We start from the raw sequence: 288,358 nt of genomic DNA on the forward strand, positions 1-288,358 counted from the left end.
ATGAGAACAGTCCTTTCTATTGTTGGGAGTGAGCGAGAAAAACACAAAATGCACATGGAAGGTATCTGAATTTTGCGAATCCGTTGTTTGGAGACCGAAATACAGACATGGCTGTGGGCATGAAGCTTATTTTTTTTTTTAAAGGGAACGGTGTCTGAGCATGTTATAAAGCAGGAGGAGTTCAGCAGAAGCAGATTGATATACAGTTGCAAGAAAAAGTATGTGAACCCTTTGGAATGATATGTATTTCTGCACAAATTGGTCATAAAATGTAATCTGATCTTCATCTAAGTCACAACAATAGACAATCACAGTCTGCTTAAACTAATAACACACAAATAATTAAATGTTACCATGTTTTTATTGAACACACCATGTAAACATTCACAGTGCAGGTGGAAAAAGTATGTGAACCCTTGGATTTAATAAGTGGTTGAACCTTCTTTGTCAGCAATAACTTCAACCAAATGTTTCCTGAAGCTCAACATCTTCTGTTGAGCTTCAGCTGGTGGACAGATGGCCTTAAGTTCTCCTGCAAAATGTCTTGATAAACTTGGGAATTCATTTTTCCTTCGATGATAGCAATCCGTTCAGGCCCTGACGCAGAAAAGCAGCCCCAAACCATGATGCCCCCACCACCATACTTCACAGTTGGGATGAGGTTTTGATGTTGGTGTGCTGTGCCTCTTTTTCTCCACACATAGTGTTGTGTGTTTCTTCCAAACAACTCAACTTTGGTTTCATCTGTCCACAGAATATTTTGACAGTACTGCTGTGGAACATCCAGGTGCTCTTGTGCAAACTGTAAACGTGCAGCAATGTTTTTTTGGACAGCAGTGGCTTCCTCTGTGGTATTCTCCCATGAAATCCATTCTTGTTTAGTGTTTTATATATCGTAGATTCGCTAACAGGAATGTTAGCATATGCCCGAGACTTTTGTAAGTCTTTAGTTGACACTCTAGGATTCTTCTTCACCTCATTGAGCAGTCTGCACTGTGTTCTTGCAGTCATCTTTACAGGACGGCCACTCCTAGGGAGAGTAGTAGCAGTGCTGAACTTTCTCCATTTATAGACAATTTGTCTTACCGTGGACTGATGAACAGCAAGGCTTTTGGAGATACTTTTATAACCCTTTCCAGCTTTATGCAAGTCAACAATTCTTAATCGTAGGTCTTCTGAGAGCTCTTTTGTGCAAGGCATCATTCACATCAGGCAATGCTTCTTGTGAAAAGCAAACCCAGAACTGGTGTGTGTTTTTTATAGGGCAGGGCAGCTGTAGCCAACACCTCCAATCTCATCTCATTGATTGGACTCCAGTTGACTGATACCTCACTCCAATTAGCTCTTGGAGATGTCATTAGTCTAGGGGTTCACATACTTTTTCCACCTGCACTGTGAATGTTTACATGGTGTGTTCAATAAAAACATGGTAACATTTAATTATTTGTGTGTTGTTAGTTTAAGCAGACTGTGATTGTCTATTGTTGTGACTTAGATGAAGATCAGATCACATTTTATGACCAATTTGTGCAGAAATCCATATCATTCCAAAGGGTTCACATACTTTTTCTTGCAACTGTATAGTTTTATGGGCTAAGATTCAGTAAAACTTGTAATTTATACATATAAATTCCTACTCATTCTGGGCTCTGAAGTCGAGGAGACGGTCCTATCAGTGACTGACAGCTATCTCTGTATACATAGTCATAGGGGGAAGGCTGTCATCACTGAGAGGGACCGTCTCCTGGACTTCAGAGCCAAGAATAAGCGGGTATATAAATGTATAAATTAGATGTTTTACTGAATCATTTTCCATAAAACTATATATCAGTCTGCTCAGCTCCTCCTGCTCTAACCTGCTGCCTGTAGCTTACATTGCATTTTCGTGACAGGTTCCCTTTAAGATAGAATTCCTATTTTACAATACTGGCAACACTAGAAGTTGTTACATGGGGTGATCAAAGTTCTAAGATCCATACTTTATATACAAATGCTCCAGACTTTTTTGTCTGACAGCACTGTTTTTCATCTTCTCTTTCACAGGCCTATTGTCACGGCGCAGTCACACGGTTGCCGTGCATGCTGTGTTGTTGCAGCATGTAGGTGACTCCTCCTTTCCCTTGGGTCCTTCCCTGTCTGGTGCCGGAGGGGTAATTATCTGGCTGGTGTAGATTTAGGTGTGTCTTGGGTGTGGCCTCTTGGCTCTTTATATGTTGTGTTGTGAGCATGAGGTCAGTGGCATTCTGCCTTTGTGTGAGCTGGAGTGGTGCTCCTAACCTGGATATAGCACCTGTCCAGTAGGAGGGCCTCCTAGCTAGACATCAATGTCACCATGATGTCTCCCCTATGTTCCTTATGTCTTTTCCTTCCCTTGTATCTATGTTTGGTGTGGGTTATGTGCGGGGTCTATTGTATGTCTAGTTGTCGTTACATGTGGTGTCTGTCTTCCAGCATGTTTGCCATGGCATCACAAATTGGTTCTGCAGTAGCCTCAGCAATGACCTACCGGACCAAAAGAAACAGTCTTCTTGAAACAGGACTGCATTTACACAATCCACTAGCTTGTTTGCCACTGACCTCTCTCTCATATTTGCCATGAGCACCTGCACCTGTGCCATGAGAGCCCATGAATGTCATGTGATAGTGTAATGAAGCCAGGTTTTGCCTTGTTACTAACGATTGCTGTATCAGAATTGGCAAGAGGGCTGGTGATGTGGTGTTTTAACAAGATAACACCCACCAACACACTACACGTGTTTCCCAGGCCAACTTGATCACCAGATCTCTCCCCCATTAAGAATGTCTGGGGCTGGATGGGGCGACGGATCTCCCATGCACAGAAGCCAACAACTAGTTTGGCTGAACTACTGGTCCAAGTTGAAATAACTTAGAATGACCACAGGAGGCTATCCAGCATCTGTATGACTGGTACCATGTCAATGGCAGACTGTAATGGAGCAAGGGGAGTTGCCACCCCGTATTAATGTGACACAGCCTCCGCATATACCCGAAACTCAAAAATAAAGAGTGCACCACCAATTTATATTTTGTCAATCTCAGCTCAATCACATTGTTTTTCAGTTTTTGTTTTTTTTTTCATTTTCGGCTAGTGTATTTTCCCTTTAACACACTGCTAACCTGTGGCTAGTACAGACAGGGTTTTATATATATTATTTTTTTTTAACGCATAAAAGAAAAAACTGTAGTTTGCAGAATTTTAATTTGGAGAGGCCCATGAAGAAAAACAGCCAAAAAAAGCACATAACTTTAGCATCCTGCATGGACTCTCAGCAAAGATAGGGCCATGAAGCTCTAGCCTTAAAATAATAATGAAAAAACAACGCATCAAACAAATGGCACTAAATGCTGTGTGTGAATCTGGCTAGAACACAAAGCAAACACAGCAAAAAGACAAAAAGATTCAGTGGAAAAACAAATTTAACAAATTTAGCAAATTTAACCAGTTTTCCCCCCTTCATGATCAGACACAATTTTATATATATATATATATATATATATATATATATATACAGTTTATTTTATTGTTTTTAACTGGGAAAACATAAGCAACAGGTGAAAATAGCAATTTTTATATTTTTTAGATTCTTCTTTTTTAATAAAAGTTCAACTAAAATGCTTTTCTTAAATTCTGTCTTCTTTGTGTTTTGATGTAGGAGATATCTACCTTACGGTGGCTGGTGGCAGGGCTAGAAGCTGCTGTGTGGGCTAGTTGTGGTATTCTTTCTTTTTTATTTATTTATTTTGTTTTGCATTTATTAATTTATTTTATTTAACAAATTGTGTAAGATTTCTGTTGTAACTTGGCCTGAAATAAGCCCCCGTTACAGGAGGAATCCAGCCTCCAGAGCCTCACTCTAGAGCTGATCTGGGTCTGATTAGACCGTGTGGTTGCCAGATACATACTGATCATAGGATAATATGGACTGGAGGCGAGACCATAATCTGTATCCATCATCTGTATACACAGTGTTTTGTATACACACTACTCATTGAGTGCTGTGCATACCCGATAGGGAAGGCTGGGACCCTGAAAAACCATCTCTGCCTTCTCTATGCGAATCCAAGCAGTCATTGATAATAAGATCCCCATTCCTACAGATGCATGAACTTTGTGCAGCTGCAAACTCTGCAAGGATGTTCAGGGGTTCTCTAGGTGCTTATGATCTATGGGCGGTCTTCAAAGTCTTAACCCCTTGCTGACACGCACTGTACAAGTAGTGAGACCCCGACACATGCCATACAGGATCTGTGCTTGCCCAATCAGTAGCAGGGGCCTGGCTGATGCTGACAGTCAGGCCCTTGCTGTATCTGCTGGCATCAGTGAAAGCTTCAATGCCGGTAGATCAACTCCTTAGATGCCACTGTAAATGCTGATTGCTGCATCTACGGGGTTTGCAGAAGGGGGAGGACTCAAGGACTCATTCTCTCATCCATCGGCTCCCTACAATGCGATCATGGGATACTGATGGCGGCTAAGGCAGCCTGAGGCATTACAAAGGACTACCGGCTATAAAGGCCTATGAGGCTTAGCCCCCAAGCTGGGTCTCATATGCAACTGTCAGTGTAACACTGACAGTAACAATGCTTTGCAATAACCTATGTATTATAATGCATTGTAGAGGGGATCAGACCCCCAAAATAGTCCCCTCGTGGGGCAAAATTAAAAAGTAAAAAAAAAAGGGTTAATAAAACAAAAAAAATTCAATTTAAAAAAGCACTCATTTCTCCTCATCAACCCATTTACAATTTTTAAACAAATTTATTAAAATTAAAAATAGACATATTTAGGTATAGCTGCATCCATAACAATCGGCTCGATAAAAATCAAGTATATCACATGATCTACCCAAGTGCACACCATAAAAAAAGTGGTGCCAGAACACCTCGCCTCACAAAAAAAAAAACTAATATCAAGCAATCACAAAATTCTATTTGTCCCAAAATTGTGCCAATGAAAATGTTAAATCATCCTTTTTTCAAAAATACTTTTTTGTGTAAAACTGAAAAAAAGTAGACATGTTAGGTATTGCTGCAACCCTAATGACCTGCTGTATAAAATATCACATGTTCTATCCTGTCACTTGAACGCCGTAAAAATAAATAAATGAAAACTTTGGATGTTTTGCAGCCTGCAAAAATGTGGAGCTTAAGCAACATTTTATTAGAAGTAATGAAACTTATCAGCCAAGTTTTTATAAATTCTAATAAACTCCTATGGGGTCAAAGCTCTCAGTACACTCCTTGATAAATTCCTTGAGTTTCCAAAATGGGATTTCCAATGAAGGGATACCTCAGAGTCTCTTCATATGTGATATGGCACCCAAAAACCATTCCAGCAAAATTTGCCCTCTGGTATGGCCAAACAGCAGTTTATGACCACATATGGGGTGTTTCTGTAAATTTCAGAATCAGGGTAATAAATGTTGAGTTTTTTTTTTTTTTTTTTTTTTTAATTATCTTTATTGCAGTCAGGAAACATGACAAGGTATTTGTTCATCATATCAACATAATAAAATTGTCAAAAGTAATAATGTGTATTACAGATACATCCTGACCCTTTTATCCATTTTTAACATTCCCCCCCATTCCTTTTCCAACCATCCCCCCCCCCCCATCCTTTGAACTCCACCCAACTCAAACTTATCCCCTACGTTCCATGTTGAAGGGTCTTTTATTTTTTTTCCCCAGTGCCTTATCTTATCAGAAGAGTTCCTGTCCTCTTAAGCTGCCAGTTTTCCTAGTTTTCCTCCAATTTGGTCTTCTAGATACCATCTGGTTTGTTTAAAGGGAGACATTAATTGTCGAATCTCTACTTCTGACAATGTTGATTCAATAAAGTTTCTAAATTTTTTCATAAACTTGCCTATTGTCCTTTCTTTGTTCCTTTCCATCTTCAGTCTTTCCATATACAGCACTTGTTTCATGGTCCCCAAAACTTCCTCCCATGTAGGAATCTCACTCTTTAACCATTGTCTTAAAAAAGATTTCTTGATGGACATAAGCAGCATATGCACTCCTCCCTCAGACACCCCTATTCCCGTTTCCTCCACTTGGTCTCTCGGTATAAATTGAAAGATGCATTGTTGTGGATTGAGTGCCACTTTCACCTCCATACTGACTTAATATATTCTGTGGCTTGTGTCTATAATGGCGGTAAGTTTGGACAGTCCCACAGACTTGTAAAAGTCCCGCCTTCGGCAGTGTACATTTGGGGCATTGTCTCAAATAGTGAGCTGGGGCGTCTTTATACGAGAGGTCAACAGCAAAAGTTGCTTTGTGCATTATCCACAGTTGAGTTTCCCTCCATTGTTCGTTATGTATTGTTCTTCTTACAAACTCCAAACCCTCCCTCATTTTTTTTGGTCAGGTCTCTATCATTAAGTTCTCTTTCCCAGTTGGTAAAGACTCCTTTAACAAGACCTATTGTCTGAATACTATGAATTCTATGGTTTATATCTGATATAGAGATCACGGATTTACCTGTGCCCAATATTGCTTCGAACCATGTCAGCCTGTCTGTCTCACCCAACTTTTCAGACTATCATCTACAGTAAGATCTTATTTGTTGGAAAGGAACATAATGAGATCATGTTGTCAATTGATATTTGGCTCAGAAGTCGTCCCAGGAAATCAGATTCTGTCCTGTGATATCCAAAATATCTTGCAATTTGTTTATGCCCTTCCTTTTCCATTCTGTGTACATTTTATTATCTCTTCCCTGGGGAAAGGATGGTAATGACCATAATGGCATCTTTGGCGATAGGTAAATTGGAAGCCTATAGATCTTCGTTATAGATGTCCAGGCCATAATAGTGTCTCTCAGGAGTATAGATTGTGTAATCTGAGTTGGAATGTCTCTGAGTCTCGTGTGTAATAACTCCGACAGATTCCCAAGGATTTGCTGGTTCCTGTTCTAACTGGCCAGCTGAATAATAAAAGGTTTCCCATATCCAATCTTTAGCATGTCTAAACAAAGCTGTCAAGTTATAATGTCTTACATTTGGTAATTGAAGACCCCCTTCCCATTTCAACATAATTTTTTTTTATACACTATACAAGGTATTTTCTACTTCCACAGAAAATAAGTAAACACTGATTGTATTTTCCTGATATTCCTATGCTTTAGTAATAATGGAATCGTTTGCAAGGGGTATAGTAACCTCGAGAAATGTATCATTTTTATACCGTAAGTTGTACTCTCCCACTTAGAGATAAAGGCAAATCTTTCCACCTTTCCAAGTCTTTCCCAGTCCTCTGGATTAATGGACGGGTAGTTGAGTGAATAGAGTAAGGCCGAGGACCACCCTATCGTAATCCCTAAATAGGTAATATAGTCTTGCCTTACTTCCAGTTCATACTGTTGTCTAATCCCCTTCTTCTCGGGGTGTAAAAATTAAATCGGACTTTTTCACACATTTATCTTGTATCCTGTTACCGAGCCATAGTAGAGAAGAGTGTCTAAGATCATCTTTAAATGCTCATCTAGGGATTTCATATAGATCAAAAGATCATCAGCTAAACAGGTCAACTTAATTTCCTTCCTCCCTACCTTAATTCCGTCATATATGTCAGTTCGTATTAATAGTTGGGCTAGGGGTTCCAGAGCCATATTGAACAGTAGAGGGGACAGTGGGCAACCTTGCCTAGTTCCCTTTTTGAGTTCTATTACACTGGACAAAAAACCTGGTATGTATACTCATGCTTGGGGATCTTCATATAGAGCCTTCAAGTAATTACGAAAGTCACCCGTAAGGCCCATTTTATCTAATACTTCTTCGAGCCAAATCCAACTAACATTATCAAACGCATTTTCCACGTCTATAGCTAAAAGTGCCGGGTTGTCTTTTTGGCTACTCCCTCTCTGTCCATCCTGTGCTGCTAAAACCCTTCTAATATTCGTGACCGCTGATCGGCCTTTCATAAAGCCTACCTAATGAGCCCCAATCAGGTCTAGCAGAAATGTAGCAAGCCTGTTACCCAGTATTTTTGATAGTATTTTTATATCTTGATTTATAAGTGCTATTGACCTGAATGACCCTGGTTGAGTCAATTCTCTTCCTTGCTTTGGGAGTATTTTAATAAAGGCCATCTTTCCCGGAGACTGGCAACCCCTTACCCTTCAAGATAGAGATAAATAACAATGTAAGTGTTGGCGTAACTTGCAAAGAAAAAAAGGGGGTCAGTCAGCACATCCCAATGCGCAGGTGCACGTTGCTATGGCTGAAAACACAACATAGAATAGAACAAAACATATAATGCAACAGCTCTCTGCAAACCAAATAAAGTACAAAAATGAATTATATTGCTTATGCTATGCCTATAAATTAGAGATGCTTGGCAAATCATTTTGTACAAAATTATTTGAGCCCGTCTGACGCAAGTCAAGGCGATCTCTGTAAGATGGGAACCTAACTACTAAATTCTACCTGTTATGTGCCATGAAGACTACCATACACATGCATGCTGGGCCCACTTTAATTTTTATCATCTTTGGTGCCAAAATGGCCTCCATTATATCCAGAGAAAGCAGGTACCAACATGGGTACGGCATGCAATAGAGTATAGCGACTCTGTTGACAATCTAGGCAGACAGATTTTTTCCAAAAGTTCTTTGGCCCTCTCTTTATCATAAGGGTGTACAACTCCTGACCTGTCTTTCAGAGGGTGGAAGTGGACTGGTTTAGTGAATGGTCTCGACAGATTCGACAGTAGCTTACCTGCTTTGTTACCATGTCGAAACAATTCTTCCTTTTTGCGGTTATCATACCACTTAGCCCTGCTTTCCATATGGCAATCAAAGCTATGTTTTGCTGTTACCCAAAGCACTTTGTGTGATTCTGTCAGATCCTGTAGGAAAATGGTGTATGCCTCCCTCAATTTTTTTGTGGCTTCTTCATATTTCTTAATTAAATCTCCCCACCCCCCATAGTATGGGCTATAATACGTCCTCTCAATACAGCCTTTGCTGTGTCCCAAAATAATTCAGGATTTTGTTTGTGTCTATCATTATCCTGAGAAAACTCCCACCACCACCCCCTTAACTTATCTATAAAATCTTCATCTACTGTTAAATGGTATGGTAGTCTCCAAATTTTATCTGTTCCTTTCGGAATATCCGCAATCACCCCCATTACCCTCGGGGCGTGATCTGAAATGACCAGGTCAGATATCTGTACTTTGAACCTTCAGTAGAAAGTCAGGGGATTGTAGAAAATAGTCCAACGTCGACCAGGATACTTGAACATGTGAAAAGTGCGTATACTCTCTCTCATCTATCAGATCTGCAGACTGTAATAACGGAGATAGAGTATGGGCACCTATAGGATTATGCTGTAGTCTGGGGACCTGTTGATGTCTATCTTCTCGTTCATCATGAATTCTATTAAAGTCTCCTGCTACTAAAACTTGGCCTTTCCCCTCTTGAAGGATAGCTGTCTCTATTTTGCGATAAAATCCCTGTTGGGATGAATTAGGTGAGTAAATGTTGTAAATGGTTACCCCACCGGTGATTCCAGTACTATTTTTATCTTCCTTCCCAATCCATTGACTTAATACCATATTGTAATCGCTTGTGCAGAAGAATGATAACTCCTGCCTTCCTCCCCAATGAGGAAGAGCCTAACACCTGACCCACCCATAACTTACGGAGTCTCCAGAAATCCTGCTCTTCTAGGTGTGTCTCCTGCAGAAGGGCCATATCTATCTTGAGTTTTTTCAAATGTCTCAATATGGTCATACCCTTGAATTGGGATTGTAAGCCCTTTACATTCCAAGTGGCAATTCTAATGTTATCCCTCTTGTGATGATCTCTGCCGGAGACACCCCCCGACGAGAAAGGCCTGGTCCCCCAAATCTCCCCTGTCCTTTTACCTCTTCAACCTGGAACGTACCTCCCCCTTAACCCAAAACCCCAACTGTTTAAATACAATGTCTCCCACTCTTTGGACCTCCCCTTTTTCACACATTTTTGAGCATAGTCTGGCCACTAGCCATCTTGCACTCTCTTGGTATACATCCTATTGCTCCATCACCCCCCCCCCCCCCAGCCCTTTAGACATACATATCTATGTATCATCCCATAAGTTATTTCTCTCCTTACTTATACCTTATTTCTACATGTTATAGCACCTTTCCTCCCTTGTTTCAACATTTCACATATGTAACTAGACATTGTCTATAACTCTCACGTGTCCCGTCAAAAACAAAAACAAAGTCCTCCATCATTCTCACACCGATCTTTGGTTCTAAGATTGCGAGTCTTCTGGCCTGTCCATGCTGTTTGACCCTGGGGATCCGCGTCTCGCCGACACCATCTCCCGTCTTCCTCTTCCTGGAAACGTGCCCCTCTGTGATGGACTTGCATGAGAAGTAGAAAAACCATTATCCACCTCCAACGCTTCTATTGCTTCTTTCGGAGAAAGAAAAGTCTCTGTGCAGCCATCCGGGCGAAGTACTCTTAGCGTTGAAGGGTAAAGTAGCGCGAACTTGGTCTTTTTCTTGACTAGAGTGGAGCAGATATACTAGAAAGCCCTCCTGTGCCTTGCAACCTCTGCTCAATAATTATGGTCACGCCCTGACATCGGTTGTAGGCTGCGTCTGTACTTGTTTAAGATAGCTTCTTTTGCTGCATAGTTTAAATACTGCACAATGGTGGGTCTTGGTCTAGAATTTACCAGATCTTGACCTGGATTTTTTGGAGGCCCAGCCTGTGTGCTCTTTTCACTGTGAATGAGCCTTGCAGTCCTAGGGCTTGTGGTATCTCTACAGCGCATATTTGTGATAATTGATTTGGCGACACTGACTCCGGTTAGCCCACAATTCTTAAATTGCTCCGTCTGGAGCAGTTTTCCTGATCTTCTACCTTGTCTTTTAGGACTTGATTATTCTAAAGTGCCTCTCGGGTCTGTGTTTGGGCATTCTCTAATTCCTCCTCCACCAAGTTCACTCTCTGTTCCAGCTCAGCAATCTGTGTGGTATGTTGCATCACTTCTCTCTGGAGATGCTGTAGTGCTGTGGAGACTGTTGCTTCAAGTGTGGCTTTTATATCTGGTGCCACTAGTTTAGCAACCTCTATCACCATTGTTTTGCAGGAGGTTGGTAAATCCTGGTCAGAGGTCAGCTGAAACTTGTCTTCCTCCACATCGGTGGGGACTGCCTCCGTTTGGTGCTGGGGAGGTTGAGAGGTTGATCTTGTAAGCCTGTATGATCTTTTAGCTGCTGCCGCCATCTTGCCCCGCTGCCGCCTTTCTTCTCGTTATGAGAGTGATGGATGTGAGATTTGGGAGCCACACCTCAGCAAGAATTTTTCCGTAGAGTACCCCGTAAACAATTGGGGCAGTTTGGGATGGGGTAATCAGCTGTTATATGTATTGGCTCCCTGGATTTCAGGCCGTGGGTCCCGGAGCGTCTCTCTCTCCCGCCCTCACATGTGCACGCCGAAACCGGAAGTCCCGTTGAGGTTTGTTTTGCTGTTAACCATTGCTGTGTTACAGGAAAAGTTTATTTAAATGGAAAATCTGCAAAGCAAAAGTGAAATTTCACCTCCATTTTCTTTCAAAGGGTTGATAAAGTTTGAAAAATCCGTTTTGAATAATTTGAGTGGTGCAGTTTTTAAAATTGGGTCATTTATAAGTGATTTTGATTATACAAGCCACTGAAAGTGACTTCATAACTCAATTGATCCTTAAAAAAGAGCTGCAGTACCCCAGTACGGCCACTACATCGTATACAGAGCTCTCTGCTTCCAGTTCCATACACTGTGTAGCCACCAATGCCGCTGCAGCCTCAAATAGCTGATTAGCAGGGGTGCCGGGTGTTGGACCCCCACCGATCTGATGTTAATGACCAATCTGGAGGATTGGTCATCAGTGCCTATAGCCCGAGTACCCTGTTCAGGAAATTTAGAAAAAAGTTAAGTAAAAAAATGAAATGATTAATATATAGAATGCAAAAAGCCAGGGTGTCATGTGTTCTAAAGTGGACCATGTTAAAATGTGACATCATTGAGCTGTCTGTCCACAAATGAGTCTTGACTCTTGCATTTCCAGGGAGCAAGGCTGATAGATGATTGATGGCAGCCTGCTCACCGCAGTGTCATGTTCCTGAATAACCCTGTGACATTGTTTAGGCAAATACTAGTACTTTGCATTGATTTCCAAGCAGTGAGTCAACCACTGTTAAGAACATGGTATTCATATCTGGCATCAGCATATATCCCTTTACATGCAAACAGGCATTCTGAAGAGTGATCCCTCAATGCAAAGGGCCAACCATAGAAACACACCTAATTGGGACAGTCTTATATGACACACTTTTATCTGCTTTACTGTTCTGCACTTTTCTGTTTGCTGGTTATATATATTTTTTTTTATTTACTTTATTTGTTTTTATTGTTACATCATCAGTGTGTTTTTTCTCTTCTTTGACCTCCAAGTCTTCAGATGGCTTGACTCACTGTCTTATATAAACCATTAAATACCCATGTATCTTCCAGTGTCTTAGGTTTTGTCTGAGCAATACACCCTGTCTTTAAGCCACAAAGATAAATCATATGATCCGCAGAACATGTGCTAACACTTTGCTGAGGGAAACATGCATGCTTAGCGTGAGCATTATGCATACCGCAGGATATCATTGAGAATACTGAGGCCTGTATTAAACAAGAGTCATTCTACTCAGAGGATGGAGAAAATGGCATATTCTCGATAAAAGATGAAAGAATTAATAAGATCCTAGGCAAAATATTTTATGGTGTATTTAAATGTTATGGTGCTTGCCTGTGTGTTTTTTTAGAAAGAAAGTAAAAGAGTATCCCAGATAAATTCAAAGTAAAACTGCCGGGCAGAATCAATGCTAATAATTACCTACTAAGGGCCCATTCACACAACTGTATTTTCTGTCCGCATCCGTTCTGCATTTTATGCGGATTGGATGTGGACACATTCATTTCAATAGGGCTTCAAAAGGTGCAGACAGTACAACGTGTTCTGTCCAGATCCATATGTCCTTTCTGCCACCCCACAAAACAAAACAGGACATGTCCTATTCTTATTCGCTTTGCAGACAAGGATTAGCATTTATAACATAGGACAGGACGCGCTGATCCGCAAAATGTGCAACGTACATGGCCGGACTGCAAAACGCATATGGTTGTGTGAATGTCCCCTTAAACGGCAAAAAAGTACCAACATACAATGCTCAAAGCCAAACAGTGCTTTAAAAAATAATGGAGCTTAAAGAGGACCTATCATCCCCCCTGACATGTCTTTTTTAGTAGCTACTTGCACTCCCCATGTAATAACAATTCTGGGACACCTATTCTTATGACTTTATGTGGTGCCATTCTTCTCTTTTATGGATAAAGGTACAGATGGGTGTTACCAGCTGGGGGGGTGTCCCTGCACAGTCAGACACTATCTATTCAGTGCTGCAGGGACACCCCCCCAGCTGGTAGCTTCCTTTATCCATAAAATTCTAGCAGGAATAAGAGAAGAATGGCACCACATAAAGTCATAAGAATAGGTGTCCCAGAATTGTTATTACAATATGGGGAGTGCAAGTAGCTACTAAAACAGACATGTCAGGTCACCATTAAATGCGGAGCGATCAGCAGGCAGCACGTTATAGAGCAGGAGGAGCTGAGCACTTTGATATTTATTTTTGTGGTGAAAAAATTCTGTAAAACTTGTAATACATTTCTATATCTTCTGCTTCTGCCGTTTTCTGCCTTTTTCTTACTGGTGATCTATCCTCTGGATAGGTCATTAGCATCTGATCGGCAGGGTCCGACACCTGAGACCCCCACCAATCAGCTGGCTGAGAAGGCTGAGGGTCTCGCGGTGGCAGAGCAGCCTTCTTGCTGCACCCTGCAGGCCAGTGACGTCAGGGCTGCGTCATGTGGCTAGGCGCAGCTCAGCCCCATTTAGGGCCGCGATAGATGCGGACAGCACACCGCGTGCTGTCTGCATCCGTATATCTGTTCCACGGCGCAACTAATGTCCTATTCTTGTCCGTTTTGCAGACAAGAATAGACATTTCTAACAGAGGGCAGGAAGATTAGCGGACTGCAAAAACGGATACGGTCGTGTGCAGGAGGCCTTTTAGAAACCATGCCTCAGGTTCTCTAATCTTGTGATGTTGACAAGGTGATGGAGATGATGAGGCCTAGAGTGTATTTGGCTCCTTGGAACTTCATGTCACCTGTCATTATATAAATCTCCAACATTACAACCATAGGTAAATACTTAGTCCTGTATAACTGCACAGAATTTTACTAAACATACAAGGATGTATCCAACCTAATACGTGGCGTTAGAAGGTGATAGCAAATACGAAAAAGAGATTCTGGTAACAAACTAGCAGCAGTAGGAATGGAACAACATAAGGGGTCATTTCTCAAACAGGTATAAAGTAGAACTGGCCTAGTTGCCCATAGCAACCAATCAGATTCCACATTTCATTTTCCAAGGGAGCTGTCAAAAATGAAAGGTGGAATCTGATTGGTTGCTGTGGGCAACTAGGCCAGTTCTACTTTATACCAGTTTGATAGATGACTCCCATAGAGGTATAAAAGCTGAAGATGCTCCCGAATTATTATTGCATGGGGCAGTTCCTAAAACAGAATGTCAGGAGAGGTGTCAAGTCCTCAAAAAAATATGTATTATATTTTCCATTTTTCTTGTAAATTCTTTGATTTTTGAAACATGTTTATAACAAAAGAATACATATATGAAGCACCACTGATGAAGCAGCGGAATAAATTTCCCAATCATAATATTTTCCATTTTTCCTAACTTGTGACCAGCTATAATCTTGGACATCGCTGCTTGTCGTGAGATTGGCTAATGTCAGAGGTTTCTCTTCACCACGGCATGGTACGGAGCTACTTAAAGGCCTCATAGCAGAGGAAGAAATATTGAAATTGCAGTGGCAGTGGCATGACTTGGAGCCGTGCAAACCCCTCCCCCAACTATGATGTCATTTATTACCCTAAACTTCAAGACCTGGATGTGACCGTGACAACTCCCCCCCGTCTATATATACACCCCTGAGTATACTTCTGTATAGTTTCTTTTCTCAGAAACAATCTGCTGACAATCTTTGGACTACACAAGATAATTCATCTCCTTTAACCCTTAAAGGGGTCCTCTCATGAACAATATTCTACAGTTTTCAAACCAGAACCTGGATCTGAATACTTTTTTTTGTAATTGCATGTAATTCAAAATAGCTAATGAGTTGTTAATTGAAATCTATCTGTATAGCGCCTCCTGCTGTTTGCTCTTTTTATAATTTCTCTGTCCTGCTCACTGAGAAGGAAGCATATGCTCAGTTCCATCCTTCCACTGTCACCTGCTGTAGCAGAAAGGACATGTCCCCTGAGAAAGTGCATGCCCCATGTGGTTCCAGAGATCTGGTTCTAGAAAGAGGCTGTCAAGTACTAGATTATTTATGATTTTCATTTTTTTACATTATTCATGGGACGATCCCTTTAATGACTAGTTTAGTTTTCATTTGTTTTTGTTTTTTGTTGTTGTTAGTCAAGTGCTTAGAGTTGTTGTTTTGTTTTTTCAGCTTGATCCTTTATTATTTTCAGCACAATTTTATTTTTTTCCTTTTGAAGGCCCTTCCACATAAATTATGGTAATGTTTACATATATTTTATAAACTCTAAAAAGAGCTGGTATGTTTATTGTACAGGCAGTTATGGTTATAAGATACCAAATATATGTAAGTTACCATAGTACTTTAAAAACATCATCCTATGGGTGCCTGATCATGTAGGAAAACATCATCCTCAGGGTGCCTGATCATGTAGGGAAACATCACTAGTGTTTTCTGAGTCTTATGAGCCAATACCTGACGGGGCCTTTGGACAGGAGTATCGCTGTTTCTAGAGGAAAGTATAAATCCAAGTAGGCATTCACCCCCTTTAGCTTCCCAACAAAGATTTCAGTTTTATTTTTCAGGAAACGTGAACATTTTTCATAGAATTCTCTAAACCATGTCTTTTTATTTCTGCTACCTTTTTGAAGCCTAATTATTGTTATAAATGCGCCAAATGTTCTGACACCATATTCTGCTGGACGCGTGCTTCACACTGTTGTACTAACCCCTTGAAAGTCCTCATTTGTCGTTGCGGGATCCGAAATCCGCGTACAGTGACATCTGGATTCTGGAATAATGACCACAAACTAAAAAACCAAATCATATCATTGTGAAATCTCTTCCAGATGTTAGATCCCAGGACTTTTGTCAAATGTAAGTCTTTAGTAGCCTATTAGCTATAATTTGCATCCTTGGATGCCCTGAAAGGTATAAGATTTTATGTAATGCAGTCATATATGACCATTCAGTTTTACATTTTAGATAGAACTCAAGTTGTGTTTATTGTACTTTTTGGAGGTATGATTAGAAATAGGTTTGAACCCAACAGGGGCACCACCTGCAGACAGAGTTGGCATGTTCTTCTAGTTTTCATGTGTGATTCCCCTTGGTACTCTGGTTTCCATCCACACTTCCAAAATACCTATAGTTTAATTGTTATGGCGACCTTTTAAATCAGGCCTTGTCTGGGGTATGGATATTACATTATGAGCACTGTACATGTATATATGTTCTGTACACCTCTAGGAAATAATGCATTTCATTGCACAAAGTTCAAGCCCTGAACTGTGACCTTTGGGCAGAACTGATAAATAACCATACTATGGTCTATGGCAGGCATGGCCAACCTGAGGCTCTCCAGCTGTTGCAAAACTACAACTCCCAGCATGCTTAAACTGCCTACAGCTATCAGCCTGCAGCAGGGCATGGTGGGAGTTGTAGTTTTACAACAGCTGGAGAGCCGCAGGTTAGCCATGCCTGGTCTATGGTCATACTAAATTACATTGTTTATGTCTTGGTTTTCCTTGGGGAGAGACCCAAAACTGGCCTAGGGAGTCTTATGGTCCATGCATTGCTCCCTGAGAAAAAGGATATGCAGATTAGTTGTCTTTCAAGCGAAAAACTGCTTTCTCTGTAGTGCCACCTTATGGCTGTTACAAGGAGAGAGCTGCAGCAGAAAGGACATGCCCCCTGACCTGCCAGGCTAAAGATAATCTATCAATGCAATTGGAGCAGTAAATGTGGAGATCTCTGGACCCATGGGAGATACAGGGCTGGTCTCAGCTTTGTTAGGGCTCATGCCCACAAACGTATTGATTTTTTAATCCCATTATCATATATAAGGTTTTTTTTGCGGCCTGTATGCGGATCCATTCAATTCAAAAACTAAATATATGCTACGCGAGCACTCCGTTCCCGTTTATCCGCATGGCGGTTCTGCAAAAAAATAGAACATGTCCTATTATTGTCCATATTACGGACAAGGATAGGACAGTTCTGTTATGGGCCGGACATTCTGTTCCACAAAATGCGGAATGCACACAGCTGGTATCCGTGTTTTGCGGATCCGTAATTTGCGAACTGCAAAACAGGCAATGGTCGTGTCCATGAACCCTAGAAAAAGATTGTCATGTTCTATCTATGTGATGTCTGATTTTCATTTTTTACATCATGGCATAACTCCTTTAAATGAACTTCCTGTTCTGCACCAATCTCTGTAAGGTTCTGTTCACACCAGTCAGTATTTCCGTATGTTACCGTAGACCTCATATGACCAAAAGACATTAGGAAAATGTTGCACTAGATCTCATCAGTATACGTTTGATTTTGTTCTCTATAACATTCATGGTAAGCAACATTTTGCTGCTTCTCACTTTATTTTATTACAGTCAATGGATGAAAATGAATTTGATGGGTTACAATTTGGCTGAAACATGCAGTTTCTGTGCCGTTTTTTTAAGCCAAACATTACAGTGGATTCAAAAGAAAGAGAAAGTGTAAAGGAAAGGCCTGCCCATGCCATCATCCCAAGGTGTAGTACCCTGCTGACTAATCCTGTCTAATATTTCTTCTAAAAGCCCCTTTACGCTGCTCAACTGAACAGACGATCGTTGGGAACTAACAATCACGGATGGTAATCACTGACCGAAACACTGACGTGTGAATGAGGCATAAGATTTCCATCCAAGCAATCATCTACTCATCAGTGAAGGAGACCGTTGCACTTTCATGCAGTGATCTCCTCCACAGTATGGGGAGGAGTGATCACTAAAGCCATTGTTCGCCTCCATACATAATCATGGTTTGCCGGGAGCAGAGGCTGTTTAGACACCATGATCTGCTGTCATCAAACGATGATACAAGTGACCCCCCCCCCCCAACGACCATAGTACCCGTAAATAAGACTCTCGCTTTACACTGGCAGATATTTGCTAACAAGCGTTTCTACAAACTCTTGTTAGCGATGATCTGCCCAATGTTCGGCCTGGATATCCACTAGATTTATCATAGGGGCTGATGCTGTAGGATGGTGCACCTTTAGCGTGTGGCCCAATGGTGCAACTTATCATATGTAGCACACACCCACCTGTGGCAACCAATGGATGCATGAATTTACCCCAAGATCATGTGGCCATTGGTTGCTGTGGGTGGACGTGGTTAAGCCACATACATCCAAACCCACCCTCGGGCCATCTCGTTAGACTGTCTAGTCTAATATTATACTAACTATTGGCTGGCTTCCTTTGCAACAGAATTCGTAGCCCGAATTTCGGCACAAAATGTCGCATCTTAAAGGGGTTGTCCAGGTTTTTTCTATTGATGACCTATCCTCAGTATAGGTCATCAATATCAGATTGGCGGGAGTGCCCCCCTGGACCCCCTGCTGATCTGATATTAATGACCTATGATCAGCTGTATGAAGAGACGGCGCGCGCAGTGCATGCGTGCTGTCTATCTTCTCTCTTCCTGTCCGCTGCTGCTGTTCCATAGACATATAGCAATGAACAGCAAGAGAGACGAGAGGGAGACAACATGTGCGCCGTCTCCTCATACAGCTTATCGGCGGGGGTGCTGGGTGTCGAACCCCCGCCAATCTGATATTTATGACCTAACCTGGGGATAGGTCATCAATAGGAAAAGCCTGGACAACCCCATTTAAGCCAGACCGTTCCCTGTGGAGCCACACCCCTTTTGCAGACAAGGCGCAGTAGATAATTTTTTTCACTTGCTTCATAAACTTATATAAAATAAGGTGTGCTAATTGTGCCAATAATATCAGAAATTTTGGTTCAATTTTCAACAGAAGTCAGGTGCAGCAACAATAGTACATGTGGGAAGCGGTATCGCAGACTGTAGCAGTAGCCGTGGCTTCCAGTGCAGGGTCATTACTTTCGGTGTATTTGCCGGTGACCTACACCTTTAAAATCAGGCTAGCTTAACTCTCTTTGTCCTAACGCTACGCGTTTTAATCACCCCCATCAATACTGACAGTAGTGAGCATGAATCATTAATATTGCTTTCACATGAAAAAATTCAGGATGGAAATCTGTACACAGATGTGCTCAAGTAATAGGGGCCCCCGGCCATTTATTGACATATCTACCAGGCAATAAGTCACCATTCTCTGCTTAACTGTGTAAGTGCTGGCGTTATGACGGCATGAAAAGCTAGTTGTTTAAAGCACAGTGTCACTATTAGGTTGGTGTCACACGTAGGGGGGGGGGGGTTTAGCACTTTTTAGGAGTTTTGTATTTTTTCGTGCTTTTTCAATGTTTTTTTTTACAGCATTTTCACTTCAATGCTCTAGAGTCTAGATGTTACATGGAAGTCTATGGGAATGATGTTTTGTGACATTTGCGGTGCAATTTTTGGCATTTTTTAATTTTTATTCTGGCAGAGATAGTCATTGGCTGGACGAGCTAAAACGACCGGCGTGCCGATCACATACGTGACGCAAAGGGAGGGAAAAGGAAGGCCCTGTCCAAGGGATAGGGAAAGATGGTGACCCCTAACTCACCTAGAGGCTGACACCTGACTGCCCTGACATCCCTAGACGGGTTTATCACCCGTACGCCGATCACGTTCCTAAAACCCTGGCTTTCCCTAAAATGAGCCCTACGTAGTCAATAGGGCGGTGGGAACACTAGTCCGCACCACTAACACTAAAGGGAAACACTAGGGAGAAGACAGACAATACTGACAAAACAAATAGTCCCAGGTGGGCGACAGCCAACAGGAATCCGGAGGGTAATGCTCTGGTACGACAACCAGGGATAACAGCAACTCTGCTCCAGTGGGTCAGTATAGAAGTCCAGGCAGGAAGCTCTATATCTGGCAACCAGAGAAGTGGGAGAGGGAAATATAAAGAGGTTGGGAGTGACAGACAAGAAACAGCTGAGGAGAAGAAGCTACGGATCCCTGAGTGAGACAAAAAGGATTACAAGGCAAACCCAGAAAGCTACCATTAAGAAACAGCACTATCTTTAGACATAGAGAGCGCAGCCACCCGCTGTGACTTCCTAACCCCGGATATAACAGAGTCAGACGTGGCTCTTGACACCCTCGTGACAGTACCCACCTTTCCACGAGGGGCCTCTGGACACTCAGGACTAGGTCTCTCAGGATAAGAGGCATGAAAAGCCCGAACTAACCTGTTGGCGTTTACCTCAGACACTGGAACCCACATTCTTTCCTCGGGACTGTAACCCCTCCAATGCACCAGATATTGAAGAGAGCGGCGGAACCGACGCGAATCAACAATTTTGGATATTTAAAACTCTAGATTACCATCCACAACAACAGGAGGGGGTGGCAGCGATGACGGTTCTAGAGGTGGAACATACTTTTTGAGTAACGACTTATGGAAGACGTTATGGATTTTAAAAGTTTGAGGTAGCTCCAGGCGAAAAGCCACTGGGTTAATGATGGCTACTATTTTGTAAGGACCAATGAACCTAGGACCCAGTTTCCAAGAGGGAACCTTTAACTTAATATTCCTAGTAGATAACCACACATAGTCATTCACTCCTAGGTCCGGACCTGGCGACCGTTTCTTATCAGACATGCATTTATATTTACCTCCCATATTTTTCAAGTTAGCTTGCATTTTCTGCCATACAGATGAAAGAGATGACAAAAACCGTTCCTCTTCGGGAACCCCAGAAGACCCCCCCTCTTTGAAAGTACAGAATTGGGGATGAAAACCATATGCACCAAGAAATGGTGACTTGCCAGTGGATTCCTGACGGCGATTATTTATAGCAAACTCGGCTAACGGTAAATATGATGACCACACCTCTTGGTTTTCAGACACAAAACACCTTAGATATGTCTCAAGGTTTTGGTTGGTATGCTCAGTCTGTCCATTCGACTGAGGATGGAAAGCTGAGGAAAAGGACAAGTGTACCCCCAAACGGGAACAAAAAGCTTTCCAAAACTTAGAAATAAACTGGGTTCCCTGATCCGAAACAACATCGGAAGGGACCCCGTGAAGCTTCATGATTTCACTGATGAATACCTGAGCAAGAGTCTTCGCATTAGGTAGTGCAGGTAACGCAATGAAGTGTACCATTTTGCTAAACCTGTCTACTACAACCAAGATAACTGTTTTACCCGCAGGCAAAGGTAAGTCATTGATGAAATCCATTGACAGATGTGTCCATGGCCTATTGGGAATGAGAAGTGGCAATAAAGACCCTGCAGGACGTGTATGAGAGACTTTAGCGCATGCACAAGTAGAACAAGTAGACACAAAATTAATTACATCCTGACGCAACCTTGGCCACCAAAAATGCCGAATTATGATGTTCCTTTAATAATTTGAGATGCAGGTTTAACGGTACAAACAATTTCTCTGTGGGACAAGAGACCGGGGCGTCTCCCTGGGCCTCTAACACCTTCCCCTCCAGGACAGAGTGTACAGCGGAGACAACCACTCCTCTTTGTAGAATGGGTACCGGATCACCCACATTACCCCCTCCAGGGAAACTACGAGATAATGCGTCTGCCTTGGTATTTTTTACCCCAGGACGATAGGTGATGAAAAAGTTAAACCTGGTTAAAAATAGAGACCACCTAGCTTGTGTAGGAATGAGAGGCTTAGCTGATTCGAGGTACAGAAGGTTTTTGTGGTCCGTAATCACAGTGACGGGGTGGATTGCTCCCTCTAAAAAGTGACGCCATTCTTCAAATGCTAGTTTAATAGCTAATAGTTCCCTATTGCCAATATCATAGTTCTTCACCGCTACAGATAGTTTTTTAGAAAAGAAAGCACAAGGATGCCATTTGCCAGGAGACGGACCCTGAGACAGTACAGCCCCCACTCCCACCTCTGACGCATCGACTTCAACAATAAAAGGCTGGGAGACATCAGGTTGGACTAGTACTACAGGTGCCGAGGTAAACCTCTCTTTTAGAGAGGAAAATGCCATTTTGGCGGCGTCAGACCATATAGAAAAATCAGTCTTCTATAGAAATTTGCGAAACCCAAAAACCGTTGCAGTGCTTTAAGGTTCTCAGGAAGATCCCAATCTAAAATTGCCTGGACTTTCCTAGGATCCATACGGAAACCTGAAGCAGATAATAGATATCCCAGGAACTGTATCTCCTGAACGGCAAAAACACACTTCTCAATTTTAGCATATAATTTATTCGTCCGTAGGACCTGCAGTACTTGTGACATGTACCTCATGTGTTTTCAGATCAGACAAATAAATTAAGATATCATCTAGGTATATCACCACAAACCTGCCGATAAGATGACTAAAAATGTCATTAACGAAATGTTGGAAGACAGCAGGAGCATTGGTCAGACCGAAAGGCATGACTAGATTTTCATAATGCCCCTCAGGGGTGTTAAAAGCTGTCTTCCACTCATCCCCTTCCTTGATACGAATCAGATTGTAGGCCCCCCTAAGATCAAGTTTGGAGAACCACTTAGCACCCACAATCTGATTAAACTAGTCAGGAATGAGAGGAAGAGGGTATGGGTCTCGGACGGTTATCCGGTTTAGCTCACGGAAATCTAGGCAAGGACGCAGGCCCCCCATCTTTCTTTTTAACAAAGAAAAACCCTGCAGCCACGGGTGAAGAAGAGGGTCTGATGTGTCCCTTAGCCAAGCTCTCGGAGATATAATCTTTCATGGCTTGTCTCTCGGGACCCGAAAGATTATATAACCTGATCTTGGGTAATTTTGCACCGGGAATCAGGTTAACCGAGCAATCATAAGGACGGTGAGGTGGTAACTCCTGACACCCCTTTTCAGAGAACACGTCCTCAAAGTCTGAAACAAAAGTAGGTAGAGTAGCTATAGAGGCGACTAAGCAATTTAAGCAATTTTCTCTGCACTGCTCACTCCACTCCAATATCTCCCTGGCCTGCCAATCCACCACCGGATTGTGCGCTACCAACCAGGGAAGACCCAATACCACAGGAGAAGAAGCTACGGATCCCTGAGTGAGACAAAAAGGATTGCAAGGCAAACCCAGAAAGCTACCATTAAGAAACAGCACTATCTTTAGACATAGAGCACGCAGCCACCGGCTGCGACTTCCTGACCCCAGGTATAACAGAGTCAGATGTGGCTCTTGACACCCTCATGACACGAGCATTCAGATAACAGCTATTGAAGGTGTGTGGGCCCCTAAATCTGCTCTGCTCCTTGTGCTCTGTAACATGCTGCCTGTAGATAGTACTGCGTTTCCTGGCGACGCGTCCTCTATATGTCATGTTCCTCTTCTGGTTGTGTTTGTTCTCTTGTGCAGAGTTCTGTGATTAACTAGTGGTTTCTGACTTTCTGACTACAAAGTCGCCTCTGTAGTCAGGGGCAGTGATGGTCAGTTCGCAGTGTTCACCAGCGAACACATGCAGGCTGCAAACTATAGTAAGGTAGACTCACCCGTACGGCGATGCACAGGTAAGCCCTTACCTGTGCCGGTGGCCGGTCTGAAATAAAATGCAGTCACCGGGAGCAGGCAGTTCCGAGAACAGCTGCTCCCGGTGACTGCATTTGATTTCAGACCAGCTCCCGACACAGGCACAGGTAAACACTGGTGAACACTGCGAACTGACCATCACTGGTCGGGTGCAGTAGAAGCTGCCCCTAGATTCCCAGCACACGGACTGTTCTCCATAGTGATTAATACTGCAGCTGCATTGTTCTCAGATGTTACACAACAGAGTTTAAAGAATCATCTGACCAATGACAGAAGAAAAGGAGGATTTCTGAGACATCATAGCCTACACCGGTGAGAGGGTAAGGAAGAAGTGGCTGCAGTTGGTCTCATACAAAAGGTGGATGTGGAAAGTGTGTAATATTGTATTTGCCATAATGCAATTACTTGTGATGAGAACTGTGATCACAATGGAAGGAGGAGAGAGTTTATGGGCATGTATTAGGCCTCATGCACACAGCTTATTGCTTGTGCAGTCCGCAAACCGCGGATTCATAAAACGCACTTTCTTGTTCTGCATGTCTGATACTATTGTAAAAATGCCTATTCTTGTCCTCAAAATGGACAAGAATAGGACACATTCTATCTTTTTTGCAGGACGGCAGATAGACATATGGATGGATGTGGACAGCATATGGTGTGCTTTTTTGCAGCCCCATTAAAAGGAATGGCTCCACACAGGAGCGTAGTGAGGGAGAGCAGATGGGAGGCTGGAGGGGGGCGCACCCGCTAAGGAGTTCTTTTCACTGCCGGGCAGTTTGTTTCCATAGTAAAGCAGGGAGCCGTCTGTTCTGCTGAGCTCCGGAGCTCCCCCCTCAGGCCGCACATCACGCTGCTGGCTGTGGGAGGAGCACTGAAAGCCCAGGAATCAGCCTCCTGCACAGCCAGCAGTGCCATGTGTGTGGGAGCGCGTCGTCAGGGAAGCAGCTAAGTATTGTTTTTTTTTCCTTTTATGTAGCTGGAGAGGGCACTGGGGGCCACAAGGAGGACATAACTCTGTGATGGGGCACAAAAGTTGTCATAACTACAGTAGGAGCCCGTGGACGGTCAGTGATGAGATTATATACACAGCTCAGCAGGCTGTATCACACAGGATAGGATTAGATTAGGGTTGCCACCCATACGGGAATGACCCGGACAGTCCGGGTTTGTAATCCTGTGCCCGGGTACAAGCCTTTCTCAGACCCGGGCACAGCGATCAACTGTGAGTGATGCGATGCTAGCCCAGGGCGGCGCTGATTTCAGACACGCCCACCCTCTCTCCCTCCTGTTTGGGTTTGGCTTGAAGAAAAGGTGGCAACCCTAGATTAGATACAGATGTGTTTGGATATGATGTGTTTATTACACTCTGGAGACGGTGAGGGAAGATCCTGTGGACGGTCAGTAATGGGATTTTGACATTGAGTGAGAAGTAGATTCATGTCTGGGTGTAGTAACATGAGTTGTAGTGGGTGTGGCTGCTGCAGGCAGAGCAGTGTGGGGGGCGTGGCCAGCCTGTGACTCATCTCTGTGCAGTGCAGCCAGGATTGTGTATCAATAAAGTTATGTATCAACAAAACAAGAAGGGGAGAAAGTAAAGAGATCTGCCAGGATTATGTGATGTCTTCCAGGGAGGAAGGAAAGCTCAAGCATGAAAAACAGGTATTGGGGGCATATGTATCAATAGTGAGGGGTGTTAGGAGCACATAAAAAGAATTTGCAGAACCTCTTTAAAATAATATTAAAACTAGACACTAAGATTAATAGGTAGTATGATTGGCAAATCATGTGTTATATTAATCAACTTTGAACGATGCAATCCCTTCTTTTGTTAGCTTGGTGACGACTTTTCTGTGATGCTCGACTACCCTCAACAAGAATTGTTTTTGTTGTTCGTCCCTGACCGATTCGTTAAACCTTTTTATCAGAGCAATTCCTCTTTCTGCTGTATCATTGACCACCTTAAGAGCGTTCACAGTAACATCCACAGGCCCCCATAACAGTGACATACATAGCGTCCCTATAACTGTTACCTCCACAGTGCACCCAAAACAGTGACATCCACAGTGCCCCATTAACGTAATATCCACAGTGCCACCATAACAGTGACATCCACAATGCCCTATAACAGTGACATCCACAGTGCCCCCATAAAAGTGACATCCATAGCGTCCCTATAACAGTTACCTCCACAGTGTACCCAAAACAGTGACATCCACAGTGCCCCATTAACGTAATATCCACAGTGCCTCCATAACAGTGACATCCACAGTGCCCCATAACAGTGACATCCACAGTGCCCCATAACAGTGACATCCACAGTGCCCCATAACAGTGACATCCACAGTGCCCCATAACAGTGACATCCACAGTGCCCCATAAAAGTGACATCCATAGCGTCCCTATAACAGTTACCTCCACAGTGTACCCAAAACAGTGACATCCACAGTGCCCCATTAACGTAATATCCACAGTGCCTCCATAACAGTGACATCCACAGTGCCCCATAACAGTGACATCCACAGTGCCCCATTAACGTAATATCCACAGTGCCTCCATAACAGTGACATCCACAGTGCCCCATAAAAGTGACATACATAGCATCCCTATAACAGTTACCTCCACAGTGCACCCAAAACAGTGACATCCACAGGCCCCCATAAAAGTGACATACATAGCGTCCCTATAACAGTTACCTCCACAGTGCACCCAAAACAGTGACATCCACAGTGCCCCATTAACGTAATATCCACAGTGCCTCCATAACAGTGACATCCACAGTGCCCCATAACAGTGACATCCACAGTGCCCCCATAACAGAGACATCCAGAGTGCCCCCATAACAGAGACATCCACAGTCCTTCCATAACAGTAATATCCATAGTGACCCATAAAAGTAATATCCACAGTGCCCCATAATAGTGACATCTAGAGCACCCCCATAACAGTGACATCCACAGTGCCCCATAACACTCTCACTGTTATGGGACCACTGTGGATATCACTGTTATTGGGTCACTCTAGATGTTATATACAGTGCCCTCATGTGCTATCCACAGTGCCAGCCACAGTCCCCCATGTGCCAGCTACAGTGCCCCCATGTGCCAGCCACAGTGACCACAAGGGCACCCATGTGCCAGCCACAGTGCCCACAAATGCACCCATGTGCCATCCACAGTGCCCACAAATGCACCCATGTTTTATCCAAAGTGTCCCCCATGTGCCATGCACAGCTCCCCCAATGACCTCCACAGCATAGCGATCAGCCTCTGCTGTACACTCAGAAGACGGACGGTGGTACCAACGCATGCGCAGTAGTGTGCCAACAATGGGACCGAAGAAGGCTGGCAGGAGACGGTGACGTCAGTCACGCTTCAAGAGCGGTCATGTGACCGTTAAGAGTATCATAGGAAGGGCTGCGCTGTGGAGGGTAAGTATTGGTGTAATAACCTTCCCTCCACAGGTTATGAAGATGGACAATTTTGAAGTAGAGGCCGGAGAACCCCTTCAAGTTTGTGATTTGTAGTTTTCCCAATAAAAGTATTTAACATTGAAAAATCGTATTTTTTGCCTACTTTTACAAAAGTGTGCAACCTCTAAATATTATCCAATCTTCTTGAAATTTGGTATATATATCTTTTACATCACTGGGACTCGGGGGCACATATCTAGGCATAACTACAGTGAGGGGCACAAAAGTGGGCATAACCACAAACTGGGCATACCTACTGTGACAGGCATAAAGGTGGGCAAAAACTACAGTGAGGGGCCACAAGGAGGACATAACTATTGTGAAGGGGCCACATTGAGGGCATAACTACTGTGAGTGAGGGGGGCACATTGTGGGCACTAGTACTGTGTGGTAGCACTAAGGGGAAATGCTCTAGATTACCCTGTTATACATTGGGATGGCTCGGTCTTACAGGGCCAGCAAAGCGCCCCCTTGTAGGTATTTACCAGGTACAGTCACCATTCCTTCCTTATATGATTATTCTTTCTTCTCCATCACCACCGCGACTTTGTTCCGGATCCAGCGGACATCACGCCGACAGCAGCAACACCCTGAATGAGATAGGACCAGTTGGTTCTTTAATTTATTGCAAGGAGTATTTGCACCGTCATGTACCCTATGACAGATTTTATTAGGAGTGACTGGGTAAGTATAGTCATGCATTGGGCGGAGTTAGAAGAGTGGCTTAGTTTTTTTAAAAATTTGCCACCTTTAACTACCACCTCTTTATGTAAATTCAACTCTCGGGCGGGGGGTTTGTTGAGGGTCACAAATCTGAATCCTTGCCCCAGGTGCAGGAAAGCCTAGCTACACCTCTGGGTCCACCTCTGATCCAAAAACAATGTGAATTGGATGCAGACCAAAAATATGGTTGTATGCATGAGACCTCAGTGAAAGGAGTCAACCACTATGCTCTGAAGTTTGCTAAAGAAGTATGCTGATCAGAATGAAGTCAGAGTAACAACAAAAAATCTCATACGTTTTTCTGCCTGGCACTGTGAGATTTCCGGCATAAGAACTGATGTACCAAATGCCAGAATAGATCCCATAGAAAACTATGGGATCAATTCAGACATCGGTTTCCCTCCATCCTGGAAGGAAACGAATACCGGACATCGTGTATTTGTGAATGCACCCTAAAAGCTCCAGATGCTCTATAGGCTTTCCAGTAGTGACATTTTAAGTGTAATACTGAACTTTCACTTTAAGTCTAAATTACTATCTATGAAGTAGATTCAAGATCTGAATGTAGATGAAAGCATTGATTTAAGGTCATTTGAACATAGGGGATGACAGTAGAATGTGATAGGATCGCTAAATATTGTCAGGAGGATATTTAAAGGATTTTTTTAGAGTACGTTTGGATTTGTGAGCCACTGCTGGTGACACGTAAAGGACTGGTAATACCCCCAATAAAACTGATGAAATTATTGTCAGACTGCAGTAACTGAAGTAGAGAAATATTACTAGGCATAGCGTGACCTGACAATTGTCCTAGATAATACTGTGGTAGAGCACAACATTAGTATGAAATAGAGGTTCTTCTATTGTCCTAGGTCCATTGTTTTCTTCGCAGGCTCCAGTATTGAATTATGTGGGTGTGATAAAAACATTTGTAAGCATTTTTCTGAACCAGAGACATTTTTCTCCAGCATTGATGTCAAAGCACGCTGGTCAGAAGAGAATAAGGAAAAAGGAAGTAATGGGCATATTCAAAATATCCTTCTATGGTTTTGCCAATTAGGCACCAGAGATGGAAGCACTACCATTCAGGGCTGTACATCGGTGTGGTACAGCCCTGTGTGTCAGTCACTCTCCAATCACTGAGGGTAGCCTTTTTGTAGATAAATTGGGCAATCTGAATATTTTTAATTTTAGAAAACATTGCATTAAGGATGCCCAACTGTAGTGTGCATGCAGCCCGAACCTCTCCATAAACAAGCATACATTTTTATTTCCATGAGAAAACAAGCCTGTGCCGGACACTTCTAACAGTGACTTGCCCTGATTGGCTCGGAGCCTGAAAGACAGCCTCATCCGCCAATCGGGGAAGGGGGGGGGCAGAAGGCAGGGAGATCCCTATGCTGAACCGGAATCGTCATACTGTGTTCAGCTTCTGACTTGGAAAGTCAGGCAGGGTCTGATAGAAAGCATTTACAGACACAAACCAGTGGCGTAGCGTGGGGGGGGGGGGCGGCGTTGCCCCGGGCGCCAAATTGCAGGTGGCGTCAGGCAGAGGGAGTTTCAATGACGGCCACGGGAGCCTATGGCTCACTGTGACCTCCTGCGTCGGATCTTGCGAGATGACGCGGCACGGGAAGGCACAGTGAAGCTTCGTGACCGCCTGCGCCGGGATGCCATAAGCCGTGATGGAGAGAGGTAAGTATTAATTATTATTTTTTTATGTGCCCTACCCTAATTGCAGAGGCACTGGGGGCACTATGGGGGTGGGGGAGGAGCAGAAAGAGGAGGAACGAGAACATAATACTAATAAGAGTGGAGAGGCGGCCATGACATTAATAACAAAGAGGGGGACATTACATTAATAACAAAGAGGGGGCCAATATATTAATAATAAAGAGGGGCCAATATATTAATAATAAAGAGGGGCCATTATATTAATAATAAAGAGGGGTCAATATATTAATAATACAGAGGGACCAATATATTAATAACAATACTAATACAGAGGGGGCAATTATATTAATAATAAAGAGGGGCCATTACATTAAAAATAAAGAGGGGGCCATTATAACATACAGGGGGAATAATATTATGGGGAATGGAGGACTATCTGTATGGCTCTAGCACAGTATTGGGGGGCAGCAGGATGAGTTGTTGAGACACCAGGAAGGAGAGGATGATAGTAAAGTGAGGAACCAAAATATTTTTCTGTGAAACTCTGCAGAGACAAGAAGCAGCTGAAAGGAGGTGTCATGGTGGCCTTATCTCTGAATGAAGACGCTGAGAAAAGAGTCTACATTCCAGGAGACGTCACTGGATGTAACAGGTGTGGTGCGGCATTCTACTGTAATAATAAAGTCCATGTACATATCTGTTTCACGGTAGGGTTGGGGGAGGAGATTGAGAATTTGGCCCACCCTGCCGCATCCTCGCCCCAGACTTCAGGTCACACTGGGCGTGTTCTGTATTCTGGGGGCTCACACCCATCTACTACATTATCTGTACTCAGAGAGTTATCACTGTGTTATCTGTGGTGTTACATAGGACTGCAGCTGGCATCTACATTATCTGTACTCAGAGAGTTATCACTCTGTTATCTGTGGTGTTACATAGGACTGTAGGTGACAGCTACTACATTATCTGTACACGAAGAGTTATCACTTTGTTATCTGAGGTGTTACATAGGACTGCAGGGAACATCTATTACATTACCTGTACTCAGAGAGTTATTACTGTTATCTGAGGTGTTACATAGGACTGCAGGTGAATCTACTACATTATCTGTACACGGAGAGTTATCACTTTGTTATCTGAGGTGTTACATAGGACTGCAGGGAACATCTATTACATTACCTGTACTCAGAGAGTTATTGCTGTTATCTGAGGTGTTACATAGGACTGCAGATGAATCTACTACATTATCTGTACACAGAGTTATCATTGTTATCTGTGGTGTTACATAGGACTGCTAGTGATCTACTACATTATCTGTTAAAAGGGGCATGCCTGGGGTGGGGACGCAATTTTTGGCTTGCCCCGGGTGCTGACAACCCACGCTATGCCACTGACACAAACTACAGTGTGATAGGGACACAAATAGTATTCTTCTACAAACACTGCAATTACATTTTTTTTTTCTTCTAAAAACGTTTCAGTGCATTCTGTGTTAATAAACATGTTACACATTATAGCAAAAGCATTTTATGGCAATAACAACATTTTTATGACCGTGTTATTGAATGTGTAGTTCAAAGACAGTTTACCACAAACATTGAAATGTTATATACATTTTAGCGGAGGCATTACTGCTTTAGACCATGTAGTTCAACTGCATTTTACTACAAAAACTCCATTGTTATACCTGTGATATTAAATGCATAGTTCAAACACATTTTACCACAAACATTAAATTGTTATATCCTGCTGTTATATCCTGCTAGTGAATGTATGACTGCATCAGACAGTGTAGTTCAAAGACATTTCACTGCAAACATTACATTGTCATACCCATGTTATAGAACTCATAGTTCAAAGACATTTTACCACAAACATTGCATTGTTATATCTGTGTTAGCGGAGGCATTCCTGCATTAGAACATGTGATTTAAAGATATTACGCTACAAAAATTGCTGTCACACCTGTGATATTAAATGCATAGTTCAAAGACATTTTACCGTAAATTTTGCATTGTGATATCAGTATTGGCGGACACATTAGTCCATCAGGCCATGTACTGTAGTTCAAAGACATATTACTACAAAAATTCCATTGTTATACCTGTGATTTTGAACGCATAGTTTAATTATATTTTACAATAAAAAATTGCATTATTACCAAGGAAGATTGTCAATAACAGTGTGCAGTGTTTAATTGTGCCTGTGTAACTTATAGAACACACTTGCAGTTTTGCTAGTACCGTTTAATAATCTGTGTACCAAACCTGTGTCTTTTATTCATAGGAAATCATGACTTCATTCATGGGCCTCAAAATAAAATGTCTGGAAAACAAAACAGTGCAAAATAAAACACCCAGACATGATCCCACAGTCAGAATGTAGGTATTAGGAGCAGTAGCTGCACCAGCCACAGTGGTGGTGGTAGGGATAGTGGTAGTGACAGTGGCACTCAGGCCAAATACAGAGTAGGGAATTGGGAAGAGAGCCAAGTAGCCAACAATGATGATGATAATAATAATAATAATAATAATAATAATAATAATAAATAGATATAAAAAAAAAAGTCCTAGGGACCTCAAACTGTCATATACCAATTTTAAGGCCAATTGGAACAACTGTATATCTGTAGAATCAATTTGAAGACTAATGAATTTTATTTATTTTTTATGTGACTAATCAAACATGAAACGAATTTCAAGAAGCCCGCTCATCACTAGCTTTAATACCAAGATCAAATAAAAAGTAGTCATCAATAAGCAATTGACTACTACATGGGTAAAAGATGCTCAATGAAAGCCAACTACCACCCTATAGCCATTACAGTGATCACCCAGATCTACAGAGATCCTAAATAAAATGTAAATGTTATGCTTATTTGCATTCCTTATCTCCTCTCCTACTGCTTTTTGGTATGCTTTCATCAGGATGATCAGCAGGCATGATGCTACAAGTTAACTCTTGTACATGGAAATGTAGGAGAACACAAAAAAGGAGGAATTAAATCAAATGTTAGTAATTTGTAAGTTAAGAGATGGGGCCCCTGTTCAGGATCTTTATCCATCAGCTAGAGTAGGAGTGACTACAAAGAACATTTCTCATTGCCTAAATATATATGGATAGATGGGTGGCTAAATAGATAGATATTTGATAGGCAGTCAAGCAATAGATAGAGCTAGGCAGTCTTATCTGTGATGTTCAGTCTTTATATTTTTATGCAGACCTGTGTTTAAAATACATGTAATTGTCAGAATGATTCTAGCATTAATGTGTCATGCAGCTGCTTTCACTGATGTGACCTGGATCCCCTATTAAATGGATTTTTGTATAGAATAGGATCTTGAGCCCATTACCCTGCGCTGTCAGGGTCCTAGTGTGGGTGTAATGATAAGGCTGGGCCATCTGATTGCAGTGGAGTCCCAGCCACATGGAGACAGATTTCTGCCCTTCTGTTCCTCCCAGTAAAATTGAGTTAGCTAGCAGCTACAATTCCATCCAAGCTATGAAGCATTAATTTCCTATTAGCTGAAACGGAAGCCTAAATTACAGCCAGTTGGACATTTTTCAGCAAAATCAGACATTGTTTTCTTTATTTCTCAGACCAAACCTAATAAACGGGTAAACTGCACCCATTTATCTCTTTCCATATTTCCAAATGGAGCAAGCACACAATACCTGAGACAGGGCATACTCACAAGAGGAAACACTCTAGTACTGGATACGGAAAAATCATGTAAATATACTTATTGAATGCTTTATAATCTAAGAACGTGTACTGATATAATGACCTCCTCAACTAAGAGCTTGGGTTCAAATACGCAATATTTTATTTAATTATAAGAAATCTATATTATATCTAATGTAAAATATATAAACACATTTTAATTAATATGATATAGATAGATAGATAGATAGATAGATGTAAAAATTTAATATAATAGATATATATATATATATAGATATAGATATAGATATAGATATAGATATAGATATGAGATAGATAGATAGATAGATAGATAGATAGATAGATAACATAGATGATGAATACATACAAAGATAAATAGATACAGTTAATGTATGTGTATATATTTAGATATAGCAATAGACATATATACACCACATCCAAGGTGCACTATATAAAGATAGATCGTTAGATTCACCCACATATATTTAGATATTACAGGCATCTAGCTTTTCTTCTGTACATGTTGCATTGACCATAATAGTTGTTTCTTTTGTCCCTCTTGCAGCCATGGGGGTAGATTATTAAGGTTATTCACGGATATAAACTATTATTTACTAACTGAAATGTATGAACAAAATGTAGCAAAAAAGTATCTCGTTTGCAAACCTGCAAATGTTCACATCAAACCCATTTTACTACATGACGTGCTAATGTATGTAAAGATATACAGTAATATAAATATTTACCATTTACTATGGAAACGCTGCCTGCCCTGTACTGTTCTACTGCTCTGTTTACAAAACAAAATGTCACAAACAGGAACGGATTTCCCATCTGTAACCAGAGTCTACGGAACCAGACAGAACCCAAACTTGAGATCCGGAAAAATGCTAAAGTTTTGCAGAAAAAACTGCAAAAAACGATCAAGCAAGATTGTACCAGGGCTGAATACTAACTTAACATGAAAAGGCTTTAGGGGGCCATGTGAACTGTCCCTGTCCAGATGATTAATGGGGGTGAATTAGGGGTGAAATCCAACCCCTAGCAAAGAAAAAACACACACAGGCAAACTGATTTCAGCAACTTCCAAATTCTCTTTGTCTTTTTACCTTAGTATTACGAATAGAGACAATAATGCATATTTTATTCATTTTGTATTTATTTTATCAAATTGGTTAATTCAAACTCTACTAAAATACAGATAAACTCAGAGAAATCGATTCCAGATCCATTTTTAAAGGAAAAGAAGATCAAATTCGATTTTATAATTTCTAATAATAAATTAAAAAAGAAACAAATATAAAACAAACAAACCAACAAAAATAGAAGCAAAATATTTAAATGATTTAACGCATTATAAATATACTATTATTTTTTTTTTCTTTATTGTTTTTTTCTACTAAAAAAGATTTAGAGAAATTACAAAAACCTGGAAGTCGATCTTACATAAATACAGTTTTTTTTTTAAAATAGAACTACTTTTTACAGGACCTCCAAGAACTACTACAGTCTGTCCATAAGGAGGGACATTCCAGCGTGTACAGGCTGTGACCTTCCATTCCCAGTGTTTCTGTCCAGGCATACGAGTTTACACTACAGAGAGGGCAAGGGAGTCTTGTCTAATTGGTTGCTTATGTGGCATTACTCTTCATGCATAGTCCTTGTGGTGTGCATAGTTTAATAAATACATAGGAGAAGGGGGGGGGGGGGGGTTGAGGCATACTGTCGGTGGTGGGTTTACATGTTTTTAATGACATAATGGGCCAGGGAAAATTGCCTTTATGTTTCAAAGGGTACACAATTCTACAGATGTGTCAGCACTGGAGGCTCCTGGGAACATCCCTGAGGCACAGGATGTATGTTTAAGTCTGTGTAGGTGGGATGTGGGTCACAGGGCCCAAGATGGTGCTTGCTTGGTGTCTGTGCAGCACAGCTGTAGTCAATGCTATCTGAAGAAGGATGGGGCATGTTGAACAGAGAGCAGCTTCCAGACCCATTTTCCAGGTAGTTCCCTCCAATGTAACCCTGGCTACCCTGCAATCCAGAGTTGTCATAGACTCCTTCTCCATGCATTGAGGGGTGGTCGTACTCAGAGGTCAGGGGCTGGTTATATCGTTTTTGAGCTGGTGGGTTGTCATACAGAGGGGCAGAATAAGCAGTCAATCCATACATATTGCCAGGACTCTTGCTGAACTCGTTTACCATAGGCACTTCATAGCCACTCTCATCATCCAGGTTGAGGGGGTTAGAGTAAGGTATCAGTGAGGGACTTCTGCTGGGAGATTGTCCTCCAGGAGAGACGCCCCCACTCTTCCCCTTGTGGTCCTTTTTGTACTTCATCCTCCTGTTCTGGAACCAGATCTTGATTTGTCTCTCCGATAAATTAAGCAGTTTGGCCATTTCCAGCCTCCTTGGGCGACAAAGATAACGATTGAAATGGAATTCCTTCTCCAGCTCCACCAGCTGAGAGTTGGTATAAGCAGTCCTGGCCCTTTTGGAGGCAGAACTCATAAAGCTGTTGTCCAGTGAGCTGTCATCTTCTGGAGAAATAAGAAAAGAAAAGTGAATATTGTGTCACAAATTTCATTATGTAAACTTGAAAATATAAATTCAATGTAGAACAATAAATCCTGCAGCTCAATACACGTTTTTTATATAGTGTGTGGTATTGTAATCTGTTATCAGCCAGCTCCATACTAAACTGCACTGCAGACTGTCTCCACATGTTCACCTCTTATCCCCAGTGCATATCCAGTAAGCTAGAGACCAATCTAAAGGGGATAGAAAGAAAGATAGATAGATAGATAGATAGATAGAAGACAGATACATTGATAGATATGATATAGATAGGTAGATAGATATTGTAGATAGATAGATAGATAGATAGATAGATAGATAGAGTGAAATAAATAGATAGACACAGATAGATGTGAAATAGATAAAGTATAGAAAGAGAGAGAAGATAGATAAATAGATAGATAGATAGATAGAGTGAAATAAATAGACAGATAGATGTGAAATAGATAAAGTATAGAAAGAGAGAAGACAGACAGATAGATAGATAGATAGATAGATAGATAGATAGATAGATATTATATAGATAGGTAGATAGATACTGTAGATAGGTGGGTAGATAGATAGATAGATAGATAGATAGATAGATAGATAGATAGATAGATGGGAGACAGATAAATTGATAGATATGATATAGATAGGTAGATAGATATTGCAGATAGGTGGATAAATAGATAGAGTGAAATAGATAAAGGATAGATAGATAGATAGATAGATAGATAGATAGATAGATAGATAGATAATAGATAGATAGATAGATAGATTTACAGATGTTAGGAGTTGTGCCCATTTTTGAAGAGTTCCCCTTCATGCATTTCAGTACCGGGGCTGTGAGGGTGGGGGTGCCCCCTTGTGTTACCTGTTGGGGGAGGGGTGGGCTTCTTCTGTTTGGAGTTCTGACGTGTGTCTTTCATCCAGGGGAAGATCTGTTTGGGTAGGTTGTTGTTGTTCTTGCTGCTCTTCTTGGTGCCGGTGACTTCAGCAGTCTCTGTCCCAGCACTGGACTGGGAGGGGCAGCTCTGGGTGGCAGTTGATTTGGGGCTGGGGGACGCTGCAGCTGAGTTGGGGGACTTCGGCTGCTGGGCTTGTTCTGAGACATCAGACAGATGGAAGTTAATGCCCTTCATGGAGTGCTCGTTCTTATTGCTAGTGGGGCTAGAGTTGGTTCCTGGCTGTAAGCAGTAGGAAGATTCATAGTCATTTTCAGTGGGGTAAGCCTGGTGCCCAAGGAAGTTTATGGCACTAGTGTCTTGGAAGCCACAGCCTGCGAAAGACCCTGAGTTGTCGTAGTAAAGTGATTTTTGCATCTTCTCAGCTCTGTTCAGTCTTTGTAACGCAAATGTGACCAGGTTACCAGAGATCACACTCAAGTGACCCTTCCAGACAGTCCTGAGTCTACAGATAAAGCTCCAGCATCCTAGAAAAACACCAAACCAGGGCTTCCTCCAGTCCAAATATTCTGTAAAGGGCCTCAGACCTGCTGACACACAGAAAGCAAATAAAAGCATTTTTAGACTTCCAAAAGAATGTCAAGAACCACCTTCTGACGTCACTGCACCTACAAGGAAAGTTTCCTACTTTAAATAAATGTGCTGTGTTTTCCCCCCAAGTGATTCTTGTAGCAAAAGAGCCTTGGATAGGAAGAGAGCAGTAAGTGTTTCTATGTGGTAGGTCCTACATATCTTTCTGCTTCCACTGTCTGAAAACTGCACCTTTCCAAGGGTGGGAGAGACAGGAGCAAGGGGGGATGGGGGGATATTTCACTTCCCAAAATGTAGGCTTTTTTTTATTATTATTGACTTCTAAATATGTTAGAGACAACGTTATTTATGTCTGGTCATTAATAGTGGATGGGAGATAAACCAAATATTTAGAAATTACTATATGGTGATATATCTATCTATCATCTATCTAGTATCTATCTATCCATCTATCTATTATCTATTCATGTATCTATTATCTATCTATCTATCTATCTATCTATCTATCTATCTTTCCATCTATCCATCTGTCTATTATCTTTTATCTATCTATCTCTGTACATTTTGTCCTTGATTTTTCACTTTTTTGAAGATTTATGTAATCTGAGTCACAAATACAAGTAGCAAATTAAAAACTCAATGAATGAACCACTAATTAATACATTTATATAACATTGTTTTCTTGTTGCACATCTGGGAAAAATAATAGACATTCTATAAAATAGCAGCCTTTAATTATTTGTGCAAAATAATAAAATAGGATAATAAAGTTTATGCCAAAAAGTATTTACACTTTACAAACTTTGCTGAAAACTTTGGGTATCTTTAGCTAAGAGGATAAATAGAGGGATAGATAAAAGATAGAGATAAGTATATATATATATATATTAATATATATATATATATATATATATATATGTGTGTGTGTGTGTGTGTGTGTGTGTGTGTGTTGTGTGTTTGTATAGAATATGTGACCAGCAGCTAAACCCAGGATTGTTGTTTAAACTGTAAGATGACAGATGAAATCCAGGACAGCAGGATTTATGTAGTGGAAGTGCCGTAGGAAGTTATAAAAATGATTAACAGTAATGAGATGACTGCTTATATCTGGGAGACTATAGCTTAAGTTGAATGCTGCTTGTTTCCATGTGACTGCCTCTTACCTCCTGCTTGTGGTATGAACACTTCAGGTTCTACCTGGCATGATGGATGGATTTAGGAAAGGTGAACAATGGTTATTATCATCTGATCTACCTCTGCTCCACCACAATCCAGACTTCTCCAGCTCTCCTCACCACAGATCAAAATGACCAACAGCACAATCTAGTTAGCAATACAGGAAAAGATAGGAGAGATAGGGAGCAGGAAAAACAGGAACCCAGGGCTGGTGTTTCTAGTTATGTCTATTATCTATCAATCTATCGTTTATCTGTCTATCTATCATTTATCTATCTATCTATCATTTATTTATCTATCTCTATCTGCCTATTATCTATCTATCTATCTATCTATCTATCTATCTATCTATCTATCTATCTATCTCTATCTGCCTATTATCTATCTATCTATCTATCTATCTATCTTGCTATCCCTATCTGCCTATTATCTATCTATCTATCTATCTATCTATCTTGCTATCCCTATCTGCCTATTATCTATCTATCTATGTATTCACCCACATTATCTATCGCTATCTGCCTATTATCTATCTATCTATCATCTATCTATCATCTATCTGCCTATCATCTATCTATCTATCTATCTATCTATCTAATATTATCTAGTTTCCTCTTTATATTTTTCTTTCTTTCTTTTTATTTATTTATTTCTATGTCTGTTTTTCTAGCTATTATTCATAAACCGTGTATCTATTGATCTATCTATCTATCTATTATTATTATTATTATCTATTTTTATCTATATATTTCTTTCTTTCTTTCTATCTGTCTATCTTTCTTTCTTTGTCTATCTATCTATCTATCTATCTATCTATCTATCTATCTATCGATCTATAATTTTTTTTTTAGCTATCTGTCATCTCTCCTTTATTATTTATGTGTATTCATTGACATCTTTTGCGTATTTGCTTGACCTCCACACAAACCTCTAATAACTTTTTCACTTTTGGCCCCTAGAAAAGTTTGTTCACTTGTCCTATGAACGATCCTGAACCATTGTATTGCCATTCATCTACCATTATTACATTGGAAATCCTCCTGGAGCCTCCTGCCTACAGTTCTGGAGTCTTGCTGCCTCCATTTCCCACCTGGCTTTCTATATTGCTCTGTCCATGGGATGTCCCTATATCTCAGGCCCTGTCCCAATCTGTCCTAGACTTGACTTGTGGATAATAATCTTGCCCCTCAGAGCCCAGGTCTCCTAGGTCTCAGCTGCCTGCACATTCCCCCCATATTCACCGTCCAGACTCTCTCTCTGCCATTCCCCACTGTTTACAGAGGGCTCAGGAATTTGACTCACATGGAGCCAAAAACAACCATAACACAAAGTGTTCTTCTACTTGGCAGAGTTCCTCCAGCTGGATCCTCAGTGACTAGCCTGGCTGATTGTGTCAATATGGCGGACACCCCATTGCACCCCCAGCCCCATTGGTGTATGGGCCATGATTAGGCCCCAGCAGAGTCCTTTGTTCTGACACAGAATCCCCCTCTATCCCATCAGCACTATTCACCACCCCATTCCCATCCAATCTGCAGCCTTATGTAATATTATAGGAACTTGCCATCTAATATATTAATATTACTGTTTATTTAATAGCCACAGCACCCTGCCCCTCCATAAATATGATTTGTATTTGCCGCCTCCTCCCTTCCTTCCTGATTTATATCAGCCCCGCTACAAAATGTGTGCAAAGCATTTATCAAAAACGAATTATCATTGTAGCTCCAGCGCCCACCAAACGTCTCCAAGAGGAGGCAGTAAATAAAGTCCTGTGTGCTGGAGTTTAATTTAACTCGCAGATTTAAAAAAATAAAAAATAATAAAATAAAACAAACAAATCCTATCTTATGCAGTTTATGCAGACTATCCTGGCGATATATCTGCAGGGCAGAATGGCACCATTACAACAATAATTACAACGAATACAGACCCCCAGATACATTACACCCCTTCCAATTCTATTTCCACTGCACATTCACATTTCCGTCAAACGATCTTTCGTTCCTCTTTCAACCGATCTATATTTTAAAAGATGTGATACCTATAGATATATACAATGACCCCCTCCAGCCCGACAGATCTCACGGCAGTGCCCATTGATCATCTAGATACGGAGTCCTGGTGGAGTCATTACCGAATTAACCCTTTGGATCTCGCCTTGTAAAAAAGATATTGCACAGATTTTTTTTTTCCATCTCCGCAATTATCGTTTTACATTTTCAGCCTCTACAAGTTTCGCAAAAAGAAAAAAAGAAAAACATTTAAAAAAAATTGCTGGAAGTCTAAAGGCAAAAGGATTTTTGTTAATGGCAGCCTCAGTAGTGTGAAGTCAGCCCCATCTCCTAGCCTTCAGCAGTAGCAAATTCATGTGAACTCTGTTTGAACCAAGAATCAGACGATAAATCATGTATACAAAAGCCTGCTGTTTGCTTGGAGTGAAAATATCTTACCTTTAACACTTTCCTAGGCGAAGAGGGTGCAGCAGAGCAGGCTGCAGTGTATATTCAGGCACACAACAAGAGGGCTGAGCAGGGATGTTGGGGAGGCGTTTGTTATCTGGAGGGCCCTTTTTGGGGAGGGTGGGGGTGGTGGAAGAAGAGAGAAGTGCTCTTGTGGGGGTATTGCCAATGCAGATTATGATTGTTTAGTGGTCTTTAAACTCAGACACTGAACCTAGCCCTCCCTCACTGCACAATCAGAGCAGTGGCTCAAATTTGCATTGATTACTGTAAAGAAATGGGAGTCATAATGGAGGCTGAAACACAAGGCAAGGTTCCTGAACACACACACAATATGTATACATATATATATATATATATATATATATATATATATATACTATTCTGATTAGCATCTATTACATTGTTTATTGTTTACGTCCCTTTGTCATAATATTTATTGTAGGTGACACATTGTAATTGGTTTTGCTCTTTTATATGTATGCCCCCCCCCCCCCCCCCCTCCCACACACACACACTATAACACCCCTCCCAGGTCTTATCAGACTCAACACATCCTTACATTAAAAAACAAAACTTCCCATGTCCCCTGATTTATGACTTTTAAAGATGACCACAATAAGTGCATTTTAAAGGAGGCTGCTCATCCCCCTCAGCTAATTTTATATGACAAAAATGAAATGATGAATTTGGTTTATGTTAATTGACACAGTGCCTTTTTTTTTTTTTTTTACCTCTTTCAGAATTTAACTGTAGGTTAATGTACCCCAACAACTTGAGTCCTACCCAGGCTTGTTAATGGGTTTAGATATTAGCGGCTCCTAGCCATGCATACACAATTTCCTCTTGTCTCTCTGGGCTTTCTGAAAAAGATTTATGGGCTTTTTTGGCTTGTGTAGCTATAAACAAGGAGGGAAGGGGAACCCAATACCGCGATACTCTGTGAAGCCACACAAAGCTGGAAGGAGTAGGAAGAAGATTTAGAGAATTTAGCTAACTTAGCAACTTTGTGTCTGCAGTGCTGAGGCCCATGCTTCATGGCAGAGCTCACCCCATCAAGCCTGAGAGATCTGCAGGAAAACCAGGATTCCCCATGTAGAATATGGACTCAGAAGGCACCATCGTGTAGAGGAGATGGCATCCTCCTCACCAATATCCACTCACCCAGAAGGAACAATGAGACATGCTCTACAAGGTGACGGGCTTAACTTTCATTTATTTATTTATTTTTAAAATCATTTATTTAGTTCTTTTATTAAACGGATAATGTCATGTATATATAAAGTAGTCATTTATTTAACGGGCTTTCTACGGTAGTATTCATTGTGGTGGTCTTGATTGGGGGTTGCACAATGGATTACAAAGAATACATTCGCAGTTGCTGGTTTTATTTATTATAATTGACTATTTCTAATCACCTCTCCAATATGAAATGCCGCAAATTATTATATTTGACTTATGTTTGATTTACACTGTAGTTACTGTCGCAATAAATAGCTTCTTCTAATTTACTACTATTATAATCAATATTAATATATTATTTATTGTTTATATATTTATTTATTAATTTGTATATATATATATATATATATATATATACATATATATATATACATATGTGTTTCTGTTTTAAATCATTTCGAATTCATAAAAAAAATATAGTTTATCATTTTATTGATGGACTACTAGATACATATTCCTAGTGAAAAACAATAGCAGTAGCTATAACAATCACATTATGAATACCGGGTGTATATGCTCCCATTTTAGGTCAGGTTATAAATCACATTGTCCATAGAGATGCGACCACTGCACTAAAATCACACAAGCAAACCCCTCTGCTTTATCTTCTTGCCACCTTCAGTGGTTTGTTAAAACTTTTGTAATAGAAAATTAATTATTGTGGGGGAAAAAAATAAAATTATATATATATATATATATATATATATATATGTATATATATATATATATATATATATATATATATATATATATATTCTGAGTATTTACATAATCTAAATTTAGTGCAGCCTGACCTATATAATGCTTTATTATATGAAGAGAGCAGAGATGGAGCAGCTAGAGTCTGGTTGAATGGGATGGGGGGGGGGGGGTCTTATTTTTATACTGCCTGAGTTTGAGTCAAGATCCCTATTTATTACTGAGGTATAATTCAAGATGGTCGAGTATTAATAACCCAATAATGATAATCTTTATAGGGAAAGAGTACTAGATCTCATAGTTTTATTGCCCTACTTATCCTTTGTAATGACCCTTGGCTCAGCAAAGCCATAATTCAACACAAAGGAATCAGCACACTCGGCCTCATCTATTGCTTTATCTTAACTAGTGAGCTGCCAGCTAGAGGCAAGCAAGGAGAGTTGTAGAAAGTCCATTGCATTATTTTATGTCATTTTAAATTATCTTGGGGTTACTATTTGGAAAAATAAATAATCGCAGTACAAAAATAAATAAATAAAAAAGACAAGAATTAGCATTTGCATACATAATAATAAAAATAAGCGTCTAGTAATGATTCTCCTTCAAACTTTGTTTCCTCTTTTTAGGTATGTTTTCTCCATGCATCTCTGAAGATTCAGCAATTACATAAAAAAAATTAAAAAAAAATCCTTATAAACTTCTTTCTCAATGAGCAGAAGGAAGACAGGTAATAGTATTTAACGTTTTCTGGTTGTTTTCTGATTTCTTCCCCTCTTCTTTCTCCATGTGATGCCTTTTTATGTTTTTGCATCTTGTTTGCAGCCTGTGCCTGCTTCTTCTCTCTACTGCTCCTCAGCATTTGTTTAGGTAATGACTTGTAATTGCACATGGCTACAGATCTGTCATGCCACAGGGAACCATCGTAATAAAACTAAAAATGGTAATAAAATATTTGGTGTTTGTCTGTTTTTTCTGTCTCCTCCCCTTTATGCAAGTTATGTGAGTGGAGTAAGTAAATGGTCTAAAGGCAGCATGAGAAGGCAAATACAAAACCAGGAAAAACCTGCCACAGGGAAAGAGACCATCGAACCATCCCATTAAAAATCCACCCTGGGGTGTGTAGATTTACTGCCATTGGGGGACATCCAAGGTTTACAACTAGCATGCTGGAACTTGTTGTCCTTCCTGGGCTAGAGATCCTCAGGTTGCTTTATGATATGCACTGGTTGCTGTTACTGAGAGGGTCTGGAGTAAGTTCTACTCAAACCAAGATCAGTAATATTTTAAAAGAGGTTTAAAGGAGGAATTTCTCACTGGTTGTAATTGTAACTAATGGGAATTTACTTTTACTGTGAAGTTGGTAAGTATATATTAGTAATTCTGGATTACTAGTCTTCTATAGACAATCTGGTTATGGTCATAGTATTGATTACAATGCCAGAATGCAGATAGATCTGCCAATAGGGGAAATAAGTACATTTTGAGAAGGTGACATATAACAGTGACATATACCTATTGGTCTGGAGATCTTTGGGTCCTTATGAGCTCCTTCACATGCTTGTATCCAATACCAATTGTTTTCCATCTTTACCAACATTTTTAAGGGTGTTTAACAAAACCTGTCTATTTGTGCAGTTTTCATTTCCTAATAAGTAGCCTATGGGATAAACACCATAAGGCTATGTCTACACGACGACATTTGTCACGCAACATTTTGTTGCACTAATGTCGCGCGACAATTTTTATAATGGCAGTCTATGGTGTCGCACTGCAACCTGCAACATGCTGCGACTGCGACGCAACAGTCGCAGAAAATCCATTCGAGAAAGGATTTGCACAGAAATCCACTGCACAGAAACCCATTCACCATAGACTGCCATTATAAAAATTGTCGCGCAATATTAGTGCAACAAAATGTTGCGCTACAAATGTTGCAGTGTAGTTGTGCCCTATCTGCCGCGCGACAAATGTCGCCGTGTAGACGTAGCCTAAACAACACCATACCTTGCTGCATTTTGAAATAAAGTCAGGACAATAACAGGAACCATAGCACTTTGTATGTAGTGCATTTTATATTCCACTGTAGACAACCACAGACCTCCCAAGTGTCCCTAATTTGGAACCAAGTCTCTCTGTCCCTCTTTTCTCCTTAAATGTCCCTCTTTTTGAGGTATACATTTGCATTATTACATTTACAATATTGATTCAGAAAGTGTTTGTCTGGTTCCTCTCTGTATATTAGACCCCACCCTGTACATTATTTTATTCAATTTGGATTTTTAGAAAATTCTATATTCAGGTAATTTTTGCACTATTGTGTGCTAAGAAAACTATTAAACTGTATAAATGGCAGGGAAATGGACTTTCACACAATGAACCACTTTGACTGTCCCAGAAGTTGGGAGGTATGCAATCAGGTAACATTTGGCAGTAAAAAATGCCACAAAAATGCTCCAAAACAGTGCATGAAACCGGCCTATGGCCACTCTGACACTTGCGTCTCCTTTGGTCGGCATTTTGCATCAGAATTTGGAAGTCAAAATTAGGAGTCGGTCCAAAACATGTAAGACATTACAATCTTTTTCTCTCTCTGTAGACTCCATCCCTGGCTTTGATTTACAAATCCAGATGCAAATTACTGACCAAAATACTGCAGTGTGAAAATCGCCTTCTGGTGGATTTCTAAGAGCATGTGCACATGGTGGACGTACACGATGGAAAAATGTATGATTTTCCTATTGACCCTCGAACTTCTGGCACAGTTTGCATTGCTGCAGTTCACGGGTCAGCCCCATTAAATGAGGCTAAGGTCTCATGCACACGACCGTTGTGTGCATCCGTGGCCGTTTTCAGTTTTTTTTCCGCGGACCCATTGACTTTCAATGGGTCCATGGAAAAATTGGAAAATGCTCTGTTTGGCATCCACGTCCGTGATCTGTGTTTCCAGTCCATGAAAAAAATAGGACCTGTCCTATTTTTTTCACGACAACGGTTCATGGACCCATTCAAGTCAATGGGTCCGTGAAAAATCACTGGCTGCACACAAGATTGTCATCCGCGTCCGTGATCCGTGTCCGTGATCCGCATCCGTTTTTTCCTATCATTTCAAAGGCAAACTTGACTGAGAAATTTTTTTTTTTCATTTTTCATGTCCGTGAATCCTCCAAAAATTAAGGAAGACCCACGGAAGAAAAAACGGACACTGATCACGGAACAACGGAAACTGTTTTTGCGGACCGCAAAAAAAAACGTCCGTGTGCATGAGGCCACTAGTGGAAACATTTTGTAATATGAACTATATTTATAAAGAGTCCAATTAAGTAATTAAGCACAAACATTAAGCATTTTTTCATGCAGATTTTGGTACCAACCTGCTGTATGAAAATGCCCTAATGGGCAGGGACACACATAGGGGGTTGACTCGTGGTGGACATGGTTTTTAAATTGATAGCTAATGGCCACACAACATTGTTTGAAGGAAGGGAACGGCCACGTAGTGTGGCCGTGCTGTGGTTAGGATGTGGCTGTCTTATGGCTGAGTACCTTGAAGCCATATGAGCCTCAACAGCTTCATATTAACTAATTTGAACTGCATTACAATTTTAGTTTTCATTGTTAACGGCCGCACGGTTTTGTGGGTTACCACGCAGCCGTAAACAACGAAGACTGGATAAACATGGCGATTCTAATTAGTTAATATGATGCTCCTTTGACTCGTATGGCTGCAGGGTACAGGGCCCAATCCAAACTGCAGCAGAGCTGCTCCCATATGCTTAAAGGGAACCTGTCACCAAAACGCAGTGCAATCTGCAGGCCGCATATTAGAGAGCAGGAGGAGCTGAGCAGATTGATATATAGTTTTGTGCGTAAAGATTCAGTAAAACATGTGGGCGATGCCAGTGTGACTGCTAGCTCTGCATGACTAAGTACAAGGAAGGCTGTCAATCACTGAGTAGGTACTACTAATGACCCGGACAGCCCCGGTTTGTAATCCTGTGCCCGGGTACAAGCCTTTCTCAGACCCGGGCACAGGATTCATTTCAGACTGTAGTGCAGACTGTCTGACTTGCTCGCTCACGGTCCTGACAGCTGGCGGTGAGTGAGCGGCAGCAAGCTGTGAGCGGCCGGCACTCCGGGACCGGCTCGAACCTGAAGAGGACGAGGCCGCCGGTCAGGATGAATTGGAAGCCGGAGAGCTGGGGGCTGTGGATGGTCAGGAGCACGAAGACGCTGCTGAAGGAGAGCAGCAAACCCTCGCCCCACAGCATGGCGGCCGCGCCGGGGCTGAGCTGCTCTCACTCCCAGATCAGGCCGGATAACAATGAGATGAGCCGCGGGCCTGCGCTCCTCCCGTCCCCGAATCTTCTGCTGCGCTCCTTTCCTATCACCTCCCTCCGTTACCGGGCCCAGGAAAGCTGCCGGGCTCTCACACAACACTCTACAGTCAGTGTGCTGGCCCCGAGTGACGGTTCCTGGGGGATGAGGGCCACATTACTCTAACTGGGGGTCACTATTCTTAATGGGTGGCACTAATGGGGGCATTACTCTTACTGGGGGCATTATTCTTACTGGGGGCACTAATAGAGGGCATTATTCATTCTGGTATAAGAAATGGAAGTGGGGCACACTCTTTAACTATAGGGATCTTTATTGAAACATACTAGTTTAAATGACCACAGTAAGTGAAACAGTAACAATATAAAAACACAGTAGCAATATAAAAACACAGTAGCAGTATAATATCCACTAGTGAGACAATCGCAATATAATATCAGCAATAAAAGAGTAGATGGATTATTTGGGCGGTATGAGTGGTAACAATAATATTTAAAATGACATATAGTGAAATAATACAATAAATAGAATAAAATATAAATAAAATGTATTAAATTCAATGATATCAATATAAGTAAGATCCCAATAAAGTATGGATTTCCTTAAACCAGGTTGGTAATAAATGTTAGTCTTCCATACGTTAATGCTCACTTCGGTACCAGTCCTTATAGTAAATATTTGAGAGGGTTAGAGATCCAGGCGTATACAGCAGTACAAGTTTGTATAAACAATAAGTCAGCTGTTTATACGCACAGCGGCGTCCCGCTGTATTGGTAGGAGGCGATCGCTTTCAGTGGGCTATGCAAGCTCTTACCCGAGGATCCTTGCTGCTGGATGATAACCCCTCGACTCGGCGTATTTTTTATGCCTTCAGTCTCAAGGGGTGATGTTCAGATTTGAATTTGGCGCCGGTAGAGTTGTTTGCTCCACGTGGTTAGGTTCGTCTCACGTGTAGTAGCGTTTGTAGATGCCGGCAATACTGATACTTCGATAATCTCCAGACTTCCTCGGACTTACAGACCCTCTCCTTTTGATAAGGGGGATACCAGACGCGTTTCGGGGATTTGCGGAAAAAGACCCCTTCTTCAGTCTTAACTTGCCCGGTATTTTTTGTTGGGAAAGGTGGCAACCCTAAGTACCGCCCACATTACTGAATCATTTCCCACAGACCTATACATGAGCTGTGGGGTTCCGTTCCGTGCTAACATTCCGCATGTCCGGATTTAAGTGAATGAGTCCACATCCATGATGCGGAATGCACATGGCTGGTGACCCGTGTATTGCGGAACCGCCGTATGCGGTCCGCAGCACGGAGCCCTTAACGTTTGTGGGCAAGAGGCCTTACACCGATTACCCGATGAACCAGGAAACGCTCATTCATTGGGTAATTGGAATCTTTTAACAGGTTTAAAAATCATGTTTTGCCGTTTGCCGGCGGCAGATCGTGCTGTGTAATCGCAGTCAGTATGGGGATGAGCGATGGCATTAGCGATCACTGCTCCTCATACTGTAGAGGAGATTGCTGCATGTAATAGCTGTGGTCTCCTCCACTAACGAGCAGGCGATTGCCAGGAAGCAACGCCTCCCTCCTGACAAATGCCGGCAACATCTGCAGGTGTAATATAATCTTAACCTGCTGCCAGGAAGAACAGAGGAGAAGGCATGTCCAGTGCTTACTTGCCGTCAGGGGAGTATGAGCTGATCTTTACTTAAGTATTTATGTCTGTAAGGGCTCATGCACACGGCCGTTCTGTGCATTGGGGACTGCCATTTGCGGCCCCCAATTCACAGACAACATCCGTGCGGATTCCGCAGACGGATCCAGACCCATTCAGCTGGATACGCTACTTTTTTGTGGTGCGAAGGCACGGACAGAAAACCCACTGAAGCACTCCGTAGTGCTTCCGTGAGGTTCCGTGCCTCTGTTCCGCGCTGGACTTTCCGGATTGCGAACCCTTTCAAGTGAACGGGTCCGCACCCTTGATACGGGGTGCACGCGGCCAGTGCACATACATTCCTAGGGGTGCCTCCACACGCTGCAGATTTTTTAGCAGATTTTTCTATGACTGAAGTTCCGTTCATTTGAATAGGACGCAGGCACATAGATGTCTGATCGCTCCAATAAGGTGACTGGAACTGATTTTCAGTTGCAGAATATACCGCAACAAATTCCGCAGCATGTGCAGCCACCCTTAGGCCTCTTTTACAGGCCGTTTTTTGCGTTCCGTATACGGTCCGTATACGGAACCATTCATTTCAATGGTTCCGAAAAAAATTTGAATGTACTCCGTATGCATTCCGTTTACGTATTTCCGTTTTTTCCGTTCCGTTGACAGATAGAACATGTCCTATTATTGCCCGCAAATCACGTTCCGTGGCTCCATTCAAGTCAATGGGTCCGCAAAAAAAAAAACGGAACACATACAGAAATGCATCCATAGGTCTTCCGTATCCGTTCCGTTTTTGCGGAAAATGTTATGCCCAGCCTAATGTTTTCTATGTAATTACTGTAAACTGTATATGCCATACGGAAAAACGGAACGGAAAAAAAGGGAACAGAAACGAAAACACAACGGAAACCAAAACGGAACAACGGATCCGTGAAAAACAGACTGCAAAACACTAAAAAAAGCCATACGGTCGTGTGAAAGAGGCCTTGTAGATTTATATGATGCCGGGAGTTCGGGCCAGTAAATCCTGAGGTTGGGCTGTGACACACTTCCAGAACATGTGTAAATCTGGCGCAATATTCCTGCTATTATTTACTGTATAGGGCAGCTGTCTCAGAACAGCAAGGCAAGGTGACCTGGGTATGATAAGTCACAATGTCGAATGCCCTAAATATTAACCTGGTGCAGGACAGTCCATAAATGAGTTTCTATATTAACTGGGCAGAAACCTCTGCAACTGGTCTAGCCTGTTGTACGTGTGTCCTTATTGTGGCTAAACATCCCCTGTACCGGATATACTACATGTCTTCACAATCCATTAAAGAGGACACGTCACCTCTCCTCTCATGTAACTACTTGCATTCCCCCTGTTTTTTTCCTCAGTTATTTGTACTAGAAGTGTATTCATGAATCTGCGACTGTTTCTTCCTAGTCTGGGGGTGTTTCCTGCACGGTCTGACACTACCCAGTGCTGCCAGTGTCAGACTGTGCAGGGACATCCCCCCCAATGGTTAATCCCCAATTTCAGATGAATTAGTACGCTTCTAGTGGCAATAACTGAGGACCGGCTCAACATATAGATATAAGAATAAATGCTCCAGAATACTTATTGAATGGGGAATGCAAGTAGCTACTAGAACAGACATGTCAGGAGAGGGGACGGCGCCTCTTTAACTGTTTCAGAACCATAGACCGAACGGTGTGCCAGTGCAGTGTGGGTGACATTTATTAACCCCTTCCTGACAGCCCCACGTAAACTTACTTGGGCGGTCAGGCATTTAACGGATTGGGCGCCATAGCCGAGGGGAGCCTGCTGTTTATAGCCAGGGTATATATCATGCCCAGCACTTTACAATTCTGGCTTCAAAAAGTGGCAAAGTAGGGTTTTTGTGACTTTTTAGGGTTTAGACTTTTTTTTTATACCACTCACTCCAGTTTTGAAAAGTAGGTGGGCAAGTGGGCACCTACCTGGGTGGGGTAGTGGGCATGGTTAGCTATGCGCCACTCTAACAGTACAACCTACGTGGTTAGCTATGTTTACGGGTTTCGCTGCAGATTTTATCAGAGAAGTTTTATAAAGTCTCATAAAAAGTCACTCCGGCAGGGGTGGTGCCGAAAAACTGGAGTAGTATTTCTTGACAAAGGTTTAGGTTTAAAGATAATTAAATAAATTATTCGAACTACATGCAATATTTCATTAGTTTGAAGCAAAGTATTTCTAACCCAGAATCAAGGAAAACTGACTTCAAATATCACCCTCATGATCATTTTCCACCTATGTATGAAATCCGCCTGGTAAGTAACATCCGAATGTGTCAAAACAGTGGAGCATGAGCCTCATTAATATGGAGTTTGTCCCAAATTCCATATTTGTAATAAATGTATAAATACTTTGATGTATCTGCTCTGTAGTCACATATGACTGCTTGTATGTCTGTAACTGGTTGTGACAATGACAAGCAATGAAATATATAAAATCTAGAAGAGACTCTAGAACAGATAATACCCTATGGTTGATTGCACAACTACAATTAACAATCAAACGAACAATTAACAATACAAATTTCAAAACAAAGAAATAAATGTAAAGCATTTTAATGTTTGGATCCAATCATTTGGTACCATAGATGTAGTGAGTGCCATTTTTGGTCATATTGTGATTTCTTTTACTATTTTAAAGAGGCTGTCTATGGCTCAGTATGGGTCATCAATACCAGATTGCTAGAGATCTAATTCCAGACACCCCACATCAGCTGTGTTAAGGGCTGCAGCCTCTTTATAGTATATCAAGCACAGCGCCATCCGCTGTATCGTGGCTGTGCTTGGTATTGCAGCTCAATCCCAGTCACTTGAATGTGGCTGAGTTTCAGCAAGCCCATGTGACTGATGGACATGACATCACAGGCTGATCGGCAGGGGTGCTGGGAGTCAGACCCCCACCGGACAGATATCCTGAGGATAGGAAAAACACGGGTGGACAGCACTCCTAAGTAAAAATACTGCGGGTGCTCGTCTCCAAGGAAGGTGGTAAAAGGCCCGCCAATATTAACAACTTGTAGATGTCCAAAAAATAAAAAAATGGAGACAGCACGTCCAAAAAGGTGAGTTTTTATTCCAGATGCATCTGGAATTAAAACTCACCTTTTTGGACGTGCTGTCTCCATTTTTTTATTTTTTGGACATCTACATCCTGAGGATAGGTCATCAATATTTAAGTCCCAGAAAAAACATTTAAAGGGCATTGCTCGGCAAGATCAATCCTATTAAACTAGATATAATGCCTGGTAAAGCTGACCCTGCTGATTTCATACCTTTCTCTCCCCAATCCATTATTGCATTTAGGGATCCCCACGGGTGCCGGATCGGCTAGTGATGGCCTATCCTGAGGATAGACCATCACTTAAGAAAGGTTGGACCACCCATTAAAGTGCACTGAGGGCGGGACCTAGTCACTCATTGCACTTTAGCTGCTCTAATTACGGACTGGAACCACGGATCACGAAAAACGGCGCAACGGACACGGAATAAAACAACAGTCATGTGCATGAGGCCTTACACTGACCCTTCCACATAGATGCCTGGCCCTGTCAGTCAAGTGGAATGGGTGTCCAGAGGAGCAGAGCTGAGCAGCTAAAGTGCAACGAGTGGTTAAGGTCAACCCTCAGAACGCAAAATCGGAATGAGAGAGGAAAGGTATGTTATTAATCACAAGGGTCAGCCCTACCAGATGTTATGGCTAGTTTAATAGGGTTGACCCTGCTGACAAATGTTCAACTCACATTCTTATGCCTCAATCAGACTAAGATATTTTGGTCAAAACCAGGCATGGGAGCTACAGAGAATAAACATAAAATGTAAAGATTCACACCTGTTCCATGTTCTGGACTCGGTTCTGGTTTTGGTTTAGGCTAGGTTTACATCACCATTATAATTTCTGTTATTCTGTTCAAGCCGAGGAACAGAATAGTGGCATTGCCGGATCAGACATATGACGGACCCCACCGGCGCCCAACGGATCCTATTCACTATAATGGGGTCTGCTGGGTTTCTGACATAAGTACAAGCATTCTACCAGACAAAATACCAGTACCCATGCCAGAAACCCAGCAGACCCCATTATACTGAATGGGATCCGTCGTGCACCAGCGATGTCCAACTAATAAGGCTGGATCCGGCAATTCTGGTATTCTGTTCCTATGCTGGAACTGAATGATGGAATTTAGATTTAGATGGAGATGTGAACCTGGCAAAAAATGGACCAAAATATGCAAGTGTGAAAGTGGCCTTGCAATTTTTAGAAACATGAAAAATGTTCATACTATGTCATGTTTAATTTATAAACATCATCAATACCGGATGTAATTAACAGCAGTGAATATAATCTCCTGGAAGTCTGTGATGACATTATTATGACTTGTGTCAACACTTGTATTATCAGGAGATAAAGCTCCTTGTGTTACCTACATCTTTATTACTTGTGTCAACAGTGCACTTCACAGCCTTCTAGCAATGCCTGCCCTTATCACAGGCGAATGGCCGACGTGTAACTAGGTGGACAGTGTACAGATGGCTGTGAAACACTACAGCATGTGTAGTAGTCCTCACTCAGTTGCATGAAATACTCATGTAAGGCTACATGCACACGACCGTATGTGTTTTGCGGTCCGCAAATTGCCGATCCGCAAAAAAAAATAATGGATGGCATCCGTATGCCATACGCTTTTTTTGGCGGATCCATTGTAACAATGCCTAAAACGGACAAGAATAGGACATGTTCTATTTTCTTTTTTTGCGGGGCTACGTTACGGACATACTGATGCGGATAGCACACGGTGTGCTGTCCATATTTTTTGCTGACCCATTGAAATGAATGGGTCCGCATCCTATCCGCAAAACAAAACCGGAACGGACACGGAAACAATATACGTTCATGTGCATGTAGCCTAATACAGGTTTTATACAACTATGACTATGTTCTCTTTTTACCTCTATGTTTTATTAGTTTTTTTTTTTGCCACGTAAATTTTCACTCATTTTGCAGACATCGGAATCAAATGGAGAATATGAAAAGGTTATATATTTTATGTATTGAAAATGATAGAACATGCTGCAGATTTAAAGTTTTTGAAGTTATACAGTGATTAAGACGGGGCTGCGGGGTGATGTTGGCCGTCACATCCATCACAAGACCAACGTGTAGCAGAGCAGTCATTGAACTGGCATGAATCGCAAGTTGCTGCAATTGTAACTACAGAATCACCAAAAAATCCATATTTTTTTTTGTATTTTTTTCAATTCTGGGAATGTGGTTGCAGCAACTTGAGAGTCATGCTGCCTCTGCATTCATTTTAATGGCTGCACTGCCATACAATGATCGCTGGACACGCGATGCATGTTGCAGCCAAGATCACAGTGTAGCCAGAGCCCAAATACATTGAGTTGAATTCTATCTTTCCTTCCCAACCTGCTCTCTGTCCTTACCTTCCTCCTATCCTATCTGTCCCTCCCTATCTCTTTCCCTTCCTCCTTACCTTACTTCTACCCTATCTCATCCCCTCCCGATCCAATCATTTCTTCCTTCCTCCCTCAGCCATCACCTCATTCCCATTAGATAACTGGCATCAAAAGTTCACTGGTAGCCGCCTATCAAACGTCCTAAGCTCACCTCACCATCTTCCAGGTCTATTTTTTTTCCCTTCCCCGGCAACTGGGGACATGATTTGCGGACTTGGGGGCATGGCTTGGTGGGCTCAAGGCGTGGCTACGGTGTCCAGCTCTTGAGGGCGAAGCAAATGGCCACCCTAGTTGTGGCACTGATAGAAGTGGTGGTGGTTCATGGTGGCTGTCCTCACAGTGAATGGAGGGAGAACCCTTTCTTCCCTCTTGGGACATCCTGGACCTTTTGGGGCTCCTACCTGGCTTTAGGTGGGTGCCCTTGATGTTAGGTAGATGGATGCAAGGCAGGAGGGCAGGTGTAGGGAACAGCAGATGAATGGTGGAGTCAATGATCAGGCCTGTTTGATTACAATGAACATAGTCTTTCTTCACTGAATAGATGATGGGTGTAGTATTTTACAAATAGATGTGTACAGGCAGCATCAATTATGGTAGTAATCCTCCCTGAGTCTTACTCTAAGTTCACTTTGCCATCTTCCCAAATAACCACAGGTGTGCATTTCCATTCTAATTATTTCTGCAATTCCCAGGCTGAGGGGTGCAGATCTTAGGGCAAGATGCCCAGTCCATCTCTAAGTGTGGTGGGCGCAGAAGCAGAATTCCCTTTCCAGTAAAGTTCTTAGTGCCATAAAAGTGTGATACCTTATTGTCTGAATCTAGTAGGGCTTTGAAGTATTTTGTGTTGATCTCTGGAAGATTTCAGCCTCAGGGATGAAGATCCCCTGGACAAGGCTTCTCTCTAGGCCTATATCTCAGGAGCTTACACATGCAACTGTTGCCTCCAGCTCTGATGAATAAACACTCACTAACCAGGGGGCAATACCAGCCCATCACCCTGGAAATTGGGCTAATACTGGCAGTGTTAACCAACTGTTCCAACTCATCCATATTCATTTGAGATATACATAGTGCACAAGTACTTCAACCGAGTCACAACATCTAATTCTGTAGCGTTAAATTAACCCTTGCAGTGATCCACTGGGTCACTGCAGATCCTAGACACATCACTCAAATGCTGGGGGGGGGGGGGGGTTAGTGCAGAGAGCACAGGACACATAACAGTAAGGCCTCTTTCACACTACTGTATGGCTATTTCAGTGTTTTGCGGTACGTTTTTCACGGATCCGTTGTTCTGTTTTTTTGTTTTCCGTTGTGTTTCCGTTTCCATTCTATTTTTCCATATGGCATATACAGTATACAGTAATTACATAGAAAAAATTGGGCTGGGCATAACATTTTCAATAGATGGTTCCGCAAAAATGGAACGGATACGGAAGGCATACGGATGCATTTCTGTATGTGTTCCATTTTTTTTGTGGACCCATTGACTTGAATCGAGCCACGGAATGTGATTTGATTTCCGGACCATATACGGAACGCAAAAAACGGCCCGCAAAATGGAAATAAAAAACGGTACTGTGAAAGAGGCCTAAGGGAAATGCCCAGAGGATGTCTAGGATTGACGTGCGAAGTGAATTAAAACGTCTTTTTCTCCTTCATACATCTAGTATAACCGCCCATAAAGGTAAGTTTTAACCACTTTACACCTCACCTATTTAGCACTGTCAGCAGTTTTGCAGATCCAAAACTGCTGACAGACTCCTTCTCAGTGGGTTGTTATGTATGGACACACCGGGCTTACAAGTTTAGGTCTGTTTTTTTCATCCTCTCTCCCCTCTTTCTGATAGATGAGGGTCCGCAGTGGGGGCTTCCCTATGTTATCTCAAAAATTCCTAAAATTTTATTAGAAAATTGGTTTTCTAAACCAGACGATCCACAATGTAATTAAAACACTCGTATTTCTTATCATAGTGCAACTCCATGTATCTTAAAGCTTCTAGTTAGACTTCTCGCCTTTGCTCTGGTTACAAAATTAGATGCAAAGTATAATTATTTGCTATTTATGCATCCTATTTGGACATTTAATATTACTTTGCTAGGAAATAAGCCTCATGCTATGATGGAGAATCATTTACTTCTGCTGTCCTCTTCCAGGGAACAGGAAATAACATTGTATGGCTACCGAGAGACTCGACAAGAAGACATTCCCAGCAGATATCTCAACAGTACAAATTGCATGTGCCCTGCCACTTAAGTATCTACAGACTGCTCATACTCTGCAGACAAATGCATTACATTCTTTCAGGGTGTGGGAACATTTACCCTTATTTTTCTATACTGTCATGACATGTTCATTTGTGTTTATATTATGTCTATATGTTAAAGGGATGGCTGCTGAACATTGGGTTGAAGCTGTAGCAAAGCACTTTCAGAATGTACACGAGCACAGATATAGACAAGGGTCTAGACGCTGGTTTGTATTCTTTTCAAAGGTCCTTCTACTTCAGAGGATGATTGTGAGGTCATCAGGATAAAGAATCTGGATGTGTCAAATCCCAGTCATTTCACTGACATCTGTCAAAAAGAGAGACAAAGTCATCGTTAGTCATATGTAACATATCCTGGAATGATCTCTGACAATGCTGTAACGTGTTTTAGAAAGAAAGTCAGAAGAATGATGTTGCCTGGCCAAAGCACCCATGTCTCACCTTCGCAACCAATTAAAAACATCTGACCATTTGGTGTCTTCAGCTCCAATGTTGAATTATGTGTCTCCATGACTACAGACAACAAATAAAGCTTAGGTGTAGTCAGGGATACACTAGAGGTGAGGCAGAGCTAATAGTAATACCTGGGCTCTAGTAACAGAGGGGGGCCCTCTGTCACATAAGAAGACACATGATGGCACATGGGATGTGTATGACGGCTGTACTGTAACATTAACGGTCTGTGCACCTGTGTGTCTATTACAAGACTAGGCAGAAAATCCTCCTGATGTACACTGAAAATGTAGCAAGAATGCAGTGACCCAAACACTGAAGGTTTCTATTAAATGTCAGCAACTAATTGATGCAGAATTGATAGAGAAGGCATATTAGAAAATTGCTAAATACATTATATAAAGAATAATGTCCATTTGCTCAGACTGGAGTACACCTTTAGGTAATATTACCTGTTTTATTTTTTCCTGGCATTAAAGCCACAAGTTCGTGAAAAATGTAAGGGCATACACGTTGGCTATAATGAAAGCATTATTACATGCAATAGTCTCTTATGATTGAAGCTCTTTCAGGTATGTTCCTCAGTGTTACCCAAAACAGTGGCTTGCCAGCTTAAGCTCAACGAGGCCCCAGTCCCATTAGATACCAATGACTAGTGATGCCCATGGATGCCACTATTCATTTATACAAGAATCTCATCAGGTCTAAAACTAGTCCAGATTCAAGAACTAGAATAGTGATAATTTTCTCCCTCTTTCAGTCTCCCTAATTTCTTATCTGATCCTTAGGGAGTAGGGAAGGAGGAGCATGGCACAATATAATTCCCAACTGCCTAGTGGATACATTGAATTTACTATCAATAAGCATAGCAGATTGTTGACTGACACTAGCATCACTGGAGGCTGGCTCCAGCACCACAATTCAGGAGGACCTGGCACCAGAGATGTCATACTATATCTGACATTTGCATCACTGGAGGCTGGCTCCAGGACCACAATTCAGGAGGACCTGGCACCAGGGATGTCATACTATATCTGACATTTGCATCACTGGAGGCTGGCTCCAGGACCACAATTCAGGAGGACCTGGCACCAGGGATGTCATACTATATCTGGCATTTGCATCACTGGAGGCTGGCTTCAGCACCACAATTCAGGATGTCACACACACAGGGGGGTGGGGTAGTGACCACTGAACTACACCCTCACCCCTGTCCCTGCCTACTTGCCTCGCAAGTCCTAGTGACAAGGGACAACTGGTCGACAAACCCTTAGCTAGGATAGTGCAGGGAAGACAAACAACACATAAACAGAAAGGTCAAACAAGCCGCGACAAAACCAAGAGAGCAGAAAAGGTACCGGAGGAGCAAGCAGAGAATCGTCAGGACAAGCAGAAGTCAAACCAGGAGAGCACGCCAAGACCAGAGGATGAGACGGACGGGAAATCGGAAGTCAACCAGGAACTAACAAACCACGTGAGTATCATGCAGGAAGGACCTCAATAACAGGAAATCTGTGGCCAGCAGATTGCCTGTTTAAATAGAGCGCTGGTAGAGTCATGTGATGTGGCCAGCGTCACATGACTCCTGAGTTGTGATGCAGCCGAGCGCTGAGTGATCAGCTGGGCGCTCAGCCCTACTGCGGTTGTCATGGGAACGCGCGACGCTGGGCGCGCTGATGATGCGAGTGCGCCCCGGCCGTCCCCGCCTCCCAGAACACTGCATCGTGTCACAGGAAGACCTGGCACCAGAGATGTCTAACATTTGGCATCACAGTCTGAAACGTATTTCAAGACCCACAGGTGTTTAGAGCTTCATGAGAGACTTTGGGTACTGCAAACAGCACTAGACTGTTCCTGTAATAATTAAGATGACCCAATAGCACCCAATAGAGGTCCTATGAAGTGTATGTATGAGACTGATGTGAGCAATTGCAACCTACTGTATGTTCATCAGTACATAAGTACGATCAGCTTCAAGTGTCTGCAGCTCTTAAGGCTTAGTTCACATGAGCGATGTTTCCGTCCGGACACTATCTGTCCATTCAGGAAAAAAGCAGCATGTTCTATCTTCATCCATTTTTCATTCAGGACTGGTCCATTCAAGTCAAGGGATCGTTAAAACAACTGACAGCACATGGATGGCATCCAGTTTTCACTGAGGCTTACTAGGAGGTGCTGTATGTAATTCTTCAGTTTTCTGATGTTAAACGGGTGCAATCCTGAGGGAAAAAATACTGGAACACTGAATGCAATCACAGAAAAAACAGATTGAGCTTGCATGCAAAACCATTAGATTTTCACCCTGGAACACACCCTGACCCTTTCGGGATCACCCATGTGAAATTAGTCTAAGAATTTAATGTGGTCAAAGTACCTTTCTGATTTTAGATAATGGACTAACACAAAAAGCTTGATGCATATAGAAAAAATAAGCCTTTTCTGTCCATGATTTAGAACAGTGGTGGCCTCAAATCCATCCCATGGCTTCATGTAGCATGATTCAACAAGGGCTGAGGTCAAGACATAGACTTAGCCATATATGTCTATATTTCTGACCACCCTGGTTTTATGACCTAAAAACAGGCACAACAGGGCCCACATAACAGAAAAGAAGACAGTGCAGCTCTTCTGTTCTTTACGGATGGGTTGAACGGTGTATAGAGGTGCTCATGTCCGATTATTATCCTTGGAAGGCAGCTGTGCCATATGGATTTGCCTTCTCCTAGGGCCTGGGGGCCACACATCAGGCATCTCGGAGTGTCCAGTTGGGCATCACTAGTTTAGAGCAGAGAATCGACCATAATTTACAAAACAAATCATCTAAACCTCTCATTGCTGTGCAAAGTGCTCACATGTTGCAGATATAGAGAGGCAATGGTATTAGCTGTCATTAGTCCCATTCCACCTCATTGTCTCTATGCAGTCCTATGACCGGGTGGGGTAATGTAATGTAACATGACATTAGTGTTTTTAATAAATAAAACATTGCATTCTTATAAAAAAAATGTGGAAAAAACAAACAAACACGTCCTAAAATTAACACCGGCAACAAATGAAGATAGAATACTAGAATCTAGCCATGACGTAAAATGGTCATGTTCACAGAATCGTACAAGGGAATCAACTGCGTTCTAGAAAAGATAAATGAAACATTTCCTGCTTTATTTAATTTAGCTTTGTAATGTATCCATCACATGCATTTAGAATTACTTACCGGATTGAATACCATAGCCTAGCATATCTGTGCTAAATACTAAACTTTACCATAGATGTATTCAAACTGAACATCACATAAGGCAAAAAGCGAGTGGTAAAGCTTTCCCATAGTGAAAAATAAAAACTTCACTGTGCTCTTCGATCCTCATGTTCGGTACTCGTGTGGAGCTTTTGTCTTCATAGCTCAGCCATTTCTGCTGCAGACCTCTCTGTTCTCCCTATTCACAAACTAGGGGTCATTTATCAAGCTGAAATACGCCTAAATTGTGGTGCAATGGTTAATTGCGCCGCAATCTGAGACTTTTTCCACGCTCATGCCAGGTCTAAAAAAGTAGGCATGGCGTGGGCGGGTAAGGGGACGGGCCAGCAGGCCCATCTCATTTACCAATTTCAACACCTGTTTCAGGCGTAGAAAATGGTCTAAATGCAAGACAGCAAAGAAGCTGTCTTATATTTAGAAGAGACGTTGGATGCGCCAAAAATGTTTAGAGGCCAGCGCCTCTTCATAACTTTGACGATCCACCACCAGTGATGGGGCTTTATTAAGATCGGCGTCTAAAATGCCAGTCTTAATAAATGTGCCCCTAGGTTCCTATATTTGTCTGCCATGCTGCATCACCGATCACTCTGTCTATAAGCCTAAGAACCCTCTCATGCTACACATACAAAGTACAGAAACAGAATCCATCCACATCATCTCTCACAGCAGGGAGGAAGTAAAGGGCTACAGTAATGTAAGTGTCATCCTACTCTGCCCCATATGGAATGGATAAGGGGCAGACTCGGAACTTGAAGTGGCCCTGAAAAAAAAAACAACTAAAAGTGGCCCTAAGTTGAAAGCAAGTCCAAATTAACAGAAGGTTGGGCAACACAAGTAGGCAGGGACAACAGAAGTAGGTGGGGCCAGCAATATCGTAGTGCAGCATAGAATACCGCCATAGCAAAACCAAATACTACACTGAGGATGGTGATACAGTTGAATTCAGGAGGGCTCCTGCTTTGGCCAGATCATAAGTATCTGATGCTCCTAGCCTTGATTAATGTTGAAAGAACGTTATGTACACGGTCAGCAGCCATAAGGTGGGATCCGGTGGCCCCTTGGGTATTGGCCCAACATGAAATTTCCCTATAGGGTCTTTGGTCAGTCCGTCCCTGGAATGGATTGAGCTCACAGGTGAATAAAGCAATTTAACAGCATAGGGCTCTAATTTTATTTGTAATTCTATATTAAAAATGTACACAACGAAATGCACATCCTACAATGCAGTACAATGGACTGAATGATCTTTCTGTGTCACATTCATCCCCCCGTCCTCCATGCTGCCCTGTGACAAGCTGTAAAACAACTGGCTAGAGCAGAAGACTCTCCCCTTAGCTAGGTCTTACCTCCTCAGTTGGCCACCAGCCAAAGAATGGAATTGATCAGCAGATTCAGGCCTGTGTTGTCTTCAGGATTTCTGCAAGACTGTCTGTGTAAGGATCACGTAGAAATGCTGTAGACTGACAAAAAGTGAGGGCAAGTCTATTTCTTGCTAACTTTTATGATTCATTGTTAATTTTAACCACCTCCGGGCCGCCTAACGCAGTTGTGCGGTCCGGAGGTGGCAGCTCTGCGCAGAGTCACGCATATATGCGTCATCTCGCAAGAGCCGGGATTTCCTGTGAACGCGCGCACACAGGCGCGCGCGCTCACAGGAACGGAAGGTAAGCGAGTGGATCTCCAGCCTGCCAGCGGCGATCGCTCGCTGGCAGGCTGGAGATGTGATTTTTTTAACCCCTAACAGGTATATTAGACGCTGTTTTGATAACAGCGTCTAATATACCTGCTACCTGGTCCTCTGGTGGTCCCTTTTGCTTGGATCGACCACCAGAGGACACAGGTAGCTGTGTAAAGTACCACAAAACACTACACTACACTACACCCCCCCCCCCGTCACTTATTAACCCCTTATGAACCACTGATCACCCCATATAGACTCCCTGATCACCCCCCTGTCATTGATCACCCCCCTGTAAGGCTCCATTCAGAGGTCCGTATGATTTTTACGGATCCACTGATACATGGATCGGATCCGCAAAACACATGCGGACGTCTGAATGGAGCCTTACAGGGGGGTGATCAATGACAGAGGGGTGATCACCCATATAGACTCCCTGATCACCTCCGTCATTGATCACCCCCCTGTAAGGCTCCATTCAGACGTCCGTATGATTTTTACGGATCCACTGATACATGGATCGGATCCGCAAAACACATGCGGATGTCTGAATGGAGCCTTACAGGGGGGGTGATCAATGACAAGGGGGTGATCACGCATATAGACTTCCTGATCACTTCCCTGTCATTGATCACCACCCTGTCATTGATCACCCCCCTGTAAGGCTCCATTCAGACGTCCGTATGATTTTTATGGATCCACTGATACATGGATCGGATCCGCAAAACACATGCGGATGTCTGAATGGAGCCTTACAGGGGGGTGATCAATGACAAGGGGGTGATCACGCATATAGACTTCCTGATCACTTACCTGTCATTGATCACCTCCGTCATTGATCACCCCTCTGTAAGGCTCCATTCAGACGTCCGTATGATTTTTACGGATCCACTGATACATGGATCGGATCCGCAAAACACATGCGGACGTCTGAATGGAGCCTTACAGGGGGGTGATCAATGACAGAGTGGTGATCACCAATATAGACTCCCTGATCACCTCCGTCATTGATCACCCCCCTGTAAGGCTCCATTCAGACGTCCGTATGATTTTTACGGATCCACTGATACATGGATCGGATCCGCAAAACACATGCGGATGTCTGAATGGAGCCTTACAGGGGGGGTGATCAATGACAAGGGGGTGATCACGCATATAGACTTCCTGATCACTTCCCTGTCATTGATCACCACCCTGTCATTGATCACCCCCCTGTAAGGCTCCATTCAGACGTCCGTATGATTTTTATGGATCCACTGATACATGGATCGGATCCGCAAAACACATGCGGATGTCTGAATGGAGCCTTACAGGGGGGTGATCAATGACAAGGGGGTGATCACGCATATAGACTTCCTGATCACTTACCTGTCATTGATCACCTCCGTCATTGATCACCCCTCTGTAAGGCTCCATTCAGACGTCCGTATGATTTTTACGGATCCACTGATACATGGATCGGATCCGCAAAACACATGCGGACGTCTGAATGGAGCCTTACAGGGGGGTGATCAATGACAGAGGGGTGATCACCCATATAGTGTCCCTGATCACCTCCGTCATTGATCACCCCCCTGTAAGGCTCCATTCAGACGTCCGCATGTGTTTTGCGGATCCGATCCATGTATCCGTGGATCCGTAAAAATCATACGGACGTCTGAATGGAGCCTTACAGGGGGGTGATCAATGACAGAGGTGATCACTCCCTGATCACCTCCGTCATTGATCACCCCCCTGTAAGGCTCCATTCAGACGTCCGCATGTTTTTTGCGGATCCGATCCATGTATCCGTGGATCCGTAAAAAATCATACGGACGTCTGAATGGAGCCTTAAAGGGGGGTGATCAATGACAGGGGGTTGATCAATGACAGGGGGGTGATCACCCCATATAGACTCCCTGATCACCCCCCTGTCATTGATCACCCCCCTGTAAGGCTCCATTCAGACGTCCGTATGCGTTTTGCGGATCCGATCCATGTATCCGTGGATCCGTAAAAAATCATACGGACGTCTGAATGGAGCCTTACAGGGAGGTGATCAATGACAGGGGGGTGATCACCCCATATAGACTCCCTGATCACCCCCCTGTTATTGATCACCCCCCTGTAATGCTCCATTCAGACATCTTTTTGGGCACAAGTTAGCGGAAATTTTTTGTTTGTTTTTGTTTTTTCTTACTAAGTCTCATATTCCACTAACTTGTGTCAAAAAATAAAATCTCACATGAACTCACCATACCCCTCACGGAATCCAAATGCGTAAAATTTTTTAGACATTTATATTCCAGACTTCTTCTCACGCTTTAGGGCCCCTAAAATGCCAGGGCAGTATAAATACCCCACATGTGACCCCATTTCGGAAAGAAGACACCCCAAGGTATTCCGTGAGGGGCATGGCGAGTTCCTAGAATTTTTTATTTTTTGTCGCAAGTTAGTGGAATATGAGACTTTGTAAGGAAAATAAATAAAATAAAAAAAATCATCAATTTCCGCTAACTTGTGCCAAAAAAAAAAAAATTCAAGGAACTCGCCATGCCCCTCACGGAATACCTTGGGGTGTCTTCTTTCCAAAATGGGGTCACATGTGGGGTATTTATACTGCCCTGGCATGTTAGGGGCCCGAAAGCGTGAGAAGAAGTCTGGGATCCAAATGTCTAAAAATGCCCTCCTAAAAGGAATTTGGGCCGCTTTGCGCATCTAGGCTGCAAAAAAGTGTCACACATGTGGTATCGCCGTACTCGGGAGAAGTTGGGGAATGTGTTTTGGGGTGTCATTTTACATATACCCATGCTGGGTGAGATAAATATCTTGGTCAAATGCCAACTTTGTATAAAAAAATTGGAAAAGTTGTCTTTTGCCAAGATATTTCTCTCACCCAGCATGGGTATATGTAAAAAGACACCCCTAAACACATTCCCCAACTTCTCCTGAGTACGGCGATACCAGATGTGTGACACTTTTTTGCAGCCTAGGTGGGCAAAGGGGCACATATTCCAAAGTGCACCTTTCGGATTTCGCAGGCCATTTTTTACACATTTTGATTGCAAAGTACTTCTCACACATATGGGCCCCTAAATTGCCAGGGCAGTATAACTACGCCACAAGTGACCCCATTTTGGAAAGAAGACACCCCAAGGTATTCCGTGAGGGGCACGGCGAGTTCCTAGAATTTTTTATTTTTTGTCGCAAGTTAGTGGAATATGAGACTTTGTAAGGAAAAAAAATAAAATAAAAAAAATCATCATTTTCCGCTAACTTGTGACAAAAAATAAAAAATTCTAGGAACTCGCCATGCCCCTCACGGAATACCTTGGGGTGTCTTCTTTCCAAAATGGGGTCACTTGTGGCGTAGTTATACTGCCCTGGTAATTTAGGGGCCCAAATGTGTGAGAAGTACTTTGCAATCAAAATGTGCAAAAAATGGCCTGCGAAATCCGAAAGGTGCACTTTGGAATATGTGCCCCTTTGCCCACCTAGGCTGCAAAAAAGTGTCACACATCTGGTATCGCCGTACTCAGGAGAAGTTGGAGAATGTGTTTTGGGGTGTCATTTTACATATACCCATGCTGGGTGAGATAAATATCTTGGTCAAATGCCAACTTTGTATAAAAAAATTGGAAAAGTTGTCTTTTGCCAAGATATTTCTCTCACCCAGCATGGGTATATGTAAAAAGACACCCCTAAACACATTCCCCAACTTCTCCTGAGTACGGCGATACCAGATGTGTGACACTTTTTTGCAGCCTAGGTGGGCAAAGGGGCACATATTCCAAAGTGCACCTTTCGGATTTCGCAGGCCATTTTTTGCACATTTTGATTGCAAAGTACTTCTCACACATTTGGGCCCCTAAATTACCAGGGCAGTATAACTACGCCACAAGTGACCCCATTTTGGAAAGAAGACACCCCAAGGTATTCCGTGAGGGGTATGGCGAGTTCCTAGAATTTTTTATTTTTTGTCGCAAGTTAGTGGAATATGAGACTTTGTAAGAAAAAAAAAAATAATAATAATAATTTTCCGCTAACTTGTGACAAAAAATAAAAAGTTCTATGAACTCACTATGCCCATCAGCGAATACCTTAGGGTGTCTACTTTCCGAAATGGGGTCATTTGTGGGGTGTTTGTACTGTCTGGGCATTGTAGAACCTCAGGAATCATGACAGGTGCTCAGAAAGTCAGAGCTGCTTCAAAAAGCGGAAATTCACATTTTTGTACCTTAGTTTGTAAACGCTATAACTTTTAGCCAAACCATTTATTTTTTGCCCAAACATTTTTTTTTTTATCAAAGACATGTAGAACAATAAATTTAGTGAAAAATGTATATATGGATGTCGTTTCTTTTGCAAAATTTTACAGCTGAAAGTGAAAAATGTCATTTTTTTGCAAAAAAATAGTTACATTTCGATTAATAACAAAAAATGTCTGCAGCAAAAAAATACCACCAAATGAAAGCTCTATTAGTGAGAAGAAAAGGAGGTAAAATTAATTTGGGTGGTAAGTTGCATGACCGAGCAATAAACGGTGAAAGTAGTGTAGTGCAGAAGTGTAAAAAGTGGCCTGGTCATTAAGGGGGTTTTAGCTAGCGGGGTTAAAGTGGTTAATGTACTTTTAAAGTTGTCCGACAAAAAATATTCAGCAGTTTTCAAATCAGCACCTGGATCTGAATACATTTGTAATTGCATTTAATTAAAAATTTTGTGTAGCCACTGAGTTATTTAATAAAATATATCTATATAGCGCCACCTGCTGTTAGCTTTTTTTCCAATTTTTCTGTCCATCTCACTGAGGTGGTCGCATATGCTCAACTGCCTCTTGAGCTGTGACAGGGACACGCCTCCTGAGCTGCAGCTAAGAGGACATGCCCCCGAGCAGCCAGGTTAATATAAATTTAGCACAGATTTTAGGTATTTTGCATTCTTTGATACATCAGTAATTGCGGTAATCCTAGCTTCTGTTATTGGGTTATAAGTGCTGTCTCAATGTCTCAATTTTGGGGTGCATTTATTTTAAATATATAAAAGTGCTTCCATTCGTCCTTGCTTTTGGGGTGAATTTGCAGTCTGATACAAGCAGTTTTGGGTTGTGTTAATTTTAATTTTATAAAAGTACGTCTGAGTTCACACTTAAGTTATTTGGTCAGTTTTGGCCCCGTGACTGCCCTAATAAGTGAAGTGTGCAGTGATTCTAAGAGCGATGCTCATCTCTAGTCGTAACAAGTCAGAACACCAGTTCTAATTCACCAATATTTTGTATGATCAGTTTCATGAAGAAGAAGCAAGATGTCCGTTATTGCTGCCGTTTGTACCTTACCAATGATCACTAATTGTAAAATGTTCTTAAAGTCTACATTATATTTTGTCTACTTATAAAGGCTTACAAAACGATCCCATCATCAATCTGCTACCCATATGGGCACCGGTGCACAAAGGCTGTCCTGTATTGTGTGATCATGGAGGAGGGTGGGCAGTGGGTGGTGGGGAGATGCACACTCAGCACTCAGCCCATTTCACAGGCAGAAGAGGACAGGTCTGTGTCAGCTCTTTAAATGTTCCTCTCTTCCCACTCACACCCACTCTGAAATAAAACTGGTGACTCAAACATTTACAAACAATTCTCGGCTGCAAGAAATAGCAAATACCCTGTTTAATGTGTAACTTATGAAGATGTTCAGCACAAAGAAGGCAGCGACTGCGCTGCAGCACCTGCTGGACTAGGCGAAGGACTAGAATCACAAGTTAGAAACGCTGTAGATGAAGTGACAGATGAATGTTCTTCAATAGACAGATATCAGATAGGTATGTAATGTCACATTCTGTAAACTTTGGTCTTATCTGTGCACATCATTAGACACTGTATATAGATGATAGTTAAAGGCAGATCAATACATGTATGGCTTAGGCTGATAGATTCTGTAAAATTTGGTGCACATCAATACTTAGACAGATAGATAGATAGATAGATAGATAGATAGATAGATAGATAGATAGATAGATAGACAGATAGATACTATAGATAGATAGATAGATAGATAGATAGATAGATAGATGAATAAATAGATAGATGGACTGACAGAGATAGATAGATTATTATTATTATTATTATTATTATTATTATTATTAAAGCACCATACATTCCATAGCGCTGTACATATGATGAGGGGTGCGCATACATAATACACATAATTGCACCAAGCATGAAAAATATGAGTTACAAACAGGTACAGGAGGAGAGAGGGCCCTGCCTGTGAGGGCTTACAAACTACGAAATAGATAGATATATAGATACAGAGAGATAGATAATAGATAAAGACAGAGAGATAGATAGATAGATAGATAGATAGATAGATACAGACAGATAGATAGATAGATAGATAGATAGATAGGAGTATAGGTAGATAGATAATAGATAGATAGATAATAGATAGATAGATAATAGATAGGTAATAGATAGATAATAGATAGATAGATAGATAGATAATAGATAGACAGATAGATAGATAGATAGATAGATAATAGATAATAGATAGACAGATAGATAGATAATAGATAGACAGATAGATAGATAGATAGATAGATAATAGATAGACAGATAGATAGATAATAGATAGATAATAGATAGACAGATAGATAGATAGATAGATAATAGATAGATAATAGATAGATAGATAATAGATAGATAGATAGATACAGACGTGGACAAAATTGTTGGTACCCTTTGGTCAATGAAAGAAAAAGTCACAATGGTCACAGAAATAACTTTAATCTGACAAAAGTAATAATAAATTAAAATTCTATAAATGTTAACCAATGAAAGTCAGACATTGTTTTTCAACCATGCTTCAACAGAATTATGTAAAAAAATAAACTCATGAAACAGGCATGGACAAAAATGATGGTACCCCTAGAAAACACAGAACATAATGTGACCAAAGGGACATGTTAATTCAAGGTGTGTCCACTAATTAGCATCACAGGTGTCTACAACCTTGTAATCAGCCATTGGGCCTATATATATGGCTCCAGGAAATCACTGTGTTGTTTGGTGATATGGTGTGTACCACACTCGACATGGACCAGAGGAAGCAAAGGAAAGAGCTGTCTCAAGAGATCAGAAAGAAAATTATAGACAAGCATGTTAAAGGTAAAGGCTATAAGACCATCTCCAAGCAACTAGATGTTCCTGTGAGTACAGTTGCACATATTATTCATAAGTTTAAGATCCATGGGACTGTAGCCAACCTCCCTGGACGTGGCCGCAGGAGGAAAATTGATGACAAATCTAAGAGACGGATAATCCGAATGGTAACAAAAGAGCCTAGAAAGACTTCTAAAGAGATTCAAGGTGAACTTCATGCTCAAGGAACATCAGTGTCAGATCGCACCATCCGTCGTTGTTTGAGCCAAAGTGGACTACATGGGAGACGACCAAGGAGGACACCATTGTTGAAAACGAATCATAAAAAAGCAAGACTGGAATATGCCAAACTACATGTTGACAAGCCACAAAGCTTCTGGGAGAATGTCCTGTGGACAGATGAGACAAAAATCGAAGTTTTTGCCAAGGCACATCAGCTGTATGTTCACAGACGAAAAAATGAAGCATATCAAGAAAAGAACACTGTCCCTACTGTGAAACATGGAGGAGGCTCTGTTATGTTCTGGGGCTGCTTTGCTGCGTCTGGCACAGGGTGTCTTGAATCTGTGCAGGGTACAATGAAATCTCAAGACTATCAAGGAATTCTAGAGAGAAATGTACTAGCCAGTGTCAGAAAGCTTGGTCTCAGTCGCAGGTCATGGGTCTTGCAACAGGACAATGACCCAAAACACACCGCTAAAAACACCCAAGAATGGCTAAGAGGAAAAAATTGGACTATTCTAAAGTGGCCTTCTATGAGCCCTGACCTCAATCCTATTGAGCATCTTTGGAAGGAGCTGAAACATGCAGTCTGGAAAAGGCACCCTTCAAACCGGACACAACTGGAGCAGTTTGCTCATGAGGAGTGGGCCAAAATACCTGCTGAGAGGTGCAGATGTCTCATTGACAGTTACAGGAAGCGTTTGATTGCAGTGATTGCCTCAAAAGGTTGCGCAACAAAATATTAAGTTAGGGGTACCATCATTTTTGTCCATGCCTGTTTCATGAGTTTATTTTTTTACATAATTCTGTTGAAGCATGGTTGAAAAACAATGTCTGACTTTCATTGGTTAACATTTATAGAATTTTAATTTATTATTACTTTTGTCAGATTAAAGTTATTTCTGTGACCATTGTGACTTTTTCTTTCATTGACCAAAGGGTACCAACAATTTTGTCCACGTCTGTAGATAGATAGATAGATAGATAGATAATAGATAGACAGATAGATAGATAGATAGATAGATAGATAGACAGATAGATACTATAGATAGATAGATAGATAGATAGATGAATAAATAGATAGATGGACTGACAGAGATAGATAGATTATTATTATTATTATTATTATTAAAGCACCATACATTCCATAGCGCTGTACATATGATGAGGGGTGCGCATACATAATACACATAATTGCACCAAGCATGAAAAATATGAGTTACAAACAGGTACAGGAGGAGAGAGGGCCCTGCCTGTGAGGGCTTACAAACTACGAAATAGATAGATATATAGATACAGAGAGATAGATAATAGATAAAGACAGAGAGATAGATAGATAGATAGATAGATACAGACAGACAGATAGATAGATAGATAGATAGATAGATAGGAGTATAGGTAGATAGATAATAGATAGATAATAGATAGATAGATAATAGATAGGTAATAGATAGATAGATAGATAGATAGATAGATAGATAATAGATAGACAGATAGATAGATAGATAGATAGATAATAGATAGATAATAGATAGATAATAGATAGACAGATAGATAGATAGATAGATAGATAGATAGATAGATAGATAATAGATAGACAGATAGATAGGTAGATAGATAATAGATAGATAATAGATAGACAGATAGATAATAGATAGACAGATAGATAATAGATAGATAGACAGATAGATAGATAGATAGATAGATAGATAGATAATAGATAGATAGGTAGATAGATAATAGATAGATAGATAGATAGATAATAGATAGATAATAGATAGATAGATAATAGATAGATAGATAGATAATAGATAGATAGATAATAGATAGACAGATAGATAGATAGATAGATAATAGATAGATGATAGATAGATATATAATAGATAGATATATAATAGATAGACAGATAGATAGGTAGATAGATAATAGATAGATAGATAATAGATAGATAATAGATAGATAGATAGATAGATAGATAGATAATAGATAATAGATAGATAATAGATAGACAGATAGATAGATAATAGATAGACAGATAGATAGATAATAGATAGACAGATAGATAGATAGATAGATAATAGATAGATAATAGATAGACAGATAGATAGATAGATAATAGATAGATAATAGATAGATAGATAATAGATAGATAGATAGATAGATAATAGATAGATAGACAGATAGATAGATAATAGATAGATAGGTAGATAGATAGATAGATAGATAATAGATAGATAGATAATAGATAGACAGATAGATAGGTAGATAGATAATAGATAGATAGATAATAGATAGACAGATAGATAGATAGATAATAGATAGATGATAGATAGATAGATAATAGATAGATAGATAATAGATAGACAGATAGATAGGTAGATAGATAATAGATAGATAATAGATAGACAGATAGATAGGTAGATAGATAGATAATAGATAGACAGATAGATAGGTAGATAGATAGATAGATAATAGATAGATAATAGATAGATAGATAATAGATAGATAGATAGATAGATATAGATAGACAGATAGATAGGTAGATAGATAGATAGATAATAGATAGATAATAGATAGATAGATAGATAATAGATAGACAGATAGATAGATAGGTAGATAGATAATAGATAGATAATAGATAGATAGATAAAATATAGATAGATAGATAGATAGATAATAGATAGATAGATAGACAGATACTGTAGATAGATTATAGATAGATAGATAATAGATAGACAGATAGATAATAGATAGATAGATAGATAGATAGATAGATATAGGTGCACATTAGTCTGATAACTGAATGCACTGCTCTTTCTCATAGGGTAAAGACGTATCTTAGAAACATGGTGAAGAGTGTTTCATTGGATTCATCGTAATGTTTAAAAGTTCAAAGTTCTGCTGTTAAAATCATTTTTCGAACTGAAAATTCTATGCTGATGTCAATGGAGAATCGCTATAAACTCTTTTTAATAGACATAAGTAACATCATCCAAAAGCTGCTCTTGAAAAATAATCATGAAGAGCAAGTGTTAGAGAATTGGTTGCAGTCCTAGAAAGCCTGTGCTGCAGCTCTGAGACGTCGGGGCCGTTATCCAAATGTAACTTCTAAGAACTGGAAACAGAAACACCATGGGGGAGAGTTATCAGGACTGGTGCAAAGGAAAACCGGCTTATCACCCACAGCAACCAATCAGATTCCACCTTTAGTTTTCCAAACGAGCTCTGAAAAACGAAAGGTGGAATCTGATTGGTTGCTATGTTTTGTGAACACAGATTTTATTGTTTTTGGGGTGGTTTCACAAATAGATTTTTTTCTTCAAACAAATGGAAAATATTTGTTCCTTTTTCAGCTTGTTTTTTTCTTACTAAACGCTCTGTGGTCCAAATTTTCCAATAGTGCCACTTAAAATCTGCTGCAAACAATGAGGGAATTTATCATAAACAATGCATCAGTTTTCTGATACATATTCAGCATTTTGCACAAAAATTAGTGATTTTTTTTTCCTGCCACTGTTGTAACTTTTTTTTAAAAGTAGCTGGAACTTAGTGGTAGGGCATGGACATGACACAACAGATTTGCATTTATTTATTCCAGAAACTAAATTGGGAATTGTAACTCAAATCTATGCCAGTGTATAGCTGCCATATATTTAATTTTCTGCCGCACGGACTGCCAGAAGGAAGGACAATTTTATTAAACAGTTTATTAACTATTAATAATTTGGGACATCACATTCCAGCACACCTTTTTTTATTATGACTGATATATGAAACACTAGCACCTATGGGGTTTCTTTTAAAACCAAGCATTGTCCTAAGTACTGCGTTTTTCAGGTGTTTCCTCATATGAGGAAACGCTACATTAAAAAATTCTCTAAATCAAAAAAGTCACCTAAAAATACTTGAAAAAAAAAAACACATAAAACTTATTTAAAAAAAAAACAAGGCTACTTGAACTATATGTGTGAAGGAAGCCTATGGTGAAGCAGAGAGCCGTCCACTCCTATCCTCACCATTCGGCTAGACTCCGGCACTCCCCAGCAGCCGCACATCACGCTGCTGGCTGTATGGTGAGTGGTGAAAGCTGGGAACAGCCAGCAGCGCGATGTGTGTGTGTGAGCGCGCCGTGCTGCTGCTGAGGAATGCAGGATGTGCCAATCATCTGAAAAACAGGTAAGTATTTGTGTTTTTTTTATGGAGCTGGAGTGGGCACTAGGGGCCAAAGGAGGGGGGGGGGGAAGCACAAGGAGGACATAACTACTGTGAGAGGACACAAGGAGAACATAACTACTGTGAAAGGGCACAAGGAGGACATAACTACTGTGAAGGTGCACAAAGGTGGGCATAACTACTGTGAAGGGGCACAAAGGTGGGCATAACTACTGTGAAGGGGCACAAAGATTGGCATAACTACTGTGAAAGGACACAAGAAGGACATAACTACTGTGAAATGGCACAAGGAGAACATAACTACTGTGAAAGGGCACAAGGAGGACATAACTACTGTGAAAGGGCACAAGGAGAACATAACTACTGTGAAAGGGCACAAGGAGGACATAACTACTGTGAAAGGGCACAAGGAGGACATAACTACTGTAAAAGGGCACAAGGAGGACATAACTACTGTAAAGGTGCACAAAGGTGGGCATAAGTACTGTGAAGGGGCACAAAGGTGGGCATAACTACTGTGAAGGGGCGCAAAGGTGGGCATAACTACTGTGAAGGGGCCACAAGTTGGGTACAACTACTGTGAAGGGGCTACAAGGAGGACATAATTACTGTTAGGGGGCACAATGTGGACATTCCTGCTGTAAAGGAGGCACAATGTGGGCATTATTACTGTGAGGGGACACATTGTGGGCCTAACTAATTTGAAGGAGGCGCAATGTGGGCATTAATACTGTGTGGTAGCACTAAGGGCCCTAGATTACTCTGTTATACATTGGGATTGCTCGGTCTTCCAGGGCAGCACAGCGCCCCCTGATGGGGATTTACCAGGCACAGTTATCATCCCTTCTTTTTGCTCTATTACCGCCTTGTTCTGGTTACAGTGGAGATCACGCCAACATACCAGCGACACCCTGGATGAGGTAGGACCAGTTGGTTCTTTGATTTATCGCAAGGAGTATTGGTACTGCTGTGTACCCTATAATAGATTTTATGAGGTAAGTGGGACTGAGTGAGTATAGTTATGCAATGGGTGAAGTTAGAGGAGTGCGTGCCGCAGAACTCTTCATTCATTCATGTAAATTTAAGTGTCAACACAATGCTGAACCCTTACTCCGGGTGCTGGAAAGCCTAGCTTCACCTCTGCCTATGGTATGTTCACACAAAGCAGCTACTGCACATTAGTCTGCAGCATTTATTATGTAGAGAAGGTTAATACAAACCACTTACTAATGTATTATTATCATCCATATTGCTTCCTTTGCTGACTGGGTTTATTTTTCCATCACATTATACACTGTTTGTGTCCATGGTTACGACCACCATGCAATCCATCAGTGGCGGTCGTGCTTGCACACTGTAGCAATAAGAACTAATTGTAAGTTCCCAGTAAATGCTGCTACTGTATCCATACTAGTAGCTGAACTTTAAAAATAGTATCTATAATGTCAATGATATTTTGGGGTTTCCAGTTTAAAGGGAACCTTTCACCGGGATTTTGTGCATAGAGCTGAGGACATGGGTTGCTAGATGGCCTCTAGCACATCCGCAATACCCAGTCCCCATAGCTCTGTGTGCTTTTATTGTGTAAAGAAACCGATTTGATACATATGCAAATTAACCTGAGATGAGTCCTGTTCCTGACTCCTCTAACGTACAGGACTCATCTCAGGGACAGGACTCATCTCAGGTTAATTTGCATATGTATCAATCGTTTTTTTACACAATAAAAGCACACAGAGCTATGGGGACTGGGTATTGCGGATGTGCCAGCGACCATCTAGCAACCAATGTCCTCAGCTCTATACACAAAATCCCGGTGACAGGTTCCCTTTAAGGCTACTTTCACACTAGCGTTTTTCTTTTCCGGCATAGAGTTCCGTTGTCGGGGCTCTATACCGGAAAAGGACTGATCAGGCATATCCCCATGCATTCTGAATGGAGAGTAATCCGTTCAGGAAGCATCAGGATGTCTTCAGTTCAGTCGTTTTGACTGATCAGGCAAAAGAGAAAACTGTAGCATGCTACGCTTTTATCTCAGGTGAAAAAAAACTGAAGACTTGCCTGATCTGGCATTTTTCCCCATAGGAATGTATTAGTGCATTCAAAATACCGGAATGCCGTATCCATCCTTCCAGTCTGCGCATGCGCAGACCGGTAAGAATGTGAAAGATGATACAAGACGGATCCGTCTGTCCGCATGACAAGCGGAAAGACGGATCCGTTCTTGCAATGCATTCACACAGATGCGTCTCACAAATGCTTTCAGTCACATCTAGATCGGCGGATCTGGCGGGCAGTTCCGACGACAGAACTGCTTGCCGGATCACACTGCCGCAAGTGTGAAAGTAGATTACCAATGAGTTCCGATGTCAAAATGTTGAAATATACAAATATTATTCAGGTTGTATAACCATTTTGAATCTATTTAACCCTATTAAAAGGAGGTTTTCTCGTTTTAATTAACCACTTCACATCCGGGCCATTTGCCCCCTTTCTGACCAGGCCTAATTTTGCAAATCCGACATGTGTCACTTTATGTGGTAATAACTTTAGAACGCTTTTACTTATCCAAGCCATTCTGAGATTGTTTTCTCGTGACACATTGTACTTCATGACAGTCATAAATTTGAGTCGATATATTATTTCACCTTTATTTATAAAATAATCCAAAATTTACCAAAAATTTAGAAAAATTTGCAATTTTCAGCATTTCTATTTATCTGCTTTTAAAACAGAAAGTAATACCTCATAAAAGATGTATTACTTAACATTCCCCATATGTAGACTTTATGTTGGCATCATTTCGTAAATGTCATTTTATTTTTTTAGGATGTTACAAGGCTTAGAATTTTAGAAGCAATTCTTAATATTTTTAAGAAAATTACCAAAACCCACTTTAAGGACCAGTTCAGGTCTAAAGTCACTTTGTGGCGCTTACATAGTGGAAACCCCCCATAAATTACCCCATTGTAAAAACTACACTCTACCCTCAAGTTACAAGAAAAATGATTTTACAAACTTTGTTAACCCTTTAGGTGTTCCACAAGAATTAAAGGAAAATGGAAATGACAGTTCTAAATTTCATTTTTTGGGCAGATTTTCAATTTTAATCCATTTTTTTCTTTAACACATCAAGGGTTAACAGTCAAACAAAACTCAATATTTATTACCCTGATTCTGCAGTTTACAGAAACACCCCACATGTGGTCGTTAACTGATGTAACGGCACACGGCAGGGCGCAGAAGAAAAGAGCGCCGTATGGTTTTTGGAAAGCAGATTTTGCTGAACTGGTTTTTAGACACCATGTCCCATTTTAGGCCCCTGATGCACTCTTACAGTAGAAACTCCCAAAAAGTGACCCCATTTTGGAAACTAAGGGATAAGGTGCCAGTTTTATTGATACTATTTGGGGGGTACATATGATCTTTAATTGCTCTATATTAAGTTTTTTGTGAGGCAAGGTAACAAAAAAATGGCTGTTTTGGCACAGTATTTTTTTGTTTACAACATTCATCCGACAGGGTAGATCATGTGCTATTTTTATAGAGCAGGTTGTTACGGACGCAATTATATCAAATATGTCTACTTTCTTTGTTGGTTTGTTTCAGTTTTACATAATAAAGCATTTTTGTGTCTCCATTTTCTGAATGCCATATTTTTTTGCCGAACGTCTTGTGCAGGGGATCGTTTTTTGAAGGAGGAGTCGACATTTTTATTGGTACCATTTTGGGTACATATGATTTTTTGATCATTCATTATTACCCTTTATGGGGCAAGGTGACCAAAAAATTGGTTGTTTTAGCACAGTTTTTATTTATTTATTTTTACAGCGTTCACCTGAGGGGTTAGGTCATGTGACATTTTTATAAAGCAGGTCATTACGTACATGGCAATACCTAATATGTATACTTTTTCTTATTTATTTAAGTTTTACACAATAAAAGCATTTTTGAAACTAAAAAAAAATGATGTTATAGTGTCTCCATAGTCTGAGAGTTATACCTTTTTTCTTTTTTGACCAATTGTCTTAGGAAGGGTCTCATTTTTTGCAGGATGAGGTGACGGCTTTGTTGGTACTATTTTGGGGGGCATACACCTTTTTGATCGCTTGGTATTGCACTTTATGTGATGTTAGGTGGCAAAAAATGGCTTTTTTGGCACTGTTTTTATTTTTACTTTTTTACGGTGTTCACCTGAGGGGTTAGAAGGAGAGAAAGGCGCTCATAGGGTGAGTACGTCAATTACCAATGCCCTCACTAAGGGGAGATAGTTTGCTCACCTATTTATGTTGCACCAGATTGGGCGCAATCACAATGAAGGCCAAATGAAGGAAGTTACTGGTTGGTTGTCATGGAACCATGAACCAGACGTACAACAAGGGATAAGTGGAAAATAAGAAGGTTTTATTGAAGAGCAAGCCGTAAGCAAAGTCCGAACGGATGGCTAAACCGAAGCAGGGTCTTGCGGAGACAGAGGTCAGGAACCAGAAGGGTAGTCAGACGAAGCCAGGAACAGGAACCAACGGGGTAGTCAGACGAAGCCGGAATCAGGAACCAACGGGGTAGTCAGACGAAGCCGGAATCAGGAACCAACGGGGTAGTCAGACGAGGCCAGGATCAGGAACCAGAAGCAGCAGCAGTCTTGGAAGCATGTGAACACAGGAGGACCAAGCAAGGAACTGAAGTCACAGACCTCCTATATATATGAGCTAGGCATCCAGCTCCTCCCAGTGGGAAGGAGGAGCCGCAGGGTGGGAGGCTACAAGAAAACCCAGAAACCAAGATGGCCGCCAGCACATGTCAAACGAAGGGAACAGCAAGGAGGTAAGACCATGACAGTACCTCCCCCTCAAGGGCCCCTCCTCCGCGGAGTAAGGAACGGTTTCTGAGGGAAGCGTGCGTGGAAGGCTCGGAGCAAGACAGGAGCATGGACATCTGCGGAGGGAACCCAGGAACGCTCCTCTGGACCGTAACCACGCCAATGGACCAAAAACTGCACCCGGCCGCGGACCAGGCGTGAGTCCAGGATATTGCTCACCTCATACTCCTCACGATTGCCCACTTGGACCGGACGAGGCCGAGGAATCGAGGAAGTGAAACGATTACACACCAGTGGCTTCAACAGGGAGACATGAAACACGTTGGAGATCCGCATGCCAGGAGGAAGCGCAAGGGCATAGGCTACCGGGTTTACCCTGCGAAGCACTCGGAAGGGACCAACAAAGCGAGGCGCCAGCTTGGGAGTGGGCACTCGAAGGTTGAGGTTGCGGGTGGACAACCATACGCGGTCTCCGACCTGGTAGGAAGGAGCGGGCGCTCGTCTGCGATCAGCCTGGAGTTTCTGGCGCTGCGCAGAGACCTCAAGGGACCTCTGGATCTGTACCCAAGAAGCACGTAGGACGGAAAGGTGATCCTCCACAGCCGGAATATCCTGGGGAGAGAATACCTCCGGTAACACGGCAGGTTGGAACCCATAATTGGCCATGAAGGGAGACGTCCCAGAGGAAGAGTTCACCGCCGTGTTCCTGGCAAACTCAGCCCAAGGCAGGAGGTCAACCCAATTGTCTTGGTGATCGGAGACATAGCAACGAAGGAATTGCTCCAAGGCCTGATTGGATCGTTCTGCGGCCCCATTGGACTGAGGGTGGTAGGCCGAGGAGAAAGAGAGATGAATCCCCAACTGGGAGCAAAAGGCGCGCCAGAACCTGGACACAAACTGACTCCCCCGATCCGACACAATCTCCTTGGGCAAACCGTGCAACCGGAAGACCTCCCTGGCAAAAATCGAGGTCAACTCTTGTGCAGAGGGTAACTTCTTGAGAGGAACACAGTGGCACATTTTGGAAAACCGATCCACAATCATGAGAATGACCGTATGGCCTCGGGATGCAGGGAGGTCCACAATGAAATCCATCCCCAGGTGTGACCATGGACGCTCCCCGGTGGCTATGGGTTGCAAAAGGCCCAACGGAAGGTGCCGAGGGGACTTACTCTGGGCACAAACGGAGCATGCCGCTACATATGCGGCGATGTCGGAACGTAGAGAAGGCCACCAGAACAGACGTGAAACCGCCCAGGACAGCTGATTCTTTCCAGGGTGCCCCGCGGCCTTGGAGTTATGGTAGGTTCGCAACAACCGAGTGCGCAACTCCTCAGGCACAAAACATCTGCCGTTGGGTCTCCCAGAGGGAGCACCAGATTGAGCCGCCAAAATCTGCTCACCCAGAGGAGAAGTCAGGCTGGTGCGAATAGCGGCCAGGATCTGATTCGGGGGTATGACCGTAGTCGGAATCGACTCCTCCCCGGACAGCTCGGAGTACTGCCGTGATAAGGCATCCGCTCTGATGTTCTTGGAGCCGGGTAGGTAGGAGACCACGTAATTAAAACGTGACAAGAACAGAGCCCATCTGGCCTGACGTGGTGTCAATCTCTTGGCCTCAGAGAGGTAGGTCAGATTCTTGTGGTCCGTCAGGATGAGAACCGGAACCACCGAGCCCTCGAGCAAGTGCCTCCATTCTTTAAGGGCCTGCACGATGGCCAATAACTCCCTGTCACCAATCTGATAGTTGCACTCCGCGGAAGACAGTTTCCGGGAGTAAAACCCACAAGGAAGCAGAGGACCCTCTGGTGTTCTACGCTGAGACAGGAGGGCGCCTACTCCCGTCTCAGACGCGTCCACCTCGAGGACAAAAGGCAACCCAGGGTTGGGATGCGACAGAATCGGAGCCGACACAAAGGCGGACTTTAGAGCCTCAAAAGCTCGGATGGCCTCGAGCGGCCAGACCTGAGGATTACTGCCCTTCCTGGTCAGATCCGTGAGAGGCTTGGCTAGCATGGAAAAGTCCCTGATGAACTTCCGATAATAATTGGCGAAGCCCAAAAAGCGCTGCAGGGCACGAAGCCCACTGGGCTGGGGCCACTGTAAGACAGCCGAAACCTTCTCAGGATCCATGGAGAACCCCTCAGCGGAAATGATGTAACCTAAGAAGGTTACCTGGGATCGGTGAAATTCGCATTTCTCAAGCTTACCGAACAGCTTGTTCTCTCGTAAGCGTTGCAACACTCGTCTGACATCCAGAATGTGGGCCTCCATGGATGCAGAATATACCAAGATGTCATCCAAATAGACCACCACACACTGCTGCAACAGGTCACGGAAAACATCGTTGATGAATTCCTGGAAGACTGCGGGCGCATTGCACAACCCAAAGGGCATAACCAAGGATTCATAATGACCGGTCCTGGTGTTAAACGCGGTCTTCCACTCATCGCCCGCCTTGATCCTTACCAGGTTATATGCCGCCCTCAGGTCGAGTTTGGTAAAGACCGTGGCCCCTTTGAGGCGATCGAACAGCTCGGAAATCAAGGGTATCGGGTAAGCGTTCTTGATCGTGATGCGATTGAGACCCCTGTAATCGATGCAAGGCCTCAACTCGCCGCCCTTCTTTTTCACAAAGAAAAATCCAGCCCCTGCCGGGGACGAGGATTTGCGAATGTGTCCGCGTGAAAGCGCCTCCCTCACGTACTCCTCCATGGCCTCATTCTCCGCTACCGACAGTGGATAGACTTTGCCACGAGGAGGAACGGCACCGGATTGTAACTCTATGGCACAATCGTATGGGCGGTGCGGAGGTAGGGCAACCGCGCGCACCTTATCGAATACATCCCGGTACTCTTCGTATTCAGGAGGCAACAGAGAGTCCGAGGAAGTACACAGCAACTTGACAGGCCCATGGATGCAACTAGCCCCACACTGCGGTGACCACGAGAGGATCTTGACCGATCTCCAATCGAAAGTCGGATTATGCTTCTGGAGCCAGGGGTACCCCAAGACCACCGAGTAGTGTGGAGACGAAATAACCTGGAGACAGACTGACTCTCTGTGAACGGCACCAATGGCTATCCCCACTGGAAGGGTCTCATGAGTCACGTGTGGCGGCAGAAGGGGTCTGCCGTCTATCGCCTCAAGAGCCAGTGGGGAACCTCGAGGCTGCAGAGGAATGGAATTGGCGGCAACGAACACTCTATCAATGAACAAACCACCAGCACCAGAGTCCACCAACGCCTGGGTCGTCACCGAGCCCCCGACCCAGGAGAGGACAACCGTGATCAGTGGTTTGTCAACACGGGAAACCGGGGACGAGGAGACTCCACCCAAGATCTGCCCCCGACAGGACCTCAGGTGCGAGCGTTCTCCCGGACGGTTCGGACATGTCAACCGAAAATGCCCACCGAGACCACAGTACATGCATCGGCCCTCGCGTCTCCGGAGTACCCTCTCCCCCTCAGACAGGCGAGCAAACCCCCGCTGCATGGGTTCACCCCCAGACAAGTCATCCCCAGGAGGCGTGGGAGGAGAGGGAGGCACGGGTGGGACAGCAAACGTAGGCGCCAATCTGTTAGAAGACCTCCGCAGGCTCTCCTTAAAGGAAGGTCTCTCCCTGAGTCTGGTGTCAATCAAAATCAGGAAAGAAATAAGAGACTCGAGCTCCACTGGTAGGTCCTTAGCTGCAACCTCATCCTTCAAGGCATCCGAGAGACCATGAGAGAAAGCAGCGACCAGAGCCTCATTATTCCAGCCCACCTCTGCTGCCAGGGTACGAAACTCAATGGCGTATTCAGCTACGGATCGTGAACCCTGTCTGATGGACATAAGGAGCTTCGCAGCAGAGGCAGCACGAGCCGGCACATCGAATACCTTCCGAAGAGAAGCAACAAAACCGGAAAACTCGGCAACCACCGGATTGTTGTTCTCCCATAAAGGGCTGGCCCAGGCCAAGGCCTTGTCCGAGAGCAGCGAGATCAAGAAGCCCACCCTTGATCTCTCAGTAGGAAAGGCATGTGGCAGCAACTCGAAGTAAATGCCCACCTGGTTAAGGAAACCTCGGCACTGAGTTGGCTCTCCCCCAAAGCGCTGTGGAAGGGGGGCAGAACCGGTCATACCCTGAAACACCACAGGCGCAGCAACAGGTGTCAGGGTAGACTCTGGCGCAACAACCGGAGCGGCAGTAGGAGCGGGCCCAGGAGCGACAACCGACCCATCGGCAACGGAAGCTAAATGAGCCGTGCGTTCAAGCAGGGTTTGCAACGCCACAGCGAACCGACCCAACAGGTGATCCTGCTGATCAAGTCTGGCAACCAGCGTAGGTAGCGAGGGTGGCCCTGTACCGTCAGAATTCATGGCTTGGTCCTAATGTCATGGAACCATGAACCAGACGTACAACAAGGGATAAGTGGAAAATAAGAAGGTTTTATTGAAGAGCAAGCCGTAAGCAAAGTCCGAACGGATGGCTAAACCGAAGCAGGGTCTTGCGGAGACAGAGGTCAGGAACCAGAAGGGTAGTCAGACGAAGCCAGGAACAGGAACCAACGGGGTAGTCAGACGAAGCCGGAATCAGGAACCAACGGGGTAGTCAGACGAAGCCGGAATCAGGAACCAACGGGGTAGTCAGACGAGGCCAGGATCAGGAACCAGAAGCAGCAGCAGTCTTGGAAGCATGTGAACACAGGAGGACCAAGCAAGGAACTGAAGCCACAGACCTCCTATATATATGAGCTAGGCATCCAGCTCCTCCCAGTGGGAAGGAGGAGCCGCAGGGTGGGAGGCTACAAGAAAACCCAGAAACCAAGATGGCCGCCAGCACATGTCAAACGAAGGGAACAGCAAGGAGGTAAGACCATGACATTGGTGCAGCCAAACTTGTCCGATAATCTTTGGGCGGGAGCAGAGCCGCCGGTCGGGTAAGTAGTAATATTAAAGAAACGCTGGACCATAGAAGTCAAGCGAGCAAGAGGACAAAACGGGGCGCAGAACCACAACCAAGAGTCAAATGAATTCCAATTTATTCATAGACCTATGAATAAATTGGAATTCATTTGACTCCTGGTTGTGGTTCTGCGCCCCGTGTTGTCCTCTTGCTCACTTGACTTCTGAGGTCCAGCGTTTCTTTAATCTTTACTAGAGGCAGGGCCTAATATGATGCCTGTCAGCATTATACTGACAGGAATAATACAATGCAATACAGCAGTATTGCTGTATATTACATCAGAAATAGGGGATAACGTGTTCAAGTCCTCTACTGGACTAAAAAATAATAATAAATAAATAAAAAGAAACAAAAGAAATATAATAATGCAAAAATAAACTTCCCTGCTTTATTAAAGATAAAACACCTATATATAATTGGTATTGCCACATGTGTGGTGACCAGGTTATCGTGTAGCTTACCCATACAATCTACACTGTAAAAAAAAAAAAAGAAAGAAAAATCAATGCCAGAATGCTGTTTTTGCTTCATTTGCCTACCAAAAATGAAATAAGTCATATATACTCCAAAATAAAAAAATAAAACTCATCTTGCAGCCCTAATACAGCTCCTTTGATAGAAAAAGAAAAAAGATATGAGTCTTTGAATGTGGCAACATAAAAACAATTTTTAAGTGTTATTGTACAAAAGAGCCAACACATAAAAAAACCCCATGAATTTGGTATTGTCATAAATGTGTAGTAGACCTGTAGAATAAATTATAATTCATACAGCAGGGTGAAAGTCATATGAACATATTGCCGAATTGCTGATTTTTTCGATTCTCCCTCCACAGAAAAAATAGTATTTTTTTTAATACATTGTAAGCCCCAAAATGATTGTCCTACTGAAAGAAAGCCCTCATATAGTTATATAAATAGAAAAATAAAAAAGTTATGGTTTTAGAGTGTGGAAAAAAAACTGCAGGGTCCTGAAATTAAGTTTTTACAAGGACATTTAATTGTAGTCAGCTGGAAGTCACCTTTTTTAGTCAAAATATATAAATCCTGAAACAAGAACAGTAGACCCATTTTCCATCTTGGCAAACATTAATTTAAGGTTATTGCTGATGAGAAATGTTTTCTCCCAACTTGAAAGTCTCTCTTCATCTCACTTTATCCAATTTCCTTGGTTTGGCCACTCATTGACTGAATGTCATTTGCCCATTGTCTTCCATTTCCTTGCGTAATCTTTATTGCACAACCGCAGTATTTTAATCGGCTCCTGATCACCAGCACGAGGGTATAACAGATCTGTGGCTGACCACATGAAAGGAAGAGTAGCAACGATGCAGAATGATGGTGGTCTCTCTGCTATTCAAAGCAAACCATTAGCTTGTAGACCCTCAGGACACACCAGTCTTAATAATCAAAACCAACAGAACATGCAACATAAGGAAACATTCCCGTGTATACAGTTTCCAGATTGAAACATTCAGTGTAACATATGAGTTTAACAAAGATTTTCCCTATACCCCCGTATACAGACATGAAAATCAGCAGTACCTATTAGTATAAAATACTTACAGCTGTTACTCACGGGTCCAACAATTGTTTCCTCTGTCCTTTGAACTTCTCCTGGCGCACAGCCAACCAGGAGGAGAGGAAATAATTTCCTAAGTAGATAGTGTCAGCCATATTCACTGTTTAGGACTGTATACACAGCACTCATACACAGTCCAGTCACATTATTATGACCACTTCCTACTTTCATGAAGGTGAGCTGGCTTGGTGGGTAGATAAGGTGCGTGGTAGGCTATCTGCACACATATACCTCATTGCTGTCACAGGTAAAAGTGGCGATTTATCATAGCTGCAAAAATAAATGATTTTGGGCTTTCGGGCCAAGGGTGGCAGTATTTCAGAAACTGCGCAGTTTGTGAACTGTTCCCATGCTACCGTGGTGAAAGTGTATTGTGAGTGGACAAATTGCACTATTGTGAAAATGTGACGTGGAAACTGCGGAAAACCATTTGCCATTGATGTGAGAGGCGAACATCGGCCACAAAGGTGCATGAGGGCAGACTGATTCGCTACAGTGGAGCAGCTCACTGCCAGGGGGCTGCCAGACGTGTGTCTAAAGGAACAGGTTGGTGAACCTTAGTGCATATGGTGCTCCAGATTGATGGTCACTGGACCTCTGCTAATAAAGATGCATCAGCAGAAAAGGCTTCCATTTTTGCAGCAGTATCGGAATTGGACCTCTGATTGGCATAGGGTTGCCTTCTCTGATGAGTTATGTTTTCTGCTTCATCAAACGGGTGGACATTGACGTGTCAGGAGAGAAACATCCGAGAACAAACACCCTGCAACCATTCCTGGAAGAACACAGCTGGTGGTGGCAGTGTTATGGTCTGGTGAATGTTTTCGTGGCGTTCTCTGTGTCCACTCATCCATGCGGAAGGCACTCTCAACTGATTTTAGTATTAATCCATCCTTGAAGAACACAAAAACCCATGTATGCTGATTGTCTTCCCTGGGGCAAATGGGATCTTCCAATGCGATTATGAGACATTTCCCACCAGTAGAAATGTTCGACATTGGTTAAAAGAGCATGACCAAGACTTCCATATACTACCCTGTCTCCTAATTCCACAGACTTGAACCCAATTGAGCATCTGTTGAACCACCTCGATTGTGTTCGCTCTATAGAGCCTCCCCCATGCAGCCTCTAGAAGCTGTGGGATGCCCTGCAGTTTCATTTGAGATCGAATTTTCTGCAAAAACTTTGAGGCAAATTTGGAACAAAATATTGTATCTTAAGCTTTGCCCCAGCCCAACAAGCCATGACTTTTTCCTGCAAAGGGGCAGCAGCAAAGACAAGGCCAAGTCTGCGCGGCTGTACAAGAACCAAATTATTTGGTGTTTGTTGTGAATGACTACACGGTAACCCACAAAACCACTCGGCCACTGCCAATGAACACTGGATACAATTTACATTGTAATTAGTTAATTTGATCCTGCTGTGGCTTGTACAGTCATGGGGTACCCAAGTCATGCTCCTCGATGAGAAAGGTGTAGTCAATTATTTTTGCTCGTTTGCATTACAAATATGCCTAAAATAAGATATAATTTGCTCACAAAAAGCATCAGATTATTGCACGTAATAAGCCAGAATTCGGTGCATTCAATAAAGTAAATGTGGGTCAATGGTGTTTTCTGGTAGTGGTGCATGTTTTATAGTATTTTATGCAAACTCTTGACCTCACAACATTGCTACTGGCACAGGCTCCAGTTACACTCAAGGACCATGTTCATACCAGGCCTTTTGATGCAGTTTTTTGTTTCTTGTTAAAGTCAGAATAGGACCCTAAATGGGGGGAAAAGTAGTCATACACCATCTTTTTTACTGCTGTACATGTGTTGTGACTAAAAAAAATATATGCTATATTAAATTTAATACAATTACTTTGGTCATGCCCACTTGAGGTACTCCTTTTCAAACTTGCTCATGTCTTTTTATAAATTCAGAACATGTAATTTGCAATCATTATGCCATAGATCTGGAACATATCTATGATAAATATCCCCTACTCGTACACAAAGAAAATGTAACCTAAAGCCAATTACAGCACATCAAATTAAAATCATATCAACAATGAATATGTAATAACAGATTGTAGAATTCACAATTTAGATTTCACAAGAAATACTGCCAGTAGTCAGCCCATAAGGCCTCATTCACCCCATCACACGGCTGTTTTTTAGAACCAAGTCTATGGGGCTAATTACATGGCCGTTTTTTTAACGGTCAGTGAAAAGAGGCCATCAAAACATAGGACATGACCTATTTTTGGTCCTTTTCACTTCCAGATGGGCCCATTTTTAACGGCCATATAAACACATGTGCACCATTATTAAAATGGCTGAAAAGACCTTTCAGGGGTTAAAATAAAATAAAAAACTCACCTTATCCAGTTGAATTTGTGGGGACACTCACTCCTCAAACCCTTTATTTTCACTGGACCAGCGCTCTCAGCGTGATGAGCACTGTCACATGATCACACTGTATTTTTTTTCTGTACTATCACGGGTTATGGTCATTTTATAATACTGGGTGGTACAAAGGGAGCTATTAACAGTTCTGTGGGGCACAAAGGGGACCATTATCTATACTGGTGGGCACAAAAAGGGCCATTATGTATATTGGGGGACAATGTTTACTGGGGGCCACTATGGGGGGCATTTTATATACTGAGGGCACTGCAGGGGTTGGGATAATTTAAAAAAATATGAAATTCATCAATTTTTAATGGTCGTTTTGCATTAACTTTACATCACTTTTTAGCAGCTGTTAAAAATGGGTGCATTTCATAGTTTTTTTTTTTTTATCCCAACTCCAGCAGTACCCTGATGTAAAACTTATGTAGATGAAAACAGCTCCCCTAGTGGTTATTTTACCAGACAATGACCATGAAACATCTCCAGAGGCAGCAGGATTACCCTTACAATTAGGTGGTCAAATTCCAAATTTAATATCATAATCATAGTTTTTGTATTATTATTTTACAGATGACATAGTTGGGGGTTTTCCTTATACTTATATAATTGGGATGTATAAAATCTGATGGTAATTACATTGGAAATGCACATATAGGGGAAGATCAGGAGAGATAACTGTCTAGCAATTTAGTATATTTACTGCAAATTAGAAATATTTTTACGCTAAAAAAATAAAAACAATTCAATCACATTAGGATAAGTACTGTTCAATATAAAAAACTGTAATAGGGTTGAACATCCAAATAATATAAAAAAATATTCTACAGTTTTCAAACCAGTCCCTGGATCTGAACACTTTTGTAATTGCATGTAATTAAACATTTTCTATAGCCACTGAGTTATTCAATAAAATGTATCTGTATAGCGCCACCTGCTGTTTTTTTTTTTTTCTTATTTCTTTGTCCGGCTCACTGAGATGGCCGCACATGCTCAGTTTTATCCTTCAACAGCCTCCTGAGCTGTGATAGGGAGAGCATGGACACGCCCCCTTAGCTGCAGCAGAAAAGACACTCCCCTGAGCTGCCAGTTTGATATAAATCTAGTAGAGCAATAACTGAGGATATCTCTGGGTCCATGTGAGGTACAGGGCTGGTTCTAGCTTTGTTAGAAAGAGGTTGTCATGTACTATATGATGTCTGATTTTCATTTTTTACAGTAATCATGGGATAACCCTTTTAATGGGTGTAATTTCTTTGAACTAATTTGACAATATTAATGATATGATCAACATAAAAAGTTCAAGTGATAGACAATTTGTAATTAACTTTACAAAAAAAACTGTAAATTGCTGGGAAGGAGCTCACTAATTACAATTTATTTATCAAATATTAACTATATTATGTAACGTTTTAAAGAAATGAATTAAAAAGGGATGAGACAAATGCTAGAAGAGGTAATGACATTTTGAGGGCGGTATTCTTAGAGAAGAATAAAGGGAAAACTTTTAATGCTAAGCTAAGTAAATGAGACTCTAATGCTGACTGTAAATTTTTTGTAGAGCCATTGGCTGAACATTAGTTCGGCAAGCAGCTATCCCTTCCAAATTTTCTGCCAGACACCTCCAGTGGTGAATTATCGCCTCTGAAAACACTTAAAAAGCATCAGGCATGTTGAAATCCAACAGCCCGATCTGTCTTTTCCCTGATAGCTGGGACAAACCCATAGACATTAGATGGTTGGCATGTCCTGCAGAAATTGGGGAGGGGAGGGGGGGGGGGGGTTGGCCAACAATAATCTATGTTAAATCAAGTTTCTAGGGCACTCATACTTTAACAATATAATGGTTATAAAATGCTATAATATTGTAAAAGGTACAATAATATTGAAGTACCCCCAATTACCCCCCCAAAAAACTGAATGGTGTGAGCGACCATTTAAAAAATGACATACATAAGACACTACACAGGCACTGTCCAACATAAATCCAATCTTAAAAATCATCTGAAATGAAAGCCATCAGCCAGTGTAGAATCCATGTAGTCGCAACTCCCAGCATGCCCGAACAGCCTACAGGTATCAGCCTACAACAGGGCATTGTGGGAGTTGTAGTTTTACAACAGCTGGAGGGCCGCAGTTTGAGGATGCCTGATGTAGAGGAAGCCAATACGAGACAGTTACTAATGTATTGTGATTGTCCATATTGCTTTCTTTGCTGGCTGGATTCATTTTTCCATGACATTGTACACTGCATCTTTCCATGGTTACGACCACCCTGCAATCCATTAGCAGTGGCCGTGCTTGCACACCATAAGAAAAAGTGCCGCCTCTCAGGTGGCCGGGCCCGTGACAGCGCACATAGGCTGGTGATTTTTCCTACAGTATGCAAGCACGGCCACCTCTGATGGATTGCAGGGTGGTCGTAACCATGAAAAAGAGCCGTGTATAATGTGATGGAAAAATGAATCCAGCCAGCAAAGAAGGCAATATGGACAATCACAATACATTAGTAAGTGTCTGGTATTAACTTCCTCTACATAATAAATGCTATTTGCTGAAGTGAGAGAACCCCTTTAAGTAATTTGTGGAAGACCTTTTTTCTAAAATAACAGATCTCAGAAGAAAATGCCTAAAATTGATGCAAAAAGAGTATAACAGATGCTTAAAATACAGAATCAGTTTTTTTCTTTATTTTTCTGTTCTTCTTACGGATCAGAAGAACGTTAAAATAAACGGTGAGATGAACCTGGCCTTACTGACATCTACTGCTACCTACCATATTAGATTTTAGGGGGAGGCCTTCTCTGTCACCTGGTCATCCAGACAGCTCTTCCCCTTACTGTCCAGAAGCATTTGCTCAGGATGTTTATGCCAGCCGACATGCCAACAAGCCCTTCCGCCTTGGTCTATTTAACCTGTTCCGGACACATGACGTACCGGTACTTAAGGACACATGACATACCGGTACGTCATGTGTAGTTCCGATCACCGCCGCGCGACGGGCGGTGATCGGAACTGGGTGCCTGCTCAAATCATTGAGCAGGCACCCTGGGACAATGCCCAGGGGGGTCCTGTGACCCCCCTGTGTCAGCGATCGCAGCAAACCGCAGGTCAATTCAGACCTGCGGTTTGCTGCGTTTCCGGGTTATTCGGGTCTCTGGGGACCTGATAACACGGAACAGGATGGTGATCGGTGGTGTGATAATACACCACCAATCACCATCCTGCGATCCTGAGAGGCAATGGTGACACTAAAATAAATAAAAAAGTAGACATATTAGGTATCGCCACGTCCATTAGAATCTGCTCTATAAAAATACCCCATGACCTAACCCCTCAGATGAACACGGTCAAAAAAAAAAAGGTATTTTTTTGTCACCTTACATCACAAAAATTGTAATAGCAAGCGATCAAAAAGTCATATGCCCACCAAAATAGTGCCAATAAAACCGTCCTCTCATCCCGCAAAATATGAGCCCCTACCTAAGATAATCGGCTAGAAACAAAAAAAAAAATGACTCTTAGACTATGGAGATACTAAAATGTTTTTTTTGGGGTTTATAAAAAGATAATATAGTGTAAAACATAAATACATTAAAAAAAAGTAGACATATTAGGTATCTCCGCGTCCATAATCTGCTCTATTAATATACCCCATGATTTAACCCCTCAGATGAACACGGTCAAAAAATAAAAAAAAAAACGGTGCCAAAATAGCGATTTTTGGGGCAAATTTTCCATTTTAATCTTTTTTTTTTTCTAGTAACAAAGCAAGGGTTAACAGCCCAACAAAACTTAATATTTATTACCCCTCTGAAAATTACAGAAACACCCCATATGTGGTCGTAAACTGCTATATGACCAAACGGCAGGGCGTAAAAGGAAAGGAACGCCGTATGGTTTCTGGAAGGCAGATTTTGATGGCCTTTTTTTGGGGGCACCATGTCCAATTTGAAGCCCCCCTGATGCACCCCTAGAGTAGAAACTCCATTAAAGTGACCCCATTTTGGAAACCTAAATACCTTGAGGGGTGTAGTTTCTAAAATGGGGTCACTTTTATGGAGTTTCTACTCTAGGGGTGCATCAGGGGGGCTTCAAATGGGACATGGTGTAAATAAACCAGTCCAGCAAAATCTGCCTTCCAAAAACCACACGGCGCACCTTTCCCTCTACGCAGTACCGTGTGCCCGTACAGTAGTTTACGGCTACATATCTGGTGTTTTTGCAAACTACAGGATCGGGGCAATAAATATAGCATTTTGTTTGGCTGTCAACCCTTGCTTTGCTACTGGAAAAAATTGATTAAAATTGAAAATTTGCCAAATTTTTTTATCTTCATTTGCCATTAACTCTTGTGGAACACCTAAAGGGTTAATGACGTTTATAAAATCAGTTTTGAATACCTTGAGGGGTGTAGTTTCTAAAATGGGGTCATTTTTGGGTGGTTTCTATTATGTAAGCCTCACAAAGTGACTTCAGACCTGAACTGGTCCCTAAAAATTTGGTTTTTGAAAATTTCTGAAAAATTTCAAGATTTGCTTCTAAACTTCTAAGCCTTGTAACGTCCCCAAAAACTAAAATGGCATTCCCAAAATGATCCAAACATGAAGTAGACATATGGGGAATGTAAAGTAATCACTATTTTTGTAGGTATTACTATGTATTATAGAAGTAGAGAAATTTAAACTTGGAAATTTGCTAATTTTTCCCAAATATTGCAAAATGTTGTATTTTTTAATAAATAAAAATTATTTTTTTTACTTCATTTTACCAGTGTCATGAAGTACAATATGTGACAAAAAAAACAATCTCAGAATGGCCTGCGTAAGTCAAAGCGTTTTAAAGTTATCACCACATAAAGTGACACTGGTCAGATTTGCAAAAAATGGCCTGGTCCTTAAGGTCAAAATGAGCCTTGTCCCTAAGGGGTTAAAGAGCACCCACCAGCAGGATCAACCTTTTTAAACCAGTCATACGTCCTGGTAGGGCTTCTCCTGCTGATTAAAATGATACCTGTCTTGTAAAAATTAGTTGCGGCAATCCCAAGAAAAATGACTTTCTAAACTGGAAAGCTAGGGAGCTGAGGTGCACCAAGGGGCTTGGCCCCAAGCCTCAGTGCACTAAAGCCCTCATTTGCATAAATAATAAAAGCTTGATTTGATAGGGTCAATCCTGCTGACAGGTTTTTAATTACAAGATAAGCCAATTATCCTAATGAATAACAGCCTAACTTTTCTTACTCTCTGGGATCTATTACAAGTACCTGTGTCATTGAGTCCTTGCCTACAGAGTACAACTTCAAGGATAGGCATAGCCCGAGGACAGAAGTGGCGCTGCTTCTGATAGAGGGCTGCCATGTTTTTCTAATCCCATACATCCCGCCTTACTGGAAAATTAATCGCTGAATGCATAATAGTGAATGGGATCTGCAGGGCAGGCCATAACTTTGTAAATAATTAAGAACTTGTATTTTTGGTCCATACTTTCTATGTAGAGAGACAGGCATGATGGATTTTTTTGGTCTCATAGTGCACAGAAAATAATAGGGCAGGGGAGGTGCACACTAAAACGACATTTATTTGTGTCTGAAAAACACATAGAAGGGTAGACTTGTAAATAATAAAATGCTCGTATTTGGCAACGTCTCCCAGTACCATAGCATCTCAATCATTGTGTACACTTAATCAATAGACAGCAGAAATCATTGCTTCCTATGAGAGTACACACCAGCTATGATATACCGTGCAGCACAAATATTGTCAGCCATGGCTGTATGCTGCGCGGAGAAGAGAGCGCGCGGATAATGTATGAAGTCCAGTGATTGCTTGTTTTGTTTGTGACAAAAACATCAATTATAGCAAATGGGTTCGGCTACTTTCACACTAGCGTTTTCAATTCCGCTTTTGAGATCAGTCATAGTTTCGTCATTCATTGTCAATGGGAACAAAACTGAACTGGTGGAAATGGAATGCACCAGAATGCATTCCGATCCATTTGGTTGCGTCCCCATCGGGGATAGAATAATGCTGTGTAGTGTCCCACTAGGTAAATGTGGGCACTACACAAGGGTCAATTGGGCCACGTGGTTCTCCTACTCCTGAGGGACAGTGGCAGTGTATTTAACAGTCCATTTTGATGTATTTCCATATGCTTTTATGTGTATTCTTCCCTGTGATGTGTGTAGCAGGCCTATTAGGGTGCAGTTTATCATCCTAGACACTAGAGGGAGATATGGAGCCCCTAGTATATATATTCAGGCCCAGACAGGGAGGAGTGAGTCTGTGTAGTCAGGAGTCTGTGGAGAGACAGAAGTGAGAGGGCACCAGCCAGAGACAAGCTGAGGGCCTCCTCCTGACATGCAGCTAGACAGCCCAGGCTTCTAGTTGCCACCAGGAGGCTAGTGAAGGATTCCAGCCTGCCTGAAGTTCCTGAGCCTCAGTTAGCTCAGAAGATTCACCCCAAGAGAAGAGTTTACCTCCTGGGAGAAACCTGCAGTTTCCACAGAGCAAAGAGCAGAGCAGAATAGTATTCCAGCTAGACAAGTAAGCTGAAGGGCAGAAGGAGTATTAACTCAAAGCAAGGCATATATACCTGAGGAGGATTGTTACCAAGGATAAAAGCCAGCATTAGGGCATACGGGCCTTGGGATACAGACAGAAAGGATATCTGAGGAATAGTGCAGCCTGGTCTGTGAGTGTTGTTTTTACCCTCTGAGTATCTTGCAAAGAACATTACCTGCCATTGATGTAAAAGCCTGCTATTGATTGCTGCTGCAAAGTGGAACTGAACTCAAACTGTATAAAGTTGAACTGTTTGCGGTAAAGAAAGTTTGGTTCACCACAACACTGTGTTCCTCACTTATTACTCCTATAAATCGGTGTGCCACCGTTACAGGCACTGGCGTCACAAACCTTAAAGGGACCTTGCCCTAGGCACATTAAACACCTGCAACATCCAGGGCACCTCATCCACCATCAGGGCTGGTCCCTAAATACCGAGTGTGCACCAGAGGACCCCTGTGCCAGCCTCTCTATCACTGCTGTACGCCTGCCCAGGGTCTCCCTACAAACTGTGAGTAACCCTCGTTTGCCCATGAACTGTGACCTCACATGGCAAAACCCTGCAGGGCAGTGTACTGCAGCTGCAAGCAGTGTTTTTATGTCCGTGAAGTGGTGCGGAGCAAGAAGGATTCGTCCTGGCACACAATGTAAGTCAATGGGGACGGATCCGTTTTCTCTGACACAATAGGAAATGGATCTGTCCCCCATTGACTTTCAATGGTGTTCAAGACAGATCCGACATAATACAACCAGATCCGTTCATGACAGATGCATACGGTTGTAGCGCCTTACATTGTATAGCGGCTGTGCTTGGTATCGCAGCCCAGGCCATGTGACCGATGAACGTGACATCACATGGCCTAGGTAAAGCTGTAAGAAGGCTGCGGCGCTACTGGAAAGGCCAGTATCTTTGAAACAGCTGATCGACGGTCCCTTGTGTCGAACCCCCACCGATCAGATGAACTATCCTGAGGGTAGGTCATCAGTTTAAAAATCTCAGAAAACCCCTTTAAAACATGGGACAGTCAAGTATCAAAAGTTTCACTTTTAAAGACTAGTTCCTATAGACGTGACACTTAAAATGGTGACATGTACCCGTTCTTCAAAAAGCTGCATGAAGAGAGACAAACCTGTGCACGCCACTTCGTTGGTGCACATAACTGTGGTAACATTCTGATGGATTACTTGGGCCTCAGGTTCCTTAATAGGTAACCCTAACCCTTCAGTAGGCAAACTCATATGTGGGTCTCGGGTGGCTGTTTGGCTCTGTTCACACATTGTTCTTTGTCTTATGTTGGAGCTACATGTTGGGAGAATTTCCCAACCTAGACTTCTGACTGAAGGCTTAGCCATGGCACTGTATTTGTATATACTGGCAAATGTCATCCATAGGACCCGCTGGGGGAAAAAATATTTTTACTGGATGACTGCATGGGATAATGCTGTTTACTATGCTGATCTATACAGCAAAAAGATCAGTATGCCAATGCACGGTGACAAAGCCTATGCCGAAAGGACACCCTGATGGTATATGTGGGTGCTTCATGTGGATACAATAGAAGCTTTACCCATCCATACAAGAAATGGGGTATAAAAAAAGTTTGAACAGAGCTTTACTCCCCCCTCCTGTCTGAATGCTCCTTTAAACCAGAGATCCTTGACTTCCGGCACTCCAGCTGTTCTGAAACTACAACTCCTAGAATTCTCCTTTCAGTTCTATGGGAGTGTGCCTGCTGGGAGCTGTAGTTTTTACGGCAGCTGGAGTGCTGAAGGTTGCTGATCCCTGCATTAAAACATTTCTTAGGGGCTGAATTATTACATTCAGCCATTACATGTAATCTCTTTACATAACAGTGGCTATTATATAATTCTACGTGGAAGGATGTCAGTCATCGAGTCATGCCACCCACTAGACTCACCCAAATAGTGGATTAAAGGGTTTGCATCAGGATGTCAAGTCATATCCTATCCACATGATAGGGGGGATAAACATCTCATTGATACAGAGCTGACTGTTGAGACCACCAAGTGCCTCAACTAAATGGGAACGTTCACGCGAGTGGCGTTATACTGCTGTTATTCTTCGTAATATGTATGTCGATATTTCTGAATGCTCTCAGAAATGCAGATATGTAAATTTAAGGGCTTGTTCACATGTGTGTCAGGGGCTCCATTCCGTCAAAACCAGGACAAAAGAAGACCTGCATGTAGAACTTATTTTTCCACTGAAAATGGTAGAATCCAGAGCGGTAACTGAACTGACCCTTTAGGTCTCTTTCCCACAAACGTTTTTGTTCCGTGGCCGAATTGCAGGCCGCATACGGCGGTTCCGCAATACACGGGTCACCAACTGTGTGCATTCCGCATCACGGATGAGGACCCACTCACTTGAATGGGTCTGCAAATCGGGAGATGCGGTGCGGAATGGAAGCACGGAACGGAACCCCTCAAAAATGCACTACGTGCATCCGTTCGGCAAAAAATTAGAACTTGTTCTATCGCGGACCCCATTCAAGTGAATGGGTCCACGATCCGCAAACGGCTTCCCCATGGTCGGTGCCCGGCAAGCACACGGTCATGTGAAAGAGGCCTTATACTCAGTGGCATCTGTTTGACTCCGTTCAGGTCAGTTATGTGCCGAATCCAGCACTTACGTTCATTTCACAGTTCTGTGCCTAGTGTGAAACATTTTTGTGGTCCACAGTCCACATTTTGCCGACATGTATAGGACATATTCTATCTTTTTGCAGAACGGACATACAGATGGTAGAACGGTGGAAAGCACACGGATCATCTGCAAAAAGACAGACCATGGCCCTGATTTATCACGCCTTCACTCCAGAATTCTGGCATCCAAAAGTAGCAAAATAGGGCTTTTGCGACTATTTGTACCTTTTTGCATTCTTACACCACTTAGTCCAGTTTTGAAATATGGATGGAACAGTGTGATTAGCTATGTTAATAAGTTTCACTCTAGATTTAGAAGTTGCAAAAAAAAGTCGCAATCTCACTCTAGTTGTAGGGTGGAGTAGGAAAACTGGTGTTAGGTGTAAGGATAAAACAAATTTATCAAGCAACATGCAACATTTGATGAATGTGGCATAAAGTACAACGCAGACTCAAGCAAAACTAACTTCAGATATTCCCCTCTTGATAAATTCCCCCCTATGTCTGTAAAATCCATTTTTGGTGCAGTTCCTTTTCTAGATCCTGCAGGACCTATGATGTTGAAGATGATGTCATCACAGGTCCTGGCAGATTTTCATGCATCACTTGTGCGTTGAATGAAAACCGCAGCATGTTCTATATTCTGTGTTTTTCACGCAAAGCAGGCCCCATAGAAATGATTGGGGCTGCGCGAAAATCCCAAGCATCCGCAAGCAAGTGCCGATGCCGTGCGATTATTACGCATAGTTGCTAGGAGATAATAGGGATGAAAGCAACCTCGGACACCATTAAAGTAAATTCACTGTATTATTTTCCCTTCTAACATGGTTATAAGGGAAAATAACAGCATTCTTAATACAGAATGCTTACTAAAATGTCGATTGAGGGGTTAAAAAATAAAAATAAATAACTCACCTCATCCACTTGATCATGCAGCCGGTATCGTCTTCTTTCTTCTTCTTTCAGGACCTGCAAAAGGACCTTTGATGACGTAAAAAAATAAAAAAATTAACTCACCTCATCCACTTGAATGAAGATAGAAGGATTCATTCAGCAGAACCTGCGCTGACATCACCACGCTTACCACGTGGTGAGCGCGATTACGTCATCAAAGGTCCTTTTGCAGGTCCTGAAAGAAGACGATGCCGGCTGCGTGATCAAGTGGATGAGGTAAGTTAATTATTTTATTTTTTTAACCCCGCAATCAACATTTTAGTTAGCATTCTGTATTAAGAATGCTATTATTTTCCCTTATAACCATGTTAGAAGGGAAAATAATAAAATGTACACAACACTGAACCCAAACCCGAACTTCAGTGAAGAAGTCTGGGTTCGGGTCTGGGTACCACAGTCCGTTTTTTATCACGTGTGTGCAAAACGCATTGCACCCGCACGATAAAAACTGAACAACGCAACGCAATCGCAGTCAAAATTGACTAAAAATTGTGTGAGCACTCGCGCGGGTTTCCCGCAATGCACACGTCATCCGGAGCAAAGCCGGGACGCCTGTGTCAAAGAGGCCTAAATCTCAGTGTCTTCAGTACATAACCTCATACAATCACGTTTTCTGTAATACCGTACAGTTAAATCCAGGGCATGAAGATAAAAATCCCATCGACACTATTTTGCCAGTGCTACTTGCAATCTTTCATGTTCAGATGTGCGTCTCCTGTGTGTGCTTAAGCTCCCATTCATCTGAAGACGTGTAGCAGTGCCAGGAGACGGGAACACCTGTGCCTTCTGCAACCACCAAGGCACAAAGGCCTGCGTAGCGGCGAACAAACAGCACGCAACACACAAAGGCCGCAAGGTGCATATTTTCATCTCCCCAGGCAGCTGAGAAAACACATGAGAAGAAAGCACAGGCACGTATCAAATTCCAGCACAATTGCAGGCTGTCTCTCCGGGTTAATGTTTGACCACATTATTTGGAATTTTATAAAGCAGTGAGATGCAAGAACTGGTTGCCCATGTACACACCACACATGAAAAAAAAAACTAACGTCCTCTCTGCAATGCTGTGCATGGGTCCTGAACTACACCTCCCAGCATGACATGCAGCAATATGACAGTGATGTAGGAAAATTCTATTAGTGTCCTAGACATGGACAGACAGACCACACCTTAAGCAATCAGAGCGCTATTCAATGATGGGGTGTATTTCAAGAACGGCATACTTGAACTGTGCAATAAGCATTAAGAGGACATATGTGATTGATGAAATATGTGCTATTTATACAGCCCCAACGTGCTCCATAGCACTTTATACCTCCATCGGTCCCAGACCCCAGTGGGGCTCTCAGTTTCTTCTCCCAATTTCAGGTTTATATGAATGAGCTTCCTTTGGCTTCCCTATCAGTTTATTGCATGACACTTGTGGATTTATCACAACCAGCCCCTGCAGCATGATAGGTAGACCATAGGTGGTCCAAGTGACAAGGTGACAGTCACACTTGGACACTAGGGCATGGAGAGGCACAACGTAAGGGAATATTGGTGCTTATTATCTATACTGTGATATCACTGTCTATTTGACTTGTATTGTGAAATAACTATGACCATTTTTCTTGTATTATGATCTGGTGTTTATTATCCCTGTCCTGTGACATCACTGTGTTTATTATCCCTGTCCTGTGACAGCATTGAGGTCATAAAAGTGACATCACTGTGTTTATTATTCCTGTTTTGTGACATCACTGTAGTCCATATAAATTGAGCCTGTGTTTATGATCTCTGTTCCGTGACATCACTGTGCTCAATTGCCCTTTCCTATGACAGTGTTTTTCCCTATTTTGTGACATCACTTTGTGGATTATCTCTGCATTGTGATAGCACTGTGACTATTATTTATGTTATTCTGTTTGTTTACCACTTTCTTATCATAAGGCAGTAAATTAACTCATTTAGAACATGACGACTGCAATACATAAAAATAAAAAAGGTTGGGACAAAGGCAACAATAAACTGGAAAAGTAACTGGTACTAATAAAAACAGCTGGAGGAGAAATTTGCAAGTAAGCACATGACTGGGAATAAAAACAGCATGTTAGAGAGTTTCACCAATCTGCAAAAAAACTGCATCTAAAAATTGTGGAACGATTTCAGAAAAAATGTTTCCCAATGTAAAATTGTAAAGACTTGGAATATCCCACCATAATATCATGGAGAGATTCAAAGAATCTGGAGAAATCCATGTGCGCAAGAGTGAAAGACAGCAGTCAATATTGGATGCTTGTCATCTATGGGCCCTCAGACTGCGTTACAAACAGGCATAATTCTATATTGGAAATGACTGCTTAGGAACACTTCCAGAAATCATGTCTGTGAACACAGACAATCACAGCGGAGAGCATCACAGCCAGGGAGAAAAAAAAGCTTACCTTCTCCGTGGCTGTGACGCACTCCGCTACAATTGGACCGCGCTACAGCCAGGGAGAAGGAGACGCCTATTGAGAAACCCAGCCGTCTCCTCCTCCCTGTACCGATGGTCTAAATTAACATATCAGGTGCCAAAAACAGTGGGGGACATAGCCAGGAACGGAGGAGTAGGGGCTTCCCTACCTGGTAAGCATACTAGTTTCTAACACATAAACTCATTAAAGGTCCTCTTTAATGGTATACAGAGGTTTTTGAACAACATATGATCCCATCATTCCATGTCTCAGGGAAGACCTTGTACAGATTCCAGCAATACAATCATGAACCGCATTCTACATCCATCACAACAGCATGTCTTCACAGAAGAATAATCCAGGTGCTGAACTGGGCGGTCTGCAGTCCAGACCTTTCACCAATAGAAAACATTTGGCACCTCATGAAACAAAAAATCTGGTAAAGAAGACCCAGGACTGTTGAGCAGCTGAAATCCTACATCAGACAAGGATGGGACAAGATTCTCCTCCCAAAACTGCAGCAATTGATCTCCTCACTTCCCAGACATTTACAGACTGTTGGTAAAAGAAAAGGGGGTGCTACACAATGGTAGACATGACCATGCCCCAACCTTTTTGAGATGCATTGCTGCCATCAAATTCTAATTGAGTAAAAAAATTTCATGAAATGGTAAAATGACTCAACTTCAACATATGATATGTGTTTTGTCATCTTTTGAGGTTTGCAAATCATTGCATTGCTTTTATTTAGAAAAAAGACTCATGCCATGATTAACATCTTTCCGATCAAAATGCATTGTCCATAATATACATTGGGCTTGTGGAGCTGGAATTTTAATCATTTTCTTTTTTCTGGATCGCATATACACAAGATGGAGTGGGTCTGTGCACAGAGTGTAATATAGCTGGTGCTGGCGTAAGTTCAACTACTTCACTATATTGTTTTTATTTACAATTATTTACATTTTACTTAACATCCCAACTTTTTTAGAACTGCGGTTGTAAATGAGGTGCAATGGTAACAGTTCCTCTGCCACAAAAGAACACACCAGAACTATAAGTTGCAGGTAAAGTTAAAGATGCTTGTTAAAGACTTTGCATTGGGACTTAGTAACTTCAACTCATGCCTTTCCACTTTCCATGTCACTACCTTTATCTTCACCCTTTTGAGGTCCACACCCTCTGACTCTTCCACCAATCTTTCATGTCTATACCCCCCTTCCCCACCACATGGCTTTCTTATTTCCAACAATTGCAAGACTACATAAGGGAACAGTTTGGAATTGCCTGGATTTTCCTCCCTGATTACCAATAAAATTTAGGTCTGAATTAGGGGTGAGCAAATCGAGCATCGGTTCCCCAACTTCTTTTTAATGCTGTACGGAGACCTGTTTCCATACAGCATTAAAATGGATGTGCTTATGCAAGGCAAAATTCATTAAGTCCTAAGTCACGCAAAACTTCAGGCTTCGATTCTACGACTTTTAAAAAAAGAAATCCAAAGTCAGTTCAGGTATAGGTTGGTACCAAAGCCAACTTCGGATTTCTGTTTTAAAATGTTTTTAAAGTTGTAGAATCAAAGCCTGAAGTTATTCACCAAAGTCTTGTGTAACTTCGGACTTAACGAATTTTGCCTCGCCGCAGCACATACATTTTAATGCTGTACGGAGACAGGTCTCCATACAGCATTAAAACAAAGTTAGGGAACGAATCGACTTTGGATCTTGGATCCGAAGCTTGATTAACACTGAATGTTATCTAAATCACAATTATAGGCAAACACACTTTAACTAATAGCATACAAATAGTTCCAGCTAATTGGCAAGTGGTATTTCAATTAAGGAGATAAGCTTAAAAGTGTAGGTACAACATATATATTGCCCATTTAATAAAGGCATACAAAGCCTGGTTACGGACAAATCTATTATTCTAGAAAAAAATATGGTAATTGTGAACCATGCCTTGATGCAGACAACTTTCTGAAGAGATTTTATAAAGACACATGAAGCAGGTGAGTGCAAAAAGACATTGCTAAAGACATGGGTGTACATAAATCATGATTGCGCAAATAGCCCTAAATAGCTGTCAGCAGATGAGGTGCTGGCTTAATTATTATCCAAGTCTTGTCTCAAGGTCGAAGATTGACTTAAAGGATCGCTGTCTTATATTTGGTGGCACTAGAGGCCGAGCTTTCTAAGAGCTCTTTTGCAGTCTAAATTAAATGTGCCCCAATGTGCTCAATAAAAGGCATGAATGGTAAAACTGGGTGTAATTAGTTTAGTTAGATTGTGTTTGTCCATAATTGTGACAGACAACAATCAGTCCACAATTTATTAGTAATTAGTGCAGAAAACCAGGCAATTCCAAAGGGTTCACTTACTTTTTCTTGCAGCTGTATTTTGTGAAACACTGACTCTCATTAATGACTTTAACATCCCCATTGACTACTGAATCTCCTCTGCCTTTCATTTTCTATCTGTAACTTCCTCCCTAGGTCTTCCAGAACCTAATGATGCTCCTACACATGAGGATACGCATTCCCTTGATCCGGTCTTTCAGCTCTGCTCAGTTTCTGACTTTATTAACTCTCCTCCCTCACTCTCTGAACACAACCTTCTGTCCTTTACTACATACATCCCTATTGCTCGTACATACGGTAAATCCCTCACTCCCATACGTGTCAACAGTCATGTAGATGCAAACCGCAGTCAAAAGTAGGTGTCCTTTAGTTTTTGGTAGATTAATTGAAAACTCTTCAGTTCAATATTTTATAAGAGCCTGTACACACATGAAAGCACTCCAGTAAAATCACTTACGCATTTCGACCAGGTATGGTCTTAATGATAGCATATTATATAACATGCTACGATTAAGACTTTACTTGGTCGGAACGCGTAAGTGATTTTACTGGAGCGTTTTCCATGTATGTACAGGCTCTAATAAAGTTTAAATGTTGGCAACTGACAGACTCCCCACAGTCTTTATTGACTATTTACACCCTTCTCAAGCCTTCACAATCTGGTTTCCGCACTTGACAGAAACTTCACTTACTTAAGTTCCAAATAAGCTCTTGATGGCTAAATGTTACAGTAACTATTCTACAGGGATCAATCTGGATGTTTGACACTTCAACACTAACTCCTTCTCAATATGTTTTACTGTATTGGCATTAAAGGGGTATTCCACTGCCAAGAAAAAAACATTTCTCCAGGTTGCACATGAAAAAAAAAAAAAAAATTTTACTTACGACTCCTGTTCCAACTGTGCTGGGGTCCCTGCTGTTCTCCACTTACTGCAAATGGCTGTGATGACTGGTTGCAGCGACAACCCACCTCAGCCAGTGATTGGCTGAACAGTCCAGATCATTTCCTGGTGTGTTGAGACAAGAGCAGGAAGTAGAACACAGCTGGAACGCATGCACTATCAAAACAGCAGTGGTGGGGGTTGGATGAGGTAATATGGTCATGACCAGCCTTTAGAAAAGGGTTTTCCTTGTGCTGGAATGTTCCTTTAAGGATTATTTGGTGCCTCTACTTCTTCATCTCTTCCTTTTTGGGGTTCCTCATGGTTCAGTCCTATGTCCTTTCCTCCTTTTCATCTACACTGCCCCTATTTGACAAACTCCCCAGATTTGTCTTTGAATACATCTATGCTGATGGCACCAAATGATATACCTCTTCTTGTGACATCACCCCTGTCTGACTCTCATTTATCTATATGAAACCAATTCTTTCAAAAACTAAATTCCCTAAACTTAATATTTCCAATTTGGTGTGACTTTGCTATTTGACTCTTTTTTTCTTTTCTTTACTCCTCATATTGAATCACTTGCCTGTTCATGTCACCTGCACCTCAAAAACACCTGCAGAATCCACCATTTCCCCCAGCAAACGGCAATAACTCTCACTGGTGTCCAGCTTCATAGGTCATCCCCTCACTAAACTCTACTCTTTCCAAACTCCCCTGAATGCAGCAGCCAGGCTCATCGTTCTGTCCAACTGCTACACCAAAGCATCCACCTTGTGAAAAAAACTGCACTGATTGCCAACTTAATTTAACATTTTCATTCTCAACCAAAAAGCTCTCCACAGTTGTGTACCTCTATATCTCTTTCCCATCTCTATCACCCTATTTTTCTAGCGATCTAAAACTAACATCCTCTCTAATCCTAATCTCCCGTGCCTGTTTACAGGACTCTTCTCGTGCTGCACCAGTTCTCTTGAGTGAACTACCTCAGTCAATTAGATTCATTCACAACATCCACAGTTTTAAGCAAGGCTTAAAAACACATCAACTTGTAAACAGGCCTATTGCATTTCGTAAATTTACATCTGTCCTTTTATCATGAATATTCCTCAAAATCTAATCCTTTCAGTCAGCGGAATCCTCTGCAATTCTCTCATTCTAATGTACTTTATATCTGTACATATAGAGTTACTGGCTGGTGCTATATAAATAAAGATTATCATTATGCCTCCTAGGATAGCAGTCTACTTTAAAGAGGCTATCCAAGACTAATACAGACCTCCCAAAATGGCTGACCCATGGTGGTGATCATACCTGGTTCCTGTCACTGGGTTCGGTCTTTGACAGTCCCAAGCCTGCTCACCCTCCTACTGCAGGGCTGAAATCAACATCCGCCGATGGGGGAACATGTGACTGCTGCGGCCAATCACATGTGTGACCAGTTGTCCTAACATCCTGGAAGAGCCGTCCCAGGAGGAATAGAGAACGAACCCAGTACCCAGTAGCAGGGACCAGGCAAGTATGATCACCACCAAGGGTCTTCCACTCTGGAAGGTCTGTATTAGTCTTGGATAACCCATATATATGGACATATATATAGACATATATATGGAAAATGACCCCAAACACACCTCCAGGCTGTGTAAGGGCTATTTGACCATGAAGGAGAGTGATGGGGTGCTGCTCCAGATGACCTGGCTTCCACAGTCACCGGACCTGAACCCAATCAAGATGGTTTGGGGTGAGCTGGACCGCAGAGTGAAGGCAAAAAGGCCAACAAGTGGTAAGCATCTCTGGGAACTCCTTCAAGACTGTTGGAAGACCATTTCAGGTGACTACCTCTTGAAGCTCATCAAGAGAATGCCAAGAGTGTGCAAAGCAGTAATCAAAGCAAAAGGTGGCTACTTTGAAGAACCTAGAATATGACATATTTTCAGTTGTTTCACACTTTTTTGTTATGTATATAATTCCACGTGTTAATTCATAGTTTTGATGCCTTCAGTGTGAATCTACAATTTTCATAGTCATGAAAATAAAGAAAACTCTTTGAATGAGAAGGTGTGTCCAAACTTTTGGTCTGTACTGTATATATATATATATATATATATATATTAGGGAAAAATGGCGGCACTGATAAGCCAAAAATGAAGCGGGTGCTATGTCCAGGGGTATAGCTCTTTACCCAATGTAATAGTCAAAGAAACGGACAGCACTCCCAGTAGAAAATAAGTGGTGGTTTATTCACATGGGTAAATAAACCACCTCTTATTTTCTACTGGGAGTGCTGTCCGTTTCTTTTACAATATATATTATATATACATTATGTATATATATATATATATATATATATACTTTCTAGATACAGTCCATCCAGGTACATATATATATAACTGGATGGACTGTATCTAGAATGTACTAGTCTTTAACACCCTACCAATCACCATACCTAGGGTATGTTCACACATGGAGATGCTGTGGATGTACCATCCATATTTTGCAGGCAGAATATCATCATATTACCATAGCAGAAAAGTGGATGAGATGTTACCAAATCTCATCCACATGCTGTGGTAATCATCTACATATAATAAATATATATTTTAAATTCACATCATGTCAATTTGTGCCTCAGATTTTCACCTTAGATTTCACCCTTTTCAAAGCATAGGGTGAAATTTTTAGCAGATCTTTTGCAAAATCCAGGTTGAGTAAATAATGCAGATTTTGCTGTAGATTTATTACAGATTTTGCGACAAATGCGCAGCAAAATCTGCAGAAGATTTTTCTACTCATTTCGCTTCCTTTGTGGATGTTATACTATACTTGGGGCAGTTTAATGCAATATTCACAAACCTCATTTAACTCACGAATCTCTTGACTATTTTTGAAGACTCTGCACTAAACGTTTAATGTATCTGACTCTTCTGATCTGCAGGTGTAGAAGTTATATGTTCTCAAATACTTGTCACTTATTTTCTTACAACAGTTACTGAAACCTTCAACTGTTGAATATCCAAAGTATACTGCCCCTAGTGGTCAAAGCTATAAAACGTTGCAAAGACTTCAGTGTGCTAAATCAGTACTCAGTGTTCTTTTATAACTTTTGCATGTTTTACAGCGATATATGAACAGAATTACCTAATTTTTTTTGTTTCTGATTTCGTTAACACTGAGTTCACACTATGCATCAGTGTACGTGATGGGAAATATCTGCATGTTCTTTTGGCATAGTTTAGGATGGTATAAAATAACATGTGTTTCCTTTTAGCTGTATTGAATAGTGCAGTTGACTATGCTATTTAGTCCAGAGGCATCTTGCAAAAAAACTGTATACTGCATGGTATACAGTATGTAGAAGTAGGGTCAATGGGTGATAATGTGCCTATACATCGGGTTATATGAAAGGCATTCATTGGGAGACATTTCTAGGATTACACCTTCAAGATCCAATGCAAATGCAGTATGAACAAGGAAAACTAGTATTAATATTAAGCCTAACGAATGAGGTCAGACCAACCCTGAAACAGGGATCTGTGCCCAAATTAGTACCCTTATTATTATTATTCACTTATATAACGCTGCTATATTCCGCAGCGCTTTACAGACATTTGCATCAATAGGGCTCACAATCTAAGTTCCCTATCAGTATTTGGGAGGAAACCGGAGGAGAACATACAAACTCCATGCAGAAATTGTTCTTGGACTTGGTCAGATTCAAACCTAGGATCCCAGTGCTAACCACTGAGCCACCGTACTGCCCACCATATTAGTGTAAGCATGTTGGGAAGCTCACACTCTTCGATAGGCATGATATGTAATGATGCCACTGAGAGAAGCTTACAGAAGATCCAGATAAAGCTGGAATGAGCTAAAAAGATCTCAGCATACATACAGATTTTTAAAAAATATTCCCACCTGGATATTTGTGACATATCCATAGGATATGCCATAAATGTCCAAAAGGTGTGGGTCCTACCTATGGGAATCCCTTGAGCTAGGACACATATTCAGTAATACAGTGGTAACCATAACCAATTATTACTTTCAAGAAGGGCATCCAGACCCTTTCAACAAATCAAACCATAAAAACATTCTTTGGTGCAGAGTTCAAAAAATCTTACAGTAAAGAATAACCTCCTGTGATGATGTGAAAAATATTTTTCGAGACACAGAGGATGAGCAATATATTAAAATTTACATGTATGGGTCACCGCAAGTTGTTCTGGGTACAGCAGTTCGCCTGTTGCATTTATTGCTTTTCTGTCTCTGTACCTGTTGCAGCTATTTTACAGACGTGGACAAAATTGTTGGTACCCTTTGGTCAATGAAAGAAAAAGTCACAATGGTCACAGAAATAACTTTAATCTGACAAAAGTAATAATAAATTAAAATTCTATAAATGTTAACCAATGAAAGTCAGACATTGTTTTTCAACCATGCTTCAACAGAATTATGTAAAAAAATAAACTCATGAAACAGGCATGGACAAAAATGATGGTACCCCTAACTTAATATTTTGTTGCGCAACCTTTTGAGGCAATCACTGCAATCAAACGCTTCCTGTAACTGTCAATGAGACATCTGCACCTCTCAGCAGGTATTTTGGCCCACTCCTCATGAGCAAACTGCTCCAGTTGTGTCCGGTTTGAAGGGTGCCTTTTCCAGACTGCATGTTTCAGCTCCTTCCAAAGATGCTCAATAGGATTGAGGTCAGGGCTCATAGAAGGCCACTTTAGAATAGTCCAATTTTTTCCTCTTAGCCATTCTTGGGTGTTTTTAGCGGTGTGTTTTGGGTCATTGTCCTGTTGCAAGACCCATGACCTGCGACTGAGACCAAGCTTTCTGACACTGGCTAGTACATTTCTCTCTAGAATTCCTTGATAGTCTTGAGATTTCATTGTACCCTGCACAGATTCAAGACACCCTGTGCCAGACGCAGCAAAGCAGCCCCAGAACATAACAGAGCCTCCTCCATGTTTCACAGTAGGGACAGTGTTCTTTTCTTGATATGCTTCATTTTTTCGTCTGTGAACATACAGCTGATGTGCCTTGGCAAAAACTTCGATTTTTGTCTCATCTGTCCACAGGACATTCTCCCAGAAGCTTTGTGGCTTGTCAACATGTAGTTTGGCATATTCCAGTCTTGCTTTTTTATGATTCGTTTTCAACAATGGTGTCCTCCTTGGTCGTCTCCCATGTAGTCCACTTTGGCTCAAACAACGACGGATGGTGCGATCTGACACTGATGTTCCTTGAGCATGAAGTTCACCTTGAATCTCTTTAGAAGTCTTTCTAGGCTCTTTTGTTACCATTCGGATTATCCGTCTCTTAGATTTGTCATCAATTTTCCTCCTGCGGCCACGTCCAGGGAGGTTGGCTACAGTCCCATGGATCTTAAACTTATGAATAATATGTGCAACTGTACTCACAGGAACATCTAGTTGCTTGGAGATGGTCTTATAGCCTTTACCTTTAACATGCTTGTCTATAATTTTCTTTCTGATCTCTTGAGACAGCTCTTTCCTTTGCTTCCTCTGGTCCATGTCGAGTGTGGTACACACCATATCACCAAACAACACAGTGATTACCTGGAGCCATATATATAGGCCCAATGGCTGATTACAAGGTTGTAGACACCTGTGATGCTAATTAGTGGACACACCTTGAATTAACATGTCCCTTTGGTCACATTATGTTCTGTGTTTTCTAGGGGTACCATCATTTTTGTCCATGCCTGTTTCATGAGTTTATTTTTTTACATAATTCTGTTGAAGCATGGTTGAAAAACAATGTCTGACTTTCATTGGTTAACATTTATAGAATTTTAATTTATTATTACTTTTGTCAGATTAAAGTTATTTCTGTGACCATTGTGACTTTTTCTTTCATTGACCAAAGGGTACCAACAATTTTGTCCACGTCTGTATGTCTTTCTTGTACTGGCACCAAATAACTTTCTGTTCTGGCACCCAAAACTGTACTCAACAATCCATTTATTATTCTGCAATATTCCCACATAGCTCACCACGCAAGAAGAGAAGGGGAAGCAGTACTATCTGTGCCAACATTATTTAATGCATAAAAGCATCTACTACTCCCCCTAGTAAGATGTCCAACACATTACACTGGACGAAGCTCTTTAGATGGTAGTCATCTCCCTGCTACATCAGCTGTTGCTCTCCCACCACCTCTCTACCATAAGTTATCATATAAAATAAAAATAAACTTAATATTCTAAAAAATCTTTAAAAAAAGAAAAATCTTAAAAAATAAGATAAATCTAAAAAAAAAAAAAAATCTTTAAAAAAGAAAGAAAAGTTTGTTTGTTGAAATTCGCTCTTCGTGATCTGCTAGCTATTGGCGTAATATTCCAAGAATGCTTAGATTATAAAGGATATATTATAATTAGATTATCAACAGCATCACAGAAAAGCAATCACACAGAATACTATAGAGGCCACCCCTGGTTATGCTAGAATTCCGAGTATTGCATGTCTCTTCTGTAAAGACAGGCTTTAAATTACTGTGTGGGTTGTGATAGTAAACTTGTTTGGTAAAAAAAAAAAAAGGACAGGGGGGGGGGGGGTAATATGGCAAACACAGAACAATAGGAAAGCTTCCTAACAACCCCTGCTTAAGGCCTCATGCACGCAGCCGTTCTGTGCATTGGGGAACGCAATTTGCGGTCCCCAATGCACAACGGGCAACATCAGTGCGGCAGCCGGGACGGATTGAGACCCATTCAACTTGAATGGGTCAGTGATTCGTCCGCAGTGTAAAAAAAATAGTACACCAAAAATGTTAGAATTGGGTCGATTTCCCAATATTTATAGACCTGACTTTATAGCCGTTATAGAGTCTTATAGTTGCCACTCATTCATTCAGTTCCATATAAGTCACACAGTGGTGGTGGTCAAATGGTTCTGCAGTCACTGTTGATCAATATATTTAGCAGATAGTACAGTTGGTTTACACTATGATCAAACAGATTATGATGTTAGCTGCTTACCAGACATGCCAAGTATTCAATGGTGGTTAATACATACGCGGCTTTGAACGAAATTCACTGATCTGTCTTTCAAAGCGCTTGTTATCTCACTTGTACGTGCGCTAGTGCCGACACTTTTTTCTAGCGCATGTGGGTTAGTAGCTTTACAACGCTGTAGGTCAGTGAGTGACCTACAGCAATACTTTTGGGGGTGCAATGCACCATCTTTGTACCCCTGACACAAAAATATCATAATCTGTCTGTTAGTTCGGTGGGTGACATATACCAATTTCTTGTGTGCGGTACACCTGCACTGCATACGTGACAGGGAAAGTAATATAGTTAATCCATCTGTCAGTTTGGTGGGTGACATATACCCATTTTTTGTGTCAGGTACACCTGCACTGCATACGTGACAGGGAAAATAATATAGTTAATCCATCTGTTACATCGGTGGGTGACATATACCAATTGTTTGTGTGAGGTATATCTGCACTGCATCCGTTAATCCGTCTGAATGAGAAGAGTATCAAATAAGGGACGTGGCCCTGGTTGTGGTGCTGCTGGTGTTGGTGGAGCTCCTGTTGCAGGGAGAGGACGTGGTCGATCTGTGCCAGCTACACGCCCCAAATGAAACACTCTCCTCAGGTGCACGTAGGTGACAGAACCTTTAGCATTATTTTGTAGGCCCGAATACAGTTGTACGAATGGTGAGGCCAGAACAAATAGAGGTGGTAGTAGATTGGGTGACTGACAGTGCCTCCAGTTCCTTCACATTGTCTCCCACCCAGTCCCCTGCTGAAAGCGCAGAGTTGGCACATGCAGCCCATAGGTATCTGTCTTTCACCTCACCCCCTTTCAAATCAGGCAAGCAGTCTGAGCACTCCTTTGGAACAATACTGTGGGATAGTGTTCAAGTTCTTCTAATAAACATACATTAAACTTAGAGAAAATAGGACCCTTAAAATATAACTTTTAATGTTGATCAAGCTAAAAATGTGCCCCAAAAATTGGTTACAGATAATAATAACCCGTGGGCGAGTGGATGCAGCCCAACAATTACTGCAAATATAACATCCACCACAAATTGAGTAACGAATGTAAATATACTACATCAAGAGGAGGAAAGAGGATCATTGACCAGGTGTTGAGGTAAAAATGAAATGCTACCAAGGGAATCTTTCCCTAGTCAGATCCTGGTCTATCCTCAGCTCAGGGACCACCCCTAATGGTGGGGTTTCCCTGTCCTCGTACCTCCCCTAGAAAGCCATATACAGCCCTAAAAATGATGAAAAATTGTGAATTAAAAATGATAATACCCCAGAATATAAAAGTTGGTGTATTAGGTTGGTGAGAAAGTATTCCAACTCGTTTCTCCCTCGCAGGCTCCTCAGGGGGTCAATACAAAAATGGTTGAAACAACTTGGACAATAAGGAAACTTCCCTAAAAATAGTGACCGAATGTGTTTCAAAATAGAGGGAAACCACTTGCACTGTGTAGAGCAGTTTTCTCTACTACGTATGCAGTGACCAAGTGGGTTCCATCAAAATACATTACATCGTTATGGTAAGTTGGTGTCCGGATGATACTTTAAACATCATGGAAAAGACACAATGAGACAGACCTTAAGAAGGGGGATATAGATGCATCATCAGTTCCTGCTGTATAAAGGAGATGCTGCCTATAACCAAAAATGACAAAGAACACCAGATGCACAAGACCATCTCAAGATAACTCATTAATAACAATGGGGAGATACACTGTAGAATAGCAAAAACTTACTAGTGAAAGATCCCCATTCCAATCCGGACTGCCTCTTCCCAGGTGCTCGATGTGGCAGTAGAGATTTTAAGTTGCGATTTTAAATATGCGCGCGCCACGGGCACTTCCAGTCAGTGGAATGCACCGCTTCCGGTCCGTGGAATGCTTCCGGTGTGCATCGGGTAATCGTAGCGCTTGCATACTGGCCTGCAGTGATACAGACCGGTGGAGGGAGTAAGTATGCAAAGCTACCTCACACTAGGAAGTTGCCTCGCTTGGAAAGTTAACCCCCTGCATGCCTTGCAACTTAGGAGGGGGTGAAAAATATATTTTGCAATAATAGATACCCTAACACACACAAAATACATGCATAGGGTCAGGGTAAAGAACAGTAAGGTAAAGGTGGCCCAGGTGACGTCACCCTGACTTTAAATTCGAATGCTTCCCGCATTCAAGCAGTCTGAGCCCCAAGTCATGCAGTCTGCCAGCTTTTTGAAGACTCTGCTGGCAGGGTTTCCATGGCCCAACCACCTAGCCATAGAAGTGGAAGAGATAACCAACCACTTATGTTTCAGTATATGGATATGGGAGGACCACCGCAGCACGTCTCTGATGATGACGAAACACAGGTGCCAACTGCGGCGGCTTTCTGCAGTGTGCAGACCGGCAAGGAGAGCAGGGGTGAAGAGTGGTTGGAAGATGATGTGGAGGATAATGAGATCCTAGACCCCACATGGAATCAAGGTTATGTGAGTGATGTGTGCAGTTCGGAGGAAGAGGTGGTGGTCACACAGCGCCAGCCGCACAGCAAAAGAGGGAGCAGGGTGCAAAAGCAGAGTGGCCGTCCCCTATCCAGTACGGCTGCTACTGCTCACCGCACCCAGGGACTTAGCACACCAAAGCCAGCTCCAAGGAGCTCCCTGGCGGGGCAGTTCTTCAGACAATGTGCTGACGACAAGACGCAAGAGGATTGCACGCTGTGCTATCGGAGCCTGAAGCGAGGCATAAATTTTCTAAACCTGAACACCACTTGCATGATCAGGCATCTAAATGCAAAGCACGAGCTGCAGTGGAGCAAACACCCTTCAAAAACCACTAAAGATCTCAGGTTCCTCCTGCTCCCTCTTCTGCTGCAGTCTCAGCCTCTTCCTCCCCCTCTGGAGTGACCGTGGCACCTGCCACTGCGCAAACAGAGGATGTGGCAGCAACACCACAACCTCCACCACCGTCACCATCAACAAGCATCTCTACACTGTCCCATGGAAGCGTTCAACTGTCCATCCCCCAAACACTGGAGAGAAAGAGGAAGTACCTCCCTACCCACTAGATATCCCTGGCCCTGAATTCCAGCATTTCAAAATTTCTGGCCATTAAAATGCTGTCATTCCGTCTGGTGGAGACAGAGACTTTTAAAAACCTTATGGCGGTGGTTGTCCCACAGTCTGTGGTTCCCAGCCGCCACTACTTTTCCAGGCGAGCCATCCCTGCCCTGCACAACCAAGTGGCAGACAAAATCAGGTGTGCACTGCTCAGTGCCATCTGTGACAAGGTCCACATAATTATATAATTCAAATAGTCTAGTTTCCTAGACTAATAGGCTCCCGTTTCTGGTCAATTTAAGACATAACATTTATTTAATTTATTAAGAATAATATAAAACGGGAGAAAAAGGAACACTTTAAAATTCCAGGTGTAGTAGGACTCTATAGGCAGAAATAAGGGTTACTTCACCCATATATTCTGCTCCCATAGCATACATCAATCTATCTTCTACTTAGTATTTTGGCGACACACTTTTTTCGCCTTGATGGAGTTTGATGTAAGGAGGTCACCTATTCAGTCGTTTTTTATCATTGATATTCGATTTATAACTGGTTTTCACATGACTCTCCACCACTGTAGTCAAGGTTTAGAGGTGTCTGCAGTTACTCCTCGCCGTGACGCTAGTCCTACCTAACCTAATCTAAAATCTTAAGGTTAGAGCTCCCCCAACATGTTTCACCACTATACGTGGCTTCTTCAGGGGAATGGAGCTACTATCAACAAGAATGCTTTCCAAAATCGCTCTTTTAACCTCTGTGGGTCGAACATTCGGTATGCTGCGGCCAACCACCGCTAAGTATCTTGATTGACAGTCTGGTGGCCCAATCAAAGACATCATTACGGTACTTTCGGCATATTTTCGCGTTTTGCGTCTACTACTGCGCATTGCGCATGCGCAAAAACTTTAATTTTATATTCGGAGGTATAGCGCGTATATCGTGTACTTTAATGGACACGATACTCCTGCTCCAGAGGGCAACAGCCTCAATAGTGTCACTGGGCATGTGCCGTGCCTAGTGACGTAATCAGAGCGCTGTTGCCCTCTGGAGCAGGAGTATCGTACAGGCGCAGGCACTCAGCGATACTGCTCCTGAGCGGGATTTCGGAGGCCAAGAGAGGAGGAAGCGAGGACGGTGCAGTGAATAAATTAAATGACGTAGTGGCGCTGTTCGGCAAGGATGTAGGAGTACACTTATTTCTTAGGAGGCGGGCTGAGCTTGGAAGAAAGGCGGGCTGGGCACTGCAGGGGAGCGTTACTGGGCACTAGAGAAGAGTATTAAAGCCCCTCTGGGCACCTTGAGACTTCATTTGCATATCAGAAAAATCGCTTTTTCATCTGAATGAAAAGTTGAATAAAAGAAAGAGGACACATGCAGGAATGAAGGTGCTTTATTGCACATTGCTATGTTAACGGTTTTATATGGTCAAAATAGGTGACAGATTCCCTTTAAATGTTTTTATATTCTATGTTATTTTAAGTTATTTCTCTATCCACATTTCTTTGCAGGGCAATTGTCCGGCTCTTACCGCCATTTTGCTTCCTTTTGCAGCCCTCTATTCCTCACTATGACTATTTTACAGCCATTTTAGTGCACTAAAGTTCGGGTCCCCATTGACTTCAATGGGGTTCGGGTTCAGGTTCCAGTTCAGGTCAAGTTCGGATCCCGAACCCGAACTTTTACCCGAAGTTCGGCCGAACCCGGCGAACCTGAACATCCACAGGTCCGCTCAACCCTAAATATGATACTTTACCAACTCCTCTCAACACTGCTGTGGATTGCATTTATTCTGGAGTAGTGCGTGGGATCCGCACTATGTGTCAATAGAGGGATCGGGACTGTATATTATTTTATGTATTTTTCTATTTTTAAGTTTTTTTTATTGTGTTTCTATATGGATTATTGTGTTTTAAGTATATCTTACATAATTCTAGAAGGTAACAATAAATGTGGATATATAATTGATAAAGAGCCAGCCATTTATTACTACTTTTGTAATTACATGTAATAATGTTTTTTTAGCATAGCCACTGACTTATTTAATAAAATGTATCCGTATAGCGCCGCCTGCTGTTTTTTTTTTTTTCTTATTTCTTTGTCCAGCTCACTGAGATGGCCGCACATGCTCAGTTTCATCCTTCAACTGCCCCCTGAGCTGTGATAGGGAGAGCACGGCATGCCTCCTGAGCTGTGATAGGGAGAGCATGGACACGCCCCCTGAGCTGTGATAGGGAGAGCACGGCACGCCCCGTGAGCTGTGATAGGGAGAGCACGGCACGCCCCCTGAGCTGTGATAGGGAGAGCACGGCATGCCCCCTGAGCTGTGATAGGGAGAGCACGGCACGCCCCCTGAGCTGTGATAGGGAGAGCACAGCACGCCCCCTGAGCTGCAGCAGAAAAGACACTCCACATGAGTTTTCAGCAGCAGAGCAATGAATGGGGAGATCTGTGGATCCATGTGAGGTACAGGGCTGGTTCTAGCTTTGTTAGAAGCAGGTTGTCATGTGCTGTATGATGTATGATTTTCATTTTTTACATTTGTCTTGGGATAACCCCTTTAAGGTTCATATGTTCATTTTGGTCTATATTGGAGGTCGGAAATCGTTGATATCCCACCGTAAATTAGACGCCGGTCTTAATAAAGCCCTAAACTGGCACCCACCTCTCTATAACATCAACGCTTCCAGCACCAGTTCTAAATGTAAGAACGCTTCTACTCCTAAAATAGTCCTTTTTCCCCGCCCATACCACGCCCACAATTTTCGAAGCCGCAGATAGCGCCACTATCTGTGCGTGAAATACACCTAATTTAGGTGTATTTCAGCATAGTAAATGACCCCCAAAATATAAATTTAAGTGAATGTTATGGGAGAAATTTATTATGAATGGAATTTTTAAAGACAGTTTGAAATGAGTCTGCGTTCTTGTAATTTGTGACATATTTATCCGTTGTTGCACGGGGTGATACCTTTCGAACATCTTTAATTTTACCACTTCTGTCTTGAAATGTTACTCCACTCTCTATATCATCCCTTTACTGCAGGGGTGCACAACCTACAGCCCGTATGTGGCCCTCAGAACCAAGTTTTACAGCCCCCGTCCTGCTGGGGAGAAACACAGCTGATCATGCAATCAGCTGTGTTTCTGCCAGCGACGATGGATGACTGCTCCTGCACGGTAGTAGGAGCAGGACGGGTCCCCCGCTGGAAGTGATAGTGAGGGAGCCGAGGAGAAGGCAGAAGCGCTTTATCAGCACTTCTGCCTTCTCCTCAGAAAGATGAGCGGCGCGATGAGCGGCACGATGAGCGGCGCGATGAGCGGCGCGATGAGCGGTTTGGGGCAGAGCTACAGGGTCAGGAAACCCTCATCAGCTCTGCCTTCTACAAACCCCCACAGGAGGCTGGTTTCCCCTGTATCTAGGGCTCCTTTGGATGCCCCAGTTACAGTGGAAATAGTACAAAAAAGTCTCTCTTTGTCTCCCAAGGGTCTTTCAGTGACCTCTTGGGGAGAAATTATGTGGAAAAAAATATATGAAAAAATAAGTTTAAAAAAAATGTATACATTTTTTGGGGGAAAACTAAATAAAAAATATAATAAAATACAAATAAAAGAAATAAAATATTTTGCAAAAAAAACACTTTGCATTGGCTTGTGTAATAGGCCGATGCAAATGAGTGCCGATTGACATTTTTTTTATTTGCTGCCCCTTGAAATAGAGACAATAGTGACAATGCGCCCCTCAGACCAAAAACGGTTGTGCACCCGTGCTTTACTGGAATAATATTGTGACAATTTTTGTGACCAAATAGTTGCAGTTCATAAATTTGGCTTAAATTGGCTTGATAGGCTAACTATTCTCATTTTCCCACCTGCTTTTCGAAACCATAGTGAGTGGTGTAAAAATGGGAAATATTGCAAATGTTTTTGTATTTTTTTTAAGCCAGAATTTTAGTTTTGCTACATTTTGCTGACACAACCATTTTAAGAGGCTTATCCATAAATTTTCAAATTTAGGGCCTTTTATAGGGCCCTAGTGTGACTCTATGTGCCTGATTTCATAAGGAGAATACCATTTTCTCTATATGAAGCCTATAGAAAACACCAAGCGGTGCTCCACCAGATGTCACATTAGTCTCCTACCCTACCATAGAATCCTTGAGGATCACTGTACCACAGGGCCTCTGGGTGATGCCATACAGCCCCCTGCCAAGGTCTCTGCCATTAGTATAAGGTCTTATGATGCTCTACAAAAAAACTTGCCTTGATTTTCTCACTATATAGGGGACATTTGCAGTACTAGGAAACAGGGTAGGCGCGGTGCCATGGAACTGGAGAGGATGGGTGTGGTGGTTTTGGCAACAAGGGTGGTTGTAGTCCTCTCAGGTGCTAATACCTCTCAATGTTACACTCCTCCATTGGGAGACACCCTTTCATGTTGAGGTCTCCTGCCTGGTTGCGGCTGGTGTTCCCTTGGTGTCAGCAGATGAGCAATAGGGTGCAAGGAAGGAGGGCATGCATGAGGACCGGCAGATTCTGGAGGCAATGACCAGGACTATTTGGTTGGAATAAACAAAGTCTCCTTCTTTACTGAGCAGATGATGGGAGTAACAGTAGAAAATGCAAACAGCAGACACGGTTCTCAGGTATTTACCATAAGCAGGATTCTCCCAAAAGATTGTATATAGGAGGTGGCAATGATGGTAGTACGATAATCCCCCGTGAGTCTCTCACTAGATACACTATGCAATCTCTCCAAATGATCACAGGCGTGCAATAATTCTTAATATTATTTCTGCAATGCCCAGTCTATGGGGTGCAGAACTTAGATTGAATGGCTAATGTGTTTTAGAAGTCTGACCCTTAACATCTGCAAAGGGCTGTTCTCTTTATCTCATGGGTAGTCTCTCAGTCCGGTTGCTTTTGTGGCAGCTTTCAGTCTCAGGGATGAAGGGTTCCTTGGACATGGCCTACTTAAGAGCAGCTCACACTTGCACATCCTTCATATAGGCCTGCTCAGCAAAGACTCCTCTAACCAGGGTGGTGGTGATGGCCCATCACCCTTGCAACTGCACTAAAGAGCAGCCAGTTAACTATTTGCTACCTATACACAACCATCTGGGATACACAGCACACAAGAAAAAGAATACTTTAACAATTTAAGTACTTTGGCAAAAAAACACAATATTAACTCTTTAGCAGTAATCCATCGGGTCATTGCACAGTAGTTTCTGGTCACTAGATTTGTAACTCAGTACTGATGAAAGATATATGCTTTTCAACTAAACTGCCAAAGCAGATTTTGAAAGCTATCCATTTTGATTATACTTTATGGATTTTAGCATTTTTATTTTAATGTTTTTTTACCTTAAAATTGAAAAAGTTTTAAGTATATCTGTAGAAATACTCCGCTATGGAATGTTCCTGCATTTTTATCTTTTTTTTTTTTTGCATTTCGTAATTTCATTCTAACCATCAGCTCATGTTCCCCGGCTTTTTAAGTTAATATTTATTGAACAGGACTATTTAAGATGCAAAAAGTATTTTATAATCAGATTCAGTATCCATTTTCATGATTGCAACCATGATGTTTATGCCTGCAGTTATTACTTGATAGCCTTGCAACCTTCTGCCCATTGTATATATTGCGGCAGTTTACAAATCAATATACTACATAATGCACTTATAATTACATATAGTAAAACTGCATAGTATAGTCAGATGAATATACGTGCACTAATATCAGGGGGCATGTTATTAGTGTTTATGGCAATCACTGGATAGGTTTATGGAAGGACATATTTTACTATTAGGCCCCTTGCAAATGAGCGTTCCTCTGGCAGCGAGTCCGCATCGCAGCATCCGGCCTGACCTCCCAGCACTGACAGGATTCACATAGCAAATAGCATTATATTGATTTATGATGCTATGTAACCCTTACAGTTCTGGAATGTATTGGATAACACTGGCAGCATTATGCCAGTGTTATCCAATACATTCCAGAATTGTAAGGCCTCTTTCACAGAAGTTCGGGTTTGGGATCGGTGTTGTGTAGATTTTATTATTTTCCCTTATAACATGGTTATAATGGAAAATAATAGCATTCTTAATAAAGAATGTTTAGTAAAATAGGGAGGGAGGGGTTAAAAAAATAAAATAAAATTTAACTCACCACAGGTTCTTTTCCTCCTGGTCATCAAAGAGGAAGACAGAAGAGAAGCTGGGCTGCGCGAACAAGTGGATGAGGTGAGTTAAAGAGGACCTTTCACCGATCCTGACATTTTGAACTAAGTATACAGACCTGGAGAGCGGTGCCCGGGGATCTCACTGCACTTACTATTATCACTGTAACACTAGGATGAGCCGAGCCCCGGTCTCCTTCCTGCAGAGCGGTGCCCACTTCCAGCCTGAGCCCAGCTGCCCAGAGCACTGATCCTGAGCCGCTGGAGTCTTCAGAACTGGAAGTATTTACAGTCATTCACTGGACTCTACCAGATGTGTGGATTTTTTGTGTCTGTGTGTTGTGGTGGAGGGTGTGATTGCCTGCTAAGGTGTGGGAAGGCGGGATCCAGGGGGCCTAAGTAAATTTTTGCCCAGGGTCCAATCAATATTAAAGACGGCCCTGCTGCTACCAGAGGTGTCTGCCACTGGTTTTCCTCCTCACTTCCATTGATCTCTTACCCACTGCACTGAACCGAAGGGGGTATGTACATGGAGGAGTCAAGAGATATAGCTGTTAGCTGAATTAGTGCATGGGCACCTTTTAGTTCATAAAGATGTAAAATACTACCAATAATATCAATGATTTAATATATGAATGAAGAGTAGGGATGAGCGATTAGAACACCCGGAAGTTTGGGATCGCCGGGTTCTGCTGAACTTCAGCTCAAAGTTCGGCTTCGGGAACCCTATTGAAGTGAATGGGGTGAGATTAAACTGGTATATCATCAAAAATAAATCCTTTATTTAATTAATGATACATAAAAACGAGACAGATAAAAATGGCTACATCTGAGGAGGTATGTTAACACAAATGAGACATGGGGGGGAGGGGTTTTGGAGTATGCAATGTACAAAAGGCGGTAGAAAAAAGGAGTACAATACCTCACTGATTTCTGTATGTATAACTGCAACCACAGATATAAAAATGCAAAAGTGCAAATACTGAGTGGCAAAACACCATATCAAAAACCCCCAGAGGAAGGCATCCGCCGAAACGCGCGTCAGGGTTACGTGGCTCTCCTGAGGTGTACATCCCCACATCTATGGGTATGTAGACATGCTATATTGTTGTGGACTTTGAAGGATGTGCTCTTTGGCTCTAGGTGCTCAGCTATACCCACTTGGGTTATCCACAGGTGGATGTTCACTGTGCACCTGAGCCAGTTTTGCATGTATTTGGAGGTTTAAGCTGTCACCACAGCTGCAATTGTGGTATCTGACCATTTGATATGGTGACTTCTTATGCACTTGCACTTTAACTTTGTATGTATTTGGAGGTTTAAGCTGTCACCATAGCTACAATTGTGGTATTTGACCATTGATATAGTGACTTCTTATGCACTTGCACTTTAACCTTCTGTTGGCTGTTATATGGTCCCATAACTTGGAACCATCAGACATCCATATGTCGCAGTGTTATCTGCAACCACTTTTTTTATATGGTGTTTTGCCACTCAGTATTTGCACTTTTGCATTTTTATATCTGTGGTTGCAGTTATACATACAGAAATCAGTGAGGTATTGTACTCCTTTTTTCTACCGCCTTTTGTACATTGCATACTCCAAAACCCCTCCCCCCCATGTCTCATTTGTTAACATACCTCCTCAGATGTAGCCATATTTATCTGTTGTCTCATGTCTCGTTTTTATGTGTCATTAATTCAATAAAGGATTTATTTTTCATGATATACCCGTTTAATCTCAGTTTATTCTTGTTGGTTGGTGTATTCATGTACACTGAGTGGGTTTTTACTTACTCTTTCCGGGTTTATTTAACATAGTATATTTAATTACCGTTTATGTGTATGTCTATGTTTTGTGTAACCTACTTGTAATGAAGTGAATGGGGACCTGAACTTTGGGGCACTAAAATGCCTGTAAAATAGAAATAGTAAGGACTAGAGGGCTGCAAAAAGAAGTAAAATGGGGGTAAGAGCAGGACAATTGCCCTGCAAACAAATGTGGATAGGGAAATTACTTAAAATAATATAAAATAGAAAAAAATAAAAAAGAATAATCTTGAACTAGGAGGCAGAGGTCAAAGTGGAGTAGGAGATTGTGGCGGTGGAGGAGGAGGTAGACAATTTTTTTATTTTTTTGTAATTTAAATTTTTTTTTTCTTTCTTTCTTTATTGTAATTTTTTTTTATAAATTTGGGAAGACCCCAAAACATTGGGAAATAGAACAGAGAATGCAAAGAGAAAGTGTGCTGGAGAATAACAATGGCTGGGTGCGGCCAGTATACTTGTCTACTCAGCAAAAGGTACGGATAAGTCCTAAGGGATCCATGTCTGGTTCATTTTAATAAACGTGAGCTTGTCCACATTGGCTGTGGACAGACGGCTGCGCTTGTCTGTAATGACGCCCCCTGCCGTGCTAAACACACGTTCAGACAATACACTGGCTGCAGTGCAGGCCAGCACCTCCAAGGCATAAAGGGCAAGCTCAGGCCATGTGCCCAATTTGGAGACCCAGAAGTTGAATGAGGCAGACCCATCAGACAGTACGTGTAGGTGTGTGCACACGTAAAGTTCCACCATGTTGCTGAAATCCTGCCTCCTGCTAAGACGTTCCATATCAGCTGGTGGTGCTGGTTGTTGTGGCATGCTGACAAAGCTTTTCCACATTTCAGCCATGCTAACCCTGCCTTCTGAGGTGCTGGCGGTGCCCCAGCTCTGCGTTGGTGACTTCTTCCTCCTCCTCTACCTTCGCCTTGTGCTTCCACTGAGCCCCCGCTGTCAGGTGGAAATGCAATCTGCAGCGCATCTACCAGCATGCGCTTGTACTCGCACATCTTCCTATCAAGCTCCAGTGACGGAATTAAGGATGGCACGTTGTCCTTGTAGTGGGGATCCACCCAGTAATCAGCACTTGTTAGAATGTGGGCAACTCGGTGGTCGTTGCGCAGGCACTGCAGCATGTAGTCGCTCATGTGTGCCAGAGGCAACGACGAGCTGTCCTCTGTGGGAGGTGTATCGTCTGTGTCCTCAGTATCCCCCAGCCACGCCCCAGTGATGCCCAGGAGGTGCTTTGGGTGCCAGCCTGCTGTGAACACAGTTCCTCCTCCTCATAATCCTCCTCCTACTCATCCTGCAGAACTGTGCCCTGGCAGGACAGTTGTGTACCTGGCCTCTGTTGGTGCAGGAACCCACCCTCCGAGCCACTTGTGAATAACTGCCCTGATAACCGTGGAAATTATCTCTCTTCCTCCTCCTCTTCATCCTGTTCCACATCCTTTTCCATTGTTGCCCGAAGTGTTTTTTCAAGGTGACATAGAAGTGGAATAGCAACGCTGAGGACGCCGTAATCAGCACTGGCCATGTTGGGGGAGTACTTGAAACAGCGCAACACGACATGCTCGCACAGAGTTCCACGTTGTGAGTACATCGCATATGAGGCAGTGAGCGGGAAGGCCGAAGTTATGCTGCAGCGCAGACAGGCGAGCAGCAGCAGGGTGGGAACACCTAAAGAGCGCAGAGACAGCCCGCGCTTTCTGCAGCAGCTCTGACATATCAGGGTCATTTTTTAGGAACCTCTGCACCACCAAATTCAGCACATGCGCCAGGCAAGGGATGTGCGTCAAACCATCTATGCCCAGAACTGCTACGAGATTTTACCTGTTATCGCACACCACCAGGCCTATCTGAAGGCTCAGTGGCACCAACCACTCATCAGTCTGTTGTTCCATGCTCGTCCACAGCTCCTTAAAGGTGTGTGTTTTTTTTCCCCAAACAGATGAGTTTCATAACTGCCTGCTGTCGTTTCCCCCTGGCTGTGCTGAAGTTGATAGTGAAGGTGTTACGCTGACCGGATGAGGAGCCGGTAGAGGAGAAAGTGGAGTAGGAGGAGGAGGCAACAGGAGGTAAAGAGAAACGTCCTGCAATCCTTGGTGGCGGAAAGACATGCGCCAAACTGCTATCAGTTTCAGGCCCAGCCGCCACTGCATTTAACCAGTGTGCAGTTAGGTAGATATAACGTCCCTGCCCGTGCTTTCTAGTCCACGTATCGGTGGTTATGTGGACCTTTCCACAGATCGCGTTGCGCAGTGCACACCTAATTTTGTCTGCCGCTTGGTTGTGCAGGGCAGGGATGGCTCGCCTGGAAAAGTAGTGGCGGCTGGGAACCACGTACTGTGGGACAGCCACCGCCATAAGGTTTTTAAAAGTCTCGTTCCCTACCAGACGGAATGACAGCATTTCAAAGGCCAGGAATTTTGAAATGCTGCCATTCAGGGCCAGGGATCGTGGGTGGGTAGGGGAGTACTTCCTCTTTCTCTCCAGTGGACAGCTGAACGCTTCCATGGGACAGTGTGGAGATGCTTGTTGATTGTGACGGTGATCCTCTGTTTGCGGGGTGGCAGGTGCCACTGTCACTCCAGAGGGGGAGGAAGAGGCCAAGACTGCAGTAGAAGAGGGAGTAGGAGGAGCCTGAGATCTTTCGTGGTTTTTGAGGTGTTTACTCCACTGCAGCTCGTGCTTTGAATTTAGATGCCTGGTCATGCAGGTTGTGCTCAGGTTGAGAACGTTTATGCCTCGCTTCAGGCTCTGATTGCACAGCGTGCAAACCACTCGCGTCTTGTCGTCAGCACATTGTCTGAAGAACTGCCACGCCAGGGAACTCCTTGGAGCTGGCTTTGGTGTGCTCAGTCCCTGGGTGCGGTGGGCAGTAGCAGGTGTACTGGCTAGGGGACGGCCACTCCGCGTTTGCACCCTGCTCTCTCTTTTGCGGTGTGGCTGGTGCTGTGTGATCACCACCTCTTCCTCCGAACTGCACACATCACTCGCATAACCTTGATTCCATGTGGGGTCTAGGACCTCATCATCCTCCACATCATTTTCCACCCACTCTTCACCCCTGCCTTCCTTGCCGGTCTGCACACTGCAGAAAGCCACAGTATTTGGCACCTGTGTTTCGTCATCGGAGATGTGCTGCGGTGGCCTTTCCATATCCACATCCTGAAACATAAGTGGTTGGGCATCAGTGCACTCAATCTCTTCCACTTCTGGGGCATGGTTAGGTGGATGGGCCACGGAAACCCTGCCAGCAGTCATCAAAAAGCATAAGACACTGCTGCATGATTTGGGGCTCAGACTGCTTGCCGATTTGAAAGGGGTTGAGGTGAAAGACAGATGCCCATGGGCTGCAGGTGCCAACTCTATGCTTTCAGCAGGGCACAGTGTGGGAGACAATGTGAAGGAACTGAAGGCACTGTCAGACACCCAATCTACTACCGCCTCTATTTGTTCTGGCCTTACCATTCGTACAACGGTATTCGGGCCTACCAAATAACGCTGAAGGTTCTGTCTCACCTGAGGAAGGTGTTTTATTTGCGCATGTAGCTGGCACAGATCGACCACGTCCTCTCCATGCCAAAGGAGCTCCACCAACACCAGCAGCACCACGACCAGGGCCACGTCCTTTATTTAATGCTCTCCTCATTCTTTGAGTTCACCCACCAATCTAACAGACAAATTAACTATGTCAACTTCATTGTCATGTATGCAATGCAGGTGTACCCAGAGCCGGTTTTAGACAAAGTGTGGCCCTGGGCAAAATTGAAATATTGGATCATAAGGGCCCTTGCATATGATCCTATGAGTGCGGGACAATAGCCCCGCAGGTGGCCCAACGTGCACAGCATCATTGTAATCTACGTATGATGCTGTGTACTCCCATTCGCACGATCAATGCTGCTCCGGGACATATGGCCCGCTCACGGACCGTATATCTCAGAGGGCATACGGTCGTGTGCAAGAGGCCTAAGTCTGGCAGGACTTTGTAGCCACAGACAGCGGTTGCAACCACAGCAGCTGAGTGTAGAATGCCACATTATCTCTCTTTAGCCTTTCCACTATAAACTGCTGATCCTGCAGCCTCTTTGGGTATGCTCACACAGAGTATTTTCTGTGCTTAAAAAATCCTAATGCAGAATCTGCATCAGGTTTTTTTTTATGTGTTTTTTTATGACGAATTTTGTAACACAATTTTTAATGCAGTTTTGCTGTGGATTTTCATTCCTACCTATTTTCAATGGGAATTCTGGACATGGAACCCGCATGAAGAATGGCCATGGCACTTATTTTTTTCCATGGTGCAGTTTATAAAAAAACTAATAGAAAGAAAAGGGGTTGTCCCATCCGGGCCCCTGAAGTGAATGTGCACTGGCCATTCCATAGCAGTGAATGGAGATAATGCTGCACATGCACACTGTTATGGGAGATCTGTGGATGACACACTGTTATGAGGGATCTGTGGATGCCACACTGTCATGGGGATCTGTGGATGACACTGCTATGGGGGATCTGTGGATGACACTGTTATGTGGATCTGTGGATGACACTGTTATGAGTGATCTGTGGATGACACTGTTATGTGGATCTGTGGATGACACTGTTATGAGTGATCTGTGGATGACACACTGTTATGAGGGATCTGTGGATGACACTGTTATGAGTGATCTGTGGATGACACACTGTTATGAGGGATCTGTGGATGACACACTGTTATGAGGGATCTGTGGATGACTCACTGTTATGGGGGATCTGTGGATGACACTGTTATGGGAGATCTGTGGATGACACTGTTATGGGGGAATCTGTGGATGACACACTGTTATGAGGGATCTGTGGATGACACACTGTTATGGGGATCTGTGGATGACACACTGTTATGGGGGATCTGTGGATGACACTGTTATGGGGGATCTGTGGATGACACTGTTATGGGGGATCTGTGGATGACGCACTGTTATGGGGGGATCTGTGGATGACACTGTTATGGGGGATCTGTGGATGACACTGTTATGGGGGATCTGTGGATGACACTGTTATGGGGATCTGTGGATGACACTGTTATGGGGGACCTATGGACGACACACTGTTATGGAGGATCCGTGGATGACACTTATGGGGGACCTGTGGATGAGACACTGTGATGGGGGATCTGGCTGTAATACTGCCACAATGTGTGACTTGGCTCTACAGATGCCTTTATTAGCAGCCCTGTTCTGCTCCCCCCCAAGTACTTAAAAAAAATACACTGCTAATTTGTATTCAGATGTGGACTTTAGATTCTTAATCTATATGCCAACGCCCCCCCCCCCCCCCCGCCATTAACAATGCAGACCACCTAAACAATGCCGTCATTATTAGTTTCAAGGGGTTGTCTGGGTTCAGAGCTGAACCCGGACATATCCCCATAATGCTCCGATGTGCTCCCTTGCCCTGTGCTAAATCACGCAGAGCAAGGGCTTGTTTGTTTACCTCCGCACAATGCTAGGCAGAGGCTTCCACCCAGCAGTGTGTTCAGTGACGTTACCGGCTGTGATGGGCTGGCTTTAGCGCTGCCCTAGCCACTTTACAGGCTAGGGCAGGCTAAATAATAATAATGATACACTGCCTGTCCAAAATAAAAGTCGCCACCAAAAAAAAAAAAAAGGTCACACACTCTAATATTTCGTTGGACCGCCTTTAGCTTTGATTATGGCATGCATTTGCTGTGGCATTGTTTCGGTAATCTTCTGCAGATTTATTTCCATCCAGTGCTGCATAAATTTTTCACCAAGATCTTGCATTGATGATGGTAGAGTCTGACAGATGCGCAAAGCCTTCTCCAGCACATCCCAAAGATTCTCAATGGGGTTAAGGTCTGGACTCTGTGGAGGCCAATCCATGTGTGAAAATGATGTCTCATGCTCCCTGAACCACTCTTTCACAATTTGAGCCCGATGAATCCTGGCATTGTCATCTTGGAATATGCCCGTGGCATCAGGGAAGAACAAATCCATTGATGGAATAACCTGGTCATTCGGTATGTTCATATGCAATGCAGGTGTGCCTCAGACAAAAAATGGGATTATGTCACCCACCGAACTAACAGACAGATTATATATTTGTGTCAGGGGTACAAAGATGGTGTATTGCACCCACACAAAAAATCACTATAGGTCACCGACAGAATTAACAGCCAGATTTAGTATTATATTTCTGTGTCAGGGGTACAAAAATGGTGGATTGCACTCACAAAAAATCTTTATACTGTAGGCCACCCACAAAGCAAATAGCAAGATTACGAACACTCTCCCTCAGTTCAGCTGCCTGCTTCCTGTCCCTGCAATACTCAGAGCTGATGGGCGGTGCTACATGCGATCCAGCTTTTATAGAGGCTGGGTCACATGATGCACCGGCCAATCGCAGCTATGCCATTAGTAGGCATGGCTGTGATGGCTTCTAATTGCCTACAGCTTAAAAGTGTGTTGATTGGCTGCCCTGCAGCCTTTTAACAAGCTTTATTAAATGCCCAAAGACCAAACTCGAGCCCGACAAAAGTTTGGGTTCTGGTCCGGCTACCCAAACTCGCAAAGTTCGATACGGACACGAACTTTACAGTTTGGGTTCACTCAACACTAATGAAGAGGTGATTTTTGCAGCTTTTATATAATGATTTATAATTATGTTCACCTTCCATGAATCTTAAATGCCTCATCTTGTAAAAAGAAGATATCTGGTGATAAGGAATGGAGAGGTTTGGCTCAGCTTTCCTCTTAATTGAAAAAGGAATTGTGCATATTAAAATCCAGTAAGAGCCAAGACACAGGCGGCACGGTGACTTCAACATGGCTGCCTGAATCCAAAAGCTGGAAATGCTGGGGACACTAAATTGAGCCTAATATCTGCTGGAGACATGGAGGGGGTATTTGGGGACACCAAAGGGGTAATTTTACCTGGGGAACTATGTTTTGGGGGCAATTAGTGGACACCATAAGTACTGGTGGGCACAAACTCCTCCTCATCATGCTCTACTGAAGTCGCCTTACAGACACTGCCCTCTCCTGGTTCTCTTCCTATCTCTCTGGCCACTCCTTTAGTGGGTCATTCACTGGCACTACTTCTTCTCCTCTTCCTCTTGATGTTGGCATTCCTCAGGCTTCAGTCCTAGGTCCTCTACTCTTCTCTCTCTACACAGTCTCCATCGGACAGACTATCAGTAGATTTGATTTCAGTACCATCTCTATGCTGACGATATCCAACTATACACTTCATTTCCTGACATCACCCTTGATTTACTCCAAAACACCAGTAATTGTCTGGTATCTAACATCATGTCCTCTCTGTATCTAAAACTGAACCTCTCAAAAATATAACTTTGTGTCTTTCTCCATCTACTAATCCACCGACACTTGAAATTTTAATTTTCAGTCTACGGTACTATCATAGCTTGTAATATCATAGCTTTTCGGCAGCTTGCCCACTGTGTTGGGGTCATGTTTGACTCAAATCTTTCCTTTGTTCTTCATATTCAATCACTTGTACGCTCTTGTCTTCTGCACCTAAAGAACATCTCCATAATCTGCCCTTTTCTTACGGTGGAAGCGGCCAAAACTCTTTTTGTCGCTTTGATCCATTCTCGTCTTAATGACTGTAATTCATTACTAATCAGTCTTCCTCTCACGAAACTCTCCCCCCTTTCAGTCTGTCCTTAATGCTGCAGCCAGGCTCATCTATCTGTCCACCCCCTATACTGATGCTACTAGTCTGTGCCAGTCACTTCAATGGTTGCCCATCCACCACAGAATACAGTTCAAACTTCTCACCCACAAAGCTCTCCACAGTGCTGCACCTCAATACAGCAGTGTGCTCTTTCATCGGGTGATCTTGTGGTTCATGCAGGCACGCCAATTTTCATTTCTGGGCAGCAGATTGTGCTTTCTAAACAGCGATCTGCTGCCCAGAAACAGATCTATGAGGACGAGCAATCGCAATAGCGATCCCTCATTCTCATACTATGAAGGAGATCGCTGCATGTAAATACAGTGGTCTCCTTCACGAGCAGCCGACTGTCAGGAAGGAAAATCGGCTGTTAGATCGGAGTACTTAAACTCGCCTTTAGATACCCAGGTGATTGACCTTTATTGCTGAAGCTGCAACTCGTTAAATGGCCAGCATGAGGCCATGTCCACAAGAGGCCATGTCTCCTTTGGCTCCTTTGGAGAGTGTAATTTGCAATGCTCAAGGATTTTGCATGAAATTTGTGACAAAATCTGCAACAATTCACACCACTTGAAAAAAAAATCTACATATTTTAATCCTTTCAGGCCTAGAGTTTTGTTTTTATTTTGAGTTTTCGTTTTGCGCTCCCTGCCTTCCCAGTGCCATAACTTTTTTATTTGTCTGTTCACATAGTCATATGAGGGCTTGTTTTTTGCAGGACAAGTTGTACTTTCCAACGCCACCATTTAATATTGCATATGAGGGAAGCAAGAAAAAAAATTCCAAATGGGGTGAAATTGCAAAAAAAAAAGCTATTCCACCACGGTTTTACGGATTTTTTATTTACGACGTTTGATGTACGATAAAACGGACTAGTTACTTTTATTCTACAGGTCAGTACGAATCCGGTGATTCCTTATATTTATAGTTTTTCTTGCGTTTTGATATTGATAAAAAAAATGTAAAAGTGGGAAAAAAATCTGTTTTATTTTTTTCTCGCCATATTTTGACCATTCTGGCGTGTGTATGACTTTTTGATCACTTTTTATAGAATTGTTTTGTAGAAAATTAAGCGACCAAAAACGACGAATCGGCCATTTGGACTTTTTTTTTATGTTTTGCTGTTTGCCGTATGGGGAATATATTTTTATACCATGGGTGTTTTCGTACATCGTGACACCCATGATGTGTATTTTTAAAAAAAAATTAGTTCTTTTACTTTTATTTTGAGAAAAGGGTAGTGATTTGAATTTTTATGTTTTGTTATTTTTGTATTTTTAATTTTTATTTTATTTTTTTACACTTTTTTATAGTTCCCATAGGGAACTATAACATGCAATCATTAGATTGCTATTATCATAGACTCCAATGCACTTGCATTGGAATCTATGATGATTTTACTACTTTCCTATGGAGCCCTATTAGAGGCAAGGGCTCCATAGGAAATACTACGCAGAAGCCTCCTGTCATTCACAAAGACAGGGGCTGCTGCACACACGCTCCTCCGATTGCCGCACTGGGGAGCCAGAGCATCACTGGAAGCTAGCGCTCAGATGCCGTGGTCAGGATTGACCATGGCATCTGAGGTGTTAAATGTCCGCGATCGGCATTACTGTCCGCGGGTGTCTGCTATAAGAAGCAGGCGGCCACCCGCGGCTATGGCACCCGCTTTGCTCAGGAGCAGGCTCCATCTTTAAAGACCCGGCCAGTGCCGTACATGTACGGCGCTGGGCGTTAAGGGGTTAAGAATGCACTGTATTGTTAATGGCCGCAAAACATGTTCAGTACTGTGTGGCCATTAGCAATACAGATCCACTGAACAGTGCGGTCTCATCAGTTTAATCAGAGCCCGCTACAGCACTTTCAGCTGCACAGTAATGGAACGCTGCGTGGTCGTGTCAGAAGTGCCACACAACCGCGCTGTGTGGTCGTACACTAAAGCTACCTGTGAGTGTGGGTGATAAGATCCGCTCAAATTTTCCTGCGGATTTTTGTGCGTTTCTGCAGCATATCTGCACCACAATCCGCAATGTCTAATTGCAGATTTTGGTGCGGATTTAATGAGGTTTTGCTGCCGATCTCATTGAAAAAGGTGAAATCCGCAGCTAAAACTGCAAACATAATTGACGTGCTATTTAATTTGGAATCTGCTTGGCAGGTCAAAGTATACATGAGATTAGTGTAATCTCATACCCTTTGCTGGTACTGTAATACTCTGCGTTTTTTCTGCATGGGAATCCGAGCTGAAAGGGCTCATGTATTCTGCAATGTGTGCCGGTGGCCTAATAGCTCCACATGAGATTATTTTTTAAATGCAGAATTTATAGATTATTGGTCTGCAGTCTGGCTTTGGCTCTTAGGGCATGCTGAGAGTTGAAGTTTTTATACAACCAAAGACCTGCAGGTTGCATTTGTAATGTGTGTAAAAGTACCAAAATAAGCTACTAAAGCACATTGATACTCCCAGTAAGGCCACCTACACACGTTGCGGAATATGAATGTCTTTTCTGCGCGGATTCCTGTACGGAAAATCCACAGCATATTATAGTAGCAGAAAAGTGTATGAGATTGCAAAAATCTTATTTATCTGGAAATTCATCTGCCGTGCGGAGTCCCGTCAATTATGTTTGCGGTTCTAGCTGCAGATTTCACCCTTTTCGAAGAAAGGGCAAGATCTGCGGCAAAACCGCGTCTAATCTACACCAAAATCCGCAATTTGAAACTGCAGGTTGTGGTGTGGATATGCTGCGGAAACGCACATAAATCTGCACGCAAATTCGTGTGAATTCAACCCCAGTCGTGTGCAAGTGGCCTAAAGCTTACAATAATCCACAATCACAGGAAATGACAACTGGTCTAACAGCCAATTAATTAAACTTTTTTTTGCATCTTAAATACAGCTCAGCGGGTCATTGATGAATATTACCATCCGAGGTATGTGTTTTCCTCCATTGTGTTTATTCATTATTTTTTTTTTTTTGCATTCTCATTGACGCTTTAAATAAAAAATCAATTTCGACTTTTTTTTCCTTAAAACAAAGTTGCAAATTATAAATAGTGATGAATAAAATTAGAATTTTAAAACGATGTGATTAATTAGGGGGCTGTATTGATTAGCTGAGACTATTTGTAATGGCAATTTTAATCAATGGAAGAATCAATCATGAACTGAGAGAATATTGTTGCCATACAGATACTAATGAGAACGTGTTTATCTCAGGAGACACATTTTAAGCAAGAAATTGTATGACAAAGGCAAGGTGAATACAAAAAATTGCATTTGCCTGCAGGTTCCAGGTTTGAAATGAACTAACTTCCCTTGTAATATTGAAGCAGGGACCAAATAAATTATTAAAAATATACAGTTATAAAAATAATATACATAAGATACCATAAAAAACTTGCTGGCATATTGCCAATTACTGCCTGAATCTAGGAAACCAATTTGTGTAGCGCTGTACTACAGAATAAAAAAGTGATATATCTGATAGCATATCTGATTGGAGCAAAATTGTTCCTTCTCCACTTATCAGCCTATCCTTCTCCACCTCCTGTTCTCATCATTCACTCTCAATTCACTGGAAAAATCATTGTTCAGTCAAGGCAGTATAGCAGTTCACTGAGAAATCAGGTTACAGCTGCAGCTTAGGGTACTTTCACACTTGCGTTAAAGTTTTCCGGAATTGAGTTCCTTCCTGTGTGCCAAAAAAACGCTTCAGTTTTGTCCTAATGCATTCTGAATGGAAAGCATTCCGTTCAGTATGCATCAGGATGTCTTCCGTTCAGTCACTTTTAGGGTATTTGGCCAGAGAAAATACCACAGCATGCTGCGGTATTTTCTCCGGCCAAAAATTCCGGAACACTTGCCGGAATGCCAGATCCAGCATTAATTTCCATTGAAATGTATTAATGCCGGATCCGGTACCAAGTGTTTCAGAAAAACGGATGCGCATGTGCAGACCTTTGAAAATGTGAAAAAAAAAATACCGGATCAGTTTTTCCGGATGACATCGGAGAGACGGATCCAGTATTTCAATGCATTAGTCAGACGTATCCGCATCCAGATCCGGAAACAAATGGTATCCGTTTGCACATGGATTTCCGGATCCGGCATGCAGTTCTGGCAACAGAACTGCGTGCCGGATTCCACTAACACTAGTGTGAAAGTACGCTTAGACAGGGACAGAGCTAGAAAGACACACTCAGAAAGGTGATTGTAGGAGCTAGTAAATGGATATACAGGAATACTTGTAAGGACTTGTTCACACGAACGTGTGAAGCCCGTGCCCGTGCTGTGGACCGCAAATTGCGGTCTGAGTGTGAGCTACTGAAAGGGTGGACATCCCTGTGTCCGTCCAGGCTCTGTGCCGGATGGAGGAGAGGGAGCCTGAAAACCGGAGTGTCCGGCCTAAAACCGGACGTCTGGCCATTCTAGAGTGAGCTGCAGGGAGAAAGTCACCGTCCCTCCCACCCCGGCAGCTGACAGAAGTTGATTTTTACCTTCATTTTTTCAATCCTTGACGTCTGTGGAGGGGGTTTGGCCTATCTTAATAGGGAGTGTGGCTTAGCAGGGTGCAGGGTTTTAAGTCCATCTTTTGAGGGTGGCCTGAGTGGCCACCCTACCTGCCCCCTGAACTGTGACCTCGACAGCACTCCGCTCCCTTAATTGTGTAATCCACAGCGCCCCGCCCCTTTAAAGCTGACCTGCAGCAGTGAAGAAAAATGGCTGGCTTGTTATGGAAACCTGGTGTAAAACTGTGTGTATGTGAAGACTAAGGACCTGTGAGCTTCTATTGGCTGATAATGGACATGTGACCATGTGTATGGCAGTTGGGATATGAAGAGAAAGACCTGCAGGCTTCTATTGGCTAATGTAGGTCATGTGATTTGCCATATTTGCATTTTTTGGGAATATATCAGGAACGGTACATGCTAAAGAGCTGAGACCCACTCTAAAACATTCATGGACACCTGATGTACCTGTGTGACAAATTTCATGATTGTAAATGCAACGGTGCGGATTCCTTTCATACACTCAGGTTTATATATTAGATGTTATACCATTGACACTGTTGCAGTGGTGATTCCATCTAAGTTGAATTATTATATTATTATTATTACTATTATTATAAGCCAGTTGTCACGTGGGTAGGACACAAGATACAATAAACACACAGAAAACCTCAAAACAAGCGTCTAGGCCAGATGCTGGGGGTAAAGGTCACCTCCTGACAATTCCCTGCCAGCTCTCCCTGGACTTCTGTGCCCACATTAAGACCCTAAAGGTGGGAATCAACGTGCCCCCGTGCCTAAGGCTGGAGATTCCCTAAAGTCCCTGAGATGGTGGAAAGGGGGAAAGAGGCAGCCTGCTTCCTCAGGTCTTGGAGGAGGCAGGTGTCTCGCTAACAGCCTATTAAAGAAGAGGGTTAAGCAGCACTCCAGGTCCCAATATAGGGACAGTTGCCAATAGAAACCTGGATAGGTTGGTGCTCGCGGATCAGGATCCTGGCTAGGGGTCCCATAAGTGTACAAATAAAGAAGAAAATCCACAGCACTCCTCAGTTCTGGTGAATAAGCTGGTTACTTTATTGGTAACAGCAGCATTGGAATAGCAACGTTTCAACCATCTCTGGTCTTTATCAAGCTATGAAATCATATAGTGACATGTGCCTTTAAATAGTGATTCAATGGGTGTGTCTCCCATCAATAGAGCAACAAAAATCAACATGTGAGATAACTTCAGTGTTTAGGGTTCAGCCTATCAAGTGGTTCAGTGTAGTTAATTGAATCTTTAACATATCGTTTATACATAAAATCACATAATACTTACTGATGGGGGAGGGACCATGTGAAAACCGCGCTCAGTCAGGAGGTGAAATGGCGCCAAAAACCGGCATGTTCCGATTCCATATGCGCCTGCGCCGAGTCCCCACATCCACAGGGGGAGGGATTCTAAGGCGGCCAATAGAAAAATCGGGTGCCCGTGACGTCTGCTGTTGCCGGGGGCGGGGGGCAGATCCCAGTGGAGGGAATGTCCTCCGGCCGCGGCGCCAATCAGAGCACAGGCACTGATGACGTCTATTGTTGCTAGGGAGAGTCAGCAGTCCCGAGCAGAGCTCGGATCGCTTCCCCTTCACAGCAACTGCAAATGTCATACATATATATGCAACTGGGGGAGAACCGGGGAGAGCATCTTCAGCCTGAGGATCCCATCTGGCTGGAATTGTTGTTTAGACAATTCCAGCTGTCACTTGGGTGTCCGTACTAGGCTGTGGCCCTTACATGGACGTGGCCAACACTAGGTTAGCCATCAGTCCCTATAGCAGGGGCCACAGTCCGACATTCATACATCCCCTATCTGTGTACAGAATAAACCACAAAATTCCTTGAGTGTGTTCATTCTGTGACAGGGGTTGCTTAACATGGTAGTGTCCCTCTGGCCGCTCATTATTCAGATGGCGACCGGGGGCGACACCACCCTGTTCATACATACTCATTAGAGGGCTGCTAATGCATCAGACTTACCCCCGCGGTTCCCGTGTAGCTGCTGAAGAAGTATGGCAGTAATAGAGGTCTTGGTCATTGTGGAATCTGTGTAGGCGCAGCTGGAGTGGTAGTCGGATGGAGAAACTAATAAGACCTGGTTTCACATGGAGGACCCCCTGTAAGGTAAAGGTGAAAAAGGTGACTGAAGTGATTAAAATAAACACAACAATTATCTATTGTTGGGCACTCTACTTATGATAAAATCGTCCGTAGCAAAGTCATGAATAGAGATTGGGCAGGACATAGCCTGGGGAAAAAATATTAATGTAAGAAGATGCTCAAATTAAAGTCCCTATTGAGTCCCTTCGGTTCCAACGTATCAAGTCTATGGATCCATTTTAGTTCTAATTTCTTAAGTTGGGTCTCTCGGTCCCCACCTCTCCTCAGTTGTGGGACTCCATCGATGACTTGAAATCTCAACTGTGAGATATTATGTCCGGTTTTTACAAAATGTTCTGGGACAGGTAGTTCAAGAACGTGTTTGCGTATCTTGGATTTATGTTGCGTAAGTCTTTTTTTGATCTCCTGTGTGGTCTCGCCCACATATAGTAGTCCGCAGGGACATTGTAAAATATAGATGACAAATGATGAGTTGCATGTGTATAGCTGTTTAATACGGTATCTAGTACCTGTCCGGGGGTGTACAAATGTATTACCTTTCATCATGCTGTTGCAATGGCAACATCCTAGACAAGGGAAGCTGCCCGTTCTTTTATTTTGTTGTTTTGGGGTATGTGCATCTGCATGTACTAACCTGTCTCGTAGGTTCGCTCCCCTTTTGTAGGAAAGTAGGGGGGGGTTCTGGAACTCAGGAGTTTCTGGGAAGGCCTGGGTTAAGAGTTTCCAGTTCTTTTTAATGATGGATGAGATTTGGTTGCTCAGGGGGGTATATGTAGATACAAATGGGATTTTTTTAAGTTGTTCTCTAGGTTTTCTTTTTTCAATCAGTTCCCGTCTGGACATACACTGTACTCTGTCTTTATGTTTTAGGACCAATTTAGGGGGATACCCTCTCTCCGTGAATTTTTGTGTCATTTCTTTTAGTCGGGTATGTGTATTCTGTTCCTTACTCACTATCCTCCTAACCCGTAGGAACTGGCTATATGGGAGAGACTTTACCATTCCGCGCGTGTGTGCACTGTCAAAACGCAGGAGGTTGTTTTTGTCAGTTTCCTTGCGGAATAAATCTGTTTGTAAAGTGGTGTTTTCAGTATATACCCTTACATCCAGGAATTGAAGTTGTTCAGTTGAGTATACTTTTGTAAATTGTAATTCCTGGTGTATCCCATTGAGGTAGTCATTGAATCTCTGCAATTGTGGTATGGTTCCTGTCCAGATGAAGAAGATATCATCGATATATCTCATCCAGCCTCTCACAAACTGGAAGAAGCTGGATGGATATATGTGGGCCTCCTCAAAATCTGCCATATACATATTTGCGTAGGCTGGCGCCACATTCGAACCCATTGCGGTTCCTCTGCACTGGACATAGAAATCCTCTTTAAATAGGAAGTAATTGCAAGTTAGTACTACTTCCAAAAGGGAGAGAATCAATTGTACCTTCTGTGGTGTGTAGTTGGAATGGTCGAGTCTGTGTTGTACCGCTTCTAGTCCTTTCTGGTGTTCTATGCTGGTGTATAGACTCACCACGTCAAATGAGACCAATAGATTACCTTCTGTGTATACGCAACATAAATCCAAGATACGCAAACACGTTCTTGAACTACCTGTCCCAGAACATTTTGTAAAAACCGGACATAATATCTCACAGTTGAGATTTCAAGTCATCGATGGAGTCCCACAACTGAGGAGAGGTGGGGACCGAGAGACCCAACTTAAGAAATTAGAACTAAAATGGATCCATAGACTTGATACGTTGGAACCGAAGGGACTCAATAGGGACTTTAATTTGAGCATCTTCTTACATTAATATTTTTTCCCCAGGCTATGTCCTGCCCAATCTCTATTCATGACTTTGCTACGGACGATTTTATCATAAGTAGAGTGCCCAACAATAGATAATTGTTGTGTTTATTTTAATCACTTCAGTCACCTTTTTCACCTTTACCTTACAGGGGGTCCTCCATGTGAAACCAGGTCTTATTAGTTTCTCCATCCGACTACCACTCCAGCTGCGCCTACACAGATTCCACAATGACCAAGACCTCTATTACTGCCATACTTCTTCAGCAGCTACACGGGAACCGCGGGGGTAAGTCTGATGCATTAGCAGCCCTCTAATGAGTATGTATGAACAGGGTGGTGTCGCCCCCGGTCGCCATCTGAATAATGAGCGGCCAGAGGGACACTACCATGTTAAGCAACCCCTGTCACAGAATGAACACACTCAAGGAATTTTGTGGTTTATTCTGTACACAGATAGGGGATGTATGAATGTCGGACTGTGGCCCCTGCTATAGGGACTGATGGCTAACCTAGTGTTGGCCACGTCCATGTAAGGGCCACAGCCTAGTACGGACACCCAAGTGACAGCTGGAATTGTCTAAACAACAATTCCAGCCAGATGGGATCCTCAGGCTGAAGATGCTCCCCCCGGTTCTCCCCCAGTTGCATATATATGTATGACATTTGCAGTTGCTGTGAAGGGGAAGCGATCCGAGCTCTGCTCGGGACTGCTGACTCTCCCTAGCAACAATAGACGTCATCAGTGCCTGTGCTCTGATTGGCGCCGCGGCCGGAGGACATTCCCTCCACTGGGATCTGCCCCCCGCCCCCGGCAACAGCAGACGTCACGGGCACCCGATTTTTCTATTGGCCGCCTTAGAATCCCTCCCCCTGTGGATGTGGGGACTCGGCGCAGGCGCATATGGAATCGGAACATGCCGGTTTTTGGCGCCATTTCACCTCCTGACTGAGCGCGGTTTTCACATGGTCCCTCCCTTATCAGTAAGTATTATGTGATTTTATGTATAAACGATATGTTAAAGATTCAATTAACTACACTGAACCACTTGATAGGCTGAACCCTAAACACTGAAGTTATCTCACATGTTGATTTTTGTTGCTCTATTGATGGGAGACACACCCATTGAATCACTATTTAAAGGCACATGTCACTATATGATTTCATAGCTTGATAAAGACCAGAGATGGTTGAAACGTTGCTATTCCAATGCTGCTGTTACCAATAAAGTAACCAGCTTATTCACCAGAACTGAGGAGTGCTGTGGATTTTCTTCTTTATTTGTACACTTATGGGACCCCTAGCCAGGATCCTGATCCGCGAGCACCAACCTATCCAGGTTTCTATTGGCAACTGTCCCTATATTGGGACCTGGAGTGCTGCTTAACCCTCTTCTTTACTTGCGTGGCTTTTTAAGCGGGCACACAGAAAAAACGGACGTCATTTTTCCTTATCTTGGAATGATTTTTCTCTAAATTCTCTTCAAAATGACAGCAGCTGGTAGCTCAGTCTACACTAGAGAAGAAGTGGCACGGATACTGGGGAACACTACAGAAGAAACCTCCTTTTTGAATACACCAACTACGGACCTCCTGAAGCGTAAACTTGAACAAAAGAAAAAACTAAACATCTCTCATGAACTACATCTCTCAACACTCCGGGAATATTATAGAGCTGAGCGCATCCCCAGAGGACTTAGATCTCACCTTAGACCTATCCTATTACCAAATAATAGTGACTTCTGTGCCAAATTTGAACTCATCTCCAACCGATACTCCATGGATATTATGCTGCTCAATATGGAATATCTCCAGATCGAAATCCAGGAACATAGAAAAGAGATTGACAGACTTGAAGACCAAATAGGATCACTATTGCCTAAAGCGGAAGCTTCAGCCCTTAAAGATAAACTCGACTCTGACCTGTTAAAATATCGTAACAACATTGAGACCACCAAAAGACAGAAGTGGCATAGAGACATGGACGACTATACCAAAGGCGATGTATATAGGAAACAACCAGATGGACGACAGAGAAGTCAACCAAGAACAAAACCCAGATCCCGGCGCCCAAATAATAAGAGAAGAGACGCTGGAAATACAGCTACAGAGTCTTCAGAGGATCTCAGCGACGACATTCATTTTTTAGGACAAGGTGCAAGCAATACCGACAGAGGAGGGGGGGACGAAAACACAGACGATGGAGGAAAAACCAGGGTAACCAGATCCAGGAAGCCACCTGTGGGTCTGACCACCTCTGGACAAACGAATATACCGAAGGACTTCTTCCTGAAAAAGACATGAGGGACACACTGGTGGTAAATATATCATCACATACGTTCTCTGACTCAGAACTCTCTCTCCTTGAAAGGGGACTGTCATATTGCCCCACGACACAAATTGACTGGTTTAACTATGAAGTGGACCTGTTTGCCTTCTTCAGGCGACTTAGACTCAAAGCCCACTTCATGGATCAACCACAGGGGGACATGATAAAGACGGCCCAGCCTAGTAATAATGATATAATGACACATAAAAATCTCAATTTACCCACTAGGAGCACCTTTAGTCCACCCCCGAACAATAATGTGATCGAGGCATATATAGCCCTAGTACAAAAAGATATGGCAAAACTTAGGGCCCAAACCCCACACCTTAAATCTAAATCAAATCTCACAAAAGATGAGAGAGAGACCTTAGAACAACTGAGCAACATGAAAGACATTACCATTAAACCGGACGATAAGGGGGGTGCCATAGTCATCATGGATACTGCGAAATACGAACTGGAGGTCACACGACAGCTTAATGACACTCTAGTATACCGGAAAGTCGACCACGATCCCAAATTTGATTTTATGCAGAGAATCAAATTACTAGTTGACGATGCATTTGCTGCCGACATTATTGACAGATCCCTCCATGATTACTTGATTGCGACACACCCCACCACACCGGTTCTCTACACCCTACCAAAAATACATAAGGATAGAACCAACCCACCGGGACGCCCGATTGTATCAGGGATAAATTCTATCTTTTCACCAATAGCTGTCTTTTTAGACAAGGTACTCCAGGAATTTGCAACCACGGCCACCTCCTTTGTCAGAGACACCTCCCACTTTCTCCTTAAACTAGAGGAACTTGAATACACAGAAGGTAATCTATTGGTCTCATTTGACGTGGTGAGTCTATACACCAGCATAGAACACCAGAAAGGACTAGAAGCGGTACAACACAGACTCGACCATTCCAACTACACACCACAGAAGGTACAATTGATTCTCTCCCTTTTGGAAGTAGTACTAACTTGCAATTACTTCCTATTTAAAGAGGATTTCTATGTCCAGTGCAGAGGAACCGCAATGGGTTCGAATGTGGCGCCAGCCTACGCAAATATGTATATGGCAGATTTTGAGGAGGCCCACATATATCCATCCAGCTTCTTCCAGTTTGTGAGAGGCTGGATGAGATATATCGATGATATCTTCTTCATCTGGACAGGAACCATACCACAATTGCAGAGATTCAATGACTACCTCAATGGGATACACCAGGAATTACAATTTACAAAAGTATACTCAACTGAACAACTTCAATTCCTGGATGTAAGGGTATATACTGAAAACACCACTTTACAAACAGATTTATTCCGCAAGGAAACTGACAAAAACAACCTCCTGCGTTTTGACAGTGCACACACGCGCGGAATGGTAAAGTCTCTCCCATATAGCCAGTTCCTACGGGTTAGGAGGATAGTGAGTAAGGAACAGAATACACATACCCGACTAAAAGAAATGACACAAAAATTCACGGAGAGAGGGTATCCCCCTAAATTGGTCCTAAAACATAAAGACAGAGTACAGTGTATGTCCAGACGGGAACTGATTGAAAAAAGAAAACCTAGAGAACAACTTAAAAAAATCCCATTTGTATCTACATATACCCCCCTGAGCAACCAAATCTCATCCATCATTAAAAAGAACTGGAAACTCTTAACCCAGGCCTTCCCAGAAACTCCTGAGTTCCAGAACCCCCCCCCTACTTTCCTACAAAAGGGGAGCGAACCTACGAGACAGGTTAGTACATGCAGATGCACATACCCCAAAACAACAAAATAAAAGAACGGGCAGCTTCCCTTGTCTAGGATGTTGCCATTGCAACAGCATGATGAAAGGTAATACATTTGTACACCCCCGGACAGGTACTAGATACCGTATTAAACAGCTATACACATGCAACTCATCATTTGTCATCTATATTTTACAATGTCCCTGCGGACTACTATATGTGGGCGAGACCACACAGGAGATCAAAAAAAGACTTACGCAACATAAATCCAAGATACGCAAACACGTTCTTGAACTACCTGTCCCAGAACATTTTGTAAAAACCGGACATAATATCTCACAGTTGAGATTTCAAGTCATCGATGGAGTCCCACAACTGAGGAGAGGTGGGGACCGAGAGACCCAACTTAAGAAATTAGAACTAAAATGGATCCATAGACTTGATACGTTGGAACCGAAGGGACTCAATAGGGACTTTAATTTGAGCATCTTCTTACATTAATATTTTTTCCCCAGGCTATGTCCTGCCCAATCTCTATTCATGACTTTGCTACGGACGATTTTATCATAAGTAGAGTGCCCAACAATAGATAATTGTTGTGTTTATTTTAATCACTTCAGTCACCTTTTTCACCTTTACCTTACAGGGGGTCCTCCATGTGAAACCAGGTCTTATTAGTTTCTCCATCCGACTACCACTCCAGCTGCGCCTACACAGATTCCACAATGACCAAGACCTCTATTACTGCCATACTTCTTCAGCAGCTACATGGGAACCGCGGGGGTAAGTCTGATGCATTAGCAGCCCTCTAATGAGTATGTATGAACAGGGTGGTGTCGCCCCCGGTCGCCATCTGAATAATGAGCGGCCAGAGGGACACTACCATGTTAAGCAACCCCTGTCACAGAATGAACACACTCAAGGAATTTTGTGGTTTATTCTGTACACAGATAGGGGATGTATGAATGTCGGACTGTGGCCCCTGCTATAGGGACTGATGGCTAACCTAGTGTTGGCCACGTCCATGTAAGGGCCACAGCCTAGTACGGACACCCAAGTGACAGCTGGAATTGTCTAAACAACAATTCCAGCCAGATGGGATCCTCAGGCTGAAGATGCTCCCCCCGGTTCTCCCCCAGTTGCATATATATGTATGACATTTGCAGTTGCTGTGAAGGGGAAGCGATCCGAGCTCTGCTCGGGACTGCTGACTCTCCCTAGCAACAATAGACGTCATCAGTGCCTGTGCTCTGATTGGCGCCGCGGCCGGAGGACATTCCCTCCACTGGGATCTGCCCCCCGCCCCCGGCAACAGCAGACGTCACGGGCACCCGATTTTTCTATTGGCCGCCTTAGAATCCCTCCCCCTGTGGATGTGGGGACTCGGCGCAGGCGCATATGGAATCGGAACATGCCGGTTTTTGGCGCCATTTCACCTCCTGACTGAGCACGGTTTTCACATGGTCCCTCCCCCATCAGTAAGTATTATGTGATTTTATGTATAAACGATATGTTAAAGATTCAATTAACTACACTGAACCACTTGATAGGCTGAACCCTAAACACTGAAGTTATCTCACATGTTGATTTTTGTTGCTCTATTGATGGGAGACACACCCATTGAATCACTATTTAAAGGCACATGTCACTATATGATTTCATAGCTTGATAAAGACCAGAGATGGTTGAAACGTTGCTATTCCAATGCTGCTGTTACCAATAAAGTAACCAGCTTATTCACCAGAACTGAGGAGTGCTGTGGATTTTCCTCTTTATTCGCTAACAGCCTAGACAGAACACATAAAGTAAACCAAAACCAACTTATCTTGTAGCAGAGCAGAAACAGCAAATCCACCTTTCCACAGAGCAAGACAGAAGCTATAACCCGCACAGGACACTGGGAAGGGGCGTAATTTAAACTCCACAAATGACCCCACCCAGTGCACCTCAAGGGAGGCGGATACAGTTCAACTCCAAAACCATAACAAACAAAAAGCTACACACACGCTGCTAACTTGGCAGACCTCTGCACATAACCTTAGCAGAGCATGACACCAGTGTTATATTATGTGTATTAGGGTGTTTCATTTTTCCAAAGGTGTGATTTTATGATATGATCATATGACTTTGCTTATGCCCGGAGTCTCAATGATGTTAAAGATATATATGCCAAGAAGATTGGATAATATTTAGGGGTTGCACACATTGGTCACTTTTATTACTACTCTCACTCCTGTACCTAGGAGGTTGGTCTAAAAATGACTTCAGTTTCAGGATCCCAGGTGCTCTGCATCAAGCAAGGTGGATGGCAAAGGCTATATATGCACTTAAAATTGTCCTTTTCACTAAACAGTTGAATATTCCTCAACGAGAATTGAAAGGAATGAAACAGGTTGCACATTTTGTCAGCCTCATATGTCTTCGCTTTTTGCACGAGGCAATTGTAAGTCTGTTGGCTCCAAAGAATGATTTGGATATGCCTCAGCTTCTGAGCACTTACCCAGATGCAGACGTAAAAAAAAGTGCTCTCACAGTTGCTAAGAAGCACCTTTGGTATCTGTCAGAAACAAACGTTTTTGAAGGAAAAGACCTGAGCCATTTTGTTACTAATAAAACAAAGACGTTCTTTGAATTGTTTGGGATCTACCATGTGAAAGAATACTGCAGTGATTCTCTAAGAAGTCATGTGAATGCTCTTAAGGTGGTCAATGATACCGCAGAAAGAGGAATTGCTCTGATAAAAAAGTTTAACGAATCGGTCAGGGACGAACAACAAAAACAATTATTGTGGAGGGTAGTCGAGCATCACAGAAAAGTCGTCACCAAGCTAACAAAAGAAGGGATTGCATTGTTCAAAGTTGATTACTATAACATGTTTTGATAATCATACTACCTATTAATCTTAGTGTCTAGTTTTATTTTAAGTTTGTGATTTCTAGTTTTCCCAATAGAAGTAATTAACATTGAAAAATCTTATATTTTGCCTACTTTTACAAAACTGTGTGCAACCTCTAAATATTATCTAATCTTCTTGATTAGCATATATATCTTTTACATCACTGAGACTCGGGGCGCAAGCAAAGTCTGCAAAAATTTAACATTTTAGCCATAATCACATACAAGTACAATCCCAATTGCAAAAAAGTTGGGACACTGTGTAAAATGTAAATAAATATTAATAAAAGCAGAATCAATGATTTCCAAATCTCATAGACTCATATGTTATTCGCCATAGATCATAGAACACATGTTGTTGAAAGTGAGACATATTACCATTTCATGAAAAAAATGTTAACCTGATGGCAGCAATGCATCTAAAAAAAAAAGTTGGGACAGGGCTAGCAAAAGGCTGGAAAACTAAGTGGTACTAATAAAAAACAATTGCAACTAAGTTACATGACTGGGTATAAAAAGAGCATGTTAGAGAGGCAGAGTTTCTCAGAAGCAAAGGTTCACGAATTTGTAAAAAACTGGGTCTAAAAATTGTGGAACAATTTCGGAAAAATCTTCTTCAGTGTAAAATTACGAAAAGTTTGAATATCCCACCATCTACAGTACTTAATATTATCGAAAGATTTAGAGAATCTGGAGAAATCCATGTGTGCAAGGGACAAGGCCGACTGTCAATATTGGATGATCATGATATACAGGTCCTCAGGCAGCACTGCATTAAAAACAGGCATGACTCTGTACTTGGAAATCACTTGGCTCAGGAACACCAGAAATCATTGTCTGTGTGAACACAGTTTGTCGTGCAATCCATAAATACAAGTTAAAACTGTAACATGCAGGGAAGAAACCAAATGTCAAGACAATCCAGAAACGCTGCCAAGTTCTCTGGGCCAAAGCTCATTTAAAATGGACTAAGGCAAAATGAAAAACTGTTCTTTGGTCGGATGAATCAAAATTTAAAACTCTTTTTGGAAACCAGTGAGGCCATTTCTGGGGACTCAAGAGGAGAGGGACCATCCAGCTTGTTATCAGCACACAGTTCAAAAGCCTGCACCTCTGATGGTATGTGGTTTGTATTAGTGCCTATGGTATGGGCAGCTTAGACATCTGGAAAGGCACTATCATTGGTAGAGGTTTTAGAGCAACTTATGCGCCATCCACACAATGTCTTTTTCAGGGAAGGCCTTGCATATTGCAGCAAGACAATGCTAAACCACATACTGCATCCATCACAAGAGCATGGATTTACAGAAAAAAGAGTCCAGTTGCTAAACTAGCCTGCCTGCAGTCCAGATCTTTTACCAATAGAAAACATTTGTTTGGTATCATGAAATTTTGAATCTGACAAAGTAGACCCAGGACTGTTGTGCAGCTAGTATCCTATACCAGACAAGAATGGGACATAAAACGTTTAAAATGTAAACATAATTTTGAAAACACTGAAAACAATACAAATAAAAGAAAAAAAAGTCTGTGGCCCCCTTTCAACCCCGGGCCAGTTTTCAGCTTTCTGCCCAGGCCATTTTTTTCAAATCCGACATGTGTCACTTTATGTGGTAATAACTTTGTAACACTTTTATTTATCCAAGCCATTCTGAGATTGTTTTCTCATGACACATTGTACTTCCTGAATTTGAGTCAATATATTTCACCTTTACTTATGAAAAAATCCCAAATGTACCAAAAATTTAATTTCTCTGCTTTTAAAACAGAAAGAAATACCTCATAAAATGTTTATTAGTTAAAATTCCCCATATGTCTACTTTATGTTAGCATAATTTTGTAAATGTAATTTTTTTTTAGGACGTTAGAAGGCTTAGAATTTTAGAAGCAATTCTTAAAATTTTTAAGAAAATTTCCAAAACCCACTTTTTAAGGACCAGTTCAGGTCTGAAGTCAATTTGTGGGGCTTACATAATGAAAACCCCCCATAAATGACCCTATTGTAGAAACTACACCCCTCAAGCTACTCAAAACTGATTTTACAAACTTTGTTAACCCTTTAAGTGTTCCACAAGAATTAAAGGAAAATGGAGATGAAATTTCCAAATTTCACTTTTTGGGCAGATTTTCCATTTTAATCAATTGTTTTCTTTAACACATCGAGGGTTAACAGCCAAACAAAACACTATATTTATTACCCTGATTCTGTGGTTTACAGAAACACCACACATGTGGTTGTAAACTGATGTAAGGGCACACGGCAGGGCGCAGAAGGAAAGGAGCGCCATATGGTTTTTGGAAGGCAGATTTTGCTGGACTGGTTTTTAGATGCCATGTCCCATTTAAAGCCCCCCTGATGCACCCTTACAGTAGAAACTACCAAAAGGTGACCCCATTTTGGAAACTAGGGGATAAGGTGCCAGTCTTATTAGTACTATTTTGGGGTACATATGATTTTTAATTGCTCTATATTATGTTTTTTGTGAGGCAAGGTAGCTAAAAAATGGTTGTTTTGGCCCCGTTTTTATCTTTTATAACATTCATCTGACAGGGTAAATCATGTGCTTTTTTATAGAGCAGATTGTTACGGATGCAATGATATCAAATACGTCTACTTGTTTGTTTCAGTTTTACATAATAAAGCATTTTTGGAAAAAATATTATGTTTTTGTGTCTCCAATATCGTTCAGATATTGGAGACACAAAAACATATATTTTTTATTTTTCTGCCGATCGTCTTTGCTCGTTTTTTGCAGGAAGAGTTGATGTTTTTATTGGTACCATTTTTGGGTACATATGATTTTTTGATCATTCATTATTACACTTTTGGTGATTGTCTTAGGTAGGTTCTCAGTTTTTGCGGGATGAGGTGATGGTTTTATTAGTATCATTTTGTGGGACATACGCCTTTTTGATCGCTTGGTGTTGTACTTTTTGTAATGTAAGGTGACAAAAATGTATTTTTTTTACACAGTTTTAATTTTTATTTTTTTATGGTGTTTGTCGGACGGGGTGAATCATGTGATATATTTATAGAGCCGGTCGTTACGGACGCGGCGATACCTAATATGTGTGTTTTTTCTTTTTTTTCAATTTTTTATTATAAAATCAGGAGAAAGGGGTGTTTTTTCTTTTTTTACTTCAAACTTTATTTTTTTATTAAAAACACTTTTTAAACTTTTTTTTTAACTTTATTTTTGACTTTAACTTTTGGGGGTCTGATCCCCTCTGCAATGCATTACAATACATCTGTATTGTAATGCATTGCCTGTTAGTGTAATACACAAAGTAATACACAGGTTGCATAGAAGACCCAGGCAGGGGCTGGATCTTCTGGGCACCCATAGAAGGCAGGTCCCGATGCCGTGAAAGGCATTGGGCAGCCTCTGCATGGCATCGGGCTGTCTTCTCACTTATCGGATCCCCGCCACAGCAGCGTGGGGATCCGATGGGCTCCCTCACCCGCAGCAAACCCCTTCTATGTTGCGGTCAGTGCTGACCATGGCATAGAAGGGGTTTATGTGGATGCATTGGTGTTTTCACCGATGCCGGCGCATACAGCAGGGGTCCAGCTAATGGGAACAGCCGGTCCCCTGCAGCTGATCGGGCGGGCGCAGCTCCTGCACCTGCCCGATCAGCGGGCTGTAATAGTAAGTCGTTGGTCGGGAAGGTCACATAAGTTATGTCCCGCTGCGCCGTACTATTATGGCGCTGGTCGGGAAGGGGACATACAGTGCTGCAAAAATATATTAAAAAAAAAAAGAAATGAAAATTTTTGCAAAAAAAAATAAAATGAATAAATAAAGTAAAAGAAAACAATAAAAAGGAAAAAGTGCAAAAAAAAATTGTTCACTGTCCTCGAATGGTCTTATTATGACCTCTTGGGGAACATATTATGTGGCAAAAATATATTTTAAAAATAAATAATAAAGTGATTATAAAAAAAATACAAAATAAATAAAATACAAATAAAAGGAAAAAAAAGGAAAATGTGCAAAATAAAAAGTCAGTGTCCCCTAAAGGTCTTTTTGTAGCAGAAATATATTTAAAAACGTTAAAATAAGAAAAAAATTATAAAATACATAAAAGAAAAAAACACCCACACCAACCAAAACCATTACAATTATCACTCCATTCATGTGAAACTAATTACATAATAAAACAATCCAACACATATAGGAAACTAATTATAATAATTTGCATATTTAAATAATGAGCTATAGTATGAATAAAAATTAGTTTTCCCCCCAAAAATTGTACAGTTTCCCCCTAATAAAAATAAAAAATATATTAAAAAGCCCTGTGTAATGTAATAAAAAGCTGCAAAAGTTATTTTGGTAGTCCAACAAATAAATAAGTTAAGCCTCATGCACACGTCCGTGGAACACGGACCGTGTGATACCAGCCTGGATTTCTTCTAAGTGCAGGAGCGCACGGCGTCATTGGTTGCTATGACGCCGTGTGCTTCCTGCTGCCGCCGCAGTACAGTACTTCACTAGTACCAGTGTATTACTGTACTGTGGCGGCAGCAGGAAGCGCACGGCGTCATAGCAACCAATGACGCCGTGCGCTCCTGCACTCAGAAGAAATCCAGGCTGGTATCACACGGTCCGTGTTCCACGGACGTGTAAATGAGGCTTTACAAGTGTTTGAACCATGTGTGCTAAATCACTAAAAAGTGAGTGGTCATTAAAGTTTTAACCAATAGGTAAGGCCTCATACACACGACCATACTGTGTTTTGTGGTCTGCAAAACACGGATAACAGCCATGTCTGTTCTGCATTTTGCGGAACGTAGTAACGGATGCGGACAGCACACAGCGTGCTGTCTGCATCTTTTGCGGCCCCATTGAAGTGAATTGGTCCACTGAATGCGACTCGGATGCGGATCAAAATAATGGTCGTGTGCATGAGCCCTCAGGGAAAGTGATTACTGGTGGCAGGACAGGAGGCAGTAAGAACTACTTAGCGCCGTCCTCTGCAGTGAGGGAAAGCGCCTTTTGTGAATAGGAAGCAGGATGGAAATGTCGCCACTTAAAGGGGTTTCCCAGTAAAAATTATTTTTAAACAAGTTCCTGCAGCACAGAAGATTCCTACTTTCCCGCTCCATGCTGCTCTCGCTGTCTCCATCTTCCGAGCACCTCACCAGTAAATGACTGACTTCAGCGGTGAAACGCTGCTTGTGGCCACATCAATTGAAGCCTTGGCTGGAGAGGTACAAGTGACGATGTCCATATCCAACTGGATGTAAACACTGCTGGGACCAGAAGATGGAGGCAGCGGGAGCGGCGGGGAGCAGGAAAGTATGTCTCAGGGCCATGCTGCAGGAACATTTTTTATTGGGAAATCTCTGCTTTCCTTTTACGCTGCACGATATTCAGGACAATTACTGGGAACAAGTGTTCATAGGAGCTCTGATTCTTGATATCTGTCCGGTATAATCAGTGCCGCTAATCAGCCGATAAACAAGCGATCACTCATTTGTCGGCTGATTTGAATATTTTATCAGATAATCGTCAGCACATCTCCCTGTGTAATCAGGAATGTGCTACCAATAATCAATAGAAGTGAATGAGGGAGGAATGACGAGCACTGATTAACCTTTTTGCTTTTGCGTTTGGCATGGCCTAAAAAGTTGACACCAGAACTACACAGAATTATGCATTGATTGTGTAGTGGTAACTACAGCACTACTCCCACCCACGCTAACATCTGATTGGTCAGACTCCCCCCGATCTGATATTGAGGGTCTATCATGAGGATAGGCCAATAATAACAAAATCCTGGACAGCCCCTTTAAAGAGTCCTCCAGATTGAGAGATACCATTACAGAAAGCTTATTTTAGCTCATAGGTGGGGTATTGAATGGGGGGGTTCTCTCTATAGTATTGAAATGTCCTAAAAGTGTGTATGGATAGGGACTGTATTCATGAGACAAACCCTTTAATTTTCAATTACTATTAAGGACCTGAAAACATCCGAATAAAGCAATTGCTGAAGAACAGTTCGTAGATTGAATTAAAAGATGTGGCATAACATGACCTAGAATATAATTCAAATAATCTCATTTGAAACACTTACAGCGATTCCTAAAAGACTGTAAAGTAACCTTAACTTTCAGAGAGGTAATCTGCTGGAACATAAATCACTCGTCTTTGTGCACGCCTGACATTCAATCCTTGCTAGATTAGTCTGACCCAGGTGGAGACTTTTTCAGAATAAACTTGGCTTAGTTTGTAGTCAGATTGTGCCAAAAACGCAACCTTAACTGGGGAAATGGCTAGGAATGAAGGGAGGTTGTAGAAGTTCTGGATTACTGGCTTCATTCTGGATAAAAAGGAGGCTTTATAATTTGCGGTGGTCTTGGTGTCAGTTTTATGTCTGTCTTTGCTTTGTAAGGTTGCTCCAAATTTATGAAATGGTGCACAGTAGTAATATATTTGGTGCACTTACAACGTGGTGTACGCCTATGTCTATAAAAGTACAACAGGGGTTGCCTGGCTTGGAGATTTTTTTAAACCAGAAATCCAAATTTTTAGAAATTCTGAAATCCTGCCTTGTGAAAGTGGAGAGGATCACCAAATGCCGTAGGCAGGGATCACTTGCAAACTTTTACGTCATGAAACTTAATGCACTTATGGCATAGCAGACTTGATAAATGTCCCCCAAATAGCTTAAAATATTAGTGCCATGTGCCTCATGTATTTTCTATTGATTGCAAAGTTACTCCAAGCAGAGCCTTAGTAATAAATCTAACCTAGGTCTTACGTGCTAACACAAGCAAGGCCATAATGTTGATTCTCATTATATTAGTTCTCCAGCCCAATACCCCACTAATTTGAAAAAAAATACACAGTTTAAAAAAACTAATGCAAACCTGAATGTAATGATATGTAATGAATGTAATAAATATTAATTGTCAGAATAGGATGAAAAATGCAAACATCTTTTTTTTTTTGTAAATTCTTTATTTAAATTTTCCAATTTTCATTAGAGTAAAGCAAAACAAGCAATGAGACTGATATTGAATACATCTCAGTATCAAAGCATGGTAAAAATAAATAATCCCAAAGCATGACACGCAATGAAAATGCAAACATCTTAACCACGTACGGCGCTGGTGGACATGACTTAGGGACCAGCGCTGTACAGCTACGGCGTGATGCCGGCGTTTTAACCCCTTGTATGTTGCTGTCAAAGCTGACCGTGACATGCAGAGAGTTTGCGGAGGGTACCGGTGCCCTCCGCTTCCCCATTGGGTCCCCATGCAGCAGAGAAGGCAGCCCGATGCCTTCCATCGGCATCGGGGCTTGCCTCCCACGGAAGCCTTTGAGATCCAGCTCTTAATAGCTGACAGCCAATGCATTACAATACAGGTTGTATTGTTATGCATTGCAGAGGGAATCAGACCCCAAAAGTTGAAGTCCCAGAGTGGGACAAAAAAAAGTAAAAAATAAAAAGTAAAAAAAGTGTTTATTTATTAAAAGAAAAGTTTCAAGTAAAAAAAATTCCCAAAATAAAACACACAAAATTGTAAAAAAAAAAATAGAAAAAAAAGAAAACCAGACATATTGGCTATTTCCGTGTCCGTAACGACCGGCTCTACAAAAATATCACATGATGCACTTACTTGAACACCATAGAAAAAATAAAATAAAAACTGTGCTAAAACAATAATTTTTTTGTCACTTTACATCACAAAAAGCGCAACGCAAAGCGATCAAAAAGGCGTATGCACCCGAAAATAGTACCAATTAAACCGTCATCTCATCCTGCAAAAAATGATACCCTACATAAGACAGTCACCCAAAAAATAAAAAATACTAGCGCTCTAAGAATATGGAGACACTAAAACATAATTTTATTTGTTTCAAAAATGCTTTTATTGTGTAAAACTTAAATAAATAAAAAAAGTATACATATTAGGTATCGCCACATCCGTAATGACCTGCTATATAAAAATATCACATGATATAACCCCTCAGGTGAACATCGTAAAAAAATTAAAATAAAAACTGTGTCAAAAAAGCCATTTATTGTCATCTTACATCACAAAAGGTGTAATACCAAGCAATCAAAAAGTAATTCGCACCCCAAAATAGTACCAATCAAACCGTCATCTCATCCCGCAGAAACTGAGAATCTATCTAAGACAATCGTCCCCCCAAAAAAAACTATGGCTCTCAGAATATAGAGACACTAAACATGATTTTTTTTCATTTCAAAAATGTTTTTATTGTGTAAAACTTAAATAAATTTACAAAACTATACATATTAGGCATTTACGCATCCGTAACAACTTGCTATATAAAAATATCACATGAACTAACCCCTCAGTTGGACACCTTAAAAAAAATAACAACTGTGTCAAAAAGACAATTTTTTGTCACCTTACATCACAAAAAGTGTAATACCAAGCATTCAAATAGTCATGTACCCTAAAATAGTACCAATCAAACCGTCATCTCATCCCAAAAAAATTAGCCCATATATAAGACAGTCGCCCAAAAAATATGGCTTTCAGAATGTGGAGACACTAAAAAATCATTTTTTTTCAAAAACGCTTCATTATGTAAAACTGAAACAAACAACCAAAAAAGTTGTCATATTTGGTATTGTCACGGCCGTAACAACCTGCTCTATAAAAATAGCACATGCTCTAACCTGCCAGATGAACATTGTAAATAACAAAAAATATAAACGGTGCCAAAACAGCTATTTTTGGTTACCTTGCCTCACAAAAAGTGTAATATAGAGCAACCAAAAATCATATGTACTCTAAAATAGTGCCAACAAAACTGCCACCTTATCTCGTAGTTTACAAAATGGGGTCACTTTTTTTGAGTTTCTACTCTATGGGTGCATCAGGGGGTCTTCAAATGTGACATGGCAACTTAAAATTATCCCAGTGAAATATGCCCTCCAAAAACCATATGGCGTTCCTTTCCTTCTTCGCCCTGCTGTGTGCCCGTACAGCAGTTTACAATCACAAATGTTTGGCTGTTAACCCTTGCTTTGTTAGTGGAAAAAATGGATTAAAATGGAAAATCTTCCAAAAAAGTTAAATTCTGAAATTTCACCTACATTTTCCTTTAATTCTTGTGGAACACCTAAAGGGTTAACAAAGTTTGTAAAATCAGTTTTGAATACCTTGAGGGGTGTAGTTTCTAAAATGGGGTCATTTTGGGGTGGTTTCTATTATGTAAGCCTCACAAAGTGACTTCAGACCTGAACTGGTCCTTAAAAAGTGGGTTTTTAATATTTTCTGAAAAATGTCAAGATTTGCTGCTAAACTTCTGAGCTTTCTAACGTCCCCAAAAAATAAAATTGCATTCACAAAATGATCCAAACATAAAGTAGACATATGGGAAATGTAAAGTAATAACTATTATATGAGGTATCACTATCTGTTTTAAAAGCAGAGAAGTTGAAATTTGGAAAGTTGCAAATTTTTGCAATTTGTGTTGTAAATTTGGATTTTTTTTATAAAAATGAAAAATATTGACTGAAATTTACCACTGTCATGAAGTACAATGTGTCACAAGAAAACAATCTTAGAATGGCTTGGATGAGTAAAAGCGTTCCAAAGTTATTACCACATACAGTAAAACATGTCAAATTTCCAAAAAAACTGCCTGGTCCTTAAGGTGAAAAATGGCAGGGTCCTGAAGGGTTAAAGGGAATCTGTCACCAATATTTGGTCTAATATAAATAATGTATTATATAAGTATCATATAAGTAATGCTATGATGCTATTGTGCACTCAAACATACAGTGGCGTGCAAAAGTTTGCGCTCCTCTGGTCAAAATTACTGTTACTGTGAACAGTTAAGCAAGTTGAAGATGAAATGATCTCCAAAAGCAACCCTATGAGCAGCTTTCTCTGAAATTCTCCTCTACATAATAAATGGAATGCCACTTGCTGAAGTGACACAACCCAATATAATTATGTTTGTTCTATATGTAAATTAGGCACAAAGGGGCCCATTTATGTACTGGTATATGGCACTTTTGTGGCGTATATCAGTCGCTGATTTTGTCGCAAAAATCTGCATCTTTTCACTGCTCATGACACTTTCCCAACAGGTCTAAAAACGGGGATAGGGAAGAGGGCAGGCCAGCCTAGTTTTTGGCGTACAAAATGACTTAACTCTACGCCAGCTCCCTTAGATTGTCGCAGGTTCTGCTAGAGGAAGCAACAAAGTTATGTAAAGGCCTAAAAGCGCAGACACTATTAAGAGTTGTATGTAAAATGCAAAATTAATAACTTTGCCTCAAATTTCCCAACCCCAGTAATGACAACATGTATAAAAAATATTAATACATAAAAATAATTACCTGACTTGAGAGGATGCCATAGCCAGCAGGTGCCTGTAGTTTTACACAGCTGACACTAGGTGGCAGAGTCTGGATTGGATTAGATAATTGCAGCATCGCTGAGCGGTTATTGACCAAACAGCCACCCCTTCCTAACGACCCCCACACCCCCCCCCCCCCACACCCGCGCTATAGCAACCTGGTGCCTTCTGAAAGCTCCAAGGCCTGCCATAGTAAACTTCCTATGAAGCCTTGCCTTTGTCAAAGCTTAATGGGGGCACAGTGATTTCCCCATAGGCTGCAATGGTAAACTATTGGAGTCTATCTCTATGAAGGTTCTCATTCATTCATGTCATGGTATAGCAGTAATACCTTCTACAGTACTGTAGACATAAATATAAAAAAGTTACAGATGCCAGAATATAGTGATGCAAGAAAAATGTTTTATGTTTTTTATTGCTTTTAAAAGTAATTAAACATAACAAAAGCTATAAAACCTTGGTATCTCTATAATCATACTGAACTGCAGAATGAAGTTAGCATGTCAGTTTTACTGCAAAGGAAATGCCATAAACACGAAACCCATAAAGCTGTCAGAATTATGGATTTTTTTCCAATTCCACATACTTAGATTTTTTTTCCAGCTTTTCATTACATCATATGAAATATTAAGTGGTGCCTTTAGAAGGTACAACTTTTTCTAGACAAAAAACAAGCCCTGATTGGCTTTATAAGCAGAAACATAAAAAAAAGGAAAAAAAGAAAATAGCTGCATCAGGTAAGTGATATTTTTTAATCCAATTATCCTTAGTTGCAGAAGTTGTGGGCACAATTTTGAAATGTTTAAATTGTTATGTTATTTATACAGAATATTACAGGTGCAGTGGCAAGGTTTGGGTTGCCCCAACAATACGTTGGGTCCCCTGGACACTGCCAAGGTGTCACCATGTGATGCTGCTTTCCGGAAAGTATGGTAAGGTGTGGTGCACCCCAATGGGAATTAGGTCCAATGAGTCAGGGTCTGCAGTAAACCAATGTGCTTCTTTATTGGAGGAATTCAAGTACAAAACAGTTTAGGCAAGGTACTAGACTGGCTTCTACAGTTTCCTCCAGGGCATAAGAAGAGTTTGATACTGAGCAAAGGCCCTCGCTAGCTGTCCCTCTCTCTCTCAGAAGGCTGGTACCCTGGCCAAAGGCTGGTGATCCACAGCCTTTGGCCAGGGTACCAAAAGCTGGTGATCCACAGTCTGTGGCTCAGTAGTCTGGCTGGCTTCTTGGTCACAGGGTTGGTGACCCATGGTCTGTGGCTTTGCATCCCCATCTCAGCGTCTTCTTCTGGTCACTCATGCAGACTGGCATGAGTCTCTTCTTCTAAACACTAGTCTGTAACTGTTGAACAGTAGGAGCTCTGACTGCTCTCCTTATAAATAGTTTGTCGCTGAACTAGGACCTTCTAGTGGGAGGGGTGGAGTGAAGAAACTCTGCCCAAATAAATACAATGTTACAATTCTAGTCTCTCATAGACTTGCATTAGAGCTTTAGTAATACTCATTGACAGCAGGTTTTCAAGACAAAGACAGGTTTTCAGACATAATAACATAACAGCACATGGCATTCAAAAGGTCAGTCTTTCTGATTTTGGTGGTACACAAGTCTGGCTTTTTCCCTCCAAAACATGCTCTTCTTTAAACCTTATGGTAGTTGTGGAAAATTATTAGCTTCTCATTATTAGCTAGAAAGTCCCAAATGTCTCTCAGTATTCATTAACCCTTTCCACAGTAATATGCAAATATAGTGCAAATGAGGAGGATACATATCATAACAAACATATAAAATGCAGTTACACAGCAATAGCGATCAGAGTAACACACTGCAATGATGCATTAAAAATAAGTACTATCTTTATTAAAGGGGTTATCTAATCCAATAAAAAGCCCCCAGATATGCTGGGCCCCTACACTGAATATACTTACCTTGGTCCCTGCTCCCTGCGCTGCTCCTGGTCCCCGCACCGCCGCTGCTTCTCCCTGTGTCCAGATGAAAACATCCGTTGTCGGGGGGGCAGCCAATGGCAGGCGGGGACAGGGACGAGCCTCCCTAGCATCGCACCATTTATAGGATTGGATAACCCCTTTAAAATTACATTATGTAAAAAATACATAACCTTGGACCTGGTTATTTTTTATGTATGTAACTTGTACTATTAGTATTTTGTGTCCATTCCTTGTAATTTGAGATTGTGACCCAACTAGGCACTCACCTTGTGAATGATGTGTCCTTTTTGTACACAATTTTTTACAAATGTGTTTTTTTACACAATGTTGTTTCAGTAAAGATGGTATTTATTTTTAATACTTCATTGCAGTGTGCTACTCTGATTGGTATTGTTAGGTCCATATTGGCACATGCACTTTACCCTTTGCTGCCCATTCTGTCTAGCTGTCTAGCAATCAGCAAACATATCTGTGAGCTGATCACATCTTTTATGCGATTATAGAGATCATTGTCTGTGAGCCATACATGCTGTCATGTAAACAGGGGATCTGCTGCTAATAAATCAAACAAGAGGTTAACAATCGTTCATCCCCATACACTTTACATGGGGACGATGATTGTGCCATTCAAACAAGCGTTGATTGACATGCCCTATCATTGATTGCCGCTTGTTACGGGCAATGTCTAAACCAGTTCAATTTTTAAACCAGTATTGAATCTCCTAAGAAATGTAAATGCTGCTTGGTTGAACATGGTTCCCTATTCTGTAGGCACCATTATATAGCGCAAGAGGAGCTGAGCAGATTGATATACATTTATTTAGGGCAAATATTGAAAGAATGGGTTGCTATCAGTCAGGGATTGGCCCAGAAGTTTATTGAGAGCATGCCTAGTCGAATTGCAGAGGTTCTGAAAAAGAAGGGCCAACATTGCAAATACTGGATATAGAAAAACCAGCACTCACTCAGGTGCACGCTGCCCGGGAGAGGACGTCACTCCACAGCAATATAAGAAAGGAATCCCAGCAGTCGTGTCTTGATGCAAATCAGATGTCTTTTATTCCATAAACGAAAATAGTCCTATAACCAGGACGCGTTTCGGCGACGTGCCTTCATCAACAGGTATATCGAAATAAAAATTTTAACAAACTATATATACTCTATAGTCACCACCCACAGGGGCAGGAGGTCCATCCCATAAGGGGAATGGCCACAAAAAGACAGGTGTAATCAATATAATAGTGAACAAACCAGAAAAGCAAAAAGCATCTAGATAGATATTCTATCTTACATGTAGACAATTTTCTTGTGCACTGTTAGGATATTCAACGTCTGAAAGATAAATAATAAATGTATTGTAAACACGTAACAAAATTGTCCCTCTATAAATGCATGACCTCATATTCCCTATTGAGGCCTCTAGGGTGCAATGTGTCTGTGTGGATCCAAAAGGCTTCCCTCCGTAAAACAACATTTTTTTTATATTTATTTTGGGTAATAACAGATTTTTGGTTCTGATAGTCGATTTGTGTTTGTTAATTCTGTCCCTCGCTGCCTGCATTGTCTCACCAATGTACAGCAGACCACAAGGGCATTTAATAAGATAAATGACATTTGAGGACTCACATGTGAAAAAACCTTTTACTTCAAACGGATTTCCAGTATGTGGATGATAAAATGTAGGGCCCTTTATGATATGTGAACATTGGAGACAATGCAGGCAGGGGAACGTACCTCTATGCTATGTGGTGTCGATAGTACACTTTGACGCAACCGATTTTTAGTACCCCCTATATCCGCTTTAACTAACATGTCCCTATAACTAGGATTCTTCCTATTGCAGATTAGGCCTTACCCAACAGATGCCAATGTTTTCTAACAATATTATCGATCTGTATATTAAAGGGGTGAAATTTATGTACAAATGCTATCCTAGCATTATCCCTTTTCTTGGGTTTTACTCTCACGATTGATTGGTCAGCACCACTATTAGATAATACATCTAAGGGGTATCCTCGTTCTTTAAATCTGGCAGTCATTTCCCCCAGCCTCTGGTTCTGTATATGTGGATCCGTAACGATCCGCCTCACCCGCTGATACTGGGATTTAGGTATAGATCTTTTTAAAGATGGGGGGTGTGCACTTGAATAATGCAAGATACTATTTCGATCCGTTTCCTTCCTATAAAGGTCAGTGGATAATTGACCATCCTGGTTTTTTATTACCAGTGTATCCAAGAAGCTGACTTTATCTCTATCGCATGTCATGGTAAACTGTAAACCCTCACATGCTACATTTAAATGATCCAAGAATGCCATCAGGGTCTCACGTGACCCCGCCCATATGCAAAAAATATCATCAATAAATCTTTTCCAAATTAAAATATTCTCACTGTATAATTCATTATTAAAAAACATGTACTTCTTCAAATGCAGCCATGAATATATTTGCATAGGGCGGGGCCACGTTCGACCCCATCGCGGTCCCACGCTTCTGGAGATAATAATTATCCCCAAATAGAAAATAATTTTCCATCAGAACAATGCTCAACAGGTGTAGAAGGAAATCACGTATAGATGATGTATATTCACTGGTTTCTAGAATCTTAGAAACTGCCTGAATCCCCTCCCTGTGACCAATTGACGTGTAAAGACTAACAACGTCGATGGTCACAAGGAGGCTGTCTTCAGGAACATGACCCAAATCATCAATCATTCCTAGAAAATGAGGTGTATCCAATAAAAAAGATTTAGTATTTTTAACAAGTGGCGTCAGGGCTTTTTCTAATACTATAGCCAATGGACTGAAAATAGAATCTACTGAGGACACAATAGGGCGTGTCCTCAAAAAAAATGTTACGGAGGGAAGCCTTTTCGATCCACACGTTGGACACATTGCACCCTAGAGGCCTCAATAGGGAATATGAGGTCATGCATTTATAGAGGTACAATTTTGTTACGTGTTTACAATACATTTATTATTTATCTTTCAGACGTTGAATATCTGAACAGTGCACAAGAAAATTGTCTACAAATGTAAGATAGAATATCTATCTAGATGCTTTTTGCCTTTCTGGTTTGTTCACTATTATATTGATTACACCTGTCTTTTTGTGGCCATTCCACTTATGGGATGGACCTCCTGCCCCAGTGGGTGGTGACTATAGAGTATATATAGTTTGTTAAAAATTTTATTTGGATATACCTGTTGATGAAGGCGCATCGCCGAAACGCGTCCTGGTTATAGGACTATTTTCGTTTATGGAATAAAAGACATCTGATTTGCATCAAGACATGACTGCTGGGATTCCTTTCTTATAACACTGCAAATACTGACTGCATAAATGTCATGTAATTGTGGATAAAAGCCTTTGAAACGTATGAAGTGCGTGTAATTATATTTCGCTACTAGTGATTAGGGATGAGCGAACTCGAACTGTATAGTTCGGGTTCGTACCGAATTTTGGGGTGTCCGTGACACGGACCCGAACCCGGACATTTTCGTAAAAGTCCGGGTTCGGGTTCGGTGTTCGTCGCTTTCTTGGCGCTTTTGTGACGCTTTCTTGGCGCTTTTTGAAAGGCTGCAAAGCAGCCAATCAACAAGCGTCATACTACTTGCCCCAAGAGGCCATCACAGCCATGCCTACTATTGGCATGGCTGTGATTGGCCAGAGCACCATGTGACCCAGCCTCTATTTAAGCTGGAGTCACATAGCGCCGCCCGTCACTCTGCTCTGATTAGCGTAGGGAGAGGTTGCGGCTGCGACAGTAGGGCGAGATTAGGCAGATTAACTCCTCCAAAGGACTTGATTAACTGATCGATCTGCAGCTGTGGATCATTGAGCTGCTGATCCTCAATTGCTCACTGTTTTTAGGCTGCACAGACCGTTTGTCAGTCTCATTTTTCTGGGGTGATCGGCGGCCATTTTGTGTCTTGTGGTGCGCCAGCACAAGCTGCGACCAAGTGCATTTAACCCTCAATGGTGTGGTTGTTTTTTGGCTAAAGCCTACATCAGGGTGAAGCTGTCACACCAAGTGCATTTAACCAGCAATAGTCTGTTCATTTTTTGGCCATATACAAAATCAGGGGCAAGCTGCGCCTGTCACCAAGTGCATTTAACCCTCAATGGTGTGGTTGTTTTTTGGCTAAAGCCTACATCAGGGTGAAGCTGTGACACCAAGTGCATTTAACCAGCAATAGTCTGTTCATTTTTTGGCCATATACAAAATCAGGGGCAAGCTGCGCCTGTCACCAAGTGCATTTAACCCTCAATGGTGTGGTTGTTTTTTGGCTAAAGCCTACATCAGGGTGAAGCTGTCACACCAAGTGCATTTAACCAGCAATAGTCTGTTCATTTTTTGGCCATATACAAAATCAGGGGCAAGCTGCGCCTGTCACCAAGTGCATTTAACCCTCAATGGTGTGGTTGTTTTTTGGCTAAAGCCTACATCAGGGTGAAGCTGTCACACCAAGTGCATTTAACCAGCAATAGTCTGTTTATTTTTTGGCCATATCCCAGTCTAATTCTGTCACTAAATCCATACCGGTCACCCAGCGCCTAAATACTAGGCCTCAAATTTATATCCAGCTAAATCTGTCCCTAGTGCTGTAGCTGGGCGAGTTATTTAGTGTCCGTTCAAGCACATTTCTTGTTCTGGGTTGAAATACAATTCCCAATTTAGCAATTTCATAATTTAGTGGTTCCTGCTATATCAGAGCTATTTGAAATCTATCCCAAAAAGGGTATATAATATTGAAGGTGCACATTGGGTCATTCAGAATAACTTCACACACACCCGCTACTGTGTATTTCCAAGTCTAATTCTGTCACTAAACCCATACCTGTCACCCAGCGCCTAAATACTAGGCCTCAAATTTAAATCCCTCTAAATCTCTCGTTACCGCTGTACTGTTGTTGCTGGGCAAGATATTTAGTGTCCGTCAAAGCACATTTTTTGTTCTGGGTTGAAGTACAATTCCCAATTTAGCAATTTCATAATTTAGTGGTTCCTGCTATATCAGAGCTATTTGGAATCTATCCCTAAAAGGGTATATAATATTGAAGGTGCACATTGGGTCATTCAGAATAACTTCACACACACCCGCTACTGTGTATTTCCAAGTCTAATTCTGTCACTAAACCCATACCTGTCACCCAGCGCCTAAATACTAGGCCTCAAATTTAAATCCCTCTAAATCTCTCGTTACCGCTGTACTGTTGTTGCTGGGCAAGATATTTAGTGTCCGTCAAAGCACATTTTTTGTTCTGGGTTGAAGTACAATTCCCAATTTAGCAATTTCATAATTTAGTGGTTCCTGCTATATCAGAGCTATTTGGAATCTATCCCTAAAAGGGTATATAATATTGAAGGTGCACATTGGGTCATTCAGAATAACTTCACACACACCCGCTACTGTGTATTTCCAAGTCTAATTCTGTCACTAAACCCATACCTGTCACCCAGCGCCTAAATACTAGGCCTCAAATTTAAATCCCTCTAAATCTCTCGTTACCGCTGTACTGTTGTTGCTGGGCAAGATATTTAGTGTCCGTCAAAGCACATTTTTTGTTCTGGGTTGAAGTACAATTCCCAATTTAGCAATTTCATAATTTAGTGGTTTCTGCTATATCAGAGCTATTTGAAATCTATCCCTAAAAGGGTATATAATATTGAAGGTGCACATAGGGTCATTCAGAATAACTTCACACACACGCTTCTGTGCATTTCCAAGTCTAATTCTGTCACTAAATCCATACCGGTGACCCAGCGCCTAAATACTAGGCCTCAAATTTAAATCCCTCTAAATCTCTCGTTACCCACCGCTGTACTGTTGTTGCTGGGCAAGATATTTAGTGTCCGTCAAAGCACATTTTTTGTTCTGGGTTGAAGTACAATTCCCAATTTAGCAATTTCATAATTTAGTGGTTTCTGCTATATCAGAGCTATTTGAAATCTATCCCTAAAAGGGTATATAATATTGAAGGTGCACATAGGGTCATTCAGAATAACTTCACACACACGCTTCTGTGCATTTCCAAGTCTAATTCTGTCACTAAATCCATACCGGTGACCCAGCGCCTAAATACTAGGCCTCAAATTTATATCCCGCTAAATCTCTCGTTACCCACCGCTGTACTGTTGTTGCTGGGCAAGATATTTAGTGTCCGTCAAAGCACATTTTTTGTTCTGGGTTGAAGTACAATTCCCAATTTAGCAATTTCATAATTTAGTGGTTTCTGCTATATCAGAGCTATTTGAAATCTATCCCTAAAAGGGTATATAATATTGAAGGTGCACATAGGGTCATTCAGAATAACTTCACACACACGCTTCTGTGCATTTCCAAGTCTAATTCTGTCACTAAATCCATACCGGTGACCCAGCGCCTAAATACTAGGCCTCAAATTTAAATCCCTCTAAATCTCTCGTTACCCACCGCTGTACTGTTGTTGCTGGGCAAGATATTTAGTGTCCGTCAAAGCACATTTTTTGTTCTGGGTTGAAGTACAATTCCCAATTTAGCAATTTCATAATTTAGTGGTTTCTGCTATATCAGAGCTATTTGAAATCTATCCCTAAAAGGGTATATAATATTGAAGGTGCACATAGGGTCATTCAGAATAACTTCACACACACGCTTCTGTGCATTTCCAAGTCTAATTCTGTCACTAAATCCATACCGGTGACCCAGCGCCTAAATACTAGGCCTCAAATTTAAATCCCTCTAAATCTCTCGTTACCCACCGCTGTACTGTTGTTGCTGGGCAAGATATTTAGTGTCCGTCAAAGCACATTTTTTGTTCTGGGTTGAAGTACAATTCCCAATTTAGCAATTTCATAATTTAGTGGTTTCTGCTATATCAGAGCTATTTGAAATCTATCCCTAAAAGGGTATATAATATTGAAGGTGCACATAGGGTCATTCAGAATAACTTCACACACACGCTTCTGTGCATTTCCAAGTCTAATTCTGTCACTAAACCCATACCTGTCACCCAGCGCCTAAATACTAGGCCTCAAATTTAAATCCCTCTAAATCTCTCGTTACCCGCTGTCCTGTTGTAGCTGGGAAAGTTATTTAGTGTCCGTCAAAGCACATTTTTTGTTCTGGGTTGAAGTACAATTCCCAATTTAGCAATTTCATAATTTAGTGGTTCCTGCTATATCAGAGCTATTTGAAATCTATCCCAAAAAGGGTATATAATATTGAAGGTGCACATTGGGTCATTCAGAATAACTTCACACACACCCGCTACTGTGTATTTCCAAGTCTAATTCTGTCACTAAACCCATACCTGTCACCCAGCGCCTAAATACTAGGCCTCAAATTTAAATCCCTCTAAATCTCTCGTTACCGCTGTCCTGTTGTAGCTGGGAAAGTTATTTAGTGCCCGTCAAAGCACATTTTTTGTTCTGGGTTGAAGTACAATTCCCAATTTAGCAATTTCATAATTTAGTGGTTCCTGCTATATCAGAGCTATTTGAAATCTATCCCAAAAAGGGTATATAATATTCAAGGTGCACATTGGGTCATTCAGAATAACTTCACACACACGCTTCTGTGCATTTCCAAGTCTAATTCTGTCACTAAATCCATACCGGTCACCCAGCGCCTAAATACTAGGCCTCAAATTTATATCCCGCTGAATTTGAATACAATACATTGGGCCAAATAATATATTTGTTGTTGTGGTGAACCATAACAATGAGAAAAACATCTAGTAAGGGACGCGGACGTGGACATGGTCGTGGTGGTGTTAGTGGACCCTCTGGTGCTGGGAGAGGACGTGGCCGTTCTGCCACATCCACACGTCCTAGTGTACCAACTACCTCAGGTCCCAGTAGCCGCCAGAATTTACAGCGATATATGGTGGGGCCCAATGCCGTTCTAAGGATGGTAAGGCCTGAGCAGGTACAGGCATTAGTCAATTGGGTGGCCGACAGTGGATCCAGCACGTTCACATTATCTCCCACCCAGTCTTCTGCAGAAAGCGCACAGATGGCGCCTGAAAACCAACCCCATCAGTCTGTCACATCACCCCCATGCATACCAGGGAAACTGTCTCAGCCTCAAGTTATGCAGCAGTCTCTTATGCTGTTTGAAGACTCCGCTGGCAGGGTTTCCCAAGGGCATCCACCTAGCCCTTCCCCAGCGGTGAAAGACATAGAATGCACTGACGCACAACCACTTATGTTTCCTGATGATGAGGACATGGGAATACCACCTCAGCATGTCTCTGATGATGACGAAACACAGGTGCCAACTGCTGCGTCTTTCTGCAGTGTGCAGACTGAACAGGAGGTCAGGGATCAAGACTGGGTGGAAGACGATGCAGGGGACGATGAGGTCCTAGACCCCACATGGAATGAAGGTCGTGCCACTGACTTTCACAGTTCGGAGGAAGAGGCAGTGGTGAGACCGAGCCAACAGCGTAGCAAAAGAGGGAGCAGTGGGCAAAAGCAGAACACCCGCCGCCAAGAGACTCCGCCTGCTACTGACCGCCGCCATCTGGGACCGAGCACCCCAAAGGCAGCTTCAAGGAGTTCCCTGGCATGGCACTTCTTCAAACAATGTGCTGACGACAAGACCCGAGTGGTTTGCACGCTGTGCCATCAGAGCCTGAAGCGAGGCATTAACGTTCTGAACCTGAGCACAACCTGCATGACCAGGCACCTGCATGCAAAGCATGAACTGCAGTGGAGTAAACACCTTAAAACCAAGGAAGTCACTCAGGCTCCCCCTGCTACCTCTTCTGCTGCTGCCGCCTCGGCCTATTCTGCTGCTGCCGCCTCGGCCTCTTCCTCCGCCTCTGGAGGAACGTTGGCACCTGCCGCCCAGCAAACAGGGGATGTACCACCAACACCACCACCACCACCTCCGTCACCAAGCGTCTCAACCATGTCACACGCCAGCGTTCAGCTCTCCATCTCACAAACATTTGATAGAAAGCGTAAATTCCCACCTAGCCACCCTCGATCCCTGGCCCTGAATGCCAGCATTTCTAAACTACTGGCCTATGAAATGCTGTCATTTAGGCTGGTGGACACAGACAGCTTCAAACAGCTCATGTCGCTTGCTGTCCCACAGTATGTTGTTCCCAGCCGGCACTACTTCTCCAAGAGAGCCGTGCCTTCCCTGCACAACCAAGTATCCGATAAAATCAAGTGTGCACTGCGCAACGCCATCTGTAGCAAGGTCCACCTAACCACAGATACGTGGACCAGTAAGCACGGCCAGGGACGCTATATCTCCCTAACTGCACACTGGGTAAATGTAGTGGCAGCTGGGCCCCAGGCGGAGAGCTGTTTGGCGCACGTCCTGCCGCCGCCAAGGATCGCAGGGCAACATTCTTTGCCTCCTGTTGCCACCTCCTCCTTCTCGGCTTCCTCCTCCTCTTCTTCCACCTGCTCATCCAGTCAGCCACACACCTTCACCACCAACTTCAGCACAGCCCGGGGTAAACGTCAGCAGGCCATTCTGAAACTCATATGTTTGGGGGACAGGCCCCACACCGCACAGGAGTTGTGGCGGGGTATTGAACAACAGACCGACGAGTGGTTGCTGCCGGTGAGCCTCAAGCCCGGCCTGGTGGTGTGTGATAATGGGCGAAATCTCGTTGCAGCTCTGGGACTAGCCAATTTGACGCACATCCCTTGCTTGGCGCATGTGCTGAATTTGGTGGTGCAGAAGTTCATTCACAACTACCCCGACATGTCAGAGCTGCTGCATAAAGTGCGGGCCGTCTGTTCGCGCTTCCGGCGTTCACATCCTGCCGCTGCTCGCCTGTCTGCGCTACAGCGTAACTTCGGCCTTCCCGCTCACCGCCTCATATGCGACGTGCCCACCAGGTGGAACTCCACCTTGCACATGCTGGACAGACTGTGCGAGCAGCAGCAGGCCATAGTGGAGTTTCAGCTGCAGCACGCACGGGTCAGTCGCACTACAGAACAGCACCACTTCACCACCAATGACTGGGCCTCCATGCGAGACCTGTGTGCCCTGTTGCGCTGTTTCGAGTACTCCACCAACATGGCCAGTGGCGATGACACCGTTATCAGCGTTACAATACCACTTCTATGTCTCCTTGAGAAAACACTTAGGGCGATGATGGAACAGGAGGTGGCCCAGGAGGAGGAGGAGGAGGATGAGGAAGAGGGGTCATTTTTAGCACTTTCAGGCCAGTCTCTTCGAAGTGACTCAGAGGGAGGTTTTTTGCAACAGCAGAGGCCAGGTACAAATGTGGCCAGCCAGGGCCCACTACTGGAGGACGAGGATGAGGAGGAGGTGGAGGAGGATGAGGATGAAGCATGGTCACAGCGGGGTGGCACCCAACGCAGCTCGGGTCCATCACTGGTGCGTGGCTGGGGGGAAAGGCAGGACGATGACGATACGCCTCCCACAGAGGACAGCTTGTCCTTACCCCTGGGCAGCCTGGCACACATGAGCGACTACATGCTGCAGTGCCTGCGCAACGACAGCAGAGTTGCCCACATTTTAACCTGTGCGGACTACTGGGTTGCCACCCTGCTGGATCCACGCTACAAAGACAATGTGCCCACCTTACTTCCTGCACTGGAGCGTGATAGGAAGATGCGCGAGTACAAGCGCACGTTGGTAGACGCGCTACTGAGAGCATTCCCAAATGTCACAGGGGAACAAGTGGAAGCCCAAGGCCAAGGCAGAGGAGGAGCAAGAGGTCGCCAAGGCAGCTGTGTCACGGCCAGCTCCTCTGAGGGCAGGGTTAGCATGGCAGAGATGTGGAAAACTTTTGTCAACACGCCACAGCTAACTGCACCACCACCTGATACGCAACGTGTTAGCAGGAGGCAACATTTCACTAACATGGTGGAACAGTACGTGTGCACACCCCTCCACGTACTGACTGATGGTTCGGCCCCATTCAACTTCTGGGTCTCTAAATTGTCCACGTGGCCAGAGCTAGCCTTTTATGCCTTGGAGGTGCTGGCCTGCCCGGCAGCCAGCGTTTTGTCTGAACGTGTATTCAGCACGGCAGGGGGCGTCATTACAGACAAACGCAGCCGCCTGTCTACAGCCAATGTGGACAAGCTGACGTTCATAAAAATGAACCAGGCATGGATCCCACAGGACCTGTCCGTCCCTTGTCCAGATTAGACATTAACTACCTCCCCATAACCATATATTATTGGACTCCAGGGCACTTCCTCATTCAATCCTATTTTTATTTTCATTTTACCATTATATTGCGATGCTACCCAAAGTTGAATGAACCTCTCCTCTGCCTGTGTGCTAGGCCTAAATATATGCCAATGGACTGTTGCAGTGGTGGCTGACATGAAGCCTGATTCTCTGCTATGACATGCAGACTAATTCTCTGCTGACATGAAGCCAGATTGTCTGTTACGGGACCTCTCTCCTCTGCCTGGGTGCTGGGCCTAAATTTATGACAATGGACTGTTGCAGTGGTGGCTGACGTGAAGCCTGATTCTCTGCTATGACATGCAGACTGATTCTCTGCTGACATGAAGCCAGATCCTCTGTTACGGGACCTCTCTCCTCTGCCTGGGTGCTGGGCCTAAATTTATGACAATGGACTGTTGCAGTGGTGGCTGACGTGAAGCCTGATTCTCTGCTATGACATGCAGACTGATTCTCTGCTGACATGAAGCCAGATCCTCTGTTACGGGACCTCTCTCCTCTGCCTGGGTGCTGGGCCTGAATATATGCCAATGGACTGTTGCAGTGGTGGGTGACGTGAAGCCTCATTCTCTGCTATGACATGCAGACTAATTCTCTGCTGACATGAAGCCAGATTGTCTGTTACGGGACCTTTCTCCTCTGCCTGGGTTCTGGGCCTAAATTTATGAAAATTGACTCTTACAGTGGTGGGTGACGTGAAGCCTGATTCTCTGCTATGATATGAAGACTGATTCTCTGCTGACATGAAGCCAGATTGTCTGTTACGGGACCTTTCTCCTCTGCCTGGGTTCTGGGCCTAAATTTATGAAAATTGACTCTTACAGTGGTGGGTGACGTGAAGCCTGATTCTCTGCTATGATATGAAGACTGATTCTCTGCTGACATGAAGCCAGATTCTCTGTTACGGGACCTCTCTCCTCTGCCTGGGTGCTGGGCCTAAATTTATGACAATGGACTGTTGCAGTGGTGGCTGACGTGAAGCCTGATTCTCTGCTATGACATGCAGACTGATTCTCTGCTGACATGAAGCCAGATTCTCTGTTACGGGACCTCTCTCCTCTGCCTGTGTGTGTGCTGGGCCTAAATATATGCCAATGGACTGTTGCAGTGGTGGCTGACGTGAAGCCTCATTCTCTGCTATGACATGCAGACTAATTCTCTGCTGACATGAAGACAGATTCTCTGTTACGGGACCTCTCTCCTCTGCCTGGGTGCCGGGGCCTAAATATCTGAGAATGGACTGTTCCAGTGGTGGGTGACGGGAAGCCAGATTCTCTGCTATGGAACCTCTCTCCAATTGATTTTGGTTAATTTTTATTTATTTAATTTTTATTTTAATTCATTTCCCTATCCACATTTGTTTGCAGGGGATTTACCTACATGTTGCTGCCTTTTGCAGCCCTCTAGCTCTTTCCTGGGCTGTTTTACAGCCTTTTTAGTGCCGAAAAGTTCGGGTCCCCATTGACTTCAATGGGGTTCGGGTTCGGGACGAAGTTCGGATCGGGTTCGGATCCCGAACCCGAACATTTCCGGGATGTTCGGCCGAACTTCTCGAACCCGAACATCCAGGTGTTCGCTCAACTCTACTAGTGATGAGCAGCAGGGGTCATATTCGAATTCGAAATATTTCACAAATATTTTGTAGAATATTCATCGAATATTCGCAAATTAGAATATTCGTTATAGTCTACGATTTTTTTCGTAATGCGAATTTTCGTAATACGAATTTTATTGCAAATTTTTCAACTTACAACTATTAGACAAAGAAGATATATTAGCACTATATTAGCAAAATTGCTCTATATTAGTTTTTTTTCAAATATTCGCTATATTGCTATAACTTTGCTTTTTTTGAATATTCGTAATATTCGAAAAAAGAATATATAGCAATATAGCGAATATTCGAAAAAACCCGAATATAGAGCAATTTTGCTAATATAGTGCTATAATCTTTTTTTTTATAGTTGTAATTTTTTTCCAATCTGAACTTCAGATGAGAAAAAAATTACAACTATTAGACAAAGAAGATTATAGCACTATATTAGCTAAATTGCTCTATATTCGATTTTTTTTTTAATATTCGCTATATTGCTTTAACTTCGTTTTTAGAATATTCGTAATATTCTAAAACAAGAATATATAGCAATATAGCGAATATTCAAAAAAAAAAAGAATATAGAGCAATTTAGCTAATATAGTGCTATAATCTTCTTTGTCTAATAGTTGTAAGTTGAAAAATTCGCAATAAAAAATTGCATTATGAAAATTCGCAAACAACACTACTAAAGTCAAATATACTGCAGCCTTCTCATTGGCCCACAAGCTAGAAGCAGGGAGGGATCATGTGTACTGATTAACCCAAAAAATTTTGAATATTCGAAATTCCGAATATACATGGTGGGCCACCTTAATAAAATGGGAATGGTTGGTGATATTAACTTCCTGTTTGTGGCACATTAGTATATGTGAGGGGGGAAACTTTTCAAGATGGGTGGTGACCATGGCGGCCATTTTGAAGTCGCCATTTTGAATCCAACTTTAGTTTTTTCAATAGGAAGAGGGTCATGTGACACATCAAACTTAGGATAAATGCTAGCACAGGCTTCCAGTATCCGTAGTTTCAGGTGCTGCACATCTCGTATCTTCACAGCATATGCTGTGCAGCACCTGAAACTACGGATACTGGAAGCCTGTGCTAGCATTTCTCCTGCGGTGTTGCTATCAGTGTGTGAACAGTGGAAGAAGAGGGTTGCATTGACAATCCAACACAATGGGCAGCACATTGAACACATTTTATAAGTGGTCAGAAACTTGTAAATAACTCATGAAAAAATAAAGTTACGTTAAAACCAAGCACACCATTGTTTTTCTTGTGAAATTCCCAATAAGTTTGATGTGTCACCTGACCCTCTTCCTATTGAAAAAACTAAAGTTGGATTCAAAATGTCCGCCTTCAAAATGGCCGCCATGGTCACCACCCATCTTGAAAAGTTTCTCCCCCTGTATAGCACTATATTCGAAATATTAGCTAATTTTCGAAGTACCTATATTCGCGATAAAAATTCAAATATTCGTGATCAACACTATTCACTACATCACAGAAACAACTGAAACAAAGATCTAAAAGCAGTTTAGCAGCAAACTTTGTGAAAACTAATATTTGTGTCATTCTCAAAACTTTTGGCCACGACTGTACAATACCTGGAATAACTTAAAAAAATATATATCCAGAAAAGCATCCATCTGTGTTTAATTAAAAAAAATACATAGAATATTCACCTACAGACTGCTAATGTAACATAATGAAGCCAGTGTCCATTTAAAAAGTTATGAATGTGACAATACAAACAGGGAATGGTTTTAACATGTAGTGGAATTGAAGAAGAGTTTCCCCGGATTTGTGTCCCTCAAATTATGGCTTATTTTAGGATGGGCCAGCAATGCTTGAATGGTTGGGCTCCGAACCCCAAAACCTCAGCCAATCAGCCCAATCAAGGTTTTCCAGTGCTCACTGGGTACACAAGCACAGCGGCTCTGCATGGCACTGCAGCTCCTACCATTTACATGTACTAGTCTCAGGTACCATCTTAACAGGTTCTTATGTAGAGAATACTCTATGTGTTCCTTTCTAAAGGCTGTAAATAGGATTAATGGGCCAGGGTGATAGTTGATAGGTGGGGCTGCTTTACCCTCCCCAGAGGAAGTGGCTTGGTTTTGGTGGTAAAGGGAGTTGAGACTGAGAAGGTGGAGGGAGAAGAAGCTACAAAAGCAGCCCTGGGGAAACCAAGCATAAAGTAGAACAGAGCCTTGTACCAGCCACTGAGGAAGAGGCGCATGATAAAGACTGTGAAGATTATGAAGACTTTGGGCTTCACAGCTCATTTATCTGGGAGTTGAAGAGCTTCTGGTACTAAGACAAATTTTGGAGGCAGATTGGCCATCTACTGTAGGACTGCACCCAGGAGTTGGGTAATGATGGTGATCTTATTTTGAGAAAAAGACAAACTAAAGCCGCATGCACATGGCCGTTCCATGCATTAGGGACTGCAATCGCGGCAATACGGCCATGGCCACCCAACGGCCGTGTGCATGAGGCCTAAGACAGAGAAGAAGATTGAGAGATCCGGTACCACAGGGGCTGGATCAGAGAGTTAGTACAGATATTGGAAGATTGAGTCCGAGAGAGGACAACTGGCCTGTTAACTCCATATTTGCAGCTTTGAGAACTATATGAAATATAAAGACCATAAGATGTATAAGAATTGCCAGTCCATGCATGGTAAAACTGGTGGCAGTCACAGTGAGGACATGTACTTGAACTTTGCCACCATTACTGCTAGTAAAGAACTGTGGCCTCATCTTTGCATGCACCAACACCTGCATTTGCCTTGCACAGTCACGGGGACTCTGCCTTGCATCCAAACACCCACAAACACCTCAAACCAACACAGAAAGGAGACCCCCAAAACAAAGGTGTGCAATGAGGGTAAAAAAGGGTGCGCCCCACATGTCACTGTACTGCACCAGGGCAGGGAGAGCTGGAGAATTGGCACTGTGAGTGCTACAACCAACATCCTCTCCGCCTCACGCCTTCCCCTGCGGACCGCTGCATGTTACAACTACTGGCAGCGAAATTCACATTATTTCTTGTTATTAAAAGTGTCTTAAGTCTTAACTTCGTGTGGAGTCTGTATGTTAAACTAGATCAAGAATTAGAAAGGGGATCTTAGGGACTAGAAGGTTTTAAATCACACGTCTTTTCTATAAGAATATTCTTAGTGGTCCCGCATGGTTAATTAAGCGCGGCTTCTATAACATGACGCCGGCTGTTTGGACTGTGACTGTTCTTGTTCAATAACATTTTTCTTGCACAGGACTGATTTTTGTCACTCTGTAATATATGACAGAAGTGTAATGGTGTCACAGTTCTGGCATGCAATAGGTTACAGTAAGATCTGTCTGCAGTATTTCTTATTAAAGGGTTTCGACAGCTTTATATCTTTAATTATGCAAACATCTTCTCTTCAATACAGAAGGAGCCAGGCAACTTCCCGCCATGTTAATAATAATATAATATATAGAATGGGTCTGTGGCTTTGGAACTGATGCGGCTGCCCTCACCCACTGAGTTTTATATCATCGGTAATTAGAAATCCAACGTGGAAGGGAATATATATCTTGTGTTGTACAGTGCTCTGAAACACAATGCAAAGGTCTCAGCCAAGAAAGGTAAGTTGGCTTGACAGACCATGTGTATTATTAGTGAAGTGGTATGCTGGGAAATAGTCACATTACAAATGATTATTCATTACCTTGGTTTATGGCACACTTGGCAGGTCTCCCTTTAACATTCTCATTGCTGGAAGAAATATGGAATACTCTTTTCCAGGTCTCGATGTAAATATACTTTACATTACTGTTTGAAGAGGTAGTGTAACTTTTTGAACTTTACCCATCTGCCGATCTGTTTCAGCTCTGTCATTAGTGTAATGCTGCCCTTTAAATGCCAGAACTAATTAACACAAATTCAAAGCCCAGTGGTTCTAATGATCAACACAAACTGGGGCAGATTTGCTTAGCAAAATGCACCCAAAAAAATTGCATACCTTATAACCTATTAATCACTGTGCCAAGGTGTGACAGGCGAAGGGGGGAGCACTCTGCTCATGCATATACCCTGACTCTATGATACTATGTATTCTTTTATATAGGTATATATAGCACTGCTTGCAGGGAGAGGGGCCAGCTGCACTCACTGATGTAATGAGCGCTCTGACGGGGCCCAGCATGAAGTACAGTGACAGTGCCCGGAGAAAATTACTGGGGGCAGTGGAAGACATTACTGGGGGCAGTGGAAGGACATTACTGGGGGCAGTGAAAGGATATTACTGGGGACAGTGGAGGACATTACTGTGGGCAGTGGAAGGATATTACTGTGAGCAGTGGGGCACCTTACTGGGGGCAGTGGAAGGACATTACTGGGGGCAGTGGAAGGACATTACTGGGGGCAGTGGAAGAACATTACTAGGGGCAGTGGAAGGACATTACTGGGGGCAGTGGGGAACATTACTGTGGGCAGTGGAAGGACATTACTGGGAGCAGTGGGAGACCCTACTGGGGGCAGTGGAGGACATTACTGTGGGCAGTGGAAGGATATTACTGGGGGCAGTGGAAGGATATTACTGGGGGCAGTGGAGGACATTACTGTGGGCAGTGGAAGGATATTACTGTGAGCAGTGGGGTACCTTACTGGGGGCAGTGGAAGGACATTACTGGGGGCAGTGGTGGAAATTACTGGGGGCAGTGGGGGACATTATTGGGAGGCAGTGGAGAACATTACTGGGGCAGTGGAAGGACATTACTGGGGCAGTGGAGAACATTACTAGGGGCAGTGGAAGGACATTACTGGGGGAAGTGGGGGACATTACTGGGGGCAGTGGAAGGACATTCCTGGGAGCAGTGGGGTACCTTACTGGGGGCAGTGGAAGGACATTACTGGGGGCAGTGGTGGACATTACTGGGGGCAGTGGAAGGACATTCCTGGGAGCAGTGGGGTACCTTACTGGGGGCAGTGGAAGGACATTACTGTGAGCAGTGGGGTACCTTACTGGGGGCAGTGGAAGGACATTACTGGGGGCAGTGGAAGGATATTACTGGGGACAGTGGAGGACATTACTGTGGGCAGTGGAAGGATATTACTGTGAGCAGTGGGGCACCTTACTGGGGGCAGTGGAAGGACATTACTGGGGCAGTGGAGAACATAACTAGGGGCAGTGGAAGGACATTACTGGGGGCAGTGGGGGACATTACTGTGGGCAGTGGAAGGACATTACTGGGAGCAGTGGGAGACCTTACTGGGGGCAGTGGAGGACATTACTGGGGGCAGTGGAAGGATATTACTGGGGGCAGTGGAGGACATTACTGTGGGCAGTGGAAGGATATTACTGTGAGCAGTGGGGTACCTTACTGGGGGCAGTGGAAGGACATTACTAGGGGCAGTGGTGGACATTACTGAGGGCAGTAGAAGGACATTACTGGGGGCAGTGGAGAACATTACTGGGGCAGTGGGGGACATTATTGGGAGGCAGTGGAGAACATTACTGGGGCAGTGGAAGGACATTACTGGGGCAGTGGAGAACATTACTAGGGGCAGTGGAAAGACATTCCTGGGAGCAGTGGGGTACCTTACTGGGGGCAGTGGAAGGACATTACTGGGGGCAGTGGTGGACATTACTGAGGGCAGTAGAAGGACATTACTGGGGACAGTGGAGGACATTACTGGGGGCAGTGGAAGGATATTACTAGGGGCAGTGGCGGACATTACTGTGGGCAGTGGAAGGACATTACTGAGAGCAGTGGGGCACCTTACTGGGGGCAGTGGAAGGATATTACTGGGGGCAGTGGGGGGCACTGGAGGACATTACTGGGGGCAGTGAAACATTACTGGGGCAGTGGAAGGACATTACAGGGGGCAGTGGAAGGACATTACAGGGGGCAGTGAAGGACATTACTGGAGGCAGTGGAAGGACATTACTGGGGGCAGTGGAGAACATTACTGGGGGAAGTGGAAGGACATAACTGGGGCAGTGGGGGACATTACTGTGGGAAGTGGAATGACATTACTGGGAGCAGTGGGGCACCTTACTGGGGGCAGTGGAAGGACATTACTGGGGGTAGTGGGTGACATTGTTGGGGGCAGTGGAGGACATTACTGGGGGCAGTGAAACAACATTACTGGGGGTAGTGGAAGACATTACTGGGGGCAGTGGAAGGACATTACTGGGAGCAGTGGGGCACCTTACTGGGAGCAGTAGAGGACATTACTGGGGCAGTGTAACGACATTACTGGGGACAGTGGGGGACATTAATGGGGGCAGTGGAGAGCATTACTGGGGGCAGTGGAAGGACATTATTAGGGGCAGTGAAGGACATTAATGGAACCAGTGTAGGAACATTACTATGGGTGCTATAGGGGTAGTGGGGGGATATTATTATTATCAGAGATCAGGGATGCAATAAAAGTGTAACCGGGCCAGACCGGAGGGAAGGGGTGGTCCTGATCCAAAGTTTGCCCTGGGGCCAATAAAACTCTACTTACGCCACTGAGCTTTTCTATTGTGAAAATGCAGGTAAGTCAGTACCCTTATGCCTCTTGCACACAAACTTTTTTTTTTTTTTTCGTTTCCGTTCCGTTTTTGCGTTCCGTGTATGGAATCACTTATTTCACCGCAAAATTCTGAAAAAGCCATTCGGTTGTGTGCAGGAGGCCTTAGGTTGAGGACAGGGAAGTAATCACTAGTAGTGGACTACTAGGATCTTATTCTTTGTAGTATTAGCAAATGAGGATCATCGCTGCAAATAGGCAATATACTGTGTGACAATATATTCGGGGAAAATTGGTTAAATGGTGCCACATAGATGTTAAGTAGTGAAAATTATTCCTGTAGGTGATCAATGAGTGCGTCAATAGGGTTCAAACATTCAATGACAAGTGGCACGGTGTCAGGGAAATTATATGTAATTTTAATGCATGATAAAACTAAAACTACAATTTAAACACTTTATTTCAGGGAATGATGCTGCTCAATATCATGGACTGGGAGGATAAGAGGGTATGCTGCCATGTGCCTCATGCTTTTTATATCTGAGCTTACCAGGGGGGCTTTTGACCACTCTAAATAAGGTCACAAGGTTAGACAGTTGTAATAATAGACATACACTACGTGCAGAATTATTAGGCAAATGAGTATTTTGACCACATCATCCTCTTTATGCATGTTGTCTTACTCCAAGCTGTATAGGCTCGAAAGCCTACTACCAATTAAGCATATTAGGTGATGTGCATCTCTGTAATGAGAAGGGGTGTGGTCTAATGACATCAACACCCTATATCAGGTGTGTATAATTATTAGGCAACTTCCTTTCCTTTGGCAAAATGGGTCAAAAGAAGGACTTGACAGGCTCAGAAAAGTCAAAAATAGTGAGATATCTTGCAGAGGGATGCAGCACTCTTAAAATTGCAAAGCTTCTGAAGCGTGATCATCGAACAATCAAGCTTTTCATTCAAAATAGTCAACAGGGTCGCAAGAAGCGTGTGGAAAAACCAAGGCGCAAAATAACTGCCCATGAACTGAGAAAAGTCAAGCGTGCAGCTGCCAAGATGCCACTTGCCACCAGTTTGGCCATATTTCAGAGCTGCAACATCACTGGAGTGCCCAAAAGCACAAGGTGTGCAATACTCAGAGACATGGCCAAGGTAAGAAAGGCTGAAAGACGACCACCACTGAACAAGACACACAAGCTGAAACGTCAAGACTGGGCCAAGAAATATCTCAAGACTGATTTTTCTAAGGTTTTAAGGACTGATGAAATGAGAGTGAGTCTTGATGGGCCAGATGGCTGGATTGGTAAAGGACAGAGAGCTCCAGTCCGACTCAGACGCCAGCAAGGTGGAGGTGGAGTACTGGTTTGGGCTGGTATCATCAAAGATGAGCTTGTGGGGCCTTTTTGGGTTGAGGATGGAGTCAAGCTCAACTCCCAGTCCTACTGCCAGTTTCTGGAAGACACTTTCTTCAAGCAGTGGTACAGGAAGAAGTCTGCATCCTTCAAGAAAAACATGATTTTCATGCAGGACAATGCTCCATCACACGCGTCCAAGTACTCCACAACGTGGCTGGCAAGAAAGGGTATAAAAGAAGAAAATCTAATGACATGGCCTCCTTGTTCACCTGATCTGAACCCCATTGAGAACCTGTGGTCCATCATCAAATGTGAGATTTACAAGGAGGGAAAACAGTACACCTCTCTGAACAGTGTCTGGGAGGCTGTGGTTGCTGCTGCACGCAATGTTGATGGTGAACAGATCAAAGCACTGACAGAATCCATGGATGGCAGGCTTTTGAGTGTCCTTGCAAAGAAAGGTGGCTATATTGGTCACTGATTTGTTTTTGTTTTGTTTTTGAATGTCAGAAATGTATATTTGTGAATGTTGAGATGTTATATTGGTTTCACTGGTAAAAATAAATAATTGAAATGGGTATATATTAGTTTTTTGTTAAGTTGCCTAATAATTATGTACAGTAATAGTCACCTGCACACACAGATATCCCCCTAAAATAGCTAAAACTAAAAACAAACTAAAAACTACTTCCAAAAATATTCAGCTTTGATATTGATGAGTTTTTTGGGTTCATTGAGAACATGGTTGTTGTTCAATAATAAAATTAATCCTCAAAAATACAACTTGCCTAATAATTCTGCACTCCCTGTATATTAGGGAATTATTATTAATGTAATTGCCTATTATATAAACTTAGGTGTAAACTCTGCCTCTTAATGGACAATCAACTAATTTCCTTCCTTAGTTAATACAGGCCTGGTCCTAATAGCTGCCATAAGTTATGTTGTCTGTTGTACTTGGGATCCATACTGCTAAACAATGATAACCATGTATGTGTGTTTAATTCTGTAACCATGGATGGTTACCGTCAGTGCTCCAGCTGTTGCTTAGTTACATCTCTTTTTTATTTAATAATTTATTGACAGGAATAATAGAAGAGCATCTTTATTCTGCATTTGAATGTAATCTGGCTTCCACCAGTGGAGGAGAATCAACATTGCCAATTCAGATACCGAATGTTTAAAAAGGATACAATGATTATTTAACAATGACAGAGTAACAATAATATATTATTTGTCCATGTCAATATTTACATTAACATTTTTTTTTCTTTTATCTGTTTCCTTTGACAAATCATGAGTTCTAATACAAATGAGTCACTAAATTGGATACCTGCCTGGGTTACCTAAGCCCCTAAATTAACTAAAATGTGATAGTGAATCAAGCTAATCATAGACAAAGGAAAGTTATACCTGTAAAAAATGCAGACAGAAACATCAAAGAACAGGACACAGGTAGAGATGAGCGAATCGAAGCTGACGAAGTCGAATTCGTTCCGAATTTCAGGGAAAAATCCATTCGCACCGAATGTGAATTTCCTCACGCTTCGTAGTAACGAATCACATTTTTCCTAAAATGGCTGCTGCACATGTGAGGACATGGAGAAAGGAAGTCTGGGTAGGCGGGATCACCCATACTGACATGCATAGAGCCAATCAGCAGCCAGCCAGCCCTGTGATGTCACAGCCCTATAAATAGTGGCAGCTATCTTAGATTCTGCCATTCACCAGCGTACTTAGTGCAGGGAGAGATGTGTCTGCAGGCGCTAGGGACAGTGATAGAAAAATCGTCATTGTGTTAAAAAAAAAAAGATTTACAAGTTCAGGGAAAGATTATTCAAGGTGTAGGTAAAGGATAGGGAGGAATCATTCCACAGCATTTCTGTTGAACAGGGTTCCTTCAGGGAGGTGACAGCCTGGGTAATGGGAACATTTCTATTAGACCTTGCAGCACTGACTGGGGATCTGTAATTCCAGCAAACTGTTCTTATTAGGGTGCAAGTGCTGTTTGATACAGGCATTAACAGGGGTTATTACAAGGAAATATTTCTATTTGCCCTTGTGCGGTGCAGGCTTTTGTGGGGTGTTTTAGCGGAAAAAGAAAAAATACATTTGCCACTCTGTGGTGCAGTAATCTGTAGTAAATGCTTTTGTGTGGTGTTTTAGCGGAAAAAGAAAAAAAAATATTTACCGCTCTCAGGGGCGTCGTTAGGTCAAAACATTCGGGGCTTGAGCCCCGGATGTTCTGACCAGTGCCCCAAATGTATTGCTGGCAGTGCACTGGCAGGGCCGGCCGGCGCTCTGACTCTCCTGCGCTACACCGGCCCTGCCGCTCATGTCCTAATCCGCCTGCCCTGTGCCTGCAGAGTGCAGACTTAACTTAACTTAAAAAATCATCCCCAGATTCTGGCACAGTTATGGGGAGGGAGGGGGATATATGGATGGCACAGTTATGGGGAGGGAGGGGATCTGTGGATGGCACTGTTATGGGGAGGGGGATCTGTGGATGGCACTGTTATGGGGAGGGGGATCTGTGGATGGCACTGTTATGGGGAGGGGGATCTGTGGATGGCACTGTTATGGGGAGGAGGATCTGTGGATGGCACTGTTATGGGAGGGGGATCTGTGAATGGCACTGTTATGGGGAGGGGGATCTGTGGATGACAATGTTATGGGGAGGGGGATCTGTGGATGGCACTGTTATGGGGAGGGGGATCTGTGGATGGCACTGTTATGGGTGATATGTGGGGTTGCCCAGACGGCTAGGCCCTTCACTGTAGTTATTAACCCCATTCAGCAGTCCCCCATTCACTGAAGGGGGGACTACTGAAAGGGGTTAATAACTACTGTGAAGGCCCCCCACCCTTTTGGTGGCGATGAGGGAGTGGCTTCATGGGATGGGGGCATGGCTTCATGGGATTGGGGTGTGGTTTCACGTGGGCTCGTGCCCCGGATGTCTTCAGACCCTAGCAACGCCCCTGACCGCTCTGCTGTGCAGTAATCCATAGTAAAGGTTTTGGTAGGGTGTTTTAGCGGAAAAATTATTCTTGCAATTATTTCTTGTTAAGCCTTTTGTGACGTGTATTAGCGCAAAAAGAAAAAATACATTTGCCGCTCTGTTGTGCAGTAATGTGTAATAAAGGCTTTTGTGGGATATTTTAGCGCAAAAAGAAAAAATACATTTGCTGCTCTGTGGTGCAGTAATCTGTAGTAAAGGCTTTTGTGTGGTGCTTTAGCGTAAAAAGAAAAAATACTTTTGCCGCTCTGCTGTGCAGTAATTTCTTGTTAAGCCTTTTGTAATGTGTATTAGCACAAAAAGAAAAAATACATTTGCCGCTCTGCAGTGCAGTTATTTCTTGTTAAGCCTTTTGTTCTACGGTGCAGTTATTTCTTGTAAAGCCTTTTGTGACATGTATTAGCACAAAAAGAAAAAATGTATTTGCCACTCTGCGGGGCAGTTATTTCTTGTTAAGCCTTTTGTGACATGTATTAGCACAAAAAGAAAAAAAAAATTTGCCACTCTGCGGGGCAGTTATTTCTTGTTAAACCTTTTGTGACGTGCATAAGCACAAAAAGAAAAGATACATTTGCCGCTCTGCGGTGCAGTAATCTGTAGCAAAGGCTTTTGTAGGGTGCTTTAGCGGAAAAAGAAAAAATACATTTGCCGCTCTGCAGTGCAGTTATTTCTTGTTAAGCCTTTTGTGACATGTATTAACGCAAAAAGAAAAAATACATTTGCCGCTCTGCAGTGCAGTTATTTCTTGTTAAACCTTTTGTGACATGTATTAACGCAAAAAGAAAAAATACATTTGCCGCTCTCATTTTAGTTCAGTACAATTCAAGTCAATTCCGATCAACCTCTCCCTAGGTCATAGCTCCCTGTAGGTAACCCTTCCAAAGTGGTTTGTAAGGGTATGAAAAAATAAGATCAGCAGACTTTTAGGTTCCCCAAATTGCTCTTCAGATCCTCCAGTAGGTACCAGGACGCCAATTTAAAAGGACTCATTACCCTTGGATACTCCGACTCTAGAATGTACTCCAACATAAATTTTTTCTAGGTATTATATCATTTTTTACCCAATATTTTCCTCTGTTTGAGTGATTCAAGCCATTCTAAATGAAATGTTTGGCTGAGTTGAGTTATCACCATTGCCAGGGTCGGAGCCTCTGGTTTAAGTCATACCTTCAGTATGCACCTCTTGGCTACCATAAGCAACCTGTGTCCCATTGGAGATAGGGCCCTATTATTTCCCCCCTCCCTTATCTAAGTTCCCCTGGTCTCCATCAGTATGCAGGATTACCAGAGATGTGGAAATATCATTCCGAAATCCACTTATCTTACGTAGCATCAGACCCACCTGCTTCCAGAACCTCTCTAACTTGGAACAGCACCATAGGCCATGGAACAGATCAAAGATTTATCCTAAAAAATGACCCAGTGTTGGGGCAGATTATTTCTGAACGTCCCAAGGTACTGTATAAAAGAGCACCAAACCTGCGAGATGCATTGGTTCATAGCTGCTTGGAGAAAAGTAAGAAACCAAGTAAGGACCAGTTCACTTGGTGCGGCTTCTGCAGTGTTTGCAGAAACCGCACCAAGGAGGACAAAAAAGAAAAGAAACCAGCAGGAAATTAATTCGAGAGGAGGGCAGACATACAAGATTAGAGGAGAGATGTCATGCGAGACCATGGGGGTAGTCTAAATGCTGGAGTGCCCTTGTGGGCTCCAGTATGTGGGCAGAACCCTCTGTAAATTGAAGACCCGACTGCAGGAGCACATAGGGAATATTAGGAAAGGTAAGGAGGACCACAGTGTTCCACTGCACTTCAAGCTGGCGCATGGTAAGAATCCGGCGGGCTTGAGGTTTAGTGGTCTGGAAAAGGTTGAGAGGAACTGGAGGGGATCCCGTTGCCAGTATAAATCGGAAGGAGGTCAGTTGGATATATAGAATGGGGACCTTAAAACCAGCAGGGCTCAATGTGGAGTTCGATCTAAAACCATGTCTAGTAGAGTAAAGAGGGAGCCATGGGAGGGTGCCGCTACTGTGGTGGATCCATGCAGGATAGTGGAATTCCTTCCTTGTAGTGTTATGTTATCAGGTGGTGTGTTGCCGCTGTCCTTGGATGCTCGACTATGAATGAAGCTATTGTGGTGGGCTGTCATTGGCTCAAGGGGAATTATGCGATTCGGGTGTCGACAATCCCGTATTTATGAATGAGAATGGAGGGAGGAAGTTGTTTTGTATTGTATGCTCTGTTCATTTATGTTTATTTATGTTATTTTGTTATTTCATATCAGTATGTTTCGGGCCGGATAAGGCTACTTTCACACTTGCGTTCGGGGTTCCGCTTGTGAGTTCAGTTTGAAGGCTCTCACAGGCGGCCCCGAACGGATCCGTACAGCCTCAATGCATTCTGAGTGGATGCGGATCCGCTCAGAGTGCCTCAGTTTGGCACCGTTTGGCCTCCGTTCCGCTTGGCGGGCGGACACTCGAACGCAGCTTTCAGCGTTCGGGTGTCTGCCTGGCCGTGCGGATCCAGACGGATCCGTCCCGACTTGCGGTGTGGGTCGGTGGGGACGGATCCATTTGAGGTTGACACAATATGGTGCGATTTCGGACGGATTCGTCCCCCATTGACTTTCGGTGCATTATATCAGAAATATAATGCAGACGGATCCGTTCTGAACGGATCCCATCGTCTGCATTATAGGAGCGGATCTGTCTATGCAGACACCAGACGGATCTGCTCCGAACGCAAGTGTGAAGTTGGCCTAAGGCTTTGAAACCTGTTGTCAGTTATTGCATTATGTGAACATCTAAAAGGAGAAAATAACATAGAAATATGTATATTAGTGGGCGGCCGTTAAAAGGGGTTGTGGCTCAATAAATACTGCACCTGTGGGGCAAGACATCATCGCCCCTGACGAAGCTGGACTGGCGAAACCCAGGTCGGGTGGATCTGTGATGAAAAAGACTTGTTTTTATGACTGAGATTTCAGACTTTTTTGTAAGTAGAATAAAACCTGCTGATTGCGATAAATACCTGGTGGAACTTCACTGTTTGTACTAATACTTCCCTCTAGGGTGCAGGTGTACGTGAGTGCACCTAGCCTCTGGTAACCGTTTGTGTGGCTACAAAGTGAAACAACCTGAGCATTGGAGAAAAAAAGAGGGTCTGGGATTGGAACTTTTGCACTCAGAAGGCAGCGCGATCAACAAACTTGTGGACATTTTAACTGTGAAGCGACCTATACTCACGTTGCTTGGTGGATCTGCAGCGCCGATAAGTACACCAAAAATTGGAGATTGTTTTTATATTGTTTACATGGAACAGATCAGTCTTTGGCAATGAACATTTGGGGCATGCAGTTAATCTCTCTAGATTTCCAAGGATCTTAGGTAAATTAAGGGCTCTTTCACATCTGCGTTCTTTTCTTCCGGCATAGAGTTCCGTCGTCGGGGCTCTATGCCGGAAGAATCCTGATCAGGATTATCCCAATGCATTCTGAATGGAGTGAAATCCGTTCAGGATGCATCAGGATGTCTTCAGTTCCGGAACGGAACGTTTTTTGGCCGGAGAAAATACCGCAGTATGCTGCGCTTTTTGCTCCGGCCAAAAATCCTGAACACTTGCCGCAAGGCCGGATCCGGAATTAATGCTCATTGAAAGGCATTGATCCGGATCCGGCCTTAAGCTAAACGTCGTTTCGGCGCATTGCCGGATCCGACGTTTAGCTTTTTCTGAATGGTTACCATGGCTGCCGGGACGCTAAAGTCCCGGCAGCCATGGTAAAGTGTAGTGGGGAGCGGGGGAGCAGAATACTTACCGTCCGTGCGGCTCCCAGGGCGCTCCAGAGTGACGTCAGGGCGCCCCAGGCGCATGGATGACGTGATCGCATGGCACGTCATCCATGCGCATGGGGCGCTCTGACGTCACTCTGGAGCGCCCCGGGAGCCGCACGGACTGTAAGTATACCTCTCCCCCGCTCCCCGCTCCTACTATGGCAACCAGGACTTTAATAGCGTCCTGGCTGCCATAGTAACACTGAAAGCATTTTGAAGACGGATCCGTCTTCAAATGCTTTCAGTACACTTGCGTTTTTCCGGATCCGGCGTGTAATTCCGGCAAGTGAAGTACACGCCGGATCCGGACAACGCAAGTGTGAAAGAGGCCTAAATCCATAGATTGCATGATGCAATATTTTGAGTCTCCCTCCACTGCTCGTTTATCACCGTCTTATGTAGCGCTGCCAACCCTGTATGTATATGCTTTGAGATCTCCTTTATCTCCAATATCTGCTCCCATTTTTTTAATATCTTTTTGGGGTCCCTAGTCCTCCATCTGTCTCTTAGGACCTGATACAGCAAGGTTATTGACGGTTTAGCTTTGAGATTCAGAAAGGAATCAAAATCATTAGATAACCATTCCTTAGAAAGGTCTCTGGCGAGGCTTTTACTATAGTTCTTTGCTTGCAGATATGGAAAGTAAGTGGACCCTTTTAGCCCCCACTTCTCCTCCACTTTCCCCTTCATGAAAGAGGTCCCCATCTTTCTAATCCCCTTAGTTGGCCACACTCTGAAGATCAAGCTATTCCTTCCTTGTTCAAAACTAGTGTTGTTTATTAGGGGAAGATATTTGGATAATTGATAAGGGAGGTGGAACTGCTTCCTAAGAACTTTCCAAGCTATTATTGTGTCCCTCGTAGTTAAGGGTTTTGTGGGGTGTTTTAGCGGAAAAAGAAGAAATACATTTGCCACTCTGCGGTGCAGTTATTTCTTGTTAAACCTTTTGTGACGTGTATTAGCACAAAAAGAAAAAATGCATTTGCCGCTCTGCGGTGCAGTAATCTGCCGTAAAGGCTTTTGTGGGGTGTTTTAGCGGCAAAAGGAAAATTATATTTGCTGCTCTGCGGTGCAGTAATCTGTAGTAAAGGCTTTTGTGGGGTGTTTTAGCGGTAAAAGAAAAAATCTATTTGCCGTTCAACTGGATCAGTTATCTGCAGTAAAGGCCCACAATGGGGTTTGGACTCTGCATCAGAAAAACAGCTCAAACAGCACAGATGTTGGAAATTTTTTTAAAAAAATTACATAAAAATGGTGCACTACAATGGTAAATGTAATTGACAATATATGGCTAAACTCTCACACTTACAAAAAACCAAGATGGCTGCACACCATTATACATACAAACAATAGAGCTAAGAAATGGGGGTCATTCTAAACAAAAGTGGTACAATACCGACTATAAATGAGTTAATGGAAGCTCTTAGCGCACATATTTGCTCAAACATTTGTCGGGCCCATCTACCAGGCGTCAAGGTGGCTTCCGCAGATGGGTCCCTAACACTAGTATACTGCCTCTCTTTGGACTTACTTAAGCCTACAATATTCAGGGCAGTGTAGAGACCAGCTACATACGTACTCTGCTCAGAAGTCCCAGGTAGATGAGCGTGTTCAGTCTAAAAGGGGTGCCACCCCCAATATATTGCAAGAAAATTTAGACTAGAACCTTTTGTAATTATGTTTGCTTCATGGATATGCACCTGTGATTCTGAAGGTTCTAGTCTAAATTCTCTTGCGGTATATATTGAGGGTAGCGCCTCTTTTAGACTGAACACGCCCATCTACCTGTGACTTCTGACGGTATCCTACACATATGTACTGTGTGTCAAGTCACTGTATATAATGTCATTGTAAAATACTGTTGTTGTGGCCCTAACAATAAAATTTCCTCCTAGGTGGGCCCCTTCTGTGTTTGAGCCCCATAGCAACGGCTTTCCCTGCTTCCACTATAGCTATGCCCCTGAACGTAGGACTGTGTGCGTATAACACAATAAGATTTCTATATAATCCACAAAGGCTCAAATCTACTTATTATTTTAAAATCCCATGATATTTATTTTAAAAAAAATTATCCATGTTTTTTCTTATCATTGAGTTAACTTTATATAGTTTCATTTAATTATTATAAAGTGAATCAAATTCATCCGTAGCAATGGTATTGACATGAACTTAATATAGAAAAGTTGGAAAATAACCATTTCTGTAGATTGTTATTGACCACAAGTGGGTACAAGTGGAGAAATATGAATACAAATATGAAAAATCTAAGATTACCAACTGGGTACAAGGTCTAAGGATAGCAACTGAAAAAGAACCATATTGCTAAAATCATTATCAACTGAGGACATTTTGAATTTGATTTGATAATGGAGCAAACAATGCTTAAAAGGAGTCTGTCATCAGTTTTGATCATGCTAATCTCTGGAGTAGTGTGAATGCGTTAATATGAGCTTTAATTCTGCCAGATTCTGCTCCTGCAAATTTCCAGGGTGAGGATTTACTGTGAGGATCTCTGCATTGAGCTGCTTTACCGCCCCTCCCCTCTACTGTGAGTGACAGCTGTAGCGTCCGACCAGGAGACCACTATAGTTGTCACTCAGATCAGAGGGAAAAGACTGTGAAGCAGCTCAATTCAGAGAGCACTTCACAGTGAATCCCTGCCCTGGAAAATTGCAGGAGCACAATCTGGCAGAATAAAAGTTCATATTCACACTACTCCTGCTCCACAAAAGGGGTGTTTGCACTGCTCTCTCTAGCCCCTACCTAGTGCTGTTAGCAGTTTACCATGGTCACAACTACTGATACCTTTACAGTTCATGAGCTGCATGTATCGAACCATTTATGCCATGTTTGTGGTGCAAAAAAATTGCAAATTATTGCACACACCATATTTGCCCAATAATTTGCAACTTTTATCACCCCTATGCAATTTAGAAAAATGGTTTGTTAACCTGCGAGGTAAATTTCTCAGACCAGTGCCTATGTCTAAAACAGGTCCCCAAAAGTAAAGGAGTTCTGAAAAAAGCCAAGCGAGTGAGCTTGGCCTTTATTGGAAGTCCCCTAGAAATGAATAGAGAGCACACCTTGCAAGCGTGGGCACCATTCCATTCATTTAGATGGGACTGTCAGAAATAGCCAAGCCAGCGTTCGGCTATCTTCGGAACTCCTATAGAAATGAATGGAGGGTGTCTGCCCATGCAATGCTGCTCTCTGCTCACTTTGGGTGTCCCATTCTGGTGATAGGTGTGGGTCCCAGTGGTTGGAATCACACCTATCTGACATTGGTGACATATTGCAGTGATATGCCACCAATCTCAGGTCATAGCAGGTGTAGATTTCATTTTCTGACTTAAACGCAGGCCAAAGTGGGCGAAATGTATTCAGTGTCATGCACTATTTATTGAATTCGGTGCATTTTAATCCAATGAACTTCTTTAGACTGGCATATGAAACATTATGCTTGATACATTTCCCCCATAGTGTGTTCCAGTCGGAATATTCCATGTGCCATAGTCAGCTTAGGCTGGAACTGCACTAGGCATAGAGGACTTCAAACTATGAAGATGATAAAAAAGGATGAAAGTAAAATTGTGCAAGGTTTTCCGGCAGTCATGGACCAACGTACAAATGACTTCATGCTTAAATGGTTGGTAAATGATGGCTATTCATCAAAGCTTGGTTCATTTATTAAATTAAAGCATGTTAAAAGGCATACATATACATAAATTAAACAGACAAATTAGACTGGACAAAAACGCCAAAGACAAGGAGTTTGGATCTTTATTTTATCACTGGATGGCTTTACGCATCCTAGGAAAATTAACATAAGACGCCATTTATTTAAGTCAATCTATTCATTGTCTCATAGCTTTCACAGTATCATTTTCTTTTTAAAAATCACAAAAGAAAGGCCACTGATCATTGGAAGTGTTGCTTTTTTAAAGGTTTATGGATTTTCCTGTTCTAATGAAAAGTGTTTGCTTTCATTTTTTCCTCCCAGTTATGTCAATAGATGTATTCAGCTTCTTTAAAGATTGGTATTTCTCACAACATTTACAGCCATAACATCTAAGAGTAATAAGATGTCCATATTGTTATCTCTTTTGTACTATTTTAATTTTAAGTTTTTATACTATTTTATACGTTTTATTAGGATGTTTGAAATTTCTTTCAGTTGACACCTATTTCTCCCCACCACCCTATGCTTTCTGGATGGGGAGATGTGAATAAACTAGAAAACACCTCCAGTGGCTGCTCAACTCTCTTGAGAACAAAACACCCACATACATGGTTAGTGTTGGCCTTTCCTAGCAAAATTGGCGGGTTTGGATAGTTTTCATCTCTGTATGGCCACTAGTGTTGATCGAGCATGCTCGGCCGAACACCAGTTCAGCTCGAGCATCGAGATGCTCGGCACATTGCGGTGTTCGGTCGAATACCGAATGTGCTCGAGCGGTATGCTCGAGTCTCCTCCGTGGAATTGGCTATGCAGCCAATAAATATGCAGGTAAGTATTGCAACTCGCTGTAATGCCATAGCCATGTTGGTTACTGGCATTACAGTGATTAGGTGGCCGGAACGCGTCATCAGGTGCTATAAAGCACCTGATGACACATGGTTCGGCCAATCTTAGTCAGGGAGAGCTTTGCTGTAGAAGGGACAGATAGTGTAGGGAATTTGTTAGACAGGGTTGGTGTTAGAGATCCAAAAGTCCTTTTAAGGACTATTGTTGTGTCTGGCAGCAATATATATTATTAGCGCAACCTGCGCTAAATAGCTTGCAATTGTTTGGCCGCTGCAGATAGCGACACTATCTGCGCTACATCTCCTGTGCAATGTGTGCGCAGCCTAAAAATATCTGTGACATCCAGTGTACTTTTTCCGTAGATGGTGTCCGCTGCGGACAGTGACATTACCTGCGCTACATCTCCTGTATAACGTTTGCGCATCCTAAAAATATGTGTGACATCCAGTGTACTTTTTCCATAGACTGTGTCTGCTGCGGACAGGTACATTACCTGCGCTACATCTCCTGTATAATGTTTGCGTATCCCAAATAGCTGTGACATTCCCTGTCATTTTTTATTAGCCGCTGGTGACAGCAGCGAAATTAACTGTGCTACATCTCCTGTATAACGTTTGAGCATTATAAATATCAGTGATCTTCCCTTTAATTTTTTATTAGCCGCTGGTGACAGCAGCGACATTACCTGCGCTACATCTCCTGTAAAACGTTTGCGGATCCTAAATATCGGTGACATTCAGTAAAAAAAAATCGCTTCTGTTGGCAGCAACATTAACCGCGCTACGTCTCCTGTATAACGTTTGCATATCCTAAATATCAGTGACATTCAGTTTATTTATTTGCGCATACACTTGCAAAATCTGTGCTAGTGTACATGTGGCATACTTGCAAGCATATATACCATTTAATATGCAGAAGGCGAGCAGAAAGGGAAGGGAAAATGGCCGTGCTGCTGATGGTGCACGCAGAGGCCGTGGCCCTGGGCACTGTGAAACTGTACCTGCTGCAAGAGCACAATAAATACACTCATCCGTGGATACCTAGCTTCATGTCCCAGTTTGCAGGGCGGCGCAGGACACCACTCTTGAAGTCACACCAGTGCGACCAGGTGGTCAGTTGGATTGCAGCAGATAATGCTTCCAGTCGGTTAAGCACCACCCTGTGTTCCACAAAGTCCAGTCTCAGTAGCCAAGAGTCTGGTCAACAGAATCCTCACCCTGATCCTCCTTCCCCCCACCATAGAGAGTCTTGCCAAACAAGTGATCCCATAATTGGATATTCTGAGGAGCTCTTTTCATTGCCATTCCTTGATTTGGGACTCTCGCCAAGCCTGCTAGAAGAGGGACATGAGGAGATCAGGTGCACCGATGCCCAAACTCTTGAGCATCCACAGTCACAAGAAGATGACGGTGGAGGAAGGCAATTAGTGTTTCACGAGGTGGATGATGATGAGGAGACACAGTTGTCAATAAGTCAACAGCAATTAGTGTATCAAGAGGTTGATGATGAGGATAAGACACAGTTGTCAATAAGTGAGGTTGTTGATAGGTCAACAAGTCAGGAGGATGACCAGAGTGAGGAAGTGGAAGAGGAGGTGGTGGATGAAATCTCGGACCCAACCTGGGAAGGTGGCAAGCAGAGCGAGGATAGCAGTACAGAGGGTGAGGGATCCGCAGCACCGCAACAGGCTTGAAGAGGCAGTGGGGTGGCAAAAGGGAGAAGGTGCGCCACACCAAACAGGCCCGCAACTGTTCCCCGCAGCACCCCTTTGCGGCAATCTCCCCTGCCGAGGGATAGGTGTTCGGATAGGTGTTTATTTGAGGAAAGTGCGGATGATAAAAGAATTGTCATTTGCAACCTGTCCGGAACCAAAATGAGCAGGGGCATGAACACTAGCAACCTCACCACCACCAGCATGATCCGCCACATGGCATCAAAGCACTATAATAGGTGGGCCGATCGCCCGGGTCCACAATCAGTGTCTGCGGGTCACACCACTGCCTCCTCTTCCCCTGTGTTACGTGCTGGCCAATCCCCTGTCCAAGACGCAGACCCGGATGCTTCCTGCCCTGCACCTGGACATTCACAAGCACCATCAGCTAGCACATCCACTTCTGTGTCCCAGCACAGCGTACAGATGCCCATACCCCAGGCCTTAAAACGAAAGCGCAAATACCCAGCCACCCACCCACAGGCCATAGCACTAAATGTGTATCTTTCCAAATTGCTGGCCCTGGAAATGTTGCCATTTAGGCTTGTGGACACTGAAGCTTTCCGCAGCCTTATGGCGGTGGCGGTCCCCCGTTATTCAGTCCCCAGCCGCCACTATTTTTCCTGGTGGGCCATCCCCGCCTTACACCAGCATGTGTCCGGTAACATCCCTGTGCCCTGACCAACGCAGTTATTGGGAAGGTCCACTTAACGACTGACACATGGACAAGTGCTTGTGGCCAGGGACGCTACATTTCCCTGAAAGCAGACTGGGTAAACATTGTGGAGGCCGGGAGCAAGTCGTACCCTGGGATGGCACAGGTTCTACCGACGCCAAGGATTGAGGGCCCTACTTCCATCAGGATTTCCGCCACCACCTACATTAGTGGCTGCAACCCCCCCTTCTCCTCCTCCACCTCCTCCTCCACTTCAACTTCTGAATTATCATCTTGCAGGACCAGTCAGCCATCAGTCAGTAGCAGGAAGCAGTGTAGCACTGCAGTGCTGAAGCGGCATCAGGCCGTGCTGAAACTAATATCTTTAGGTGACAAAAAGCACACCGTCGCAGAGCTGTGGCAGGGGATAAGGGACCAGACTGAGTTGTGCCTCTCGCCAATCAACCTAGAACCAGGCATGGTTGTGTCTGATAATGGCCGTAACTTGGTTGCGGCTTTGGAGCTCGGCAAGCTCACACACATACCATGCCTAGCCCACGTGTTCAACTTAGTGGTTCAGCGGTTTCTCAAAACTACCCCAATTTACATGAGCTACTGGTAAATGTGCATCTACAGCTGCCGCCGGTCTGGCAACGCTGCAGCAGCGCTTGCAATTGCCAGCTCCACGTTCCACATGTTGGCCAGGCTTTGTGAGCAACAGAGTGCAGTAGTGGAATACCAGCTGCAACATGGTTGTCAGCTTCCACTCTTCACAAGCGACGAGTGGGCATTGATGGCTGACCTCTGTGAGGTTTTAAGAAACTTTGAGGAATCAACACAGATGGTGAGCTATTATCAGTGTGACCATCCCACTTCTGTGTCTACTGAAACGCTCTCTGCTCACAATGAAGGAGGACGCTTTGCACGTGGAAGAGGTGGAAATGGGGGTACACAGTACACAGGGTGATAGCCAGACCACCCTCCGTTTATCTTCTCAGCGCAAATTGGAGGAGGAGGAGCAGGAGACAGTTCCCTCCGCAGGTTTATTCCATATGTTCAGCGTGGATGGACCAAAGAGGAGGAAGAGGATGAGGAGATTGAGAGTCATCCTCCTGATGAGGACAGCGAAGTCTTGTCTTTTGGGACTCTGTTTCACAACCAGACAGCTGAGAAGCTCTGACAAAAGCCTTTCAGAACCTCCTCCTTGAGTTTTCTTTGTTGTGGTGTTCAGTTCCTCATCTCGTTAGCCTCTCTCAGCTGTCATGTAGTTGGACTGATTGCATCCCTTTAAATTCCGCCCCATAATGCATTACTGGGCGGCTTATACAACTTCCTGGAGTGTGTGTGCATGCTGATCCTTTTCCCAGTCTGCTACAAAGTTAAGTGCTGTACATTTATCTGTTATTTTCTGTTTGCTGGATCCCAGGTGACCCTGACTCCCTCCGTGTCTGGTGTAGGGAGCCGGTGGTCGTGTCCCCTCACTATTGTAGGGTGTTCAGGTGTTATATAGTCGAGGTACGTGGATATGCAACCATCCACCTTTGGGATTTTTGCATAGGCTGAGCAGCCAGGGAAAGTGCCAGGTCTTGTGCAGGGGTCTCCCTTTTGGTTCCTTAGCTTTGGATCCAGTGAGTCATATATGCATGTTGCTTGTTTCCTGTACACCGTCCGTGACATTATAAGCCGCCAAAACCGTCTCAAGCATGGATCCGGTTTCACTTTTGGCTGAACGCCTTCAGGGTCTTTCATTGGAGGTAGCTGATCTCCGTAGGACTTTTTCTCAGCTTCAAGTGACCGGTTCAGCTGGCGTTCATGGAGTTTGTTCTGAGCCTAAGATCTCGCTCCCGGATACGTTTTCCGGGGGTAGTGAGAATTTTGTGCGTTTTAGAGAGGCTTGCAAACTCCATTTTCGCCTTCTTCCCCATTCCTCTGGTGATGAGGAACGGAGGGTGGGGATCATTATATCGCTGCTCAGGGGGAACGCTCAGTCCTGGGCCTTTTCGCTGCCGGAGGGGGCACGGCCCCTCCGTTCAGTGGATGAATTCTTTTTAGCCCTGGGTCAGATATATGATGATCCGGATCATATTGCTCTGGCTGAGTCTAGACTACGTCTATTATGCCAGGGTAAACAATCCGCAGAGATATACTGCTCAGAATTTCGGAGATGGGCTGCTGATACTGGTTGGAATGATGCTGCACTCCGAAGTCAATTTTGCCATGGTCTTTCAGAGGGATTGAAAGATGCATTTGCCTTTCATGAAAGGCCTATTTCCTTGGACTCTGCTATGTCTCAGGCCGTTCGTATTGACAGGCGTCTTAGAGAGAGAGGAGAGATCTCTCCTTCCTGTCATACTCAGTCGCAGGACAGTGCAGCGGTCCCATTCTGTGCGCAGGGGTCTCAGTCGCTGTCAGCCCCTTCTGAGCAGGAGCCCATGCAGCTGGGGTTGATTGCTTCTGACAATAGAAGATTCAGCCCGCATGGGAGGGTTTGTTTTTGTTGTGGAGTCATAAATCATTTGGCAAATGTTTGTCCCTCTAGGAGATTCAGGCAGTTCTCTGGGAGTAATAAAGAAACAAAGAGGAAAAAATCTTTTAAAAATGTTCCGTCTGTTACTATTGGCAGGGTTGAGGCGGAAATTGAAGGTTTTCCGTTTGCTTGTAGTTCCCGTTTTGTCCTGCCTGCTAGGGTGGCGCTAGAGAGCAAGAGCATTTTTTGTGAGATTTTTGTAGATAATGGAGCAGCTGTCAATCTCATTGATAATCAATTTGCAATAACTCATGGTTTCCAGGTGTGCACTTTGGGAAAGGATATTCCTGTTTTTGCTATTGATTCCGCTCCACTTTCTCAGAAATCATTAAAGGGCATAGTTCACAATATCCGTTTAATTGTGAGTGATGCTCATGTTGAGGATGTGTCATGTTTCGTCCTTAGCGGTTTGCCTACTCCTCTAGTGTTGGGGCTACCCTGGCTCACTAAACATAACCCCACCATTGATTGGCAAGCGAGGCAAATAAATGGTTGGAGTGACTTTTGCAGAGAGAATTGCCTCACGACATCTGTTTCTGAGGTTGCTACTAAGACTGTACCATCTTTTCTCTCAGAATTTTCGGATGTCTTCTCTGAGAGTGGATTTGCCTCCGCACAGGGAGTACGATTGCCCTATTAATCTCATCCCAGGCGCCAAGCTGCCTAAATCTCGTTTATACAATCTTTCCCAACCTGAAAGGATCGCTATGCGTGCTTATATCTCTGAGAGTCTGAGAAAAGGACACATACGACCCTGGAAGTCACCTGTTGCCGCTGGTTTTTTCTTTGTCAAGAAAAAAGATGGTTCTTTAAGACCTTGTCTGGATTTCAGGGAGCTGAACAGTATCACTATTCGTGACCCTTATCCGCTTCCTCTGATCCCGGACCTGTTTAACCAGGTTGTTGGGGCTAAAGTCTTTTCCAAATTAGATCTAAGAGGGGCATACAACCTGGTCAGGGTCAGAGAAGGAGACGAATGGAAGACGGCCTTCAATACCCCTGAGGGCCATTTTGAGAATTTGGTTATGCCTTTTGGTTTGATGAATGCCCCAGCCGTTTTTCAGCATTTCGTGAATAGCATTTTTTATCATTTGATGGGAAAATTTGTATTAGTGTATTTGGATGACATTTTGATTTTTTCTCCTGATTTCAAAACTCATAAGGAACATTTACGTCAGGTCTTGCTCATCCTGCAGGAGAATAAATTATATGCGAAACTGGAAAAATGTGTGTTTGCGGTTCCAGAAATAAAATTTCTGGGGTTTCTTCTCTCCGCTTCTGGTTTTCGCATGGACCCCGAGAAGGTCCGCGCTGTGCTTGAGTGGGAGCTTCCTGAGAATCAGAAGGCGCTGATGCGTTTTTTGGGCTTTGCCAATTATTACAGGAAGTTTATTTTGAATTATTCCTCTATTGTTAAACCACTCACTGATATGACCAGAAAGGGGGTAGATTTTTCTTCTTGGTCGGTAGAGGCGCGTAAGGCTTTTTCTAATATCAAGGAGAGTTTTGCTTCCGCTCCCATCTTGGTGCAACCTGATATTTCTTTACCCTTCATAGTTGAGGTTGATGCTTCTGAGGTGGGTGTGGGTGCGGTCTTGTCTCAGGGTTCCTCTCCTGCCAAATGGCGACCGTGTGCCTTTTTCTCGAAAAAACTCTCCTCCGCAGAGAGAAATTACGATGTGGGAGATAGGGAATTGTTGGCCATCAAGTTGGCTTTTGAGGAATGGCGCCATTGGCTAGAGGGAGCCAGACACCCTATTACCGTGTTTACTGACCATAAAAATCTGGCCTACTTGGAGTCAGCCAAGCATCTGAACCCGAGACAGGCCAGATGGTCTTTGTTCTTTTCAAGATTTATTTTTGTTGTCACGTTCCGCCCTGGGGTTAAGAATGTGAAGGCAGATGCCCTGTCACGTTGTTTTCCGGGAGGCGGGAATTTTGAAGACCCGGGTCCCATTTTGGCCGAAGGTGTGGTGGTCTCTGTTCTTTTTTCTGAATTGGAGGCAGAGGTGCAGGCAGCCCAGTCAGAGGCTCCTGATCTTTGTCCTCCTGGGAGGTTGTTTGTGCCTCCTCGCTTTAAGACACAAGATTTTTAAGGAACACCACGATACGGTCCTTGCTGGGCACCCGGGGGCAAGAGCCACACTGGATCTCATCGCTCGGAGATTCTGGTGGCCTGCGCTTCGTAAGTCGGTTGAGGGTTTTGTGGCAGCCTGCGAGACTTGCTCTCGTGCCAAAGTCCCTCATTCACGGCCATCAGGTCCTCTCCTTCCCTTACCCATTCCTTCCCGTCCTTGGACACATCTGTCCATGGACTTCATAACGGACCTTCCTCGTTCCTCGGGGAAGACTGTGATTCTGGTGGTGGTGGACCGTTTTAGCAAGATGGTGCATTTCATCCCTTTTTCTGGTTTGCCCAATGCTAAGACGCTGGTGCAGGCATTTATTGATCACATTGTCAAATTGCACGGTATTCCTTCAGACATAGTCTCTAAAAGGGGCACGCAGTTTGTTTCCAGATTCTGGAAGGCTTTCTGTTCTCGCTTGGGGGTTCGGTTGTCATTCTCTTCTGCTTTCCACCCGCAGTCGAATGGCCAGACGGAGCGCGTCAATCAGAATCTGGAGACATATCTGCGCTGTTTTGTGGCGGAGAATCAGGAGGATTGGTGTTCTTTTTTGTCCCTTGCTGAGTTTGCTTTAAATAACCGTCGTCAGGAGTCCTCTGATAAGTCACCATTTTTTGGTGCATATGGGTTTCATCCGCAGTTTGGGACTTTCTCGGGAGAGGGGTCTTCTGGTTTACCTGATGAGGACAGAATCTCCTCGTCTTTGTCATCTATTTGGCAAAAGATTCAGGATAATCTAAAGAGCATGAGTGAGAGATATAAGCGTGTGGCAGATAAGAGACGTGTGCTTGGTCCGGACCTGAATGTTGGTGATCTGGTGTGGTTGTCTACCAAGAATATCAAATTGAAGGTTCCCTCCTGGAAGTTGGGTCCTAGGTTTATTGGGCCTTACAAAATCCTGTCTGTCATCAATCCTGTTGCCTACCGTCTTGATCTTCCTCAGACTTGGAAGATCCATAATGTTTTTCATAAGTCCTTATTGAAACCTTATGTTCAACCCATTGTACCCTCGCCTTTGCCTCCTCCTCCGATTATGGTTGATGGGAATCTTGAATTTCAGGTCTCTAGGATTATGGATTCTCGTATTGTCCGCGGTTCTCTCCAGTACCTTGTTCATTGGGAGGGTTATGGTCCTGAGGAGAGGATGTGGGTCCCAGTGACGGACATTAAGGCCTCTCGTCTCATCAGGGCTTTCCATAGGTCCCATCCTGAGAAGGTGGGCTCTGAGTGTCCGGAGTCCACTCGTAGAGGGAGGGGTACTGTCACAACCAGACAGCTGAGAAGCTCTGACAGAAGCCTTTCAGAACCTCCTGCTTGAGTTTTCTTTGTTGTGGTGTTCAGTTCCTCATCTCGTTAGCCTCTCTCAGCTGTCATGTAGTTGGACTGATTGCATCCCTTTAAATTCCGCCCCATAATGCATTACTGGGCGGCTTATACAACTTCCTGGAGTGTGTGTGCATGCTGATCCTTTTCCCAGTCTGCTACAAAGTTAAGTGCTGTACATTTATCTGTTATTTTCTGTTTGCTGGATCCCAGGTGACCCTGACTCCCTCCGTGTCTGGTGTAGGGAGCCGGTGGTCGTGTCCCCTCACTATTGTAGGGTGTTCAGGTGTTATATAGTCGAGGTACGTGGATATGCAACCATCCACCTTTGGGATTTTTGCATAGGCTGAGCAGCCAGGGAAAGTGCCAGGTCTTGTGCAGGGGTCTCCCTTTTGGTTCCTTAGCTTTGGATCCAGTGAGTCATATATGCATGTTGCATTGTCTTGTTTCCTGTACACCGTCCGTGACATTTATATGCATGTTGCATTATCTTGTTTCCTGTACACCGTCCGTGACACTCTGGCACGGATGGCTGACTTTATGTTATGCTGCCTTTCCCGTTACCATCGCGTTATACGTATTTTGGCCAACACCGATTACTGGTTGTTCACCCTTCTTGACCCCCGCTACAAAGAGAGCTTCTCATCAGAAGGTCCTTGTGGAAAAATAGTTCCAAAAATTTCCAGCTGACAATACTGGCAGCAGAGTATGTCGTTTCTTGTGTAACTGAGGAGGGGAGAAGAGGGGAACACACGGCAGTTCCAACATGGGCTAGTCAACACTCTCCAAAACCTGGGACAGTTTCATGATACCCCGTCAGCAACCTCACCCTGATGTGCGGCCTAGTGTCACAAGGAGAGAAAAGTTTTGGAAGATGGTGAAGGAGTACGTAGCAGACCGTGTCAGCGTCCTCAATGATCCCTCTGTGCTTAACAACTATTGGGTGTCTAAGCTGGACACGTGGCACGAACTGGCGCTCTATGCCTTGGAGGTGCTGGCCTGCCTTTCCGCCAGCATCATGTCAGAGCAGGTATTTAGTGCTGCTGGGGGCATAATAACTGATAAGTGCATCAGACTGTCAACTGAAATTGCTGACAGGTTGACTCTTATCAAAATGAATAAGGCCTGGATTGCCCCTGACTTCTCTACTCCACCAGAGGAAAGCGGCTGAACATAAAGGCACTTTAAAGGTGGCTTTTATGGTGTATTGAATACACTGTATTCCCATGCACCCCTTCCACCACAAAAAAGGGTGTATGGTTCAATCTTACTTTTCTCGTCCTCCTCCTCCATCATATCAACATGTTTATTAGGCTGTGCTCACTCCTAATGTTTTAGAGGGTCAGCTCAGCAGCAGGCCCTCAACCATAGATTTTTCAATGGTTAGCTCAGCAGCAGGCCCTCAACCATAACTATTTTCATTGTCAGATCAGCAGCAGGCCTGCAACCATACTTTTTTCCATGGTCAGACCAGCAGCAGGCACTCGCCCCTAATGTTTTAGAGAGTCAGCTCACCAGCAGACCCTCAACCATAATTTTTTAGATGGTCAACTCAGCAGCAGGCCCACAACCATAATTATTTCGATGGTCAGCTCAGCAACAGGCCCTCAACCATAATTTTTGGGATGGTCAGCTCAGCAGCAGGGCCTTACCCCTAATGTTTTAGATGGTCAGCTCAGCAGCAGACCCTCACACCTAATGTTTTAGAGAGTCAGCTCAGCAGCAGACCCTCACACCTAATGTTTTAGATGGTGAGTTCAGCAGCAGGCCCTCGCCCATAATTTTTTCGATTGTCAGCTCAGCAGCAGGCCCTCTCCCATAATGTTTTAGATGGTCAGATTAGCAGCAGGCACTAGCTGCTAATGTTTTAGAGAATCAGCTCAGCAGCAGACCCTCACCCCTAATGTTTTAGATGGTCAGCTCAGCAGCAGACCCTCACCCCTAATGTTTTATATGGTCAGCTCGGCAGCAGGCCCTCGACCCTAGTGTTTTAGAGGGTCAGCTCAGCAGCAGGCCCTCAACCATAAATTTTTGTTGATGGTCAGCTCATCAGCAGGCCCTCAACCATAGTTTTTTTTATCATCAGCTCAGCAGCAGGCCCTCGCCCATAATTTCTTTCATGGTCTCATCAGCAGCAGGCCTGCGCCCCTAATGTTTTATAGAGTCAGGTCACAAGCAGACCCTCAACTATAATTTTTCCTATGGTCAGCTGAGCAGCAGGCTCTCACCCCTAATGTTTTAGATAGTCAGATCAGCAGCAGACCCTTACCCCTAATGTTTTAGATAGTCAGATCAGCAGCAGGCCCTCGCCCCTAATGTTTTAGAGGGTCACCAGTAGGCCCTTGCTCCTAATGTTTTTGAGGGTCACCAGCAGGCCAGCAATCATAATTTTTCAAGGGTGTGTATGATGCCCTCCTTTATGTGTAATAAAGGGTGTATTGGAGTGCCGGTTCCTTGTCATTTTTGGCAGCCCTTTTACTTAGTGCATAGGCTTTATGAGTGCAGGAGTCCCACTACCTGAACAATTGTACCACAATGTGAATGAGGCCCTCCTTTATGTGATATACAGGTTGTATCAAATTACAAATTGGCGTGGTATTAAAAATCAGGAAGTGCTCAACCCCATATGCAGTGGTGCATTTATACCGGGGGGGGCAGATCCTGCACTTGTAGTCCGCTGCTAATTGCAATCCCCAGCAAAAATGCATACAATGGAGGATGCCTGCAGCGGACCACAAGTACTACAATGGACATCCTACACAGGATAGCAAATATGTGGATGTGATAAACAGTGCAAATAATATAAAATAACAAAAACAAAGACAGGTGCACTTAGCGGTCTAACTAAGCCCTCAAACTGGTGTTAAAATTGAGAGATTAGCCAACATGTCCTACATGAGGACATGTCTGAGCCCGAGCACCGTGCCAAAGTTTCTCAAGTAGCTCGGGACCTAACGCTAAACCTACCTGGGCCGCATGGGAAATACCAGGAGCCAGTGGGCGAATTAAAGGAGCGCAAGGTCCTTTGTTTTTGTTATACAGGTTGTATCGGAGTGCCTCTTCCTTGTAATTTTTGGTAGCACTTGCACTTTATATACAAGTAAACATACAGGAAAGAATGTTTCCTAACAATTTTTCCTCTAAAATCGATTTTATCTTTTTACCAGTCAATAGAATTGGCGTACTACTCGGACAACATCGTTCCCAGCAGTGCCCTGGGAGTCCAAGATGCAGACATCCTCCCCATGCTATTCCTGAGCCATTTCAGTAGTGTTTCCATCAATTTATGACCTTTTCATGTGAACCAGGCACCCTCCCCTCTTCAGAGAAGGGGGTGCCTGGTTTAATGCTTGGGTTCTTCCATTGACTTCCATTGTACTCGGGTGCTCGGTAGAGCACCCGAGCATCCAGACGTGTTCTACTCGAGCACCCAAACACTTTGGTGCTCGATCAACACTAATGGCCACCTTACGACCTTATGCAATTGACCATATTATGGTGTTGTACAACCTCCAAGTTGTACAGAGCTATAATATGGAACCCATAGAAGCAGGGGTGCACCTAGCCTTTCTGCTGCCTGAGGTAAAAACTGAAACGTGCCCCAACCCTCTAATGCCAATTTCTTAACCTAGCCCCTTCCCTCCAGCCCTACTGTTAAAGACATACTTGGAAAACATTACATACAGAGCTAATAAATATACAGGGTAATACAACGCCACATACTATGCCCATTGTGCTTCCTAATAATATACTGCAGAAACAGATAATCCTCCTTCCGCTGCCCCCCCTTATAGAATGTGTCGGCAGATAAGAACCATTTGGCCCATCTAGTCTGCCCAATATACTGAATACTATGAATAGTCCTTGGCCCTATCTTATATGAAGGATGGCCTTATGCCTATCCCATGCATGCTTAAACTCCTCCACTGTATTTGCAGCTACCACTTCTGCAGGAAGGCTATTCCATGCATCCACTACTCTCTCAGTAAAGTAATACTTCCTGATATTACTTTTAAACCTTTGCCCCTCTAATTTAAAACTATGTCCTCTTGTAGCAGTTTTTCTTCTTTTAAATATTGTCTCCTCTTTTACCTTGTTGATTCCCTTTATGTATTTGAAATTTTCTATCATATCCCCTCTGTCTCGTCTTTCTTCCAAGCTATACATGTTAAGGTCCTTTAATATTTCCTGGTAAGTTTTATCCTGCAATCCATGTACCAGTTTAGTAGCTCTTCTCTGGACTCTCTCCAAAGTATCAATATCCTTCTGGAGATATGGTCTCCAGTACTGCGCACAATACTCCAAATGAGGTCTCACTAGTGCTCTGTAGAGCGGCATGAGCACCTCCCTCTTTCTACTGGTAATTCCTCCCCCTATACACCCAAGCATTCTGCTCGCATTTCCTGCTGCTCTATGACATTGTCTGCCTACCTGTAAGTCTTCTGAAATAATGACCCCTAAATCCCTTTCCTCAGATACTGAGGTTAGGACTGTATCACTGATTTTATATTCTGCTCTTGGGTTTTTACACCCCAGGTGCATTATCTTGCACTTATCAACATTAAATTTTAGTTGCCAGATTTTTGACCATTCCTCTAGTTTTCCTAAATCCTTTTCCAACTGGTGTATCCCTCCAGGAACATCAACCCTGTTACAAATCTTTGTGTCATCAGCAAAAAGACACACCTTACCATCGAGGCCTTCTGCAATTTCGCTGATAAAGATATTAAACAATATGGGTCCCAGAACAGATCCCTGAGGTACCCCACTGGTAACAAGACCTTGGTCTGAATATACTCCATTGACTACAACCCTCTGTTGCCTGTCCCTCAGCCACTGCCTAATCCATTCAACAATATGGGAGTCCAAGCCCAAAGACTACAATTTATTGATAAGCCTTCTATGTGGGAATGTGGGACAGTATCAAAAGCCTTCCTAAAGTCTAGATAAGCGGTGTCTACTGCACCTCTGGCCCCTACCTAGTTCTGCCTGAGGCAATCGCCTCACCTCGCCTCATTGGTGGCGCACCCCTGCATAGAAGAGTATGAGGCTCTACTGTACTATGCTTTACTTCAAAGGGGAAATGAAGTTTTGGAATCCTGTTGAATTCCAAATTAATCCACCATAAGAAAAGTTGTGGTGCTTCCATCATATGTGTATTGAAAATCTATTCCCCTAAAAGCACTGATCTATGGGGGTATGACCATATAATATGGAACACTATATAGCCGCACATTAAGTAATTAGATGCAGGGATTCTGGTATTCAACCTCCTACACATGACTGTAAACTCCACCACTACTTCATGGATGTGTGATGTTTATTCTGTAGCATTACAGTGTACCTCTTTCTATGAATTGGTGGGATCATCTGCATAAAGGGAGTCATGTAATTTCTCCATGAAATTGGGAGGAATAATTGTTTTTCTGAGAATAAATCTTCAATACAGTTTATTACAGTGAAAGCATTGGAGTTTAGTGAACCATCCATGCTTTACATGTATTGTTTTCTCTGCTTGCCTTTACTGCATAAAATACATTTTCAGCCATAATAAGAAACAATACAGCCGCAACATCAGGTCTTTATAATTGCAAATACAAAGGTGAACAGGTGTCAGGAGACACACGATTTTCATCTATCACCTCTAAATGATTAATTGTCTAGGTTTAATGCATGCAGCATTCCCCCATGGCTCTCCCTTCATGTTGGAATTGTTGAGTAAAACCGTTGAACTTGACCAAAAGCGGCTGGTGTCCTTTTCATTAATGTGGACAATTCACATCTGCTCGGACTGTCACCTGAGAAGTGAACTCCTGCTGCCCTGGAGATGATAAGGGGTTTGCAATTTGATCCAGACTGGCCAAGTTTTAGGAGTACTTTAAAGGGTGCTTTAAAGAGTTACAAAACCACAATAACAAACTATTCATTTGTCATTGATCACAAGCAGGAATATCCTTCCACCAACTTACTACTGTGACATTCTTGAAGTCATAATCTTGACTTGAAGTTTTGAAGAAAAATTGGCCATACGCATTGAATTAATGTTGATGAAACCCACCGATTCCAGACAGTCAGCCATCTAATGTGTATGGGGATCTCTCGACTCTCCTCTGTTTACAGATGTGGGGGGAAAGAAGAGTCAAGCAAAAATGTGTATGCGTGGGGGACAGGAGCTGTCAGATAAATGAGTGTTATCACGTGTATGGAAAGCTAAAGACACAGGCACATGTATGGAGGAAAATGGTGAATGTATATTAGAAATAAGGCCACTACAGATTAGTAATTAAAGTGAGTACAATGTGAAATGAAAAATTATTACTCATCTGACAGCTATCATTCATGAAGGATATGTCTACTTTCCTTCCAGAAACACCCTCACAGCAGGTCATAAGCTTTCTTTAATATTGCAGCTCATCTACATTCAAATAAATGTTGGAGTTCCTAAAAAAATAAGTAGGCCATTTATTCATGTCCTAGACAGCCCATTTAACTTCAAGGACTGAAACGTCTGCCTAAAAGTGGCAAAATTAATTAGTCTAAAGTTGATCAAAACGGGTGATTTCAACCAAAAGGATTATTCGTTGGGTGAACAGTGCTAATCAACATATGATCACCTGGTGTCACTGAAAAGGTATTGTCACACTTTGGTGTGGGAGGGAAACACCACACCGAGCATAGGAGGGAAGGTGGGAACAGGGAATCAGGCCTGAGAACTAGGGAAGGAAAATAGACACCTAATGAAAACCCTAACCAAAATCCTGACTGACTACCAGTATGAACAGACCCGAAAGGTAGGTGAGTTCATACTCAGGAATACCTAGAGTCCTATTATGCCCTAAAGGACCCTGGTACTAATGGCAGGGATTAGACTACCTGTTCCTCCAAAAAGAAAAGACGAACAGGAGTCTCCTTCAGGCCTAATACAAACAATAGGGAAATGCAACACACAGAAGCCAAACAAAATACAAAAGGAAAAGGAAAGACTTAACTTCAAAGGAGCAATGGAAGCACCAGGAACTCAGCCGAGATCCAACCGCAATCTATCCAAAGGTCCAAACAGAAGCTATAAACCGCACAGCATTGTGGAAGAAGCAACTATAAATAGAGAAGGACAAATTACCCTAATAGCCACACCTGGGGAAAGTAATCATCTCTTCAGTGGTTCAACCTTACACCTATTTAGTGGGTATGGCTTACACCCCTGAGTGGCATACATAGGTCTGTTCCTTAACAAAAGAGAAACTTACTGGTGTATTGTGTATATATATATATATATATATATATACTGACCTCTGTGAAATGAAGGCCTAGCCACTTACTTCAGAAATAAGATTGGTAATATCCGGTAGTGATGAGCGGCAGGGGCAATATTCAAATTTGCGATATTTGCGTAGAAAATTCATCATATATTCTCAAATTCGAGAATTTGCGAATATGGTCTTGATTGCAAAAATCGGCAATGTAATATGCTGGTAATGCGTGCGCAATACAGGCGTGGGTCACTATAGCTACATTTTTCAAGCTGCTAGAAGTTTTATGGGACTGGAGATAATGGTTGGCACGGCAGAACATTACATTGGCTTTATATACAGATAGAGTGCTCCAATATATTCGGGATTGTGAAATCGGCACTAATGATGCAAATATTTTGGCGCAATATGTGCAACTTCACATTTTAACAGGTCTGACTACATATTACTGATTGGTGCACCAAGTATTGTTGTGCACTTGTGACATCACAGCACTATGTATGTATATATGTAGCATCCATATACTGAACAAAAATATAAACGCAACACTTTTGGTTTTGCTCCCATTTTGCATGAGCTAAACTCAAAGATCTGAAACATTTTCTACATACACAAAAGTCCCATTACTCTCAAATATTGTTCACTAATCTGTCTGAATCTGTGTTAGTGAGCACTTCTCCTTTGCCAATATATTCCATCCCACCTCATAGGTGTGGCATATCAAGGTGCTGATTAGACAGCATGAATATTACACAGGTGTGCCTTAGACTGTCCACAATAGAAGGCCACTCTGAAATGTGCAGTTTGATCACACAGCACAATGCCACAGATGTCACAACATTTGAGCGAGCGTGCAATTGGCTTGCTGACTGCAGGAATGTCTGCCAGAGCTGTTGCCCATGCAATGAATGTTCATTTCTCTACCATAAGCCGTCTCCAAAGGTGTTTAAGAGAATTTGGCAGTGCATCCAACCGGCCTCACAACCGCAGACCATGTGTAACCACACCAGCCCAGGACCTCCACATCCAGCATGTTCATCTCCATGATCGTCTGAGACCAGCCACCCGGACAGCTGCAGCAACAATCGGTTTGCATAACCAAAGAATTTCTGCACAAACTGTCAGAAACCGTCTCAGGGAAGCTCATCTGCATGCTCGTCGTCCTCATCGGGGTCTGGACCTGACTGCAGTTCATCGTCGTAACTGACTTGAGTGGGCAAATGCTCGCATTCGATGGCGTCTGGCATGTTGGAGAGGCGTTCTGTTCACGAATGAGTCCCGGTTTTCACTGTTCAGGGCAGATGGCAGACAGCGTGTGTGGCGTCGTGTGAGCGGTTTGCTGACGTCAACGTTGTGGATCGAGTGGGGTGGCTATGGGGTTATGGTATGGGCAGGCGTATGTTATGGACAACGAACACAGGTGCATTTTATTGATGGCATTTTGAATGCACAGAGATACCGTGACGAGACCTTAAGCCCATTATTGTGCCATTCATCTACAACCATCACTTCATGTTGCAGCATGATAATGCACGGCCCCATATTGCAAGGATCTGTACACAATTCCTGGGGGCTTAAAACATCCCAGTTCTTGCATGGCCAGCATACTCATCGGACATGTCACCCATTGAGCATGTTTGGGATGCTCTGGATCGGCGTATACGACAGCGTATACCAGTTCCTGCCAATATTCTGCAACTTCGCACAGCTATTGAAGAGGAGTAGACCAAGATTCCACAGGCCACAATCAACAACCTGATCAACTCTATGCGACAAAGATGTGTTGCACTGCGTGAGGCAAATGGTGGCCACTCCAGATACTGACTGGTTTTCTGACCCCCCACCCCAAGTAAGGCAAAACTGTGCACATTTCAGAGTGACCTTTTATTGTGGGCAGTCTAAGGCACACCTGTGCAATATTCATGCTGTCTAATCAGCACCTTGATATGCCACACCTGTGAGGTGGGATGGATTATCTCGGCAAAGGAGAAGTGCTCACTAACACAGATTTAGACTATTTGATGTTTAAAAGGGTTTTGTCACTTCAGCAAATAGCATTTATTATGTAGAGAACATTAATACAAGGCACTTACTAATGTATTGTGATTGTCTATATTGCCTCTTTTGCTGTCTTGCTTTATTTTTCCATCACGTTATACACGGCTCTTTTTCATGGTTATGACCACCCTGCAATCCATCAGTGGTGGCCGTGCTTGCACACTATAGCACCAGCTGGTGGTCGTAACCATGGAAACGAGCAGTGTACAATTTAACGGAAAAATTTATCTAGCCAGCAAAGGAAACAATATGGGTAATAGCAATACATTAGTAAGTGCCTTGTATTAACTTTCTCTACATGATAATTGCCACTTGCTGAAGTGGCAAAACCCCTTTAAGTCTAACACTAGGGATTTGTGACTTTTTTGGCTTACCTGTGAAAACAATTTTGGGATGTTTAGCATTTTTGCACCGCACACTCCAGAGATTGATGAATTCCCCCTTTGGATGTCGGTGAGCTTTGTGACAAATATTGTCTAACAGTTTATAAGAAAGTGAAACATTTTTAAGATTAGAAAAAAAGCTACTTTTGTCTTTAGCACACGCACTGGGGCATGGTGACATTCTGTTGATTGTCATTGTTCTTATTCACCACATCTGTTTATATTTTTGCTAAAGCTACATTCTGGCATGAAAATGATTCCAAAGTTTTTCCTTATTCACTTATTTTAAGTGAGGCTTTATTAATTATTCACGAGGCAATTACATTTCCAGAAAAGTCTGCACCTAAGTATCCGTTATTATCAAGGGGGTAGACTTGTCTCTTTCAGCCGGTGAAAGCCATTACATAGCCTTGACGTGGAGGCCATTTAAAATGGTTCATAACTTGCAGTCTCCACTCTGGATCACATTTTCCTGTATGTATTGTACTTCATATGTTAAAGGTGTTGTCCGGGTTCAGACCTCCATTTTCATCCAGGCAGCCCATCTGATCCAAGCTCTATAGGCTCTCCTTTTCCCTGTGCTGAATCTCACAGGGCAAAGGCTTTTTTAGGACATCCGGTGATGTACCAGACTGTCCATGGAAAAGCTAGGCAGAGGCTTCTGCCTAGCAGTGAGCCCGGTGTTATCACGGCACTAATGGACCAGCTTTAGCGCTGCCCTAGTCTATAAAGCGGCTAAGACAGAGCTAAAGCCTGCATGAAATGTTCCGATGCTCATATCAGGGGGCTGCCTTGGTAAAAATGGGGGTATGTCTGGGTTCAGCACTGAACCACTGACAACCCCTTTAATGGAGTTGTTTGTGAAAAAACTTGTATTCCACAAACAGTGTAATATGTGGTCCATAGGTATTATTGATCACCCCCATGTCCATCAATTAAGAGAAGCTAAAAGACTAGACAGCCCAGGGATAAGAGTTGCACCATTTCTGAAAAAAAGAAGACCCCTTTTCCTATCTAAAACAACTCCTTTAATTTTTTTTTTTCTTTGATTAGCCTTTTGGTTTTTCAGAACTGGCTTTGAGGAGGCCATCCCCAAACAGGCCCCCCTGGGTGGTTTGTTGTTGTTGTTTTAATACTATACATCTGCACAACGGGGCACACAAGTTGGGGTTCAGAAGCATTATATATCCTGGCACTACAGGTGTGGGCATTATCTACTGGCACTACAGGTGTGGGCATTATAAACTGCAGGCTATAACTATAATCTACTGGCACTACAGGATACTACAAGTGGCAGAGGAGAGCATTATATATATTGGCACTACAGGGGGCATTGCAGGAAAAGCATTATATATCGGCAATGTGGGGGGCATTATATATATACTGGCACTACAGAGGAGCATTATATGCAGGCACTACAGGGGGATGTGGGAGCATTATATACCTAGCACTACAGGAGGGGATGAAAGAGCATTATATACCGGCATAACAGGGGAGATGTATTATGCATACTGCCATTATACAGGGGCACTAAAGGGGGCATTATACATACTGGAACTACAGGGGGCATTATAATAACATTAGAACTACAGGTGGTGCTATAAATACTATGGGAAGTATGGCAGCATTATTACTGTGGGTGTATTATTATTATTGGGCACAATATGGAGGGTATTGCTACTAATGGGGTACTCTTGGATAGAATTATCTCTATTGATGGTCTCTATTTCTAATGGGGGCACTCTGTGGAAGAATTATAAAAAAAAAATGGATTTTGGGGATCATTATTACTATGGGGGGCTATCTGTATGGTACCGTTATTTCTGCAGTATAGTATTTGGGGACATTTGAGAGCACAGAGGGCACAGTTGTGGGGGAAGCAACAGGATGACACTGTTGGGGCACCAGGATGGGGAGTTTGTGTTGAGAAGGTGGGGAAGATGATGGTAAAACGAGGAACCTAAGATATCTGTGTGATAAACTCTGCAAAGACGAGACAAGCCTTAAAGAAGTTGTCATGATGGTCTGCTCCCAGTGGAGACGATGAGGAAAGAGAGCTTCTAGGTCAGAGGAGAAATCACTGTATGTGAGAATTATGTAGCACTGCGTTCTCCTGTATGTTTGATATCACAGAATGTAATGTAATGTGAGGCAGCAGAGAACCTAGAACCGGCCTAGGCCTTCCTCAAATGTAAGCAGGCTCTCTAATTCTGAAGTACCCTCGGCTCTCCACAGTAAATGCTTCACAGTCTCTTTCTGCAGCTCTACCATCTAGGAGCCTTTTACAACCTTCACTCAGGAGCAGAGGGAAGAAGTTGTGGAGTGTTTACTGCAGAGACAAGGATATCTATTGGTATCATAGGTAATATCGTGCTATGTGTATGTGTGCTGTTTTGTTCACTTTTAGTATAGAGATTGTTGGACTAGATGGTTTGTCTTTGTTTTTTCCAACCATGTCAACTATACAGCTATGTAAGTATTTAACCACTGTATGGTGGTAATATTTGGTTCTTGTGTAGTTGAAAACTATATATGTACAGTACTCAATCAAGTTACAATATAAATTGGTTCTGGGACGACCATTATAACTTGAAACCATTTTAACTTGAGTTCATACCTCTATGGAAAACCAGTAATTGGTTCCAAAGCCCAAAATGTCATCCCAGAATAAGAAAAAAGTGAAGTTTTAAGTAAAATAAGCAGATAACCAAGATAGATAAAGCAAGCCCTTAAGTAAAACAGACAGGAATATATGCTGGAAGCTGGAAATCACTTTCTATGGTGAGGGCAGTAGCTTCTTCAGTGTACCAGAGAAATAAAATGAAGTCGCCACTCAACTTGTGTCCAAAGGAGCAGCTCATCCTGGCACAGACAGGGGGCAGTACAGAACATTTATTACCGTGGAGGAGTTACTAGACAACCACTAAAGGTGTTTTACCAGTGATGATTGGTTAGATCTGAGTCTGAGGCATTATATGTTTAGTCTAGTTTCAACTTACAATGTTCCAGAAACAACCATTACACACTGGAAATATTGTATCTGTATATATATATTTATTTTGGGGGAAGGAAGGGCATATGCCTTAAGTGTTTTGCCCCTATCTTTTAAGACCTTAGCAATACTATGGCATATCACCATTTGAACTGACTAAATGTGAGTGTGTTAAAAAATTTCATTTGGGGCACGACTTGAGTATGACCAAACAGAGAGCAAATAATCCCTTTCAGATGGTTTCCTAAATGGAGAAAAGGGATTTGGTTTATTTTCCAAACCATGCATTTTATTGTTCTGCTGCATCTAAAATGAAAACTGAAGAAATGCTGCAAATAGTATTGACGCTGACCTTTATATTTTCATGGTAACAGACTACAAACATATCCCGTGTAGTCTGATCCTGCAGTCATATTGCCATTCATCTCCACTTCATTATGCCAACCTACAGGTTTTAGTTCATATTGACCATTACAGTTGCTAAATTGGTCATACATGTCCAGTAAAGGCCCTATTACACTATTTTGGGCCAATTATCTAGAACAAATGTTCACAGGAGCGCTTCTTTCCAATAATTAGCTTGTATCATTGAGCTGCTTGTTCATTGGATGAAAAATGCCTAATTATCGACAGCACATCTCTGATACCAGCAGCAACTTCGGATCGGAAACATGTCACAAAACATGGACATTGGAGATAATTTTAACAGTAACAGTAGGTGGCAACAAAGGAGAGGCACTCAGTTTAATAAAATTCTCAGGAGCTAAATAATACCAGGCAGAACTGGACTATGGGAGTTTCATAGAGTGGCTTAAAGAGTAACTAAACATTTGCATCAAATTGTAATATGATGTCCCTAATGCCTAAAAAAACCTTTTTCTAATATACCTTATTTATTAATTTTGTCTTTTCCCTACCATTCCCTGTGCGCTTAAAACTCAGTTCTCCGTACACCGCTGACAAATACCATCTTCCAGATTCTGATCTAGTGCATGGTGTTTGATCTTGCCCCGAGGCTATAAAATACTGGAGAGAAGTTAGGAATCAGATCAGATGCCACTTACGTATTGACATACCTCTGGCGCCGGAGCGCCTTCTATTCCATGTTCACCCTGGTAACAGATTTGTTTCTCCGCTTATTCACAACATTTTGTTGGCAACAAAGCGCTGTTTATTTAGCCAATGTTTAAAACCACACAACACTTCAACTTTTGATATTCTGCAACAGGTTAAGGTATGCTTCAACATGGAGAGATCAGAGGCCAAGCGTCCAAAGGGAGCAGGGTTGAAATAGTTTTTTAAGAAATGACAGGTCTTTATTTGTACTGTTTATTCTGACACAGAGATCGGGGAACTGATTAGGCTGTTTGTGGCAACCACGTGGTACCACCAGGCTAAATTATCAGGTAACCTTGGGTAGGTTACAAGTATCATCATAATGCTAAGAGGCATGATTCTGTACTGGAAATCACTGCATGGGCTCAGGAACATTTCCAGAAATCATTGTCTGTGAACAATGCAATCCACAAATGCTAATTAAAGCAGTATTATGCAAAGAAGAAGCCATATTTCAACACTATCCAGAAATGCTGGTGTCTTCGCTGGGCCAGAGCTCATTTAAAATGGATTGAGGCAAAGTGGAAAACTATTCTGTGGTCAGATGAATAAAAATGTGAAATTCTTTTTGGAAACTAAGGACACAGTGTTCTGTGGACTCAAAAAGAGAGGGACCATCCAGCTTATCAGCAGGCAGTTCAAAAGCCTGTATCTTTGATGGTATTGAGTTGCAGTAGTGCCTATTATGTGGCCAGCTTACACATATGGAAAGGCACTATCAATGCTGAACAGGCTATAGAGGTCTTACAACAACAATTGCCCCATCCACAATGTCTCTTTCAGGGAAGGTTTGCATATTTCAGCAAGACAGCAAGGGAGGGGGCCCTTTCCAGTTCCAGAGAGTAGTTTTTTTAATTTATTTTATTTTATTTATTTATTTATTTTTTGCTCCCTTCCTCTGGCAACAGGGTAATTAGGTCGGGGGGGGGGGGGTGGACTGATAAGGACTTACTGTATATCTGCTGCTGGTTGTGCCTACACTCCATAGCTGAAGGAACTGCAATGGCATCATAGTCATGTGTTTTTTTCAACAGTGGAAGTGGTGGTAGGACCTGTGATGAAGTCACCATCATGTGACCAGTGCAGCAGTGGAGAGAAGTCGAAGAGACCTGTGATGCCATGGAATGAATGTGAGTGCCAGAGAAATGCTGGGAGATGTGGTTCTCCCCTATTAAACCTCCTCCCTGTCAGAGGGAAATATGTTATTTAACTGGGACTATATGTTAGAGGAGCTGAAGGAAGGGGTGTTAGTTACATGGGACTGTATGTTATAGAGCATTGGAGGGAGATTGACTTGTGTTATTTACCTGGGACTTGTTATTATAGAAGACTGGAGGGTAAGGAGTTATGTCATTTACATGGGACTATGTGTGGAAGGGTTTGAAGAAGAGGATTTAAGTTATTTACATGGGACTGTATGTTATAGAAGACTGTAAAGAACAGATGCTATTTACATGGGACTGGAGGGAGAGGACTGGTGTTATTTACATGGGACTTCATGGTATAGAAGACTGTAGAGGAGTGAAGTTATTTAAATGGAACTAAATGTTATAGAAGACTGTAAGGAAGAGAGGTTATTTTCATGGGACTGTATCATATAGAAGACTGGTGCGAGAGGACTGGTGTTATTTACATGGGACTGCATGGTATAGAAGACTGAAGGGAGAGGAGTGATGTTATTTACAGGGGACTGTATTGTATAGAAGACTGGAGAAAGAGGAGTAAAATTATTTACATGGTACAGTATTGTATAGAAGACTGGAGGGAAAGGACAGGCATTATAATTTATGGGGGCATTACAGAGAAGATTATAACTCCAGGGTTACGGCAGGAGGCATTATAATTTATGGGGGCACTTCCGGGGGCATTATAAATACTGTGGGCAGCGGTGGGCGGCGTTACTACTACTGAGGGCTCTATAGAAGTGCCTTATATATTATATATAGATTATAAGGGGTGCCCTATGGGGAGCCTTATTAGTACTGAGGGCACTAAAGGGAGCCTTATTACCACTGGCGGTACTATGGGGGGGACTTCTGCCTAGAAGTGAGCCCCGTGACGTTACCAGCATGTTTCAGCGCTGCCCTAGCCTGTAAAGCCACCCATCAGAGCTGTTGACGTCACCAGGAACACTGCTAGGCAGAAGTCTCCGCCTAGCAGTGTTAAAGGTAAACAAAACAGCCCTTAAGATCTGGGCATAGCTACTGTGAAGGAGGCACAATGTAGGCATTACTACTATGTGCTGGTACAAAGGGGGAATAATTACTATGTGGCAGCATTAAGGTGACTGGGTGTGTATAGTTATGCTTTGGGTGGAGTTAGAAGTGTGGCCTAGAATAAAAAAATATATATACATATTTACCCATATTAACAAGATGTTTTTTATTTGCATGTATATGTTTAAATCTGTAAGTGAGGTTTGGGAAGGGGGGGGCTAGGAGCATTCTTTGCACAGGGGCCCTCTGCTGTCTGTGTCCGCCCCTGCAGCAAGACAATGCTAAACCACATACTGCATCCATCACAACAGCATGGCTTCTCAGAAGAAGAGTCTGGAGCTCAACTGTCCTGCCTGCAGTCCAGACCTTTCACCAATACAAAACATTTGCCACATCATGACATCTAAAATCTGGCAAAGAAGACCTAGAACGATTGAGCAACTAGAATCCTATATCAGATGATAATGGGACAACATTCCTCTCTCAAAACTCAAGCAATTGGTCTCCTCACTTCCCAGATGTTTACAGACAGTTGTTAAAAGAAGAGGGATGCTACCTAATGGTAGAAATGGCCCTGTCTTAACTATTTTGAGACATGTTGCCATCAAGTTCTAAATTTGTAATTTTTTTTAATGAAATGGTAACATTTCTCACTTTTAACATCTAATATGTGTTCTATGATCTATTGTGAATAAAATATTGGACTATGAGATTTGCAAATCATTGAATTCAGTTTTTATTTACATTCTTTTACATTTTACACAGCGGCCCAACTTTGTTTGGAGTTGGAGATACTTTGGCTTTTCATGTGACTTTCACACTTAAAAGATTAATATTAATAATGAGGGGACTTGTAATGATTAAGCGCTGTGTAAAAAATAATAATTAAGTAAGGGAGGTGACATCTCGTAGACAACTAATGTGGGTTACTCAGTAATCTAATCACATCATTAGTTTTTGAGTCCAGAATTATCCAAGGTCTACTTCAGCATGCTGGGTCATTTTTGTTAGAGGCAGGCAATTACAGTTCGTTATGAAGAGGAGGACTTTCATAAAATGAAGAATCTACATGTAGTACGCAGTGTGATGATCCCTGTGCTCAAGCACAGACTTTTGGAATATCACACAGGGATAACAAAGTCAACCCAAAGTTACTGAAGATTAACAGAAGAAAAGATGCGGACAGCACATGGTGTGACTAATACCTCTATGCATATTTCTATAAGACACAGTGCGTGTAATTATGGAAGCGCTCACTAGTCTTCAGGAGGCGGGGAAGTGAATCGCTTTACTCACCCCTCCTCCTTGGTCTCCTGCAGGCTGCGCTCCACTGTCCTGACTCCCTACGGTGTCAGGATGTAATGCGAGCACCATGACCTGACGCTGCAGGCAGTCAGGTGACTGTGCAGCATGGGCCCAGAGAGGGAGCGCAACTACAGGGGAGAACACTGGACCTAGAGAGTGGTGGTGGAGCAGGAGAGGTAAGTTTATTATAAAGTCTGATCTGAGGTCTGATACTTGGGTGTCTGACATGGAGGTCTAATGAGAGTCTGATCTGAGGTCTGATATGGTGGTCCTGTCTCATACAGAGTCCTGATCTGAGGTCTCACATAGAGGTCTAAAGGGGGTCTGATTTGGGGAGTGGGTTCAACATAGAGTCCTGATCTTAGGTCTAATATAGGTGTCTCACATGGAAGTCTAAAGTCTAATGGTCTGATATGGGGGGGATCTGAGATGCAGATCTAATGGGGGTTTGATCTGAGGTCTGAAACTGGGTTCTGATCTGAGTTCTGATATAGGGGTCTGACATGGAGGTCTAAAGGGGTCTGATCTGAGGTCTAATATGGGTGGTCTAACATGAAGTTCTGATGGGGGGTCTCATGAGGTTTGTTATGGAGGTCTGATCTGAGGATCTGTTAGGGGGGTCTGAGGATCTAATATGTACTGACTCACATTATAGGGGGTAGTTATTGTACTGGTGCACATTATAGGGGTATTTTTTTGTTTCGGCTCACATTATAAGGGGGTATTTTTTGTACTGGCACACATGCCGTGTGTCTTGTGCAAAATGCCAAAAGGGGACCCACCTATACTTTCGCCCAAGGGCCCACATAAACCTGGAGCCAGCCCTGTCATTCAATAGTAAAATCCTGGACAACCCCTTTAAGGGCCCTCAAGTCCTTAATTGCCCATGAGCCCAGACTATTCTCTGAATTGTGCAGCAAATCAAATTCTCAGCTGACCATATACATGCCTAATTCCTGGCCCCTTCGCGTAACCCTTGTCTATATCTTTCTTATATAAAACACAGAACAGTAAGTGTGCTTTATCTGCTATGGAGACCAAGCAAAGCCAAACTTTACAGCTAATGACCCTTCTTTTACAGTTTAAAGTTTTTGGGAGATTTTGTATGTGAGCACACATATGAAGTATAGCCTGTTCTGCAAAACAGAGTCGCAACTGCCAACTACACCACAGTTTGCAGGGTGGGACTGGCAACCAACAGTTCCAGAGGATGCTCTGGTGGGCCCAGTTTCTGAAACCAGAGAGGTCCAGAAGAAACACTTTCCATGGAGCTGCCATTGGAGCTAATCACTTGCCACTAGAGTCTAGTTCTTTGTTTCAAAAGCTATTAGACTTTACTGATGAAATAGCACTTGGAACCCAAAAATAATATCCTCTAGTGGACCTGAGGAACCTCAGTACAACACTGCCAGTTTGTGTAGAGACTGTGCGAATTTGCGATTGAATTTGCATCCATAGGACAAATTTACCAAAAAGTCATTCTGTAGGAGCATTGCATTTCACAATTAATTCCTGGTAGAGGCTGGATGTACAGTATATAAGGCACTGAAAGCCCTACTGCATGCTAAGCTTACATGATTCATCATCTATGTGTATGGTATTAGTCACACCAATGCTATTGCAGCAAGCACATAAACTAATGAAGTTCGTCTTTCTTTGCATTTGTACCCCATGGTTGATTGACTTATTAACTAAATTATACAAAGATTTTCTAGGATCTCTGACTTCATTGACGATAATTAATGCAGTTGAGATTTGGCAGCTCTGCCTTAGGGTGTGCAAATACTTTATGATGGCATCGAGACAGCAGCCAACCGCGATGAGCTAACTGATCTTTTCATCTAATGCATGATAGGAAGGCAGCTCCAGCTTTTATCGTCTTTACCCCTCGATGACCTGGGGCCTGAGGTCATCCACAGTGTGATGAGAAATCTGGATCAACCTTGAGCCTCTCTGGAGGAGGGAGGCTGCAGAAGACAAGGGAATTGAAAAAGAGCATCTACTGAGCTAATATTTAACATTTGAATGGAACACAAAATATGACATAACAGTATAGAATATCCCATGGGTAATTCTTCATAAATCTGATTCAAATGTTTAGTTATATTTTTGTGGGTGCGGGCCATGCCTCAAATGCAAATTTAGGTCATAAAGTACTCAGAACCGCACTGTGATAAGAGGCCTAACTGAGTGAACCTGGCCTAGATGTTCTTTTTGTGATGTCATTGTACTGTATTTATTTTATTGTGACCAATAAAAGAGTTAAAGTGTTAAGATTTAATCGCTGAATCGAACCTTTTCTGGGGTTTAGAGACAATTTAATTACAAACTCCCTTGACCTTCTTCAGATGGTATACTAGTCTAAGAAATCAGCTAAACACACCAAGGACACATGTAATGGCGGGTTCGTATACGTGTTACAAATTCCATTATTGTTTTCTGTTATAACATGGTTATAATGGAAAATAACAGAATTCAAAACAGAAACCTTTTTCTCTTTTGATTTGTCATAATAGAGGTTTATGGGCAACAAAATGGATCCATCTGGTTTCTGTTATCCAGCATGGAAAAGAAAGTCCTGTCAACAGGAATATTTGTTCCGTCATGTATAATGGCACCAAACGGAACCGGTATTTGTCCCCATAGACATGTATTATGACGGAGCAAAACGGAATGCCTCTTAAAGGCTTCCGTTTTGCATTCTGTCCTAAAATTCCATTATATTCCGTTATAACTCTGTTATATTCCATAACAATGCAAATCCGCCCTAACTTATGCAACAGGAACAGTTTCTTTTACAGGATCCTGTTTTTTTTTATTTTACAGGATCCTGTTTGTTAATTCTAAGCACCCATTGACAACTGTAAAATCTTGTAAAGTTTGCAGTCAATGCCACTATTCTCTGTTACATCCTTAGTTATGATGATACAGTATGCAATAAAAATGTTAGATAAAACACGGATAGCTTAGTTGACTCTAGAAGATCTCATCCTCCATAATTTTAAATTTGGCAAAACAGCCTAGTTGAAATGGTAAATTCTTGCTATTGCACATGAACATTAAAGGGGTTCTCCGGGAATTAAGAAAATGAAAATACTTAAATATTACTTTATTATAAATATATCCCCAAATACCTTTCATTATTTATAATGGCTTGTTTTGTCTGGGGAGCAATGATTAGGAGAAACAAAATAGCCGCTGTCCCATTAGTTCACACAAAACCTGTCCTAATCACACAGGAGAACAAGTTACTTTACAACACTGAGGTAAAGAGCTGCCTCATCCTCCTCTCTACAGTACTTGATTATGATCCTGAATACAGATGATAAAAACTTTAGCTGAATCTCTGGGGAGTTTAGTTCATGAGGAAACATGAAGTACAGAGAGGACGGACAGGACAGACTGTGGTGATATGGGGCTGTGGTAATGGAGACTGTAAACAAGTGTTGCTGCTCATTAGCCACACCTCACCCTCCTCTCATTGTTCCTCATCATCTCCATTCCCACAGAGATTCACCTGTACTCAGCATCTCAATTCCTGACAAGCAGAGCAGAGAGGAGGATGAGGCAGCACTCTGGCTCATTGTGGTGAAGTAACTTGTCCTCCTTTGTGATTAGGACAGGTTTTGTTTGTACTAATAGGACGATGGCCATTTTGTTTCTCCTAATGATTGCTCCCTAGATAAAACTAGCCATTATAACTAATGAAAGGTATTTTTGAATATATTTATTATAAAATAATATTTAAAATAATATTTTTTTTAATTCCTGGAGAACCCCTTTGAGTAAAAAAGGATATTTGCTCTAGTGGCTGAACATGGGGATACATCAAAATGTACGAGTTTAATGTAGCATCACTGCTTTATATTACAAATGTAATTTAAAGGGATTGTCCCACGAAAAATATTCACAATTTTTCAAGCCAGCATCTGGATCTGAATACTTTTGTACTTGTATTTCAAATTTACTATAGCCACGGAGCTATTCAATAAAATGCATCTCTATAGCGCCACCTGCTGTCTATTCTTACCTTTATTTCTCTGCCCACCTCAGTAACATTGCTGAGGTGGATGCAGATCTTTAGTTCCATCCTTTACTTGTTACCAGCTGAATCTTTTTGTAGAAGCTGAAACAGTTACATGGAGAGAACTGCTTCAGAAAGGACATTCCCCCCACTTGAATGGGTCTACAAATCCAGAGATGCAGTGTGGAACGGAAGCACTGCGGAGTGCTTCCATGGGGTTCCGTCCCGTGCTTCCGTTCCACAAAAAAATTGAACTTGTTCTATCTTTTTGCAGAATGGACGGATTACGGACGCGATTCAAGTAAATGGGGTTGCGATCCGCATGCGGCTGCCCCACGGTCAGTGCCAGTGCATTGCGGATGGCAATTTGCAGTCCGCAGCACGGGCCTGGCCAGCACACAGTCGTGTGCAAGAGGCCTAATTGTCTGTGACCACAACAGGTGAGGTGACCATGTACTTAAAGGATAACTGTCACATTTAGACCCTAATTTCAATTTTCATATATGTAGTTACTAATAACATGATATTCCAGAATCAGTTACTATTAGACTGACTTACCCTATATTTAATAAGATTCAGCCCTTAGCAACCAGTCTGCATAAAACTGCAATTTCACTATTCAGTTAAGATGGCCGCCACTGCCCTCACCCTGAGGCTAATCCTGCCTGCCCTCACTAGCCAGTAACAATAGCCCCCCAAAAGTGTCAGTAACCAGAGCCCTCCCCCTCTAAAGGGTTAATCTCCTGCAGCACAAAGGGGTCCTCTTACCACACATTGCTTTCATTTATACAGGGTCGGACTCGGGATAAAAACCAGCCCTGGAAAAAGTTGCATACCAGCCCCACAGCGTTGCGTCATTATTTATTTGTTTATAATAGGAGAAAGCATTCATTTTAAAACGCGTGTGTAAACGCAAATATGAACTTTGCCCCACGATAGCTCTTTTGTAGAACCCCCATAAAAACTTACAATTACTTGGCTTGGCCCTTGGGGATCTTGGACGCCACTTCCACACTTTGGCCGGGGGCTCGGCGGAGCTGATGTTGTGCTTTATCCTAATGACAAAGATTTCATAATAAGGATTTGGAGAAGGGGCAGAGGGATAGCAGAGCAGGGAGAGGCCGGTGCTGCTACTAGGGGCTCATACCATGGGGGAATAATAAAGCCCACCATAATGCCCCCCCAGTAGTAATAATTCTCCTTATAATGTACAAAACATACCCCTTTGTAATGCCCCCAGTTGAGCTAATGTTCCCATAATGTGCCAATATAAAATACCCCTTCTCAGTGCCCCCATAGATGACCCCCATAGTGCTCCCCCCCTTCCCCATAGTACCCACCATAATGTGTCCCAGTATAAAATGCCCCTATACAGAGCCCCCATATAAAATACCCCTTCTTTTTAGCCTCAGTAGATGCCCCTATAGTGACACCCAAAAATTTGCCAGTAAGATGTGCCCCCATAGATGCCTCCAATCATGTGCCAGTAGCCAGAGCCCCCCTTATGTGCCAGTAGCCACCCCTTATGTGCCAGTAGCCGCCCCTTATGTGCCAGTAGCCCCCCTTATGTGCCAGTAGCCTCCACTTATGTGCCAGTAACCGCCCCTTATGTGCCAGTAGTCGCCCCTTATTATGTGCCAGTAGTCCCCCTTATTATGTGCCAGTAGTCCCCCTTATTATGTACCAGTAGCCCCCCTTATCATGTACCAGTAGCCCCCTTATGTGCCAGTAGACCCCCTTATGTGCCAGCCCAGTAGTCCCCCCTTATGTGCCAGCCCAGTAGTCCCCCTTATCATGTGCCAGCCCAGTAGTCCTCTCTTATCATGTGCCAGCCCAGTAGTCCCCCCTTATCATATGCCAGCCCAGTAGTCCCCCCTTATCATGTTCCAGCCCAGTAGTCCCCCCCCTTATCATGTGCCAGCCCAGTAGTCCCCCCCATGTGCTAGCCCAGTAGTCCCCCTTATCATGTGCCAGCCCAGTAGTCCCCCCTTATCATGTGCCAGCCCAGTAGTCCCCCCTTATCATGTTCCAGCCCAGTAGTCCCCCTTTATGTGCCAGCCCAGTAGTCCCCCCTTATCATGTGCCAGCCCAGTAATCCCCCCTTATCATGTGCCAGCCCAGTAGTCCCCCCTTATGTGCCAGCCCAGTAGTCCCCCCTTATCATGTGCCAGCCCAGTAGTCCCCCCTTATCATGTGCCAGCCCAGTAGTCCCCCCTTATCATGTGCCAGCCCAGCCCAGTAGTCCCCCCTTATCATGTGCCAGCCCAGCCCAGTAGTTCCCCCTTATCATGTGCCAGCCCAGCCCAGTAGTCCCCCCTTATCATGTGCCAGCCCAGTATTGTACCTATATAAAAAAAAAAGAAAACGCTAATACTTACCTCCAGCGATGAGATGCAGGCCTCTTCCGGCCTGTGTCCTCGCTATACGCCTGCATCGACCTCTTATAGGCTGCCAGCACTAGGCCGGCAGCCTATCAGAGGAACAGGAGGGGACACACCTCTCCCTCCCCTGCCGCAGCACAGGCATCTATATCGCCGTCCTGAGGACGGCAATACAGATGACTATGGAGATGAGCGCTTCCACAATGGAACCGCTCATCTCCCGCTCTGCCCTGCCGCCGGTCACCAGGGCCGCGGCCTTGCGGCACTCAGGCCTGCCGGCCTACTGGGAAATTTCCCGGTATCCCGGCAGGCCAGTCCGGCCCTGCATTTATACACTGAGCAGACGGCAGATATCCCTTCCCTGGTCTGTGCTGCTTCGACTCTGCATTCTCCAGCTCTGCTGAGTGAGGGAGCGTCTGCCAAGTGCAGGGACAGGGAGAAGTGCACACAGCCCAGGCACTGTTATCAGCTGCTGGGGAGGACCTGGCTTTAATCATTTACTTACAGTCCCTGGCTGTCTGTAATGTGACCTTGCACGCAGCCTGCTTCTGCGTCCTCCGTCCTTCAACAGATAGATGGACCATGCCTACCAACCCTATTTTAAGCACAGGTAAAAATAGGCAGTACAGGGAACAAAAATGTGGAATTTAGGGGTAATTGAATACACAGTGAAAAGTTGAAATAGGGCCACCAACGAGATATTAATTACCACAATCCAATACTCAAAAAATATATATATGACAGTTATACTTTAAAGGGGTTGGCCACTTTTTGGAGACTTGTGACCAATGTGTAGGTAAGATGATTATATGGCACTTGCTAATATAGCCTTTGTTGATATTTTGTGCCGTTTGCAATATTTCATAAGCCATGCATCCTTGTTGGGCACATCTTCTGTGCCGTTCATGGCTGCTGATGAAGGGTCATATGACCAGGCAAATCACTTCCATGTGAGGACCCCTCTATTCAAATACATTGCACCTACACTAGACTTCTAAGGCTACTTTCACACTTGCGGCAGAGGATTCCGGCAGGCAGTTCCGTCGCCTGAACTGCCTGCCAGATCCGGCAATCCGGACGCAAACTGATGCATTTGTGAGACTGATCCAGATGCGGATCTGTCTCACAAATGCATTGCAATACCAGATTCGTCTTTCTGGTTGTCATCCGGAAAAACGAATCCAGTATTTATTTTTTTCTCATTTTTAAAGGTCTACGGATCCGTTTTGCTGGAACACTTGAGTCTGGAACCGGCATTAATGCATTTCAATCGGCATGTGTTCAAGATTTTTGGCCGGAGAGAAAACTGCAGCATGCTGCGGTATTTTTCTCCGTCCAAAAAACGTAAGAGGATCTGAACTGATGCATCCTGAATGGAATGCTCTCCATTCAGAATGCATTAGGATAAAACTGACCGTTTTTTTTCCGGTATTGAGCCCCTGTGACGAAACTCAATAACGGAAAACAAAAACGCTAGTCTGAAAGTACCCTAACTGTGCAAGTGCAGATGGCAGGTCCAGTATATTTGAATGGAGGGGGGATTTGCCTGGTCACATGACCCTCCATCAGCAGCCATCTTATGGACACACAAGACCTCTGTGTGGACAGCACAAAAGACTTGGCAAACAAGGGGGCATACCTTATGAAATATAAAAAAAATACACAGAATTTGAACAAAGTTTGTATTATATACACAACAGTAGCCAGAAAGTGGCCAACCCCTTTAAGAATAAAGTCAGCCCCACCTGGCAGGAATAGTCCTCTATCTTATGTGTATAGGTGTGCTGACATCATTTGTCAGAGGAGAGAAGAATGGGGCATGTTGAATTGTCCTCATGGGAGACAGGCAGGTTGAAGTGGCCCTCAACCCCTATTACATGATGATGAAGATGTATATCATCATGATGTCCTCATGCAATATTTTCTTTATCCTATATATAGTTTATTAAACTGTCAACATCCTGCTGTATATAAGTGTACGCCTGTAGTCCGGGTATCTCTACATTTTGATTTCCAGTGTATTATTGTGTTGATGGCAATAAACTTGAACTTGACTAACCTGTTTACTGGAAAATGCTGAAGTAAATCATATAAGTTGGATGACATGAGCCCCAAGGCAACAAAATGCAATAGCTATAAGATTCATCACATTGCCTTCCACAGGTAGTGATTACATTATCTATTACAATCTATCATAGCTAGAACATGCATCCATTTCTATAAAGCAAGGACTCCTGAATGTATTTTGTAAGCCATGTTATCTCTTTAGAGAGGAGCATCCTGAGCATGGTCTTTGGGACATCTGTACCATGATCTCACCAGGTTAGGTGGAGCTGCTAAGTCACTTGCCCGGTAGAGCAGATCTGATACAGCAGAGCAGGAAAACAGGTGGAGCAGTGCTGGAGAACCAATGTGACAGCGCTCTGGACCTGATGTAGCAGAGCTGAACAGAAGGATGACATAGCAGAGTTGTGGAAGCATTTACTGCAGACCCGGGTTTTAAAGTTGTAGCAGCAAGGTGGTAAGAGAGTACTGGAGCATTGTATAGTAGGGTGATGCACAGCAGAGTTGCAGCAACAACCTGACAACTGGTATAGCATAGTGATGTAGCAGGATTGCAGCAGTGTACTGCAGACCATTATAGCAGAGTGATATAGCAGAGTTTTAGCAGATTACTGAAGACAGGTATAGTACTTTGGTGTAGCAGACTATCGGAATTGATGATGCAGCAGAGCAGAACCAATGTAGCGGTGCTGAACTTGATTCTTTTTGTAGCAAAGTAGTGGCCGATGTAGAGGGACACCAGGGACTAAGCTAAATCATCAGGTAATTTCCCATTGTTTGAGGTGGGTTCAACTAACCCATCAGGATGATGTCATCACTGCGTACTGAGTTGCCGCAGCAACCGAATGCTCTGCAGAAGAAGCTAAGATGGCCACAGGAGGGGAGCAGGGCAGTGCATGTCATTGGATAAAGTACAGGCAAGTAACACCAACAACTATTTAGCATAAAAAAATAAAAATAAAGTTTAATTACACTTTCTAAGAATTCCTCTCTTCAGGCCATTGCATTATGTAGTTGTTCCTTAAAGTGCTGAGACCTCCACTGGTCATGAGAAAGAGATTCCATCTTCCCCCTTTTAAAAGTAGAGACAGACACATACAGTATGGCCACTTCATAGCATTTCTTAATATATCCCTATTGCACATAGAAGATGAACTACCAACTCGCCAACTCCTTAGTGACTGGCCGTCTTCTCATGGACTTATCCCGCCAGACCTGCTGCAACTGTATAGGCAATTCAACAAGAAGCACTTCTTCAAACAAACAGTTTATGGGGGAGATTTATCAAACTGGTGTAAAGTAGAACTGGCTTAGTTGCCCATAGCAACCAATCAGATTCCACCTTTTATTTTCCAAAGGAGCTGTAAAAAATTCAAGGAGGAATATGATTGGTTGCTATGGGCAACTAAGCCAGTTCTACTTTACACCAGTTTGATAAATCTCCCCTTTAGCTTTATTCCATTTTGGTTCAAATATAATATCAGCATAGCATCTCTTAATTGTAGCAAACAGTCCCTATTACATATTTATATGTATATATATATATATACACTGTATATACAGTACAGACCAAAAGTTTGGACTGTAAGGGGGTTCCAAAGGCACACTTGGTCTCCCATTAGCCGCAGACCTGCTGCTTAGCTTCGGGAGCGAGGATCTGTGCTTGACCTCGTTCCCAGGGCAGCTTTGTTAGCTGGGAGGTTCCCTGCTCCTAAGTCTGCCTTGAGCGCCGAGCTGATCACTCGGCACTCGACTGGTTGGTCTGTCGGTCATGTGACGCTGGCCATGTCACATGACCCTCACTCCCCAATATAAATACAGGCAGCCTGCTGGCCACAGGTTGCCTGTTAATTTAGGTTCCACCTGTGATGTTGTATTTCCTGGTGTACTTACCTCCTGCTGTTTCCTGACGATCCTCTGCCTGCTCCTTGTGTACTTTGCTGCTCTCCTGGTATTCTGACCCCGGCCTCCTCCTGACGATCCTCTGCTTACTCCTTTGGCACTTCACGACTCTCCTGGTATTTATGACCCCGGCTTCTCCTGACTATTCTCTGCTTGCTCCATTTGTACTTTCTAGCTTTCCTGGTATTGACTCGGTCCGTTCACGTTCTGTTGTTTGTCTGTCTGTCATCCCTGCACTTAGTTCAAGCTAGGGATTGCCGTCCAGTTGTCCCCTGTCATTAGGACTCGCGAGGCAAGTAGGCAGGGTGGAGGGTGGAGCGCAGTGGTCACTTCCCTCCCCCCTGTGTGTGTGTGTGTGTACGCGACTGTTACAGATTAACAGGCCCAATAACCACTATATTATGAATCCTCTGGTGACCCTGACTGACCATGTCTCTAATCTGACGCAGATGGTGCAGGAGTTAGGGGAAGGAGACCGGAGGAAGTTTCTCTCCTTTAAGGAGAGTTGCAAACTTTACTTCCGTTTGCGCCCCGTGTCCTCTGGCCCCGAGAGTCAACGCGTGGGCATTATCATTTCCCAACTACAGGGTGATCCCCAGGACTGGGCGTTCTCTTTACCTGCTGGCGCCAGTTGTTTATCTTCTGTGGAGGGGTTCTTTCAGGCCCTGGGTACCCTCTATGATGGGGCTCTAGGGCTCTAGTAGCCGAGACGGCTCTAAAGGCACTGGTTTAGGGCAATCTACCTGCGGAGGATTATTGCACCCAATTCAGACGGTGGTGTGTCCCCTCAGGGTGGAACAAACCAGCCCTGAAGAGTCAGTTCAGGTCAGGTCTGTCTGATAATTTAAAGGATCTGCTGATCAGTTATCAACCTCCAGAGACCTTAGAGGAGATGATGACCCTTGTTGTCCGACTTGACCGACGGGTTAGAGAGAGACGACAGGAACAACAGTTTTCTTCCCAGATGGTGGTACAGCCAGAGGCCTATCCCAGAAACAATGCTGAGGTCTCCACCGAGGAACCCATGCAGGTTGGCATGACCCGAGGGAATCTTCGCCGCAGAGGTGGAGAATGCTTTTACTGTGGAGATCCTGACCATTGGATCAACCAGTGTCCTAAGAAGGTCCTCTCTGTCAAGTCTCCTAAGGCAAGGCAACCTAAAGACCAGGTACACCCTGATTTTTCTAAATATAAGCTTTTGGTACCCATTACGATTTCTCTGGGAGTAGATAAATGGCCAGGTAAGACCTTTTATTGATTCTGGCTTAGCGGCCAGCTTTATTGACTCTGAGTATGCTGTAAGATTGGGTATTCCAATATTTGCTTTACCAATTCCTATCCATGTCATGGCTATTGATGCTACTCCTCTTATTGGTGGTAAGGTGAGCTCATGTACCTCAGAGATTTCTCTAACCGTGGGTGGGTGTCACTCAGAGAGATGTTCCCTTTTTTGTCCTGGAGAACCTACCGGCTGAGGTGGTATTAGGGTTGCCTTGGCTCCGACTACATAACCCCACTATAGATTGGTTCAATGGGGAGTTGGTGAGATGGGGGCCTAAGTGTGACTCATGCTTGTCTGTGGTACAGGCTGTGGTCTCAGTAAAGTCAGATACTTTACCCACTGTTGTTAGGGAGTATTCTGATGCATTCTCATCACCAACCCCGGAGGTTCTACCCCCCATAGACCTTATGATTGTACTATAGAGCTAGTAGAGGGGGATAAGTTTCCTAAGGGGCGAATTTATAATCTTTCTAAGCCCGAACGCAAGGCCATGGAAGATTATATTAAGGAAAGCCTTAGTAAAGGGCATATAAGACCTTCTGTCTCTCCTATGGGGGCGGGGTTTTTCTTCGTTAAGAAAAAAGATGGTGGTCTTAGGCCATGTATCGATTACCGGAGATTAAATAAAATCACTGTCCAGAATAGATACTCCCTCCCATTGATTCCGGATTTCTTTAACCAGGTTCTGGGGGCAACCTGGTTTTCCAAAATTGACCTGAAAGGGGCATACAATAATCCGAATCAAGGAGGAGACGAATGGAAGACGGCGTTCAATACTCCGGTAGGACACTTTGAATATCAGGTGATGCCTTTTGGACTCGGCAATGCCCCAGCTGTGTTCCAAAACGTCATGAACGACATTCTTAGGGAGTTCTTAGGTAAATTTGTTATTGTCTATCTTGACGACATTTTGATATTCTCTCCTGACTTCGAATCCCATGTGTCTCATGTTAAACAAGTATTAGAGGTGTTGAGGGAGAATCAGCTATCCGCTAAGCAAGAGAAATGTGTCTTTGGTGTACAGGAGATTCTGTTTCTAGGGCATGTTCTGACTCCTCACGCCTTCAAGATGGATCCTGGTAAGGTGCTAGCAATTAAGGAATGGGTAAGACCTTCATCCTTAAAGGCGTTACAACGATTCTTAGGTTTCGCCAATTATCGTAAATTTATTATGAATTTTTCCGTAATTGCTAAACCGTTGACCGACCTTACTAAGAAAGGGGCGGATTTGGAGAATTGGTCTATTGAGGCCATTTCTTCATTTGAAAAATTAAAAAAGGCATTCAGTAGCGCTCCCATTCTGATCCAGCCTGATCAGGAGAGACCTTTTATTGTGGAGGTGGATGCGTCCGAGGATGGCGCAGGAGCAGTCCTTTCACAAGGTCCTGCTAGCCTCACTAACCTGAGACCATGTGCCTTCTTCTCCAGGAAATTCTCTCCCACGGAGATAAACTACGACATAGGGAATAGGAAGCTGCTGGCCATTAAATGGGCATTTGAGGAGTGGAGGCATTTTCTGGAGGGGGCAAGGCATTGTGTAACTGTTGTCACTGACCATAAAGACCTTATGTTTCTCGAGTCTGCTAAGAGGTTGAATCCCCGTCAAGCCAGATGGGCTCTGTTTTTTACTCGTTTTGATTTTTCCATTACGTTCAGGCCAGGAAGTAAAAATGTGAAGGCGGATGCATTATCTCGGAGCTTCCATGCTTTTCAACCTACTGAGGTACCACCTGAATCCATCCTACCAGCAAAAATCTTCATAGCAGCTCTAACCCAGGATATCTCGGCTCGCATTAGGTCTGAACAACATCTGGCACCGGTATCCACCCCAACAGATAAGTTGTTTGTTCCCGTACAATTTCGTCTCCAGCTGTTGGGTGAGTGTCACGATTCTGCCTTTTGTGGACATCCGGGTGTTGAGGGCACTAAGGGTCTGGTTTCTAGATCTTATTGGTGGCCCACTCTAACTAGGGATGTCAAGTCCTACGTGTCAGCCTGTGAGGTTTGTGCCAGGTCTAAGACACCTAGGACTCGCCCTGCTGGTAACCTACGACCCCTACCCATTCCCAGTAGACCCTGGTCCCATATCTCGATGGACTTTATAACTGACCTACCGCCGACGGAGGGTAAGACTGTAGTTTGGGTAGTGGTCGATAGGTTTAGCAAGATGGTCCATTTCATTCCCCTGGCTAAACTTCCGAATGCCAAAACCCAGGCGTCAATTTATTTTTTTTTTTTTAAAGAAATTGTTTGATTGCATGGTATCCCAGAAAATATTGTTTCTGACAGGGGTGTGCAGTTTGTGTCCAAATTCTGGAGGGCCTTCTGTAAAAAATGTCAAATTTCATTGTCTTTTTCTTCTGCCTACCACCCTGAGAGTAATGGGCAGACTGAACGCCTTAATCAGTCTGTGGAACAATTCTTGAGGTTGTATGTGGCTGATGATCAGCAATTATGGGTGAAATTTCTTCCATTGGCTGAATTTGCTTTGAATAACCGTTTCTTTTGTAACCATGGTTTCCATCCCCGTTTTCATTCTGGGTCATCAGCCTCCTCCTTTAACCCTGAGGCGGATAGGCTCCCCTCTGAACTGTGCACAATTTGGGCCCGGGTTCAATCGAACTTAGAAAAGGCTCAAAGTTCTCAGAAACTCAAGGCCGATAGGAGACGTTCAAGGGGGGTGAATTTTCAGATTGGGGATAAGGTATGGTTGTCCTCCAAGAATCTCTCTTAAGGTAGATTCTAAAAAGTTTGCTCCTTGTTTTATTGGACCACATAAGATCACGGAGGTGATTAACCCGGTATCATTTAGGTTGGAGCTGCCCGAGTCATTCCACATTCATAATGTGTTCCATAAATCTCTACTTAAAAAATATGTTGAACCGGTAGTACCATCGAAAGCCTCGCCTCCATCGGTTCTTGTTAATGATGCTGTCGAGTATGTGGTGTCTAAAATAGTGGATGTCGGGAAGGTGCGTAATTCCTTGCAGTACCTGATTCACTAGAAGGGGTATGGACCTGAAGAGAGATCTTGGGTACCTGCCAGGGAGGTTCATGCTCCTAGACTTGTTCGAAAATTTCATTTAGAACACCCTGAAAGGCCTTCGCCTGAAGTCTTGGGTCCGGTGGCCCCTCGTAAAAGGGGGGGGGTACTGTAACGGGGTTCCGAAGGTGCACTCGGTCTCCCATTAGCCGCAGACCTGCTGCTTAGCTTCGGGCGCGAGGATCTGTGCTTGACCACGTTCCCAGGGCGGCTTTGCTAGCTGGGAGGTTCCCTGCTCCTAAGTCTGCCTTGAGCGCCAAGCTGATCACTCAGTGCTCGACTGATTGGTCTGTCGGTCATGTGACGCTGGCCACGTCACATGACCCTCACTCCCCACTATAAATACAGGCAGCCTGCTGGCCACAGGTTGCCTGTTAATTTAGGTTCCACCTGTGATGTTGTATTTCCTGGCGTACTTACCTCCTGCTGTTTCCTGACGATCCTCTGCCTGCTCCTTGTGTACTTTGCTGCTCTCCTGGTATTCTGACCCCGGCCTCCTCCTGACGATCCTCTGCTTACTCCTTTGGTACTTCACGACTCTCCTGGTATTTATGACCCCGGCTTCTCCTGACTATTCTCTGCTTGCTCCATTTGTACTTTGTAGCTTTGCTGGTATTGACTCGGTCCGTTCACGTTCTGTTGTTTGTCTGTCTGTCATCCCTGCACTTAGTTCAAGCTAGGGATTGCCGTCCAGTTGTCCTCTGTCATTAGGACTCGCAAGGCAAGTAGGCAGGGCCAGGGAAAGGGTGGAGCGCAGTGGTCACTTCCCTCCCCCCCTGTGTGTGTGTGTATGCGACTGTTACATGGACACACCTTCTCATTCAAAGAGTTTTCTTTATTTTCATGACTATGAAAATTGTAGATTCACACTGAAGGCATCAAAACTATGAATTAACACATGTGGAATTATATACATAACAAAAAAGTGTGAAACAACTGAAAATATGTAATATTCTAGGTTCTTCAAAGTAGCCACCTTTTGCTTTGATTACTGCTTTGCACACTCTTGGCATTCTCTTGATGAGCTTCAAGAGGTAGTCACCTGAAATGGTCTTCCAACAGTCTTGAAGGAGTTCCCAGAGATGCTTAGCACTTGTTGGCCCTTTTGCCTTCACTCTGCGGTCCAGCTCACCCCAAACCATCTTGATTGGGTTCAGGTCCGGTGACTGTGGAGGCCAGGTCATCTGGCGCAGCACCCCATCACTCTCCTTCATGGTCAAAAAGCCCTTACCCAGCATGGAGGTGTGTTTGGGGTCATTGTCCTGTTGAAAAATAAATGATGGTCCAACTAAACGCAAACCGGATGGAATAACATGCCGCTGCAAGATGCTGTGGTAGCCATGCTGGTTCAGTATGCCTTCAATTTTGAATAAATCTCCAACAATGTCACCAGCAAAGCACCCCCACACCATTACACCTCCTCCTCCATGCTTCACGGTGGGAACCAGGCAGGTAGAGTCCATCCGTTCACCTTTTCTGCGTCGTACAAAGACACGGTGGTTGGAAACAAAGATCTCAAATTTGGACTCGTCAGACCAAAACACAGATTTCCACTGGTCTAATGTCCATTCCTTGTGTTCTTTAGCCCAAACAAGTCTCTTCTGCTTGCTGCCTGTCCTTAGCAGTGGTTTCCTAGCAGATATTATACCATGAAGGCCTGATTCACACAGTCTCCTCTTAACAGTTGTTCTAGAGATGTGTCTGCTGCTAGAACTTTGTGTGGCATTGACCTGGTCTCTAATCTGAGCTGCTGTTAACCTGCGATTTCTGAGGCTGGTGACTCTGATGAACTTATCCTCCGCAGCAGAGGCAACGCTTGGTCTTCCTTTCCTGGGGCGGTCTGCATGTGAGCCAGTTTCTTTGTAGCGCTTAATGGTTTTTGTGACTGCACTTGGGGACACTTTCAAAATTTTCCCAATTTTTCGGACTGACTGACCTTCATTTCTTAAAGTAATGATGGCCACTCGTTTTTCTTTACTTAGCTGCTTTTTTCTTGCCATAATACAAATTCTAACAGTCTATTCAGTAGGACTATCAGCTGTGTATCCACCTGACTTCTCCACAACGCAACTGATGGTCCTAACCCCATTTATAAGGCAAGAAATCCCACTTATTAAACCTGACAGGGCACACCTGTGAAGTGAAAACCATTTCAGGTGACTACCTCTTGAAGCTCATCAAGAGAATGCCAAGAGTGTGCAAAGCAGTAATCAAAGCAAAAGGTGGCTACTTTGAAGAACCTAGAATATGACATATTTTCAGTTGTTTCACGCTTTTTTGTTATGTCTATAATTCCACATGGTTTAATTCATAGTTTTGATGCCTTCAGTGTGAATCTACAATTTTCATAGTCATGAAAATAAAGAAAACTCTTTGAATGAGAAGGTGTGTCCAAACTTTTGGTATGTACTGTATATATTTTTTTAGTGTTCTCCCTGTGTTTGCTATGGTTTCCTCCCACAGTCAAAAATACATACTGATAGGGACCTTAGATTGTGAGCCTCATGGGGGACAGCAAGTGATGATGATGTCTGTAAAGCGTTGTGGAATATGTCAGTGCTATGAGTAAAATAAATAGTTTTGAGAAAATTGAGCTTCAGATCATAGATTTGAAAATTGCTTCGGTCAAAACTTTGTTCAAATGCTGTACATGCAATGTGCCGCCCCCCAGGGCCAATCATGTCCCGGTTTTTAGGAATGCCGAGTGGTGCTGCAGCCTTAGGCTACTTTCACACTAGCGTTCGGGCGGATCCGTTCTGAACGGATCCGCCCATAATAATGCAGACGGAGGCTCCGTTCAGAACGGATCCGTCTGCATTATATTAGCTAAAAAAAGCTAAGTGTGAAAATAGCCTGGGACGGATCCGTCCAGACTTTCAATGTAAAGTCAATGGGGGACGGATCCGCTTGAAGATTGAGCCACATTGTGGCATCTTCAAACGGATCCGTCCCCATTGACTTACATTGTAAGTCTGGACGGATCCGCACGCCTCCGCACGGCCAGGCGGACACCCGAACGCTGCAAGCAGCGTTCAGCTGTCCGCCTGTCCGTGCGGAGGCGAGCGGAGCGGAGGCTGAACGCCGCCAGACTGATGCAGTCTGAGCGGATCCGCCTCCATTCAGACTGCATCAGGGCTGGACGGCTGCGTTCGGGTCCGCTCGTGAGCTCCTTCAAACGGAGCTCACGAACGGAAACCCGAACGCTAGTGTGAAAGCAGCCTTATTAGTTTTGTGTGTCATGGTGCTCCTACCTGAATACCGTCAATCTCCAGGGTTAGGCTCCACAGCAATAAAGGGGAGAGTGATACATGGTGGAGAAAGAGTCGAGACTTGGTAAAAGTTCAACAGCTTTACTTGAATAAACTTGCATCCAGACAATAATTGTTATTTTTCCAGCAGGCTAAGGGTAAACTGGCAGGCAAACTTGAATACCTTGCTCTATCTTTCTCTGATATGCTAATCTCTGGCTTTGGTCTAGTAGCTGGACTTTAAGACAGTTCTGGTACCTTTGTGTGGGGTGCCTTTGGCTGTTCACCCCCTCATGATACTCTGTCTGTATCTGTAAGGAGTCACGGTGCTCTATGAGCTGCTTCCCTTAGGAGACTCCTGCTGCAAGAGGGGGAGGGGGTAATTCTCCTCCCTGCTCCATCTTGACTCGTCTTTTAAGCTCCACTGTCGAATCTAAACTGACTATAGCTTCCTGCAACCCTTTCTTGGTAGGAAGCAGGACTAGCCCACTTCTGCCCCAAAAGGGTAGGATGAAATGGGAAGTTCCATTCTATCTATCCAGTTTCATAGCAATACTATTAATGCACGGTGTAGGAGAACCTGGAATAAATACACAGTTGACATTATTGGTTAGCTATTAGAGACAGTAGCAGGGTGTAGGAATGGTAGTGCCCGCTCTGGGGTACTACATACGGAAAGCCGGCTCTGCACAGCGTTCAAAAGGCTACAACTCCTTTGCAGTCCTATGTGCTTCCAAGGTTACAGACTTCAACTAGCCCTTGTGTAGTCTGATCCCGCAGTCACACTTCACCTTCCATCGGATCCTTACTTTATGCTATGTAGACAATGAGACACGTTGCAGTTATGTGCAGACTGGAAATCCACTTATCTTTTTACCTATACTGACTACAAATGCAGTTGGTAGAATTGTCTGTATAGTCATTTTTTGCAACAATCATCATATTCTTAAATGCAATTTCACCATAAAATTGAAATTGCTACATTTCAAAATCTCCTTTGTGATTTGCATTTACATATTAAGTGATTATGCAGTGTTGTGTGTTCTTAGTGCCACATAGCACATTTCACAGGCTTTCATCACAATGCCGGCTGCCTGCAGCTGCTTTATTAAAAGTTAACCAAAAACTGAGCATTCAATTAAATAAAAGGCTTGGCCCGAGGCCAGGGACTAGTACTCCCTGACATGCCAACCTTCTGCAAAGCATCAAAATGCCAGATTACTAGCCAGGATCACTTCAAACTTCAACTGAAGGTGCACACCTCCAGTACTTTACATTCTTTTGAGGTATCTATGTGAATTAGAAGGAGGTATAGAAGGACGCGTCCTCATCAGGCAATCAGAAAAAAGGTTACTTGGCTGTAAGCATTGCTAATAGGCATTCAACCATAGAAAGGGGCTGTGTCCATGGTCAATCATCGGTTATATTTGATTACTTTTTTGCTTGTCTCTGGTCCCTTCCAGGTAACTATATTGCTGTTTGTACCATTTTATATTTGCTTTCTATAAAAAGCATAATGCACAGTATATGAAGCACCGAAAATATGGCTGTGGCCCTATGTCTAAATGTAATATTCATGGCTACCTACAAAAAAATCTAAAGTCATAGGAAGCCCTATCCCATGATAACATGAAATGGCCAGTGGGCTGAGGAGGGCTCACATCAGCCATCAGAACCCAGAAGAATAGACTGCTATACGCAGGGGTGCACCTAGCCTTTCTGCTGCCTGAGGCGAAAACTGAAATGGTGACACCCCCCCCTTCCCATGCTAAATTCTTAACCCATGGCCCTTCTGCTGCCCCCCTCTTGCCCCTGCCTGGTGCTGTGTGAGCCTCACCTGGCCTGATTGGTGGTGCACCCCTGGCTATACATTTTAACAAGCTATGGAGGCCCTAAACCTTCAGACGCCAGAAAAGGGCCCCAGTGAACTGCAAAATCCACTTTCACATCTAAAGAGCTTGTCCCACCATTACACTAAATAATCTACCAATTTACCAATAATTACTGTAAATAATACATTAAAATATTTAGTTGTATAATGGTGAAAGTTTGGATTTAAAAGGGATGTACCACACAAAATATTCTGCAGTTTTTAAACCAGGACCTGGATTTGAATACTTTTGCAATTGTATGTAATTAAACATTTATTATAGCTCCTGAGTTATTCAATAAAATGTATCTGTATCAATATAGCATCACCTCCTGTTCTTTTTCTTATTTCTCTGTCCACCTCGCTGAGGTGGACGCGCATGATCAATTCCATCCATCAACTGCCTCATGAGCTGTGATAGGATAGGGAGAGAGCTGCAGCAGGAAGGACACGCCCCCGGGGCTGCCCGCTTGATATAGATCTAGTAGAGCAACTGAAGCAATGAATGGGGAGATTTCTTGATCCATTTGAGAAACAAGGCTGATTCTAGCCTTGTTAGAAAGAGGCTGTCATGTGCTGTATGATGTATCATTTTCATTTTTTACATTAGACTTGGGATAACCCCTTTAAGGTTCATATGTTTATTTTAGTCTATATTGGAGGTCGGAAATCGTCGATCTTTGATATCCCACCGTAAATTATATGCCGGTCTTAATAAAGCCCTAAACTGATTGTCATCTTCTATATCATGTGTGATTTTTATTTTTCACATCAATCATGAGATAAAACCTTTTAAAGGGGGTTTTGCATGAATCAGTGGGGGTGTGGGGTTGTTGGACCTGCAAAGGAAGCTAAATTATGTGTTCCAGCCGCTGGCTCACTGCACCTTCTCTACCTGGCCTGAGATGCTCAGCTGGACTCCCTTGCTGTCAATAACCTGTTTGACATCCCCACAGACAATCACTAGCCGGGGCTGAGACCGGGTCCCCTTGCTTCATATGACGATTTGACATGACCTACGGGGAGCCAGTCTCCATTAGTTTCTCTTTACAGGTACTGCCAAGTGGGGAGTTTGCCAACCATCCCATTCTTTGCCCAACTACTTTAAGGCATTATCCCAAACTTCACCAGTTTACATTGAGGATACCTCTGCTTTGTTGGATGCCAATGATCCTGGAAAATTGAATTATCTAAGTATTCTTATGTCTTATCTCATGCATTTCCATAAACCAGTCTCAAAATTTCCCATCCTGCACAGTGCTTATGGTAGTTGGAATCTAACTTTTTCTGATCTAGTTAAGAAAAACCACTGTGGGCACCATGGGTGCATGTACCATGGAGAAGGGCTTTGCAGCTGCTATAGGCTCCTTGAGAAAGAGAGTCCAATCAAGGCTGGTCTTATCCTATTTTTTTTTCTTGGGTGATGTTGACAACCATTGAAATACCCCCTTACTGATAGGCACTGCAATGTTAGCAAACATAGGTGGGAGGAATCAGCACAAGTGTAATGAAATGGGGAAGGGAGGACAACTGAGCACCAGCTACTTTTGTCTTGGTTGGCATCACCCAGCATCATAAGGGATAGACATTTTTATCCATGATTGCCCTTTCCTCTACATACACCACAGCTAGACACATTTCAGAACACCTGTCCCTATACTCCTATGGAGCATAGCCGCCACATCTGAACATAACCTTTAAGTAAATGTCCCAGTCTGTGATACAACTGCATTACCTGTCTAACAACCAATACCACCATGACTGACCCAACCGGACTCCTGAGTGATACATCGGAATAATGCATTTTTTTAACATAAAATTCTATGACAATAAAACTGCTATTGTGACCCTGAGAGGCCTACCACACTCAGTCTTCTGACACATGCAGAAGAATATCATGAGATAGACGACAGCCGCTTTCTATTTTCAAGAGGATTTAAAAAAAAAAAAATCTTTTGCTTTCTAGCAAAGTTACCCCAGACAACACTAATTTGCATGTGATTCGCATAAAACCGGTATCAAGATAAAATATATGAGATGAAATCTGAGTGGTTCTTAAATAAAATATGCTTGGAAAGAATTAACGGAAACCTTAAGCGCAATTGATTTAAGATATCTCCATGGATTACGTTCTGCGCCCATTTATTAATTGACAAGATACAAAACATCAAACACAAAGAGGAGGCTTCGGTCCCGCGTCACTTTAATCACCGCTTGTGCTCTCATTATTTCTGGGCAGCCATCAAAAGAAAACTCTTTACTACAGATCTAATAAAATACCACTACACTTACACAATATCTTTTTTATTGCACCGTTCATTAAATATGCTACATATACACCCAATCTATTTCCATGTGTCTAGTAAATGTCCAGCAATTAGCACAAGAGTGATAAATAAAATCCCATAATGACGCAGATTCCATATCACCTACAGCTCTGCATTAAGGTCATTATACAAATCATTTACATATTATAATAAGGTTCTTCTCTTCCCACAGCCACGATAAATGCATGAAAATGTCCACATTTTAACACAATTAATCACGGGGGCCATGGAAGGGTTAGTCTTTGTGCTGCATGTGTTTGGCTTAGCACAGCTTGATAAATATACTTTGCAGGTTCAACACTCCCCCCCCCCCCCCCCCCCCAAAAAAAAAAAATGACAAAGGGTTTAGAGAAGACCCCTTTGGTTGAAGCGCCAGGTGATATTAGAGAAAGGAGGGAAAATGCTACATTTCCCTGTCCCAAAGCGGGGCAGATAAAGAAGCCCACTGACCCGACCAGTTTGTCCTTCCCTGCTATGTGGCACTAACAATTACACCGTAACAGGGTGTACTGAAGTGTATTACATGATAAAGTGACTTATCTAATATATGACATGCATCAGAATGAGAGTTAATGAAATGGTTTAGAGAAGGAATAGCAGAATTATATGCCAGGATAATAGCGCTTTCTGTAATGAGGAGCCCAGGGGCTGAGATAAAGGGTTATGGACAATGCACCTATAATGCAATGATTCACTTGATTAATGTCTGCTTAGGCTAGAGCTGGGGAATTTGCGGTGCCATATAAAGTCAAGGCAGTAATATTCATGAGAAGAGTTGCGGTTTAATGGGGTTTATTTAAGCATCTGTGTAATATTGGGAAGTGGATTTATGCATAAATACTGAATACTCTCGTGTATCGTAAAAATTCACTAATTAACCATAAGCAAGGTATTTTTTGAATGTGCATGTTAGAAAAATGTGGGAAATGCTCCTGCCGGAAATATCTATTTTTTTTTTCAAAGTGAACCCGTCACATTGAACATATGTCTGATCTGCAGGCAGCATGTTATAGAGCAGGGGGAGCGGATCAGATTGATATATAGAAATTTATGGGAAAAGATTCAACTTAACCTGTATTTGGTACATTTAAAACGCAGCTGTTTTAGGAGTCCAGTGGGTGGTGCTATCAGTGATTGACAGCTATCTCTGTATGCATACTTATACAGGGAAGGCAATCAATCACAGATAAAAACCGCCCACTGGACTCCTAAGTATAGAACGAGCAGTTTTAAATGTATTACATTCAAGCTATGCTGAATTATTTCCCACAAAACTATACAGTATATCAATCTGCTCAGCTCAGGGGTGGGCTGGGAACTTAAAGTGGGCCTGGAAGAAAAATAAAAGCGGACCCATTTTGTAGTAAGGTCCAAATTGACAGAAGACAGGACAAAAACAAGTAGGTTTGGCCAGCAATACAATATTGCTGTATGTTATACTATACTAGCAGAGCCATATATCACAGTGCATCACTAAAAAACTGCCCCAGGAGCACAAAATACCTCCCCTAAAAATGCCACTCTGGGGTGGCCAGTGCCAGCTGCCACGTCCTGTCCTCCTACTTCCAGTTGCCCCAGAATAGCAATACAGTTGAATCCAGGAGTCAGTGGGAAAGCGTCACATCATTACTTACCTGGATGGCAGCCATGAGAAGTGCTCAGGCAGCCCCCTGGGCATTGGCCCACTGTGACGTTTCCCTGTAGGGTCTATGGCCGGTCGTCCCATGGCTCAGCTCCTCCTGCTTTGTACAATGCTGCCCACAGATATGACACGTACAACTTAGCTTTTTGCAGGAGAATGTTACTCTCTATACCCTAGATAGATATGATATCCATGCACTGCTCTTGTGTCTTATGCCATTGCAGCCTGTGTTAGTCACTATCCACAGCAATGTCCACCATACTTAGCTTGAATAGTGGCTGTCAGGATACTGGCATTGATATGGACATCCATTGGATTCCATGCAGTGTCCCTTTAATAACACTGAGTGGCCAAAGAAAATTACATGAAGTGTTATCAGAGTCAAACAGGTGGCAGGTATTGGACTATGAACTACCATAAAAGAGTTTGTCAGTCCTCTACAAAAGTTGTTACTGTTTGGTTATGACCAGTATGCCAGGTTCAGGTATGTAAATTTCATACCATCAAATAATTCTCTATTAAAAGGGAACCTGGACTATCTCGGGTGTACTGTATATGCAGCAGAATTTCAAAAACTTTAGTTTCTGGACAAATTAAATGTTTCTGTGAACAAAAAAGAATCATTTTATAATCTAGGAACCTAAAAATATAGTGAATGTGATATCATCTAGTGAACATCTGGTTGGTGTCCTATAATTATTGGGTATTATCATGACCGACGTGAAAAGGGAGGGAAATGGAAAGGCCCTGTCCAAGGGAGAGGGAAAGATGGTGACCCCTAACTCACCTTGAGGCTGGCACCTGACTGCCCTGACGTCCCTAGACGGGTTCCTCACCCGTACACCGATCATGTGCCTAAACCCTGGCTTTCCCTAAGATGAGCCCTACGTAGTGAATAGGGCGATGGGAACACTAGTCCGCACCACTAACACTAAAGGAAAACACCAAGGAGAGGACAGACAATACAGACAAACATATAATCCCAGGTGGGCGACAACAGCGGACAACAAAAGCCCAACAGGGATCCAGAAAGTAACGCTCTGGAACAACAACCAGGAATCACAACTACACAGCTCCAGTGAGTCAGTATAGAAGTCCAGGCAGGAATCTCTATATCTGGCAACGAGAGATGTGGGAGAGGGGAATATAAGGAGGTTGGGAGTGCCGGACAAGAAACAGCTGAGGAGGAGAAGCTACGGATCCCTGAGTGAGCCAAAAAGGATTGCAAGGCAAACACAGAAAGCTACCATTAAGAAACAGCGTGATCTTTAGACATAGAGCGCGCAGCCACCCGCTGCGACTTCCTGACCCCGGGTATAACGGAGTCAGACGTGGCTCTTGACACCCTTGTGACAGGTATTTACTTTTAAAAGGATGTTCCAACATGACATTGACTGATGGTGCAGTATCACTTTCTTCACACATTACTTAATTCTAGGTCAGAGTGCCTGACAATATGGCGGTTTACCATAATATTGATATTAAATCTGTTTTATGTGTCGATACACTAATAATAAAATAAAAATAGACACAAGGAATCTGATAAAATACTCCTTTATTGTCTCAATTTTAAAGATAATGAATTCATAACATAAAAAAAGACAATTTCAGTCACATAAACATATTTATATTTTTAGCATAAAGTTAAAAACTGCACAATAACCAAAGGTTGGAAATATTCAAAACCCTGCACCTATAACTTATAGTAGTCACATGAACTAGTAAAGGCTAAAATGCAGCCTCGTAAGGTGCTACAATGGTGTATTAACCCCTTAAGGACCAGGCTCATTTTCACCTTAAGGACCAGGCCATTTTTTGCAAATCTGACCAGTGTCACTTTAAGTGCTCATAACTTTAAAACGCTTCGACTTACCCAGGCCGTTCTGAGATTGTTTTTTCGTCACATATTGTACTTCATGACACTGCTAAAATTGGGTCAAAAAAGTTAATTTTTTTGCATAAAAAAATACATTTTTTACCAAAAATTTTGAAAAATTAGCAAATTTCAAAGTTTCAGTTTCTCTACTTCTGTAATACATAGTAATACCCCCAAAAATTGTGATGACTTTACATTCCCCATATGTCTACTTCATGTTTGTAGCATTTTGGGAATGATATTTTATTTTTTGGGGATGTTACAAGGCTTAGAAGTTTAGAAGCAAATTTTGAAATTTTTGAGAAATCTTCAAAATCCCACTTTTTATGGACCAGTTCAGGTTTGCAGTCATATTGTGAGGCTTAGATAATAGAAACCTCCCAAAAATGACCCCATTCTAGAAACTACACCCCTCAAGGTATTCAAAACTGTTTTTTCAAACTTCATTAACCCTTTAGGTCTTCCACAAGAGTTGATGGCAGATGGAGAAACAATTTTGAAATTTCTATTTTTTGGAAAATTTTCCAATATAATCAATTTTTTCCAGGAGTAAAACAAGGGTTAACTGCCAAACAACACTCAAAATGGGTTGCCCTGATTCTGTAGTTTACAGAAACACCCCATATGTGGTCGTAAACTACTATTTGGCCGAACGGGAGCACATAGAAGGAGGGGAACACCATATGGGTTTTGGAAGGCAGATTTTGCTGGACTGGTTTTGTTTATACCATGTCCCATTTGAAGCCCCCTGTTGCACCCCTAGAATAGAAATTTCAAAAAAGTGACTCCATCTAAGAAAGTACACCCCTCAAGGTATTCAAAACTGGGTTTACAAACTTTGTTAACCCTTTAGGTGTTCCACAAGAGTTAATGGCAGATGGAGAAACAATTTTGAAATTTCTATTTTTTGGAAAATTTTCCAATATAATCAATTTTTTCCAGGAGTAAAACAAGGGTTAACTGCCAAACAACACTCAAAATGGGTTGCCCTGATTCTGTAGTTTGCAAAAACACCCCATATGTGGTCGTAAACTACTGTTTGGCCGAACGGTAGCACATAGAAGGAGGGGAACACCATATGGGTTTTGGAAGGCAGATTTTGCAGGACTAGGTTTGTTTATACCATGTCCCATTTGAAGCCCCCTGTTGCACCCCTAGAATAGAAATTTCAAAAAAGTGACTCCATCTAAGAAAGTACACCCCTCAAGGTATTCAAAACTGGGTTTACAAACTTTGTTAACCCTTTAGGTGTTCCACAAGAGTTAATGGCAGATGGAGAAACAATTTTGAAATTTCTATTTTTTGGAAAATTTTCCAATATAATCAATTTTTTCCAGGAGTAAAACAAGGGTTAACTGCCAAACAACACTCAAAATGGGTTGCCCTGATTCTGTAGTTTGCAAAAACACCCCAAATGTGGTCGTAAACTACTGTTTGGCTAAACGGCAGGACATAGAAGAAGGGGAACGCCATACGGTTTTTGGAAGGCAGATTTTGCTGGACTGGTTTATTTACACCATGTACCCTTTCAAGCCCCCTGATGCACCCCTAGAGTAGAAACTCCATAAAAGTGACCCCATCTAGGAAACTACGGGATAAGGTGGTTGTTGTTTTGGGACAATTTTTGGGGTAAATTAGATTTTTGGTTGCTCTATATTACTCTTTTTTGAGGCAATGTAACAAAAAAATTTAATTCTAAAATTGTTTCTACATTCGCTATTTAGTTTTGTGGAACACCTAAAGGGTTAACATAGTTTGTAAAGTAATTTTTGAATACCTTGAGGGGTGTAGTTTCTTAGATGGGGTCACTTTTTTGGAGTTTCTAGTCTAGGCTACATCAGGGGGGGCTTCTAATGGGACATGGTGTAAAAAAAAAAAACTGTCCATCAAAATCTGCCTTCCAGAAACCGTATGGAGTTCCCTTCGTTCTATGCCCTGCCGTGCGGCTATATAGCCATTTACGACCACATATGGGGTGTTTCTGCAAACTACATAATTGGGGCAATAAATGTTTAGTTTTGTTTGGCTGTTAACCCTTGCTTTATTACCGGCAAAATGGATTTAAATTTAAATTTTGCCCAAAAATAGGTGTTTTGGCACCGTTTTTATTTTATATTTTTAACACCGTTCATCCGAGGCGTTTGGTAAAAAGTTATTTTTATAGCGACGACTTTTACGCACGCGACGATGCCCAATATGTATGGCTCTCAGACTTTGGAGACACTAAGCAGGCATCCTAAAACTGCGGCCCTCCAGATGTTGTAAAACTACAATTCCCACCATGCCCTGATGATGGCTGTAGGTTGTCTGGGCATGCTGGGAGTTATAGTTTTACAACATCTGGAGGGCCGCAGTTTGAGGATGCCTGCACTAAAACTAATATTTTTTGGGGAAAGAAAAATTGTTTTCGTGTCTCCAAAGTCTGAGAGCCATAGTGTTTTATGTTCTCTAGTGAACTGTTGGGGATTATAAAAATTTAGTACTCCATGGAAGTGTGATACTCCCTGAAGCAATCGATAATGCAGAGGCCCGGATGATCGGGGCACGTGTCACATTGAGTTGTGGTGTCCTTCCGTATCCCCCTCTTGTGACACACTCTGCACTTTTTTTGGGTTCGTCCCTTCTTTCCAGTATGGGGGACCACACCTGGAAAGTGTTGGCCAGGGACGATCCGGGCGCCTCCAGTTCCCGAGGTACTCCGGCCTGCTCTTTCCCGGTCCGAAAAGATCAGGTCTTTGAGGACTGCCTCATAGAATTGGAGGAATGTCCCTGTGCTGCCAGCGCTTCGGGATAGTACAAAAGAGTTGTACATGGCAACCTGCACCATGTAGACCGCAACTTTTTTGTACCATGCCCGGGTTTTGCGCATGGCGTTATATGGCGTGAGGACTTGATCAGAGAGATCAACTCCTCCCATATACCGATTGTAGTCGACGATACAATCGGGCTTGAGGACCGTTGCCGCGGTACCTCGCACAGGGACTGGGGTGGTGCTGTTACCGTGGATTGTGGACAGCATAAGGACATCCCTCTTGTCCTTATACCTGACCAGCAACAGGTTTCCACTGGTAAGTGCACGGGTCTCACCCCTGGGGATAGGTACCTGGAGGGGGTAGGCAGGGAGGCCGCGTTGATTTTTCCGCACGGTCCCACAAGCGAACGTGGATCTGGCGGCAAGGGACCTGAACAAGGGAATGCTGGTATAAAAGTTGTCCACGTACAAGTGGTAACCCTTATCCAGCAGTGGGTACATAAGGTCCCACACGAGTTTCCCGGTAACACCCAGAGTGGGGGGACATTCTGGTGGTTGAATCCGGGAATCTCGCCCCTCGTACACACGAAATTTGTAAGTGTACCCTGAGGTACTCTCACAAATTTTGTATAGCTTCACGCCATACCTCGCCCGCTTTGTGGGAATGTATTGGCGGAAACTGAGTCTCCCCTTGAACGCAACGAGAGACTCATCAACCGCGACCTCCCTTCCAGGTACGTAGGCCTGCTGAAATGTGGCCCCAAAGTGATCGATGACCGGCCGTATCTTGTACAGCCGGTCATAGGCAGGATCACCTCGGGGTGGACATGCTGCATTATCGGAATAATGCAGACATTTCCGGATGGCCTCAAACCGGTGACGTATCATGACCATACTGTACAGTGGGGTCTGGTACAGGACGTCCCCACTCCAGTATTGCCTGACACTGGGTTTTTGGACTAGACCCATATGCAGCACGAGGCCCCAAAATGTCCTCATTTCGGCTGCACTGACCGGCGTCCAGCCACCGGGTCTAGCCAAAACTGAGCCTGGGTTTTGAGCGACGAACTGTTGGGCGTACAGATTCGTCTGCTCCACCATCAAATTCACCAGTGGGTTACTGAAAAAAAAACTAAAAAAGTCTATTTCAGTAAACCCCACTGTGGGAATCTGGATTCCAGGATTGCCAGCGAAATCCGGAATCTCAGGCTCAAAGTCCACTGGGGGACACCAGCTAAGTTCATCGGCAGGGGGCTCCGGTGAACTTATTTGGTGGGCCGGGAAACCAGTACGAACCCCAGGGCGGCTCGTACTAGGGTGGGCCACAGGATCCCTAGCATGTGTGGCCCCTGGCTCCGCCTGGCGGCGTCTCCGCTGCCTTGGTGGCTCATCGTCATCCGATGATGATGAGGAGGATGCGGATGACAAAAGGAACGTGGGGTCATCCTCATCCTCACTGGGGCTCTCAGAGTCGGAGGCAATCTGGGCATATGCCTCCTCGGCCGAGAACACCCGGCGGGCCATGGGTGTGTGTGTGTGCGTGTGTATGTGCGTGCGTGTAAACCTTTATTCTATGTGCGTGTGTGTGGGGGCACGGGTGTTCACGTACTAAAAAGTCCAGGCAAAAAAAAGTGTTAGGAAAAAAAAAAGTTCAAACTTGCTGATCTGCGGTTCAACGCTGATCAGCGGTCGGTGGGGTGGTGGGGCGGGCGATGCGCTAACAGTGGACGGACGCTAAAGTGCCGGCCAGTCAGCGCACGCAGAAAAAAAAATAAAGTGGTGGTGGGGGAAGGGTCTGGTGGTGGGGGGAGGGGGTTGGTGGGGGGGGGGGGGCTGGTGGTGGGGGGGGGGGGCTGGTGGTGGGGGGGGGGGCTGGTGGTGGGGGGGATGCGGGGGGGGCAAGTGGCAGGGGGGGTCTGGGGTCTGAAAGTTGAAAAAAAAAAGTTTGGAATAAATGTGCTTTTTTTTTTTTTTTTTTTTTCTAACTTTTCCCTTCTATCCCTGCCTAAAGGTGCCTCTCCCTCACTGACCCTAACCTACCTGGGTGGCGATGGGTGCAGGAGGGTGATGGATGCCGATTTAGGGGGACACAGGAGCTGGTGCTGGACGATGCTGCACGGTCAGGGTGCTGGACAGGAAGAGGAGGGGAGAGAGGAGCGCAGGAAGTTTGAATCTCGCGCCTCTCTCCCCTGCACCAATCAGCACCCTGGACAGCGGCGTTCAGCACCAGGGCCAGCTCCGCCTCTGCAAATCCTCGGACTGCGATTGGTGGTGTAAAATTACGCCACCGATCGCAGTCTTTTTCCGGTTCATCGGGTCACAGGACACCCGAATGGACCGGAAACGCAGAAAACCGCAGGTCTGAATTGACCTGCGGTTTTCTGCGATCGCCGATACGGGGGGGTCCAATGACCCCCCCCTGCGTTGTTACGGGATGCCGGCTGAATGATTTCAGCCGAAATCCCGTTTCGATTAACCCCCGCGGCGCCGGAATTCAGATTTTAAGTCAGGACGTACCGGTACGTCCTCGGTCCTTAAGGACTCGGGAAATAGGGCGTACCGGTACGTCCTCGGTCCTTAAGGGGTTAAAGTGCATCAATAATCAATATCTGAATATCACCCTGCGATTTTGCAAGTTCTCCCACTTAGAAATCATGGAGGGGTCTGAAATTCACATTGTAGGTGCATTCCCACTCTGAGAGAGAGGGGAAAAAAAAAAAAAAAGGAAATCGCATTGCATGATTTTATTTGTCTTGCACTGCTGGACATAAGTATTTGAACACCTGAGAAACAGCAAGAATTCTGTCTCTCAAAGACCTTTTACTGGGCCTTTAAAAAGTTCACCTCTACTCCATTCATTAATGTAACTTAGCAGCACCTGTCTGAGCTCTTTAAAAACACCTGTCCACCCCACAGTCAGTCAGACGCCAACTACTACCATGGGCAAGACCAAAGAGCTGTCAAAAGACACCAGAGACAAAATTGTGGACCTCCACAAGGCTGGAAAGGGCTTCGGGGCAATTGCCAAGCAGCTCGGTGAAAATAGATCAACTGTTGGAGCAATTGTTAGAAAATGTAAGATGCTAAAGACGACTGTCATTCTCCCTCGGACTTGGGCTCCATGAAAGATCTCACCTCGTGGGGGGATCACTGATGATAAGAAAGGTGAGGAATCAGCCCAGAACTACAAGGGAGGAGCTGGTCAATGACATGAAGACAGCTGGGACCACAATTTCAAAGGTCACTGTCGGTAGAACACTACGCCGTCATGGTTTCAAATCATGCATTGCATGGAAGGTTCCCCTGCTCAAGTCATCACATGTCCAGGCCCGTCTGAAGTTTGCCAATGACCATCTGGATGATCCAGAGGAGGCATGGGAGAAAGTCATGTGGTCAGATGAGACCAAAGTAGAACTTTTTGGTCTAAACTTCACTCATCGTGTTTGGAGGAAAAAGAAGGATGAGTTGCATCCCAAGAACACCATCCCTACTGTGAAGTATGGGGGTGGTAACATCATGCTTTGGGGGTGCTTTTCTGCGAAGGGGACAGGACGACGGCACTGTACTAAGGAGAGGATGAATGGGGCCATTTATGGTGAGATTTTGAGCAACAACCTCCTTCCCTCAGTCAGAGCATTGAAGATGACAACGACCCAAAGCACACAGCCAGGATAACCAAGGAGTGGCTCCGTAAGAAGGATATCAAGGTTCTGGAGTGGCCTAGCTAGTCTCCAGACCTAAATCCGATAGAACATCTTTGGAGGGAGCTGGAACTCCATGTTGCTCAGTGACAGTCCCGAAACCTGACCGATCTAGAGAAGATCTGTGTGGAGGAGTGGGCCAAAATCCCTGTTGCAGTGTGTGCAAACCTGGTCAAGAACTACAGGAAACGTTGCATTCCCCCTCCCTCCCCCCCGACCCTATATTCCATAGGTAGCAAAAAAGCATTTTAAGGCCAAGTTCATTGTGTGTGTGATTTCAGAATAGTACAGAATTTGCAAGACTACAAGTATAATAGCCATGAACGTGTCTTGAGTTCCATGAAATCTAAGGAAAAAAGGCATATGTTATCTGCGCTGCTGCTATATCCTCAAATCGCTGTACGTGAATGATAAATTGGGCGACTGTGGCTGTGTAAGACTTCAGGCTTAGTGGAACCTCAGACAGTACAACGCACGTTTGACTATATAAGTCAGTCCTGCGTGCAATTCATTACAAGAAAACCTTGCTCCCCATATGTAACAGGTCTTTAGTAAATTCTCTCCAGACGGAAGAGGTAAAAGTTTTTGCCAGAGATGGTGAAAAATGATTTCAAGAACTTTGTCTTTCTCCAGATGTTAAACCAGCTCCCTGGATAGAGAGAGAAAGCAGCCATGTGCGGTTAACCCATTCATTCATTGATAAAGAAGCAGGACAGATTGATCTCAAAGGCTGTGGATGTGTACGACGTGTACAGGATGTTTCCCGGAACAAATCACATGAACAGCAGATTTGTTAGCATTTCATGCATCTTGTAGAAGGAAAGAAGCTGGTGGATGAATTGATTCTCAAAGTTCTTCAGGCTTACTTTGACTGACTGATCTTCAACATTTAAAAACCATTACCTGAAATACTTTGCGGCTGGACAGGTGGTTGTATTATCAGCATTTCAACTATAATCTAAAAATGATCAGCAGCTTTAAAGCCAGGTTTCTACTACATTCAGCCTACACATTTGGAAATTTTCCCAATCTATATGTCTACCATGCCCATAGACTATTCATGTGTGCTATTTGTGCTCATTTGTAGAACGCTGAGTGGCAACCAAAATCATAGCTTTCTCCAGTGTTATCACCCAGATTTGCCAGACTCAGGAATGGCAAAGCTACCTATTTATGGACTGGCATATGATACTTCTATATTGCTGCAGGTTATCTTCCAAGAGTCTTGAGAAACTGTGGAAATCGCTTGTCTGTACAAAATTTGGTAGAGTAGTATAATACCACAACAACATGATTATAGCACTGGACGTAATATGTTCGTACTGGTCTCCATGCATCAATTTGCAACATACTTTAAAGAGTAGAGAAATGTTGGCAAAGCCAGAATGACTCAACAGAAGTCAAAATTAAAAAAAAAGGGCAGCATTCACTATTGCAGATGATGTGCAAATGTATTCCATAATCATTATTCCAGATGATGCTTCCTTTATTTTTTTTACTCAACAGAGTATCAGATGGTCTTCTGGTGGACCCAGGCTGTCCATTGTCACATGCAGCAGATTTGTTGCAGAAATTTCTTCTGAATAGGGTTTGCATAAATTCACATGCTTGACACCAAAACAACCCAATTCAGATGAATGGAACTAATTTTCATTCAAAGAACAGTTGGCAAAAATTCTGCCATTTGTGAATATACCCTAATAGGTCACTATGATCCAGTGGAAGACAGCTTCATTTTGGTCCACAAAGATCCAGCAGCTTACAACCCCATTATGGGCCGCAAAGATCCCATAAATGTAAACCCCATTATGAACCACTAAGATCCAGTAACAGACAACACATATTGTTCCACGAAGATCAAGTAGAAGACAACCCTATGTTTTTCCACAAAGATCCAGTAGAAGACAACCTTTGTTGTTCCACAAAGATCCAGTAGAAGACATCCTCATTTGTAGCTTACTTTGGAGACATTTTCCGTCCACTTACTATGCAATTCAAAGTGGACATGGACATGCTCTATATAGATGTAGGATAGACTTTTATGGTGCGGCCCACAAGTGTGGCTGGCCACATGTGGCCAAGCCACACCTACCCTCAGCAGCCAATGGCTGCACGATTTTAGTCCCATATAATTCAGTCATTGGCTGCCATGGGTGGACGTGGCTTTTGAGCCGCACCATTGCTCTTTACCCTTAGAATTATTTCTTCAGATTTGCCAAAGCAACCAAACTCTGACCCTGCATATCTGCATGGCCTGATGATGGTTTGGTGACATTATAACACCATGTTCAGTTATATGGCACATTTTCTACCCAAAAGTAGTGATAAGCGGCAGGGGCAATATTTAAATTCGCAATATTTCGAGAATATTTTGTAGAATATTCATTGAATATTCGCAAATCGAATATTCGTTATATTCTACTTTTTTTTTTTTTTTTACTTGAAAATTGGCAAGGTAATGATCGGGTAATATGAGAATATTAAGTGATCAGTACAGGCGTGGGTCAAAAACGAATATATAGCACTATAGAATATAGTGCAATATATTCGTTTTTAGAATATTCGTCATTTTTTTCATCTGATCACATGATTCCTCCCTGCTTCTTGCTTGTGGGCCAATGAGTCATTGGCCCACAAGCAACTTAAGCAGGGAGGAATCATGACTTCAGATGGAAAAAAACAAATATATAGCACTATATTCAATATTCACTATATTCAATAGAGTGCTATTTATTTGTTTTTTTAGAATATTCAGAATTTTTGTCTATCTGAAGTCATGATTCCCCCCTGCTTAAGTTGCTTGTAGGCCAATAAATAATTGGCCCACAAGCAAGAAGCAGGGGGGAATCATGTGTTCAGATGGAAAAAATTACGAATATTCGAAAAACTAATATATAGCACTATATTCAAAATATTCGCAAATTCTCAAATGCGATATTCAAGATAAAAATTTGCTTTTTGAATATTCGCGCTCAACACTACCCAAAAGGCTATGTGATGGCACACAGGCATCAATCAGCCAGTGGTTTACTGACAGGGATGTGAACAGAAGTTGCAAATCCTGCATCTATGTACTTTGAGTAATTCATTGTGCTGACAATATTGTATTCATGTACGATAACCAAAGGTGCATCTTTAAACAGAATATTTTTCCTGTAATTAAAAAAGCCTGCATTTCAAGATTTATGGGAAAGGTGAATGTTATGCCTGACTGGCATTTACCCAGTTTTTATCACACCAAGCTCTGAACGCTGGTATTACACAAGCCTGAAATGTATAATTAGCTGTTTATAATAATCTCATGCAACTATGTGCCTGTTTACCAGAAAATACACTGCCTAAGGTAATTCATTTAATGACGAATTTATTGATAGATGGCATTCTAAGTTAAATGTTATCTTGCACTAATTGTAAATGTTGGGGACTGTGCATAAATAACACACATTATGGTGACATTTACAATCAGCATTCATGCGACTGTGTATAGGGATTTGTGCATTAACCTCATCATTTCCTTCCTCATGTGTCACAGCAGACAGCAATCAAAAACATTGTCACAGTCCCATATTTCAGTTTATTGTTACTTGACAGGCACACATATCATCCCACAACTCGAAACGACATATGCTAACACACCTTATTCTGTAAAGCAATATGCCCATCTGTTGATATGCATGCAGTTCCGCTTGTCAGGGGAAAACTACAATTTTATTTTAGGACTCCCTCACATTTGCAGCTTTTGTGGCAGCCAATAGCTTTCTTTCCAAACTCCCTCTCACGCACCCCATACTAATGTATGATCAGTTCGGCCGAGACTGTATGTGCGGCCAATGCGGAGGGAGAGAAAACCGTTGCCAGGAACTTCTTGTTGACTTATCTCCTGGGAGAACAAAAGGATTGTGTGAACAATTTAAGTTTGGGGAGCAATTCAATTTGCTCCCCATACACATGACATCATCTGTCAGGACCTTCCCATACACAGGACATCATCTGTCAGGGGAGAGTCAGGAGCTCCTCATACACATGACATCATCTGTCCGGGGAGAGTCAGGAGCTCCTCATACACATGACATCATCTGTCAGGGGAGAGTCAGGAGCTCCTCATACACATGACATCATCTGTCAGGGGAGAGTCAGGAGCTCCTCATACACATGACATCATCTGTCAGGGGAGAGTCAGGAGCTCCTCATACACATGACATCATCTGTCAGGGGAGAGTCAGGAGCTCCTCATACACAGGACATCATCTGTCAGGGGAGAGTCAGGAGCTCCTCATACACAGGACATCATCTGTCAGGGGAGAGTCATACACATGACATCATCTGTCAGGGGAGAGTCAGAAGCTCCTCATAAACATGACATCATCTGTCAGGGGAGAGTCAGGAGCTCCTCATACACATGACTGTCAGTGGAAAGTATGAACCTGCATCTCATAGAACTACTCTGGAGAGTCAGAAAAAACAGATGGCAAAGACAAGGAGCGTGAGTCAGGAGGTTTATATAATTGCGGCTAATCACTGTATACACTCATATACTATATATCTGCACTCCTGGTCCTTTAGATAGGAGAGACATTTAGAGATGAGCAAATCGAATCCCATGATTTCAGGATAAATTTGATTCACCTCAAAGCCGAATTTCCTCGTGCTTCGTGGTAGCGAATCGATTTAACCTGAAATAGTGTAAAAAACAAAAAAATTCAAACTTACTGCCTCCATTTGCTCGCAACGGGTCGCCAGCCGACATCTTGATTAAAGATCTTGGCTGAAATCCCATGCGTGGTGATGTATGACGTATGATATTCAAGCAAAATGGCGGCAGCCGGCCCGTCGCGAGCAAATGGAGGCAGTAAGTTTAATTTCATTATTTTTTTTTATCATTTTACACTGTTTTTACACTCAGATGCCACGATAATGTATGAACGTGGCATCTGAGGGGTACAATGATGGGGAGCAGTGCAATCGCAGCTCCCTGTCATTGCACCCACTACTTACAAAAAAATGCAACTGTCATTTCAACTGTAAAAGAGTGCAACTGTGCAACCAATCACAGTGAGAAATGAAAGCTATGCTGTGATTGGTTGCTATGGACAACAAATATTTTCTTTTAATCCTTTAAGGAAAAGAATTTGTCACCCCAGGATGAGCATTCTCATCCTGCAGTCCTTCCCCTGCCCTAGAAGCGCTGCCTTGATCAGCAGCAGGGCCCTGGCCAATACACATGTATTGTACTGCATTTAAATAGGGATCAGATCTGATATGTTGAAGTCCCATAGTGGGACAAAAATAAAAAAGAGAAATAAAGTTGTTTTTAACAATAAAAAAATAAAGTTTCAAGTAAAAAAAACTAAATATGCCCCATTCCTATAAAAACTGATCTATAAGATTGGAAGAAAAAAACAACAAAAAACAGGCATATTAGGTATTGCCGCTTTCGTAACAACCTCCTCTATAAAAATATCACATGCTCTAACCCCTCTGGTGAACATCATTAAAAAAAAATGTAAGAACTGTGGCAAAAAATTTATATCACCTTACAGCACAAAAAGTTAATTGAGCCCTAAAAATAAAAATAAAAAATATGGCTTTCAGAAAATTTACACACCAAAAATTATTGCTTTTCTTTCAAAAATGCTTTTATTGTGTAAAACCAAAATAAATATAAAAAATAGACTAATTAGGTATTGCCGCATCCGTAACAACCTGCTCTATAAAAAATATCATATTATCTGCCCCTATGATTGCTGGGGAAAAAAAACTGTGCGAAAACAATCATCTTTTGATCACCTTGCGTGAAAATTTTTAATTTTGACTGATCAAAAAATCATATGTACCCCAAAATGGTACCAATAAAAATGTCAACTCTTTCTGCAATATAAGAGACCCTACACAGGATGATTAGCAGAAAAATAAAAAATAAATGGCTTTCAGAAAATGAAGACACAAAAACATAATTTTTTTCAAAAATGCTTTATTATGTAAAACTGAAACAAAAGAAAAATAAAAGTACATAACAACCTGCTCTATAAAAATAGCACATTATCTAACCTGTCAAGTGAACGCTGTTATAAATAAATAAAAACTGTGCCAGAACAGCCATTTTTTTCTTACCTTGTCTCAGTAAAAAGCGTAATATAGAGCTATAAAAAAATCATATGTATCCCAAAATAGTATCAATAAAACTGTCACTTTATCCTGCAATTTACATTATAATTTAAAAATGTCATCTTCTTTTTATCTTTAATTCTTGAGGAACACCTAAAGGATTAACAAAGTTTGTAAAATCAGTTTTGAATAACTTGAGGGGTGTAGTTTCCAAAATTGGGTCATTTATGGGTGGTTTCCACTATGTAAGCCCCACAAAGTGACTTCATAAGGGCTCATGCACACAAAAGTATTTTCTTTCCATGTCCATTCCGGGGGTTTTTTGCGGACCGCATGCGGAACTATTTACTTCAATGGGTCAGCATAAAAAAAATTAAGTTACTCCATGTGCATTCCGTTTCCGTATGTCTATTCCATCAAAAAATAGAACATGTCCTATTATTGTCCGCATTAGTACTGTTCTATGAAGGGCCAGCTGTTCAGTTCGGAATACACACGGATGTCATCCTTATTTTTTGCAGATCCGTTTTTTGCGGACCGCAAAATACATACGTTCGTATGCATGAGCCCCAACTGAACTGGTCATTAAAAAAAAGTGGGTTTTGGAAATTTTCTTAAAAATGAAAAAAATTGCTTCTAATATTCTAAGCCTTATAACATCCTAAAAAAAAAATACATTAACAAAATGATACAAACATGAAAGTGAACATATGGGAAATGTAAAGTAATAGCTTATTTATGTTGTATCACTATCTGCCTTAAAAGCAGAGAAATTCAAATTTTGAAAATTGTGAATTTTTTCAATTTTCAGTAAATTTTAGATTTTTTCATAAACAGGGGTGAATTATAATAACTCAATTGTTCCACTATCATGAAGTACAATATATTGCAAGAAAACAATCTCAGAATAGTTTGGATAAGTAAAAGCATTCAGATTTCCCTCCAAAAAAACACCTGGTCCTTAAGGTGAAAAATGGCAAGGGGTTAAACACTCTCATACATCTGTTCCAATGTGTCTTCAATTCCATTCTTTCTAAAGTGTAATATAGTACAACATCATTACCGTGTATTACATTATGTCAGAGCTGCCAGCAGTCTTGAATTTGTAAGGATTGTCTCAATTTTCTGAGCTAATCCTGGAAAATTTGGCTTACCCTTTCAAAAATGGGTGGAGCTCATGTAAACCCCATTTAGAAGTGGGGATATCAGAAGGTTTAGACTGTGTTTGGGCAGGGCTTAAAGGGGTTTTGTCACTTCAGCAAATAGCATTTATTACGTAAAGAAAGTTAACACGACCAACCTGCAATCCATCAGCTGTGGCTGTGCTTGCATACTATAAAAAAAGCACCAGCCTATGTGCGCTCCCATGGTCCCGGTCACTAGAGAGGCCAACATTCTTTCCTATAGTGTGCAAGCACGACCACCACTGATGGAGGCAATATAGGTAATAACAATACATTAGTAAGTGGCTCGTATTAACTTTCTCTACATAATTAATGCCACTTGTTGAAGTCAGACAACCCCTTTAAATGCCACAAATTTATGAAGACTAATGTTGTACATTATAAATATGCAAAAAAAAAAGTAAATTTTGGACAGTGTAGACCTTTGTACATGCCTATTCCCAGCTCAATTTTCAATATATTTTTTAATTATTTTTTTTATCTAACATTATTTTCTAATATGATCCTTTGGACACACGACTCCTCAATAAAGCCAGTTTATGTGGGTGAGGTCCCAACGCACCATCTGTACCACTGCCCTCCGTATATACCATGTAACAATTCTAGTGCTAGCAGTTTCATATGAGACAACAGCTGACATAGAGTCCAATGGTCCCTCTGATATCTGCATTTTACTGATCATTTTTCATATCATTTTTTTTATTTTGAAAATGTACAAGTAAAATGTTTGAAACTTATTGTGAGGAGAAGCTGAACTTGGAATTTGTAATCATTCATCGATTACAAATTACACTTATCCAAGGGACCTAGCAACCTTTACATATTTGGGATGGATACCTTAGAAAGCTTTTCTATGAATGCATGACTTGGGTTTAGCATTTATTGCACTCGCTGGCTCTTACCTCAATACATAAAAGGTGAACTTTTTTATTCAGATTGTTTAAATTCTCCAAGGCCTTGTTTATCTTGCAGGATTACCGTCATCTGTGCTGAATCTTCAAGAGTCCGTGGGACTGCAGAAAGGATTGTCACTGAGGTAAATAGCATAAAAAGATATCAATATATCAAGTGGCTATTGAGTTTTGTTAAGGTGAACATGAAGATATATTGACCGATCAGTCCAGGAAGAGCAAAAGAACAGTAAATATTGACTGAGGCAAATCCCTGGTTAATATTCCTCCCCCAGTTTCCACACTCCATCCATCTTGATAACCAGGAAGGTCACAGTTAACCCTCATATACCTTTGTGTCTTACCTTCCACCTATGTGCTGGAGATTTCTTCCAGTCCCAAACAATGGAATAGGATCATATGCTAGCAATAGATAGTGAGTGAGTGTGAATGGATATTCAGTTAATACTCTACAAAATCTATAGGCTGAGTGTAGGCAGTCCATGATGCCAATCCATTCGTCATTAAATTCCTCTTTGTTTAAAGAACATAAACTGGATATTATTATATATTTCATGGATTTTGAGTCAGTTGTGAATAGCTTTCTTGCCATGAGCACAGGCTTCAAAAAGAGTAGATTCATGAAGCTCATACATGACCTGACAGATATGAGTCCCATGTTCTATTATCCTATTTTTATCCTTTTATTTCTAAAAGGGGTATTCGGTTTTTTATTTGTTTATATAATAGGAAATCATAAAATTTTCTAATATAAATGTATTTCAAATTCTGCATACATCCCTTTCTTATATCAGGCAGTTGATCCCTACGTTTAGAAGAATGGTATAGTCCATGTATCAGTCCTATGTAATGCAGCCATGGCCATACTGAAACATGGTATCAGTCATGTGACACTCTTTACACTCAGTAAACAGCTGTATTACATGACATATATGTGCTGGGTCACCACACAGGACTCATTCATGCGATAAGTGAATAGGACTAGTGGTGGAATCATGATTTGTATGTGGTCATTACAGTTACTACATCATTATGTGCCTGTCTGTGGTGATTAGTAAATTGGCTGCCTGTCTCTAGGTGATGTTGTCATGTTATTAATAAAGTTAGTGTAAAAAAAAAAAAATGAACACACAGAGATCTGCTCCTTAATACACAACTATTCACCTGTTAAATACCTGGGCAGCTAACTGAAAGCCAGGTCACATGACACTTTTGAGGGTCACATGACAGTTCACATGACTGATGCCATGTTTGGTCCTATCTACTTCCCCTACTTATGCATTTTACAGGACTAAAATGGACAGTACAATTTTTTTTTCCATAGGAAGAGGTAAATGCACAGATATAGTAACGGTATGTGAGATAAATTTTAATATATGTAAATTAGAACATTTTCAACATCTTATTGACTAAAGAAATAAATGTAATAATCAGGGACGGACTGGGAACTCAAAATGGCCCTGGAAAAAATGCTAAAAGTGGCCCCGTTTTGTAGTCGGGTCCAAATTGATTGAAGGCAGCGCCAGCAATACCATATTGTGGCACATTATACCACCCCAACAGAGCAATACCACAGTCCATCACAAAATACATTCCCAAAAACTTCCACTGTCCAGCCGTGTGGAGGGCCCAGGTGGCCCCCTGTGCATCGGCCCACCGGGAGATTTCCCTGTAAGGTCTCTTCACCCCTGGCAATAATTAAAACTGGTATACCTCTTTAAGTTAGAAGTTGTATTATTTTAATAAATATATTAGCTGTGTCTCTATAAAAAAAAATAATCTAAAGAGGTCAGAGGTCTCAGGTCTTCAGAAGTTATCCGATATACATTAAAACCTGGGACAGCAGCATTAAATTTCATACTTAACCCTTTTTTTCCCCTGCCATTTCTAGAATCGCACACTGATTCTGCAGAGCTGACGCTATCTTCCTAGCTGCAACAGTAATATCTTGTGCAACCAATCACCAGCTTTAACAGTATTTGACTGCTGAGGCCAGTGATTGGCTGCAGAGCTGACATCAGTAGAGGACATCACCACTGCAGCCAGGGAAAAACAAAACACCGCCAGGTTGGACCAGGGCATGATGCTGGCAGGAGGAAAAAAGGGTGAGTATGGTTGCATTTGTTATCTTGCTAGAGTAACATACAGGCATCACACAAACTAGAATACTAGTCCATATGCCACAATCACATCATAACAAAGAAGGCATGTATAACAGACTGCTCTCATTGAGACATAGGTCACACAAACATGTCAACAGATGGATGTGTAGGCGAAAATATGCAGTCTGAGCAATTCCCATGTTTACCAATATATCACAATAATTTTTATGCATCCCTAGCCCTGCTAAACATTTTGGTGACATCTACCTTTAGAGACATGGAGTTCTTAATACATTCTACATTACCACAGTAAAGACATGTTATGCTATTACCTTCTCTAGGTTTCTACTGTTTGTTTAACCTGCTGATAATTAGTGATGAGCGGCAGGGGCAATATTCAAATTAGCGATATTTTGTAGAATATTCATCATTCGCGAATTCGAGATTATATTCTTGATTACAAAAATCGGCAATGTATTATTCACGTAATGCGTGCGAAATACAGGCGTGGGTCACTTATGCTACATTTTTCAAGCTGCTAGAAGTTTCCTGAGACTAGAGAAAATGGTTGACACAGCAGAACATCACAATAGCTTTATATGCAGAGAGAGTGCTCCAATATATTTGCGCTTGCGAATTTTTGGCAATTAATGATGCGCACATTTTTTCGCAATACGTGCAATTTGTATAGTAAGGGGCAGGCAACTTTTCAATTGGTTGCTAGGGATGTTGCTAAGCTCAGACAAAGCCTTCTCATTGGCCCACAAGTTAAAAGGAGGAAGGGATGATCACCTGATGTACACGGTGTTACAAATATATAGCACTGTATTCTAAATATTAGCGAAATTCTCAAAGTGCCGATATTCACGATAAAAATTAGCTTTTCGAATATTCACACTCAACACTACTGAACATGTAAATCATGTACGTTATTGTTAGTTTTGTCATAATGCTTTACTAAACATGTTTTTCAATGTTTCCTAGGTTTGCCTTTATAAAATACCCCTTTAGATTAATGTATAAGACTAGGTTAACATCTCCATTTGGTAAATCTGGTAGCCTGGTCCAGCAGAGGAGTAGACGACCAGACACCACCGGGAGAAAGCTGGCATTTATTCCAGAAACCCTGTAGTCACTCTGGTAATCCTCTGCTAACGCAGACTACCAGATTTACCAAACAGAGATGTGAACGAAGCCTAAGGCAGCTGGAAATAGTAGTAAAGTCAATATGTTCTATTATTCCTTTACAGATTTCCCTTGACCTTTAGTCACCATGTATCCATGTATTTTGCTGGGTGGACATTTGAAGGGGTCACTTCATGAATAATTTTTTTATACCGAAGTCCTAAAAAGCTGTTAGTAATTGTTTTAAAATAATGTAGTTCTTAAAGCATAATATAGTAAACCTTTTCATCATTTTTGCTTCCATATGACTCTTAGTGCTGCTTCTAACCTCTGCTGCTGAGAGTGAGCTCTGGATAGAATCAGTCTCCTTCCCCCTCTGGCTGCTTACAATCTGGTCCGTTCTTACTCCTACGGGAGAAAAAGATCTCTGTGCAGGGACCTGTCTGTGGGGAGTAATCTGCACTGCTGATAGCGACCTATCCACACTGACTGAAGTCTATAATTAAAGCCCAGGATCCTCTACTTAAAGGGGCATGATTAGTTTTGCATTCAATTATTGCTTTTAGAATAATGGTAATGAATTACAATACATTCTTTTGGGTCTACCTTGTTTTCTTGTCAGTAAATTATATTGAAATTTTCTTGGAGAACCCCTTTAATAACATCATATCACGTAGCAGTGTGACTTGATAGTAATACTTCTGACAAATTGTAATAATATTGCCAGGTATAAAATCAAGTTCTACAACTTTTAATTAAAGTTTGATGTTTTCAAATCTATGCTATTGTGTCTGGGACTAAACTTTGTATTCGTATTGATTGCTTGTCTTTTGCTTTGCCCTTGAATCCAAGAGATGCAGTTGAATTTATTTATCTCATAGTTTCCAATAAAAGTGAATAAATTCTCAGAGCTCGCTGCGCTGAAGTAGAAAGTTTCACATCAAATCTTGTTACTGTTTTAGCATGCAGCCAAAATGACATACTGGATCATTTCCAATACATCCAACATATTTGTAGATCACCATACCAGACGTTCTTCTTTTAGAAATGTGGGCATCTCGGGACTAATAGAGGTCGAAAGAATTTCCCCCTACAGTTAAACCCCCCCCTCCCCCCATATTACATATACAGATGACCATACAAATGAGATTAAAGGGATTTTCCGCTTTGGACATTTCCTTCTTGTTAGAAAGGTCTCTTGACAATTAGATGTTCAAAAACTGTCCCCTTGCTCGGACCCCTAGTGGTCGGCTGTATTCTGGGAGGAAAGCTGCCAGTGAAGTTGTCCATACACATTGGATAACTATCACAGCTTTTTCTCCTGCCTCCCCCATATGTATGCACATTCAGCCAAGCATGCATTGTCCTAAACTGATGAGAGGGGAGAAATAAAGGTTCTGGCAGTGGCTTATCTCTTGGAGGACAGTTAAGGTGGGGTGCTGGCTCTCCTTAAAGAGACCAGCTGTGTATGAGACCATCTGCGTGCAGTTTCGGAAACCAAAATCAAGAGCACATTATAAAAGGAGAAAAAGGACAGGTCTTCTCCTCTTTTTTTAATTCACTCCTGGTTTTGACTTCCAAAACCGCATCAAGGAACCTGACTATTTGGCCTTACTCTTACCGGAACTTCTTCACGGTATTGGAAATGCTCCATGGGGAAAAAATATGCAAAGAGGAATCTTTGAAGGCAAAAGGATAGGTCAGTCGAAATCAAATTGATGGATCCTAATCGCCTCACACACCTGACATCATGGGAGAGTCAGGAGACCCTCATAAATGTGTGTCCATTGGTCCAATACACACAACCATCGGACAGGTGTGGCATTGTTTTTGGATGGTTATATAGACCTTTTAAAAAAATAAAATAAAAAGAATAAATATATGGTAAAAAAAAATCACCGTGACTAAGATGTATCATGTATTTCTTTATTTCTTTGTACACTCTCTCTACAATGGGTCACATTGCAAATAACTGGAACGTCCCATGCTGGTCCATTGACAGAGGATCTGAGCTGGAGATAATTGTAACAGTATGGCTGTTAGTAGATGTGTGTCTGAGGAGATTCACTTTGAGATTCAGGGGCTTCTGGAGTGCACGTCTACATGTGCTTTTGACAAGGGATGAGACTGGTGGAATTTTGCTGCATTTTTCCCCATATTATGAATGGGCTTTGAGGAGACTCTGACAAACACGTTATGGATTATGCATATCATGATATTTGTAATCGTACAACTTACAGCTGGGATTTTGGGCCCACATTTCTAGAGATGATAAACAAATATGTAATCACGAAAAGCCATGAAGAAGAAGGGAATGTGTTCCGTGATGGATCTCTTTTTACTGTGACAGTGAAGCGTGGTGCCAGAAAAGTGCATACCTTCTAGATGACTAGATTGAGAATCTATAGACTTAAATGCATTCAGTAAGTTGCCTGTTTAACCTTGCAGAGGCATTTGCATTAGATACCAACATTTAAAGTATTTTTTAAGATGGCTCCTATCCAAATAGCAGATGAATACTTCCTAATTCATACTTTCCAACATGCCTACAGTGCTAACAGTTTGCATAGTTGCAACTTCTGGCTCCTTAGTGATCATCCATTATTCTCCTTATTATTACTGCCATACTCTGCAGTGGTTTCCATGTAATGTTTATTCCTATCTGTCAGCAGTTGGTTAGTAGCCATTCTTGGCTTACACGGCTGTGTCTCGAGTGAACTTGTAACTCAAAGTACATACATGTGTAGGAGTGGACAGGCCTTAGACGCTACAGGGGAAATTTCCCGATGGGCCGATGCCCATTAATTTCTAGTTACAGCCCTCCCTTCTAACGGCTGCCGATCTGATACGTTACGATCTCAAAGCATTAATTGATGCTAGGAGCATCAGGTACTTATGCATCTGGCCTGCTGCCACAGACCTGTATCACCTCAGGATAAGGTGAAGGCAACAGTATTTTGAGCTGCGCTGGGGCAGTATTTTGTGCTGCATTACAGTATTTCAGATGACAACTACTTTGTGTTGCCCCACGTTCTGTCAATTTGGACCCGCCTACAACATGGGGCCATTTTTTTTTTTTTTTCCAGGACCACTTTAAGTACCCAGTATGACTACATAGATGCTTCACTGTCCTGTTGTCCCTCTTCCAACAGGGCGGTCCCTCTTGTGGCCATAGTGCGGCCATACACACTCCATGCCGGCCAAACAATCGTTCAGGGCTATCTCTCCCGACTTCCTCCTGACTCCCCCATACCCATTTGTATTTAATGGAGAGAGTGGAGAAAGCCACTGACAGCCGGTTCTGGCAGCGATTTATCTCCCGGAGAACAATAACATAGGAAGAAAATATTAATTTCAACTGAGGAGTGTCTGACAGAGTCTGAAGGTGGTATTATACAGCCTGATATACTGGTAGTGCTAGCGCCAATGGATGATATGACGTCCATCGGCACTTGTTTGGACCGGTCCTGATCACCCAGGACAATGCAAACAGAATGCAGGAGGACTGATTCATTCCTCCCTCATTGCGTTCTGTTCATTATCGGCAGCACATCCCTGGTTACACAGGAAGATCTGCTGCCAATGATCAGGTATTTTTCATCCCGATGAAAGATGTCCAGCAGCCGATGAGCAAGCGTTTGCTCGTTCATTGGCTAATTGGCTTATTGATTATACGAGCCAATTATTGCGAACAAGCTTTCATATAAACAGGTGTTCCTAATAATTTGCTGATAATCGCGCGGTCTAATAGGCTCTTTAATCTTCTGTCCCCATCAAAAACACATTCATGCTTGCTTAAACCAAATATGCATGTGTATGGAGAAGTCAGGAGGAATAGCTGTAGACCAACCTACTGAAGGTGTATGGGCACCTTAAGAAAGAACCTAAATCTGAAGAAGTTTGTTGAAATCGTCTATTTTCAACATTACTGTAATGTGTTTGGGCACCTGTAGGCTATAGTCACATGACAGTGATGGAAAAAAACCTATGTTAAAAAAACAGCACAACTGTGCATCTTTTATTGCTGCTTTTTCACTAATGCCTTTCTGAAAAACAGCTATTAAAGATGGCCTCTTTGAATTGTAAGGGGGCTGTCGGGCCATGAAAACATGTCCTATTTTTTGAAAGCCTGTAGGCATGGTCCATAGACTGTTCGTGTTCTGAAAACGGCCCTGTAATGGGCATTAAAAAACGCTGTCGTGTGAATAAGGCCTTACTCTCTGTTTTTGTACTTTGACGGGGACGTAAATTCAGTTGGTAAATTCATGTCCTGTAAGCCTTGCCGTGGGAATGCCACACACCCACCCCAGGAATACCCACTTATGGGCAGGGCTTTCATAATTAATTGTAAATTATCACTTTTATGTTTTTAATTCTTAGTCCACAAAACGCAGATCTGCAAACTAAGGATGACGTTCGTGTGACGTCCGTGTGGCATCATTTTTTTTTTTTTGCGGATCAATTCACTTCAATAGGTCCATGGACAGAATTTTGTGACCAAGAATAGGAAAGCATCCGTAGGTCCATAGACTGTGACCTCACTGTATTTATTATCCATGCTATATGACCTCACTATGTTTATTGCCCCAGAACTGTGACATCACTGTATTTATTATCCCTGTACTGTGACATCACTGTGTTTATTATCCATATACTGTGACATCACTGTGTTTATTATCCCTGTACTGTGACATCACTGTGTTTATTATCCATATACAGTGACATCACTGTGTTGTTTATGATCCATGTACGGTGACATCACTGTGTTTATTATCCATATACAGTGACCAGTAATGGTCAGTTCGCAGTGTTCGCCAGCGAACACATGCGGGCTAATAACTTGACTCACCCATCCTGCGATGCACAGGAAAGCCCTTACCTGTGCCTGTGCCGGGAGCCAGTCTGAAATCAAATGCGGTCACCGGGAGCAGGCAGTTCCGAGAACCGGGGGCCTTCATCGCGCTGTTCTCGGAACTGCCTGCTCCCGGTGACCGCATTTGATTTCAGACCGGCTCCCGGCACAGGCACAGGTAAGGGCTTACCTGTGCATCGCCGGACGGGTGAGTCTAGATAGCAGCCCAAATGTTATCCTTGTACTGTGACATCACTGTGTTTATAATCTATGTACTGTGATATCACTATGTTTATTGCCCCAGAACTGTGACATCGCTGTATTTATTATCGCTGTACTGTGACATCGCTGTGTTTATTATCTCTGTACTGTGACATCACTGTGTTTATTGCCCCAGAAATGTGACATCGCTGTATTTATTATCCCTGTACTGTGACATCACTGCGTTTCTTATCAATGTTCTGTTACATCACTGTGTTTACTATCTGTGTACTGTGACATCACCGTGTTTATTATGCTTTTAGTGTGATATCACTGTGTTTATTATCCCTGTACTGTGACCTCACTGCATTTCATATGAATGTACTGTGACATCACCGTGTTTATTATCCTTGTACTGTGACATCACTGTGTTTATTATCCTTGTACTGTGACATCACTGTGTTTATTATCCCTGTACTGTGACATCACTGTGTTTATGATACATATACAGTGACCAGTAATGGTCAGTTCGCAGTGTTCGCCAGCGAACACATGCGGGCTGCTATCTTGACTCAGCCGTCCTGCGATGCACAGGAAAGCCCTTACCTGTGCCTGTGCCGGGAGCCGGTCTGAAATCAAATGCGGTCACCGGGAGCAGGCAGTTCCGAGTGTGACCTCACTGCATTTCTTATGAATGTACTGTGACATCACCGTGTTTATTATCCCTGTACTGTGACATCACCGTGTTTATTATCCCTGTACTGTGACATCACTGTGTTTATGATACATGTACTGGGACATCACTGTGTTTATTATCCATGTACTGTGACATCACTGTGTTTATTATGCATGTACTGTGACCAGGGGCGTACATACAGGGGTTGCAGGGGTCGCAGTTGCGACCAGGGCCCGGCACTCCAGGGGGCCCGGCCGCCTGTGGACTCCTGGCCCCGCGCCCTGCAGTAGTGCTGTGCCTGCCTGTATAAACCAGGCGGCCGACCCGGGGCCCGCCTCCCAGTGTTACATGTTACGTGCACAGCCCTACCCTCCTTCAGTCTCCTCCCCCTGATTCTCCTCCCCGTGGGTGCGGCGGTGCGGCGTGCCTCATCATTTCCTGTTGGGCGGCCGCACCGGACATGACGTTTCCCAACGCCCGAGACGCAGCAGGGAGAAGGCGCCGGAAAAGCTCGCGAAGATGCCGATGCCGGTCCGAAATGAAGATAAGCTTAGATTTGTAAAGAAAAAAAAAAGGTCTTCATAATTGCTCACCACATTTATGGTGAGTGAGTTCAGAATAGACTCAGAGTAGGGTCTGCTGGGGGCTGGCTTTATAACTAGCTCTCCTATATTTATGTAGCCTGCAACCTCTGACTGCCCAGTTGGGCTGAAACTACTACACCCAACATGTTCTGGCAGTAATAGTAAATGGATATTGGTGCAATTCTGAGCTACTAGTCTATATAATGCATATGTATTATATAGACTAGTAGCTCAGAATTACACCAATATCCATTTACTATTACTGCCAGAACATGTTGGGTGTAGTAGTTTCAGCCCAACTGGGCAGTCAGAGGTTGCAGGCTACAGAAATATAGCAGAGTTAGGCTACTTTCACACCTGCGTTAGGTGCGGATCCGTTCAGCCTCCATTCCGCTCTGGAGGCGGACACCAAAACGCTGCTTGCAGCCAAACGGGTCCGTTCTGAACGGATCTAAGCATTTGCATTATAGGTGCGGATCCGTCTGTGCAGACACCAGACGGATCCGCACCTAACGCAGGTGTGAAAGTAGCCTAACTCTGCTACTGGTGGAGGGATGTTGGGGGGGGGGGCGGCGACGGGGAGGGGGGCCCCATGGTTCAGTTTTGCATCGGGGCCCCATGGATTGTGTGTACGCCACTGACTGTGACGTCACTGTGTTTATGATCCATGTACTGTGACATCACTGTGATTATTATGCCTGTACTGTGACATCACTGTGTTTATGATCCATGTACTGTGACATCACTGTGTTTATGATCTATGTACTGTGACATCACTGTGATTATTATCCATGTACTGTGACATCACTATGATTATTATCCCTGTACTGTGACATCACTGTGTTTATGATCCATGTACTGTGACATCACTGTGTTTATGATCTATGTACTGTGACATCACTGTGATTATTATCCATGTACTGTGACATCACTATGATTATTATCCCTGTACTGTGACATCACTGTGTTTATGATCCATGTACTGTGACATCACTGTGTTTATGATCTATGTACTGTGACATCACTGTGATTATTATCCCTGTACTGTGACATCACTGTGTTTATGATCCATGTACTGTGACATCACTGTGTTTATGATCTATGTACTGTGACATCACTGTGATTATTATACCTGTACTGTGACATCACTGTGATTATGATCCATGTACTGTGACATCACTGTGATTATGATCCATGTACTGTGACATCACTGTGATTATTATCCGTGTACTGTGACATCACTGTGTTTATTATCCCTGTACTGTGACATCACTGTGATTATCCCTGTACTGTGACATCACTGTGATTATGATACATGTACTGTGACATCACTGTGATTATTATCCCTGTACTGTGACATCACTGTGATTATTATCCATGTACTGTGACATTACAGACTTTTCTGTATTACCTCTGCACTGTATCAACCCTGAATTTATCCTGGCACTGTTGATATCCCTGTATTATTGATATGTTTGTTTTCTCTGACCACTGGGAAATATTGGACAAATAAACGGAAACATGATGTATTATTCTCTACATGGCACTTGGCCTAACCCTGTGTGGTATTGGCTGGCACATAATATGGTATATAGACAGCGTATTACATGCAGCCCATTTATTTCACAGAGGCACAGTCTACACGCTCAGCGCTGGGTTTCTATAAATACCTGTTACTATGTACCATCTTCTGTTCAGTTGTTCCTTATTATAACATCTTCCGCATTCGTCCTTCTACGTAGGTAAACATTAGATTTTCTCGCTGTGATCTTCAGTACGTGGCTGCCCTGAGCCTTGTAACCTTAGAAACCGTTATATATCTGCTATGCAATTTGTCTTACGCTTGTAACGTATTTTTCATACATCAAAGTATGATGTCATATTTTAGACCTGCTGGCCGCTCCACGGAAGGCTTCTATCGCGTATATTCCAAGCATTCTCCGTGCCTTTGTTTGCTTCAATCTCACCAGAAATTTCTGTTTGAACCACGGTGGGTCAGCGAGAGGTCAGCTAGTTAGTCTGTGTGATTAACTCATTTATACTCAGACATCTATTCTTCCTCCCTGGCGTTAATAACCCCATGTAGGAGGCTACAACACTGGTCGATGGAGAGAAAATTGTGATCCATGAATCTATGGGCCCCAAGAATCCGAGATTTCAGGAAGGCTATAGATTTCTCCGCAGGAGGATGATTGCAAGAAGTCAGAATGACGCTCCACGCTGCCTACTAGTTTGTTCATTAACATTTTACAAGGTTCAATAAAAAAAACTGTAAAAGTCCAGTTTTATCTTATGCTGATATAATAAAGAGAAAATGCTAAGTTTCTGATTATTCTATATATAAGCTGCAAAAATGTAAAGGGGTTGGGCACTTTCTGGTAATTGTTGACCAATGTGTTTGTAAGGTGATTATATGACACTTCCTAATGTAGCCATTGTTGAAATTCTTCTATATTTCCTACGGTATGCCCCCTTGTCTGCCCACACAGAGGTCCTGTCCATAAAATGGCTGCTGATGGAGGGTCATGTGACCAGGCAAATCACCTCCATGTGATGTCTTCTCCATTTAAATACACTGCACCTGCCATCTGCACTTGTACTGTTGGGGTTTGGTACAGGTGCACTGTGTCAGAATGGAGGAGGCTGAGTGACGTATCTGGTCACATGACCCTCCATCAGCAGCCATCTTAACCCCGTTAGTGACCACCAATACGCCTTTTTACTGATGTAAACAAAGGGGGTTTAAGCTAGATAGCTGGTGTTAATCACTGGTTATGTGTACCCAAAATCGTGCATTAAAAAACCTATAACTTGTATAAGCCCTCATACAGATACATTGATGAAAAAAACAAAAAAGTTATAGCTCTTGGAATGTGATTTTGAAAACGTTGAAGTCTGGGTGTTTGTGGATATTTCCCTCTATTGCTAATATGCAAAGTCATCAACTTACTACTTTAGTGCACTTTAAAGGATAACTTGCACTATGATATATGTTGTTGTTTACACTTATATATATTGATGAACTACATGTAGTATGTTTATTATATGTAATATATCCTGTTATTGCACTGTATTTACACTGCACTATGCAAAGGGAAATACAGAGAGACTTTGGGACTTTCCAGCCTGTGCACTGAGAAGCTAGTAATTATCCATTACTGTCATAAGGGACTATGCAGATATAAGTTATGGAAGGGGAAAAAAACAGACACAGTGAACACTTGACGGTTTGGTTTGGCTCTGTGAGATGGTTGATTATGTTTGGAAACTGCTTAGTCATTCACACTAACTTGTATTGAGGCTCAATACAAGTCTAGTGCAGCCATGAACTTCAACACTGTATCTGTTAGGCTGTGATTCGCCAGTGTCCTCCTTCTACACGGTTCTGGATGAGTTGGAAACTGTATAACAGTAAAGCAGTCAGAGCACCTAGTTGTCTGCAGATAGGGACCAATGTTTAATGCGAGAGAGTCTGCCAGACTGCATAACTAACCAGAAGAAGATGCTAAGACGGGGATGCTCTGCCGACGACTGCGCCGCACACCATGAGCCACCAGCGCTTTGGCCAGAGTATCAGCCTTCTGAGAGAGAAAGGGACAGCTAGATCAGGCCTCTCCTCTGCACAAAACCTTCTGCCATCAGAGGGAATATTGAAGAAGCCAGTTCATGGGGTTCCCTGTATTGTTTTGCACTTCAGTTCCTCCAGTAAAGAAGCACACTGTTTTACTGCAAACCCTGACTCTCTGGACTGATTTCCCATTGGGTTGCACAACGCCTTACTATCCCCTCCAGAGAAGTGCAACACGTCCAGCATAATGTTAGGGCCACTTCAAACCCGGTCACTGCATATCTGATCGGTGGGGGGCCGAATCCCAGCACTGCCACCAAGCAGCTGTTTGAAGAGGCCAGTGACATCATGTTCACCAATGAATGGGCCTGGACTACAATACTAACTCAGACACTATACAATGTACTGCCCTGTGCTTGGTAAGCTGTAAGGTGGCCGCAGTGCTCATCAGAGCGTGGATGCCGCGAATTGTACCCCCATTGATCAGCTATTGATTACCTATCCTGAGAATAGGTCATCATTATTTTAATCCTGAAAAACGCCTTTAATTTTGGGTACTGCCATTCTATTCTGCAGTCAAAAAAACATTGAATTGCTTAAGGTTGCATGCATATATCTCTGTTCTAATGAGTTTAGCTTAAACCTTGGTGCCAATAGCATGCCACCATACAGTGTGATGTCTAACCTCGGTCCTGACTGCTGTTGAAACTTGTGCAACAACTATTGCTAGACCTCAGAATTTAAAAATGGAAATGCCTACAGCAGCAGTCTCCAATGCATTCTCTGCATGGCTCTGCATAGCAAATGTTTATAAAAATTAAAGGAATTGTCCATCTTATACTAAGTGGTGGTCTATCCTCAAAAGAGGTCATCACTAGCTGATCAGCGGCGAACTGACACCCCGCAGCCACTCCGATCACCTATTCAAGTGTATAGCTTGTGGAAACTTGTCACTGCAGAGTTGTTCCCATTGACTTCAATGGGAACTACGCTGTAGTAACGAGCGCTCTTCATTACAGAGTTGACAGTGCTGAGCAGTAGTGGAATTGACCTACACCTGAACAGCTGGGAGGAAGGTGGGTTGTGGGGTCGGTGTCAGACTAGTGATGGGCCAATAATGAGGTTAGACCAGAATTAGTAAAAGCTGGAAACACCTTTAAGGATGCAGGAGAAATCCATAGATGATTGGGAAAATCTACAGGTTTTGAAAAGCGCATACACATGTAATTTATTAAGACCAGCATTTTAGATGCCGGTCTTAATAACCCCTGTGCTGGAGGTGGATCTACATGACTTCGGCACATCCATCCATCTCTGGTCTAAATGTAAGACAGCTTCCTTGCTGGCTTAAATGTATAACTTTTTCTACGCCTAAAACAGGCGTAGAAAATGATAAATGAGAGGCAGTCCCCTTCCCTGCCTATGCCACACACCCTTTTTTTAAGACCTGGCATGAGCAGAGAAAGCTTGCGTTTATCTGATAGTAAATGACCCCCGTAGTTTCCCACAGGAGTTCTGCAACGGGCCGCCCCCTAGGGCCCTAATGGATGCTACGGTCCTGAGTACCCAGGTGTGGGAATGGCCGAGTGGTATAGGGTGGCCCAAAATGTGCCTTAATGTTTTGTGTCATGGTGCTCCTACCTGGATATGACTGGACCCCAGGCGTGGCTCCGAAGCAGCAAATAGGGGGGTATAGTTGAGGAGTTTGAATAAATAATTGAGTCCAGACCTTGTGATGAAGTTAAATAGCAGCTTTACTTTGGTAAACATTCATCAGAAACAATCTTCAAACTTTGTCTTGGTCCCAGCAGGCTTTAGTATTAAAACTCTGGCAGGCAAACTCAACTCTGCTACATCTGTTGCGCTCTGGCTCTGCTGTACTGACAGGCTGACTGTATGATTCAACTTTTGCTGTATGCTGCAACTTCTCTCTGTAGTCTGTCTCTTAAATTATACCAGGGAACTTTCTTCCTGGCTTCTGAGGCTCTAAGCTTTGTCCTCCATGTCTAGCTGAGCTTAGGGTGCTCTGGCTGGCTTGGCTTGGGCTTAGGCACATCCTGAAGAGACGTAGCCCTGCACACCTTCACCTAGCTTGGGGTAAGCTAGGACTGACCTCTAACCGGTCCCCACCCTTCCTGCAGGAAGTGGGACTCGCCCACGCCTCCACAGAGGGGGGTTACAATGGAATGCTCCATTCAATGTACCTGTAGCTCAGCCATGTTTGTTGCCACCTGCTGGGGAACCAGGCACATTACACGTGAACATAAACAGCTGCATAGAAATAGATATGCACATTGTACAGGACCTGGAAATAAATGCATAGATGACATGATATTAGCATACACAGATAGAAGCAAGGCGTAGGAGTGGTAATGCCACTCTGGGGTGTTACAGTTCTAGAAACACTTCCATTTGGTACCAGTACAAAGTGCATTAATAGTATAGTACAGGGACAGTTATACAATTTATAAACCTTAACCAAACAAAAGATTAAAAAGAACCTGTTACATCTGCCATTTTGGTCTATGCATTACATCTAGACAGAGGATTTAATCTGAAACAGAAAAATAAACCCTGAAATTTAGCTATGTGAATTTTACTAGTCCATGAAGGAGCCCACTTTATTGTGCACACACAAAATACTTCGCAAATAGTCCCAAACTGATTTCATTGTATTTGTCCTACGATAGAACTGTGTCTAGTTAAGTTAGAATTTTCTGATCAGGTCTCTGTGATACAGATTCCATCAGGTTATTTATGTAAATATGAAATGGTGGTGACTGTCAGGCTTGGTCAATAATGTTAACTTTGTTAATCTGTAGTTTTCTAATTAAATCTCCCTGGTTTTGTAATTATACTGTGCCATGAAATATCTGGCATTACATTCAACACCTCAGTCCGTTTAGTAACACATTAGAACATTCTCCCTAGCACAGGTCCTCAGTAATGTAATACCCATAATATTTCATGATTCAGACGCGTTGAGTCTCAGACCGGTTATCTGACCGTCTCTCTGACTTTCCATTACCATCTTGTGTCTTTCCATAAGGCTCACATGTCTATCACTTGTATTTCAGAAAACGAATGCTAATGCTTGCTTGGTATTACTGAAGACTCAGCTGTTGATTAGAGAACATCACAGGAGACTATTTTCTGCCAGTTGCACAGTAGTAGTTATTTAATTGGCCAGAAGACCAATATTGAACAGTGCGTCCAAAGACTCCTGACTTCTGTTCACACTTCCTTTACACTGATAACCTTCCGCAGAAAAATATCATCAATGTAATTGAACTTCATAGCAATACATACAACTCTCAATAGTCATTCCTGGAACGTGCGGGTCGGGAACATCTGCTTTTGTTTTTGTTTTTAATACAAAGTCTGTTTTTATTTTATGACTCTAGTGTATGGAGGCAAAGTTGGCCAAGTTCTTACTAACAAGCTATGGGATTATTAATTACTATGCAGCCCCTGCGTCGTCTTAGTCATTATTGCATACTTGCATTTTCATAAAACAGTGAAAGAATTGCTTTGAGAAATGTCCATAGTGGTTAAATGAAATTAAAGCGATTTTGGAGAGTTTATGATTCAACACCTATTCTCAGGATAGGTTATCAATATCTGATCGGTGGGATCTGACTCCTGGCAGCTCCATCAATCAGCTGTTTGAGGAGGATGTGGTGCTCCAGTGAGTGCTGCGACCTCTACCTAGGCCAATGACATCACGTTTATTGGTGACGTGGCCTAGGCACAGGTCAGTCCCACTCAAGTGAATGGGCGTGGGTTGCAATAGAAAGCATAGTCACTAGACAATGTATGGTGATATGTTTGGTAAGCTGTGCGGAGTCCAGAGTACAATGAATTTTTCAAACAGCTTATCTCGGTGGTACCTGAGAATAGGCTATCAATAATAAACTCCAAGAAAACTCCTTTAAGGTAGATATTGTCATGAAAGGTAGGGTACAGTGCAGCCCTGTATGCCACCTGCACCACTGTCCCTACCTACTTGCATGATACATGGTAGACTGCCACACCATAGTTTTCAAATTTACCTCTGTCCATACTTACGAATTGTGATATTGCTGGAGGGGCCTTCTGGCAGGGGACCAATTGCATACCTCTAATAGAGGCAGACCACGCAACTGCTATGGGGCCCGCCTGTGGAGGAAAGGCCCCGCCCCCTTATTACAATTAGTGCAACAGGTCCGTCTAGAGTCCTTGCTAGGGCCTCTGTCTCAGACTTCCAGCTCCCCTCGCTGTTTCTCCTGTGCAGGATGTGCCCCAGCTTTCCCCCTCCCCACAGCAAGGGCCGGATACTACTATGAGGAGATGTATCTAGCATCGGGCAGCAGCCTGCACATGTCCTCAAGGGCTGCACTGCTAAGAAGTCAGTTTTTCAGAAGCTACAGCAGGATGTGCTGCTACCATCAGAAGCCTCCCCAGTGCTTCCCTCCCCTGTCCTGGCACACTGCAGAGTCCTCCTCTGCTGTTATGTAATCCATGTGCAGCAGTCGGGACAGAGGAACTGCCTGCTGAGGAGAAGATGTCCTCCCATCAATCCTGACTTTTTACCCTGGAGACCTGTAAAGAAGATAAGTGTGTGCCAGTTTAATATGTGTGTTCACATATATGTACTTATGCCTGTGTACATATGTGTGTGATACAGTCCTGATCAAAAGTTTAAGACCACTTGAAAAATGGCAAAAAAATCATATTTAGCATGGCTGGGTCTTAACAAAGTTCCAAGTAGAGCTTCAACATGCAACAAGAAGAAATGAGAGTGAGACAAAACATTTTTCAAACATTCAATTTAATGAAAACAACGATTAAACTGAAACAGGCAGTTTTTCAGCTGATCAAAAGTTTAGGACCACATGCCTTTAAAAGGCCAAATCTGTGCAAAGATGTGGATTCATTGTCATTTTCTGTCAGGTAGTTACACGTTGTGATGACAAAGGCAACAAAACTCCCTTTTTGAACGTGGTCAGGTTGTTGAACTGCATAAGCAGGGTCTCTCACAGCGCGCCATCGCTGCTGAGGTGGGACGCAGTAAGACAGTCATTTGGAATTTCTTAAATGATCCTGAGGGTTATGGAACAAAAAAGTGGAAGACTCAAAAAAAATTTACCAGCACTGAGCCGGAGGATCCAATTGGCTGTCCATCCTCGACCCAAATGAAGGCCCTTACTGGTGCTGACTGCAGTCCCATAACCATCAGACAGCATCTGAGACTGAAGGGCTTCTAAAACAAAAAACGTCTTCAAAGACCTCGTCTCCTTGAACGCCACAGAACTGCTCGTTTGGACTTTGCAAGACAGCACCAAACATGGGACATTCAAAGGTGGAAGAAAGTTTTATTCTCTGATGAGAAAAAATGTAACCTTGATGATCCTGATGGTTTCCAACGTTACTGGCATGACAAGCAGATCCCACCTGAGATGTTTTCTACGCGCCACAGTGGAGGGGGCGCCATAATGGTCTGGGGTGCTTTTTCCTTCAGTGGAACAATGGAGCTTCAGGAAGTGCAGGGGCGTCAAACGGCAGCTGCTAATTAGTCCAGCAGCACACACTGGGAGGAAAATACCTGCCTCCACATACAATTCCCTTTACTGTGTCAGTATATATATATATATATATGCTGAATTGCACAGGGAAAGGGCTTTTTCTGAAGGTCCGGTGAGATTCTGGCTTGTGCTGTTGTGATCAGTCTTTTGGGCTTCTGTATTTTGGATGTTTCATTTGACTTAAACAGGAGAAATGTTGTCATCAAATCATTGCAGTGTAATGCTGTATTAGGGTGCATTCACACGACCGTAATTCTGGGCCTGCATTAGTGTTGGGCCAGCATGCTCGGCCGAACACTAGTTCGGCTCGAGCATTGCGATGCTCGGCACATCGCGGTGTTCGGCCAAATACCGCATGTGCTCAAGCCCAATGATCAGCAGCCAATAAACGTGCAGGTAAGTGCTGCCCAATTACTATAATGCCGTAGCCATGTTGGCTGCTGGCATTACAGTGATTGGCTGGCCGGAACGTGTTATCCGGTGCTATATAACACCCGATGACACGTGTTCGGCTCAGTATTATAGTCAGTGAGAGCTGGAGAGCAGAAGGGAGAGATAGTGTAGGGATTGAAATAGCAATATTTTATTTTTTATACTTGTTATAGACCAAAAAATCCTTTTAAGTACTATTGTGTGTGGCAGCAATATATATTTTTAGCGCAACCTGCTCTAAATAGTTTTAAATTGTTTGCCCGCTGCAGACAGAAACATTATCTGCGCTACATCTCCTGTCTAACGTGTGAGCAGCCTAAAAATATCTGTGACATCCTGTGTACTTTTTCCATAGACGGTGTCCGCTGCGGACAGTTACATTATCTGCGCTACATCTCCTGTCTAACGTCTGCGCAGCCTAAATATCTGTGACATCCAGTCTAATTTTTTTGCTGCTGGTGGCAGCGACATTACCTGTGCTACATCTCCAGTATAACGTTAGTGCATCCGAAATATCAGTAACATTCAGTGTAATTTTTTTTGCCGCTAGTGACAGCGACATTATCTGCGCTACATCTCCTGTGTAACGTGTGCGTAGCCTAAAAATATCTGTGACATCCAGTGTAGACTCTGAAGACAGTTACATTACCTGAGCTACATCTCCTGTTTAACGTTTGCCCATCCTAAATATCAGTGACTTTCATTCAGTGCCATTTTTTTATTAGGAGGTGGTGACAGCGACATTACTTGCGCTATACCTCCTGTTTAACGTGTGCGCATCCTAAAAATATCTGTGACATTCTGTGTACTTTATTTGCTCATACACTTACAATACCTGCGCTACTGACATACTTGCAATAATATATACCATTTAATATGCGCAAGGCGAGCAGTAAGAGCAGTGGCCCTGGGCGCGGTAAAACTCTGCCTGCTGCCAGAGCACAAGAAGCACACTTATCTACGATACCTAGCTTCATGTCCCAGTTTGCAGGGCGGCGCAGGACACCACTCTCGAAGTCAGACAAGTGCGACCAGGTGGTCGGTTGGATTGCAGCAGATAATGCTTCCAGTCGGTTAAGCACCACCCTGTCTTCCACAAAGTCCAGTCTCAGTAGCCAAGAGTCTGGTCAGCAGAATCCTGACCTGGATACTCCTTCCACCCACCATGCAGAGTCTTGGCAAACAAGTGATTCCGAGGACCTGTTTTCATGGCCATTCCTTAATTTGGGCCTCTCGCCAAGCCTGCTTGAAGAGGGACATAAGGAGATCTTGTTCCCTGATTCCCAAACTCTGGAGCATCCACAGTCAGAAGAAGATGACGGTGGGGAACGGCAATTAGTGTTTCACGAGGTGGATGATGATGAGACACAGTTGCCAATAAGTCAACCGCAATTAGTGTCTCAAGAAGTTCATGATGAGGATGAGACACAGTTGTCAATAACTTAGGTTGTTGTTAGGTCAACAAGTCAGGAGGATGACCAGAGTGAGGAAGTGGAAGAGGAGGTGTTGGACGATGAAGTCACTGACCCAACCTGGGAAGGTGGCAAGCTGAGTGAGGACAGCAGTACAGAGGGGGAGGGATCCGCAGCACCGCATCAGGCTGGAAGAGGCAGTGGGGTGGCAAAAGGAAGAAGGCGGCCCACACCAAACAGGCCCACATCTGTTCCCCGGAGCACCCCCTTGCGGCAGTCTCCCTTGCCAAGCGGTAGGTGTTCCGCAGTCTGGCGCTTTTTTGAGGAAAGTGCAGATGATAAAAGAATTGTCATTTGCAACCTGTGCCATACCAGAATGAGCAGGGGCGTGAACACTAGCAACCTCACCACCACCAGCATGATCTGCCACATGGCATCAAAGCACCCTAATAGGGTTGTTACTCCTGGGTCCACAATCAGTGTCTGCGAGTCACACCACTGCCTCCTCTTCCCCTGTGTTATGTGCTGGCCAATCACCTGTCCAAGATGCAGGCCCGGATGCCTCTCGCCATGCACCTGGACCTTCGCAAGCACCATCATCTAGCACATCCACTTCTGTGTCCTAGTGTAGCGTACAGATGTCTATACCCCAGGTCTGTGAACGAAAGCGCAACTACCCAGCCACCCACCCACAGATCATAGCACTAAATGCGCACCTTTCCAAATGGCTGGCCCTAGAAATGTTGCCATTTAGGCTTGTGGACACTGAGGCTTTCCACGGCCTAATGGTGGTGGCTGTCCCTCGGTACTCTGCCACCAGCTTCCAATATTTTTCCCGGTGTGCAGTCCCAGCCTTACACCAGCATGTGTCCCGTAACATCACCCAGGCCGTGACCAATGCAATTATTGGGAAGGTCCACTTAACGACTGACACATGGACAAGTGCTTTTGGCCAAGGATGCTATACTTTCCTGACGGCCCACTGGGTGAACGTTGTGGAGGCCGTGAGCATGTCGTACCCTGGGGTGGCACAAGTGCTAATGACACCAAGGATTGCGGGCCCTACTTCCATCGGGGTTTCTGCTGCCATCTACATTAGTGGCTGCAACCCCCCCCCTTCTCTTCCTCCTCCTCCACTTCCACCTCTAAATTATCATCTTGAAGCACCAGTCAGCCATCAGTCAGTAGCTGGAAGCAGTGTAGCACTGCAGCGGGGAAGCAGCAACAGGCCGTGCTTAAACTGATCTGCTTAGGTGACAAACAGCACACTTCCTGCAGAGCCATGGCAGAGGATAAGGGACCAGACTGATCTGTGGCTCTCGCCACTCAACCTAGAACCAGGCATGGTTGTATCTGATAATGGCCGTAACTTGGTGAAGGCTTTGGAGCTCGGCAAGCTCACACACATCCCATGCCTATCCCACTCTTCAAGGCCTGGGACAGTTTCATGACACCCTGCCAGCACCCTCAACCTGATGCATGGCCTAGTGTCACAAGGAGGGAAAAACTTTGGAAGTTGGTGAAGGAGTACGTAGCAGACCGTGTCAGTGTCCTCAGTGATCCCTGTATGCCTTACAATTATTGGGGGTCCAAGTGGGACACGTGGCACGAACTGGCGCTCTACACCTTGGAGATGCTGGCCTGCCCCGTTGTCAGTATTTTGTCAGAGCGGGTATTTAGTGCTGCTGGGGGCATAATAACTGATAAGCGTATCCGCCTGTCAACTGAAAATGCTGACAGGTTGGCTCTTATAAAAATGAACAAGGCCTGGTATGCCCCTGACTTCTCTACTCCACCAGAGGAAAGCGGCTGAACATAAAGGCACTTTAAATGTGGCTTTTATGGAGTATTGAATACACTGTATTCCCATGCATCCCTTCCACCACTAAAAAGGGTATATGGTTCAATCTTCCTTTTCTCGTTCTCCTCCTCCTCCTCCATCATATCAACATGCTTATTAGGCTGACCTCGCTCCTAATGTTTTAGAGGGTCAGCTCAGCAGCGGGCCCTCACTCATAATGTTTTTGACGGTCACCAGCAGGCCCTCACCCATAATGTTTTTGAGGGTCACCAGCAGGCCCTCAACCATAATGTTTTAGAGGGTCAGCTCAGCAGTTAACCCTCACCCCTAAATTTTTAGATGGTCAGCTCGGCAGCAGGCCCTCGCCCACAAATTTTTTAGATGGTCAACTAGGCAGTAGGCCCTCACCCCTAATGTTTTAGAGGGTCAGCTCAGCAGCAGACCCTCACCCCTAATGTTTTAGGTGGTCAGATAAACAGCAGGACCCTCGCCCCTAATGTTTTTGAGGGTCACCAGCAGGTCATCAAGTATAATTTTTCACGAGTGTGTATGATGCCCTCTTTTATGTATAATAAAGAGTGTATTGGAGTGCCGATTCCATGTAATTTTTGGCAGCCCTTTCCCTTAGTGCATAGGCTTTATGAGTGTAGGAGTCCCACTACCTGAACAATTGTATCACAATGTGAATGAGGCCCTCCTTTATGTGATGTACAGGCTGTATCGGAGTGCCTCTTCCTTGTAATTCTTGGCAGAACGTGCACTTTATATACAAGTAAATATACAGGAAAGAATGTTTCCTAACAATTTTTCCTCTAAAATCAATTTCAGCTTCAGTTTTGTGCGTATTATTGTCAGTCTGTAAAAGTGGCGTACTACTCGGACAACATCGTTCCCAGTTGCCACCTGGGAGTCCAAGATGCATCCAGACATCCTTCCCATGCTGTTCCCGAACCATTTCAGGGGTGTTTCCATCAACCCTCTATGGTTGAAGCCATACTTTTTGCATGGTGTTTTTGTTTTGGTGATAGAACCTCATCAAAGAGAAGGAGTGACTGTAAGGCCTCTGGCACACCGCCGTTGTGCAAATTGAGGTCCCCGATGCATGGGCAACATCCGTGCGGCTGCCACAATGGATCCAGACTAGTGATGAGCGACAGGGGCAATATTTAAATTCGCGATATTTTGCGAATATTCTTCATATATTCGTTAATTCCATAATTCGCGATTATTTTCTTGATTGCGAAAATCGGCAATGTAATATTCGGGTATTGCATGCACAATACAGGTGTGGGTCACTGTTGCTACATTTTTCAAGCTGCTAGAAGTTTCCTGAGACTGGAGAAAATGGTTGGCATGGCAGAACATCACAATAGCTTTATATGCAGATAGAGTGCTCCAATATATTCGCGATTGCGCAAATAGGCAATTAATGATGCGCATATTTTTGTTTTTGTGAACTTGTGACATCACAGCACTATGTATGTATGTATGAATGTATGGACAGCAGAACCTATCAGCTACACTATATCAGGATATAACCTACACTGACTATCTCCCACTAACTATCTGTATTATATACAGACGTGGACAAAATTGTTGGTACCCTTTGGTCAATGAAAGAAAAAGTCACAATGGTCACAGAAATAACTTTAATCTGACAAAAGTAATAATAAATTAAAATTCTATAAATGTTAACCAATGAAAGTCAGACATTGTTTTTCAACCATGCTTCAACAGAATTATGTAAAAAAATAAACTCATGAAACAGGCATGGACAAAAATGATGGTACCCCTAACTTAATATTTTGTTGCGCAACCTTTTGAGGCAATCACTGCAATCAAACGCTTCCTGTAACTGTCAATGAGACATCTGCACCTCTCAGCAGGTATTTTGGCCCACTCCTCATGAGCAAACTGCTCCAGTTGTGTCCGGTTTGAAGGGTGCCTTTTCCAGACTGCATGTTTCAGCTCCTTCCAAAGATGCTCAATAGGATTGAGGTCAGGGCTCATAGAAGGCCACTTTAGAATAGTCCAATTTTTTCCTCTTAGCCATTCTTGGGTGTTTTTAGCGGTGTGTTTTGGGTCATTGTCCTGTTGCAAGACCCATGACCTGCGACTGAGACCAAGCTTTCTGACACTGGCTAGTACATTTCTCTCTAGAATTCCTTGATAGTCTTGAGATTTCATTGTACCCTGCACAGATTCAAGACACCCTGTGCCAGACGCAGCAAAGCAGCCCCAGAACATAACAGAGCCTCCTCCATGTTTCACAGTAGGGACAGTGTTCTTTTCTTGATATGCTTCATTTTTTCGTCTGTGAACATACAGCTGATGTGCCTTGGCAAAAACTTCGATTTTTGTCTCATCTGTCCACAGGACATTCTCCCAGAAGCTTTGTGGCTTGTCAACATGTAGTTTGGCATATTCCAGTCTTGCTTTTTTATGATTCGTTTTCAACAATGGTGTCCTCCTTGGTCGTCTCCCATGTAGTCCACTTTGGCTCAAACAACGACGGATGGTGCGATCTGACACTGATGTTCCTTGAGCATGAAGTTCACCTTGAATCTCTTTAGAAGTCTTTCTAGGCTCTTTTGTTACCATTCGGATTATCCGTCTCTTAGATTTGTCATCAATTTTCCTCCTGCGGCCACGTCCAGGGAGGTTGGCTACAGTCCCATGGATCTTAAACTTATGAATAATATGTGCAACTGTACTCACAGGAACATCTAGTTGCTTGGAGATGGTCTTATAGCCTTTACCTTTAACATGCTTGTCTATAATTTTCTTTCTGATCTCTTGAGACAGCTCTTTCCTTTGCTTCCTCTGGTCCATGTCGAGTGTGGTACACACCATATCACCAAACAACACAGTGATTACCTGGAGCCATATATATAGGCCCAATGGCTGATTACAAGGTTGTAGACACCTGTGATGCTAATTAGTGGACACACCTTGAATTAACATGTCCCTTTGGTCACATTATGTTCTGTGTTTTCTAGGGGTACCATCATTTTTGTCCATGCCTGTTTCATGAGTTTATTTTTTTACATAATTCTGTTGAAGCATGGTTGAAAAACAATGTCTGACTTTCATTGGTTAACATTTATAGAATTTTAATTTATTATTACTTTTGTCAGATTAAAGTTATTTCTGTGACCATTGTGACTTTTTCTTTCATTGACCAAAGGGTACCAACAATTTTGTCCACGTCTGTATATGAGCTAACTAACTATCTAATGTAATGACACGGTAAAGCACAGAGCACAGCAATGACACTGCTGTCTCTCTCAGAACTCCATAAAACTACAGAAAATGGCTGCTGGGGAGGTTCTTATATAGTAAGGCCCCTTTCACACGGGCGAGTATTCCGTGCGGGAGCGATGCGTGAGGTGAACGTATTGCATCCACACTGAATCCTGACTCATTCATTTCTATGGGGCTGTGCACATGAGCTGTGATTTTCACGCATCACTTGTGCGTTGAGTGAAAATCGCAGCATGCTCTATATTGTGCGATTTTCACGCGACGCAGGCACCATAGAAGTGAGTGGGGTGCGTGAAAGTCGCATAGCATCCGCAAGCAAGTGCGGATGCGGTGCGATTTTCACGCATGGTTGCTAGGAGACGATCGGGATGGAGACCCGATCATTATTATTTTCCCTTATAACATGGTTATAAGGGAAAATAATAGCATTCTGAATACAGAATGTATAGTAAAATAGCGCTGGAGGGGTTGAATAGGACCTGTGGTGAGCATTAAATACAGGTAAAGGACCTTTGATGACGTCACTCCGGTCATCACATAGTCTTTTACCATGGTGATTCACCATGGTAAAAGATCATGTGACATACCATGTGATGACCGGAGTGACGTCATCAAAGGTCCTTTACCTGTATTTAATGCTCACCACAGGTCCTATTCAACAAAAGAGACAGAAGGAGATGCCGGGCTTCGCGATCAAGTGGACTAAGGTGAGTTAAATTATTTATTTATTTTTAACCCCTCCAGCGCTATTTTACTATACATTCTGTATTCAGAATGCTATTATTTTCCCTTATAACCATGTTATAAGGGGAAATAATACAATCTACAGAATACTGATCCCAAACCCGAACTTCTGTGAAGTTCAGGTTTGGGTACCAAACATGCGCGATTTTTTTCACGCGAGTGCAAAACGCAATACAATGTTTTGCACTCGCGCAGAAAAATCGTGGTTGTTCCCGCAACGCACCCGCCTCTTATCCGGGCCAAAAATATGACGCCCGTGTGAAAGAGGCCTAAGGGGTAGGCAACTTTCCTATTGGTTGCTAGGGATGTTGCTAAGCTCAGACAAAGACATTGCAGCCTTCTCATTGGCCCACAAGCAAGAAGAGAGGTTACTGATGGGAAAAAAAAATAGAATATTCGCGCATACGAATATATAGCACTATATTCAAAATCTTCGTGAATTCTCGAAGTGGTGATATTTGCTAATAAAATTTGTGATTCGAATATTCCCCCCAGCACTAATCCAGACCTATTAAACTTGAATGGATTCGTGATCTGTTCACACCGCAAACATTTTTAATAAGTTCTATGGGTGCTCCATAGTGCTTCCGTGGGGTTCCGTGCCTCCGTTCCGCACTGCAGCTCCGGATTGTGGACCCATTCAAGTTTGCGGGCCGCAATACGGGCCTCGGCCGGCAACGGCCGTGTGCATGAGGCCTTAAAGGAATTATCTACTGTTTTTAGCCAGAAAGAGCCCATCCCTTGTCCATGATTTGTTTGCAGCTCAGCCCCAGTCAATTGAATGGAGCTGAGCTATAAAACCAGACACAGCCCTTGGACTGGAGTTGTGCCCTTTCTACATAAAACAACATAAAATTATTGCTATTCAATTAGATATATAAAAAAAACTTTTAATATATTTAATAGACTCCCCCCCCTCTCCTGGAGCCATCACATTGCCGTGGCTAAACAGGACCTCAGATAAAGGTAGAAATGACAGTAATCACTTGATTTCACTCATTCAGAAACCATCTGTCATCTCTGTGCACTCCTAACTCATTGCTGGAGTCGGCCAGCAGATGTCCTCACCAATGGCACTGCTATGTGCAAGATGACTGAAGGGCCCATAACAGGGTCAAATGAAAAATATGGCCATGTCTTTCCTCTGCTATAAAAAGTAAAAATATTACAAAGTGATGTTTTTAATTTATTTTAAGTAACTATGATCATTGTTATTATCTACATGTACCTATATAATGCTAACATTATGTAACTCGCATTAGGGTACTTTCACACGTGCGGGTTTCTCTTCCGGCACTGAGTTCGGTCCTAGGGGCTCAATGCCGGAAAAGAACTGATCAGTCATATCCCCATGCATTCTGAATGGAGAGCAATCCGTTCAGGATGCCTTCCGTTCAGTCTTTTTGACTGATCAGGCAAAAGACAAAACCGCAGCATGCTACGGTTTTATCTCCGGCCCAAAAAACTGAAGACTTGCCTGAATGCCGGCATTTTTTTCCATAGGAATGTATTAGTGCCGGATCCATCCTTCCGATCTGCGCATGCGCAGACTGAAAAAAAGATGAAAAAAAATAAATGCAGGATCAGTTTTGCTGGATGACACCAGAAAGACGGATCCAGCATTTCAATGCATTTTTCTGATCCTGATCAGTCTTACAAATGCCATCAGTTGGCATACGTTTTGCTGGATCCGGCAAGCAGTTCCGGCGACGAAACTACTTTGGCCTCATGCACACGACAGTTATTTTTCTCGGTCCGCAAAATGGGGTTCCGTGATCCGTGTTCCGTTTTTGTTTCCGTGTGTCTTCCTTTATTTTTGGAGGATCACCAGACATGAAGGAAAGTAAAAAAAAAATCTAAGTCAAGTTTGCCATGCAAATGATAGGAAAAAAACGGACGCGGACGCACGGACACCGATGACAATCTTGTGTGCCTCCGCGTTTTTTCACGGACCCATTGACTTAAATGGGCCCGCGATACGTTTTCATTGAAAAAAATAAGACAGGTTATATTTTTTTGACAGACTGAAACCACGGATCACGGACGCGGATGACAAACGGTGCATTAGCCGAGTTTTCAATGGACCCATTGAAAGTCAATGGGTCCGCAGAAAATCACAAAAAAACAGAACAACGGACACGGAATGAAACAACGGTCATGTGCATGAGGCCTTAGAGAAATGATACACTGGAGATTGCCATGGTATTTCCGTCTGCTAGTGGGCAGGTGCACGCTTAAATGCCTGAGCGCAAACACTAGGCTAGTTTTAACTCTCCAGTATGTTTTTGGACTGTGGAAGGAGAACGGACCACCGGAGGAGAAGGAGGAGAATAAGTGCTTTGTATCATTCCCTGTTATAGATGTAAATGTTCCAGTGACTTGTCAGCTAGGGCCTCTATTTCACTCCCTCAGCTCGAGATTTCGTCATTTTTTTTGGCAGAAATAATTTCATTCCAAGAACATTTCAACAGGTCTCATGTCCCTTCATCTTCTCTATTTTAATATTTGTCCGCCACAAGAATGAGTCTCATATAGCGTTACTTACCATATCCCATACTATATCATGCTTGTATAAGTCTGATTTTCTATGCACTTTACCATAGTGCTTTACCCTACAGATGTTTTTATACTTAAAATCTTTGATCTCTACAGATTTAGGCCTCTTACACATATGGCTTTTTTCTGTATTTTGCAGTCCGTTTTAAACTGATCCTTTTTTCCTCTTTTTTTGTTTCAGTAGTGTTTCTGCTTCCGTTCCGTTTTGCCGTTCAGTTTTTCCATTTGGTTTCCGTTTGTAATCCGTTTTTTTGCGGATCGGAAACGGAAGCATACAATAATGTTTAGGCTACATGCACACGACTGAGTGTTTTTTACAGTCCGTAAAACAGCCGTATGTTATCCGTTTTTTTGTTGTTGTGGATCCATTGTAACAATGCCTAAAACGGACAAGGGGGCTACGGAACGGACATACTGATGCGGATAGCACACGGTGTGTTCAAAGGAACATTGTCACGTTCCAGTGACGGCGTTTCGGCAGACAATCTGCCTTTATCAAACATGGTTTGATAAAGGCAGATTGTATGCCGAAACGCCGTCACTGGAAAGTGACAACAAATCACAAGATTATATACTAACAGCGAGCGCTGGTCCGTTCTTCCTTTGATCTACATGGGACGCCTGCCCTGGACACACGCACCACCGCTCTATTTCACACAGTGCCGATCGATATATTGTAAGCACACGTTGTGCTGTCCGCATTTTTTGCGGACCCTTTGAAATGAATGGGTCCGCATCCTATCCCCTCCAAAAAAAACGGACATGGAAACAAACAACGTTCGTGTGCGTGTAGCCTTAAACAGTAAGTACATAAAAAAATTGGGCTGGGCATAACATTTTTAATAGATGGTTCCTCAAAAACAGAACGGATACAGAAGACATGCGGAACCATTGACTTGAATGGAGCCATGGTACGTGATTTAAGGGGAATAATAGGACATGTTCTATCTTTGGAGCGGAAATACGGAAACGGAATGCACACGGAGTACCTTCCGTTGTTTTTGCGGACCCATTGAAGTGAATGATACCGCAAACGGAACACACACAAAAATGGAACGGAAACGGAAAAAAAACGTTCATCTGCAAGAGGCCTTAGGCAGAAGGAATGATTCAAAATCCAACAATCAACATGAAAAGGCCACTGTACCTTCTTTTGAGAAGTTTTTTTTTGGGCGAGTCCGTACTTTCCCACAAGTTTTTGGAGGCTCTGACAATACTACTGGGGGGAAGAAGCTTAACTCTTCAGGGCAGCACAGTGGCCCAGTGGTCATATGTTACCTGGGAGCCACTGGGTTACTGAGTTTGACAGCATCTGCATGGAGTTTGTGCGGGTTTCTTCCAGGTTCCTTCCATCTCACGCTCCAAAAATATGCTGATTGGTTACTTCCTATGAAATTGGCCGTAGGAACATTATATGGGACTGACTAATGACAATCTCTGCGCAGCACTGTGTAAGCAACAGCAACTAACGACACAGGTTTAATGACAAGCAGAAAAAAATCCAAATAGCTTGCCAAAAATTCCTATTAGGGTTACACATAAAACCTTGACCTGGTCTTCTTCATCCTGTTCTTAGGCAACACCTCAGCACACGCACCTGATTGCACCCCCTGCGCATGTGCTAGGATCCAGAAAGTGGTAAACAAGACTGCCTGCCCTTTACAGTCACATGCATGGTGATGTGCCGACACATACAGGAAGGGAGGGGAAAGCAGGGTTCAGTGATGTTGGGCTGTTCTGGGGGACATCTACCCAGGTAGCACAGGATTGGGTTTCCAGTGGGTGAATGCAGATAGACAACCCCTTTAAGAAGAACATGGCCAGTTAAGGCCCCTTTCACACGGGCCAGTATTTCACGTGGATGCGATGCGTGAGTTGAACGCATTGCACCCGCACTGAATCCCGACCCATTCATTTCTATGGGGCTGTGCACATGAGCGGTGATTTTCACGCATCACTTATGCGTTGCGTGAAAATCGCAGCAAGCTCTATTTTGTGCGTTTTTCGCGTAACGCAGGCCCCATAGAAGTGAATAGGGTTGCGTGAAAATCGCAAGCATCCGCAAGCAAGTGCGGATGCGGTGCGATGTTCACGCACGGTTGCTAGGAGACGATCGGGATGGAGACCCGATCATTATTATTTTCCCTTATAACATGGTTATAAGGGAAAATAATAGCATTCTGAATACAGAATGCATAGTACAATAGCGCTGGAGGGGTTAAAAAAATAAGAAAACATTTAACTCACCTTAATCCACTTGATCGCGCAGCCCGGCTTCTCCTCTGTCTGTCTTCTGTGATGTGTGGAGGAACAGGACCTGTGGTGACGTCACTCCGGTCATCACATGGTCCATCACATGGTCCATCACCATGGTAAAAGATCATGTGATGAGCGGAGTGACGTCACCACAGGTCCTGTTACTGCACACAGCTAAGATGAAGACAGAAGAGATGCTTCATGATCAAGTGGATTAAGGTGAGTTAAATTATTTTTAATTTTTTTTTAACCCCTCCAGCCCTATTGTACTATGCATTCGGTATTCAGAATGCTATTATTTTCCCTTATAACCATGTTATAATAATACAATCTACAGAACACTGAACCCAAACCTGTACTTCTGTTTTGCACTCGTGCGGAAAATCGCGCATGTTCCCGCAACGCACCCGCACATTTTCCCGCAATTCCCGTGTGAAAGAGGCCTAAGGCTGGGTTCACACCTGAGCGTTGCGCAAACGCGCGTTGCGCAAACGCGCGTCTTACGCGCGTTTTAGTCGCGCATTTTTATGCGCGTTTTTTGTAATAGTAAACGCGCGTTTGTGTGATTGACTACAGTGTCCTATGGCCACAAACGCGCGTCAAAACGCCCCAAAGTCGCTCATGTACTTTTTTGAGCGTCGGACGTTTTACAGCGCGATCGTACGCGCTGTAAAACGCCCAGGTGTGAACCATTCCCATAGGGAATCATTGGTTTCTCCTTGTAGAGTGTTTTACAGCGCGTAGGAACGCGCTGTAAAACGCTCAGGTGTGAACCCAGCCTAACAGTGAAAGTCTACTGAACGCAGATTTGGAAGTTCTATCCAATTATAGATGAATACAGAAAACAGAGCTCATCAGCCATCAGTCATATAGCCTTTCTCTTCCTAGAATTAGTGCAATGTCATCTAGAAAGGACAACCTGTGTCACTTTACTGCTATCATTACTAGATCTGCCAACCCCTGAGTCACACTTAACTAATGTGACTTAACAACTAATTTGTTGGGGGGTTGTTTTTTGGACATTTTGTCACCCAGGGGCATCAACGAGGCCATTTCCATATGATCATCTGAGCATGTGAGTACAGCAGAGGGTATGCTGCTGGAGTGCTGCAGTATATAATGACCTCCGCATACTGAGGCGGAACATTCTGCGTGAGGCCATCGTTATACTGTAAACTGCTTTACCTCGTCGGAAGATTGCAGCCTGCATTGACTCCCGTGGCCACAAATATTATTATTTTTTACAATAGGAGGCACAATGTCCCAGATAGATTGCTATGATATAGATAGATATTAGATATGATGCATAGAATATTGATAGATAGATTAAAATATGGGCGGCACAGCAAAATCATTTATGGCGGTGTGCCAGCGGCTGCGGGGGCAATCCAGCATCCAAATAAAAAGAAGATAAAATTCCACAGCGCTCCCAAGGATGTAGTTCAAAAGTAATGTTCTTGAATCACCAATGCGACATTTCAGTCCTCTTAGGCTACTTTCACGCGCGCGTTTGGTGCGGATCCGTCATGGATCTGCACAGACGGATCCGTTCAGATAATACAAACGTCTGCATCCGCTCAGAACGGATCCGTTTGTATTATCTTTAACATAGCCAAGACAGATCCGTCTTGAACACCATTGAAAGTCAACGGGAGACGGATCTGTTTTCTATTGCGCCAGATTGTGTCAGAGAAAATGGATCCGTCCCCATTCACTTACATTGTGTGTCAGAACGGATCCGTTTGGCTTAGTTTTGTCAGACGGACACCAAAACGCTGCTAGCAGCGTTTTGGTGTCCGCCTCCAAAGCGGAATGGAGACGGAGGGGAGGCAAACTGATGCATTCTGAGCGGATCCTTTTCCATTCAGAATGCATTAGGGTCTGATTTGGACTGCTAGTAAGAGCCCTGAACGGATCTCGCAAACGGAAAGCCAAAACGCCAGTGCGAAAGTAGCCTTACTGGGACTACAAGTTACTGCTTGACAAAAGTCCCAGTAAGAGGACTGAAGAACATTACTTTTGAACTACATCCTTGGGAGCGCCGTGGAATTTTTTTCTTCTAGATAGATAGATAGATTCTGTATCTTTCCCTTTCCCCTTGTAGACTGCAAGGTCTCGTGGGAAGGGTCCTCTCCCCCTCGGTACCAGGCTGTTAGTACGATAGATATGTAGACTATAGGTAGATACAGAAAGTTGATTTGTCTCTAAGCTATATACTATGCAGTAGTGTAGGATACGTTGTGCTACCAGTTCTCAGCGATCATTAGTGGACTCGAATGTTCAGAGCCGCACATCACTAATCAGCAGACCCTTTACATGATGGCCAAATCTATGGAGGAAATAGTTTGATGCGCCATAGAACTACATGCCT

The 288,358-nt window shown here is 43.0% G+C and overlaps 1 protein-coding gene and 1 long non-coding RNA gene across 2 annotated transcripts; one reads left to right on the top strand and one right to left on the bottom strand.

Moving 5' to 3' along the window:
- Positions 1-35,129: 35,129 nt before the first annotated feature.
- On the bottom strand, positions 35,130-38,730 carry LOC122932901 (homeobox protein Hox-D3-like). The gene is made up of 3 exons (XM_044287570.1): positions 38,611-38,730; positions 36,826-37,443; positions 35,130-35,932 (listed from the first exon to the last, which is right to left on the bottom strand). Exons 2-3 carry the CDS (start codon positions 37,271-37,273, stop codon positions 35,196-35,198), a joined length of 1,185 nt encoding a protein of 394 aa, XP_044143505.1. The 5' UTR covers positions 37,274-37,443; positions 38,611-38,730; the 3' UTR covers positions 35,130-35,195.
- Positions 38,731-42,050: 3,320 nt separating this feature from the next.
- LOC122930566 lies at positions 42,051-43,940 on the top strand. Its single transcript, XR_006388146.1, has 3 exons — positions 42,051-42,280; positions 43,653-43,753; positions 43,849-43,940. It is a non-coding gene; the product is annotated as an uncharacterized LOC122930566 (long non-coding RNA).
- The last annotated feature ends 244,418 nt before the right edge of the window (positions 43,941-288,358 follow it).

Source organism: Bufo gargarizans, chromosome 3 (assembly GCF_014858855.1).
Source record: "Bufo gargarizans isolate SCDJY-AF-19 chromosome 3, ASM1485885v1, whole genome shotgun sequence".
NCBI lineage: Eukaryota > Metazoa > Chordata > Amphibia > Anura > Bufonidae > Bufo > Bufo gargarizans.

Bases quoted from the DNA above. Each gene is read 5' to 3' on its own strand.
- LOC122932901 (XM_044287570.1), bottom strand. From the start codon at position 37,273: ATGCAAAAATCACTTTACTACGACAACTCAGGGTCTTTCGCAGGCTGT. The intron at 35,933-36,825 runs GTAACACAAGGG...TTATTTCTCCAG, and splicing joins GCCCACCCCTCCCCCAACAG to AAGATGACAGCTCACTGGAC.